We start from the raw sequence: 288,358 nt of genomic DNA on the forward strand, positions 1-288,358 counted from the left end.
ATAAAAATCCATGTGTCCTGATGATATGCTAAGAAGAAGATTCATTGATCAGTATTAGGACATCAACTCATTATTCTGAAAATTCATATAAGAAAAAAAATTAAGTATTTATCTTGTCCTTCCTGTAAGGATTATCTTTCAAAGCAACCAAATAATTGATGAAAGAATTTTCTTCTTTACAGAAGAATTACTCTGAATAAATGCAGAAGGACTGATATAATTAGAAAAATCACTAATAGATCATGGATAGAACTAGAAAAATTGCAACTGGTAATGAAATAATGGATCTAATTCACAATCAGCAATGACAGCTAAAACCATTAGGTGAAATATCAGTAGATACATTTACAATAGATGGATTGGCTGACACTTGAACCCACTGATGTATCTTAGCACCACTACAATTGGGAAAACCAGGTATTGTGTGTATTCTGGTGTGATGCATTAAGAAGTACCCAGCACCACCTATGGAGGATTCTCATCTAAAATATTCACCCCAAATATAGTCAAGTCCTTAAATCTAACTACCAGTTTGCAAAATCATGGAGGGTAGAAGAACATGGTAAACAATATCAAGAGAATGAGAGAAAATCCTATTGGAAAAATGGTCCAATTTCTTTAACAAAAAATGGCATGAAATAAAAGGGAAACTATTATAGATTTTAAACGTCTTAAGAGCTGTAACAATCAAGTACAATATGTATTCTTATTTGAATTCTGATTTGAACAAACCAACTGTAAAAAGACATTTCAAACAACCAGGAAAATTTGAACATGACTGATTATTACGGAACTACTGTAAATTTTGTGGAGTATGACAATGGTGTTAAAATTATATTTTTAAAGTTCTTCATCTATTAGAGGTATATATAGAAATATTAATGGAGATGATATAATGCTTGGGATTTAATTTATAATATGCAACAAAGAAGCTGGAGGGGAAATGAAGCAAGTAGGACTGAATATAGAAATGTGTTGAAACTGGGTGATAGGTGCACAGGGATTCATAACTCCATGTCCCCTATTTTTCTTTCTTGACTTTTGTTGTGTTTATAAGTTAAAAACATAGAAACGTTTAAACAAATTTAGTGTTAAAAAGGGACATTTTAAAAATACCTAACATCTTAAGTGAAGCCTATGTAGAGAGAACAAAGAATTTACATCTCCAAATTCAAGAAAGGAGAAGACTGTTCTTTGGCCACAGACCCAAGCTATGAATTAGTAACTTCCGAAATTGATCTTAAACTCTTCCCAATCAAACAGTGACAACTTCACTTCAGTACTCATACATCTCTAAGTCAGCTAATCAGAGGAGCCTCCCACCATCAAAAAGGCTTTCCCAGTCAAAGATCAACCAACTCCCAAATTTTAATTTCTGAAAGTCTCCCAATCCCTGAGCCCCATACTCCCCCAAACCCTAGATAAGATCATGTTTGCTTTGTTCAGTGGGACCACCACTTCTAAGTACAGCTCTCCCTCGCAGCAAGTGATAAATTCAGGTCTTTGTTTCAGCTCATGAGTGGTGGCTTCTTTTGACAAAAGAATAAACCCATTAAAAATAATTTTGGGAAGACCAAATTTTGAGGGCCTTGGATATGTATTTGTATTCAACTCAAGTCGCCCTGGTCTTCGAAGGCAAATGCTAGATGGGGCCCAGCTGTTGAACGTGAACTCCCATCTCCCTCTGCCCTGTGCAGCAGGAATCAACCCAATTAATAATACTTGGCACTGCAGTGGGGCCTCTGCATCCGCAGGTTCCAAATCTGTGGATTCAACCAACCGCGAATAGACTGTACTATATGATTTTGTTTAATGGACTTGCGCATCTGTGGAGCTTGGTATCCGTGCGGGGTCCTGGAACCAATGCCCTGCAGATATCGAGGGATGACTTACTGAAGAAGAGTTGGGAAAAAGAAGGATAGAGCAAAGTGCTGTTTTATGAGACACTCGTTAAATGTGATTTGTGGATTTTGTAAATGATCGTGCATCCTGAAACACACTGATACTCAGTAAGTGTTTTCAAAGGGCATTTGTTTTACACACTTTAAAATAGATTTCAGTGTGTCTATAATATTAATAAAAGGAAAGCAAGCTCAGGCCACTCTCTTAAAATGTGCGTTCCATCAGTAATTTTCATACTGAGTGAATAAAAAATCATGTCCCAAAATACGTTGTTTGATGTGTGAGTATTTGTGAGTGAGATCTACACTTTACAGAAGTGCATGTATATATGTTGAAACTCCAAAGGAATTGTTCTATGATCTATGATCTGAGTAATACTTTTCTTTTAAGACCTCAGAAAAAGAAGATAAGCTATATAAAAATACATACTGTGGACAATGCTTGGATTAATTTATTCAAGATATAAGTTATAAAAGTGTTTTTTTTAAACTCCTTTTATCACAGTTACGATTTAGTATTATTTGTCCAGGAGTCAATATCATCTGTATCTTATTAAACTGTGAAGAGTTTAAGTATGGTAGGTTAGACAGTTATTATTCAGGAATGTCATATAGCACAGGACTTTGCTGCTCTTCTTTATGTACTAAGAAATGACTTCATAGATTTCTCTGGTGACTCTAAGTTGTTTTTAAGCTGTCAAACTGATATTAAAACTTACCACCATCTTGAAGTGATCAAATATTAAATACTCAACTGTATGTAATTTGAGTACACCACTAAAAAATCAAAACCTTTGTAAATGAATTCAATTTAAGAGAAATAATATTTGGGAAGTTGCACCTGAATTTCTTTGATAATTGAGGCATATTCAAATTATGTGAATAAAGTATTCCATAGTTTCTTCTGTGGTCTAATTTTTGGAAGTTTCTGTATAGATAACCTTTCAAGTACTTCTCTACCTTTACCAATGTGCCATAGTACTACCCCTTTGTATTTTTAAGTTGTGACATCATGACATTTTGTTGAGTGATAGGTAGAGAATTACAGTATCAGGTAGAACAAGTAATGAGTACAACTACTCAGACAACCAAACCAAACAAATGATCCAGAAGACAGTCTTGCGTGTCATAGTGACAAAGAAAAGCCACCTTAAAACAGGGGCCTTATTCTGGTTTTAGGGGTAAGGAACCTCCAGAAATATGTAGTTTTAGAAAGAGAATCTTTAGCCTCTCAGATTTTCAAAGTGATCCTTGACTACAATCAGATTGAGGTCAAGCATGCAATGCCAACCTGTGGGTGGGATCTAAACGTTTCAGCCAACTTTCTGAATGTTTTATCTGCACAAACCAAACCAACCACTGTTTGATAACTGAACAACTTTTCTACTTTTATCTAAATATGCCAAGCACTTTTATTATTCTTTATTGAGGTACAATTGACATATAACCTTATATCAGTTTCAGGTTTACAACATAATGATTTGACGTTTGTATACATTGTGAAATGATCGCCACAATAAGTCTAGCTAACATCTGTCACCACACATAGTTACAAATTTTTTTTCCTTGTGATGAGAACTTTTAAGATCTACTCTCTCAGCAACTTTCAAATATGCAATTCCATATTATTGACTATAGTCACCACACTGTATATTACATCCCTATGACTTATTTATTTTATAATTGGAAATTTGTGCCTTTCGACCACCGTCACCCATTTTGCCCACTCCCATCCCCCATCTCTGGCAACCACCAATCTGTTCTCTGTGTCTATGAGCTTTTTTTTGTTGTTGTTGTTGGCTTCAGATTCCACATACAAGTGAGATCATATGGTATTTCAAGCACTTTTTAAAAATTATTATTATTCTCACTTCATAGAACAGAAAATTGAGGCACAGAATGGTTAACTGCTTTCTGCAAGGTCAAGCTGGAATCTAGGCCCAGGCACTGCAGTTCCAGAAGTCACTCTTTCTAAACCACTGCGTGATGCCAGAAGCCCCGAGAATATAGCTTAACTTCAGGTTAACATTTCAAGATTTAACTCTTGAAATTTCTTATACTTTGGGAAAAAAAACAATAATTTCAACTGAAATTAAGTTCTTGTTTAATTTCTCTCTCTCCTTCTTACATGTGTTCTCATTAAATTTGTTCATCCAACTTTAGTAATGTGGTTTATTGGTCTGTTTCCCCTTCTGGACTTGAAGTCCCTTTAGGACAGAGGTTGTGTCTTATGCTTCACTAGACCCCTAGCACTTAGCACGAAGCTCTGCCCATGGTAAGGTCTAAATTCATATTTGCTAAATGAATAAATGCATTTTATTTCCTTTCCTAGCTGTGCGGAAAGGGAGAGTAATCTTTGAAGCCAATGACTTATCTAGATTTAGGGTTGATTTTAGACTGTATTTGAATATTGACCAATGAGGATCTGGCCAGATCAAGGAAATGGTAAGATGTTCCAGAAAGTCAGATGCCTGCATACAATACCCTGAATTATTTTCCCATCAGTGTAAACTGAAACTTGTAAGCAAGAGGTTATATACCATGATTCTCAGAATTTCATTTTAATTTTGTAGTTAGGTAATACATGGCTCTAGCTGTTATCTTGTACCTAATTAAGGGGAGGAGTGGAAAACAAAACAAAAAACACCAACAAAGAGCCCAAAGCTTGTGCCTTTTCCAGGTACTTGGGGCAAGGATTTATTTATAAGCTGATTCATTAACTTCACATTTTAATTATGAAAAATAAAAGACCAGGTATTTTTCTAAGTCATTTGGCCAAAGGTAGGAAAAATGTGAGTCTTTAGAACGCTGTGGCTTTTCTTCTGAAGTCCTTTGAGAACTTCTCTTTCAAAATTCCTAAAACTTTGTGTTTTGCTGGGTGTTTCTGGATGAACCTGATTAGTAGAAACTCACAGGGCTAGAAAGAATTTGAGCTACATGGATAGGGCAAGCAGTGTTGAACAGAGAGACAAGAACTTGGGTTTTAGGCTTAGTTCAGTTATTAACTCAAAGGTGACCTTAAGCATGTCATTTAATCTCTGAGGGCCTCCATTTCATCAATCTGTAAGGTGAGAGGCCTGGGTTAGATGACCCTTGAGCATTCCTTCAACTCTCACAATCTATAAATCTGTAACCTAGTTCATTTCCTCTTTCCAGCAGGGACAGCACAGTTTAGCCTGACAGTCTAATGAGAAGCAACCCTTTTGGATTAAAGTCTGTGTACTGGATTTCTCTGTAGGCACATCAGATCTATTCCGACTTTTTCCACCCTACTTTCTGTCCCCAGAGGCTGACGTTTAAAGATTGTATCACAGGCTCTTTTGCCCTCTGGCTTTTGGTTAGATTCAACCCCTGGAAGGCACCAGAGGGGATCAGAAGGTGGGGGGAAAGAGAGGTCAGGGTTTCTGTTATCTGTCTCTAGTCTCTACTGGGGCCTCGCAGGGGCCAGGGCTGGATTTTCCTGTCCCTGTGCTGAAGGCCACAGCTCCTGCTGGGGAGCTGTCTGCCATAGCTCCAGCTCTGGGAATTGCCTCTTCTTCTGTCTCTTTTGTCTAGGGGTGAGAGTGGCTACCCCTGTGCTTCACATTTCTTGCTGTTGGTTTCTCTTAACCCTACGCTACCCTCATCTTTGTAAAGAGCGCATTCATTAAGCTCGCTTTCACTCTTTCCCATTTTGAGAAGAAGGTAGGCTACGTCTCCACAGTTAGTGGAAGTGTGGTTCTGAGAATTTTTACAGCTGGAATTTTTATTAAGCCGATTTAGACATTCAGCACAAGCAGGAATTTATTAAATACTCGGACAGCAGTAGATTTGCACAGGAACCTGATAGAAGGTTTGAAATCCTGACACGGGGTAAACAGAAACTTTTGACTAGTATCTCGTCTCTCTTAAATATTGTAATGGAAATGGTTCCTGGATTCCTTGGCAGATCCTGGGGAGATTAGGCTTGATGACACCTCTGTTTATAAAAGAGCACTCCAGTTGGTTTATATGAGTCTAATTTCTTTAGTTAGATTACTCTCCTTGGAAGATAGAGAGTATATTTTCTAATAAATAAGAATACCTGTAGTATATACTAGAGGACTAAGAACTCTGCAATGTGGTTGACCAGCTGGCCGGTAGCATAAGTCAAAAACTGGCATGTTTATGACAAATTTTCTTCAAAAGAAATCTGGTGGAACTTGCCTTAGTCCAACTCTATGTCCCAGGAAAGAACTATAAGGACAACTGACACAGAAGAGATTCTGAGTAGTCCCTGGAACTTTAGCACTTTGAGATCTCTTCTGGAGTAAGAATATAAGCAGAATTAGCAATTAATTCTCCAAAGAATGGGTGAAATCTAATTGTCTGCCTGATACATAAGATTTGAATAAGTCTTAAAGGTGGGATAAAAATTCACCGGTAGACTCGGGGAGGAAGAAAAGGCTTTCAAAGCAAAAAGAGGAGCACAAGCCAAGGCACTGAGGTGTGGGATGACTTAGTCCATTCAGGGCCACCAAGAGGAATGGTTTTGTTATAGAGTTTAGGATACAGATGCAGCTGGAGAACAGACCAGAAAGGTCTGTGTACATCATGCTAAGGACTTTGTACTTCATCCTATAAGCTGATTACTATTATGAGTTAAATATCTCCCAAAAAGATATGCTAAAGTTCCAACTCTCAGTACCTGTGGGTGTGACCCTATTTGGAAATAGAGTCTTAGCTGATGTAATCAAGTTAACATGAGGTCATTAGGCTGGGCCCTAATTCAACATGACTGGTGTCTTATAAGAAGAGGAAACACCATGTAAAGACAAAGGCAAAGACTTGAGTGATGCAGCTGCAAGCCAAGGAATGCTTAGGATTTGTAGTTACCACCAGAAACTAGGAAGAGGAAAGGAAGGATTCCCCTGAGAGTCTCAGAGGGACCATGGCCCTGCTGAAGACATGATTTTGGACATAGAGCCCTCAGAACTGGGAGAGAATGAGTTTCTACTCTTTCAAGCCACTTAGCTTGTGGTATTTTGTTTTGACTGTCCTAGTACACTAATATGCTTAGTGTACTATAGAGTACTCTATAGAGTATCTATAGAGACAAGGATTGTCACATAAATGGATGAAGTGGACCAAGCAAAAAACAATAGGGAATAGAGGGTATTGTGACAAACTACAGATCCTGTGCTCATCTTCATATTAACATATTTTAAAAGCATGGTCTACAGCAAACAGAAAAAAATTCTGTGAGCCAAATTAGGCCCATGAGCTCCCAAGATTCTTACTACATAATGGGAAGAATCCAAAGGGTTTTCAGCTGAAGGATGGTATTAGTTGTGCATGGTAGTAAGTTGCTCGGTGGCCAAGAGGAGGAAGAATGAAAGGAGTATGAGAAGGGGAACTTGGTATGAACCAGGTAAAATGGTATAGACGAGCATGGTGGGTATAGAGAGGATGGGCTGTAGGATCAATAGTAAGTGGTTTTTAAAGTAAGGAAGTGGGGGAGTTGGGTTGGGGGGCACTGAATGGATGGCAGTGTGAACGAAGTAGCTACTGCCATGATTATGTTGTATAAGAAACCACCTCAAAACTCACTATCTGAAAACAACTGTTATTTATTCTCATGGATCCAAAGGTGGGCTGTGGCTTGGCTTATCCAGTCCGGGCTTAGCTGGAGGCTCTGCTTCGCACTGAAAGTCTGCAGTTTGGATGAAATAGCTGCCTTACGTGTCCCTCATTCTGCTCAATTTAGCAAGCTAAATGGACATCCAGCAAGAAGCAGCACACAAGGCCTCTTGTGATTAGGCTCAGGATGGGCACACTGTCTGCTCCACCCTTTTCCATTGGCCAAAGCATCACATGACCAGGTCCAAAGTCAAGGAGCAGGAAATGAAATCCTCCCACCATGAGGACATGGCAATGGTGTGGATGCAGGAGGTGTGAAGAATTGGGGGCAGTAGCTCAACGGTGATCTGTCATCTGGCTGTAATTATTCACATCCTATAGCAATCTTGAAATCTCACCTGGCAAATGTTGTCAGGTCCTCCTGCCCTTAGTAGGGAATGTTCCCTGATTAGACCTGGGCTTTTTTCCCGGAGAATAGCTTCTTGGTTCTCTATTCTCCATGGATCTTGGTTCCCCATTCTAGGATTTTCTTGACCATTTCTGAAGAGGACATTGGAAATATACCCATTTTGGCAGCTCAACAGCTTTCAAAGACCACTGCCTTTCCTGTAGAAAGCTAGGGGCCCAGAAGTCTCTATACATTTCAATACATCTTGGGCTCTTTTGATCCATGCTGGTAATTCTTTCTTGTAGATATTTATTCATATTCATCTCTGCCATTAACACTTCAAAAAACGATCCTGCCCAAGTCCAGAAGTTCATTAAGTACTTTGTTTATCTTCCAAAACCTTTTCCACCACCTGTAAGTGGTCACCATTGTTTCAGCTTCCTATAGCATTTCTTTACCTCCTGCTACCCAGCCCTAAAGCCAAGAGAACTCATAATGAGTTTTTCTTACAGGAGCTCTTCTTTTCCAGAACCAGTTTCTATCTCACTGCTTCACTTTTGCTACGAAAAACATCACTCCAGACTCAGTGGCTTAAAACAGCATTTATCCCCATAGATCTGAGAGTTGGCTGGCATATGGCTGATCAGGCTGCCCTTGGCTGGAAACCATGAAGTCCTTTCTAAGATGTGGATGTACGACGTGTATGGGTCATGGTGATTTGTGAGGAAGGGAAGAGCATCCTTGAAGGGAAAGGTAAAGAGCTCAGTTTTGGATACCCTGCTCTTGTAATGCCTGTGGAACATTCAAGTGAAAAAGACGTGGGATTGGAGCCTAGGAGACTAGTCTTGGCTAGGGAGATAGAGAGAGACAGAGAGAGAGAGAGTTACCGGGTCATCAGATTATAAATTTTGACCAGGGACATGGACATAGATGATAGACCAAGGGGACCATATAACGAGACAAAAGGCAAAGGGCTCTAACATGAAACCTGAGGTGCGCCAACATTTAAGAGGTGTGGAAAGGAAGAAAGCTCACAAAGACAGCTTGGATGGAATGGAGATATGGGAGAGAATGGCATCATGTAAGCCAAGGAGAAGAGTCTCACTATCATGGGAGACATTACGCTCCCAGATCCCACAGAGTGGCCACGCTATAGGAAAACGGAAGAGAGTCTGATGGATTTGCAGATAGGAGATCATCGGTAAGGAGACCACATGATTTATCTTCGAACTAGGATACATTTGAGAGTGACCAGAGGTGCTATAATAATGACAGAAGAACAACACGTGTTCTCAGGCAAACAAGGGCATGTGGTCACGTTAGTGTCTGGGGATCTCTGCCAGACTGTTTCTCCAGGGTGAGTGGAGTGTTGGCTTGTGAGCAAGCAGATCGGTGATTGGAACAGGAAAGAGCTGAGACCGCTGGAGCAGATTTTCCTGGGAGCTACTTGGTTGGACAAGGAAGTGAGTGGGAAGAGGGAATGATAGCAAAACGGTGGGCTTTGCAGAAACATTTGAATATATGTTCTTCTAACAGAGCGGTCCTCAGACAGCTTCTAGCATTGTGTATTCAAATATAACTGACTGTGAGAGCTTCTAAGAGGACTGAAAAAGCAGAATGAGCTAGAGAGACCAGCCCCACCTTTTTTTTTAAAGCAACATAGGGGGAAGATCTGTTGCTATGAGGGTAAATAAGAAGATACCGGGTGATAGAAAAGAACGGTCACTTGGGCTCAGGCTGGGATTTTTTTTTCAGCGAGAACAAAACCATGTTCTTAGACGTGGCCTTGAAATAGTCCATTGTCAAGAGGGCCTCAGTGTTACAGCAACATGCACTGTGGAAAACCCAAAATAACTAAGTATATTATGAGCCAATTAAGTCTCAAATCGTGTCGAAAGTGTTCGAACCATCCAGAGCATGATGGATGGCTGCAAGCAGCATATATGTCTTCATCCTTTCGCCCCTTATAAGGTTCCCTCCAAGTCACTCCCCACCCACCATGGCCAACCTACTGCGAAAAATTGCTCTAAAACCAGACTGATGGCTCGGGTCCCGGGTGAACAAGCCCTCTTTGTTACCTGCATCAGTTGGCTCCGAAGGGCATGTGAGCAGCAGCAAGAACAATTTCATGATAATCTAGGTCGGGTTTTTCCTTTCCCACCGTTGCCAGAGAGTTCCATCGACTTCAGAGTCAGCAGGGCACGGGACGGCTTATCTGTGTGGTCGTGTTTCTCTGATGGGGCTCCGCGTGGGGAAAGCAAAATCCCTGCTCTCAGGCAACGCCGTGAATGATGCTGAGAGCTTTACTTGATCTCAAACCCTATCAGCGTATGTATGCGGATTTTGGTTCTTTTTTTTTTAGAACCCTTTCAGTTCGCTAACAACTAGTAGAATAACATTACATTTTGGCTAAGCAGAATGTGAGAAGCCAAGTTACATTTGAAAAACAATCTTTTCTTTTTAGGACATAAAAGATAACGGACTTAACAACTGACAATGGTGAAACCAGTTTGCCTATAACAGAGTCCCAAAGATAGGGGCCAGTTTATACTTTAAACGTTTCTTAGTTTCATTGAAATTTCAGGACTGTTTGAAAAAATGGAAAGACGGAGATTTAAAGGCAAGTATACAAAATGTAAATTGCTTCCTCATATTATGGTAGCTGTGGACGATTTTTCCTAGCCTTTTTGAAAGAGGAGTGAATTCTGATCATCAGCTTTGGGTTTCCCACAGTAGCTTGGCTTCACTGAATAGTCCAAAGTCCTTCAAAGTCTCGCACCACCATTTAGTAGCTGTGTTACTTCGGATAAACTAATTAAGCTTTATGTGTTTCATTTTCCTTACCTATAAATAGGGAGAAATCATAATGGCTGTCCCATAGGACTCTTGTTAATCATTAAATGAGGTTGTGTTTGTAAAGCCCCTGGTACAAGACCTATTATATCTTAATACAAAAAGCTTATATCTTAATACAAAATAGATAACCAACAAGGACCTACTGTCTAGCACAGGAACTCTGCTCACTATTCTGTAATAGCCTATATGGGAAAAACATCTGAAAATAATGGATATATGCATATGTATAACCGAATCACTTTGTTGTACACCTGAAACTAACCCAACATTGTAAATCAACTGTATTCCAACATAAAATAAAAATTAAATGTAAAGAAACTCAATAAATATTAACTATATTATTGTTTCTTCTTATCATGGACCCTAATTGGGGTGCCCCAGGAACCAACTTCAAGAGGACTCTAGAAAACCCTACCACCTGAGGTAACTATGGCAGTCTCAAAACCTTGGATCTGAGTGATGGGGCAGGTGCTCAGTACTGCTGATGGGACTCTGCACGTAAAGGTTCAAGTTCAGGGAGCCCCTAACATTAGGGGAGGAGGGGGCCTAACTCAGAACCTGTCCTGGAGCGATGGTAGGATTAGGGCCTGCGTGCTCCTTATGCTGGATCTCTCTAAATGACCGGCCTGCTTCTCCCTCCATAGCTCTTTAGCCTTTGGCCTTCTCCAGTCTTAGTTCTACAAGAATTGTGGTCACTCCCAGCAATCCCACTCCTGGGCATGTACCCTGAGAAAACCATAGTTCAAAAAGAGTCATGTACCACAATGTTCATTGCAGCTCTATTTACAATAGCCAGGACATGGAAGCAACCTAAGTGTCCATCGACAGATGAATGGATAAAGAAGATGTGGCACATATATACAATGGAATATTACCCAGCCATAAAAGGAAACAAAATTGAGTTATTTGCAGTGAGGTGGATGGACCTAGAGTCTGTCAAACAGAGTGAAGTAAGTCAGAAAAAGAAAAACAAATACCGTATGCTAACACATATATATGGAATCTAAAGAAAAAAATGTTCTGAAGAACTTACGGGCAGGACAGGAATAAAGACGCAGATGTAGAGAATGGACTTGAGGACACGGGGAGGGGGAAGGGTAAGCTGGGACGAAGTGAGAGAGTGGAGTGGACATATATACACTACCAAATGTAAAATAGATAGCTAATGGGAAGCAGCCGCATAGCACAGGGAGATCAGCTCAGTGCTCTGTGACCACCTAGAGGGGTGGGATAAGGAGGGTGGGAGGGAGATGCAAGAGGGAGGGGATATGGGGATATATGTATACGTATAGCTGATTCACTTTGTTATAAAGCAGAAAATAACACAACACTGTAAAGCAATTATACTCCAATAAAGATGTTAAAAGATAAGAAACAACCAATTAAAAAATGGGTGAAATATTTGAACAAATAAACAATGCTTATTTTGTTTAAAAAAAAAGAAAAGAATTGTGGTCACTGAACCTTGGGCTTTTGACCTGGTCTCCTAGCTCTGGCCTGTAGGTTGTCTCATAATGATGCTTATTCCTGGCCTGTCACTCGTGTCCCAGGAGAGAGGCCCCTCCACTGGGTGGGGGACTGTCTCAGTTTTGCATAAAACAGGACATTTTATCATGAAAGATAAGGGATCAAGTGGCATATTATGACAAATATACAAATGTTATCCTCTGCAAACCAGTCTTGCTGCAGGTTTTATTTGGCTTGTACAGTGCAAGGCTTCTGTGTCACGATTCCTTAAAATAAAATAGACATAAAACGACAACAGAGAAGTCAGTCTCAAAATAACTTTATTGTGACTTTTATGATACGTTGTAGAACTATTTATCGTGAAGAAAAATCCTAGAAGCTTTTTAAAAATCAGTCTTAAGCTATTACAGTTGAGGAGGAGATCATGGAAAGAAAACATTTTCTTTGTAAGTCCCAACAGAACAGACACAGGACACTTTAGTGGAAATCCTGTAAAGGAGAACATTATTGATGATAGACATTCTGTCTCTCTGAGTATGTTTCCATGTTTAAAGAGTCTCTTTTAAAGTGTGAATACATATACATATATATATAGAGAGAGATATTTTAATAGAATCAATTTTATAGGATAGCCTAAAAGTTTTGAACATGTTTATACATCTTTACCTAGAAATTCCAGTTCCAGGGTGCTATCCTATGAGAAATATTTGTTGAGTGCCTACTACCTGCCATGAACTTTTCTCGGCATTTGAGATTCATCAAAAAAGAATGACATTTATCACCATCCCTTCTGAGCTTACATTCTAGCAGGTGGACACAGACAGTAAACAATGAACATAATCAATAAGTAAGTTAGAGAGTATGTCTAGGGATTAGTGCTATAGGAAAACAGTGGAGCAGTTGGGGAGATCTGGAGGCGGGAGGGAGAGAAGAGCAGGTAACAGTGTAAACAGCGATCTATAACTTTATTTTTAATAGTATGACACTATTTATTTATTTTTAATAGTATGACTCTGTATGGAAGCACCATAATTTGTTTTAGTTTATTCCCAATTCACCATTATAAATAAAGCTTCAATGAGCATCTTTATCTGGACGTATGTATGTATCTATTTGTCTACCTGTCTGATTATTTCTTAAAATAAATCCTGGAAGTTAAATTATTAAGTCAAATACTATAAACAGGTTTAAGGCTTACCTAACAGAAAGTCTGAACCAATTAACACTCCTTCTGACACTTACATTTTTTACTCTTGCCCAATTTCATCATCAAAAATGGTAACAACTAAATTTTCATGATATATGATATCAAATGAAAAATAAAAAGAAGTATTTGCTATAACACATTAGATTGCATACATACTTGACTAGATGTTAATACGTCAGCATTTTAACAGTTTTTCCTTTTTTAAATTCAGTACTCTAAGCGATTTTTCTTCTTTCTTCATACCTTTCTGTATTTCCTAGGTTTTGTACACTCAACGCAAATTTTGTCTAACAGCTTTTGCTTTTACGGGTAATAAAAAAATAAGTTTTAAGTAAGCAAACAATATTGGGAAGCTTTATAATGCTTTGTCAATGTTTATCACAATTTCCTGAATCGACAAACGCTATTTCTTCATTTTCTTATTAATCTGAAATGGTTAAGGTATCTTAAAACACAAATTAATTCTTTCTGTCCTCTTTCAGCCAGACTACTTGCCTGATTTGCTTAGGATACATCAGAGAAAGGACCATTCCTCTTCTGCTATGTGGCTTGGTCCTTGAGACTTAGAAATGAGTTTTCCTAGAAGACCAGCCTCAGTTCAATGTAAAACTTTGTTTGATTTGAGATGGGGGTCTTGTAGGGTGGTCCTGCTCCAAATGTCCCCAAAGAAGTGGCTCATCCCTTCACCCAAAAACATTCTTTCAGGGGATCAAATCTGTTTAAAATGACCAAGTTAGCTATTGATTTATTCACACAACAAATATTTATTAACAGACAAAGTGCTGGGGATACTGAAGTGAATAAAAGAGACCAAAGAGTACCTGCCCTCATGGAGCTTCTCCTCTAGTGGCGGAGACCAAACAGTAAACAAGACGAGTATGTACATCAGTGGTAGGTTACACAGTGATATGGGCTAAGGACCAAAAAATAAAGCAGGAAAGAAGGATCTGCCATAGAGGAGGGTCAGGGATGCTGGAGTCTGAGATGGGGTAGGTAGTAAGGGGCCTCACGGAGGCTATGATGTTTTCAGTAGGATCGTTTCCTTGGCATATTTCTTGCTGGGACCTTGAGACATTCTGACTTCAGGAGAATGGGTGGGTGGCTGGACTCTGGTTAATACCACCAGGGACGTCCACTTGGGATCTGGCCCTCTTCTTTCAGGATGCTTGGGGGCTGAATTGATGGGTGGGAAATGAACAAATAAGGAAAGACAGCTGCAGGGTGGCTGAGAAGCTGGAGGGGAGAAATCGTGAGAGATAAAGAGAGAATGTCCCTGAAGCCGGAGCGGTGTCAGGCACGTCTCTCGTCTTAACTGAGCTGATTTGCTCCCGTTGGCTCCCCCGCCTCTGCCTCCCTCTGCTTTGTCATTCCTTGGCTTCACTTCAACTGCATTTGAAACACCCTCCAAAACAAATAACCAAGGCTCCTATGTGTTTAGAAAACGGACAAGGTAAGAATTTTTTATTGAAAGGCGAGTTTGTGCCCTCGCAGCCACCACTTACTGGCAAATACTGTGATTTTTTTAAGCACTGAAAACAAATGATATTTTAAAGTGGCAGCACTTTATATGTACAGGAAATAAATGTTCATGTAACGGGACCCTTAGCATCAAGAGCATTTTGTTCTCACGGGTAATTTACAAGTTCCAATTACGATGCAAGTGAATGTGCTCATTCCTTTCCACTCACGCTTGAGTACCTGGTATATGCCGGGCTCGCGACTTGTCTGTCCTCTGGGTACTTCCAAAGCAAGCATGTTGGTTCCTTGCAAAATAATTATATCTGTTATATCACCCGTGAGGGTCAATGATGTAACACAGGGAAAAGACGAAGATGGTTTAATAGTAAGAATGAAATACATACTTTTTGGATAATATGAAGGTATTTTTTACCCAGAAGTCCCCAAAAGCTCTTTAATTTTGAATAATGGTCAAGTTTCTATTTTGTAACGTAAGGGCAACAGGGCATGCAGTGTCCAAACTGGCAAATGATCCCAAGCTCATGTTTTTTTGCTTTTGGACATATTTTTGAACAAACATTTGAATGTCATTATGTCTGACATTCAGCATTAATAAGTCCAATAAAACAGAGCCCAGTGATGACTCTGGGCACTGGAAGGTGTTTTTCCCCACTTCGAGTCCACCCCAGTCTCCACCTGTAACTCCCCACTACCATGACTTTGCCTTTGCTCACTTTCCCTCAAATGCCTCCTGGAGGGTAACAGTACCAGGAGTCTGGAAGGAGTCAATCACTGTGGGATGGCTGGATAGACTGAAATCTAACGAGTTAAATGAAACTGAAGGTTGAATTATAGTAAACGTAGTGAGTGAGATAAAGGGAAGAATTAAATAGGAGGGGTGCTACCTGTGATGGGAAGAGGTGTGTGTCTTTCTTCTCAGGAAAGCAAGCTACCAAGTACCCCCATCCCATACCATCACATGCATCCTATCTTATAACTGGTTAATGGAAGGTGGTACAGCACCCCTGCTGTGAGAGGATACAGGGAAATGTGACTTAGGAAACGGGCCTGAGATGTATTTATACTCTCAGCTGAAGTATTCAAAGAGCATGTCTACAGTTACTGGAAGTTGTATTGGAAACCTGGCCCCTGAGCCCGTTGTGAGCCCCTTTGCTGGCAAGTATAGATGGCTGAGTGGAGCCTTTAGACGAAGCCTCTGTCTGTCTGTGTTGGAGGATGGGTCTCTGTCGTCGGTCCATTGACAGGACAGAAAGGTGACCTGATTCAGATCAAATGCAGAGTGATGTGGGCCCTGGCATCAGCCGGCAGCCAGGGTTACTCAAGGTCTGGTACATGGAGTGACCTACTTAAAACTTCTTCTCTTGCTTTTGAAACTCCTTGCCCTTCCTGATTCTAACAGGTGCAGGAAACATAGGGGCCTTGGGCCAGACCGCTTCAGAAATTGCTGCTGGAGGGCTCTGAACCATCCTGACTTCTGTGGCAGTGACAAGCCTCTTTCTTGTTGGTTTCATGCACGTCTGGAGCTGCCCTGAGCTCTGGGGGATCAAGAGATTTCTTGGCTCCCTAAACCTCTTTCCTCCCCCTTGGGGACACGAGGCCTCCCTGGCCCTGTTTTCCATCGTGCCTTCTTTCTAGGGGCACCTGACCAGGTGAGTCTTTCCTGCCCAGCCCAACCCTGGTGGCTTCAGTGAACACAATTGGTTTCACATAGATCCCGCTCTCCTCTCGAGAAATCACTGCATGGGAACAGGTTTGTCTGGTGTAGCTTCTACCTGCCAGGTCACCGCTGGAGTCATGAAGGTGGAAGATGACAATTCCACGTTATTCAAGTTTCACTGGGACACGAGGCAGAGAGGCTCAGAAAGGGAAGCCTGAGAGCACGCCATCTCTAATTGTCCTGGAGAGACGGGAAAACTGCCTGTCTATTGTTCTTTTTCACATTTAACCTTCTTTAATATGTACATTTATATATTATCTATAAATATATAAATATATTTGTAATTTAATTATATACAATTATATTATTTATATATAAATTCTATATAATTTGTATAAAATATACTTATTTCATATAAAATTATATTATATAAAAACTTACGTATATAAATATTTATTGTGTATATTTATATATTATAAAACATTTTATATATACAACATATAATATATAAATTAAAATATATAAAATATGTGCATGTGTGTATGTATATATGTGCATGTGTGGGTGTGTATGTGTAAAGAAAAACTCACAGAAGACTCTGGGGCTGAAGAATACTTGACTATTACCAGCTTTCGCTCTCTTCATGCTTAGCTGATGTGCTGAGCAAAATTTTCCCCATCTCCACCTGTCCAGATCCTATATAGCCTTTGATTTGTGATTAAACAAGATCCTCCATGAATTTTATTGCTTCCCTCTGTAGAAACGAAAATGCATGTGTGCGTGTGTGTGTATAAATCTGAACTCGCACAAAACACTTTTGGCACTTGTCACGTTCTCTCTTATACGCCATAGCTCCTTGCTAAATTCCGAGTCGTGGACCTTCTGCATCTGTGTACCCCGGTGCCTACGTCTGTCTGCTACAGGATGGATGCACACGAAACAGGTGAGCAGTGGATGGAGTGTGAAGGCGGAGGGGTCAGAGGGAGTCACAGACCCACCTGTTCACACCCGTGGACTCAACTGCCCCGTGCGCAGCTAGCTGCAGTTCTGCTCTTACTCAGCTGCCCCGATGAGCGCCCGCCCGGCTCTGACTGCGTGTAAGTATAACTTTAAATACAAGCATAACAACGACAGAAAACTGTGTCCAGGCACTACCTCTGACCTGGGCATTTGTATTTTAATCAAATAAGCAAGCAAACATACAAACGAGCAAGCGATTCTAACATGCAGCCAGGGTTGTGACCCTCACAGTAGAGATACTGGTTCCCTGCAACGTTTCCCAAGCACCGCCAGGCAAGGAATCCCTGGGGATTAAAATGTAGACTGACACTGTCAGAGTTGGCATGACTCACAAAGTCCCAGGTGATGCTGGTTCCTCCGTTCTGCAGACTAGAAGGTCTACCTCCTAAAAATTCTGCCGGAGTAGTTCAAGGGTAGGGCATGCGAATTTATGTTTTTAACCAGCACCCTAGGTGATTCCCATAATTAGACACATCTTGGAAACGCTGGATTTTAGCAGTGCTTTGCAATACTAGGAGTTCCCTAAAAATCCCCTGCTTGCTTTGGTTCAGTCCATCCCCCCTGCAGGGCCCCTACGAGGTTCCAGGTGGAACGTGAGGGTCTACACTTTAAAGATCCAGAGGTCATTTACGAGTCACCCAAGGTTGAGCAACCCCAAAGATGGCAACAGTGCTTCTTGCATTGCAGGGAAGGAGTGTCCTAGGGGTGCAAAGGGTTAGTGGAGTCTGCAGATAGAGAAATAGTGGGCACCCGGAGAATTCTTGGTGGTGTCACTACAAATTGCCACGTTCCGTAATATGGAAGGTTTGCTTCAGCAGCTATTCTTCAAAAGTATCATCTCATGGATAACCTTTCCACTGAAGCTGTAATAGAAGAAACAGAAGTTGGTTCCACATCAGTCAATTCATTTGCCTCTGTATTTTCCAATTCTTTCCCTCTTTGTCTATATAAATAAAGGTGTTAGAAGCCCCACAGTGCCTGAAAATGGTTGGCCTTGTCTCAGTGCCTTTTGCTAGGAAAAGGCTGCTTGTGTATGAGCAAGCAGGTCTGCATGAACTTCCTGCCCCACCGTGATCTCAGAGTTAGATGTCGTTCACCTGCCCTGCTGAGGGCCTTTCAATAGGATGGCTTTGGAATGTGATCAAAACACCCCCAGTTGAGCATTTCTTTCCAATGAAGTCAACTTTGGTGAAAGTTGGTGAAAGTTTGGTGAAAGTTTTGGCTTTGGTGAAAACAGTGATCCCTGCATTTTGTGAATGAAGCAGCTGACATCTCCCAAGCCCTGAGTCTTGAGGCAAAAAGAGAAGAAGGATCAAAAACGATGAGTCTCAAAAACATCTCCTCATTTCCCATTTCTAACCATCACGAGATCTCCTGCTGGAGACAAATAATAAAGTTATGGGCTCATTGTCCTTTGATCAATTATAATATTAGAATTTCCCCAAATGATAGAAATATAATTTTTCTCCAGGAGAAGGATCACTGACATCTGTTGAGATCTTTCCAAGGTACTGACAAGAGCACTGGAATGTCCTATTGTTTAATCTTATATTTACTTGGATTCTATGTAGAGTCTGATAGCCCAAATTTGGCTTTGGTTCAGACCGGGACAACCAGCCGAACAATGAGAGAGACTCAACTCAGGATGGCTATGGCCTTTCAAAACGGGAGTTTTTCTTACTTCCCGCAAGCAAGGTGATGCTTCCTTGGAAGCCAGCTAACCGTTCTTCAGAGATAAAGGTATACTGCCTCTGTAGTTTCTAAACCTGGCCATTCATCAGAACCACTTGGAGTGTGAGGAAAACTGATTCTTGTAGCCTATAGAGCTACTGACTCAGATTCTAAGATGGTGTTGATAAATTGGAATTTTTTCCAAATGATCTAGCGCTCTGCACTCCAGCATTAAGGAACATTCTTCTGCTTCTAGGATTCCAGGGTGCACTGAATGTTTGTGTATATATGTGATAAGTGCTTCATAAATCAGAGAGTGTAACATAAGGCATTGTTAGTAATCAACACCCCCATGTTTCACTGCGTGTCTATGTGGGGCTGAGCTTACAACCAACAAGCAGAAATCAAGATACATTCTGAAAAAGGCATTCTTGTGAGAGGTGAAGCTGTTGTTTCACGGGAGTATAGGTTGCTGTGGACATAAGGACAGGAGACCAGAAGCAGAACTTGCCAGGTTCAGTATATAGAAGTTTTAGAGGAAGATACTGACTCAGAACTGGGGCAAAGACAAAGAACATGACTCAGGAAAAGAAGATGGACAGAAGCCAGGCAGGTGGGAAAAAACCTGTGGACACATGTCAGATAGCAGAGCGAGCAGGGCGACCCAGCCCCGACACAGAGGAACCGGAAGACCCACAGGAGATGCATGGAAGCTTGAGGTACAGGACAAGCCAACAGAAGAACTGCTCAGAAAATCAGAACCAGGCTTCCCTCCCTAAATGCAGTTGGCTGGGGCTGTAGAAGGGTCTGATGGAGAGCATCCAGGTCACGAGAAAGTAACCACAGGCAGGCTGTTTCTGAAACAGGCCCAAGAGGGTGTTCAACCCATACCCCGGACGAGTTTTGAACAATCTGAGATCCTCAGCCAAATGGGCCATTGCCTGGAGTTGCTACTTCTGGGTAAACAAGACATGTGACCTTGAGGCAGCTGCATGTCCTTGAGCAAACTGCTTCACGTCTCCAAGTTCACGATCCTCATCTTCAAGATGAAGGTGCAGGAAGGACAGGGGACCTCTAAGGTCTCTGTCATCCTGGGCAGCACGTGCAATGCTGGTCCTGCCAATGCTATGTCCGCACTCAGTGGGGCACCGCATTTGTCATCCAGCCAGGCTGAGCAAAGGCTACGTGTTGGCCTCTGCCTGAAAGTCATGTGGCCTGTTCCTTAGGGTGTTGGACTGTTGACCTCTTGGAGTGCCATCTTGGATGCGCACTATAAATAGCATGTAGATGGCCAGCCATATGCTGTCATAGCAACAGCAGGGTTCAACCACTGCCTTCTTGATCAATAGGCCACATGGAAAGAGCATGGGTCCCAATTTCAGCTTTGTAAATGTATAAACTATTTTTCCTTCCAGTTTAACTGAGATATAACTGACGGAAAGCCCTGTATAAGTTTATGGTACAGCATAATTTGAGTTCATACATCGTGAGATGATCACAATAAATTTAGTGAACATCCGTCATCTTCTATAGATACAAAATAAAAGAAAAAGAAAAAAATTACTTTTTCCTTATAATGAGAAGGCAAGATTTGCTCTTTGAACATCTGTCATATATAACATTCAGCAGTGTTAATTAGATTAGTCATGTTGTATGTTACATTCCTAGTACTTCTGTTATAACTGGAAATTTGTACCTTTTGACCACTTTTATCTAACTCTCCCTCCCCCAGACCTTGGTAACCACAAATCTGATCTCTTTTCCTATGAGTTTGTTTGTTTGGCTTGTTTGTTGTTGTTTTTTTTTTTTAAGTATAATTGACCTACAGCACTATGTTAGTTTCTGGTACAGGACATAGTGATTCCATATTTCTATACATTATAAAACGATCACCATGATAAGTCTAGCTACCATCTGTCACCGTACAAAGATTTGAACAGCATGGGGAATATGGTCAATAATAATGTAATATCTTTGTAAACTTATAACAAACTTTCTGGGCCTCTATTTCTTATTAGGTTGAACCATATGAAATTGCCAATGTTCAAATCTTTGTTCTTACAAAAACTGCAATTTCATAGGGTTCAACTTAAGATGAAAAAAATGGGTTGACCTGACCAGTGATTTTAATGTACCATAGAGGTTTCATTCTTGTTTTGATTTTAATAAATATTTATGAATACCTTCCCTGGGGTCAGGCCCTGTAGTAGGTTCTGCATACACAACAGTGATCAAAATAGTCTCAGTAGCTAACCTCACAGAGCTTACCGTTTACTGGAAGACAGCTTTAAAGGTCTTTTGGCAGGCCAAATTTAAGTCTGATGATTTGAATACTCCTGAAGCAGGATGTAAATTTCATCTTCACAAGTGTAGGAGATACCTACCACCTGGGGAAAGATTATTAAACTTTGTTCAGCCTCTAATGAAAAGATAATTAATACCTCTGTCAAAATACAGTTCAGAGAAGCTGAGAATGAGCAAGAAACACCCTTGATGAATTTATCCAAAGCCTGAGACTGTTTGAGAGAATGAAGATTGGGGATATTATTATACTTTACTTATGACATGGTCAGTCAGGCAAACATGAGAAAATTAATACATTGTAAAACATCTGACATATGCAACAGGAAGTCTTCTAAAGTTTATTGAAATTTATATTACTTTCAAAACATAACAAATTTAAGCAGAAAATGGAGCTTTTATATTGCCAAGGCCCCCTAGTTTGGGAATCACAAGCACCCCAACAGGGTCTTGCTGAAGTCTATTCCCAGATGCCCTTCAGCAGACATCCCCTCAGGCCTCACTGCTTGGAAGGACTTCAATGTCAAGAGGGTTGAGAACAACTTGATTCACTGAGATCAGTCAACTTCACTCCCAGGGGCTGAGGAAGGTTCCAGCCTCCCTGAAGGATTCGACCACTTTTACAAGAGGGTGAGCAAAATAAAATTTCTGTTAGCAACAGAGAACTCATAGGCTGCCTGATGGGAAGGGAGCCAGAAGTACAGACCTCAATGCCAAAGTCAACAATAAATCAAAGTGGATCATAAAAAAAGTTACGAGTGGATTAAAATCTGCCCTACCTTGGATTTTCTATAACCCTGCACCTCTGGATTAAGATCTGATTTCACTTGGAGTCCAAGTCATGATGTGCTCGTACTTTATGGAGCAAATATGTCCCCCACATTCACTGAATTGTGGTGAAGCGAATCTACTTTTTCCATTGATTTATTTTATAAAACGCGTCTCCCACTCTTTCCTGTAGTCTGAACTTAGCCTAGGAGAACGTGACTCAGAAACTGACTAGGTCCATATAGTACTGTGCGATACAATGACCCACCCCTCTGGAGGGCTCTGTGACAGTGAACACTATTCCTGATCTCTCCTCCTTCAGCTGATCACTTTGTCCAGACTCCACCGATCTTTGGTATCACTTGTCATTAACTCTCATTCTCTCCTTTTGTGTGAGTATGGAAAACATCTGATAGATTTTGTCCCAGTGTCACACTGACCCTCTGTATTATACCACCTAAAGGAATAAGAAAGCATAGAATGCATAGAAACAAGAGTGATCAGAGGTTCATTCATGTCTAAATGATCTTTTGTCTGAAGGATTTCAGTCTTATAATTAATTTTGTGCTCTAATTTATCACCTTGGCAAGTTAAGAATCTGTACACCAAGTATGAATAGACCAAAGCTTACTTGTCATTTAGAGCGATACATAAAACCCGGTGAACAGCAAGCAAACAGCCTTTGCTCCCTCTTGCTCAGTGGTGAGGGGAGAAGGCTCTTCCTAGTAGGGCTTGGGGAACAACCAACCACATAGCTTTTGCACAATTAATGGGGATAGGATTAGACTGAAATGTGATGTTTTCCCTCCAAAATCCAGGAAGATTTAAAAACTCTTCCCATTATTTAGTACAGAAAAGGCTGCTTTTTTTTTTTTTTTTTGCGGTACGCGGGCCTCTCACTGTTGTGGCCTCTCCCCTTGCGGGGCACAAGCTCCGGATGTGCAGGCTCAGCGGCCATGGCTCACAGGCCCAGCCACTCTGCGGCATGTGGGATCTTCCCGAACCGGGGCACGAACCCGTGTCCCCTGCATCGGCAGGCGGACTCTCAACCACTGCGCCACCAGGGAAGCCCAAGGCTGCTTTTTTTTTTAAGGAGGCAGAATACATTTGCTTTAGAATAAAGGAAATCTCCAGAATTTCAGCTTTTTAGTGGCAAATGGAAAGAATATTATCCAAATCGATAGACACTGAACATATGTTAGATTTTAAGACTTAATTCTAGTCCTGGGAACTAAGAACTCTATACAATTAACAAATCATCTGCAATTAAAGGAAGGGATATTAAGATAGGGATTCATATCAGTGGAGGGACAGACACAAAGGCGGACCCATGGGTGGAAACACTGGGATGCTGACATAAGAAAGGAACATGGTCAGGCTTTTCCCTACCCCTTCTGCAGAGTTAATAGTTGATGAGCATGGTCTAGCTACACCTTTATATTATCTGTGGTTACTTAGTAAATGGTACATAGCTCATTCTATATGGTTCAGTTCTTCTATACCATATATGGTATATATGGTTCAGTTCTTCTAAGCTACTTTTTGGGTTTTCTTTGCAAAACCTTAAGTTTAAAAAACATAACAAAATAAAACAACTCCTTCAGTGTTGCTGAAATGGGTTGACCCTAATGAATTTTCTGGATCAGCTACTTCACATTAGATGAGGTGTGTAGCGGGCCTTCCATCTGTTTCTGCTGTTGGGTTACATGCATAAATTTAGAAACTGACCAAGCAGTGCAGGGGTGTCCCCAGAGGGAGGAAGATCCCCTTTAAAGAACCTTTTGAGGAAACTGCTTGTATATCAGTCAATTTTTTTAAGTTAAGAAAACTATCCTGTCTAATTTTTTTTCCTTGAGACCGTGTATTTTAGCTCATTGCTCCAGTTTTCTTGCCAGGTAATTATAAAGCTTTTTGCAAGGTTGTTCACGGCTGTCTGACATCCCGTTTATCTCTCTCTCTCTATTCCCCTCTCGACCTTCCGCGATTCTACATGTTCTGATATCTTTTCTGTCTCCCACAGAGATGGACCAAGTATACATTTATCTCTCCCCTTTAAATCTGTGTCCCACGTCTCTACTGCAGATTCCAGAAAGCCCAGGCTGCCTTCTCATTGACAAAACGCTTCTTCTCATGCTCACTGTTGTTATTTCCACCCAAACAAAATTAGAATGAATTTTACCACGTTGAGGAAAAGAGATATGTAAATCACGAAAATTCTTAGAGTTAGAAGGAACTTTAGAGACAAGTTGTAAATGGGGAAAATAACATCTTTTTACATAGACGCAAAAGGTTTTTTTTTTTTAACATGAAGAGTTAACACAAAATAGCAAGGGTAAGATAAACAACCCAAGGAACAGATGGGCTAAGGGTTTGCACAGCAATTCTCAAAACATTACAGAAACCCAATAAACATATATTTAATGCTTTGAACCTCATTATCAATCAGTGGAATACAAATTAAAGAGTGGTACCATTTTAATGTATCATGGTGTCAAAGTCTGAAAAAGATTATGGCCCCTGGTGCTGGCATCAGTGTGAGGAGGTGGGCATGCATACAGTACAGCCAGGAGTCTAGATGTGTGCAGACCTTCTCTAGGGCATTTGATGGTACCTATCAAAGCGTTAAACATATTTATAGTCTTTGAAGTAAGAACACTTCCAGTGTTTTATCCTAAGGAAATAATTAGGGAATCATGCAGAATTTTTATGTGCCAGGATGTCGCATGCAGTGTTATTTGTAACCTCAAAAAAAAAAAAAAAAAAGGAATCCCTAACTATATAATGTTAAAATATTGAATAAATAATATTAAATAAATTATGGTGTATTCATGGGACGGAAGCAAATGCCAAGCAAAAAGCATTCAGTCCCACCTTTATCCCACTTCCAGGGGTACCTGCTGCCATCATGTATCTGAGTGGTTGGGGCCTCCTTAGTGTAAATATGGGGTTTTTTTGTCTTTCCTCTGAAGGAGCTCAGGGCTTAGTGTTCTTTGATCCTCTAAGTCGGTTACCCATCATTTTTTTACTTTCCGGCTTGCAAAATCCAGCTGCTATCATCTTTTTTTCCATTCTTCTTTTCCCTGTGGGCCTTTTAGAAAATTCCTTTCTGTTATTTTAGTTGTGTTTTGGGAAGAAGCAGTGTTAAATGTGTATTTTTCAATACATTATATTTAACTAGACGTTCATATCTGAAGATTTTTTGAAAAGTTTGTTGGCCGAGGCTGCTTGCAAGTTTTCAATGAGAGGGATTTTTGTGTGTGCATTTGTATGTTTAGTTGGAGCCCTCAGTGCGCCAAACAGCATGGTGTATCATAGTGGGGAAGAGGAAAGACTCCCTCCCCATTCTGAGCGATACGTTTTTATAGCAATTCAGTGAGACATCTCTTTTGTTTACAGCTCTCTCTGTTTACTAAGGATTCCTAGATGCATCCCTGGATGCTGGGGTCTGCGAGGAAGTCCAGGTGATAGAGACCATGACTCTGGTTGATTCTACCCGGCTCCCTCTTCTCCAGGGCTGGTTTTCCTAGTTTCCCAGACATGGGTAGTCACATCTGAATCCCAAGAGGGAACGCAATTTAGCCTGACGCTGGGATTCCCACTACATTTATTTTCTTAGCAGGAGACTTTCAGATCACTTAACCAACTTCTTCATTTTACAGGAAAGCAATCTGAGGTCCAGAAAGTTTAAATGACTTAATTAAGGTCACAGCCTAAGTAAGTGGTAGGATCTCATGACCGGAGCTGTAACCAAGGAAATCTAACACAAATTCGATCTTCCTTGAGAAAATATTAAGGAAACAAAGAAAGTTATGTCGCTGCATAAAATAGGAAAGGCAAGAGGAAATCTGCTTAGCTGATCCTAACTCTATAAAGGTAATGCCATGAAATTTGACCTTCACATCTTACCCACTTACTTCTATACAGCAGTGAAAGCTTAAGACAAAAATAACTCACATTTACCAAAGGCTGAAACTTTCGGTCCACAGTAATACTGGAGGAATGGAAGCCTGCTAGTCCAGGGTATTTTGGGTTCCTTAAGTCCAGTCACTGCTGAGCTGTCCCCATCTCATCATCCATTCTTGTCCCTTTATGGTAGCTATTCCTTGCATTTTCCTCTCCATTTCTCATCTTCCAGTGAAGGCTCTAGTTTTTGCTTTGGAATTCACCTGTGCTTACTCTCAGCCCAAGTGGTCTTGGCTCCATTGACCACAGTGGTTGGTTAAGAGGTGGGCATCTGATCTCAACTATTACACTCAGAGGATTACTTGCCACTTCCACTAGTGAAGTAGGGCCAGGAAATGAAGAGAGAGAAACATCAAGCTGATGACTTCACTTGAGCTCTGGAGCAAGCTGCTCCTGAAGCCAGAATACTTCTGAGTTATAAAGTAACACAAGATAATAAACTTAAACCCTCCCATTTAAAACAAATCCAATTTCAGTGGGTGAGCAAGGTTTTTGTCACTTGCATCAAAGAAAAATCCTAACTGTTAAACTATAGGAACAAACACATGCATATACACTTGTTTCTTTTTTTTTTTTATATTGCTTCAAGGTTTGTTTTTTTTTTAATGTCTTTATTATAGTAAAGTATAATTGCATTACAGTCGTGTGTTAGTTCCTGCTTTATATAATAAAGTGAATCAGCTATACATATACATACATCCCCATATCCCCTACCTCTTGTGTCTCCCTCCCACCCTCCCTATCCCACCCCTCTAGGTGGTCACAAAGCACCGAGCTGATCTCCCTGTTCTATGCGTTTGCTTCCCACTAGCTATCTGTTTTACATTTGGTAGTGTATATATGTCCATGCCACTCTCTTACTTCGTCCCAGCTTACCCTTCCCCCTCCCCATGTCCTCAAGTCCATTCTCTACGTCTGTGTCTTTATTCCTGTCCTGCCCCTAGGTTCTTCAGAACCATTTTTTTTTTTTTAGATTCCATATATATGTTTTAGCATATGGTATTTGTTTCTCTCTTTCTGACTTACTTCACTCTGTATGACAGACTCTAGGTCCATCTACCTCACTACAAATAACTCAATTTCATTTCTTTTTATGGCTGAGTAATATTCCATTGTATATATGTGCCACATCTTCTTTATCCATTCATCTGTCGATGGACACTTAGGTTGCTTCCATGACCTGGCTATTGTAAATAGAGCTGCAATGAACATTGTGGTACATGATTCTTTTTGAATTATGGTTTCCTTAGGGTATATGCCCAGTAGTGGGATTGCTGGGTCATATGGTAGTCTATTTTTAGTTTTTTGAGGAGCCTCCATACTGTTATCCATAGTGGCTGCACCAATTTACATTCCCACCAATGGTACAAGAGGGTTCCCTTTTCTCCACACCCTCTCCAGAATTTATTTATTTATTTAAATTTATTTATTTGTTTGTTTGTTTGTTTATTTTTCGCTGAGTGGGGTCTTTGTTGCTGCGTGCGGGCTTTCTCTAGTTGCAGCGAGTGGAGGCTACTCTACATTGTGGTGCGCAGGCTTCTAATTGCGGTGGCTTCTCTTGTTGCAGAGCACGGGCTCTACGCATGTGAGCTCAGTAATTGTGGCACACGGGTTCAGTAGTTGTGGCTCACGGGCTCTAGAGCGAGGCTCAGTAGTTGTGGTGCATGGGCTTAGTTGCTCCGCGGCATGTGGGATCTTCCTGGACCAGGGCTCAGACCTGTGTCCCCTGTGTTGGCAGGTGATTTATAACCACTGTGCCACCAGGGAGCCCTCCAGCATTTATCCTTTGTAGATATTTTGATGATGGCCATTCTGACTGGTGTGAGATGATACCTCATTGTAGTTTTGATTTGCATTTCTCTAATAATTAGTGATGTTGAGCATCCTTTCATGTGTTTGTTGGCAATCTGTATATCTTCTTTGGAGAAATGTCTATTTAGGGCTTCTGCCCATTTTTGGATTGGGTTGTTTGTTTTTTGGTTATTGAGCTGAATGAGCTGCTACTATATTTTGGAGATTAATCCTTTGTCAGTTGCTTCATTTGCAAATATTTTCTCCCATTCTGAGGGTTGTCTTTTTGTCTTGTTTATGTTTTCCTTTGCTGTGCAAAAGCTTTTAAGTTTCATTAGGTCCCATTTGTTTATTTTTGTTTTTATTTCCATTTCTCTAGGACATGGGTCAAAAAGGATCTTGCTGTGATTTATGTCATAGAGTGTTCTGCCTATGTTTTCCTCTAAGGGTTTGATAGTGTCTGGCCTTACATTTAGGTCTTTAATCCATTTTGAGTTTATTTTGTGTATGGTGTTAGGGAGTGTTCTAATTTCATTCTTTTACATGTAGCTGTCCAGTTTTCCCACTTATTGAAGAGGTTGTCTTTTCTCCATTGCACACTCTTGCCTCCTTCATCAAAAATAAGGTTACCATATGTGCATGGGTTTATCTCTGAGCTTCCTATCCTGTTCTATTGATTTATATTTCTGTTTTTGTGCCAGTACCATACTATCTTAATTACTGTAGCTTTGTAGTATAGTCTAAAGTCCAGGAGCCTGATTCCTCCATCTCCATTTTTATTTCTCAAGATTGCTTTGGCTATTCGGGGTCTTTTGTGTTTCCATACAATTGTGAAATTTTTTGTTCCAGTTCTGTGAAAAATGCCATTGGTAGTTTGATAGGGATTGCATTAAATCTTTAGATTGTTTTGGGTAGTATAGTCATTTTCACAATGTTGATTCTTCCAATCCAAGAACATGGTATATCTCTCCCTCTGTTTGTATCATCTTTAATTTCTTTCATCAGTGTCTTATAGTTTTCTGCATAAAGGTCTTTTGTCTCCTTAGGTAGGCTTATTCCTAGGTATTTTATTCTTTTTGTTGCAATGGTAAATGGGAGTGTTTCCTTAATTTCTCTTTCAGATTTTTCATCATTAGTGTATAGGAAATCAAGATATTTCTGTGCATTAATTTTGTATACTGCTACTTTACCCAATTCATTGATTAGTTCTAGTAGTTTTCTGGTGGCATCTTTAGGATCCTCTATGTATAGTATCATGTCATCTGAAAATAGTGACAGTTTTACTTCTTCTTTTCCAATTTGGATTCCTTTTATTTCTTTTTCTTCTCTGATTGCTGTGGCTAAAACTTCCAAAACTATGTTGAATAATAGCAGTGAGACTGGACAACCTTTTCTTGTTCCTGATCTTAGAGGAAATGGTTTCAGTTTTTCACAATTGAGAACAATGTTGGCTGTGGGTTTGTCATACATGGGCTTTTATATGTTGAGGTAAGTTCCCTCTATGCCTACTTTCTGGAGGGTTTTATCATAAATGGGTGTTGAATTTTTTCAAAAGCTTTTCCTGCATCTATTGAGATGATCATATGATTTTTCTCCTTCAGTTTGTTAATATGGTTTATCACATTGATTGATTTGCATATATTGAAGAATCCTTGCATCCCTGGGATAAACCCCACTTGATCATGGTGTATGATCTTTTTAATGTGTTGTTGGATTCTGTTTGCTAGTATTTTGTTGAGGATTTTTGCATCTATATTCATCAGTGATATTGGTCTGTAATTTTCTTTTTTTTGTAGTGTCTTTGTCTGGTTTTGGTATCAGGGTGATGGTGACCTCATAGAATGAGTTTGGGAGTGTTCCTCCCTCTGCTATATTTTGGAAGAGCTTGAGAAGGCTAGGTGGTAGTTTGTCTCTACATGTTTGATAGAATTCGGCTGTGAAACCATCTGGTCCTGAGCTTTTGTTTGTTGGAAGATTTTTAATCACAGTCTCAATTTCAGTGCTTTTGATTGATGTGTTTATATGTTTTATTTCTTCCTGGTTCAGTCTTGGAATGTGCTTTTCTAAGAATTTGTCCATTTCTTCCAGGTTGTCCATTTTATTGGCATATAGTTGCTTGTAGTAATCTCTCATGAAGCTTGTATTTCTGCAGTGTCAGTTGTTACTTCTCCTTTTTCATTTCTAATTCTATTGATTTGAGTCTTCTCCCTTTTTTTTCTTGATGAGTCTGGCTAATGGGTTATCAATTTTGTTTATCTTCTCAAAGAACCAGCTTTCAGTTTTATTGATCTTTACTATTGTTTCCTTCATTTCTTTTTCATTTATTTTTGATCTGATCTTTATGATTTTTTTCTTTCTGCTAACTTTGGGGTTTTTTTGTTCTTTCTCTAATTGCTTTAGGTGTAAGTTTAGGTTGTTTATTTGCAATGTTTCTTGTTTCTTGAGGTGGGATTGTATTGCTATAAACTTCCCTATTAGAACTGCTTTTGCTGCATCCCATAGAATTGGGGTTGTCGTGTTTTCATAGTCATGTGTTTCTAGGTATTTTTTGATTTCCTCTTTGATTTCTTCAGTGACCTCTTGGTTATTAAGTAGTGTATTGTTTAGCCTCCATGCGTTTGTATTTTTTACATTTTTCCCCCTGTAATTGATATCTAGTTTCATAGTGTTGTGGTCAGAAAAGATACTTGATATGATTTCAATTTTCCTAAATTTACCAAGGCTTGACTTGTGACCCAAGATATGATCTATCCTGGAGAATGTTCCATGAGCACTTGAGAAGAAAGTGTATTCTGTTGTTTTTGGATGGAATGTCTAAAAGTCCATCTTGTTTAATGTATCATTTAAAGCTTGTATTTCCTTATTTATTTTCATTTTGGATGATCTGTCCATTGGTGAAAGTGGGGTGTTAAAGTCCCTACTATGATTGTGTTACTGTTGATTTCCCCTTTTATGGCTGTTAGCATTTGCCTTATGTATTGAGATGCTCCTATGTTGGGTGCATAAATATTTACAATTGGTATATCTTCTTCTTGGATTGATCCCTTGATCATTATGTAGTGTCCTTCTTTGTCTCTTGTAACAGTCTTTATTTTAAAGTCTATTTTGTCTGATATGAGAATTGCTACTCCAGCTTTCTTTTGCTTTCCATTTGCATGGAATATCTTTTTCTATCCCCCCACTTTCAGTCTGTATGTGTCCCTAGGTTTGAAGTGGGTCTCTTGTAGACAGCATATATATGGGTCTTGTTTTTGTATCCATTCAGCCAGTCTATGTCTTTTGGCTGGAGCATTTAATACATTTACATTTAAGGTAGTTATCAATATGTATGTTCCTATTACCATTTTTTCAGGGTGATATTGTAGGTCTTTTCCTTCTCTTGTGTTTCCTGCCTAGAGAAGTTCCTTTAGCATTTGTTGTAAAGCTGGTTTGGTGGTGCTGAATTCTCTTAGCTTTTGCTTGTCTGTAAAGGTTTAATTTCTCTGTCAAATCTGAATGAGATCCTTGCTGGGTAGAGTAATCCTGGTTGTAGGTTTTTCCCTTTCATCGCTTTAATTATGTCCTGCCACTCCCTTCTGGCTTGCAGAGTTTCTACTGAAAGATCAGCTGTTTAACCTTATGGAGATTCCCTTGTATGTTATTTGTTGTTTTTCCTTTGCTGCTTTTAATATTTTTTCTTTGTATTTAATTTTTGGTAGTTTGATTAATATGTGCTTTGGCATGTTTCTCTTTGGATTTATCCTGTATGGGACTCTCTGTGCTTCCTGGAATTGATTGACTGTTTCCTTTCCCATTTTAGGGAAGTTTTCAACTATAATCTCTTCAAATATTTTCTCAGTCCCTTTCTTTTTCTCTTCTTCTTCTGGGACGCCTATAATTTGAATGTTGGTGTGTTTAATGTTGTCCCAGAGGTCTCTGAGGCTGTTGTCAATTCTTTTCATTCTCTTTTCTTTATTCTGCTCTGTGGTAGTTATTTCCACTATTTTACCTTCCAGTTCACTTATCCATTCTTCTGCCTCAGTTATTCTGTTATTGATTCCTTCTAGAGAATTTTTAATTTCATTTATTGTGTTATTCATCATTGTTCGTTTGCTCTTTAATTCTTCTAGGTCCTCATTAAACGTTTCTTGTATTTTCTCCACTTTATTTCCAAGATTTTGGATCATCTTTACTATCATTATTCTGAATTATTTTTCAGGTAGACTGCCTATTTCCTCTTCATTTGTTTGGTGTGGTGGGTTTTTGCCTTGCTCCTTCATCTGCTATGTGTTTCTCTGTCTTCTCATTTTGCTTAACTTACTGTGTTTGGGGTCTCATTTTCACAGGCTGCAAGTTTGTAGTTCCCACTGTTTTTGGTGTCTGCCTCCAGTGGCTATGGTTAGTTCAGTGGGTTGTGTAGGCTTCCTGGTGGAGGGGACTAGTGCCTGTGTTCTGGTGGATGAGGCTGGATCTTGTTTTTCTGGTGGGCAGGACCACGTCTGGTGGTGTGTTTTGGGGTGTCGGTGACCTTATTATGATCTTAGGCAGCCTCTCTGCTAATGGGTGGGGTTGTGTTCCTGTCTTGCTAGTTGTTTGTCATAGGGTGTCCAGCACTGTAGCTTGCTGGTTGTTGAGTGGAGCTGGGTCTTAGTGATAAGATGGAGATCTCTGGGAAAGCTTTCACCAGTTGATAGTATATGGAGCTGGGAGGTCTCTGGTGGACCAGTGTCCTGAACTCGGCTCTCCTACCTCAGAGGCACAGGCCTGACACCCAGCCAAATTACCAAGACCCTGTCAGCCACATGGCTTAGAAGAAAAGGGAGAAAGAAAGAAAGAAAGAAAGAAAAAGAGAGAAAGAAGGAAAAAATAAAATAAAGTTATTAAAAAAATAAAAAAAAATTTTTAAATATGAAAAGTTAGAAAGTAATTTGAAAAAAGAAAAAAGAAAAAAGAAAGAAGGAAAGAAGAGAGCAACCAAACCAAAAAACAAATCCACCAATGATAACAAGCCTAAAAACTATACTAAAAACAAATAAACAGACAAAAAAAAAAAAACCCAAAAATGGACAGAGAGAACCCTAGGACAAATGGTAAAAGCAAAGCTATACAGACAAAATCACACAAAGAAGCATACACATACACACTCACAAAAAGAGAAAAAGGAAAAATACATATATATCTGTATATATATATATATATATATATATATATATATATATATATATATATAAAAGGAAGAGAGCAACCAAATCAATAAACAAACCTACCAGTGATAATAAGTTCTAAGTATCAAACTAAGATAAACATAAAACCAGAAACAATTTAGATGCAGAAAGCAAACCCCAAGTCTACAGTTGCTCCCAAAGTCCACCGCTTCAATTCTGGGATGATTCGTTGTCTATTCAGGTATTCCACAGATGCAGGGTACATCAAGTTGACTGTGGAGATTTAATCCGCTGCTCCTGAGGCTGCACAGAGAGATTTCCCTATCTGTTCTTTGTTTGCACAGCTCCTGGGGTTCAGCTTTGGATGTGGCCCCGCATCTCTATGTAGGTCGCCTGAGGGCATCTGTTCCACACTTTCTGTACACCAGAAACTAACACAACATTATAAAACAACTATACTTCATTTTGAAAAAAAGATGCAATTTTTCTCTTTTTTTTTTTGTCTGAGGGATTAGTTCCCAGACCAGGTATCAAACCAGGGCCCCCTGCAGTGGAAGCATCAAGCCCCAACCACTGGACTGCTAGGGAAGTCCCAAAGATGCAGTTCTTTAATGGTTGTCCTGCCAACCAGGTACAGAATGAAAACAAATCCCTGGTGTGTCTTTGGAACCTGTGTAGTGACAGACAACACATGACATGAACAAGACCCATGAGGAGCTTAGGTCCCTGCATTTATTCACAGTTTTCTTGTCTAAAACCATTCTTATCCAAGCATTGTTAGAAACATTACCAAGGACTGTTTGACAACTTTTATAGAAACATGGTTAACAGAAGTGAACTGGGTAAGCCTTTTCTCCCCAGGGTGGAACTTAGGCAAAGAACTTATATTTCCTCACAGCTGTGAACGTTTTAAAGTCTTGACGTTGGTACAGAATTAATGCCTATGGCAATGTGTCTCAGAGTGTCGTTCCCCAACCGGTAGCATCAACGTAATCTGGGAGCTTGTGAGAAATGCAGATTCCTGGTCCCCACCCCAGACCTGCTGATTATGGCTCTGCGGGGATGAGGCCAGCGGCTTCTGTTTGCATGAGCTCCCAAGGGATGCTGACGCAGCCAAAGTTTGAGGACCACTGTCCTCAGAGCCTGCCGCTGGCTCCTCCTCCAGGAAGCGCCTGAGATTTAGAACGGAGTCTTTCTGAGAGAATGGTCTGTGCTGTCAGGTGAGTGCAGGTAAGTCAGCCAAAGCCCTCTGCAGGCAAGTCCCCTGATATCTTGGATTCAGAGGTGAAGTCAGCAAAGTCCCAGATTTTCTGGAATGGACGGGAGCCTTGTTCATGATCAGAGCTTTGGGAGTTCAAGTGAGTCACTCAACATTCTTCCCAACATTTTCTAGAAAAAAAAGAAAAGGCCAAACATCTATAAAGTTCAAGGAAGACTGAATCTAGTTATTTTCTTCAGCTCATCACTTAGTTACTGACATTGATGGTGGGTAGTTACCTACAGCTCTGCGTAGTTATCACTCCTGAGCACGATGGCTGCGGTGGGCAGAGATGGCCTGTGGCTTTCAGTGGCACCTGTGACCTGCGAGTGCTCAGACGTTTAGAGAACTCAGCACTGGGGCTCCTGTCTTTCCTCAGCTCAGCACCGTTCCCAGAGAGCAAGCTGACGCTCTGGGTGGGTCCTGGTTTTGTGTCACAGGGGTTGAGGGGGGGATGTCAACAAATAGAGTCTCCAGTCATGTTTCCCTAGTTGTGAACCTTGGACCACTGGAACCCTCTAGGGTGTTTGTTAACATGCAGATCCCCAGACCCTGCCCTAAAAATGCTCAGTCAGAACCTCCAGGGCTGAATCCTGGGATTCTCCAATTAGTTAGCCTCCCACGTTTCTCTGAGACGCAGTTGTTTGGCAACCATTGATCTACGCCATCTGACTTTGCTTCTCTTTTAGATTTTGATTAGACTACACAATCTGTTGTTACCAGCAGGAATTTGGGTCTATAGAGAGGATATAAATTTGGAAATGAGATTAATCTGGCTTCAAATCCCAGATCCAGCAGTGATCCAAGGTAAGACTCCTGGCAAGTGGATGAACTTGTTTGAACCTCAGTTTTCTCATCTGTAAAATGTGATGATTATAATATCCGTATGGCAGAAACACTGGAAAGGGTAAATGAGAAACTGTAAGCTAAGTTATTAATACATGCTATACATATAAATATATGTATGTATTTAATACAGAGGTGTTATTTAATAACATTTTCTAAAGAATTCATCCATTTTCTAGCCTTAGAAGATGATTTTTAAAAATCTCCTTCCAAAATACTGTTCTCCAAATAGAGGTGGGAGTGGAAGGAAGGAAGGGAGGGAGGGAGGGAGGGAGGGAACTAATAATAGGAAAGATCTGATCTAATGATTCCAACCCTCCCTGTGCGGTGGGTGTTTTTATCATCTAGAACTCACAGATGAGGCTGCTAAGAATCAGAGAAAAAGAGAAACAAGTTCCTCAGCTTCCAAACCTCAGGCTCTTTCCGATTCCTCAAGGGGTAATCCCAGCTTTGATTAAATCCCTGCTACCATGTAGCCCCATGGCGATTTGACATCACTGTATGCGATCTATATGTGTCCCCACAGGGAATTTGCCTCAAGGTCTAAGCAGACGTGACCCAGAGTTGAAAGGCCATCAAGTGTCAGGTTCCTTGAACCAGCCTTTCCTCAGGGTTTTTTTTGCTGAAGGGATGACTCAGTCCTTCACCACCTCTGGCCAAATAAACCATGTTCCAATTACCACGCTACCAGCGTGTTGTCTGAAAAAAAGAGACCTAAAGAACCTGTCTGCCCTTTGTGGCGACAGAAATCCTGGTGCAGCTTTTAATGGCCTCAGTCATCCTATAGGGGGTTATGGTGACTTCAACTTTGTTTTGAATGTCAAACTTGATCCCAGGCTTAGATAGAGCACCAGAACAAGCCCATGAAAACTTGACCCTATGTGCGTACTAAGAACAGGAATTGGTATCATTTCGGGGCCTGAGAGCTGAGGACCAAGTCACATGGCCGGGTCTTTGATGATGTCACAAGCACTGAATACCAAGAACAGTCCTGGGAAAGATCGCAATCCTTGTTCGGAATGTCGAAAGTCCATTTAGGGCAAAATCTGCCGACCACTTCCCATGCTCTATTCTGTGAAGAAACCTTTCACAGACTATGGAGGGTTTAGGAATTGAAAACGGACACACTCAGTGTGAACCAGGATTCTAGATCCTTTTTGACTTGTCAGAGAAGCAATGGAAAGTAAACAATCCCCAGATAGGGCTTCCCCGGTGGCGCAGTGGTTGAGAGTCCGCCTGCCGATGCAGGGGACACGAGTTCGTGCCCCGGTCCGGGAAGATCCCACATGCCGCGGAGTGGCTGGGCCCGTGAGCCATGGTTACTGACTGAGCCTGCGCGTCCGGAGCCTGTGCTCCGCGACGGGAGAGGCCACGGCAGTGAGAGGCCCAAGTACCACAAACAAACAAACAACAACAACAAAAAAACCCACCAATCCCCAGATAATCTAATATGGCAACAAAATTAGCTGTGTCTTTTCCTTTCCTGCGGTGTCAAAGCTCAGAAGACAAGCTTCTCTTTTCCCCGTGGAAAAGTCAAATAATTAAAAAATTCCCAAAGATATCGGTTTCTTCGTACACAAGGACCTTCCACACATTGGGCTGGCCTTTTCAAAGGGATAATATTTCGTGTGTAGGTGTGGTCATCATTATGTCGGGGTGTGTGCAGAATCGCCCCAAAGGTAACCATTTCCACGGAATAAATGGACTAATAGCAATGAAAGGAGACGAGAAGACTCCCTACAAATATAATTTTTATTGGCGCTTTCCTTCCCTCACCGCCTTCGTAGACAAATATCTGCTCATCTCACAGCACAGCTCTGGGTGGAAATCCCTGCTTGTTGGATTCGGCTCCGTGGTCTTATCTGTAATCTGAGGACACCCCTCCCTAACTCAGCTGGTCTATCAGATGGAGTCCCATTCAGGAAAACAGCTCCTGGAGGACTCCGTTCTGGCTTCCTTCTCAGAGCCACAGGGAGCTGGGCGACGCCTGCTCCCACGGCCCCTCCACTGGCGGAAAACCCTTGACAAATCACTTCTAAGCGCAGAAGGAGCGTCTCCATGATTTAGGGCACTTTCCAGAGTCCCTAAAACCTGCCCAGAGTGACAGAAATGTATGGGTGGTGAAGACGCTGCTGAGAATTATTGAGCGTGAGGTAAAGGATGGACCTTTGCCATGTGAACGTCCATCATGAAAGCTCATGGGATGATTTATGTTTTCCAGAAATGGCTTTTTGGAAAGACCTGAGGCTCAGCAGTCCCGGGTCCTAACTGACATTTGTCTCGCATTATAAAATGTCATCTCAGAGAATCACCATTTCATGACTTCACAGAGAAATAGTGTGTATTTAAAAGTTCTGTGGGTGTGTGTGTAAAAAGTTGAAAACGTAGCCAAATGCTCGCTGGATTAAGGGGACGCTCTCGGAAGCCAACTGTTTGAGATATACATCGGGCTCGGGCTTGGTTGAAAAGGGTTTTGCTGAGTCTCTTGTAGATTTCAGCTTGAATGCCCCCCCCGATACATTTCCTGCTTGTGCAATCTTAACTAGTCCTCTCTCAATTCTATATTTTTTTCTTCGTGGCAGATCAGAGCCTGCATTTATTTTATTTATCCCTTAATTGTTTCTCACTCTAGAATGCAAGCAAGCCTTCTGAAAACAGGAACTGCAGAGAGTCTTGTTCAGTTTTCTTCCCAGAACCAAGCAGAATTGCTGCTGCGTACGTTGTAGGTGCTTGATAAATATTTGTTGAGTTAGTGGTCAAAATTAGGCTGAATCTTTGGGGCAAGATTTTATCATAGCGTGTCTTGAAAACTGAAAATGAAAAGATATTAAGCTAACTTCTACATTGAAGACTAGATCAACTCAGCAATGAAGGGTAAACTTAAGTATAACACATTTATTTAAATTTGATTATTTGGAAAATAGGGCTAGAGTTGGAAGGGAAATCTTCATAGTATCCCTTGCGATGGAAGTACAGCATTGCGGAAAGATCACGGGAGTATGTGGAAGATGTTGACTGAATCCATGCTACATGGGGCCTGCACACATTGGGGGGCCAGTCAGAAAGGGGGTGCAGCATGACGGTTCCTCCAAATAAGAGATGGGGTTTCTGTTGCTCTAATTTGAAAAGATACATGCACTCCAATGTTCATAGCTGCACTATTCACAGCAGCCAAGACATGGAAACAACCTAAGTGTCCATTGACAGAGGAATGGATAAAGATGTGACACATATATACACAATGGAATACTACTCAGCCATGAAAAAGAATGAAATTCTGCCATTTGCACTAACATGAATGGACCTGGATGTTATTTTGCTTAGTGAAATAAGTCATACAGAGAAAGAAAAATACTGTATGTTATGACTTATATGTAGAATCTAAAAAATAGTATAGTTGAACTTATTTACAAAACAGAAACAAACTCACAGACATAGAAAACAAATTTATGGTTGTCAAAGGGGAAAGGAGCTGGGGGGAGGGATAAATTAGGAGTATGGGATTAACACATGTACACTACCATATGTAAAAAAAGATAAACAACAAGTATTTATTGTATAGCATAGGGAACTATATTCAATATCTTGTAATAACCTATAATGGAAAAGAATCTGAAAAAAAAGACAGATATATACATATATATACATATAACAGAATCACTTTGCTGTACGCCAAAAACGAATGCATTATAAATCAACTATACTTCAATTAAAAAAAGAAGGGTGGAGTTTCTGTTAACAATAGCAGTTCAGAGCACAAGGAAACCATACCTTACCTTCTAGGATCTCTCTCCTAGAATACACATGACCCAGGGGCAACCAAGCAATTCCCAACATGGGACTGAGGAAAAACAATTTTTTAGCAGACTCATAGTGTGTGCCAGGCATTGTGTACCCATATCATAATTAATCTTCACCATCATGCATAGAAGTTTTCTCAAGGGAAAAACTGAAGATCAGTGCCATCTACTAAAGTGATGGGATTAAGTGAAGGTTCTCTGATTCCAGACCTTTGATTTGAGATTGGGACAAAGGCATCAAGAGTGACCTTCTTTCCTGGGTGTTAGAGTGAGTGGGGGGGGGATCCATATGATTACCAAGGAATAGAGTATCTCCATAGAATGTCTCTGATGATTGTTCTGGCTTGGATTTGAATTTTTGAAGTTCTACTAGGATCTGGATGGCCTGTGTCTTCTTTCTAGGGCTACTTCTTACTGGTGCCACCTCCAAAAATAAGTTTGAAGTTGAGCATTCGGAGCATTGCAGAGCTAGTTTCTCTTTATTTTCCAATCTGTAAAATGGACACAGTTTTACCTAGTTCATGGCGCTTTTATGAGGCTCAAATTAAGATGGTAGGAGCAAAGGTACTTTGAAAAGCATTGTGTCTTACCCAGTGGAGGATTATTTTTTTTTCCATCTAAATAATTTTCTGAGTTAAGTGAAGACAAAAATAATTAAATTTCCATCCACTATCCTTACAGGAGATCAAAGGTTGGCTTCTACAGTTTTAAATGTGAAAAAAAGCCATCTTCTCACCTTTTTTGACTTGCATTTTCTGATTGTCTACTGAATACATGCCAGCAATTTCTTCACATTAGAGCTGGCTTTTATTTTTTCCTTCTGGTGGCCTCTCATAGCTAATTGTGTTTGAGAGTGAAAATCAGATGTTTAGAAGTGCTCATTGGTCCAGACTCATTACCGGACCCTTCTTATTCTGTTGTATCCTGGAGAAGAGCTCTAAGCACGTCATTTCCACCCCCAGCCCCTTCGCTTTTAAACAACTTTTGACAAAGACCAAGCCACAAATACCAGTCATAGATCATCAAAAGCCAGCCCCAATTTGGCTAATGGTGCTCACTTTGTTTTTAGATTCTCTTAATACTTTAAGCACTTAACTGGAGCCTGTGTTCATCTGAGCTCTAGCCTGTGGTTTCCAGGCAGGAGCAACCCACCTGACGTTTAGTGCCCCTGTCTGAGAGTTGATAAGGGCGTCTGGAGTCTCTAAACTCTTTTAAGTGCTAAATGTGGAGCTGGAATCGGGTGCCTCCAGCTGAACAATGTGTGTTGTTTTAAAATGATTACTTAATATGAAGAGGTTTCCAAGCGCACTAATGCTTGGGGTATTTAAACAGGGTAATGGGGTATCTGTAAAGTGCCTTTTTAGCTAGCAGCTCAATAATCTCCCTCTTGTTCAAATATTATTTACACCACAGTTCATCTGATACCCTGTGAAAGTTAAACAAGCCATTCAGGAAAATGGGATTGAGTTGTGACAGGCTGAATAGAAGCTCTAGGAGTACATGTCTTCATATAGGGTAAGATAGACTCTCGCATCCCTTTGTCCGTCCTGCTTGGGAGATGGTGAGGAATTTTACCTGCAGATGAGCAGGAAAATGAGGCATATCCAATTGCATCTATTAGGCCAGACTCTGGATATATTAAGAGCAATTTCTGCATAAAATTCATTTCTTTTTTTCTCTACCTAATGCTCTGGAAATAAGCTACAGGCATGATCACCTATGCATGAATGGTCCATTGCCCTCCCCCGCAAAAAAATGGTGTGTAGAGAGAATCACAGGATCACTTCTGCTCCTGGCATCTGGGAGAGGTTCAGAGAAGAGCTGCAGCCCTGGGGGCCCGACTTGCCCAGGCCTGTAGCCACCATCGTGTGATATTGGTGGACAGTCACCGTATCACCACCCTGCTGCTACGGGGGGCACCTTGTATATCTGTAAGTGGTGACATCAACACCCCACCCCCAAAGTACACGTTCTTTCCTACTTTTCCCCTTAAACTTTATTCATTCTTGATCACTAAGCAACTGCCCCCCCCCCTTTTTTTTCTCTTTTTTTTACTCCTTGACTTTTTCTCTAATTAGGGGAGAAAGAGGTCTGTGAAAATAAGAGCAGGATGTCAGGATCTAAGACCAGTCCAGGAGATGTTTCAATTATGAACTTAAAAGTAAATTTCCCATCATACATGCACAAATATGTATGTTTGTTTGAGAAGAGAAACTGAGCATTTCATGATACTCGTTCTCTGGCTGTGGCTTCCCAACATGTAAGATGTGAGTAAAAAAAAAGGGAAAAAATCTCTTCCGTTTTCTGAGTGTTTGGGGAAGTCTGCATAGCCGAGGTTCTGTTGGCAAAGCCTCTGGTGCTGAAGGGGTGTGGCGGTGGGGAGGAGAAAGAGCTGTGAACCAGAAGACAGGCAGGTGGCCTCAGGCCGGGGGTTCCCCAAAGCTTGGCCTGTGACCTTGAACAAATCTCAGGGTGTTTGTTTTTGTATCTGTCAAATAAGGTTGATTGGATTATATTAATGCCCTCCATCCAGATGCTCAGCATCACTGAGAGAGCAAAAGGGGATAAAAAAGCACTTTCCTTCACGAGTCAAGACACAGGGCTGTTTTTAATCACCCTTCTTGTTGAATATGCCCCAGCACCCTGGGTGGGAGAGGGGGAGCTGTGGCCAACCACTCCCACACTGGGCACGGCAAGCTGTGAAGATGGGGAACTCCTAGGCATACACAGCAGCCCTCTCTTCCTGGGACCCATAGTCCACGGTGAATATTACTATTACCAATAACCACCATCTCAGGAGGATTCCCCTTTGGCGTTGGAGAACTTTCATACGTGACATCTCATCTGAGTCCCAAATCTTGGCCAAAGCAAGCAAACTACCTGCACCGGGTCCTCGGGTCAGGTAAGTCCAGTGTTCCTGGGGGTAAAGGGTGTGAGCGCAGACACCTGGGCTGTCAACCTGAGCCCCTCCTTTCACCCCCGTTACTGGACAGGAAACTGCAAGTGACATGGAGTCCACAGCCCACCCTCCAGCTCCTGAGGAGTCAGGGTCACCCCCAGGCCCGGCAAGGTGACGGGACACACCCAAGGCTCTGGGGGGCCGAGTGCTGGCTTTGTGGACAAGACTAGGGCCTGGGGATCCCGCTTCCAGGCTTCTGCTCTTTCCAGCCCAACACATAGCATCATCGGAGCCACTGCCGCGAGGGCGTGAAGTCCCCACGGCCTGGATTTCATCATCCACGGCGTGGATTTCATCGGGAACCTAGTGTCAACACTGAACTGGTAATGGGAGGAAAGCAGTGTCCTCTCAGGAAAGAGGGCAATTTTCTTCTCCTTGGCACCCAGGAGAGGCCACCAGTGATGGCTGGCAGCCTTTGCAAGTCCTTCCCAGCTGCTGGCACAAGAATCTTCCCGGCCTATATGGATGCTGGGGGCCGGGGAGCAATTGTGAAAACAGTTTCAACCATCCTGAGGGCACCAGATCTGCTTCTAGATCGTAAATCAGGTAGTAGCAGAGCCTAGGCATCGTCTTCTCGTGCTGGGAGCTGCCGCCACTGAATCTCAGGGGTCCGGGTGCCTGGCACCAGCCCAAGATGCACAGATGCGCCACGACTGCAGTCTCCCAGGCTGTCTGTCTCCACCTGCGCCCACACCAGTGCCCACGGCAGGAGGCTGCGGGCCAGGTGGGACCCTGGGCGGCTCCCCTCCGCTGCTCCTGGCCCCTGGCCATGGCTGTCCAGGCAATATGTCTTCAGTCTGCTGCCTGGGCCCCAACTCCTCATCAGGGAGCTGCTACTCAAGTCCCAGGCCAGTCCTGCCCGGCCCAGCCCAGCCCAGCTGTGTCCAGCCCAGCCCAGGGGCCTGGGAATGTAGATGGTGCCCGGGCCAGGATCGCCACTGCAAGGGCCGGGTCCCTCCCTGCTTAAGGCCACATGAGACTGCAGCGTGGCCCTGTTCAATTTGCTGAAGCACATTTCTATGTAAAACTTTCACATAAGGGCAATGTTTAGCATTCAGATACAAGAAAGTGCTCCATGAATAAAAATTCTAGCCCCGTCAATTCTTTGCCCTGATGATTCTGCTTGGCCCTGGAAGTTGTTTTGCCCCCATTTGGGCAAAGCAGCTCTGCCTTGAAGCTGGAACCGCCCCACTCTCTATCCATCCTATCTCCTTGCTGTCGGCCTGTGCACCACGGGGGCACAAGGTCTCTCTCATAATTTTCTCCAGTGGCCCAGGGCTGTCAGGAAGAAAGATTATAGCCTTCCCTTCACTAAATCCAAGAGTCTGCTCCAATGACCTTTGCTCGGAGAGTACATTTCTCACCACTGCAGCAAAAAAAAATCCAGCCAAGGGCTTTGATCCTGAAAAGCATGAACAGAAAACAACACACAAAACAAACAAACAAGTCAGCCCAGCCCAGGCTGGGTAAAGGGAGTTTCTTTTCATGTGGTTTCCTTTGCGCCTGCATGCTGTGACAGGTTCAGGATGGCAGGACGCTGAGATTGGATGTTTGCAGAGAGTCACGCTGGCCACCCAGCACAGGGCTGGCTTCAGAGTCCAGGGCGGGGCCCCCGGTGTCGCCTGGCCGCCCACCTCCCCACCCCAGCTGCTGGGCTGCAGCTCCCATCTCTCTGAGCTCATCACGGCAGGATGGTTCCTGCAGCACCTCCAAAGGACTGTCCCAGGTCAGAGCTAAGATGAGGGTGGGTCAGGTGCGTGCTAGCAGGACAGAGCCCTGGGGGTGCACACGGGGGTCCCCTGTTGGTCCTGCGGGTCCCTAGGATGTTTTCTGCTCCAGCCCCTGCTCCCTCCGGGACCATTCCCTGCAGTGACTGGGCCAGGTTGATCCAGGGTGACCAAGAGCCTGAGTGGAGAGTGGTGAGGAAAGGTCAGTGTCCCACCAAGCTTTGCCATCCTCAAATTGAGGGAGGTTTCCAACTCGTGACCGACTTCTATGACAAGTGTGGGGGGCGGGGTATATGTGCAAAAATTTCGCTAAGACATTGGACACAAGCCACACTGCTTGGATTCACAGGATAGAGTGTGACGTCCCAAAGGGGAGAGAGGCATTTGTACCTCATAGTAGCCCTGTCTGTGTTGTTAGCAGATGTGGGTGCAGGGTGTAAAATACCCCATAGGATAAATGTCCACTGCAGGCCAGAAGGGGCGCCCACAGGAGCTTTGCTTCCCCAAAAGGAACCTCCTAGAGGCTCTCAAATATTTGGGGGGACGCTTCAGATGGAGAAGGTTCTCAGGTGGAGACATGAGTCCACGAGATGTGGGTCATTACAGGTGATATTTGTCCACGTGAATCCACAGTCTTGGAACATGGAGAAACGCTGGTTACAAAAATTTTATCCAAGCCGATGGCCCTGCCAGTCGGCGGTGAGGATCCATGATCCAACCTGGACCAATGGGTTGGTCATTTACACTCAGCCCCATAGCACAGGCTTGCAGTGAAAGGACATTCAAACTGGACTCTACTGCCCCAGAGGCCCTTGACTGCGGAGTTGATGCCAAGCATCCCCACATCCTAAGAGACTGTAAGCTGCATGAGGGAAAAGCAAACACCAGCCTAGGAAAGGCAAGGAACTACAGAGACAAGAGAGGGAGAGCTTTACAGAGAAGCACGCTGGTGCCAAGGCAGGTCCCCAACGTGGGGACGGGAAGGAGTACATCCCCTCAAGTCAAGGCAAGTGACAGAGGGGGGCTTCAGGAGGAGACCTTGAAGCAATACCTAGGGTCCCCGCGGTTCGGGGGTATTTGACTCTCTCCATTAGTCGCTCCTGAGGGGCTAAGCCCAACTGCACTGGAGAGATTGTTTCACTGGAATGTGTTTATTTCCATCAAGAGCATGACAAAAACACCTGAGTTTTCCCCTTGAGTCCACTGGTTCCGTGGGAAGGAGATGGCATGGAGACATCTTGAAAAGGATCTGCCTTCGGAGGGAATTCTTCTGGAGGGGTGAGGGGACTCCAGAGAGGAGTGGGATCCAGAAGCCCAGCAGGTGGCCTGCATGAAGCTTTGTAGGTCGGGGCCCCCAGCCAGGAAAAAGGGGACCACACACACCTGCTAGCCGGGGCCCCCAGTGCCAGGACACAATTGCACGTGAGATGGCCCGAAACCGCATCCTTCACTACCGACCCGGCCGTGGAACGGGTCAGAACCAGGGCTTGAGAGAAGGAGGAGGAAGGAAAGGTCAACAGCGGAGGCGCAAAGAAAGCATACTGCCCCCGCCACCCTCACTGCCGGTTTTAGGAGGGGAAACACTTTACCTTTCAATGAAGTTCGAAGTTTTGATTACACAACTCGGGCTGTTTTAACTGCTGAAATGAGATTGTTCAAGGGACTGAAAGGGCTTGGAAAAGCTATGAGGTCTGCTTGAGAATCTGTGTAGGGACATTTAAGAACAAATCCCCAGGATGACTTGAATGGAGAAGGTGGGAAAGAAGACTTTTTTTTTTCCTTTTGCTCCTATGAAGTTTAGCTCGTTCAATAAAATACTTACACCATGAATAGAAATCCCCTCCCCAAGGCCCCACAGTGATTGTCCTGACCGAGGAAAGAATGAGGAGGTGGTTCAATGGGTTTGCTGGGGCTGCCATAACAAAGGACCAAAGGATGAGTGGCTTAAGCAAGAGAAATGTATTTCCTCGCGGATCTGGAGGGTAGAATTTGAGATCGAGGTGTCAGCAGGGTGGGTTTCCTCTGTGGTCTCCCTTCTTGGCTTGTAGATGGCCGTGTTCTCCCTGTGTACTCCCCACGTATGTGTCTGTGTCTAAATTTCCTCTTCTTGTAAGAACTCCAGTCGTATTGGGTTAGAACCCACCCTGATGACCTCATTTCAACTTGATCACCTCTTTAAAGACCCCCCTCTCCAAGTGCAGTTACTCTCTCCATCATGACTCCCATTAAAATTGTTGATGATTTTAATGCCCTCCAATTATAATTTCTTGAAAAATGAAAAACACTGCTCTCCTAAAAATACTGAATGAACACCTAAAAAATTTATTAAGTTGCTAATGAAGAAACCGATAAAACAATAAAGCTGATTCCAAGAGCACTCTGAGGATCTGATCATTTCTAAACATTCTGAAAAAAAAGTGAGAATAGGATAGCTAGGGTAGATACAAAACTGGTTAATGTCCCACAGGGCCATAATACTAATAATCTATAGGGTTATCTCCTGCACAGAAATGTACAAGTTAATGTGTAACCTTACAGTGTCTGGGTTCTAATCCAGTAATAAATAACAAAGTCAAACACAGGTTCATTCTGCTAGGTAATCCAGTGATTTGCAGGTAGGCTTGTAAGGCATGTTCCACTGTGACATTGAAGAGACACGTCACCTTATTTGCCTTATTCCCAAGTTTTCCACAATGTCTCTGAACATTCGCCCTGGTGATTCCTTCCATCACTGGGGCCACTTGGAGCACTGTCTCCCTTTCCTCCGAGGACTTGGTTCTCCATTTCACCCCTTCTCTAACTCTTCCCCCCCTGTCCTTGACTCCCAGACCATGTCACAGCCAATCACTGCAACCCTCCTGTTATCAGCAAGACTCCCATTTTCTATCCACCATCTCCTATTTTTCCAGGTCACTAGTTTCCTAACTCCAACAATTTTTCCGCTCCAACAAGAGCTTTAATTCACTGATGCCATCACATTTTGACATCTCTTATTGAGACAGGCCAGGACCTGGGACCTGGGACTCTTTGCTGCAGTGCTTGCACCTGGACAAATGTCTCCTCCAGCAACAAGATACAAAGAAACTATAAGGGACTAGAAATAACTGCGTGCATGCACAGTTGGGGCACATTCTGGAAAGCAAGGTACAAAAAACCCAAAAACCCAACTGCCAACTTCTGAAAAGCTGGGAGCAAAAGCAGGGTATTGTGCCTGCCCCCTGCACTCAACACCACCAAAGGGGTGGGCAGACCACCTAAGCCACGCCTCCAGCTCAACCCCTCGATACACCCCATATAAGGAAGCAGCTCGCCCCCCGCTCAAGTAACAGGAGTGAGCAAGGACACTTGTTACTTGTTTTTGCTCCCCCCTGCTGCAGCAGGGCCCCAATAAAGCCTTGCCTGCATTTCTTGTCTGACGTCTTATCAATTTCTATTGATTAAGGAGCCCAAGATCCCTGGTCAGTAACATTATCACCCTCTTATCTTCACATCCTTTCCCCCTGGCTTAAATTTCATGGCCAGTCCTTATAAGCACTCCCTTTCAGAGACCATCCAGTCCTGTGCTTGGCTGTCACTGTTCCCCTCTCCCCTGGCTAAGCCACACCCAAAGTTAAATGCAGCTCTTCTACTTTGTCCCTGTCCCCACTATTTCCGTGATTGCTGGTGAGAGTCACGGACACAGTGACCTCTCTCACTGAAATTCATGGTCACTTACCTAGTGGGGGCTCTTGGTGCTGCCAGGTAATCAAACTACATTTTCCAAGTCCATCCTCTATCCCATTCTCCCAAATCAGGGATGGGTGAACTTTTCTGTTAAGCTACAGATAGTGAATATTTTCAGCTTTCTGGGCCATCACGTCTATACAACAACCACTCAACTCTGCAGTCGCATTGGGAAAGCAGTGGGGCGGCTGGTAGTTTGCCAACCCCATTGCCCTAGATCCCTAAATGATCTCTTCTCCCTCCTCAAACTTCCCATGCCTCCTCACCTATTCTCACTTTCAGCTGAAGTCCTATGGAAATAGGACTGAGAAAATAGAAGCAAGCAGAAAACCACGTCCTAGAGCCCTACCCTTGAGAACCTGTGTCCATGCACCTTCTTTTCCGATTCTGTGGACGCACTGCTTTTGCTCCTGGTGAGGCCAACCTTCACCTCCCAGGACTCGAGGACACTCCTGCAGTTTCCTTCTGCATCATCTGTTCTCCCTCCTTATTAGGTTGTCCCAGTCAATATACAAATACAATGATATTCCTCTGCATAGAAATATCCAATCACTATGCCATGTATCAAAAACTAACATAATGTTGTAGGTCAGTTATACTTTAAAAACAAACAAACAAACAAACAAAGTCATAGAAAAAGACATCAGATTTGTGGTTCCTAGAGTTGGGGGGGGGAATCAGATGAAGGGGGTCAAAAGGTACAAACTTCCAGTTATAAGATAAAGAAGTACTAGGCATGTGATGGACGACATGATGAATATAATTAACGCTGCTCCGTGTTACATATGAAAGCTGTTAAGAGAGTCAACCCTAAGAGTTCCCGTCACAAGCAACAATTTTTTTCTTTAATTTTGTATCTGTACGAGATGATGGATGTTCACTAAACTTATCATGGTAATCACTTCATAATGTATGTAAATCAAATCGTTATACCTTAAACTTATACAGTGCTGTATGTCAATTATATCTCAATAAAACTGGAAGAAAAAATGATATTTCTCAACTTCTTGACCTTCTTTCCTCTTCTAGCTACTGTTTCGTTCCTCTCCTTTCCTTTGCAGCAAAAATCTTTGGAGTCATTTATTATATTGTCTCTGGTTTCTGCCCCCCTCCTCTCAAATCACTGCACCCACGTTTTTGTCCTATGGTAACAGAGCAAGACCCTATGGGCTTTACCAGTACAGACCTTCCCCTCACGTCCTCCACCTGCCTCTTGTCTGTAGAAGACTTTAGCCAAAGAATAAATTTAATCAGAGAAATGAGAAAAAACTGGCAAAGAAAAGCAGTCAAGACAAAATCATAATAGTTTAGTCATTAAACAAAGTCAAGGACCTTTAGTTCCTCCTCAAGGGCTATAGATTACTATTCTGAGCAATGTCCTTTGAGCTGTTTTGCAGATACTGAAACCCCCACCAGGAGGAAGATGTTAACCAAATGATGACCTGACTGTAGTCATGACATAAGCTGTCACAATTCTGAGAACTGGCCTCAAGAAAATGGGAACAAACAAACCCTGGAACTAAAGACTGACTGTACTTAAATTAAGATGATGCTGATCAGACCACTGATGACCAATTTCAAGATGACTCTGCTGCTCTGCATGTAAACCCTTCCCTCCACCTACACACCCCTGAAACTTCCCTTTAAAAGCTCTTGTCCCCTGATTGGCAATGGGGAGTTTGTTCTTTGGGACGTGAGTCCACCTTCTCCCCAGGATTGCTGGCTTCCTCAATAAAGCTCTTGTTCCTTCTATCCAGCACTTGTTTCTCAGTATTGGATTCTTGAGCAACAAGCAGCTGAATCTGAGTTCGGTAACTCCACCAAATCTGTTCTGTCCTCCCGTCCTCCGTGGCCTCCACATTGCCAAGTCCAGTGGCCATTTTCAGTCATCCTCAATCCACCACATCACAGGCACAGCTGAGGTCTCCCCGCTCCATACATCGCTGTGGGTTTTTTCCACTTGGCTTCCATAACACAAGTCTCTTGTTTTTCCTCTCGCTTTCTTGGCTTCTCCTTTGCTGGTGAACACACTGCAGACATGTTGTCACCTCAGGGCCTTTGCACTTGCTCTTCTGCCCCAAGTGCTCTTCCCCAGGTAGCATAGGTCTCTCCCTCCCCCTCGACTACATGAATGACACCTTCTCAGTGAGGTTGTCCTTAGTGAGAACACCTGTCCAAAATCAAAACCCCCTCTCCCAACACTTCCTATTCCTTTCCACATTTTACTTTTTATTTAATACTAGCTCCATCTAACATACTGTCTAGTTTGTGTATTTATAATGCCATGCGTATCTTCTTTACTGTCTCCAAAAATGTAAAATATTTAACTATCTCATGCAGGTTTTATGAAGACCAAATAAAGGAGATATTTGTTAAAATCTAAAGACAGAATATTTGTTATTACAGCTGCTGGTATATTGGGGGAACTTAAGAAAGATCAAGTCAACTTTACCTTAAAAAAATTAGGAAGTAATGGAACTCCTTTCAAATGTATTCATCTAGGAAGATGCAGGCTTCTTTTATTGTGCTTTCTGATTCTTTGGGTCTTTAAAATCCTCCTGGATTTCAGATTAATAAGTATAAGACTCTTCTGTTTAGACTTTTTTTGGGGAACCAAAGTATGATCTCCGTGTCTCCTTTCCTCTTTGAAATCACATTCTAGACAAGAAATTGGCTTCCAAGTTATTCCCTGCAATTCTAGAATCATCTTTATGTGGCTTCAAAAACCCTATTCAGTGCTCATAAACTCAACCCATGGATGTTTAAACTCCACAAAGAAAATTTGATTCAAATTGGCTATGTCTGTTTATGGAACATGTCCCTCTAGGAATAGGTTTCTTTGCCTTCTCAGTCTGTTTTGGGGTATAGCTATGAGATTCTGGCTGGGTCCTGTATAGCAAGCCAATTTTGCAGTGCCATTTTTATTGGCAGAAACTTTATTATGCCAATCTAAATGAACTAGTGAAACTGTTTTGAAAATAATCTTGAAAGGTATCAATAATGCAGGTCTGACTTTATGTAGATCAGTTTTCTCTCTCCCCATCTAGCAATCCAGACTGTCAATCATAAATTGAAAACAGTAAATGTTTTTGTACTTGTAAGAAGAGGAGCCCGGGCAAGAGAGAAGCAGTGAAAATTTGACTTCAGGCAGGAGAAATAGACATTTTTTCACTCAAATATCAGAACGAGGGGCATGAATCCAATGGAAAACTGAAAGAGACCTTTATGAGTGTGATGCGCTCCTAAGGGGCAGCTACCTGGCCTGTCCCAGGGTGAACTTTAAACTTCACCTTCCCATTTGGGGTCTGCTTGGTGCTGGTGTTACAGGATGTCTCCTGGAGCACTGGCAGTTGTGGTGGACCCCTGGGTCTTTCCTGGAACCGTGAGACCAGCTACGTCCTTGGAGCCTCACCCTTCTTCCATGTTTGCCCAGGTGGAACATAAGCTCCTTCAGTTGTCTCATCTCTCCTATATTTTATCTTTTTTTTACATCTACTATTTTAATTTTTTTTAATTTTGATTTTATTGGAGTATAGTTGATTTACAATGTTGTGTTAGTTTCAGGTGTACAGCAAAGTGATTCCATTATATATATACATATATTCATTCTTTTTCAGATTCTTTTCCCATATAGGTTATTATAGAATAGTGAGTATAGTTTCCTGTGCTATACACCAGGTCCTTATTAGTTATCTATTTTATATATAGTAATGTGTGTATATTAACCTCACTCCTAATTCATCCTCCCCACCATGTTTCACCTTTGGTAACCATAAGTTTGTTTTTGAAATCTGTGAGTCTATTTCTGTTTTGTAAATAAGTTAATTTATATCATTTTTAATTAGATTCCACATATGAATGATATCATATAGTATGTCTTTCTCTGTCTGACTTACTTCACTTAGTATGATAATCTCTAGGTCCATCCATGTTGCTGCAAATGGCATTATTTCATTATTGTTTATGACTGAGTAATATTCCATTGTATATATGTACCGCATCTTCTTTATCCATTCATCTGTCGATGGACATTCAGGTTGATTCCATGTCCTGGCTACTGTGAAGAGCACTGCAATGAACATTGGGGTGCAGGCATCCTTTCAAGGTATGGTTTTCTCCACCATATTCACACTCTTCTGTCCTTCCTCTCCCATGCCCCAACCTCCTTGCCCACCCACTCCCTGTATCACTCTTTTCTGTAAATCTAAGCTCCATGGTAGACAAATTATGAACCTTAGTCTCCTCCCAGATACCTGTTGTGCCTGGAATGCTTTTCTGTCACCAGTGTAACTCCTCCTGCTACTCTCAGTTGGAGGATCCTGACCACTGGGAAGCTTCCCATGACCTGTTAGGTCAAGTCAGGTTCTCATGTTTTATGTATAAAGCCATACTGCACACAAGCGTTTTTTCATACCATTTGTGACAACTCTAATTAAATAGCTACTTTGGTCATTTTTTGGCTTGATGAATGCTTTCCCTAGACCGCATGAGATCAGAAATTATAAATAATCATAAGATATTTCTTAAATAGAAATAGATCCATGAGAGCAGGAATTATACATTTCATATTGATCATGGCTTCGTCATCGAGGACAATGGCCTCAGAGAGTGCAGGTGAATGGACCACTGTGGGGAAGGCACGCATCGTCCTGGGAGCCCAGAGGCCAGGAGGTTTCTTTTTCTCCCTCCAGATCTGCCTCTAAACATTGGTCATCCACCCTCGTGTGAAAATGATCATTCCTATGAAACTCTTGTCACCCACCCATGCCACCTTCTTAAGCCCACGCAGCTGTAATCTTTGGACTTAGTTGTCTTCTCTATTCATCCAACTCTTTGGCACCTCACATACATTGTCTTCTTTTGTACCCCAAGTGCTCCAGGGACTTTTATATTAATTTAGCCAGTAGGATCCGATACTCAGAGGAGAAAGATAAAGCAGCTCTGCAGAGGTTCCATGCACTGTCCAATGCCTCAGCTCACAAATCTTTGACCTCTCCTACTTCAACGGCTGCGTCTTCCCTCCAAGTCAGCTGACACCACCCATGGCCACGCTGGACGTTCTTGTCACCTGGGACTGTTCTGTCACTGAAACCTTGTACTCCAGTCTTCCTGTACCCATCTGACCAATACCTTCATGCTTCTAGGCTGCTCATTTCCTGACCTTCCCATTCTTTCTTCTTGGATCCCATCAAGATAGCCAATCCCTCACACCTTTGTTGCTACAGGAATTCATGCAGCTTCCTACCTATCCCACCCACCGTCCATCACTTGTGGGGCTCTGCCATCAGACACCGTCAATCTGAAACTAGATAACAGTGCTTGCAGCTGTGTGACTTGAAACAAGTTATCTGATCCTCCCGAGGTACTGTTCCTTCATCTGAAGATGGGGGGGACAATATTATTTATTTCATAGAATTACCGAGGATGGAATGAAACTAATGAAGGCAAACAACTTAGCAGAATGACCAACAAACAATGAATGTGAGATAACGAGTGCTGTGACTGACCATGGTGGTGGCGGCTGGCTTCTCACCACGGTCCTCTGTCCCCCCTCCTCGTCACCCCACTGCGCCAGTCCATGCTGTCCATCCCATCCCCTCCCACGTTTCAGAGCTTTTCTCCAACGAATATCTCCTCGTTCAGCTCTCTTGCACCCAACTGCCTCTGAGCATACAGCTTGGTCCAGTCTTCCCCAAATTAGACAAGAAACTTTCCTCAGTTCTGTGTCTCCCTTATCTTTCTTCTCTATTTCTGAAACAAAACTCTTGATAGACTCTGAGTTTCCCTGGATATTCTATTGAAAGTGCTTTTGCTAAAATCCTCATCCCTTTCCCAGCTTCGTGGGAGGGGCAGCTTCTCCTATGACATGAAACTGTACCAGTGACCACCGTCTCTTGGGAAGATGGAGACCTATGCTCCCTACATCATGGCACTTGGTTTTTTCTTCCCTGGACAGAGAAGATCTGCTCCCATGTGATGGTGTCTCTCTCGATGGAGAAACTTAGAAAAAACTGACATCTTATAAAGAAAGATTCACACACACACACACACACACACTCCTCCTTCACTTGGCCCCCAAATCCCCACAGCAGCATACACCATCATACTGCCTTTCTTATCACTTTTTCCACCTGCCATGACATATTTACTTTGACTCAACTTTCTGTGTGTGTGGTAGCAGGTGGGAAGGAAGGCAAGGCCAGAAAACAGCCTTCTGTGGTCGGGCTGCTCTCAGTTACCCCTAAAGATGGCAAGCTGCTCCCTCCCTTATTGAAATCTTACTCAGCCCCTTTCCCAGATACCCGCCTGTGCTTATCTTGCTTTACAATCAGCACAGGACGGAGGCACCAAGGTCAGAAGTCACTGCTGTGCGTCCTATTTATTATTATGCACCCAAATAGACAGGGAGTCCTTTGAGGAAAGGACCATGTCCCCTGCTTTTCACCCTGCATCACTTGCACTGTGCTGGACATAGTAGGGATTTAATTAAAAGTTGTTGATAGATTAATTGCATCCGTTACCTGGTCCAATTGTCAGCGCAGAGGTTGTCTCTCTGAGGCCTTGCTCTCCTGCTTTAGAAGTCACCCCCGCTAGTCAGTGACAGGCGGGGCCCTCAGAACACCCACAACCTCCCCCCACCACGGTCAAGGGCGGAGGACAGAGGCTTTTGCCCATTCGCTGCCGTGGACCCACGCTCTCTGGCCTTCATACCATCCCTGGTTCACTACTCCTGTGGTCCCTGCTTCTCAGATGGGGGGCAAATACGCCCCCCCCATCTCGGATACTGTGGCCTCTGCATTCGGTCAAGCCCCTCCCCTCCTTTTCCCACCCTAGCCTTCCAGGGGGTGAGGGCTGGGGGCAGGAGTTCCCCCTCCAATGGCACAAAGGAAAGACATGGGATCGGGAGTCAGGAGACGCAGGAAGTGGCCCTGGTCAGACACGTGGCTCAAACCCTTGCTGCTCCCCACCCCGTGAGCAAGCGCCTGGATCCGCTCTGAAGATGCGGGAGCTGGATCCGACCTCAGCAACCTCAACTCCACGTGTCGTAAGTCACCTGAGATTGTTGTCCATCGTTCAGCTCCCTGGTCCTGCTCCTGGGGATTTGGGTTGGGTGGGTCAGGGGTGGAGCCTGGGCTTTGTGGATAGCAAACGTCTCTTACCAGGAAAGTCTGGGGACCCTGGTTTAGCTGATTCTGACGGGTCCTGCTCAGATGTCTTCAAACAGGGCTTCCCCAGAGCAGTTCGTGGGTACCACCCTCACGATCTTTGCCGTATTTGTGTATCTCATGGACTGAAGAGCTTCACGGTTTTCTTTAAATTTTCCTGCATTGAAAACAAAACTTCTTTAGCCTGTTACCTGTAAAATACCACTCCTCTGATGTGCTCTTTTCCCCTCATACACATTAAAATGAAAAATAATTCAAATAAAAAATGTTCGCCCCCCTATACCAACAAAAATCATTTCAAACTTCACCCCACCAGGATACGTGTGTACTCGACAAGAGTTCAAAAGTGGAATGGCTCAAAGAAGAGTTAATTTACTTGGCGTCCCCTTGGTCGACATTTAAACCCTTTTAACCCTGCAATCAGAATGCTGTAGCCCGATGACCCCAGGCTGGGGCGGGAGCCGCTGGGGAGGGGGGAGGGCTGGGTAGTTTCCAGAAGCTTCGCGCTGTGTGCTCCAGATCTTCATCTCTGGAGTTCAAGTGCTGAGCACAAATGAGGCTGACACAGAAAGACTGTTTAATCACAAACCCTAGCCAAGTTCCTGGTGGGGTTACTTCTGGAAGAGGGGAATACACACCCACCGTGACATTGTACACTAGTGTCCCTGGTATTGTCACATCCCTGTATCCTTCCAAACACACACACACACACACACACACACACACACAAGGGTCTGTTTGTAAATGGAGTCCCAGTCAAGGTAAGCATGATACTTTAAAAGCAAAGCCTTATCTCCGCTCTCCATCAGGCCTCCTTGAAAGAGCTTGCTGTCTGGCTGGTCTTTCTCTAGGAATCTGTTTTTTTTGTGGCAGCTGCCGAACTTAGCGAATCAAGCCAATAAACTATTCTGACAGGATCTGCTTCTTTTATTCTTGCCTCTCTGCAATCCCAGCCCCGATCTAAAAGCCCAGACACCGGCCCCTCCTGCCCACACGCTGAAGGCAAACAGCCTCTGTCACTCGCTAATGGTGTCATTCATTCTTCAGCAAATCAGAAGGCCTGGCAGAGGCCCAGAGCCAGGGGGGAATCAAGGTCTGCTTTCCCATCCATGCACCGACCAAGGCCTTCACAGGGCAGGGATACCCCCTCCCGGCAGGTGCAGGGTTCCCGGCGGGGCCGCTGCCCCCAGATATGTCCTCCCATTGTCTTTTCAGCCCTGGCAGTCAAACACTTGTTCTCTTGAGCCTGGTTTGGTCTTCAGTGCTTTGGTCTTTCAGAGTTTTCCATCCAAAGCTCAATTCCCTGAGAGATGTAATAACATCTCAACTTGACACCTGAGCAGGGAGAGTCAGTAGCTGGTTATGTCACAGCGACTGAAGGGACCATGTCACCCGGAGGGTGCTGCTCAGGGAAAGGAGGTAGAGGGATGTGGTGAGGAGAGGCGGGGGCTTCACAGTCCGGTATTCTGGCTGACACGGTAGGGCAAGCGCCATTCAGCAGTGCCACCGCAAATGGTTTGTCTGTGTGAGGATGCCTGAGGTCTGCGGGAAGGAAGAAGTTGCCACCCCCCCAAGCTTCCCACCTAGATTTTTCAATGTGGAGAAGATGTAAATGTCCAGCCACTGTTACAGCGGTTTGATTTCTAGGAAAGTCTTTCCACAAGGTAGTAAGACAACCAATATACAGTATTTCTATTCCATAGAGAAACTTAGACTCGTGATGGGAAAGACGGAGAGAAGGGAGGGATGAACACAGCCTTGGAGAGTGTGGCCCATCAGGTCCTGGAGTTGGGAGGAGGAAGAAAAGGAGGTGCCAGATGGTTCGTGAGGCATTTTTTGCAGCGATACACAGCCCAGGGTCATAGTGCAGTTCAAAGAGATGCATTTCAGAGCAGCCAGGTTCACCTTGTGAGACTTCACCTGTTGGGTGAGCTGGATGATGGAAGTAGGGGCCCACACTGGGGAGGGGCAGTGCAGTGATGTGGCTGGACACCTGGGCGGAACTGCCACCATTTACCATAGCATTCTGTAGACCATGAGAGCACTAGGTGAACTCCTTGCCCTGCTGCATGTTTGAGTCAATGATCCCAGTGCACAGGCAACTCTGACCTCGGAAGTGTGTGAGAGTTTCTGTCAGTTTGAATACACAGAGGCTTATTTTGCATCAAGAGGTAAAAGTATACGTATTAGTCTGTTCGGGCGGCCATAACAAAATAGCACAGACTTAAAGAACAGAAATTTATTTTCTCACAGTTCTGGAGGCTGGAAGTCCAAGATCAAGGTGTCCGCAGGTTCAGTTTCTTCTGAGGCCTCTCTCCCTGGCTTGCAGATGGCTTCCTTCTGGCTGAGTCCTCACATGGTCTTTCTTCCGTGTGCATGCACCCCTGGTGTGTCTCTGTTTGTCCTAATCTCTTCTTCACCTTAATGGCCTCACTATAACTTAATTGCCTCTTTAAAGGCCCCATTTTCAAATACAGTCACATTCTGAGGCATGGGGGTTACGGCTTCAGCCCATGAACTTTAGTGGGGGACACTGTTCAGTCCATAACAAGAGGAAAACTCTGGAAGACGCCAGGGGCGCAATGACTGTCTATCAGACGCCTCCAGGGTCCTGCTTCCTCCGAAGCAGCACCTTTCTGGGATGTAGAGATCTTGCTTCTGTCCCCTGAGGTGCCCACCCTAGACTCTCCCTTGACACGATACCTTCCTCATGATTGGAGGAGCATTAAAACAAAACTCCTGACTTGTGCAGTACAAATATGGTGTATATTTAGCACGACATGTAAATATTTTATAGAATCTAAAGCAAATAGTGCATTTATTTGAAATGTCCGTGTGAATATTTTATGGTCGGGCTGCGTGGAATCTGGCACGCTTGGAGCTTCACACAGGACTGATAGAAGGCAAGGTCAAAGTCAAAGGAAATAAGAATAAGGCAGCCTGTTCACAACCCATCAGAAGGCAGCTCTCTTTCTCCCCACGTCTGGACGCACAACCTGTTCTCAAATGAATTATCCACAGCCACTCAGGACCAGCTCGTCTAGCCTGAGAGGAAAGAGAACAGGACTGGGTCAAGAGTAGCATGTAGAACGTAAATGACCAGCTCAAATTATTTTTTTGTTTATTGTCTGGCTCACCTACAGAATGCAAATTCCAGGAAGGTTGATTTTCTCTGTCTTGAGTATCTCCATATCCACAGTGCCTGACACCACAGACACATACCAGGCAGTCAGTGACTTTTTTCTGAGATGAAAAAATGAGGTTTGATGACAAACCGAACAGTGGTTCCACTGCACACATCTCGCAACACTGGAACCCCAGCCACATCCTGAAAGAGCTCACACTCGATCCATAAACCGTGCAAACCATGAGTGCAGGTTTATTCACGTTGGTTGTAGGAACAGGCTAAAGTTGGCTGTGTGGGAGCATGTGGGTGCTGTTGAGTTGAAACTAGAAGAAGGCGTTTTGGTGCCCAGGGCGAGTTGTCTAGGGGCAGTGGGAGCAGGGGTAGAGAAGAAAGCCTGAGAAGAAGAAGGAAGGAGTGTGGAAGGGACGAGAAGCTCTTTCCCGCCTTCCCAAGCCTTCCCGGGAAGTGCCCCTTCACAAGCACAGCCATGAGTGTTTCAAAATTAAATGTAACCCACTACTAATAGTTCCAGGACTAGCTACCAAGCATGTTCACTCCATTCAGAAAGAAACCAGTAATCACGTTCACTGCAAACAGTTAGATAAATAGCACTTACTTTTCAAAGCTCTTTACATGTGTTAATTCATTTCGTCTTTAGAACAATCCCACAAATAGTGGGAAGTGGAGCTGAAATGAGAAGACAGAGGGTGTGCCAGGTAAACGGAGTCTGCTTGGAAGCATATGCATCTCTCACAAGTCACAGAGCCCAAGGAATGAAAAGGCGCTGAGGGTGCCCAGGTCCGCCACCTCTACCCAACAGATGCAGGAGAGAGTCGTTTCTGGGAGCCCATCCTGCATCTTACCATCACCCAACCCAGTGGCAGAGCCCTTGTCAGTCCTCAGGACAGGGTGAATATCAATGGGCTTGTTCACTGGGGTAGGAAGGGACAAGAGAAGCGACAGAGAGAGAACATTTTTTGAAGACCATTTCTCCCTTCTGATATTTCTGTTAGAACAGCACAAGGCAGTTGATCGATCAATCTCAAGCTTTTTAAAGGTCTTGTTCTCGTCTCAATTTAAAATCAAAGCCTTAAGTCCTCTGCAGTTCAACACTGACAGAGACCTTTGCTGCCTTGTATTTTGTCCAACAGAGAGAACAAGTGTCTTCTGTACTCTGCCCAGCCATGTCCCGAGATGGTTTTCCATTCAAGCTGCGTTGTGCCGACCACAGAAGTCCCACTGCTGTTGGCAGTGTACCCGGCACGTGAGCCACTTCATCCGTGGCTCGAGGGCACTGCGGACGAGGCCACAGTGAGCAGGTTGTCTCCCGGGATGGGAAAGGCATGTTGTGGACCAGCGTTTAGCTCTCCATGTTAGAGAAGGAGGTGGGACTCCCAGAGGCCCAGGTTTTCTCCAAGGCCAGCTGTTGGGGAAGAGGACCCACTCTCCATGGCTGCGACCAGTCCCTCAGGTTCTGCTGCTGAGTCACAGCAGAGCACGTTCCCTCTTCCTTCCACCTTTACAGCCTGAACTGTGCTGCATCATCACCTGGGTACAGACACAGATGATCCGTTCTTGAGAGGTTCTAAACCAGGTGGGGCCCTGGCACCTATCTGTACATTTCACATCACTGCCAGGTGACCCAGGTCCATAGCTGGAACAGAGCTGGGCTTTGTGAATACCCTGAGCCCCCAGGAAACATTGAAACCCCTTTCACTGAACCACACTTGTAGACCAATGCATGCTAGCGACACTCTCAGTACGACGAAATAGAACACAAAGCATTTTCTTTTCTTTCTTTCGTTTGCTTTTGTCTTCTTTTGGTTGACTTTGTTTTGTTTGTGTCACCTCGTTAGGTAGAACATTCAAGGAATGAGAAGACTCCCTTTAGTTTAGTTTGAACAAATACACAATAAATGAGTGACTACTGATTACTAGGCTTACCTCTATGGTTTTTCCATTCTTCACTTACTATGTGGTAGATGCTAGAGAAAATATGTATATGAGGGACACCAGGAGCAAGGCAAAGGCTTCCAGCTCAGACGAGAGCACAGGGAAGGCCATGTGGAGTTACGGTTGATGGAAATTCTGCATTTGTATTTTTGAGATATTACCTCTTATAGAAAATGCAGCAGATCCTAGATTTAAACAGAGCTGAGTTCAGATGACAGCTCTGACTCTTACTCTCTGCATTAATCAGAGTAAACGAACTGCTGTAACAAACAGCCCTCCCGTCTCAATGGCTTAATGTAGTAAATGCTTATTTCTTGCTCAGAACACAGTCCAGTGCAAATCAGTGGTGTTCTCCACATCCTCAGTCTTCTTCCTGTACAGCTCTTCCTCTTGCAGGACCTCATCTTCCTTGGTTTTCAGCTTTGGAGGAGAAAGACAGACAGTGGAGGAGCCACACCTGCTTTTAAGCTGCCTCGGGCCAGAAAAGACCCGCATCACTTCTGCTCACTTTCCATTGGCGAGAACAAGCCGTGTGGATGCCTAGATGCAAAGAGATGGGGCGGCGCAGTCTAGCTGTGAGCCCAGGAAGAGGATGGGCTGAGTATCAGTCATCTCTGCCACACTGACAATGTCAAGTCACCAAACTCCTGTGAATACTGGACACTTGGCTGAGAGCACAGCTTCCATCTTCTGGGTAAAGCGAGGACTTATATCTGGGACACCTGGGTGCTTCTTTGTTACCTGGGAGCATTTCAATCCTCTGCTGTCCACTCAGTTAACTGGTCAACCAGCATATTGCCAGCCCTGAGCCGGTCTGGGAACACAGCTGGGGTGTCTGTCCTGACAGATGTGCACACACATTGCATCTTCAGAAGAGACTGTAACATAGTACTTGGTTTTCTTGGTATTCTAACTGTGACAAATCCTTTAGAGTATATTGTACGTATATTAAGAGGGTGTCAAGTAATTTTTAAGCAGATTCATCCATGACTGCCTTTAACCTTTGGATCTTATATGCTTCCTTGAAGCTCTGAAGTGTTACTCTTTTTTTCATGCCTGGGGATAACAAAAGACCAGGTCATGAGGAATGACCTTGCCCTGTTGTTTTGCTTCCAGAGTGTGATGTTGTCTAGTATAAAATACTCCAGATACGTTTCCTGGTACAACATGCCTTGAAAATTATATGCTTTCAACTCAAAGCATAATTGGATATAAGAAACTAATGTTCATGCTGTTTTATAGCATGTTTCTCATAGCCTGTGGCCTTTTGAATGTACAGAGAGGAGATTAAACCTCAAAAGAATCCGAGTGTAATCTCTGAGCAGCTATGGATTTGTCAGGACAACCCAGTCTCCACAGCAGGCTGGATCCTGTTACCCTGCACCACATTCATCACCGAATCCGGACTGGCAGTGTTTTTACAGACAGTCAGGATAAAAAAAGGAAAGATAAAATTTATGGTCGTCCTGGGGTCCTCGCTGTAATCTGACAACAATAATGTTTGGTGTTAATACCGTGGAAGCTACAAACTCTGCCCCTTTGGAAACTGAAAATGAGCACATTTAAAAGAAATCAAAGAGCAAATATCAAACAAGAAATACCTCTTGCATCATCTATTCTGGTGTCTATGTTATCCTGCATACTTTGGTCCGAGAGATCACTTGAGATTCTGGGGGCCTTTCAGGAGATTATCTGTATCAGTTAAGGCTTTGAAGTAGGGCTGCTGGCATCTCATTACTGACAGAGATCAAAAACCAAAGCAGGAGTGCAGTCCCCAGCCTGTAGGGCCTCATTCACACATCACAGAAGCACTAAATTATCAAAGTCTGGGGCAATCTTTATGCGCTACCTGCTTGGCCACAAATAATTCTTCCTGCCTCTCTCTCTCGTCCTTGCTTTTCTTTCAGCTTGTGCTAATTCCCTCTGCCTTGCCAAAATCGAGGAAGTCTTAAAGATTGTAATGGCAGTTTTCTTCTAAGTTAAGAACAGATTTTCAACACTTTTGAGAAAGGAAACAATGAAGCCTCCGTGAGGTTGAATAGTTTAGGTGGCCAATGTGTTTTTGATGGAAAAACGTTTCAGCAACCAGTCACTCTGTGGTTCATTGGTGCTGTGGTGAGTTTGGCCCTGGAGTGACATTGTTTTGTTTAGGGTCGGAGCCTGGCGCTGACGGGGCCCAAAGAGTATGTAAACTGTGCCTCATGGTGTTTGTGACCGAGACTGTTAATTAGCACGAGTCCCCCACTCCAGTGCTGTGACCTGGTGGGAAGTTTCCCGGGATGATGGGAAGAGATGGGTAGGAGACCGAAGCAGCTGTCCTGCTTGCTGCTTAGATTTTCAGAAAACTTCCTGCCTCTGGGGAGGCAGTGTGGGACCAGGCTCTCGTGGAACGATGCTGCAGGTCTGCGGAGAGGTCTCTCTCTCCCTTTGGCTTTCTCCTCCTTGCCCTCTCTACCTGTGCCTGCTGTTCTTTGGCAAAACATCAGTGTTAACGTGCTTGTACTTGGGTCAGGTTCACTCAGTCAATTGCCAGCCCTCAATCAATACACCCACCTTCTCAAATCCCATTCTCCTCCATTAGGTAAATCCTGCTCCTAGGCTGTTGGATGCTGCTGGGGAAAGCCACAGAACTCTCTTTTCACCATCTCCCGCATCCTTCTCTCTTTCTCCAGTTGCCTCTCTGACATTCTCCACTTTTAAAACCTCTTCTCTCTTCTTAAGGTCCCTATTCATCACCTCTCTCATCACTCTTGACTTATGACCTTGTCTCCTCATTACAGTGAAAACAAAAGCCATTGGGCAGAAACTCCCCCAAATTCTAACCCACTGCATCTCTGCCTCCTGTAAACTTCCCCACACTCTGCGCATGCTTGTTCCCTCTCTCAAGTCCCAAGAGGACATACGTCCTCCCTCTTGCCGATGGCCAACCCCACCCCAGCTGCTCAAGACTCCATCCCCTTCCCGCTCCTTAAAAGCCTCAACTCATCTCTCCTCCTGCATCTGCAGCACTTCCCATCAAATGGCTCTTTCTCACCTGCGTTTGTACATGTTCAGGAGTCTCCCATCTGAAAACCTGAGTAGCACACAAACCCATTCCTTGACCCCCATGTTTCCCTCCAGTCTTTTGACTCTGATTATCTTCTCAGTCAAGATCCTTCAAGAGTTGTGTGAACTGAATGGCTCCATTTCCCCACCTTCCACTTGCTCCTCGTTCTACCACAGTTTTCTTTCTGCGTCCCCCGTTCCATCGAAGCTTTTCCCAAGAATAGCAATGACTATCTCACCATCAAATCTAATGACCATTTCAGGTTTTATCTGACTTGTCTTCTCATGGGCATTTGACATAATTAACAGTCCTTCCTTTCCTTGGCTTTCTTTGATGCCAAGCTTTCTTCATTTCTCTTTCCCCAGAGAAGTCCTTCCACACAGTAGGTGCTTAAATGCTTGAACAAAGAATTTGCCTCCATTCCCCCTTTATTCCTGTTTCCCATTCTTTTCTCTTTCCTTTTTTATTCTCCCCTGTATCTTGGATCAGATTCCTTCTCTCTGATGGGAAAACGAGAGGGATTCTTGATCCTTACCCTGCCTTGCATGACAGAAAAACAATGGTCTGGATATCAATCGGAAGTCTACCCAAGGGAATAATAAATGTTGGAAACCTCGTACACTGTTAGTGGGAACGTAAATTGATGCAGCCACTGTGGAAAACAGTACGGAGGTTTCTAAAAAAACTGAAAATAGAACTACCATATGACCCAGCAATTCCACTCCTGGGCATATATCCAAAAAAAGCAAAAACACTAATTCTAAAAGATATATGCACCCGAATGTTCATAGCAGCATTATTTACAGTAGCCAAGGTACGGAACTTACCAAGGGTCCATCACAGATGAATGGATAAAGAAGTGTTATATATGTATATGAATACGATGCAGCCTGCCCCCCTCCCAAAAAGAGAATGAAATTTTGCCACTTGCAGCAACATGGATGGACTTGGAGGGCATTATGCTGAGTGAAATAAGTCTGACAGAGAAAGACAAATACTGTATGCTATCACTTATATTGATATGTGGAATCTAAAAAGACAACAAACACATGAATATAACAAAAAAGAAACAACCTCATAGATATAGAGAACAAACTAGTGGTTACCAGTGGGGAGAGGGGATGAGGGAGGGATAGAGGATGAAGAGGTACACTGGTATATTATGTATAAAATAAGCTACAAGGATATACTATACGACACAGGGAATGTAGCCAATAGTTTATAATAGCTATAGATGGAGAAGAACCTTTAAAAATTGTGAATCACTATACTTTACACTTGTAACATATAATATTGTACATTAACTATAATTCAATAAAAAAGAGGTAATAAAAAACTCATTCCTCACCAAACTTTAAAAATATATTTTTTAATTTAAATATCAGTAAACAACAACAACTACAATGAATAAAATCCTGTCCCTACCTTCAGGGACCTTAGAAGAGGAGATAGGCAAAGTGTCCAGAATCATGAAATCAGAAGGAAGGATGTGAATGCAAATGATACCGGGGAGCTGAGGGTTCAGGGTTACATCGTCAAAAATGGACACAGCCAAGAGACAGGACATTCGTTGTCCTTGGGGGATGCAGACCCATGTCGGAACAAATCCATGGAAGGAGAGAGGGAAATAGTGGAAAAGAAAGAGGGGCAGGGGGAAAAATGTTGAGTATGAAGTTAAATTATATTTCGCAATATTTCTAAAGTAGTTCTTTTCTCTCTCTCCTCTGTGCCTGGAAAGAGAGAGCCATAATGGACAGCAGTAGGGAGAGAGCACAGCAATGTGAAGGTCTGACTCAGAGTAAATCTTTGGCCATGGAAGCCATGTGGCCCAGATGAGAGATGTCCCAGCCCCTCCGTGTTTGGCTGCCATGGGGCAGGGCACTCAGGAGGGTGTCACCAGGAGGAAACGGAGCCTGGCTTAAGGAGCTCTGAAGCCAGACATCAGCTGAGATTGCTCCCCGCCCAGGCCCCCGAGGGTACCTGGAGAAACAGGAGGAAAAAGGAGATGATAAACAAAATGGCTTAGTATATATATATATATTTTCTCCTTCTCCTATCACTGAGCGTAACAGGCAGGTCTTTCTGTCCCAGTGTAGACACTTTCCTACAGTCTCACAGAGGAGGGTGGGCTTATTAAACTCTGTTTGGATCTGAAGTGTATGCAGTTTCCATTGTGAGGTTGTTGAGACGACGAGGGTGAACAGAGGAAGATAACGGCCATCGAGAGCGTTTGCTGAAGCATGAAGAGGGGCCAAAATATCCATACTGACTGCACCCCTGTTGGATTTGCGGCACTTTCTTATGTCACTGAGTCACTTCTCACTGAACTGTAAACCCCAGGCAAAGTGCATGCTGTTTAGGTTGCCTGCAGGGATGCTCCAGGGATGGGTGCCCAGGTACACGGGGCACTAACAGCTGTGTGAGGAAACACATTTGCCACCTTTGGAATGGATGTCCTTTTTCTAGGGTTAGTGGGGAGGGGTATTTAAGTCGGAGAAGTGTGTTGCCCCCTCAGGACCTACATGTGAAACTGGAGGGTGCATTACAGGGTAGGGGAGGCTTATTCTTGTCTCTGCTCTAGGATTTTGAAAGGACAGGCAGGGTGACATCTGAAGGCTGATGTGTTCATTGGCTCAAAATGGGACCCAGCAGATAGCTGACCAGTTCTAAAATTGTCCTTCTGCTCTCTGGTTCTTTCCCAAAAGAGAGCTGCGTGTTTCGTTGCTGTCGTCTGTGTGGGTTTCAGACATTTCTCGCTCTGGGAGGCTCATGCTGCCAAACTTTGTTATTCAAATCCCACACTCCTCTCTAGGGGGAAGATGGCTTTTGTCAAACTGTGAACAGCCTTATAAACAAGGCAGATCTCTGAATACAGAATCACATCCTCCAAGTCTCTGCTCCAACTGTGGTCACATTAACATGGAGGGCATCTGGACCAAAGTCCAGTCTCAGGCGGAGTTTCTGACACCATCTCAGCCCTTCCTGCATCCCTGGGATGCCTTCAGGCTCAGCTATGGTAACATCTCCCAGACTGAGAGCTGGCCACACCCCTCCCTGCCTCCCCTGGGTCTCCCTGTAACATCCAAATCAGTGCCTTTGTCAGGGGAGAAGGGATTAAGGATGTCATGTGTCAGGGAAGAAAAACAGGTTGTGCATGGAAGAGGAAGAGAGGGAGAATATATCTCCCCCCTCCGTGAGAGGTCAGGGCCAGAGTGAGAGGGGCTGACTTGCTCTAAGAAGGTAAGATGCTCTGGATGAGGTTCCATGGCTACGAGTATGACCCTTACTGTTACAGGGTTCTCAAAGACTAGAACACATCTCTATGCAGAAAGTACATATTATGCTAGGGTGTAAAAAACCTTATACTTCAAAATATGTATGTACATGTGTGTATCGATGAGCATTAAACTGGGTTAATTTCTGAATGGTATAAAGTCATTCATTCAACAAGTAGTTATTGAATGTCCAGGAAGTTCTAGGCACTGTTTTATGCTATGAGGATAACAGTAAACAGAACAAAAATCCTTCCCGTGTGGGGGCAAGAGATAGGAATAAAAAAATAACCAACTATGATATTTTGTGGAACATACAGTGTGGTATAGAGAAACTCAAACAGAGTGATGTATAGAGAGTTCTAGGGCAGGGGAGGGCTTACAATTTTAAATAGTATGGTTGGGACAAGCATCACAGAGAAGGTGGCATTTCAAGACCTAATTGAGGGGAGGACTCGGCCACACAGCTCTCTGAGGAAGAGCTTTCCAAACATTCATTCATGATGAAATGCATTTTTTTTCTTTTTTTTTTAAAACATCTTTATTGGAGTATAATTGCTTTACAATGGTGTGTTAATTTCTGCTTTATAACAAAGTGATTCAGCCATATGCATACATATATCCCCCATATCCCCTCCCTCTTGCGTATCCCTCCCACCCTCCCTATCGCACCCCTCTAGGTGGTCACAAAGCACCGAGCTGATCTCCCTGTGCTATGCGGCTGCTTCCCACAAGCTATCTATTTTACATTTGGTAGTGTATATATGTCCATGCCACTCTCTCACTTCATCCGAGCTTACCCTTCCCACTCCCCACATCCTTAAGTCCACTCTCTATGTCTGCATCTTTATTCCTGTCCTGCCCCCCCCAGGTTCTTCAGAACCTTTTTTTGTTTTGTTTTTTAGATTCCACATATATGTGTTAGCATACGGCATTTATTTTTCTCTTTCTGACTTACTTCACTCTGTTTTTTAAAACACCCAACAAAAGTACAAAATTTTCAGCAGCAGCCCTCAGTCTACAGACCTCATCTATTTCTTTGAGACCAGAGTATTTTGTGGGAACACCGAGACAGAGGAGCCAGCCTCGCCCTGGGCTGAGTGAGCACCTCTCCCTCCTCCTCCCCCTCCTCCTCCTCTTCCTACTCATTCTCTACTTTCTTCTTCTTTGTCATCTTCATGGGAGAGGAAGTAATAATAGTAATTTCATACATATTTTAAAGAGTACAAAGCATTAACAGTATTGTTTTGTACAATTTTACTTTAGATTTACCCACATGTTTACCATGCTTATTGTTTTTCCTTTCTTCCTGCATCTCAACTTTCTACTGGGGATTATCCTCTTTCTAATTCTGACTTCTGTATATTCTATCCATTTGATTCTCTGCTCTTCATTCTATATATTTTCTTTTGATTTATCTTCCACATCAACGATACTTTCTTCAACTGTGTCTAAACTGCTCTTATACCCCTTTGTTGAGCTCATAATTTTGGTTGAAAAATTTTCAGTTCTAGAATTTCTGTTTGGTTCCTTTTCAAGTCTTGTCATTTTTCATATTTTACAATCCTCTTTCAAAGTTTTCAGTCTTTCTCCCTGCCACCCCCCCCCCGCCCCCGAACATAGTAAGTATGGTTATTTTAAAGACTGTCTGGTAATTACACTATCTGGAGCCCCTCTGCCTTTATGTCTGTATTCCATTGTGGGGTTTTTTTGTGGTTTTCAATTATGTCTTCTTGTCTCATTTTTGTACTGGACCCTTTATTTGAAAAACTGTGGAAATTATCTGAGAATTTTTCTTCCAGAGGAGTTTTTCTTTTTTCTTTTCTTCTTCCAGGCACCTGGGTATGTTAATACTCTTGAATCATCTTAATCCAATTTCAGGGACTAGGATTTTCCTTGTTACTCAGATAATCTGAAGCTGAACTGCAATCCATTTGAGGACTAAATTATCTTTCTCCTGCTGTTCATCTCTTCTGAGTCTCAACCAAAGATTTAAGGGTTTTGGAGAGAGACTTTCAGACTTGGTAAGCCTTGCACAGCTATTTTAGTCTTCAGAGCCTCATGAGGCTTCTGTCTTGTTCTTGATTTGGCTTGATGAAACCTTATATAGATTAACTTTTTGATACCTTCAAGGATTTTTTAAAATAGTTTTTCAGATTTTCTGGTAGTCTTTATCAAGAGAATTTGTTCAAATTGCCCTGAGGGTACCATAATTGTCATTTCTTCCACTGAGACATTTTTCTGGGGTTCTGTAAGTGGTATGGCTGAAAGATCTGTACACAAGTCCAGTCTTTACTGCTAATAATGAATTTTGGTGAATAATCTCAGCTTTCTGGAGTCCATTCTTCTTCTATATCAGGAAATTCAATTAGATGATCTTTAAGTGTCCAAAATTTTATGATTTCTTGGCTCAGGACTTCCCAAACAGAAAATCATAATACATTGAGAACAGAGTTCTTTAAACTGGTGATAATTTAAACTGACTAGATGTATCAAACATGTCTGCCTTAGTCTAATTCCAGTATGTTTGCTAGGAAAATGTTTCCTGAGATTCAGACCAGTAACAGATTTCAATGTTCACATATCTGAGGAGGGAGGAACCCTGAAGCCCATCTGTCATCAAGGTCCACTCAGGTGGTAGGAACCACCCTGGCTGTTTTAGAAGAGAGAAGTTAGCACTGGAAAGTGTATGCCAGATATTGGGAATTCTAAAGGCAGAAAAAGAACCCTAAGACACCAATGGCTTTGTTGCAGCTACTGCCCCTAGATAGAGCTGGAGGATCAAAGAGAAAAGGATGAAATTGCTAAAGCATAGAAGCTTGGAGGAAGGCCAAACTGGGACCTATGGGAAGGGGACCTGCTGGTGCTCCTGCCTCAGGAACTTTGAGGGGAGTCCCGGCTGACCAGGTGTCACTGTGGGCACAATAAGGCTGGTTCTAGGAGTGCTGGAAAAGCTGCCAGCTGAATAGGTCATTGGCTGCTACTGGAATAGGTCATTGGCGTCTCTGCTCAGGGAGAGACTCAAGCAGGAGGAGACAGTCTCTCCTCCCTCAGGGAGCCTCACACCCTCTCTCCTGCCCCCTGCTGGTGGAGCCTCACATAGACCCTGCCCCAGCATCACAGAGCCAAATATAAAAGGATGGGTTTACACTTGACAGACGGCATTTTAACAACTAGCACACCATCTCTGCGGTCTGCACTGGCGTGGCTGTATGTTGTTATTCTGTTACTGTGAATTATTGGCGTTTTAGGATAATGAGCTCTGCTTTATGCACCAAGTGTTTATGTTGTTTTATGCGGGCACATTACATCTATGTAAGAAATATGGGTACATTAGTAGCAACAGAAAATGAACCCTCAGAGAACTCATAGAAAAGATAGTCACCTTAAGAAGCAAAAGCTTATTTCTTTTATTCCCGTTTTCTACTTATCTATATTTTACTATTTGAGGAACTGCCTTACCTGGGTTTGTTCAAAAGCTCATTCCACTTTCCTGTAATATACCATCAGACAACAATTCCTGCCTCTATACCCCAAACTAGCAACATTGGAGCATCAGTCTGCTGTACCGAGGCTCTGAAGGCTGCCTATGATTCACACACTCTAGCATGAGCCTCTGTCTAAACACAGACAGACTCTGAGGGAGCTTCCCTGGAGTGACCTGTGATTAATCTGGTTAATTGTAAACAAATACTCTCCCTTCAGTTTTAGTTTGCTGCATTTCTCTGCCTCTGTCTTTCTTTGCCACTATATAAGGACTGGCTCAAATTGTGCTTCACATTTCATTACAAGGCAAATTTCATTAGAACGAACTCTGCTGTACTGTCTCAATTATTTTTATTATTGTGCAGTTTGTTATATCTAGTGATGTTTATTGTTAATCAAGCACTTATCTGGGTACCTTGAGACCCTATTGAGTCAGTGAGGCTCGTTTTATAATAAATGAATTATTTATATATGGTGGAGTGGTTAGGGTTTTGCAAAACCAGCCAAAGAGATGAGAGCCCTATATTCTAGAAATTTACACCTAAAAAATCAGCGAGGGCACTGCCATCAATGCAGCTAAACATACTTATACATTTACCTATACATATAGAGCAACCGGCATGAACCAAGACCAAAGCAGAAGCATGATGTCAATTAAGCATAGACTTTGCTGTCTCTTAGGAATAATGATAATAACAAGGACTTCAAAGCATGAAATGCTTTATACCAACCGTTGTCAATCAGGCTTCTCCAGTTGCAAACAATAGAAACCCTCCTCAGCATGCTTAAGTAGACACAGAGTTTATTGAAAAATGTTTAACAGTTCACAGATTCTCTGGAAGGACCAGAGGAACAGTCTTGGAAGGAATGCTTCCAGGAATAGTGCCCAAATCACATGCTAGAACCAGTCCAGTGAAAAATGCAATGGCCCCACGAATGAATGTCCATAAAGTTTCAGTGAAGCAAGGTGAATACGCTCCAGCTATCTCTGTGCAACATTGCGCCTATGTGCCATACACTTAAAAAATTGGTAAGAGGGTAGATCTCATGTTAAGTGTTTTTACAACAATAAAATGCCATTTTGAAAAAAAATGAAAAGACTGCAGGTCATAGACACTGAAAATTGTCTTTCTGATACTGAGTTTGGGCCTCTCCTCCTGGAAAGGCTGTCTCTGCCGTCTCCAGAAGCCTGAGGTGTCTGCTTCCACTTAGTCCTGGGGCGCATTGCCTTCTGATACAGTCTTACGTGGCTGTGTCTGGTTGGTTGAAGTCTAGATCCATCCCTGCACCCTGGCTGCCAGTGAGGCTGAGAAAGCATGCTTCTGCTTGCACGGAAGGCTGGAGGAGCTGGTCTGGAGGCACTGACGCATAAGACAGGGAATTCCCAAACACAGGAGGAGTATTTAAAAGTGCTGGCCAGCCAAACAGAATGGAAAATGTTTAAGTCATTTCTCAAAGTGTGGTATTTAGCCTCTGTATTGTAATAACGCAAGGTGCTGAAGAAAAATCAAGATTTTTGAGCCCTCCCCCCAAATCTTACAAACTAGAATCTCTGCAGGGGAATCAGCAACCTACATTTTCCACAGGCGCCTTGGGTGATTGGGATGAATGCTATAGAGGGAGAAAGCCTACACAGTTTATATTTTCAAAAGCACTTTGAAAATTGTTATTTGCTTTATTATTTATTTATTTATTTATTTATTTATTTCTGTGGTATGCGGGCCTCTCACTGTTGTGGCCTCTACCGTTGCGGAGCACAGGCTCCGGACGCGCAGGCTCAGCAGCCATGGCTCACGGGCCCAGCCACTCCGTGGCATGTGGGATCTTCCCGGACTGGGGCACAAACTCAACCACTGCGCCACCAGGGAAGCCCTAGGATGTGGTTCTTTACCAGGCAGATGACCTGTTGGAAATAACAGAACTGAGATTCAGAATATATGACCCTGCAGCTCAAATGTGATAGCATCTCCCAGGGCACAAAGATGTTGTAGGGACGAGGTGCCAGCGGCTGGAAAAGAAGGACCTCGGAGGACAGGTGACCCCCACCCAGGGTCCCAGCCAGGTAAGCCCCCATCATCCACCAGGCGTCTCTGGGACGAGCACAGGTTGCCTAGTAACCTGGCTCCTCCCTGTACACCTCAAAATACCTGCAGACATGGTATTTGTTACCCTGGCTGCATAGAAAATTGCCCCTAAAGTTAGCAGCTTGAAACTACAAGCATCTCTTATGCTGCAGTTTCTGTGGGCCAGGAATTAGGGGGTGGGCTTTGCTGGGTGGCAGTGAGTCAAGGTCCTGCAGCAGGGTGCAGTCAAGCTGTTGGCTGGGTTAGAGTCTCATCTGAAGGCGTGACACGGGAGCATCTTCCAAGATCACCCACATGGCTACAGGCAGGAACCTCAGACCCTCCCTGGCTGTGAGCCCCAAGCTTCCGTCCCTCAGCAGAGGGGCCTCTCGACAGGGCCCCTCACAGCATGGCAGCCTGCTTCCCGCAGAGCAAGTGGCCCACGAAGGAGAGAGTAAGAGTCGGAGCGGGAGAGAACCTTAGACGGGAGCGGAGGCATTTTTTATAACCTCGTCTTGGGTGTGTGACTTGGCAGCCCGTGCTGCCACGTTATCCCGTTTCACCGACTGAACTACCCTGGCACGAGGCGGGTGGCCCGCACCGGGGCCACGTTCAAGCCTCCTCTCCGCAGTCACCTTGTGTGAGAAGTTCCGTCCTTTGTGCTCCCCTCAGGCCTTCCCTCAGTGCTTCGTCCGCATCGCAGTGCTGGAGGTGGGCTGCGAAGGAAGGGAGCACCACGCTCACGTCTGTCAGTGGCTCTCCGTCCAGGGGACGCCGCGTGCGTGGCTCAGAGCTGGTCGCCATGTGGCCTGCGGAGAAGGACGGCGGCGCGCTGTCCCCACAGAGCTGGCGTTTTCTGCGGAAAATGCCAGAACGCACATAATTACAAGACAGGGCAAAATACTGCAAATATAAAATAAAGAAGTTGTGTTTCACATCAAGCACGTAGTCAAGTGTTATCTAATTTTTAACTAGTAAATTAAAGGGAGAGGTTAGGCTAGGTGATCTCAGGATCCTGATCCGCTTTCAGTTTTCTAAGGATTGTGTGTCTAAGGAATATATCAGAGTAGAAGGAAATCCAGTGGGGCCTCATGATCTAGAAGTTTCCACAGTTGGCCAAAACGGCCTCCTGGCCCTCACAGAATTATGGGATGTCTGGGCTAAGAAAGAAAGAGGTGGAAATGCAAAGTAGTGCCTATAGGATGAGTAAACAACAAGGTCCTACTGTAGAGCACAGGGAACTATATTCAGTATCCTGTGATAAACCAGAATGGAAAAGAATATGAAAAAGAATATATATACATATATATATATACACACACATATATATATATCTGAATCACTTTGCTGTACAGCAGAAATTAACACAACATTGTAAATCACCTATACTTCAAAAAAAATAAATTTTTTTAAAAAAGAAGGAAAGGGGTGGGGTGAGGGAGTAGTTATTTCTGAAAGTCTCAGAGGCCAGAGTTCACAATTTCATTGCACTTTAGCCAAGAGTGACTGGAGTGATTTTGAACTTTCTAGCAGCTTTCCTTGTGTACATTTCAAGAAAAAACATAGGGACTTAAATTTCTCGCTTTCCTTTGAAAACTATACATGACTATACATTGGAACAATCTATGTGGTCATGTCTGTTTTTTTCCCTGATATCCTTATTTTCTTCTCCCTTGAAAATTCATAAGTATTACTATTTATCATGAAAAGTCAACCCACTTCATTTAAAATGCTCGTGTTTTGCTCTTGTCATCGTGGGGGATGGCAAGCACTGGAACAACATCCCAGCAAAATCCGTACCTACTTCAATTCGTTTCATCACAAAAATTGACCCAAGCTGAAAAACAGGTATTTGGGGTGAGTCAAAATCATGCTGAATTTGTTCCTTTTCCTTCCAGGAAACTTCTATTTTTTTAAAAAAATTGTGGATATATTTTTTAACATTTTCTTTCTCATTTTTCCCCTATATGCAGCTTTATAGTCTATTTCTTCACCTGTCTATAGGGACGGTTTTAAAATAGGCAGCATTCAGCAAGTTGTGTTTGCTGAATGTCTTCCCTGTTCAAGAAAGCCAACGTGCTCTAGACTCTGTTCCCCAGGGAACAGAGTATCAGTAGTACCTGCATCTTGGTAGAAATGCAGAATTACAGGTTCCACCACTGACCTACTGAACTAGAATCTGCATTTTACACAAGATTCCCAGGTGGCTAGTATTCACATTAAAGTTGGGAAGCTCTGTCTAGAACTGTCATTGAAAGTGGGGTGTTACTTGTATTTCTCGACAGTATGCGTGCACCAAACCAAGCTTGCAGATGGGCATGGGGAGTACTGGGGACTTCTGGAGATCTCTCTCTTTCTCTCTCCCTTTCTTCCTCTCTCTCCTTCCATCCTCCCTCTATTTCTCTTTCTCCCTCCCTCCCCCATCCCTCCCTCTCTTTCTCTCTCTCACTCCTTCCCTCTTACCTGCATTGACTTTATCCTTTGATTTTCCTCTGGAAATATTGAAACAATCGAGACTTGTTTTTGTTTTTCCTCATCATTTGGAGCTGATCCTTTTCATCTTTGATTCAGCCAGTTCCCTTCAAAGCTAAATATTAAACAGATCTGTCTCCTGACAGCTGACCCCAGATCGGGACGTGCCCGTGGTCCTCCCCCTGGGGGCGGAGAGCTGAGCCGACAAAGGTGGAGGGGAGACAGGATGGAGCCAGCTCCTGGCCCCTGGGGACGCCCCAAAGTTGTGTCTCTGCCTTCACGTCAGCCAAACAGCCAAGAGTCCAGCAACGGAGCACTTCTGGAAGGCATTCTTGTAGAAATTCCTTTTTTGCCAGAGGGTGAAAGGCTTACTAATTGATTTTGTCTGCCTTTCAGATGAACTTAGAGAGACACAAGGGTTTGAATTCTAACTGAGAGGTACCATTTTTAGATACTGGAACAAATGTTTCTATGTATGTCATATGACTTAGCTTTGCATGTTAGGTTTTTGTTTCTTGTTTTTTTTTCCACAAGCTTGTCATTCTGTTCAGGGAAGTAAGAGCAGTTAAAGCTCATTATGTTGACTTTTAAAAAATGTATTTCTTTCAAAAACCATTACTTCTTCACAGCAAGTTAATAAAAGAAAGCTAGCTCTTCCCAAACGCTTTGAGACTTGGTGGGCCTGCCTCTCCCTGAAGACACCTGGCCACTGAGAGCCCACCTCAGGCTCTTCGCTGCCACCAGGGCTTGTACCTAAACTCAGCCTGCTGTTGGGCTCACATCTGATGTGCTGTGTGTCTCATTATGAAAATATGGAAGAGAGGAGATGGGAAGAGAAAACAGAGAAATGACAAAACACCCCTTTGCCTGACCACTGCATGCTGAAGTGAGCAAGCTGATGGGGCTCTGTAACATCATGGAAAATGACAGAAATGGCAGTTTTACAGGTTACAATTGTTTTAGACACAGAAAAGCCAACCAGCCTCCTAGTCATTGTGAATGACCAAAGTTTTTAAGAGAACAAAACTCACGGGAGTCAGAAAGCCTGCGCATAATCTGGAAGGAAAGAACCTGGGCTCAGAGTAAAGAGTTGGTAAGGGTGCCCTTGCCCATCTAAAAGGAAAATTGTGGAAAACCTATGAATTTGGGTTCACAGTCTTAAGCCCTGTAATTTCACTTTCATTTCTCCTGTCTTGTTCTTTTGGATAGGAGTATTGCTTTATGTGAGTTCTGAAAAAAGAAAAACATGGGCTAGTACACTTGCTCATTGCATGAATCTCTGGAAATAAGAGGTGAAAAAGTGTGTTTATTTCCTCTTTAGCCTGACTTCAACTAAGTATAAGCTTAGGAGCTCTTAAAGTGTATAAAGTAGAAACTAGGGATATATTGGGTTTTATTGTTATACCTTGTTTATTTTTTAATTTGTTACACCATAAAGTTTTGTGGACACTATGAAACTTAAGATTATTGATATGCATTTAATACAGTAAGTATTATAAATGGGTAGTGGAAAATAATATTCATAATTGTGTGCCCTATTTCTGAGAGAAATCTCTTGACACTCAAAAAATGCACTGGGTTAGTAAAAGTATAAGCCCAGAGGGAAAATTTTAAAACAGGAGGGAATATTATCTACTATCCTTTGGAAGAAGAGAGAGAAACAGAGAGAGAGAGAGAGAGACAGAGAGAGACAGAGAGAGAATTATTAATCTCGTTCAGAGCTCCAATTTATATCCTTTTTTTCCTACATCTCCTTCATACATCTTTCTGTAATTTACTTATTTCCATAATGGACCAAAAATCTTTCTGGAACAAGCAAGAATATAAATTTCTTATTTTGATAATTGTCTGTTCAAAATTAATCTTTACATTTTTTTTAACCTAAAAGGTATCCTGGAGCTCCGTTACCGATGACTTTGTAACTATTATTAAAAAGCAAGGGCTCCTCCTAGTGATCCAGCTAAACCAATGCAGAGTACTAATTCCAGGTACATTTGTTTTATTTGTGATGTAACAGGTTCATTTTCCTTAAACACATAAGGAGAATCTACCGTCTTCAGAGACCAATAATGAATATACATGTGAATTTTAACGAAGCTGCAGTAACACCTTCAGGCCACTAGGGGCCATTTGAGTAAATTACCTCTCCTGCTCAAGGAGGAGCTCCAGCGTGGGCCCCTGCAAAAGCAGGACCTGCTCCCGTTCCAAACTGGGATGTTCTTGGGGTACTAATCAGGCCTATCATATGCAATCGTTCAGTATTTCTCTAATCTGACTGTTGTTCAAAACCTGTTTAAAAGGAAAAAAAGAAAATGCGTACTGTCTCCATCCTGACTTTACAACCAATTGCTCCACAGTAGGGATGCGTGTACAAAAAGGATTGCTCTGCCTTATTTATCAGCAGCAGCAAAATGCGGTAGAGGGAAGATGGGAAAGCTGATGTCCCTTTTAGTATTATCTGCTGTAGTCAGATATTCCTTGCCTACTCCTTACCCTAGAAAGAAACGTAGCTAAGAATGCGACTGCCCAGCCCTCACCAAATCCTGCATCTGTCACCACGCTTCCCCCGCCGTGTAAGAGAAGAAGGAAGGAAGACACTAGTTACAGGGAGCAGAGTGTGTGTGGGGGTGCTATTGTCTTTCTCCTTCCCGGCCTGAGTTCAGTTATTAAGTAGTGCTATTCCAGGCCAGGTGCACAAGGAACCGTGGTCTTTTTGAAAGTAATCAGCAGATTTTGTAAGACATCATCTTCCTGGTTTTACTGGTGTTGAGCTCTAGAAAAGAGTATTGGACACACCCAGGTAACCACGCAGGTCTGGGACACCCAGGTGTCTGAGCAGGTTGCAGGGAGTGGGACCCAGGCTCAAGCAGCAGCAGGAAGGCCACAAGACATTTCCTTCTGATGGGTTTACAAGACGGTCCATTGTTAGTGTGTGGAAATAGCTTTGAAGGAAAGCATTGCAAGCCGGTTTGTTGTAATTGGGTTTAAGCATTGTGTTGAATAGAATATAAAAGTGACGCATCCTCCTAATAATTACAGTTGTCGTCTCCAGGTTTCATTCGAAGTTTTAGTCATGCTCCAACTCGCAGATTTGCCTTAAACCTTCCATGTTTCATCTCAAAAGGCAACTGGCTGTGGGAGTATAACAGGGAATCCAGAAGCAGGTTGGAATTTTCCTCCACAAAGTACTGTGTTCTTTTTTTCTTTTAAATTGAAGCATAGTTAATTTACAATGTTGTGTTTGTTGCAGGGGTACAGCAAAGTGAATCAGTTATAAATATATTCTTTTCTCTTATAGGTTATTACAAAGTATTGAGTAGAGTTCCCTATGCTACACAGTAGGTCCTGTTGGTTATCTACTTTATATATAGTTAAGGTACTATGTTCTCGACACACGATCCTGGTCATCTGCACAGCCTGTTGCTGCCACGTGGGGTGGTGGCTAAGCAGAAGGTTTCAGGATCAGTGGACGTCTCCGCTTCTTCTCATGCACGCGGCGTTGGGGGTGCCTGGGTGAGGGCTGAGTATTCCAGGTTGGAGTCTTTCTGTGGTCTCAGGTCCCTTACCCTGGCATATGGACTTGGGGGAGATCAAGTCTGAGCTTCAGGATGTGGACAGGAGCCGGAGCTTTGCCTGTAAATTACAACAAAGTCTGAACTCGCAAGGGGGCAAAGAGGCCACGATTGGCTTGGGCCCAGGGCCAGGGCCTCCACAGAGCAGGGGGCGAGCTGGGGACTCTCCCAGAGCCACTGCAACCCGGCCTGTGCTTGGAGGGCACATAAGCTCTTTGCTGCTTCTTCCGAATCATGGAAACAAACAGGCCAGGCCAGGATGGAATAAATGAAGCTGAGGATTAAAGACAATTTTAAGAGAGACACGAATTAGAGAGTTGCAGCGGCCAGCTGTGCCTGTCACGTTCTCTTTCAGTTCAAGTATCATCTCGCCGTCCCTCTCCTTGTGCCAGTGAGACCAGGGTGGCTGGCCTGGCAGCTTAGGCCTCTACCAGGATGTCCGGAGGCAGGAAGAGGAGTGAAGACCTGGAGCCGGGGGTGTGGACGAGCGGGGGCAGGCACAGGAGGGCTGTGACCCGGAGCCCGATGATCGGCTTTCTCCATCCAGATCGGGAAGGTGCTCAGGGCTCGTCATGACAGCAGCCCATCATTTTCCTGAAGAGCTGCAAGTGACGAAGAGGGACACCCAAGAGCCCACAGGTCCCCAGGTTAGTTCTACCCCACCCCCTGCCCCCCAACAAGCCCCAACCCCTTAGATGTCTAGGGCTTCAAGATCCCTTTGAGGTCACCATCAACTGCCCTTGGCCGGGACTTCAGTCCATTCGTCCCTGGCATGTTTATGAAATGAGCACTGGAGACTACAGTTTCACAATCAACAATGTACCTAAAAATAGAAAAAGTTTTGTTCAGAGATAATTTTGGCTTTAAACAGCAAGATCAACAAAAGATGCCTTCAGGGAACTGGTGGTCCTGCACTCCAGTCTAATGAGACTCTGGGCTGCCTCCCTGAGAAAGGGGAGGAATGCAGCTCCAACACAGTCCTTTTCCCATCTCCTCATGCTGACCTACAGTAGGGACGAAGCCCCCATAGTTTAAAGTCAGTTGTGACTTTGAACCATGATGACCCCATGACGTGGGTCTAGGTGGCACTAGTTAATGGACTATCCTCAAGGCAAAGCGAGACCCGTGGTCTAATTGGCTGGAAAGCTTTTTAGAACCCCGGAATGCTGGTTTCCAAACCCCTCTTCCTCTAAATTTTTAAATCCCTGGATAATTCCCTGGAAATGTAATCCGGATGTTTCTGACTCATGTATATTTAAGCCCATCCCCTTGTTGTTTTCAAAAGGAATTTGATGGAAATTCAGAGTGAGCTTTTTGCTTTTTGTTTTTATCCAATCAAGGACTCCTGTAAATTAGACTCACAAAAGTCAACATGGGTTGATGTGAAGTCTGACTACTTCTGTCTTATGTTTGCTTACTTTTTCTTTAATAGTCTTCTTAAGTTTCTCAAAAAGACAGGAAAGAAAGGTACTATCCCATACCATAGGGTGAAGCCTTCTCCCTCTGAGCTGGCAAATTGGGATTCCATCAGTAAGCAGTGAAGTAATAATGAAGTTTCCAGCAAGTCAATTTAGGAAAGGGAGTGAAAAAAAAAATAGAGCAAAAACAAATATTGATTCTCAGGTTCTTGCCATACTGTAGGAAGTCCTTTTCTCTCCAGCTGGTATACAGAGGGACAGCTTGGCTTTGTTGTTATGTCAGTAAGTAATAGATCCCCAAACACAACCTGGATTCAGCATAGGGTTTTGGAGCCATAAAGACTTGGATGTGATTCAAAGTTCTGTCCCCCTCACCCCATTCGCAGCTAGATGCCTGACCTGGATGAGTCACTGGGTGAGTTACTGGAACCCTCGGAATACCTAGTTCCTCATTTTTCAAGTGGAGGTCATAATATTTAACTTGTAACTTTTAGCTAATGTTTATTGAGTGCTTACTATGTGCCAGATATTGTGCTAAGAACTTGACATGCATTATTTTATTCTACCTTTATAATATCCTTATTCTCCAGATGGGAGAATTGGTACTTAACGGTGTTCCTAGAGCTGGGACACAGGCACAGCTTTCTTTCTCCAGAGTTCTCATCCCATTGCTGTGAATTCCAAACGAGCTAAAAGATGTATAGGGTGGTGCTCATAGAAGGTAGAGAAGAGAACCAATATTTATAAGAAACGGACCCACTCTGAGCCATCCCCTCTACATGTTCCACTTTCCAAGGCTGTCCTTTGGCTTGTGCGTGCAGAGCTTTTGTGGAATTTATTTGAAATCTCTAGCAAAGGATCCCAGGGACGTGCATATCTTGACTAAAGGAAAGTTCCCCAATTTCCCTGGAAGAGGTTGTTCTTTTCCAACATGCCCACAGCTTTAAGAAGGATGCATTTGGAATGGTAAGTGAGGAAATAGGCAAGGATCCAGTCAATCCTTGAATTAAATGGGGCAAAAGATGTCTCTTATGGACCCCACACTCTTCCCAAAGGGATTTAACTGCGCCCTGGTTCAGCACCAACATTAAATCTAGAAAACGCAGGAGAAAGATTTTTCTGTTCAATGAATTATTTGTGCCAATGACAAAGTTTCTAAAACTTTTCAAAAACATAGGAGTTGGGGCTTCCCTGGTGGCCCAGTGGTTGGGAGTCTGCCTGCCGATGCAGGGCACACGGGTTTGAGCCCTGGTCTGGGAGGATCCCATATGCCGGGGAGCAACTAAGCCCGTGCACCACAACTACTGAGCCTGCACTCTAGAGCCCGTGAGCCACAACTACTGAAGCCCCCGCGCCTAGAGCCCGTGCTCCACAACAAGAGAAGCCACCGCAATGAGAAGCCCGTGCACCGCAAAGAAGAGTAGTCCCCGCTCGCCGCAGCTAGGGAAAGCCCACGTGCAGCAACGAAGACCCAATGCAGCCAAAAATAAATTAATTAATTAAAAAGAAAACCCATAGCAGTTGGCTCTATTCAAAAGGGCTGATAGTAAGTGGGTGCTCTGACCCCCCCCAAAAGATTCTGGAATCCCACCTGGTCTGTACTCAGTCATCCTGATTCAGGAAATGTAGCTCTCTGTAGAGATATGTGTCCTAAAAGTCCCTGGATTACCCCAATTAAAAAACAAATACAACATGTTTGCATGATTGAGCTAAGACGTTGGGATGAGAACAGACAGTCTGGTTACATCAGATAAAAATAGGAATAAAAGTGCTCATAAAAGTGGAAATGCTTTTTTTTTTAAGCAATTGACTCACAGGAGATAAATCCCATAGCCATGTTTATATTAGAGATATTGTAGGACTTTGCTTCCTAAGAGATAATAGTTTCCATCTAACCGAATCTACTGGAACATATTTAATCCCTTTTAATTTCAGGAGGAAGAGAAATACATCACAGAAAAGATATGAAATGATTGAAATATCCTTTTTTGCTTCCACAAAGCATGATTAAACATAAGATTGACCTCATAATCTTATTAACATTTGTGCTTGACATGAATTATAATATAATAATGATGACAACCATAACTTCTATTTATTGAGCACTTATACTGTGCCCGGAACTGTGCTGGTCCCTTGACATAAATTATTTCATTAAATAGTCTCAGTTTTCCTATTGAGAAAATTGAGACTCAGATTTTAAGTGATTTTTCTGAGGTCACATACAAAATGCATAGATTTGAATTCCATGTCTCTTTGACTCCAAAATCCACAGGAATCCATATCTCCCACCTCTAAAACACTAATGACCTACGAAGGGGAAGAAAACGGGTGCAGGGGGTTGGGGATTGGCATCTGGGAAATACCTGGTCCATATCAGGTACTTTACACAGGGTCCAAGTTTACGTCATTAATTAGCTGAGCTGGGGTTCAACAGGAAGTGGATCTGCTTCCAAAGTTCACTCATGTTCCCTCAACTGAACTTGCTCCCTGAAATTCTTGAAATTGAGTTACTTTATGTGAATTTCTAAAAATTAAAATACATATTACAATTAGACTTAGGAATCACCTAATCCTGAATCTAACTACAGTGTTAGGAATTAAACTTGAAACATTGATGTTCTGGTGATCTATTGCTCCATAGCAAATTACCCTAAAGTGTAGTGGCTTAAAAATAACTATTATTATTATCATCATGATTCTGTGGGTCAGAAATTTAGGCAGAGCACAGCTGGCTTGCTTCTGCTCCATAATGTCTGGGACCTCAGCTGGTAATACCTGAATGGTTGGAGAAGTGAAACAGCCAAGGGCTGAATAAGCACTCTCTCTCTCACACACACACATACACATTCTCCAAATAGCAAGCTTGGGCTTCCCCACAATATGGCAGCTCAGAGCATCAAGACCAAGGGCTCCAAGAGATAGAAAGTGAGAGCTGCCAGTCTCTCAAGGCCTGCACTCAGAAGCTGGGTACCTATTGTATTTCTACCATATTCTGTTGGTCAAAGCAGCCACAGAGCTCGCCCTGATTCAAAGGGAGGCAACAGTGAGTCCACTTCTTGATGGAAGGGGTACCAAAGAATTCGGTGCCATGTTTAATCCACCACAGTTAATTTCAAAATTGTCTAAATGCATTCATGGTGGCTGAATCTCTGACGTCAACATGACAGGATACACAGTGAAGAGTTCCCCCCCACCCCCAGGCTTTATCCAAACTTGTCAATAATTATTAATATTAGCCAATGATTATTTGGACTTTCTTATACCTGCATGTGAAGATCTTAGAATTTATTTTCAGGAAGGAGTAAAGGAATATTTTTTGGTATCCCACCATGCCCCAAGCAGATATGTTTTCCCGTAATGGTTCATTTAAGCCTCTTACTTACCTTAATGCACTATGCCCACTTTACAGGTGAGGAAGCCAAGACTCGAAAAGGCCCAAGTGGTTTCTAAATATCAACATCCTTGGTGCCTCAAAATTCTTCAACCCTTCAGGGTCATTCTTCTTTTAAAATTTAAAGGCAAACAACTCCAGCCTACCTCACACTCCATGTGGAAGAGGAATCCAAAGATCTACATCTCTCCATTGTTCCAATTTCCTGTCTCTACTGTGTTCTTGGTCAGGCAGAGCTTCTCTCCAGTTACCGGTCACATCTTTTCATCCTACCCCACCCTAAATGTGAATCTCAACCACCTTCCACTGGATCCATCCAACTCCTGTTAATAGCAGAAGGTTTTGGCTGTGCCTGAGTTATTCTGAAAGTTTGAGGGCAGCAGGGAACTCACATCTTACTTGGCAGAGAAAGAGCTTTTCAGTGAATACTAGACAATACTGTTTTTAAAAATTCCCAGGCCATTTCTGTCCCTGGGAATTGGCTGTCACCAGGAACTACAGGCTCCCGCCATGGTCCTCCAAACTCACCTCACTCCCCCACTGGCTGCCGCTGGAAACTAATATCCCAACAACTGGTTTTATGCATAGCAATTAGATCCCCCCTCTGTTTTGCCCTTGGCCACTGCAGATGTGTCCTGACCTGGTGGTGTCTCCCTTCACGTCCAGAGAGGTCATCAAAATACTTTCATGCACCATAACACTTCTCTTACTAATAATTCTACTGTTATCTTGTATAAAAACCAGGGTTTTCCCCTCTCCTTACTGCACTGCAATTAAACACAAGCCAATCTGAGTCTCTCTAGCCTGATCCTTTCTCTCTCCTGCTGCTTTGGCAAACTGGAGCTAAGGCATGGATGCCACAATGAAGGCACCAGGGCAATGGTGCTCATGTGATGGGTATGTTTTGGGTCTAGTTTCAGTTCAAATGAATATTTTTAAAATCTAAAATTCATTTAGCAAATAAATATTCTTTGCACATAGTAGATATTTATTAAGTATATGAAGAGTGAATCAATGAACACTAATGAATGAGGAGCCATGATGTTGAATGATAGAAAAAGTCTCAGTACTTAGTTTCATAGTTTGACAGCTAAGCTAGCAAAATAATGAGGGAAATTCAACAAGGGAAAACGTGAAATTGCAGTAGGACACACCAAGCACAGCCAAGGGGACCAGGGAAGAATAATGAATGGCTATAGAATGATGTGGAAGAAAAGCTAGCGAAGTCTACAGAAATTAGTATTGGTTGGATATTTTTTAAGTTTATTTAATAGAAACTTGGAAGAATAAATGTTTTAATAAAGCTTTCAATAATTTGCAAAGTGCTCTGAATGCCAGGAAGTCATAATGCAGCTAGAGATTACCTAAAGAACCAGAAGGATGACTGTTCTTGGAACAGACAAAGAAATATTTAGACAAAGAATTATGAAAATAAGGCAGCTCTGAATGCACATAGGACCATCCAAGGAGGAAAACACCAGGATCAATGAAATATATATCCAATTAAAAGCCAACATGGCCCCCTTTGTAAGAGCTCAAGTCTGGGTATTCCTTAGAGCTCAGTCCTGCTGCAATGTTGCTGTGCTAACTTTTACGAGGGACTTTGCTACACAAGATGGGGGATCATGGAAACTGTGGTGGGAAAATCACGCCCTGTCTTTAGCTCCCTAATAACAGACCTCGGTCTACACAAAGTCCACAGTGTGGACTGGTATGTGGAAAAGAAGTTTTCTCACAGTGCCAGTCTAGTTAAATTTGGAGGGCCCAGTCACTTTTGCCCCCAGGGCTTGAGCCCCACTCGAAGCAATCTTGATCCCTAGATAGCGTGCCTCCCTGATGAACAGAAATGATGGTTCTCCGATGACATGGAGTCCTGCTGAGGTCAACACACTCCTCTGCCCGCTCGTAAATTTAGCACTTCCCTTTTTTAGGTCAACAAATCCCAGATAATGATTTTCACTACATTCCTAAGAGCAAAGAAGACCAAACAAAAAATAGTTCCAGTGACAAGCTATAATAATACAAGAGACAACTTATTCCCATATTCAGTGAACATCTGGGGGACTCCTGGTTTATGATATGTTGTCATAATTACATTTGTATACCTTTACTCTAGAATTCTTAGTCTTCTAAGAGTTTCTAAAGTATACCAATTCAGAAAGAATGCCATTGTTTTTGTCATTATTTTTTATTCCTAGCAAATGAAAACCAACACATATACATTTAGAAAGTGATATTAAGGATGTTTTATCTTGTAGGAAATCTAAATCTAGAAAATATGCTGCCTGGTGCCTTGAGATGATTTTAAGAACACACTGACCACTGGCAGTGTTTTACTTTCTTTGGGTGTATTTTCAGTACTGCACTCCCAAATGTTGTTTGGGGTTGAAAAAAGACTTTTTTTTTTTTTGGCTTTTTCTGTAAAGCATATAAGGGCCCATTGGATACAGCCCTCTTAAAATTTAGTAACAGGAAAAGCAAGTATCTTCTGAAACAGTGAAATTTTCCCTTTCATCAGAATCTGAAAACAATGTAATCCATTGTGTTTCCTCTTTCCATAAACTGCCAGCAAGCCCAGAATTAAATTTAATGTTAAGTTACATTAACTATTTTAAATCTCTCAATTTATATGCTTTCTGATTTTCTATTTTAACCACCTTATTGTGAATGCACATTTTATTGAAACCTGCCTAAAATATTTTCTGGGAGAAGGGAAAATAGAAGTTATTCTTTCAAAAAAACCCACACAATTCTAATTCCTTTGGAATGGATGGGTTCTTTTAGATGAAAATCCTCAGGTCAATCACGAATCATTAGTCACTTGGGAGAATGGTCTCCACACGTTCCCTGTGTCCTTGTGCATAAGAACACCAAATTAAAGAGGATGTGGAGAAAAGGGGGCCCTCTTGCACTGTTGATGGGAATGTAAACTGATACAGCCACTATGGAGAACAGTATGGAGGTTCCTTAAAAAACTAAAAATAGAACTACCATACGACCCAGCAATCCCACTACTGGGCATATACCCAGGAAAACTGTAATTCAAAAAGACACATGCACCCCAATGTTCACTGCAGCACTATTTACAATAGCCAGGATGTGGAAACAACCTAAATGCCCATCAACAGACGAATGCATAAAGAAGATGTGGTACATATATACAATGGAGTATTACTCAGCCATGAAAACGAATGAAATTGGGTCATTTGTAGAGACGTGGATGGACCTAGGGACTGTCATACAGAGTGAAGTAAGTCAGAAAGAGAAAAGCAAATATCATATATTAACGCATGTATGTGGAACCTAGAAAAATGGTACAGATGAACTGGTTTGCAAGGCAGAAATAGAGACACAGATGTAGAGAACATCTGTGGACACCAAGGGGGGAAAGCAGGGTGGTGGGGTGGTGGTGGGATGAATTGGGAGATTGGGATTGACGTGTATACACTAATATGTATAAAATAGATAATTAATAAGAACCTGCTGTATAAAAAATAAAAAAATGAAAACCAAATTGAGAAAAGTAGAAAGGCCATTTGGGATTTGACTTCTTGATGAAAATCTACCTTCTGATTTGATTCTCTGCTGAGTTTGTTCCCTGAGCATGAAGAGCAGAAAAAATTCTGTCTAATTACAATTTTTGTTCCTAGTTGATCCCAAGTGACAGCAGAAGAGAGTTCTCTGCCTCAGACTAGGACCCTGTGCGGACACTTCTCTGGATGCACGTGGTTCTGGGTCTGAAAAACTAGCATAGGGCTTCTTTAAGCCTCTTTATCAAGAGATGCTTGTGCTATAAATTAACACAACATTGTAATCAACTATACTTCACTTAAAAAAAAAGAGAGAGAGAGACACTTGTTCTCGCTGGCTCTGGAGGTGTAAAACGGCATCAAGTCAGACTTTCTGGTAATGACATTAGTATTCTAATATCTGACATGACAGATTCCAAAGGGCTGCAAAAATACAGTCTAAAAAAGCCAACCAAATCGCTCTAAAGCTTTAAAAATAAACATTTGTGCTTCAATTATGAGTAAAGGCCTGGGAAAGAGGAAAAGAATCTGCAGAAGCATTTAAATGAAAGCCGTTTGTCCACCTCGAATTGCATTCTTCGACCAGTGGCTTGTGCTGGTGGGGTTCTGCAACTCCTTGTCATTTTGCAGCAATAATAGCTTTTTAAAGACTTTGTGAATTGTGATTAGAGTTTAATGCTGTAGCCCAACACTCCCTTTAAAAAGATATGTAGTCAGTGAATCATTCTTTATAACAAAGAGCCTGGGAAAAATTAAGGAAGGCCACACAGGAATTTGTGGAATTGGTAACCAATCAGAAATCCTGAGATAAAAAGTTCCCATTCAGTCTGACCTAGAGAACATTTTGGAAATTTAGTAAACCTGGAGCAAAGTTATTTGAAATCCCCCAGTAATAAATTAAATGGTTAAATTCCACTCATTCCTGCAACTGCTCAGAGCTGATGGCTGGATCTTATCTGGGAACACAACCTCCAACCCTTGAAATCCCTGATGGGATCTGCCTGCCCTGGGATGCAGCCGGCAGTGGGAAAGGGAGAAATTTCCCAAGTGCTTTATCTTTTACGATTAGTGCTTTCCACCAAAGCTGTCATCTTTTACTGCCATCCAAACTGGACATTAAGGAGCAAGTCCTCCCAGATGGCAGGGGCTACGGATGCTGGCAATAAATATATGAGTGAAATAAAAACAGACACAAAAGACCAAATTAAAACAACCACCTGAAATGCACAGCTTCCACTCCCAACAACCCTCTCTCAATTGATGACAGGCTTATTAATTCAGAGGTAACTTGTCCAAGGTTTGAGTTTCCTTTAAAGAGCCTAAATATATACTAATATATATTTAAAAACTAAGAACATCTGATCTATGGTAAAGAATATTTAAATATGTAAACAAAGTAATTTTCTTTTTTTTCCTCACCCACACGTATTACTTTATTACAATATGAATAAGGAAGAGGAGTTAAAAGAAAAGCCAGAAACATCTGTATTTTTAAAATATATTCAACAATTGCTTTAGACAAAACGTGTACCTTTAAATCCTAAAAAGCAAACACATATTCTAACGTAACTGATTTTTATTTACTTAAAAAGTCAAATCTGGGCTTCCCTGGTGGCGCAGTGGTTGAGAGTCCGCCTGCTGATGCAGGGGACACGGGTTCGTGCCCCGGTCCGGGAGGATCCCACATGCCGCGGAGCGGCTGGGCCTGTGAGCCATGGCCACTGGGCCTGCGCGTCTGGAGCCTGTGCTCCACAATGGGAGAGGCCACAACCGAGAGAGGCCCGCGTACCGCAAAAAAAAAAAAAAAAAAAAAAGATCATGACAGGTTCTTTCTCATAAAATGTTTCCTTAGGACATGGAAGACATTTTTCTTTCTTTAGTAGGCAGTTATGCAAGCAATTAATCTAAAAGAGTTTTAAATCATTCGGTCAAAAATAATAGGAAATTGGAACTCAAATGTTTTACACAACTTGAAAGTATGTTGTCTATCTAGAGCTTAACCCAGTTCATCTTGATTCCATGGCTAGAGTTAAAATATAGGTTTTGCAAGAGCTTTCATATTCATATTCATAGTCAAATTTCATATAGACTATAGCATCCCCTCAGTATCAAAGACTAAATATAGGTGAGTGAAGAACACAGCAATCTCAGCTTTAAGGCAGATTTATCCATGAAATTATAAGATATGAAAGTAACTTCATGAAAGCCTCTTGCTCCTTGATTAGAAATATTAAAGAAACTATTGGATTTTTTAAAAAGGGGGACAACCAACCAACAACAATGTGCACTCTGTGTCTGTCTTTCTGCACCCTTCCCATCCTTCCAAGCTTCACGTTACCTACGAATGTGATGAGATGCCTTCTACATGTTCCCTCAGGTCACTGGGAACAGAGCTAAATAGGGTCAGGCTGAGAACTAAGAATATCCCCCTAAAGAAATTACTGTGCAAGAAGACATCAATGAGCATTCTTCGGATCCTTACAGCTTTCAGTCCATAAGTCTGTATCTTTTCGAGAGAACAGCAGGAAACATACGCATTGTCACATGCCTTGGGGAAGGTCAGGTTCCCTGTGTTCACCCCTTCCCTCCTGCCCTGACCGTCTGTCTAATAAGCTTGACCAAAGTGGAAGTTGAAGTGGTTGGACTTGACCCATCCTTCGTGAACTGTACCTGATTCCTCTTCGTTTTCCAAGAGTCACCCTCTCCTTGAAGAATTTTCCTAGAATCCTGCCTTGACTGTCTAGGTTGAAGACAACCTCAAATCCGGGTTCTAATTCTTTTTTTTTTTTTTTTTTTTTTTGTAGGATGAGAAAGTGCAGTTTGTCCGTACATTGGATTGCAGTGACTCTCTATTTGACCTTTGGCGATCCTAACCGGGATCCGTTCAGACTCCCAATGAATTGACCTCCCCCCATATTTTATTATTCAAGGACATTTAAGGTTTTCCCACCTTGGTTATGACAAAAGCAGAAACACACACACACACACACACACACACACACGGGGTAAGATATGATAGTCTAACACATGTTTTCTATGTATTTTTATATTGTCTTCCCCTCCCTCATTCTTATGCAAGACTTTCCCCCCTGTCTTTCCTTACCTCGGTCCCTCCAGGAACTTACGGCATCTCAAGCTTCCACACCTATTTCAAACCTTCCCTGAAATCATTGTGTTGACCTGACTGAGGAGTTGTCTACTGGAGCAGAATTATTCGGCTCGGATGTCTCAACCAAGACTTCGCTTTCTTATCTGCTATTTTTGTACGGGTCTCAAGTATAAGCTAGACCTTCCTTAATTTTCTCTTCTAGGCATCAAAAAATAGTATCTGCTGACCTTTGTTCCTATTGTAAAAGGACTTTACTACTGTATTACCTTGTCAGAATCCACTCTGAAAATGAACGTGGGATTTTGCTTCGGTTTGGGTTTGGGTTCTGAGTGACGTCATTCTGCCTGAGTCTTGTAACTATTGTCTATGATCACGCGAGGTTCCGTGGGCTGGCTGAGACAGGCAATTCTGGGGTTCTTTGTTTTTCTGGGTTTGCACTAGAAATACTAACAGTAGTCTCACTGAAGAAACAAGCCCAACACAGACAAAAACAGCCTGCTAAGGGGTGATGTGTCTCCTGGCTGCTGATGGTGCCAAGAGAAGCGGCTTCGCGTGAGCCAGAAGCAGAAAATAGCAGACACCCCCATCTGTGTAGACTCGGGAAGAGTCATCAGAAATCCCCGACCTCCTGCCCTGAAGGTAGCCAGTTTATCCATCGGCTAAGGTTTGGAGAGCAGGACAGCACCAAATTCCAAGGGAAGCCCTGAGGTTATCTCACATGATGTCCTGTTGCCAACTTCAACACAGCTTGCCCTCGGGCTGAACTCCACTTTGCCAGGCTGCAGAGGACTAAGCCCAGTGGCTACAACAAACATCAGCTTTCCCAGCCAAGCAGGAGCCACCTAAACAAACCTACGGCCTGTTCCCCAGAGAACTTGCTGATTGCTTATGAATAGGGCCATGGTGCAGTCCCACACTTCTGGCCTGGGATGGTCAAGCTGTGCTGGTACCCACTCAGAGCCTCTGTGTTACTCCCCAACTGCAGCCTCTCCTCACCCACCCAGAGTGTCTCGACCTCTTCTTGGGCCCCTTAGAACCCTGAAACCCAGGCAGAGAGGGCGGAGACCCCAATTTCTTAGTGGCTAGTGGGAGTCTACTTTTCCTTTTCCCCTAAGGGGGAAAAAGCGCCTGGGTGCAGGTTCCAAATCTGATGTCCTAAAACGGTAACTACGCGTTACCATGCGTCCTGGGCACGTGCCACCCAACGACACGTTAACACTTGTTAACACATATATTAATTCATTCATCCTCAGAACGATTCTCTGGGGCCACCTCTCAAGGTCACAGGCTGATCAGCTCCATTCACTGTTGGGAAAATCCAGGCACAGAAAGGGTGGGTCCTTTCCCAGCTGACAGGCAGAGGCAGGGGCCGATCCTGAGTCATTTGAACACGGGATCTACAGTTTTACATTCTTTCTGTACAAACACAGGTCACGGGCAGAAGGAAACTGCACTCAGGGTTCTGGGCCAGGGCAGGCTGGGAAAGCCTAGGCGTCTCCAAAGCTTTTAAGTCCAGAGGAATGGGAGGAAAACAGCAAAAGGGAGCACAGCAAGGGTTCTCAGCAGAATTCCGACCAGACTAAGAGGGTTTGGAAGGTGGAAAGTCCCCCTCCTTGGCTGTCCCATTCCCAACCCCAGCCTGCAGGCAGAATTAAATTGTAAAGACATTCCCATTCAGAGGCTTGGCCCTCGTTATGTTAAACCCCTAGTGCCCTCAATCCAGACTCACCTAACCAGAGAAACTAACCCTTTCAGTGTAAAGAATGCCCTCCTTTGCTGTAGCCTACCGTCCAGGTATGGCCCCCACCCTCGTCTCCACGCCCTCCCAGCACTGCACCAAGCAGCCCCCGGCCCCCAGCTTGAGCAGCAGGGACGGTCCACTAGTTGGCGTGTCTCACATCCTCTCCATGAAGAAAGCTGATGTTTCTAAAGTGATTTTGATCTCCTACAAGGTCAGTCCCCTATGCCCATCAGAGATTCAAACGTCAATGTAATTTTTGTCTGTAAGGGCATTTGATTATGTTTGGGGTCTTCGAAAATTGGCATCAGATGCGAGACAGTGAACACAGTTGTCAGGTTATTTTCTTTACTCCTGCACTGAAGGCTCACCCTCTTAGTAGGAAGAGTCCCCATCCAGGTAGTAAAGCACAAAGGATACTGCTTTTCAGAGGCCAGGACAATGATTCCAAGCATCACGCAGGTCAAACAGCCTTAGGGGCTCCTGGTGCTCCAACAGAATTTCTTAAACTTGAAGGTGTATACAAGCGGCCTGCAGAGCTTGTTAAAAGGCAGATTCTGATTCAGGAGGCCTGGGCTGGGGCCTGAGACTGTGCATTTCTGAAGAGCTTCTGGTTGATGCTACTGATGAAGAACAAGCCCTTAAAAATTTCCTTTATCCTGAGACTCTATGCCCCAGATTGATGCAGCACAAATGAATACAACCCAGACCCTCTCGGAGGATGTGCTTCTTGTTACTGATGCCCCCAGAAAGAAAATGAACTCTCCCTGGGCTCTTTGGATGGGAGGGTCTTTTTAGATCTTGATGGTTTTCAATGTTTTGTCTGAGTGCTTTCCCATAACCCAGAAAATATTTCCTGTTTGACTGATGCTCTGTTTTAATAGAGGCATCACTACCTCAAAGGAACGCCCTGTCTCTGAGTTGAAGCAGAGGAAGATTTTCTGGGGCTTTGTGGTTTGGTTATTTCACGTCTCTGCATGTGGGTTACAGGATCAGGCTGAACTGGGCTGCAACAAATGTCCACTCTATTAAAACTGGAAAAACGATCAGGACAAGAACTTTTCTCTTTTTGAGGACAGCCACCTCATGTAACCCCAGATGGGCCCATGATGTAAGATGCAATACGGCAGGGAGGCAAGCCCCAGGGCCATTCATTCGGAAACAGAGGACCCCATTCAGATTCTCGTCCTGGGAGCCACAGGCGTTGTTGTGTTGGGCAAACTACCTAACCTGAGCCTCCTTAGCCATAAAACAAGTGAGAGTGTCATGAGCAAAGGAGATGAGAGATGGCAAGGTGAGAAGGTGAACCCGCACGGCTCACCGGTTTGCCTGGGACCAGCCCCCGACGGGCCCCATCAGGGCTCCCTGGCATCAAAGGCTGCCAACCTCTCATGGTTTTCCCATGAGGAGAATCTGACTTTTGATATACTATGGAAAGCTCCTTCACAGTAAGAAAGCAGAGACTCAGTCATGGGATCACTGTACAGAATCCCATCTGGGTTTTCTCTGCAGGGCACCTCCACTGCTTTGACAGGTGATGGGAGGGCTTAGGATCGCAGACAACTTGCTAGTGGCTGTTTTCTCCAATAGCCACTAGTGGGTGGCGGTTTATGGCACCGCATAGGAAAAAGATGTTCAGAAGACAACTTTTAAATGTTGTGTTTTGGGAAAATAAAACTCAGATCAGGTTTTCCTATTTAAGTTTCTCAGCTGAGTGCTTCCCGTTCTTTAGGAAATGTTTCCCACTTGCCTTAAAAAAAAAAAGTCTCGATCCAAGTGCCTCTACCTCCAAGGAAGTGAGGAAAGCCAGGCTGCGCTTCATCCATCCACCCTCCAGCTTGTAGTTCTGTTAAGATGCACAGGTTCCGTAGATCTGGGCAGGGCCTGAGAGTCTCAGTTTCCAACCAGGTCTGGGGTCATGCCACAGCTGCTGGTCCTTGGGTCGCACACTCTGAGTGGCAGGTACCAGAGATCGCCAGCCTGACCGGCTCCCGACCCCCTCCTTGCACAATCCTCGTCTACACGTGCTTCTCTCGAGCTCAGAACCCTTGACTGAGCGCCTGGCGTTAATCCCACTTCTTCTGCCTCCCTGACCCTGTGCGCTCCTTGCCTGGCTATCCAGGATTTGGGGCTGAGTCTCTCCTGACTGATCTGTGGTCTGTGGCCCAGTCCTACAGCTCGGCACCTTCAGCGTCTCACTGAAGACTCTCCAATCCAGGCTGCAGCCTCCCTGCCCCTCTCTTGGGCCAACCTATTCTGAATGCCCAAAGGCAGGTTCATGAGGACATACATGGTCACCACAGCGACAAGACACAGATAAGGGCCATCCTCCACAGGGCACCTGGGACCGGCTGTATGTGTTAAACTCTGGAGGAAGAAGCCTGGATTGGGCAAGCCTGAAGAGCATAGAAGTTTAAAATTGAAAAGGATCTTGGAGGTAGTCTTATACAAAATCATCACTATGTAGAGAATCAAGGTCCATAATAAGAATAATGAACATTGACTGAACACTTACTGTATCTGCTTTAATCTTCCCAACTCCCTCTTGAGATAGGTATAATCATCACGCTCATGGTATGGGTGTAAAACTGAGGCTCAGAGAGGTTGAGTAACTTGCCCAAGATCACTCAGCTTTTAAGTGATAACAAACCCAGGTTTGTTTGATTCCGCGCTTGCGCTCCTAACTACACTTAAACAAGGTTTTCAATCAGGAGAGGCTGAGCAGTTCTCTCTGAGGATAACACAGCCGTATCCAGAACCAGAACCTATCTCATCTGACTCAGGTCTTTCCCCACGGCAGCAAGATGGCTGTCTTAAAGCAAGCTTCATGTCACATGTTTCTGGCCCTCAGTCTTGACTTGGAGTACAATTATATTAAAGAAAAGTATTCGTTAGCTCACAAAGCATTTATAAGTGGATCGACAATAGTACAGAAAAGATATCTAAATCGCATCAAAATGCAGATAAAAGGCTTGATTCAAAAAGGTCCCTTTTTGAAAGAGCATATCAGATTTCCTGCTGTGTCTGAAAGTTCTGTATGTGGTACCCAGTACCAAAAACACAATGCCTCAGTGACACAGCATTTCTGGTAGCTATTTCCACACACAGGAAGAGTCTACCTAACTTCAAAGGAATTGACTGAGAAGTTTTTTCAAGCCAATGAATCAGCTGTTTGATGTTGTATATGAAAAAGACCTGCCTGAAACGGACTAATCTTCTAGAGAAAATGGACTGGCTGTCCATATTGTGACTACTGCTGCAGTGTCCAACTCTTCGTTAGGGCCTAACATTCTGTGGTTATGGACTAGCTACTGATTCGTCCCTGTTAGTAGGGGGAGAGGTGTTTAAAGGGCTGGTATGTTAGTTACGAAAAAGAGCGAATAAGAGATTATCTGAACTTGTCAGAGAATGCAGAGCAAGAATCGTTATCCAACAGGCCATGACAAATTTCCTGCTGAGTGTCCCAAACCTACTGGAGTATCCAGACAATAACTTTAACCGAGCTTAGGGGCTGGCGTTCTGAAAAGACGCATCTATGCTTTCAAAAGCGCTTCATCTTTTTGCTTCTTTGAATTAAAATTTCTGCAGGGCACTGGGATTTAATTAAATTTCTCACTCCTTTAATAATACCGTGGTCTCTTTTAAACTCTACTATTATCTGCCCCTACACGTGGCTGGCTTGACGGTTCATTCCTCAGGGCCCCTGCCAGCCCAAGCCACGACCACAGGATGGGTTCACCCGTCCCTCAGGGAGAATTCAAGCTATGGGGTTTATACTCCAGGGTCCCTAAATTTTAGAAGGATAGAGTGGGCTAAGGCCTTTGAGAATGTCTAATTCAGAAGTTTTCAAGCTGTTCTAAGGTGGTGTTTTATAAGCAGTAAAAAATCTTTAAACAAAACAAATCCTCCTCAGCCACCACCTACACAGAAATCAGGCAGGAGATGCTCCGGGGGAAATAGGGATCAGGTGGCCTCTCTTGATTCCTACATCCCCAAGGTTCTTCCAAAAAACCAAAAAACTCTCCAGAAGACTCTATGTAATCATGCAAACTTCCAACTCAGAGAATGCTTTCCCAAGGTCCGGAGCTTTTCAGCTCGGAGTGTGAATGGCTCCTCTGTCTCCTGTCCCCTAGGAGAGAATTTATAACTAACTCCCAGCCGTCTCCAAGAAAAGCGTCCATCCTGCCCAAGCCCAGGGCTGCTGGTTTTAGCTCCTTGGCAACTCCTTTCTCAGAGCAGGGGCCGAGAACACTGCTGAAGACCCCGAGGCCTGAGGGCAGAGTTCATCTCTGGAGCTGACTTCCATCCCTTGTATCCAAACTATCGAACTGACATCTAGCTGTTACACTCTGGTGCCCAAGGGGGAATTATTCATCTGGATGATGAAACAAAGTGAAACCAGGACTTTGCTAGGTCTGTTGTATGATGGATGCATTTGAACTATAGCAGAACATGGGGAAATTCCGGAACTTTCTTGTCTGTGGACAGAGCTCTTCCACTTAGCTCCGTGGGTCACCTGCAGGACTACCCGCAAGCATAGAGCTGGTAGATGCCAGGCACTACCGGCCGACGGCACTTAGCCTTCGTTAGCACTACAGGAGGAGATGCGCGGCTCTTTTGGCAAATGATAATGGCAAAGGCTAAGACACCACAACAAACTCTGGATGCTGGCAGGAGTGGGCCAGACCATGGGGCGGGGTCATGACACACCAGGGGCCCGGATACAGGGAGTCAGGTCCTTGAAGCCCTAGGGTGTCTTCACAAGGGCCCCACCCAGAAGGCACGGTTTTAACATCCAGACACATCTACAGGCCCTTCTAGTTCATGACGATAACTTAATTAACAATGTAAAGCTTGACAGCAAACGCCCCCAAATCCCTATGGCTGAATAAGAGATGGCGCTCCAGAGCTCTACGTGTGAACATGCTGTGTACTCCGAGCCACTCTTGCTTGGAAGCTCTGTGTCCTTCCCTCCCTCATCAGACACAAGGTTCCCTCACCACTGGGTGTGTTCTCGTTTTAATGCACTAGCTTCAAAGCCAATGCGTCTAAGGGAGCAGATGCCCTGCATCCGTTGTGACACTGGAGGATGTGGCCGAGGGAACGGGCTGAGTCGGGGAAGGCTTGGGCACTGCGGATCCACCACAAAAAACTAAAGGTGGGCCTAATGCACCAAACTCAGCAGGACTGTTAGAAGCTTGTGTGGGATTCCCAGGAGGCAGGCCAAGGCTGCGCTGATAGGAAATGGGACGGAGAAACAGAAGCCACAGGCATTGGCTTGTATGGTCCTTAAGTCTGAAGAAATAATAACGCCTCTATCCCCACAGCCGGCAGTCTCCAAAATGTCCCAGTGGCCTCTCCTTCCAAACTTCAGGAAGCTTTTACACCAAGAGGACTCAGTTCTCCCCTTTTGAAGGCAGCACACATTCAGTTTCTTCTTAGGAAGCGGCAGGAAATTGGGGATCCTCTAAGGGCATTTTTAGAAAATTGAACGTAGAACTTTTATCAGCGGATGCATAGCCGGCTTTAGCCCACAGCCCTCACATTCATCAGAAGCAGTTCAGGGAGAGAAGATTAATGATAATCCTAAGTATATAATGGCTTGCGGGAGACCAGAAGGCTCTCCTCTGATGGCTGGACTGGAGGCTTGCCCCACGGTAATGAAAGATGCCGCCTGTGTGCTTGACCTTGGTCATGGTTCACGCAGCAGAAGAAAGAGCTGCAAAGTTGGTACCGACGACTTAAATCTCTTTCCTGGTAACTGAAAGCAGCTCAGATTGGGATCATTGCTGAGAGTGTTGTACTTGGTTATTTTAAAAAACGGAAGAAAGAAAAAAACCCTTGCTTTCAATATTTCTTTCCAGTTTAAACATAAAATCTCACAGAGCCCTAGGAGGCTATTACACCAATCACAAAATAACAGGTTATTGTGTACAAAGGACTCAAACACGGCTGCAGCCTTCCTGTTAGAGCACGTTAGTGGCGTGTCTGCAGGCAGAAACCGATTACACCCGGCCTAGTGTGTAAGTGAAATTGATGCTTTGCAGTTTCCAGAACATAAATTTTTTAGCTATTTCCCAGCGAGACAGTTTGCAGTGGCTTTGGTGTGTGCTGCCTTTCTCCTCGGTGCTATATTGGGAGTGATCCTCCAGAGTGGCTGTCACACACTAGACCTTGAGGAAATTGTTAGAAAAAAATTCTCACTGAGGTGTACATGACTGATATTGGAGTTGGTTCTTGAAATCAGAGAGGGAAGGAGAAGAGGCCTGGGTTCACCAAGCACCTGAAACAGGGGCAAGAGCTTTGGAGAGTCCTTGGAAATTGTTGTTTAAAGGGGAGATTTCATAGCTCTGTTGAAGTGGTCGCCACTGAGGTATTTTCTACAAAGAAAAGACCTTGGGAGGAGCACGGCCACGTGCTAGACCGTCTGAAGCAAACCTCTCCTGCTCGGGCTGGTTGACTCATCCCCACAGCCCTGCCCAGTTCTGCTGGGGAGTCAGGCGAGGCCACTGAATGTTCACCTCTAATGACTTTTGTCTGTATTCTTGTCTTCAGAGTGTACACAGGTTTATGATGGGCCTGAGCTTTCTGTGCTGAGTTCAAAGGCAAGCCAGATGGGAGAAGGGAAGGGGGGGGCGGGGACAGAGCAGAGGGAGGGTGGCTCCAGGACTTCTGCTGCTCCAGACAGGGCTGGCCTTGCTGTTGCACCGTGATGCCCGTCAGTTCTTTAGAAGCCGAGGCCCTGGTTGGCCCGGGGCCACCCTTGCCAGGGTTCAGGGCTTGGCTTTGTCCAGAGTCGCTGGATGCTACTGACCTACTGTTTCCAGGGGCCAGGGGCCTTGGAGTTTGGAGACCCAGCACCTCACAAGGAAGGAAGGAGACAGGCGCAGTGCAGGGCTCACTTCCTCCTCTGGAGCCCAGTGGCCAGATCTGGGGAAAGCTGCCCGTCCGCAGCCCTTGCCTCTGACTGTGACAGTTTTTCAGAACATAAGCAGGGCTGGTCTGTTCTCTCTTGAATTAGAATTAGCAACAGATCCACTTTTACGGAGGGTTGTAACTGAGCAGGACCCTAGGGGGCCTTCCTGGGACAGACCCCTCCCCCATGTCCTCTGCTGTAGCTCCGCTCTGAAGTACTCAGATAATAGTATCTGATGCACATTTCCTGAGTTGTTTTATAGATGCTAAAACCACCACCAAATGGAAGAAATTAACTAATTCACGACCATGTGCACATAGCCCCCAGACCTACTGAAGCCTGAGAATTGATGCTGACCCCTGTGACACCACCCTGTTACCTCACCATCAAGCAGGCAGAGAATTGTGCCTGAGCTGATCATCTCTCCTGGGATGCCCCTGCCTCACCTGGCCTTTAAAAATGCTCTCATGAAACCCATTGGGGAATTCAGGTGTTTTGAGCACTGGCTGCCCTGGACTCTTTGCTTGGTGTCCTGCAATAAACCCTGCACTTTCCTTCAACACAAGCCGGTGTCAGTAGATTGGTTTTACTGCGCGTGGACAGGCAGACCCGAGTTTTGTTCTGTAATAGGGCGACCTGCTCTGTGGCCACATTCATGACTCTGCACTGTGCCTCTCTCTCCTTTTAGGTCTTCAGTGCTGTGGTACACAGATCCTTCTTCACCTGGTGTCCTTGAATCTCAGCTTCTGTAGGGAGGAAAAACTTTTCTCTACCCTCTTACGTTCCTCAGCTGGACCCTGCAAATTAAAATGACGAGAGACAGGTTAATAAGAGAAAAGGCGTACACATTTTTTGATGTTAATATTTTAATGTTTCCATGCACAGAGAACTTCACAGAAAAGAAATGAAGTCCCAAAGAAGTGATTAAACTTGAACGGCTTATATACCATTTTAACAAGGGGCAATAAATTGTGGAGAAGTGACAAGACAAAGGAAATGAAGGTTGGGCTTCTAGAGAACACTGTGTGAAGGTAAACATGTGGAGGAAACTAATGGAAGATATGGGTGAGATAGTGATGTTTTGTCTATAAAACTCATCTCAGAGCCACCTCCATCTCCAGTGGAAACCATTATTTTTCCCTTCCTGGTACGAAAGTGAGGGACACCTTCACAGGGGATATTTATGCCCTGTTTTAGGCAGATAGTGGAAAGGCAGAGAGCTTTTCCTGTGTCTGCTTCTTCTCAGTTGCCTTCAACTCAAAATAATCCTCATCCCATAGTGACGTATGTTGGGCTGGCATAGTCTGTTTGGTTCCCTCTATGCCTACTTTCTGGAAGGTTTTTATCATAAATGGGTATTGAATTTTGTCAAAAGCTTTTTCTGCACCTATTGAGATTATCATATGGTTTTTATCCTTCAGTTTGTTAGTATGGTGTATCACATTGATTAATTTGCGTATATTGAAGAATCCTTGCATTCCTGGGATAAACCCCACTTGATCATGGTGTATGATCCTTTTAATGTGCTGTTGGATTCTGTTTGCTAGTATTTTGTTGAGGATTTTTGCATCTATGTTCATCAGTGATATTGGCCTGTAGTTTTCTTTTTTTGTGATATCTTTGTCTGGTTTTGGTATCAGGGTGATGGTGGCCTTGTAGAATGAGTTTGGAAGTGTTTCTCTCTCTGCTATATTTTGGAAGAGTTTGAGAAGGATAGGGGTTTGCTCTTCTCTAAATGTTTGAAAGTATCTTTAATTCAAAGAAAGGAAGATCAAATAAAGAGAATTTCACACCAGAAAAGCTGAGAGAATTCACCTTTAACAGACCCACAGTACAAGAAATGCTAGCAAAGTTCTTCAGGCTGAAGGAAAATGACACCATATGAAATCCTGGATCTCGTGGAAAGAATTGAGACCACAGAAATGGTAAGTATTAAAGACTGAGTATGTTCATGTGTGTGTGTGTGGGCACAGATGCACACGTATGTCTGTGGGTAATTTATTTTCTATTTATAGCATATATAAAAGTATAATACAGGCATACTTTGTTTTATTGCACTTTTCTTTATTGCACTTTGCAGATATTGCCACAAAGTGAAGGTTTGTGGCAACCCTGTGTTGAGCAAGTTTATCGGCACCAGTTTTCTAACAGCTTTGGCTCACTTCATGTCTCTCTGTCACATTTTGGTCATTCTTGCAATATTTCAAACTTTTAAATTATTTTATTGTTATTGTGATCTGTGATCAGTGATCTTTGAAGTCACTGTTGCAAAAAGATTACAACTCGCTAAAGGCTCAGATGATAGCATTTTTTAGCAATAAAGTATTTTTTAATTAAGCTAGAAGCATTGGTTTTTTAAGACATAACATTAGTGTACTTAACAGACTACGTTACAGCCTAAACATAAGTTTTAAATGCACTGGGAAACCAAAAATTTGGTATGACTTGCTTTATTGTGATATTCACTCTGTTTCAGTGGTCTGGAACCAAACCCACAATATCTCCGAGGTCTGCCTATATAAGACAACAAGAGAATAGGTTGAGAAGAGATTAAATTATGTTCCTGTAAGGTTCCTATACTGTCTATGAAACACTACAATATTATGTAAAAATAGTGAACTTAAATATACATATTGTAATTTGTAGAGCAACCACAGAGATATAGTTTGAAAGTCAACAGAGGAGCTAAAATAGAACACTGAAAACTATTCATCCAAGGAAAACAGAAAAGTAGGGCTGGAAGAATGAAAAAAAAAACACTTGGGATAAATAGAAAACAAATACCAAGATGGTAGGTCTGAACTCAACTATGTCAGTAATTAGCTATGGTTTTCTGTCTTCCTTCCTTTCCCTTTCTTTTCTCCTGCCTTCCTCCCATCCTCCCTCTCTATCCTTTCCTCCCTTCCCTTCCCCCCTCTGTGTTTCCCTCCCTTCCTCTTTCTTTTGTATCTCTCCTTCTTTCCTTCTCATCTTCTTTCTTTCTTTCATTCCTCATTCCCAACCTCCTTCCTTTCCCAGATACCCTTTACCAAAAGTATGGCCTGGTAGTCTGTGCTCTAGTTCTTGAAATCTAGTGGATTTCCTCTGGCAGCTGCTATTTGAGTCAGTTCGATGGACTTGCCTGTTTTAGGCAAGAATAAGCCTCAACTGGCCACCTTACGTCCACTTTGTCTAAAGCAGTTGGTTCTGCAATGATTGATCCATGTAATGATACATGTCATGAAGACATAATCACATGATGTGTATTCTATAAAAGTTCAAATCACTGTGTTGTACACCTGAAACTAATATAACAATATTGTAAGTCAACTATACTTCGATTTAAACAAGAATATAATTAAAGTCAGAACGTACACAGTCAAGAATAGAATATGTGTATATCCAGCTTTGGTCTTTTTAATGACATTGTGAAGTCTTCTCCCTTCTTCCTCTGAGACTGACCATTCTCTTCACAGACATCCAGGTCATAACTATGTCAAAAGGAAATGACAGTTATCTCAGCAGAAGTGGTCAATGTAAGAAGAATCTGAGGTGTACAGAGCCTCCCTTATTCCCCATGTCTCTTGGCCCCAGCTCTACCTTGCCTACTCTGCCCTGGACCTTACTGACGGAGTAAGTTTAACACTGCTGTTCCCACAGCAACATCTCTTACAGATATTTTTCAGATCCTAGGTTGGAGTAATTTGAGGGGATCATATTTTCTTGATGTTCATTCTGATGTCTGACATACATTTAAAGTTATAAGATATATCCAAAAGGATGTATTTTCCTCCTAGGGGTGATGACTGTAGTTCCCGTAGGTGACATTGGGTGTCCCAGTTAGAAGAATGGGGCTGATCAATAGACTTGCTGCAGATTCATCTAACTAGCATCTTAGAGGAATAGACATAATTTCATCACTTATCTGACATGAAAGATTAAAGATGAGTCACCTACATTTCCAGTTAATACTAATGAATAATAATGAATGCAAGTTTTGGAAATAACATCTTCTATAGATATATTTTTGTCTGTTTCAATGATGGTTTAACTTAGCAAAACCAAAAATTATTTTTTTATTGAGGTATAATTGATTTACAATGTAGTATTAGTTTCAGGTGTACAGCAAAGTGATTCAGTTATATATATACACATATACATACATACATAACACATATATATGTACTTTTAAAGATTATTTTCCCTTATAGGTTATTACAAAATATTGAGTATAATTCCCTGTGCTATACAATAGGTTCTTGCTGGTAAAACCAAAAATTATTTTATCTGATTGCTGCCTTGCTTTAGTATTGAAAGCTTTTCTGAGATTTACTTATGTGTGTAGCCAATTTGTTGACGTGTAATGCTCTTCCCTTGTCTGAGAGCGAAGCCGTCAGTACTCAGAATTAATAGGGATGAGTGACAGCATGGAGGTAAGTCCTGATTCCACTGGAAACTCACTTTTCAATCTTAGACACATCTTTAAACTTCTCTGAGCCCCAGTTTTCTTCCACATAATTTCTGCTCATATCTAATTCTTGTAAAATGGAAGTATTCTAACCTAGTCCTTAATTTTAAAATAAAAAAATCCCCATTTTTATTAGGAAAAGGAACTTGCTTTCTGGAAAGGGAGTTCAATTAGTGTAATTCCGAGCCTCTCTCTGGACCTTTACTTTCTGGAAAGATGGAATGTCTTACATGACAAATTTGGGGAAAATGCCTGGGCACACATAGCTCAATTTCCTTCATCTGGGGAAGAAGCTTGTCCATAGAAAGCATGAGTTTCCATTTGCTCCTCCAGGTCTTGGTCTTCCTGAGATAAGACCCCCTACATGAGTTTAACATTGCTTTATTGGGAGGATAATTCTGCCTATTTCTAGAGTCCAGTGAGTAGACCTGTTGGCTATCACAGAAAATGACCTTCTCTAATTTAGTGATGTCAATAATAAAAGCATTTTAGACTCCTTATTTAATCTATTATTTTATTTTATACAAATATACAAACTCTGGTAGAATGCAGGATGCAGGTTATTGGGGGTTTCCTTGGAAACCCCAAAATCTATCTGATAGAGACTGGTGAAGATTCCATACAGAACAGAGAGGCAACACAGCATAGTGGTTAAAAAGGTAGGATCTGGTACCAGACTACCCCAGTTTTAATTCCAATTTTAGCTCTTCCTGGATGTGTCCTCAGGCAAATTGTTAAGCCACTGTGCCTCCGTGTTCTCCTTTGTAAAATGGGGGAGAAATAGTACCTGCCTTATAGGGTGATTTTGTGGATTATATGACTTAGTGTATGTAGCACTCAGAGCAGTGCCCAGTACATTGTCGGTACTCAGTAAACGTCGATTACCATTATTAACCATTATAGTGTAGTTACGTACAGTAACTACATCACAGGGATGTAGTGATGCTCACTGCATCACAGTGAGCATTCAAGAACTTATAGTTATGATGATCACCATGGCAGTGGTCAATACAAAAGAGACATTTGTGTTATTCAGGATAAGTAGGCAGAATATACAGATATGCTATAACAAATAGACCCAAATATTCAATGGCTTTGAGAGGAAGTTTATTTTTCAACTCAAATAACAGTCCAGAGAAGTGAAGACTTATGTGCACATAAAAACCTGTACGTGAGTACTCATAGCAGCTTTACACATAATGACCAAAGGCTAGAAAGAACCCAGTTGTCTTTCAACGGGTGAATAATTAAACAAACCACAGATTACTAGTCAGTAATACAAAGGTATGGACTATTGATACACATATCAACTGGATGAATCTGCAGAGAATTAGGCTGAGTGAAAACAAGGTAACCCAAAAAGGTTACATTCACTATGGGTCCATTTATAGAATATCTATGAAATGAGAAAATGATAGAAATGGAGATGAGATTGGTGGTTGCCAGGCATTAAGGAGGGGTGGGTGGGAGGGGAGGGTGTGTGGCTATAAAAGGTCAACACGAGGGATCCAGGGATCTACTCAGTGACGGGGATGTTCTATAGTTGACTGTATCAATGTCAATATCCCTGTTGGGACATTGTGCTGCAGTTTTGCAAGATGTTACTAGACAGAGGAATTGAAGAAAGGGTACTCGGGGCCTCTTCATGTTATTTCTTACAACTGCATGTGAATCTACAATTATCTCCAAATTAAAAGTTTAATTTAATACCCCCTGATTTGTTTCTTAACAAACAACATAAAAGATACAAAACATAACTTGCATTTTAAATTTTCACCTGATTTTAAAAGATAGCTCAAAACTGTTTTTTAAAGAAGAAACTCCGCATTGGAAAGCTTATTCTCACTGGGAAAATATACACATTTGTAACAGTTTGTAATGGTTTTGGCTCATACAGTTCATTCCTCGACCCACACTCTGAGGACAATCTAGACGGTTGTTCACTGTGGCAAATGCTATTTTATTCAGAGTGAGCTGATCTCCAGACGGGCAATCAAATTCCAAAAGGCCAGCAAGTGACCCACTGCCGATCTCTGGGGAGAAGCAGAAAGGTGGGTGTCCACTGTTCTTGACTTGAATGGCAATTTTGTGGTCCCTGGATCTAGGGTCTAGCAGTTTCTGAGAGAGAGTCCATTGGAAAGAAGAGGTTCTGGTATTTTCCAAAGGGCCAAGTCTCAGCGATGGCAACTGGCATGTGAAGGTGAATTTGGGGAGAAGGGTCTGGGGCTGGCTGACCCCCTTCCTCTCCCACAGGTCACCCTCCGTAGTTTATGGGTCCCCCTTGTGATACCTTTTCCCCTGCATGGCTCCCCCGATATCCATCTTAATCAGATTCTTTGACTTCTTTAAAGATCAGTCATTTGTTCAAAAAATATTCATTGAGTGCCTATATTGTGCCAGGCGGTGGCCTATAGTGGTGACCAAGGCAGCTCTGACATTCCACCATTATCACCTTCCCTGTCTTCATCATATGACATATTTTTTGAGTGCCTTCTATGAGCAAGACACTGTGCATAACATTCCTTGACCCTTATGAAGTCCATACTATCTGATCCTCATGTACAGACAAAGAAGCATAGGTCGAGGACTGCAAAGGATGCCCAAGGATCTGTGAATCTGCTCCGCATTGTAGTATCTCTATTTCCTCTGGTTCTGGCCACTGGTGCTCTGAACCTTGACTTAGGAGATCGAAATGAGCTTTCCCTGCAAGGATCGGATGAGATATTACTCTCATCTCTGTTCTTGACCTCACGTCCTCTTTGCTACATCTGCCTCCGTGGAAATCTGAGCCCTGGGCTGATGATCCCATTCTGACCACCGGACCTTAAGTTTGCATTCATTACTTGAAGATCTGATGTATCTTTTCTTTTTATCTAAACCACTGTCCAGCAATCTAAGGCAAAACTTGTAAAGGTGGCCTGAGGACTTTTGTCACTACTAGTGGACAATCCATCACGTGGAAGGACCTGTGAAAAGCCTTGCCCTCTCCCCACCTATACCTTATTCACAAGAATGAGTACAACGTGCCCACTACCTTCTGCCAGCATCACCCTTCTTTCTTATCCCGTCTCCAAGAAAGCAATGATAATAACTCATATCTGAGAACACTGCAGTCATCCTTTCGTTAATCTCCCATTGAATCGTCTGAGATAGTTACTATTATTATCTTTATTTAACACATAAAGAAACTGAGGCTTAGAGAGACTATATAATATCCCCAGGGCCCTGCAGCTAGAAGAGGCAAGACTTGAACCCCGTTTGCTGGTGCTCCTACTTCCCCGCACTAATCTACCTCTAGGAAAATGGTACTGACCAACGGAGTGCACTGCCAGGCTCTTGCCTGGGTAGCACCTTGACTCTGCCTAACCAGGTGAACGGGTGGACCAACAGGAAGGATTCCTGAATTCTTCTGGTGCAGTTATTCCCTCATGGTAGCTTCAAGGGCCATGATCACATCATAGAAATATAACACGATAATTACAAGGTTGGGCAAGCGTGTGCACAATCCCTACTCCACTGCTTACTCTGTGGCTGTAACTAAGCAGGTCATAGAGTTTTTCTGCATCTCAGTTTCCTTCTCTGCAAAACAGGGATAATGTTGGTACCTATATCTAAAAGTTGTGTAAGGAATTTATCACTGGACTTAAGTCTATGATTCCTCTAGTTCATGGAGCATTTCCTTGCTGAGGTTTGTGAAAGGTTAAAAAAAATGGATCATTTAGTTTTCACAAGCATTCTCAAATCCCTGAGTAGGTTTTAATCACACCCCCTTTAACTAGTCTCCTTTCCAGACTAAACTGTCCTAATCTTGGAAATCTTGCTTCCTTTGGAGCTAGAATCACAAGTACCAAAGTAGAAACAAAAACACTCTCTTCTGCATTTATGAGTCAAAGTGCTTGTTCTCAGCAGAGCTCTTCCTGTGAAAAGACTGAAACACTGAGGCAGAGAGGTTCAAAGACCCAGAGCCACTGAATAAAAACAAAATCCCTTAGAATTACACTGATGGTTCTTCCAGATAAGCAGGTAATTCTTCGAGGTAATTTGGAGAGAATTGTTTATTACAGGTTCACTTAAGAAAGCCAAACATCCAGCCCTAAAAGCAATTTCAAAGCAAAACTCTAAACAGTATTTTAGAATACAGAGGAAATTATATGCACAGTCTTACCTCCCAGGGGTTTTGAAGGATTAATAGGGGAAAAATAGAAGCTATAATGAAAAAATCGCTAGAAGAAGGACAGGAAATATGAGAAATTCACTATAAATGGGACAGGCTAACAGGGTACAATGTGCATAATGTGATGTTTAATAGACATTAAGTAAATACCTGTAGGTAGATTGACTTTCTGTCCAATGGGAACACAGCACTTGGGAGGCGTGACCAAATGGAGCAAGAATCACTGCAGAAAATGGAAGCTAGTTCAAGTGTACACTACTGTTTTTCTTCTTCTTTGACTCTAAATATCAAAGGAGCATTAGCATTTGCCCTAAAAGAATATCTTAATTGATTGGGGTTGCAAGACAGATTATTTTATTTACTAGGAAAATGATACGTAAAATACCAGATTTTATGATACTGCTTATGGTACCTCACACTAAGTGCCCCTAATGGGGGGGGAAAGCCACATTATTCTTCAATTAGGATAGAAAATATTAAAATGTTCATCATCCTTAATAATAATGAACAGACAATGGATGAATTTAAGGCCTTTATGTTATTCTAAGCCTTCGTGGGAAGGCTGAAGGGAATACTGAAAATTGGGCTGGACTTCTCTCTTAAAAATACTCATGAGACAACATCCCCAAGAATAACTCTTTGATCTTCCTGGGAGTCTTCATTGTTTGGAGACTTCACCTCTGCCTCTTACTTTTGTAGTGATTCTCCCCAGAAAGGCATTCCTCTCTATACATGGGACAACACGGCAGCTGGGTGTATACTCTATCAAGGGCAGTTGTGTTTCACCAACCTGGGTCAAAGCTCTGGACTTAAAGGCCTGAGGCTCATCCTCTCAGAATTCAGGGGTTTAGAATCGAGGTAGCATAGTCAGGAGCACCCAGACTTTAGGATCAAAGTGTCCCAGGTTTGAATCCTGCCTCAGCCCTTCACTAGGTAGATGGTCTTAGTCAAGTTGTTCAGCTTCTCATCTCCAATTCCCACCTGCACAATGGAGGAAGTAATACATACATAGCAGGGTTGTTGTGATGAAAAAATGAGATTATTAACCTGAAGAACCTTGCTTATGGTGTCTGTGTCATTGTCGATACAGTGGTTGTCATGGTTCTAGGCCAGAACTCTGAGCCTCCTGAGGGGCTGAAAATACCACACAGGCCTTGAGCAATAGATTCGTGACAGCGTTGTCCTAGAGTTGGCATTTTCTCCCCAGAGATGAAGTTCTTTTCCTTCCAATGCCAGACTTACTGGTTCCTGTCTTACTGACCACTCAGCAATGAAACTTTTGTATAATCGTCTTTGTTGTAGAACCACCGTGTTTTGGAGATTGTCCAAGGTCAACTTGCCAATGATGATCATCAAATATGCGGATCCCACTACAATTAGGATCTAGTGCTTTTCTTTTTGGTATACGTAGGAATTGTCATAAAGAAACACCTAATCTATATAGACTAGAGGTTTAGAATTTTACAGCGTGAGATGCTTTTTTTTAAGTGCATGTTAGGTTTCCTCAATACATTTTTTAAATTGGCCTGGTCGATGTGAAGCTTTCTTATATCCAGGTGCTGTAATCACAAGAGTGATAACTCAAAACTGTATAACTTCCCTGTGGGAAGAAGGCCGGAGATCCTGGCTAAACACTTCACTAGAAGGGAAAACACTTCTCTTGCATTGATAATAGTTTCTCCTGCCACTTGGTTAAATAAGAAGAAAGTATAATTAAGAGGCACTTCTTTAGGCATTGTTAATTTGGGGGCAAAATTCTCAAGAATGAGAAATTTATGACAGTTCCCAGCATGATAGGTAGAGAGAGGACTGCTTGATATTTATGTGCTTATTTGAAAGTTCCTTTTTCTCCAGTGTTTCAACATCTCATTTTATTAGAATGCACACTGAATACCTAGAATCTCTTTCTTTTGGAAAAGACAAAGCTCTCTTGTTAAAGGAATAATATTCCCTGAGAGCAGGCCCAGCACCGAATGGTTAAATGGTTACTCCATAAAGAGATTAAAAATGGAAATCAAGGAAGGTAAGAAAGGCGACACATGACTATGAACCTCATGGATTCCACTAGTAATATTTCTCTTAAAATATTGTCATTGTCTTTTTTTTTCTAAGGGAAAATAAGCCTTGGATTTAACTGGTATCTAAACTGCATTTCTTATTTTATTACTGCTTCCTTGAGTGGCCATGGAAAACACATTTAGTCTTTTGACACCTTGGTTTTAACAACTATAAAATGGCTTAATATCTTTTACGTTTATAACGGACTTTGTAACAGTTATCTATTACTGTGTAACAAATTGCCCCCAAACTTAGAGACTTAAAACAAGCATTTATTGCACCACTGTTTCTGTGGCTCCATTTCTATGAAATCCAGACATGGGTTCGCTTGGGTGCCTCTGCCTCAGAGTCTCTCAAAAGACTGCAGTAAAGGTTTGGCTGGGGCTGCTCTTTTATCCAAAGGCTCAACTGAGAGATAAGCCACTTCTGAGCTCACTCCTGTGGTGGTTGGCCTGATTCAGTTCTTCCTAGGCTGTTGGACTGAGGCCCTTAGTTCTTTGCTGGCTGTTGCCCAATGGGGCCACCCCCAGTTCCCTGCCACGTGGGCCTCTGCACAGCGCAGCTCACGGGGTGGTAGCTGGCTTCTATCTGGGTGAGCAAATGAGAGCCTCAGAGCAGGCTTGTGAGACAGAAGCCGCTGTCTCTGTACAACCCAATCTCAGAAGTGACATCTCATCACTTTAGCCATGTTCTATTCATTAGAAGCAAATTTCTGGGTCCAGCCGCACTGCAGGGGAAGGGGTTACACAAGGCCGTGACTGTAAGAGACAAGGAGGCTGCCTTCCATAGATCTGTGGGATCACAGGGAAGCATGCATCTAGATCAGGGGGAGTCTCTCAAAATTTCACCCTTTCCCTTAAGTAGCACAGCTTTGATTCAGGCATTCAAAACCACATTTAAAAATTCATTCACTCATTAGGAAACATTTCCTGTGTATCTGTTATATATAAGGCACTGTGTGTGGTGGGGGGTGCCTTGAAAATGTCAAAGATAAAGGAGTTAGCAATTCAGGTAGCACAGAGCACCCTTTGACAGAGAAGTCGTCTGCTCTGTGGGTATGTAAGCATCACCCAGGGACAGACAGCCAGCTCTGCGTGAAAGCAGGGGTGGAGCAGGAACGCATGCAACCTCCATATCTCTAGCCACGCTTCCATCAGCTGAAACTTTGGGAAAGGATCTAAAATGGGAAAGGGATCTGCCTTCAACCACCTTTAGGGGAGACTTGTATAAAGTTCTCAACACTCTTTTGGGGTAAACACAAAGTATCAGTCCTTTTTAATACTCTTTCCTCGGGACCCAAACCATGGGCTGTGGCTCCTGTGCGATGGGATGAAGACAAAGATCTCTCTGGGCTCAATCTGCCACTAAGCAGTGATGCTTCTTAGGTTATTTCACTGTTACGGAAGTCTAGACTTCTTCCTTGACTTTTATATGTGCCCTTCTGGTCCCCCCATCTAGACTACTGGTCTCTAAGAGCAGAAGTCACTTCTTACCCTTCCTAGCATCAAAACAACTTTGATTAACGTGGCATATGTGCAACAAATGATTTATACACAGATGCCTCTTTCAGAGGGGCTTAATTGACACCTAGAACCAGTTAGGAACAACCAACTTAAGATCATTGGTTGAAGGGCTTCTAGGGGCATAATCCTGTTTACATTTGCCCAACTTCTGATTCCTTCCTTCTGCTCCGGCTTTCTTCGAGTTTTAGTTTAATTTTTCCTGCCCCTTAACCTCTTTTTTTCATGAAAACATACTTTCTTTTCTGTCATACTCCGCCTCAGCTCAGTTTCTGCTCCTGCAACAGCCCCGGATGGGGGGAACATGGGCACCAGGGTCTCTCCCAAGGAGGACAGCAAGGAAGAAGGATGTGCCCACCAGAGAGGGTCCACGGCCCCTCCGGAAGCATGAGTGTAGGCTGACTTCTCTGCTCTTTCCTTCTGTACTTTTCAGAGTTTTTCTATTTAAATGCAGGGACCCAGGTCTACTATGGTAGTAGTAGGTATTTTAATACATAAATATCTTTATCCTCTTTGGGAATGTGTTTCCTGTTTTGACTTGTTCTCTAAATATATATAATTTTTAAATTATAGGTTTACGTCAGGAGGACAATTTAGTCAAGTATAACTTTCTTCACAGAACATGTCTTGGTCTCAGCACATAAACTGTGGAATGTGAACAGGCTCGGAGAACACATGAATCGAGGTACCCTCTCCTTGACTCTTCCGCCCTGACATTTAAAAAATGTATCTCTGCTCTTTTCTTTAGCAACTAAGTCTATAAAAGGAGCTGCTGTCTAAGAAGGGTAGTAGAGATCAAAATCTTAGCTCATGTCACCCAGATAGAAAAATATTCAAAATCCCGTCACAGAGAGAGAAAGCTCCTTTCTAGGAGCACCTTTGAGGTCCAAGGCTACAGAGGCACAGATGTTTCACCCACAAGCCCTTAGACCCTTTGGTGATTGGGGTCCTGAGTTTCTGAACAAGGCTGAGAGGAAAGGCGGCCTCCTGGACAGTTGGGCTGTGTTACTCATCGTGTGGTTGGACATTAATGCGACCCACGAGAATTTCCTATTCTACATCTCATTCTGCTTCTGGGATGCCAATCTGTGAAGTCAAAGGAAGAGTTTCTGACTTGGAATCCAAAGTCCTCGGTTTGAAAACGGAGAGCCCTTACCTCCACCTGGGACACGATCAAATAACTTAAGTGGGTTTGTGGCCTAAAATCTAAATCAAAGTAGAAACACATAAATAGGTTGAGATATAATTACATAAATGCGCCACACAAGTGAAAGATGCACTTCCGCTATGTCCCATGTTGGGTTTCCTGGAAGCAGCTTCTGAGGTGGAGATGTGTCTGCAGATGGTTTACCTGAAGGAGTGCACCAGGGCACAACACCTGTAAGAGACCGAGGGAAGCACAGCTTGGCAAAGAGAGACGTGGGGCCCCACTGCAGTCGTGACAGAGACAGGAAGCCCTAGAGCTGGGGTCATCCTTCAGAGTTGTCACAAGCCAGGCAAAAAGGGCAGCTTCTATAACCCCCTCCCCACTTTCCTCACTGCCTTTGCCACTGGGCAGCTCTAAGGGGAGAAGGGGAGATGCTTGGAACACACGGCCCTTTAATGCTGAGGGTAATTCCCTGAGAGGAACTTGGCTGTGAGCCAATGGCAGCCCCTCCCAGCAGCTGAGGGGAGGATCAGGGCGACAGATCACAGAACGCACTCCACTCTCTATTTTAAAATGAGGTAAAGGGCATCTGACAAAAATCTAGGACTTAAAGGTAAAGTAAATGTTTATATAATTTCATATTTAATTATTAAATATAAGATTGAAGAATTAATATATACAAACTAAATAAGAATAACTAAAAAATAGCTCACAAGTGAATAGAAAGGGGCCAGAATAATGCCAGCGATGAAGCCTTCAGTTGAGCACAGACAGATTCAGCAGCATCCACGGCAATCAAAGGAGAGCGCCAGTAGTGGGACAGTGTGAACGATGGTGGATAAAGAGAATGAGTTTTCCTTCTTCTCCTTTTTTTTTTTTTTTTTGCCATGGCTTGCAAGTTACAGGATCGTAATTCCCTGACCAGGGATCGAACCTGGGCCCTGGCAGTGAAAGCACAGAGTTCTAACCACTAGACCACCAGGGAATTCCCAAGAGAATGATTTCTGAATAATACGTGTGTGTCCTTCCAGGCAACAGTCAACAGGAAGACACTCCTTCCCATGCTTAAATTTGAAGAGCTCAGTGAGATGCAGGTGACATTGCAATGTCTTCAGGAGTTTTTTGCTTTTGTTTTTTAACATCTTTATTGGAGGATAATTGCTTTGCAATGGGGTGTTAGTTTCTGCTGTATAACAAAGTGAATCAGCGATACATATACTTATATCCCCATATCCCCTCCCTCTTGCATCTCCCTCCCACCCTCCCTATCCCACCCCTCTAGGTCATAGCAAAGCACTGAACTGATCTCCCTGTGCTATGCGGCTGCTTCCCACTAGCTGTCTGTTTTACGTTTGGTAGTGTATATATGTCCATGCCACTCTCTCACTTCGTCCCAGCTTACCCTTCCCCCTCCCCATGTCCTTAAGTCCACTCTCTACATCTGCGTCTTTATTCCTGCCCTGCAACTAAGTTCATCAGTACCACTTTTTTTTTTGATTCCATATATATGTGTTAGCATATGGTATTTGTTTTTCTCTTTCCAACTTACTTCACTCTGTATGAAAGACTCTAGGTCCATCCACCTCACTACAAATAACTAAATTTCATTTCTTTTTATGGCTGAATAATATTCCATTGTATATATGTACCACATCTTCTTTATCCATCCCTTTATCTTCAGGAGTTTTTACAGAGAGCCTTCACAAGCATCTGACCAATGGCATAAGTAGGTAAAATTTACCCTCAGAATTTCCAGCATTTGCAGTGATTTGTGTCATACAATTAGAATCAGAAGAATGTCAGTGATAAAAGAGTTGATACGTGTCATTGGGTCCAAAGCCCTGGCTCTGGGTTCCAGTTCTCTGCTTGTCCTCTGATGTCCACAGGTGTCCTGAACCTGCCCATTGAAAGGTATGCCAGTGTGGGCCTCAGGGTATATGTGGGGATGAAATAAAAATGAAAACGTGAAAAGGGCTTTGTAAACTGCAGAGCTCAATGCAAACATGTTAGGTGTCATTACACATCTTTATCTTCATTTCCAGGGATGTTTGCTGAATGAGTCCTGATGAAAAAATCACATGGAGGAGAGTAAAGAGGTAAGAAGTTTCCTTCAGCCCCTGAAGATTAGCCCCATTGCCCTATATCTCCTCCCTGACTCTGCGCTCATAGCCATAAGAATGTAGAGCAATTAAATGTTTGAGCCTGGGGCTGGTGTTCCAGTACTTTGGCCAGCTGTGATTTTCCCTAGAGATCCTATTTCCATCTTCTCTTTTACACAGTATCCTGAAGTGCCTTTAGCCTCTGGCTTTCTCTCCTTCCCTGTTAGGACAGGCAGATGGGAGAGGGCACACAGGCCCAGAGAAAGGGAACAGGGAGAACCCAAATTCACCCTGGAATCTGGGTCTTTCAAGCTTTGAGACAGGCGATTGAGCCCCATTATTCCGTGGGCAAGATGGGAATCCAAGAAGCACAGAGGCAAGGGGGTTCTCTGAGAGTTTTCAGTTTGACCCAGAACAAAGGATGAGAAGGCTCACACTGAAATATCTGTACCTCTTAACGTCTGTCATTTCACATTCATAAAAATTAGCCCCTCACAAATTTCCCTTCCCAGAATGGCATAAGTGGAAAAACTGTGCACCACTCAGGTTTCAGGCTAGCAAGGCATCCTCAGAGGTATTAGATCTAGAAAAGTATATTTCTCCTCTAAACAAAGAGAGAGGCAAGCCTGTTCCTGGGTTCGAATCCGGGCTCTGCTGTAGCTCTATGACCTTGGGTTACTTCTCGTTGGCTTGGTTTTCTTTGTAGCAAAAAGTGTTGGGTTACATTCTGACAGCGCTTCTCAAGCTCGGTTGTCCGTGAGAATCACCTTTAAAACTTCTTGATGCCTGGCACTTCCCTGACCTGTCTCACTCTGGAACAATTACAAGAGAAGTCTCCAGGGTTGCTTTCAGACACGGCATGCGGTCAAAGTGCCCCAGGTGATTCTAGTGTGTAGCTACTGTCACGGACCTCCAGGTTAGATGATCTTCAAGGACGCTCCTTGCTCCAAGGTTCTAAGCTTCTGTGAGACTGCACTTGTGGGGCTTTAAGTCTGGGTACCACTGTTCCCGAGCAGGTTCCTTGGCCTTCCCCAATCAATAGAAGTTGATAAGAGGCCAGACAGGAAACTCAGGCAAGGCTTTACTGGGGCCCCTGCTGCAGCAGGGGGAGAAAGAACAAATAACAGGTTCCCTCGCTCGCTCCCCGAGGGGGGTGAGCTGCTTCCTTATATGGGGAGAGGGCAGGGGCGGGTCCAGGGGTGGGGCTGGAGGCGTGGCTTAGGAGGTCTGCCCACCCCTTTGGTGGTGGCGTGTGCAGGGGGCATGCACAGTGCCCTGCTTTGGCTCCCGACACCCTGTTTTTGCTCCCTGCTCTTCAGAAGAAGCAGTTGTGTTTTTGGTCTTTTTGTTTCTTCTTGTCCAGAATGTGCCCCAACTGTGCATGCACACAGTTGTTTTTAGTCCCTTATAGTTTCTTTGTATTGTGTTGCTTGAGGAGATGAGTGTCCAGGTGCAAGCACTGCAGCAAAGGGTCCCAGGTCCCAGGTCCCAGGTCCCAGCCTGTCTCACCACCTTACCTTCTTTGGAAACTAGCTTCTCTAACTGCTTCCATCAACTGCCAAGTGAAGCAGCTGACTCTGAAGAATGAGATGGTTATTTCTCCCCCGCATTTCTCTTCTCCGGGTCTCGGCTCTTGACAACCAGGAAGATACCCCCTCTCAATTTACAACCTATAAAAAAGTCACCCTAAACTTGACCTAAGTCCCATCGCAAGAGTACACATCAGGGTTCTTAACTTTGTTGGTCAGACTGATCCCTTTGAGAACCTCATGAAAGCTATAGATCCTCTCACAAGAAAATTTCACATCTGTGTACACATATCAAACTCAGAAAGTTTTCATGGGCTCCAGAACTCCTGATGCAAAGATAGTTCTATTCCATTTCACCATAATATATACGTAAAAAATTTACTCAACCCAGGAAGGCAGAAATTGCAACACAGCAGGAAGCATCAGGACTGAAAATTGAGCCCTGAGTTTTAACTTTGGTTCCACTTCTAATCAATTGACACTTAGGGGTCACTGAATCACTTTATGCCTCAGTTTACACACATGTCCAATTAAGAACCCTAACACCGACTCTGCCACATTTCTGCCTTACCTCCCACTCTCGTGAAGAATTGGCACATTCCTCTCTCCAACCTGTGTTTGGGACCATAGCACCAAGGTGTGTTTATGTATTTGCCACCTCATTCTGAGTGCCTGCATTGACCAAGAGGCCATGAGGATAAGCGTATGTAAGGGTGTTGGAGCCTGGAAGGGACTGGGTGAAGGGCCTGCATGCAGTGTCCATCTGTTTGGAGTAGGACTTGGACTCTGACCTTGGGAGGGGCAGGTGGAGAGCCTGTGGACCCACTGTACACCAGCCGCAGTCCTTTGTGCTGGAAGGCTAGAGCTGGAACCAGATGTCTGAGAAGCAATCTCCCAGACTTCACACAAGCTGCCAAACTGGCCACGGGAGTGGCAGAAAATACCCAGCTGGTGAGGGTCAAGTGGTCTGGAGAGAGTGGGAACCATGCCTGGCCTCTGGGCACAGGCATCTGGGGGAGCTCTGTTCCCAGGGCGCTAACCTGACAAGCATGCCCGGCAGGCGCTGCCGGGAGGGTGGGTTGGACAGCTCTGAGGGGCCCCAGCCCCACCAGGAGAGCACAGCATCGTTCTACCATGAGCCTTGGGCGGCTGTGTCCCTGGCCAACAGCGCCACTGCCCCATCTGCCCCCAGCCCACCTTCTCTGACAATCCTGGAAGCAAGGGATGGGTGAGAAGGAAAGGTCGCAGTTCCTGTCTGGGTCGCTGAGCTTCTGCTCAGTATGGTCACTTAGAGATGGCAGAGAAGCCCCCGGGACCCCAGGAGAGCTTTTTGTCTTGAAAGATATTGAGGAAACAATCAAAGAAGACTCTCACCGGAAGTGGTGATGTGTGTGTGAACGGGGAGGCTGTCTGGGGGTCTCAGAGGACCTGAGGGATGGCGCTCCTGGGGACAGAGGGAGATGAGGAGGGAAAGGGTGACAGCCTTTGGAGCCATGGCTTCTCATCCCCAGGCTTCAAGGAATGACACACCTCCACCTTCAATCCCTCAAGTGCATTGTTTTTCCTCATTTCGTCCTACTGGAAAGGAAAAAACCCGGCAATGCACAGCGCAGCAGCAGACAGATGCGGTTTTTGAAAAAATGTTCTCCCAATTCCCCTTTTGCTGCTCACAGACTGTTTTGCAACTACCGTTTCCAGCTAGGACAGAGGAATATACACAAGCAGTATATTGTTTTAAAATATTTACTTCTTTGAAAATAAAGATAGGCATCTCACAGTTTCTTCCCATAAAACAAGCCGTTTCCAAGCTGGGGTATTTCTTACTGTCTTTATAGGTCTGACAAAAGATGCTTTCTACTGCAGACTCTTTTTTTGTAAACCTTTTTCTTTTTGAGAGAGAAGCCGTCATGTTCTGCACAGAAGTGCATTCCAGTATTTTTGAATCATAGAGAGGAGACACAAACAACTGTTGATGGTCATCACGGGAGGTGGAAGGTCACTTTGTGGTCCCCTGTCTTGCTGACTCGGCAGAGGGACCACCAGCCAGAGGAGACCCAGCAGAACCATCTAAGAGCCAAGAACCCACAAGCTTTCTTGTTCGCAGGACCTCAACTCCACACCTCTGTTTCAGTGAGGTGAAGTACACTGTCACCATCGGTGTTGACACCTGGCCACGAGGTTCTTTACAAACCTGGGAAGAAATGGAACAAAGCTCTTACAGTCTCCACCGTTGAGGAAGCTGCCAAGCAAGGTGACTCTTCCTCACGCCTGCTGGGGTGAGGGGGGCACGGACCCCTTGGGGCCAAAGAGACAAGGCTTCATGTCTGTATCAGCCGGGGTCCAGCCGGGAGCCAGACCATACCAGGCAGTCTAGGAGAGAATTTCCTGTAAAGAATTGTGAACTATAGATTGTGAAGAACTGAAAAGGCAAACAGAACAGTTGGATGTTAAGGAGATAGAAACTGGGGAAAGCGACCCGAGGCTGAGGACACAAAGGAAGAGGTTGGGGTTATTAAGACTTGGAGCTTTAAGGACAGGACGGCTCTTGGGAGCTGAAACTCTGACCTCTGAGAAGGGAGCCATCCAGTGGGTGAAGCTGTCTCTCGGGATCAAAGGGGCTACTGATACGGGGAAAACTGCAGGCTGGACTCTAGTGCTGCTCCTTTAAGGGAAGCCAGGGGGAAGGGGCAGCGTTGCTAGGATGACAAGGACAGAACCGGAAGCAGGAATTCATGGTCCTTCTTCCTCCTCAAGTCTCTCCAGCGCCCTCTGTCAGCAGCGCCCAGCAACTGCAACTGGCAAAAAAGTCATGTGCAACTCCCAGTCCCAGCCGGAAAGCAGAGAACCGAGGATGAGAGACAATGGTTTAGTAACTAGTGCACTTCGCCCGGCCTCCGTTGCTTTATCACGGTTGCCCAGCTTTCCTCCTTTCCCTGATCTGTCGTTCATTACAAGCTGTGGAACTGGACCCTGTTGCTTCTTTGAAATCGCTAAGCTTAGGCAGAAGGTGGATTTGGAGAGCTTCCTACGTAGGTTACCGACATGCTTGGAACCCAGGATTTCTTAACCTCAGCACTATTTTTTTTTTTTTTTTTTTTTTTTTTGCGGTACGCGGGCCTCTCACTGCTGTGGCCTCTCCCGTTGCGGAGCACAGGCTCCGGACGCGCAGGCTCAGCGGCCATGGCTCACGGGCCCAGCCGCTCCGCGGCATGTGGGATCTTCCCGGACTGGGGCACGAACCCGTGTCCCCTGCATCGGCAGGCGGACTCTCAACCACTGCGCCACCAGTTCACCACAGCACTATTGATGTCTTGGGCTGGATAACTCTTTGTTTCAGGGGACTGTCCTGTGCCTTGTAAGGTGCTGAGCTGCATCCCTGGCCTCAACCCACTAGGTGCTTGGAGAACCTCCTTCGTCCTGCCTCCATTCAACCCAAAATGACAACCAAGAAGGTCTCCGGACGTTGCCAGTGTCCCCTGGGGAGCAAAATCTCCACCAGCTGAGCAGCACTGCTCTAACCGCTTTCAGTGTTGTTATTCTGAATTTTCTGGTCAGAGAGTTAGAACGGAAGGCTGCCAATGCTTTCAGAAACCACTTTGTACTCTTCAAAGCCCTTTCTCTGCTCTGTTGAATCATATCCCAACAACCCAGGAGGCAAGAGGGACAGATGCTGTACCTTCCACTTTACAGGCTAGCGACCTCACTCAGAACCACCCGCCGGCCCCCAACCAGGAAACCCTCTCAAGGCAGAGGCTATGCTGCTCAGAGGGCGCATCCTCAAATTTTTAGAGGGGAAAAGGGGACGGTTGGACGTGGACTGGCAGAGAAGGGAACCTCCCCCGCGCCCCAAGCTACCAATAATGTTCCTTTTATTTTTCTTTTCAAGTGTCCAGCCGTTGCCAGGAATACCATATAAAACATCTTTATGGAGTGAACTCAGGCCCCAGCAGCTTATACAAGCTGGCTCCGGAGTTCCTAATTAACTCTTGAGTCAGCGCTCCACGCCAGCCCTACCTGCGCCTTGTCCCTTAGAGTTTGACTTCTGGCTCACCTGCACGGTGGGCCTTGTGCCTATGACTAATAAACGCTTTTGATGCTTCTCGCTGGGTCTGGGAGGGCAGAAATAAAAGTCACTTCCAGCTAGCTGTGGTCCAGCCTGAACACAGACCGGGAGGCACTGGGGAGACGCTGAGTGGCCCCGACTGATCCAGCCAAGTAGCCCCTGCGGACGAGCGCCACTCCTGTGCTCGGGGTCAGGTACGGCCACCCCAGGGCCTTTGGGTGACAGCAAAAGGAATCACCACCTCACCACCGCATAGAGAAATCATTCTCAAAACGTCGGGCAGGCGTCCTCACAGCTCTCCCCACACTAGAGATTTCTGGTAGTCGTGAAGAGAAAGGGTGAGAGACCGTGCCATCACTGGACAGGACAGGACAGAAAGGAAATTATGAAAATAATTTCCATGTGCTCATGGGCTTGTGTGTGTGTGTGTGTGCATATGTGTGTGCGGGCACGTGTGTGTACATATGTGTACATGTTGATCCATGACTTCTCATATGGAGTCCACAGAAACCAAGGTCATGGGTGTGCAGACCTTTTGCAAACCCTGTGTTCTAATTGGCTAACTTCTTGGCTACTTGATTACTTGATCACAAATCTACATTTTGTTACATCCAGTCCTTATGTTCCCAGTAGAGAATAAAGCCACAAAAAGTACCTAGATGTGTTATACAAATACTTGGAAATATTTGGATAATTTATCATATTTCCCTCTACTTATAGATGTTGAGCATTTGAAAAATAAAATCTAAATCTAGATCTTTGCAGCTCAGAATTCATAGATAAATAGGAAGCTCTGCTTTGGCAAGGACTGTGTTATAATTTGCCTGAATTTTTCATGGCACTTAGCATACCGCTGGAATGGCAATTAAACTGGCATTTCATTGACACTTGTTACTTAAATGACCAGAAGAATGATGTAAAAATAAAGATACTAATTTTTTAAGTGACAAGTTGACAGCTGGGGTTGGGTCTTTCCAAAAGGGTGAGGGGATTTTCCTTCTCTTTTTGTTGATTCTCACAGCACCCAGGAGGGTGGCTGTCCTGGAGCCAGGAGCACATTCCAGGCTGATGATGGGGGTTGTGACATCAGACCGTATGCCCTGCAGAGGACTTAGTTTATAGGAAGTTTCTCCATGACCCCGAGAGACGAGGAAGAGCATTTGATTGGCAGTTCACTTCCTAACTGTGTGACCCAAGGAAACTGAAGTGGGGATAAGCAGGTCAGTATTCATGTCCCGAAGTTGCTATGAGGATGAAATCAAGCAAGGTCATGCAGAGAGCAGCATGCAGACTAGAGAGGGCTTTCCAGAAGGCAGTGGTTATTAATGAGGGTGCTCGAGCAAAATCGTCTACATTGAGGAAAGTGGACTCCTTGTGCATCTGAGGAAGTTGCCCAAAGCCACACAAGCACATGATTTCAGTGCTCATGATGCAGTCACCTAATGAAGCCACTAGGGCATGAATTTGCCTCCGTTGCAAAACAAATCTGAATTTTGGCTCATGAAATCAGAACGAGTAAGGACTAACTAGCTACTGGTGTGTCTGGTGTAAAATAAATATTCTTCAAAGCTCGCTTACAAGGAAACCAATTCACAACAACAAAAGCAATTCGTTTATAAAAGGAAACAAAAGTATGAAATACAGAAGAAAATGATGGCCCAAATTCCTAATTCCTTAGAATCAACCACCTTTGTTTTGGCATACTCAGACTAGTTTCATGATTTTTAAAAAGGAATATGATTTTTAATAAATAATAACATTGATGATCCATAGATAATGTAACCAAACAGTACCCTGTGGGGCCTTCCCAGAAAGACCCCCTTCCCCATGTCCTCTGCCTGCTTCTTGTCTATAGAAAAACTTTAGTCTCCCAAGCTTCCCCAGTTCCAAAGCGTACATTTAATCAGAGAAGTGAGAAAATGAAGAAAGAAAACAGTCTAGCAAGACAAAATAATAATAGTTTAGCCATTAAGCAAAGTCAAGGACCCTTAGTTCCTCCTCAAGGGCTATAGATACTATTCTGAGCCGTGTCCTTTGAGCTGTTTTGAAGAAACTGAAACCCCCTCCAGGTGGAAGAAGTTACCTGCATGCTGACCACCTGCATGTAGACCCCAGACCAGTTGGAACCAGAAAGCTGATGATGTTGACTCCTGATGACCTCACTGCCAACCAATCAGAAGAGTGTCCACAAGCTGATCACACACCCACAAGCCGCCTCCCTCATGCTGTCTTTAAAAACCTTTCCCTGAAGGCCTTCGGGGAGCTCGAGCTTTTTAAGCACTAGCTGCCTGGGCTCCTTGCTTGGCACCTGCAGTAAACCCTGCACTCTCCTTCACCACAGCCCTGTGTCAGTAGATTGGCTTTACTTCACTCAGGCAAGAGGACACAAGTTCTGTTTGGTTACAATTAGACAAAGATCATGAATGCGATACAAAAGTGACTGAAGTGAGGGAAATAGCAGGCTGGTACCACAACTTGTTTTGTGGGTGAGAAGAAGTGGGTGAAGATTTCCTCACTCAGAGGTCAGCCTGCAAAAGTGACGGGACACCTCTGATTAATCCTTCAACAGCCACCAGCACTGGAGACCCGTGAGCCCCCGCTGAGCGTCCTTGTGTGGACTCTCCATGGGTCTCTGCAGCTTGTCTTCTTGTCTTAGTACTGTGAGTCCTGTATTCGAGCCCCAAATACTGTGAGAGTATTACTAAGTCATCTGTTTCAATACTTGGCCTACCAAGTCTTCCTACTTTACTTCATCATGAGTTTGGCCAACACGACAGTCTCCATTTACTCTGTTGGGAAGGCCTTTTGTAACCAGGAACCTTTACCAAGTTCCTGAGTCCAGGAAGCCTGGAAGAAATGAGGCCCTACTTAGGCTGGGGCTGAGAAGTGGCTGAGCAGGACCCCTCTGTCCAGCAGGAAGAGAACAGCAGAGGGCACAGAGCCGTGCCTGGGCTCCCAGCAGCTCTGCTGAAGGGGTCGCCTTATTTCATTCCAAAGAGAACCTCAGAGCCAGAGATACATTCCAAAGCTCCAGGTAATCTTCTATTTTCCCACCCACTGTCTGCCTGGAATCATAGATGACTCTGCTGCACTTTAATTAGTACAGATAAGTAACTGCCCAAGTCTGACCTATTTTTTCACTGTTTCAAATGCACCAGTGTTGAGACTCTGTCCTGCTTGCTTGGAAAGAAAGCAGAATAAACAAACCTAGAAAAATAACCCAAAGAGTACGTGATGGCTAAAACGAAGACAAAGCAGAAAGCATTCGGTTAGAAACAGTTTCTACCACTTTGAAGTCTAAGATGATATTTCTGAAAGACAAAATACAGAACAAACATATGCACGTATATATACTGTTACATGCAATATCTAATTTGCAGCAATATATTGTGGGGAAAGAAACCCTCAACAAATGGAAATTTCTCCCAAGGTCTGGCAAAAAACCACCCCTGTGCTCTGATTTGGAAAAGAAGTCTGTAAACAGTGTTGTGGTGTCTGGTTTTATGTTACAGATGATTTGCAGATACCTAACTTTGATTATAGTTTAGCTTTGGAGATTTTTATCACAGAAACATATTTCAAAGAGCCCTAGCATTCAGATGATGGGGGAGAACCTTGTCAAAACAAACGCTTGGGCTTCTTTAAGCCTAAGAAAATGAGAATAGAAAGAGTGGACAAGCTGACGAAATGCCCCTGCTGGTTTATTTCTCTGGGTTTTGTTCTATACTGTGAGCTCTTTTTTTCCTGCAAACAGAAGGTTCCCTCACTAGGGTGATGGTGGGACCAGTCAGCCCCCCACCCGCAGATGCTCTGGAAAGGGTGGATCCAGCTTGCCTGGTGGCAAAAGAGCAATGACAGAGGCAAAGGACCACATTCCTCTAATACAGCAAGGCGTGGTCACTCATAGCTGGGCACAGAGCCGAGGGCAGACCACACTACCCCGCACTGTGTACTGCAGAAAGGACAGGGCACTTCGAAAGCAGCCTCGAGGAAGAACAGTAGTCATGGAGATACAGTGCTGCCCGAAAAGGGGATGTGGTAGGCGAAGCAACCCCCCCCCCCCGAACTTTCCAGAACCTCTGGGGCAGGGCAAGCATGATCTGCAGCACTCGGGCTGGGGCACATCGGGTGCTGGCTTTCTAGCACCAGTGGGTGCAGACTGTTTCCCGGGTCTTCCCTCTGGTGGTCCCGACCTCGCCAATTAGTGCGCATGTGCTGCGGACCCACCGTGCTGCCTTTCCTGAGCTAATGAATCACTGAGAAAAGGAGAAAGGGTACGAGGGAAGGGGCGGGGGGCAGGCAGGGCAGGTGGCAAGACCAGCTCTCGCTGGGGCTGTTTGCAGGCCCTTCCCGATGCCCTGCCCGCCCTCAGGAGCCAGTGCTTTGACCTTCTCCCTGCCTGTCCTCACAGCATCTTCCTGCTTCTCCCTTCCCTGGAGATCTGCAAGCTTTGCCAAGATACCCACAGGCGCGCGGGGCAAAGGGAGAACGGGATCCTGGGCTCCGGTGAGAAGATGCCATCTGCTGGAGGATCCGGCCCGGCGTCTGTGAAATTACACACACAGGCAGGAGCCCCGGGAGGAGTGCAGAGCTCAGGGGCCGCTCTTGAAAAGCGTAGAGCGTAACATGGTCCAGGGCACCGTGCAGCGATCTCCGCAGAGACGGGCAATCCTGGACCTCCACCGGCTGCCCCTGTCGTTTGCAGCCATTGAACCTATCAAGTCATGTCACCTCTGAGCCTCAGCTTCCTCACCTGCCAAATGGGTATATGGACCCCGCCCCATATATGTATACGAGACCATGTGTGTGAAATTGGAGAAGGGCGAGCTGTTCGGGAAGTATTAGACGCTGTGAGTCACGGAACAACGAAGGCTGAATGTACACAAAGGTCCCCGGGGGCCCTGCACGCACACAGCCTGGGAAAGGGGGCTGGAGAGGGACTCAGCTCAGCTGTCGCCAGGGGGATGCTTCACCACGGGGTTCCGCCTCCCAAGGGATGGAGGCAGGTCCCCAGCAAACTGGCCACACCCACCTCCTGTCAGGGTTTTGAGGGAAAGCGCCCCCATGTTCTGTGCCCAGGTTCTGGGGGCTTGAGTTTCCTTTCCCGAGGCCGGCGCTCCCAGGCATCAGGGGAAGCCTGACCAGCGGCAGCTTAGTGGTTTTACTGGAGGGGAGCCTACAGGAAATCGTTTAAGAAGATAATAAGGGAGATTTTTCCTGTCTAGAGACGAGGCCCCTGAGTCTTGGCAGATGGGGCTGTTTTCTCAGGTTCAGGAATAAACGCAGGAGAAGAGCCTCGGCGGATCCCTAAGTCAGTGCCTTTGGGTCGGTACACAGACCCTCCTGCGGCAGAACCGAGCTTGAATGCCTTGGGCTTTGCCCGGGCCGAGGCCCCAGAGACCCCCGTGACTCTCCCTCCCTCCCGGCCCGGAGTCCCGGCAGGCTGGGCGCTGCCCGAGCCCCTGCTCCCCGTTGCCCCATCCTCCCCTCCCTGTTAGATCGGCCCTGTTGCTTGAAATGTGATTATCTCTGGAACTGAGATTAGCAACGAATTCCTACTGAGGCAGAGGGTAATTACTTCGGGTGGTGCCTGACTGTCCTACGTAATTTTCATTTCAACAAACGGTTTGACCCCAAAAGGTGACTAGTTCTGAAATTTTGCCTTCAGAGATGTGTCTGCCCGGGAAGTGCTATGTGGAAAAGGAGAAGCGTTACGTCCATACCGAGAAGAGAGATCAATCAGAAGGACCGCCCACGGGGGAAATCGAGTCCCGTTCTCCGTTTCAGAGGCCCCAAGCGCAGGGACAACGGAGGAACCACGAATTCATGAATGACCCGGGGAACGGGGCCCCAGAGCTGGAACTGTCACTAGGGGTCGTGCAGGGCTCTAGCGCAACGCCGTGAGTTTTCCAGATGAAGGAGCTCCGGCCCGCAGAGCCCGCAGCCCACCGGGCACGGTCTCCGTCATCCGCAGGGGTCCAGGTCCCCAGCCCTCGGGAGAAGGGCCCTCAGGCCCAGCGCGTCCCCGCTCCGAGGAGGCCCCGCCTGGGTTAGAAGCCTGCTCGCCAGCGCCGTCTGTGCAGCGTGGCCAGGACCCGCCTGGAGGCTGGAAGGGCGGCTTTCATCATCACCCCATGCCTGAGAGGAGGGAAGCGTAATCATGTTGACCCGGGAGGGAAGCCCCCGCGCGGGGTTCTCACGATTCGCGTTTCCTCTTCCCTGGCTGTCACCCGATCTCTGATCAGTGTCCAGTAAACAGAAAAGAGCCTGCTTTATGCCATCACAGATTAAGTGACACCGGCTAAGGGCTCCATCTTTCACTCTTCCTTTGAAATGAATCCTCCCTCCCAGCGCTGCTTTTTGTCCCACGAGAGGAATGCGGTGCTGGCTGGCTGAGACCAGGGGCGCTTTTTCACATCCACACACTGAGCAGTGGCAGCGCTTTGGCTGCTGGGACAGCGTGTGCTGGGAGGTCTGGAACGATTAAAGCCACACTTAATTGTAGAGCCCTTGCGTCTTTATCACCCTTTTAGCCGTGGAATGAGCGCCCCAGAGGGAAAGCAGCAGGCTCTGGAGGGGTCCCAGCGAGGCGAGAGGCAGGATGTGGGCAGAACACCCTCCAGCAAACGGACGAGGCACCGCTTGCTGCATTTCCCATCCTGCCGCCATTCCCCACGTCACAACGTGCCTTTGACCTCCCTGATTGCTGAAACACCCAATCTAGCTGGTTGCAGACACCACAACCTTAATTTTCCAAGCGCGGGAATGAGCAGATGAGGAGCCCGCCCCAGCTGCTTTTTAGCGACAGCGGAGAGACAACAAGCAGCCCCAGGAGGGAGCCTGGGACCTTCATGCCCGGTGTGGCTGAGAGCCCCGCTCACTGGAGCCCAGGGAAGCAATTCCTATTTCTGTTTGCAGTGACAGCCCCCAGCTCAACTTGGTAATGGTACGTTGAGCCCATTTATACAGAGAAATCATTTCCATTTATTGCACTACGTGACCTCACGTGAAAATTCAGTTTGCTCGAGGTTTTCCCAGGTGTCAACATAAGGTACAGGAAGCCTTACCCACAGGGAGACAGGCCATGCATAAAGATGGGCAAGGACAACGCACAGGAGGTCCCAGCTCTGCCCAGCGCCTCCTAAAGCTTCTGCCGCTACACAGTGACACGGTGGGCACACTGCAAAGACATTAGGCTTCACTGACAGAAACTGGGGACGACGACAGGCTCTGTATCTCTTGATGGTCACATCACAGCTTCAGCACAAAATTTTGTTTCTACTAGGCAAGCTTTCATAATGCAAATTGGATCTAAGAAGTCAATTCATTATGGAGCATTTTTGCTCCACGTGACTTACAAATATGCCATCAGCTCCTAGAGTGGTCCCGAATGGGAAGTAGCCAGGGTTTAGCCGGTGGCCCAGCTCACACAGTGACAGCTCGAGGCATTGTTTTCCTTTGTTTTCTGCCGCTGGTTGTCAATGCTGCTGCGATGTACTTTCCCGGCCTCTAAACTTGTTGATTTTTATCTGAGCTGACGTGCAATCCAGAGTCTGCTCAATATTTGGCTTTCCTTTTCTCACTCCATTTTTGACTCCAGTTTTGATAAGCCTGGTTATTATTTTTAGTTTGCAAAAACAAAATAAGTTTACAAAGATATCTTTGTGGTTGAAATCCCTGCTGAAGACAAGTAACGTTTAGCTGGCAGCCTGAACCTCTAGCTCTTAGCCACTCTCTCACACCACCACCACCAACTTTTTCTCATTGAGATGATCCATATCAAATGTGACCCAAAAGTAACCAAGTGAAGTACTTTAGAGGAACACAGCCATTTCATGGGAGCAGTAGTTGGCCTGAGGTATTATAATTTTGAGGGCTTTTGATAAACTAAAGTGAAGTCAAAGACCAGAAGGGTGAAGCTGCTGGAAATCAATTCAGAGGAGCAGGGGAGAGTCAAAGGTCTGACCTGTGGATACATCCTTTAGACCTAACCTGTGTTTCTGCAGAGTGGGGCTCCACAAGGTCAATGTTACAGGGACTTAGATTTCTAATCATTAGAACTGTTCACAGGAGGAATGGGCTGCCTTGTAAGGGAGTGATCTTCCCACCAGTGAGAAATTTCAAGCAAAAACTATGTCCTGTCATAAGGTTAGAAAAAGCACCCTTCTTGTGTCAATGAAAAAAATGTCACCTGCCACATCAGTAAACAAAGGATGCTGCAGCCATCGAGCCATCACATTATAGCCGCCCCTGCGGTGAGCCCTGAGGAAATTCAGGATGGAGAAAGGAGGATATTGGCCCTAGATAGTTAAGGTGCATATCAAAGGAATGACTTCAATGAGCCCAGACTACTGCATCTTCCCATACAGAGAAAAGTGCTCATTTCCTTAACTTGAGGTGTCTGGTTTTCTTTCATTAACATTAAATCTTTTGAAGTTCCGACTACCTGGTCTCCTATGTAACCCGGCTCTTCCCTCACCTCTTCAGAGCTGTCCCTCAGAGCGGCATGAGAGCCTGTCTCCCGGGCTTAAGTCCTCAGTTTTGTCCTCCAAATACAACATAATTCTCAACTTTTAGGTTGTCTGTTTCTTTTCAATTGGCACTTGTAATGCTCAGATGTGGCATTCTCCGCTAGGATCTCAAGAGCACTGGGGAGTACACAGGCCAGCAGGACGGGGTCCCAGGCCATGAACAAGGAGGAAGCAATGATGAACGCAATGGACCAGACGAGGGAGACCTGACACTGTCTCAGATGCAGAGCCCATCACGGGCTCCCTCCTTCTGCAAGATCAGCTCCTCCAGGTTGGTTTCTACACCCTTCTGGTCACATCTTTACATTCACTTCAGCTTATCAAATCTCTCTCCTGGCAGAACCAGAAATGTTTTCTCCAACCAGGTGCCACTGAAAGCTCTGTGTTCTGATTGCACTGGGAACAGACCTCACCAGGGGCCACTGGTGAAGCCACAAGGTAAGGAAAACCTCCTGAGAACAGGATCCTGTCTCATTCATCCGGGCCCTGGCTCGCTGGGTGCAGAGCTGTGGTGTGGGGACCACTGGAGACCTCCCTGGCCCACCTGGTGGTGTGGAAGGAAGCTCCTGGGGTGTCTGGGAGAGAGACTCCAACAAGTCTGTTTGAGAAGCTCCAACCACATAAAAGCAGATGCTGGGCCCCTTGGTTTTCTCCCATTTGTGCTCCAGGGCACTCCTAATCCACATGTTTCCTACTAATTTACCCTTCATTCATCAAGATATTATTTTGTAAGAGCTTTTTGATGTCTGAGATGCTTGATGAGTCTCTTAAGCCCTTTCCCACTTTGTACCACGAAATTGTGTGCTCCCGGCACTTATGCGAGCAGGAGGTAGGAAGACAAGATGTTGTGCTTGCAGCTGCAGAAGGAGAAGAGCCTTGCAGACAGTCCCCGCCCAGCCTGCAGGCCAGTGCGATTGTGCCAGGTGCAGGAAGGCACGCCACTTTCTCTACAGTGTTCTTTGGGTCCTGCCTCTCGGGGGGCTCCCTCTCCTTTGGAAATTCAGTAAATCATCCTGTTCCTTTACTCCCTCCTTGACCAACTGTTTAATGAGCACTGTTTAATGACGATGGGCATTGACCCAGTGTTCGGCATCCAAATATGAACAACGCTCAGCTCTTGCCCTTGAACAACTCACATCCTAGTGGAGAAGAGAATTGCATAGACCATTCCAGAAAGGGCAATGGGTACAGTACCAATGGAGTGCAGGACATTATAGAATAAAGGAGGGCACCCACCCCCGACTAGGATGGAAAAGATGTGTCAGGGAAGGCTTTTGAGGCTCTCCAGAAGCAATGAAGTCATCTTAAGACACAAGGTATAAATTCTCAGCTGTTTATTTAACGTCTCTCCGACCAACCAATTGCAATATTTCATAGATAAAGAAAGGAAGGGGGTGAAGGAAAGGAGGCACGTGAAAACACTCGGGGGTCAAGGCGTGACCTAGAGGCTTTAAATGAGCGATACTCCTGGCTTCCCTGGTGGCGCAGTGGTTGAGAGTCCACCTGCCTATGCAGGGGACACAGGTTCGTGCCCCAGTCTGGGAAGATCCCACATGCCACGGAGCGGCTGGGCCCGTGAGCCGTGGCCGCTGAGCCTGCGCGTCCCGAGCCTGTGCTCCGCAACGGGAGAGGCCACAACAGTGAAAGGCCCGCGTACCGAAAAAAAAAAAAATGAGGGATACTCTGCTTTCTTAATGCCATGATGTGATAGTCCATCTGATGTTTTCATTAAGAAACACAAGCTCTGACCCTCAGCCCAAGAGTCACTCCAGCAGCTGCAGTCCAGCCCAGGCTCCAGGGCACCAGCTCTATAAGCCAGGCTGTGCTGCAGTGGGCTGGCTGTTGGCTGGCTGAAAATTCACGGGATTTCACATGCTGGTATATTGCAAGTGCATTTCAAGGACAATTTTAAGAAAAATTATTTTACCCTCACCTATATGAATCAGAGATCTTTGGTGCAGGCTTCAAACTCCATCTTTATTCATCTGCCTCAATTACCAACAGATTTTCTTAATTTTTTTCTGATAATAGAAATAACATCTTAATAGTAGGAATTTTAGTTGATTAAATAAAAACATAGAGAAGAAAATCAAAATTACCCACCACATTACCTAGATAACCACATAAAAGTTTTGGAATTTACCTCTCTGATTACTTTTGGTAAGTCAAATGCTGTGTCGGAGTGTGTGAAGGTTTTAAGCCTCAAGATAAATAACCTACAGAAGGTTTCCCTTTTTTTTTCAGTTATACATATGTATTTTTTATACTCTTTTCCATTATTGTTTATCACAGGATATTAAATAGAGTTCCCTGTGCTATACAGTAGGGCCCTCTTATCTATCCATTCTCTATGTAATAGTTTTTGCATCTGCTCATCCTTAACTCCCAGTCCTTCCCTCCCCACCCCCCTCGGCAACCACAAGTCTGATCTCTGTGTCTGTGAGTCTGTTTCTGTTTTGTAGATAAGTTCATTTGTGTCATATTTTAGGTTCCACATATAAGTGATATCATATGGTATTTGTCTTTCTCTTTCTGACTTACCTCACTTAGTATGATGATCTCTAGGTGCATCCATGTTGCTGCAAATGGCATTATTTCATTCTTTTTTAATGGCTGAGTAGTATTCCATTGTATATATATACCACACAGAAGATTTTCTTCTAATGATTGGACCTCCTCATTCTGTAATTTCAAGTCTCAGGGTCAAAAACTGCCCTAAACTAACCATGAGTTTTTACATCCAATTAATGGCCGGCTGGTCAGATAGGTCCACCCGCAGGAGGCATAGAGGGTTTGGGTGAGGTAACCTGGTTTACACATTTTAGTCCTGGGTCCAATCTATTCTTTGCCTATAGGACCTTGTGACCAATCTTCCATAGCTACTGATGCCAGACTTTGAATTATGGGAAGGTCATGGCATCCTAACTCCCCTTTATTTATTTTTTTCATTTTAAATAAATTTATTTATTTTATTTTTGGCTGCGTTGGCTCTTCATTGCTGCGTGTGGGCTTTCTCTAACGGGCGGGGGATACTCTTCGTTGCAGTGTGCGGGCTTCTCATTGCGGTAGCTTCTCTTGTTGCGGAGCATGAGCCCTAGGCACGTGGGCTTCAGTAGTTGTGGCGCATGGGCTTAGTTGCTCCGCGGCATGTGGGATCTTCCCGGACCAGGGCTCGAAGCTGTGTCCCCTGCATTGGCAGGCGGATTCTTAACCACTGCGCCACCAGGGAAATCCCCACCCCCCTTTAAATACACAAAATGTTACCAACTCTTCAGAAGATCTAGAATAACCCTATTTTCCTTCTAAAAGGAAGGAGTCATGAGACTTACTTGTGATATATGTGGAAAAGCAGAAGACAGAACTTTCTTTTTCTTTCTAAAAACTGAAAGGAAAACCAACTTCATTCCTTTCAAAGCATGATAAATCCCCGTATTAACTTTTTTCTTAAAAGAGGAATAGCATTTTCTTACCTACTAATGTGCTAATGTGTTCTTTGTGCTTGCGGTCAAACTTTGAATTAGCCTTGCAAATTCACGTTAAAGTTTATCTTCAGTCTTGTTTGAATTCTTTATCACTCAGAATTCAGTATCGCTCAGATATATATCATAATTAACTCAGAACTGAATATCACTCAATATACATCTTTTTGTAAAAGGGGCAGAGAAATAACTGTGACCAAGGAGAGAAATAAATAGCAGGGTGCTGTGTGACCTTTAATGGGTCTTATAACCTCTCTGTGCCTCAGTTTCCTCATGGTAAAATGGGGACAATAAGAGTACCTGCTTGTGGAAGATTGAAAAGTGTCCACAATCCTTCACTCCTTGTGTCCAAACCCTTTGCAACGTGAGCTTGCAGTTCTTTCCATCAAGTATGTAATGAAGTCTATTTCCCACTCCTTTTACTCTTATCTGAACTTGTGACTTTCTTTGGAAAATGGGGTGTGACAGGAGTGTCAGTGCCAGTTCTAACCGGAGCCCTGAGAGGCCTTGGCTGCTTCTCCTGCCTCTCAGAACTCTGCCCAGCCACCACGTGAACAAGCCCAGTTAGTCATGACATGGAGCAGAGACAAGCATCCCCTTTGAGGCTACCTGAGACCAGTCAGCCCTCCGTCAAACAGCATCTGACCACACAGGCAAGAATGAGCCCAGTCAAGACCAGAAGAACCATCTGGCCAAGCCCAGCCCAAGTGACTGAGCAGCAGAATCATAGGCTAAAAAATGCATATTGTTTTACACCATTGCACTTTGAGGTAGTTTGTTTGGCAGTAAACACTAACTGATAGACAATATCATGTACAAAAATGAGAATTATAGGCTTATTGAGAAGTTGAAAGATCAATATTTATAAGATATTGATAACTGTTCCCTGCTCTATGTAAATTCTAAGTGTTTGTTTTCATGATCATTATCATTATTAAGGTTTTAGGAAATCCACATAGTTCCATGATCTATTTGGAAAGAACAAAAACAAAAGTCTCAAATATTGGCTTTAGAAGGATATTTTGACTTGTGTTTCAGCTCACACCCAACAATGGTCAGTAAATTAGTAGATTTATCTCTGCCGATATTTTTGTTGCAATACTAATGTTTCCCAGCGTGACTGAGATCTTTTGGCATATGAACAAGTATTTTTGCTGAAAGACAAGGCTTTAATCTTAAAAGTACTTACTCTTTTGCCAGGGAAATTATACTTGTTTGAACTTTTCAAAAACAAGCATCATTTTGATTTGCTTAGACGCCCCCTGGTTACTAGTGTATTGTGTTGAGACCAGACATGTCATAAGCAAAATCTACTCATCTCACCATGTGTGCTGGAAATCAGCTGACTCATCCAGAGTGACGTTAAATATAATTTCAGAATTGAAAAGAGTTCTTGTTCTGTCCTGTGGTGACAAGTACTTTAATATATATTTATAATTTAGTATAATTATTCATTGTTACATTATAACAGTTACTGTTTTTATGAACATAACTTTCCTACAACTTATTCGAAGTGATTCTATATGACCACCTGTGTAACAGAAAATCTAGAGAATTGCAAACCAGCTCAAGAAATGGCATCTAGGATTGCTTTTTCATAAATTTCAGAGACTAGAGATACCCTCTCTGCTTACTTTAGTAAGTACGGAAGATTGCCAAGGGCTGCTAGAAGACATCTCGTTTGCCAAGTCTTACCTTATAATTTTTCTCTATCATCCCCTGTTAGTAAAGCAAACTTCACTTTATAAATAATAAGATCTTACCATTGCCTCAAAATAATTGTATACATCATGTCATTGTTGTTTTAATCCCCCAACTATCTAGAGAGGTAGACCAGATATCTGTGATTATCTCCATTTTACAAAACAAGCAAATGAGAGAGAGAATTGGTACACTCAAGTCGCCTTCCTGGCAAGTGGCATCACTAGGGTCAAAGCCAGTTTTTCTGATGCCAAGTGTGGGGCTCCTTCAACAATGTATCATCCAGCTCTTCATAGACCCCTGAATGACGAAAAGACAGATGTGGCCAGAAAACCGTCAGGCACAACTAATGTTGAATCCTGGCTTGTCCACATGTGAGCTATTAGGTGACATTGGCCAAGTTATCTAACCTTGCTGAGCATCATGTTTTATATATAGAAGAGGGATGATGTTATGTACCTCATGGAATGTTAGTGAAGATTAAATTATCTCTTTGACGTGCTTAGCACTGTGCGTCCTTAATTGAATGTTAATTGTTGTCACAATTTTGATGTTATTATTGCTATTATTAGCCTGCTGGTTGGATGAAGTAGCTACAGATTTCAGGGTCTGAGATTGTTCTTAAAACTGTCGTAGGGATGCCTATTTCCCCCATTCTCCTGATTATATTTGTGGCACAATTCCACCTCAAAGTGGAATGGACAAAAATGTGACTTAACACGGATCGTGTTACTACCTTAGAGGGTTGATATACGGGGAGTGTGTAATGGGTGGAGAGTTCCCACCCAGCTGCTACTGTTTAATTCTATGAAAGAGTGCATCTTCAGTGATGATATATTTGTGATCGAGGGGAATTCAGGGTAAATTGAATCCATTCTTAGATCCCCATCATCCCGGGTATACTGAGTTTGAGAACAACCCATCATAACGCACCCAAGAGATAGCATCACTGGGAGTCTCTGCGGTGGCCGTTTTCCATTGAAAATTGTGAAATAGTCTCTAAGCAACGAAAAAAAGATAGTGCTTGTGTTATTAATAGTTTGATCCCTACCCCACTGCCCCTCCTCCTCCACATACAAAAACTTAACTATTGCTGCTTATTTTTTTTTATAAAGGACTGTTATTATTTCCAGTTTTTATTTTATTTTTATTTTTTTTTAAACCCACATTTGTTTATTTATTTATTTTTGGCTATGTTGGTTCTTCACTTCTGTGCGAGGGCTTTCTCTAGTTGTAGCAAGCGGGGGGTCACTCTTCATCGCGGTGCGCGGGCCTCTCACTATCGAGGCCTCTTTTGTTGCTGGAGCACAGGCTCCAGATGCGCAGGCTCAGCAGCTGTGGCTCACAGGCCCAGCCGTTCCGCGGCATGTGGGATCTTCCCAGACCAGGGCTCGAACCCGTGTCCCCTGCATTAGCAGGCAGATTCCCAACCACTGCGCCACCAGGGAAGCCCTTGCTGCTTATTTTTATCTTAAAAATTCCTCAGTCACTTAGAGAATTTTCAACTAGAGCTGCTTGTGAGTTCCTGTAGACACAAAGAATTATGTGTGTGTATGTTTCTCTCAGCTTAGAATGCTCACCCCATTCCACCACCCAGCTAGTTGCACCTCATTCTTTAAGACTTATTTTAGGCGTCACCTTCTCTACAAGTCTTTTGGGACATCATCTCTGGCCCCTGTCCCCACCCCAGCTGGGGTTAGAGTCTCCCTCTGGAGATTATCAAAAGTCCTCACACATTTGTCTATCTTGTCCCTCACCTCATGGTGTTAAATTGTCTGTGCACGTACATGTTTCCCCCACTCACCTGTGAGATCTTTGAGGGCAGCAAGTATGTCTTGGTCACCTTTGTAACCTACTTCCAGCAGAGAGTACTACCTACTCTGGCACAGAGCAAGTGTTCAATAAACAATCTTTAAGTGAATAAACTGAATTATCAGATTCTTTCCTTGTTTGCACTCATTACCTTTAGTGGCATGTTTGAGCTAATTGCTTTACTTCTTTATTCTCTTTCCAAAGGATATATTGTAATTTCTGTAATTTACAGCCAGCTCATGGTAGTCACAGACCTTTCTAGCCTCCATGTGCCATGTTTTGACTATTGTTCCTAAGGCATAAAAAGTATGTACAGTAAAACAAAGGAATAGACATTGAAAACTATATGTATTGATAAACTGCATTTATTCGTATGATTTAAATATATATACACATACATGTATTTGGGTGTAGCATGTGTGAAATATATACATGTGTTATCTATATATGTATCTATGTATATATTTACAATTTCTCATCCATATTCTCAAACCGATGGCTATAGCTTTTGGTGTTTGAGAAGGTCCCTGTGTCCATTCAGTCTCCTGTCTTACAGAGTCTTCCTGTAATAACTGCCGTGACAAAGTCACTGAAAGCCACCGCTGCTTTGGCATTCTTGCGTCCTCTCCCATGCCCAGGGTCTCTGCCGTGAGATTTAGCTGTTAAGGCATATAGGACTTCTGAACCTCTGATCTCAGCAAGAAGTCTGCTAGGATACTGTTATTTTCTCTTCTCGGGAAGAAACATATAGAAAACCAAACTAGCTCTGCTTCTCCATAGTTTTCCAAGGCACTTTGCCTGAGGAAGACAGAGAAAGCTGGGGAACTCTGAGCCATAGAAACTCACGGGGTGGCCTCTCCTGCTTTTCCAGCCACATTTCCCAAGGCAGTTGCTGTGGGGGGAGGTGGCCATAGGATTAGACTCACAGTGAGTGGGTGGGGACAGGGGAAGGGGCTCATCTTTCTTACCCAAGAGGGCCCCATCAAGCCTCCTTAAGGTGCTTTCCTAAATCTAAGAACCCTCTGTCCCAGATGGGAATTAGTCTGTTTCCCCACAAGGCAGAGACCACTGCTCTCAGTTTTTGCAAAGTAACCCTTTTTGTCCCCTTGTTACTGTATGTGTATGCACAACACCAAACCTAGTGACTGGCACGCTACAACGTGGGATGGAATGAAGTGAATGGATCTGTTGAATTTGAGAGCTATGGGGAGGAAAAATGACATCCAGCTCACAATTGTCTTCTTAAAACTTCCTAGACCCGGGCTATTTGTTTTCGAATGATTCAGAAGAAAGTCAGTTGGTTAAGAGAATAATTCTGAAAAGAACTCAACTCAGGAGTGAATCTCAGGACTTCAGCCAGAGGATTGCCAACTGCTCCCCAGAGATAAATCTAAACTTGTGGGAAAATAACTCTGAATTACTTTGAAGATTTGTGTTTTCTATATTCTTTCAACCCGAAAGCTTAAACTACCCTCTTACATTTATAACCTGAGAACTGGGTTGCCCTTCTCACGGTCAGTGTTTTATCTCAGCTGAAAGGAATAAGGAACAATTCTGAGACCGAACCATGCCTCCTTATAGGACCGAAGCAATAGGAAGCGAGTGTATTTTGGTAGGTGATTTTATATTAATTTGTGACTACTTTTTACCTTACCTGTGGTTGATAACATTAAGCTCCAAATGGTCTCTGAGGATGAGTTAGAATAATGGTCCATTTATGTTAGAGCAGCTGCCTTCTTGGTTGGTCACTAGCACTTTCTTGTGTCAAATATCCCACAGATAATTTTTTAAACTGATAAGTACATAAGAATGTGTCTCTGTATTGAAAATCTCACGGCATAGAACTCTGGAGCTCATTTGGTTACAAAACTGCTGCAGAGGTTTGACATCTTAGCTGATATTTTTTAAGGCTTCAGCTCTCTTTTCCAAAAGATACTCAAGGGAGTAGAAGGGTGCCCAAACCAGGATAGACAAGGGCTAGGCTACAGTATTCCCCAAAATAATCCTCCTCCTAAAAAGTCAAATGCATGTGAGGCATTTTGCAGTTGCAAATGTAATATCTGACTAAGGCAAGCATCACCAAAGTATAGTAAGACCATTGGGTGAAAGTTATCGGGAGGGGATAGTCACGGGGTCTCAAACACAACCCCTCAGATTATTAATTATTTACAGAAATGAAAAGTTACCTTCATAATGGAGAAATCTGTTGGATAAGAAATCCAACTTAGTAAATATAATAATGGAACACACTTCAGATACTTTCTGATGTGATACACAGAGAATGATTCAACATTACCTGTGTGGTATTCTTCCCTCAAATACGTAAACTGAATCTCATCAAGAAGAAATAGTCAGCTGTATCCAAATTCTACATCATTCCACGTATCCAAATTCTATGACATGCCACAAACAAATTGGCCTGGATTCTTCAAAACTGTCAAAGTCATGAAAGAAAAAAAATGTGAGGGAATTTTCTGGATTAAAGGAAAATAAAGAGAAATGACAACTGAATGGTATCTGTCATCGTTGATTAGATCCTGGACCAAAAAAACAAACAAAAAAAGCTATAAAGTATAACTATAGGTTAGATGATGTTATTGATTCAATGTTTAATTTCTGGAGGTAATAACATAATAACATAACTTACTTTTAAATAGTTAAACAAATATATACACATGTGTGTATATATACACAAAAAATTGTATATACAATTGTGTCTCAAGAGAGTCAGATACAGAGAGAAAGCAAATGGGCTAAAATGGTTTTTAAAATGCAGGTGAGGGAAGACAGCTCAGTTGACAGGGTTCCTGCAGAAAGGCCTAGGGCCTGGCTTCCAGATGAGATCAGAAGGCCAACACTGGCCCATCCCGTGGACAGAGATGGCCAATATCTTCCTAACTTACATGCTGTTTCTTCAAGACACTCCCAAGTTTGCTCATAAAATGGGCTCCCACAGCATCTTAATCTTTCACATGCTGGTTTTCCTGAGAGTACTAATTTATTTCATACTATGGCCTTTGAACCAGACTGCTGTGGTTTTAATCCAGGCTGTTAATTTACCAGCAGCATGTGTGGATTTGGGCAAGTGACTTGATCTCTCCCAATTGCAGTATCCACACTCATAACAGGGGTGTAAAAGGAATAACTATCTCATAGGATTATTTGGGGGAATAAAGGAGGTAAAGAAATAGAGCCTTGGCACAATGTCACAATGCCTTGGGCATAGGAAGACTCAATAAATACTTGTTATTACTAATACTAGTATGCATGCAGCTCAGAGCTTGCCCATGAAAGCTACAATAAGAAAAGTAAGGAACAAATATGTATCGGGCACCTACTATGTGTTAGGCACTGTTACTGTTCAATGACCAACAGTAAAAGACCATTTCCCTGAGGACGTTTACATGGTAGCCCACACTTACATAAGCCAGGATAATTCAGAGTAACTTACAGGTATTAACATGTTTAATTCTCAAAACACCTCTGGCTCTAAAGGTCTCATCTCAAACATTCTGCCTAGTGGCTTGACTTGGTGGACATTTCTGGGGCTTTTGAAAAATAATTGAGTCAACCTTGAGGTGTATAGAAGAGGAGTAGTTTGCTTTGCTATATTTTGTTTTGGTCTTTCCAACTCTGTGAACGTGTTTAATGACAAAATCATTTTCGGGTCGAGCTGGCCGCTAAAGATCCAATAGAAATAATTAATGAAGTGCATTCATTATTTTTAGGTAAATGATATTCCCTGGGGTGGGGTAAGGGCAGAAGAGACTAACGGGAAAGTGAAACAAAGAAACAATTCAATCTCCCTTTCTTACATATTTTAAGAAGCTTAGTTCACGAGGTCCAGGATTTCTACCGGATCTCCCCATTCTTGCCAAGGTCACCATGGTTCTATTTCCTGGAGAAGAAAAAGCACTCAGCATTTAAAGGAAGGCACAGCTCTGTATCATATTCTCAAGTCTGAATTTGTCCCAGCTCTCCGCCAGTGGATCTCCACTCAGCTACCTGGTTAGACCAGCCTTGTTGCGACCAGGCATGAGTCACAGGGGGGAATGCTGTAAGCTTGCCGACAGTTTGTCATCATTCCCTTCCTTGCAAAGCCAGACCTGAAGACGTGTCTTTGTTGATCATTTTTGATGTGTTGATGAAGGCTACACATCTCTAGAAGCCTCAAGACACCTTTCCAAATACTTTTCCTTTCATCTTATAAACCTCTGAGTATTTCCAGGAAAATATTATCCATATGTTTCTGTTTTGTGTCCACTAACTTCATCCTACTGTTTAGTAAGAAAAATTGGTATTCTCCAAGAAGTCTCATAATCTTTCTTTTCTTTCCATTGAGACTTAACCAAGTTCAAGGCTGGCTGGAGACTCAAAGCCATAGGCTTTTTTTTTTTTTTTTTTTTTTTTGGCTGTGTTGGGTCTTTGTTGCTGAGCGCAGGCATTCTCTGGTTGCAGTGAGCAGGGTCTATTCTTTGTTGTGGTGTATGGGCTTCTCATTTTGGTGGCTTCTCTTGCTGCAGGGTACGGGCTCTAGGCATGCGGGCTTCAGTAGTTGTGGCACGTGGGCTCGGTAGTTGTGGCTCGTGGGCTCTAGAGTGCAGGCTCAGTAGTTGTGGCGCACGGGCTTAGTTGCTCCATGGCATGTGAGATCCTCCTGGACCAGGGTTCAAACCCATGTCCCCTGCATTGGCAGGTAGATTCTTAACCACTGCACCACCAGGGAAGTCCAAAGCCACAGGCTTTTAATTTTGCAAATACTACTTTCTTCTTCCTAATCAAAGAGACCAGGGTAAATACCCACAGAAGGCAAAACCATTTTAATAGCAGGTTGGACAAAACAGAAAGACCCAAGTAAATTAACCATCACATAATTTATATTCTGTTGACAATGTTTTCTTGAGTACTTAAAATGTTCTTATCCTCTAACCCACAAAATTCTACTTCTAGGAAATTGTCCTAAGGGCAAATTCGGAGATATACAAAGAGATTAAATTTATATGAAACTAAATATCCAATGATATGTTATTGGTAAACTAAATTATAGCATGCCCAAAACATGAAATACTACACAGCCATTAATGAGCACTTAGTGACATAGGAAAATGTTAGTAACATATTAAGTAACGAGGCAAGCTACACAAACGTGGCTTGAGAGTTGTTTAAAAGTTAATGGGAGGGGGGGCTTCCCTGGTGGCGCAGTGGTTGAGAGTCCGCCTGCCGATGAAGGGGACACGGGTTCGTGCCCCGGTCTGGGAAGATCCCACATGCCGCGGAGTGGCTGGGCCCGTGAGCCATGGCTGCTGAGCCTGCGCGTCCGGAGCCTGTGCTCTGCAACGGGAGAGGCCACAACAGTGAGAGGCCCGCGTATCGCAAAAAAAAAAAAAAGTTAATGGGAGGGAATAAAGTGGTGAATGTTTAGCTGTGCCTTCCATTGCCATCTGTGGGATGGCAATTCCTCTCGAATGAAAGGGAATTTCCTTCTGTGTCCCAAGAGCTTGTTTCTGGAGAGTTGGGACTCTCCACTCAGAGGACAGTTAACAAAGCTTTGTTTTAAAAGCCCAAGACCTTTGGAAGGATAGAGTTTGCAGCTTTGGAGAAGGAAAGGATGTTTGCTGTCCTGGAGACACTGGAGTCTTCGGGGCTGGGAAGGAACGGAAAAGGGGGCAAGTTTCTATGGGAGCTGAAGCCTGGGATCTTACTGCAGCTCCCAGGAGGAGGGGCCCGGGGACCCTCAAGCATTTGTGTTATGTGTGATGGCTTATCCTCGCCTCTACCTTCCTCTACTGGGTCACTCCCACTAGGATACAAACATGTTCTGGTACATTTCACTTCAGAACAGCCACCTTCCTAACCCTGTATTTCTCCCCCCCCACCTCCCCGTTGTTAAAAGTTTGCCCATAGTGGGCGGACTCCTCTGCCCTGCCCACGCCCTCCCCAGCCCACGGCATCATTATATGACTCAGAGTATAGAATAAACCACATAAAGGAGAGCCAGCTTGCGAGCCTGAGTTTTTCGGCTCTGGGTCGGAAGAGATGACATGTAGAGGAGAGCTGGAAAATATCATTCACCTGGAAAATTTTGAGCGGAATCCACCTCTGTCTCTGTCTCTCTCTCCATCAACATTCTGGAAAGAGATCCCTGCCTATGTGGAAGTTTGGGGCATAGAGGGACCTTCCATAAGTAATCATCTCACTCATCTTCGGAAGCAGCCCTCCCAGAATTGCCAGCAGAGCTCCATTATCCATGGCTTTCAAATGAAATTAATATCTCCCAGGGCTCATTTGCCTTAAGGCTGTTCCTTTGATTTTTTTTTTTTTTCATCCAAGGTGTCCACTAGATAATCGGGTAGACTTTTCAGGCAGTGGGGTCTTAGAGCATCCAAGCTTTTTGTACCTCCCCATGCCTGAGTTATTTATTGTAATATTCTATTTCACTGGAGTTTTAACACCTTCATTTAAAACAAGAAGTGAAGCAACTTCACACAAGATATTTTAGAACCTATAAACATCTTGCTCAACACTCACCTCCAAGTTCACTTTTGCTTGCCTATGGGAATGGAGTAAAGCATACAGTTTATCCAGGAAGGGTCATGCCAAATGGGGACATAGCACTTTGTTTAAAGAGCAGATATCTTATTACTTACAACCCTCACCTTCTGGCCCTGGTTAATGCCGTAATTACTCTCTTAAATTTCCCTTTATTTAACATCATCCATCCTGCCTTCTTTTGTTACCGTTATTTAACTAACTAAACAGACCAAATACAATACCAAGGGCTAAAGGAGGCATGAATCCAACTTGTAGAAACCTGCTTTTAATTTAGGATTATGGGGCCAATTTCCTAGAAATTGTCACATTTTTAAAGAAAATGTATTTTCCTTCTTTATGTCAAGAGATGGCTGATCTAATTAAATTCAGTTTAATCTAATAATGAGTATATTAGTGCTGTCTTCAAAATTAACATTTAAATCCCAAATCCAAACTTTAATCATCAATATGTATTCTTGCTAGCCTAAATTAAAAATTGAATTATCGAATTCCCATAAGAACTTTCTTCACTCTCATGGAGACCTGTTAGAAGGTATGAGATGAAAAGGTAAAGCAAAATTACATTGGCCACCAAGTAGACCACTATGAATCATTTTCTAAAGAGATACTGACATATAAAAACTACTGGGAAATTAGGAAGCTCTCTGTGAGCTCCTGGAAGGTAAAGGACATGATTCATTTTTGCATCTCAAGTGCTTTACGATGCATCACCACAGAGTAGGTGCTCATTTAATGAGTGCTGAATGGATGTGAACTTCAGCCTTGAAAATACTAAGCAAAAGTGAGATGATCCCAAGAGGGAAGACTCTTTTCTGTTTTGTTCTCTACTATACATAATAGGTGTTCAAGAAATACGGACTGAATAAATGAGTGACTGATACTGATACTGACCTGGACCCCTCATTGGGTTGCTGTATCCAGTTCATATGGAATCTTCAGGCCATGGAGAATCTATGGCCCCTGAAATGCTGAAGAAGAAGTAACTGAGCAGGACACTCAACCTGTTTCCCAGTGCAACACCTTGGGGAGACAAGAAAACAGCAATCTTACAGTAGATAATTTGGACCTTGACTCTTAGGAGGTCCAAGAATTCTGCCAAGTGTGACTGGTTAGAAATGCAATTAGAAGGCTAGATTCCCTCCTTTGTCCTGCTAATAATAAGGGATGGAAGGCAGCATCTAGAAAACTAAAGAAACCACAGGGAGTTGTAGGACATTTCCACTATAAATACATCAGGTGACCTTATATTTATTTATTTATTTATGGCTGTGTTGGGTCTTCGTTTCTGTGCGAGGGCTTTCTCTAGTTGCAGCAAGAGGGGGCACTCTTCATCACGGTGCGAGGGCCTTTCACTATCGCGGCCTCTCTTGTTGCAGAGCACAGGCTCCAGATGCGCAGGCTCAGTAATTGTGGCTCACGGGCCTAGTTGCTCCGCGGCATGTGGGATCTTCCCAGACCAGGGCTCAAACCCGTGTCCCCTGCATTGGCAGGCAGATTCTCAACCACTGCGCCACCAGGGAAGCCCCATCAGGTGACTTTAGAACTGTCTATAAATAGTCGGTTTATGCCCCAACCCAGGACAAAATGGGAGGGAACAGAAGGACTGTCTCTGGGGAGTTTCTAGAGCTCTGGTGCATACAGACAATTGTTCTCTTGTTCTGTGCGTATCCAGAGTGAAGTCCATTCTTCTCTGTGTTAATATCACAGTAAAAAGAAAGAGATGAAGGTTTCAACTCCCAAAAGATGGTTGGCTCCCCCAAGAAGAGTAGACTCAGCAGCAGCAAAAAGCATCTCTCACCGAAGACAACAAAATGAAAACACGTCAACCTCAGATCTTTATAAAAATTGACGTACAATTTACAATGCTGTGTTAGTTTCTTGGCTTAAATGGTGCATGCTGTAGAGAAGAGCCGCAAGTGCTGCAAAGATAAATGAAATTCAGGATCTTCCGAGACAGAAGCAGCAGAGGATGATGACATCAACAACCACAAAAATCACAGACTTCAGCAATTATTACAGAACTCTGGTCACTAAGACTGAGTCATATCTCTGGACGCCCCATTAGCAACCCCAACTTTGTTTATGGAAACTGGATCTTAATATCACTAGTCCTTCTTCAAGTTTTCAAATAATTTCATAAAGAGGGAAGTTGACGTGCCTGTAGAATATATACATGTTCTCCCGCAGGTTTACATGAATTTGTGTGCAGAGTCAGGCGTATAGGGAAGGAAGGCTAACCACGCTGGCCTCTGAAACGGAGCTGTGTCTGGGGAGAAACACAATAGTCGTTGAACTCAGCGCATCAAAGCTGCCTAATGGTTTTCTGACACACCTCCAGGCAGTGGGGAATAGCATGTCCAATTGGAAGCAAGGGAGGAGTCTGAAGCCCTCAAAAAAGACAGGAATCCTCCTTTTTCTCTCTTTTTCTTTTTGAACTCCGTAATATAATTTTTCAGCAAGGACCTTTTTTTTTTTTAAATTTATTTATTTATTTTTGGCTGTGTTGGGTCTTCGTTTCTGTGCAAGGGCTTTCTCCAGTTGTGGAGAGAGGAGGCCACTCTTCATCGCGGTGCGCGGGCCTCTCACTGTCACGGCCTCTCCCGTTGTGGAGCACAGGCTCCAGACGCGCAGGCTCAGTAGTTGTGGCTCACGGGCTTTGTTGCTCCGCGGCATGTGGGATCTTCCCAGACCAGGGCTCGAACCCGTGTCCCCTGCATTGGCAGGTGGATTCTCAAACACTGTGCCACCAGGGAAGCCCCAGCAAGGACCTTTTGAAGTCTGACTTTCAGATGGAAATTCCTGGAGGATGTGAGACTGCAGAATGCATGACAGAGCAGGGCACGAATGTCCTTTAATGCAGATCTTTAAGGAGAGGGGAGACAGCGGGCTGCTTAGACCCCTCTCCCCCTCCAACTCCAAAAGCCCAGGGAAAGGAATCTCTGCTCTGCCTGGTGAGCTTCAGACTCCTAAGTACCACTGCCTTGTGATGTTTTCCTTTCGGAAGCGATTAACATGTCAAACTCAGCACACCCAAAACTGCCCCTCGGTTTGTACTCTCTCCAGAGTTTCTATCTCAAGTGGTGGCGGCAGCGTCCCTGGCTGCATCCCTGGCCACAGGCAAACGTCACTCTTCACGCTTCATTCCACCTGCTTTGTGCCACCACATTGCTAACCAGCTGCTGAGTCTTTGATTCACCTCCTGAATACATCTCAAATCTGCACCCTCTCATGACAGCCAATACCCTCATGTAGGTACAAATCCTCTCCCAGGAGGATTAGTGCAAAGGGCTTCCAATATATCCTCCTGTAGCCAGTTTCATTCTCCTCAAATACATCCAGTGTACCCCACCAGAAGGATCCATGCCTAAAATATGACCTGTCATTCACTCCCTATTACCTACAAGATACAGTTCAAACACTTCAGCTGGCTATATGGAGAAATACAGCACAGTATTTCCAATCAGAAAAAGCTGAAACAAACCCTCCTCAGGAATGCTGGTACCCATATGGTAAAAACATGATATGTCAGCCCACATCTACTGGTAACTTTAATAAAATTATATTCATATGTATTTATCTCCCAAACTAGCTCATCTTGAGAAAAGAGATTGTCCCCAGGGTCTAGCACAGTGCCTGGAAGATAGCGAGAATAAATAGATGTTTTTTGACACGTGCATGGAGAGGTCTCACTGAACTTGCTGAGGTTTTCTGGAACTGGCTTCTAGAAATCTGAAGAGAGGGAGGGAGAAGCGGTGGGGGGGTTGGCTATGTGAGGTGAAGGGTTGAAGGCAGATCCGTGATGGGGGAGGTGATGAGAGGTGGGAGTCTGGCTCCATGTGACTGATGTTAAAAACAGAGGTGCCTCTGATTAGGATGATGGGCTCATCTATCCCAAAGGACAGAGGAGGAAGAGACGCAAAGAGAAAAGTTGTTTCCGACCTGCACTTACCCTGCGCTGATGAGGACAGAACGCACATGGGAATCTCTCTCTCTACGTTTGTCTGTCGGTGGGAGAACCGCCTGGCATCTTTGTAGCTGGAACTGATCAGGTGCTTCCCCAGTAGGTGTGAGTATTTGGGGGTCATGACTAAGCCCTAGGAGGTCAGCACTCAGGGAGCTCCGAGCTGCCTGGTAACGGGGTCCTCCCACGAAATCTGAAGAACCTTCCCTCAGCAGGGAAGTGCCCTCCAATCTCCCATAACACTTGTGGAAGCAGAAGATACTGCCCCTATCTCTGCACTCACTTGGGCTCCAAGGGGTCCCATCAAGACCAGCAGCTTTGCCCCTAAAAGGAAGTCCTGAGTCCTTTATCATAGGAATGGCATTTTCCTGCTTATCTAAATGTAAAGAGCTTCCCAGGGTCCTTCTGTATTCTTCTTAAGTCCATGGGAATAGGATTTGTGAAGTCAAAGTTGTAGGCAAATCTCAGGCAATATATTTGTTACTATTATCAAAACCTTCCTGTGCTCATAGACAGACAAAAATAGACCTCTTTTGAACATAATTATTTTGAAGAAAAGGAAGTTCTTTTGGTTATTATTCTCCTTGTCTATTGATTGAATCCTTTTTCTGGAATTCTAATTTTCTGACCATTATTCAAATTCTCAAAGGAATTCCCAGGTATTGCCCACAAGGTCAAATGTTTGTGGTACGTTAGAAAATCAGATTGTGTAAAGCTGACTGGATTATCACAATATTACCCAGAACCTCCAAGACAAGACATTAAGAAGGATGATTGAACAGGAGTGTTAGTTTATGATACAGTTTCTGTCTTCGGAGTACCTAATTTTAAAACAGAACAAAGAGAACGATCATTAGTATAAAATCTCTCTTCATCCCTTTTTGTTTGCTTGTTTATTTTATTGTTTTTCTCACTCTGATACTGTCTTCCCATTAATTTCCATGTATGGTGAGGAGTTATGTATTCTTTGCTCAAGTTATGGTCATTCTTTTTATCTTGATTCCTCCAAGTCTTGCCAGCTTTCTAAGTTGGAGGTGAGGTTTAAGGAAGACTCAGATGAAGAATTAAGGAGCTGGAGAAGAAGCTTCATCTCACTGTGGGTGGAGACCACCTGTTCCTTTCATCCTGTTTATAATGTCATTTTTTTTAACTCCTATGATTGGTGAGAGTAGAAATTTCTATAACCACTCCAGAGGGTAATGTGTGGCAATGTATAAAAAGTTTAAATGTCTTGCCCTTTGACCCAAGAAGAATTACAAGAATGTGTCTAAAAGGATATTCATCCATTATAGCACTTTTTATTAAAGCAAAAAAATCTGAAAACAACCTAAAGAGGTTATCCATCAAAAAAAACAACAAAGGAATTCCAGGCAGTCATTAAAAGTAATGACATTGTTTTGTAAAGATACTCATAGTATAAGAGAAAAAAATGATAACTAAAGGAGTAAACAGTAACACTTCCCTTTTGTTAAATTGTGTGCCTGCAGTCCATAAGAATATGCAAAATGTAAACAGTAGTTATCACTGGGAAGTAAAATGTTAATCTTTTTGAGAAATATCTTTCCATGCTGTCTGAATACTTCTCATTTGTGGAAGTAAAGCACTGACTCTGACATCAGAACTTTGCAAGGTCCATGACAGGGCACCTCCCGAGCCCCAGAGGGAAGGCAGGACATAGGAGAGTCTTTTCCTGAACCTGCTTGCGAGGAACATTCTGTGGTCTTGGCTCCCCCAAGCAGCTGAGATTCAGACAGGTCACAATGGACAATTTGTTCTCATCGTCAGAGAGGATGCAGGGAGCCCAGGCTCTGGGAATGGCGGTACCTACCTTGCAGGTCACACCCATATGAGACCAAAGTCGTGGGTCAGCCCAGAACATTACCTGGAAAGCTGAGTCCCACTCAGGGCGAGAGAGGCCCTAAGACCCACTGATGAACAGGTTGGCCTGTCCCCTGTGCGTCCTGGCCTCGCCCATCAGTGCTGACACTGCCACCCAAACCCTCTCTGTCAGGGTCAGACAACACCAGGTTTGCTGGTGTAAAATTCTCTGCGTGCTAGACAGGGCTTCCCCAAAAAAACACACCTTTATTTAAAATAATAAACCTTCCATTGATGTTGATAATGAAGGGGATATATTACTAGGTCTTGCCTAATTTTGAACTCTTAAAAAGTAATTCTTAGCATGTGGGACTAGTTATTTTATAATAAATAAATAATTCGAGCTATTTCTCCCTGGACTCCACAACAAGCTTTTTAGGTTCGGGGTTTGTTTTAACAACTTTAGCATGACACGATGCCCTCAGATTTCCCGGTCAGCAGGACAGAGTCGCTGGCTAACTCTGGATACAGCCCAGAGGCAGCAACAACTTGCTGGTGGGACCAACTCTGGACACACCGCTCCATCCCAGGGCTTTGGCTTCTAGCTCCTGGGAGATCATCACCGATGTCCACTCCTTCCAGGTGTGTAACTCTAAGATACTTTGCCCTCCATCACCTTACCAGAACAGAGGGAATAGCATCTCCAGCTTCCAGTTGCTGCCCAAAAGGCCTCTGTGGGAGAATCTTACCTTCTGGGCAGCAGGACTGGACCAATTCTTAGTTGATGGGTAAGGAAGTTGGGACAGCAGCCAGGGATAAAATGAGGAGTGGGACAGGTGAGCCTCTGGCTTGACCTGGAACTAGAGATGTTGGTCACACTGGGGTACAATGGGGACAGCAGAGGGAGGGAAGGATTCAATTTCAGGAGCATTTCCTATGTATAAGATGCATCATTGGTGTCTATAGGACCTAACGTCTGCTGAGCGCCTACCATATGCCTGGAGCTGTGTCTAGTGCTTTATGTATGTGATCCACTGGGTCCAGCCACAAACTTAGCCCATTAGGACAATTATGCTCCCTTTTTTTTTTTTTTTTGCTTTTTAAAATTGAAATCTAGTTGATTTACAATGCTGTGCCAATCTCTGCTATAAAGTGACTCAGTTATACACATATAAACCTTTTTTTATATATTCTTTTCCATTATGTTTTATCACAGGATGTTGAATATAGTTCCCTGCGCTATACAATAGGACCTTGTTGTTTATCCATCTTAAAGAAGATGTGATACATATACACAATGGGATACTACTCAGCCATGAAAAAGAATGAAATAATGCCACTTGCAGTAACATGGATGCAACTAGAGATGATCTTACTAACTGAAGTAAGCCAGAAAGAAAGACAATATGCTCCTTTAATAGGAGAGAAAACTGAAGCTTAGAGGTTACACAGCTCTAAGTCATGGAACCAGAACAGCCAAGCAAGTGTTACCCGAGAACCTGAGCCCTTGACCAGCAACTAAACTATCAGTACAAGTGTCTCGGTCACTCTGCTGAGAAGGAACCCGTGTCGGAGAGGCATAAGTCATCTGCTCAGAGAAGCACATAAGAAGCTGTAGAGCAAGGATTTGAAAGCAGGTCTGTCTGACACCAGAAACACGTGGTTCTCCCCAGATTCTGGCCATGAAGGAAGACTCTTGCCCACGTTGCAGTGTGGCTGATTTGTCTCCACCTGGAGTCTTTGAGTCCAGCCTTAAACCCAAAATATGGTTGAGAAAATGTTTTAGAGAGATGTATGGGTCTACGTGTCCAATAAGTCATGCAAATAACCAAAACCGTTTCAGAGATCTTAGGACACATGCTGTAACTGCTGTGGTGTTTCCTTTGGAATTCCATGTTGCCTTTTTTATGCACCTTTGAGTGGCTGACTTCACCAGGAGCCATGCCAGCAGGAGGGGAGCACAGTGCTGGGCCAGTGGTCAGCAAAGCTCCAGGCCTGAGTGCAAAGCCCACGTGAGGGTATTTGGTTAGCTTACCTGCTCCTGCTGATGGACCTCTGCTTTTTCCTCCCTGCCTGGTGAAAACCAGCTCCCAGGCACCTTGACCAGCCTGGGAGTAACTGATACTATGTTACATCCACACCCCAAATTGCAGAGACCACCTGTGTTCACGTGTGTGTGTGAGTGGGATTGTGTGAGTGTGACTGTGTGTGTATGAGTATGTGTGACTGAGTGGATGTGAGTGTGTGCGACTGAGTGGGTGTGAGTGTGTGTGTGTGAGTGTGAATCACCTCCAGGTCTTCTGCTCCGCTCCTTCAGTGTCTCTTTGGTGCCCCATGTCGATTCTCAGCCAGTCACCTGGGTCCTTGGCGCGCCGTCCCCTCCTCGCCGGCTCCCCGTGGTCGGCGGGCGTTCACTGCCCTCGTCTTCACTGCAGGAAGCATCACCACCCCCAGTAGCCACCTCTCGTGGAACAGAAGGGTCTGCCCCAGGCTCTCCCTCCAGGGCTCCCCGGGTCCCTGGTGGACTCGGTGGCTCAATTTCCAGCTTCTCCTACAGCTCGTGGCCAGGGCTGCTGTGCCTGCGCTCAGTGTCTACAAAGGCTCGCAAGGCAGCAGCCTCTCGGCGGCCGGCCCCGGCTGCCTGTGTGCAGGGCAGAGTCGCCGCCATCCACCTCCATGGGCGCTCTTCTCCCCAGCTCCTGTGGAGAACAGCTCTGCCTTCCTCTGCAGACAGGAAACAGCGAGAAAGAATGGCGAGGCTGCGTGTGATCAGCAGCTTCTGAGAGGCTCCCAGAGATCCCAGTACTCATGCCCCTGTGTGATCTCCTTCCTTGGGGTAGGGCCAGACCTAGAGACTCACTTCCAGTGAAGAGACAACACAAAGGTGATGGATATCACTTCTGAGATTAGCTTATGCTATGGAGAGAACTCATATATTGACTCCTCATCCCTAATTGACAGTAATGGTGTTTGGGAGGTGATGAGGTCATGAGGGTAGAGCCCTCATGAATGGGATTAGTGCCCTGATAAAAGAGGCTACGCAGAGCTCCCTGGCCCCTCCCAACCTGTGAGGACACAGAGAGAAGACGGCTATCTTCGAGGAAGAGGGCCCTCACTAGACACTAAATCTGCCCCCACCTTGATCTTGGACTTTCCAGCCTCCAGTACTGGGAGAAATAAACGTTTTGTTGTTTATAAGCCACTGAGTCTAGGACATTTTGTTATAGTAGCCCAAATGGACTAAGACATGTGACAAAGGACTATGCCTTCCATTTTGTGTGCCCGCTTCCTTTCCCTTCCCGGCTCATCTGATGAAGCAGCTGTCCTGTGATGAGCTGCCCCGTGGAGAAGCCTCCAGCCTCGGCTCCCAAGGGACTGAACCAGAAGTGGATCCCTCCCTGCCGAGTCTTGAGATAAGGCATCCTTGGCAGGGGACCCAGCTAAACCACACCAGAGTTCCTGAGCCACAAAATCTTGGAGATAATATATGTTTTTAATTAATTTATTATGGGGGTAATTTGTTACCCATCAATGTATAACTAGGACAGAGCAGGAACTGAATCTCCTTCTTCCTTTGGAAAAATCCCAACATCCTTGGCTGAGCTAGCAGGAGAGGGGGCCATGCAATGGTGGCCCAAAGGATTCCCATCCAGCGTCTGCAGTGGAGGCCTGAGCTCTGACAGGGAGCTGACCAACTGTCAACTCTGCCGTGAGCCAGTCTGCCGATCCCATCCTACAGTATTTTATCTTCCAGGAAAGTGCTTGGCAGGGACCACGTTTGAAGTCCACAGAGAAACTTCAAGTAGAAGATGAAGATGGAGCTCTCTTGACCTGCTTAGTTCCATGCCAGCTCCTAGCACAGCCTTAACGATACAATATGTTTTAAGAGTTTTACTATAAAGGCCGGGAACTCTGCAGTATCTGATACAGAGCTGGCACACCCCTTGACTAATAGAAGTAACAGGAGTCGCAGTGGTTGCAGCGATAATCATTATTATTATTATTATTGACATTAATTATTATTTGTGTTGTTGACACTTATTCTGTGTCTCCTCTTTTACCAGGTACAATACCAAGTGATTTAGATTCTTTTTATTAATCCTCACAACCGCCCTATGAGGTATGTTGCTAGTCCCATTTTGCAAGTGAAAAAAACTAAAGCACAGAGAGTTAGAGTAGCTTTTCAAGGTCATGATGAGCCTATAAGAGTAAAAATAAGACAAGGGGTTCTGGCTCCACTGCTTCTGTTCCCAAGGGGATAACTGTTCTTGCCATGCACCCTGGCCAGTGGGTGGAAGCATCGTGGAAAGGCAGGTGATGCTCTGAGGACTGCACAGAACAGCATCACACTTGCACCTACATAAGACCAGGTACTCTGGTTCGCACTGCTTGGCGCTGACAACTTCTTCGGCCGCTTGCTGAAGGCCTCTAGGCCTGCCTAACCACTCCAAGGCACGTGCCTCTGTGTCTTTAAACACTTTCTGTCTGGTGTGCTTCCAAAGGGAATTCCTTATGCTCCTCTCAAGCCTGCAGGGCATTTGGCTCTTGAGATAAGTGCATCAGGACATACCAGCCGCCAGCACCAGGCTTCCTGGCTGAGGAATCTCACTTACTTCAGGCCCTATCTCCATCACTTTCCCATGTCCAACATATCCAGAAACACATTTAGGAAACTGAAACACAAAAATACCTTCTTGAGATAAAGCTTATTTCAGCAGGAGCCTAAAAATAACGTACAGTCATGATCTGTGTACGCCTACATGTCAGACTGATGACCTGCTTGAATTTCATCTGCAAAGCATTGGCTGCATGGTGTCAGGCAAGAAGAAATTTTAATCCCTAAGTCTCCGTTTATTCATCTATAACTGCCCGGTCCAATATAGTAGGCACTAGTCACTTGAAACGTGCTATAGGTATAAAATACACACTGGACTTCAAAGATTAAATTCCCCCTAAATGTAAATAATATCATGAATATGGTATCATGAACTACATATCATTAATATATTATTGATAATTTTTACATTGATTATATGAAAACATAATATTTTGGATACAATGGGTTAAATAGGATGTATCATTAAACATGTTTAATGTTGCAGTGATGATCTGGATTTAACTAGACTGCCCTCACTCGAGTGCTTGATACAGAACAACCCTGGCGTGGAAGGAGGTTCACTGCGGCCCAGTGAAATGCTACCCTTTTGTCCCAACGATGGACACGTGATTCCACAGAGGAAACCCTGGGACCAGGATGGAGGGATTCAGAGTCCCATGGGAATATTTAATGTTCTGAATTTACCACCAAGTGGATTACATGTTTGTTATCCTCTAGGCAGAAGGAATTAAATTTGAAAAAAAAAATCTACAGTGGAGAAATAGATCAAAGGCTGAACTTGGTCAGTGGCATGCAGAATAAATATTATCTCACTGCTCAAACAAATCTTCTGGCTGCCAAGGCAAGACATGTTGATAAGGTACTTTTATGTCTCTTCTCTCCAGTCCCCAATCCCCCAACCCTGGTGACCTCATTTTTCTAGTTTTCTGAGGGGCCCCTGGTGATATTTGAATAATCAGAAAGCAAAGGTCATCATCTGAGTCATGCAGGAAGCCTTCAGATTCCAGGCGGGACAGAGATGAGTTTCATGTTCGCCACGCAGATCACTGGGAGGGTTGGATATTTGGTTCTATTCTGTGTTGACATCTGTGTTACCACAAGCTATATATTGGGTTGGTCAAAAGACTCGTTCATTTTTTTCCGTAAGATGGCTCCAGTAGCACTTAGTTGTCTCTAACTTCATTGGAAACAATTTTGTTAGATTGTATGTGACAGCTGTCATACCAGAGTGCATTTTAAAAAAAGACATCAAAATTGGTGAATTTTTGTGCAGCCATTTTAATATTGAAGATGGAAGAAAAAAAGCAACATTTTCAACATATTATGCTTTATTATTTCAAGAAAGGTAAAATTGCAACTGAAACGCATGAAAAGATTTGTGCAGTGTATGGAGGAGGTGCTGTGACTGATCAAACGTGTCAAAAATGGTTTGTGAAGTTTCATGCTGGAGATTTCTCGCTGGATGATGCTCCACTGTCGGGTTGATCAGTTGAAGTTGATAGCGATCAAGTCGAAACAATAACTGAGGACAATCAACGTTATATCAGGCGAGAGATAGCCGACATATTCAAAATATCCAAATCAAGTGTTGGAAATCATTTGCCCCAGCTTGGTTATGTCACTTGCTTTGATGTTTGGCTTCCACGTAAGTTAAGTGAAGAAAACTTTCTTGACCATATTTCCGCATTAGATTCTCTACTGGAACATAATGAAAATGTTCCGTTTTTAAAACAAACTGTGATGGGTGTTGAAAAGTGGATACTGTACAACAATGTGGAATGGAAGAGATCATGGGGCAAGTGAAATGAACCACCACCCACCACACCAGAGGCTGGTCTTCATCCAGAGAAGGTGATGTTGTGTATATGGTGGGATTGGAAGGGAGTCTTCTATTATGAGCTCCTTCCGGAAAACCAAAAGATTAATTCCAACAAGTACCACTCCCAATTAGGCCAACTGAAAGCAGCACTTGACGAAAAGCGTCCAGAATTAGTCAACAGAAAATGCATAATATTCCATCAGGATAACGCAAGACCGCATGTTTCTTTGATGACCAGGCAAAACCTGTTACAGCCTGGCTGGGAAGTTCTGATTCATCTGCCGTATTCACCAGACATTGCACCTTCGGATTTCCATTTATTTCGGTCTTTACAAAATTCTCTTAATGGAAAAAATTTCAGTTCCCTGGAAGACCGTAAAAGGCACCTGGAACAGTTCTTTGCTCAAAAAGATAAAAAGTTTCGGGAAGATGGAATTATGAAGTTGCCTGAAAAATGGCAGAAGGTAGTGGAACAAAAGGGTGAATACATTGTTCAATAAAGTTCTTGGTAAAAATGAAAAACGTGTCTTTTATTTTTACTTAAAAAAACTGAAGGCACTTTTTGGCCCACCCAGTAATTTTATGGTCCTACCGCCACGAAGGAGATGATTTTTTAAAGTGCCTCATGAAACATGGAACCTCAGGAGGGGTCGCCAGCAGCCTGGAGACAGCTCGTGCTGGTGGGATCCCGGGCTCTGAGCCGAGGGGCTTTGCACCGGGAAGTTAGCGGATTCTCCAACCTGTGGTAATAAAACCAGGTTATATTTACTAAAGAGTTGTGTTGTGTCAGGCACGCTTTCAAGTGCTCCGCAGACATTGTCTGTTTTGATCCTCACAGCAACCTTGTTGGGTATTTTCCACGGCTCTTCAATATTTATGTTTACTGATGAGAATGTATGTAACTCACCCAAGGTCACACAGCTACCAAGTGGCAGAGTCAAAAATCAAAACCAAGCCTGTGGGATCCCCAAGCCCAGGCTCTGAACCCCTGAGCTATGGCAATCATGCAGCCAGGTCCCCTGTTAAACTTTCATGTAAACTGTCAAACTCAAAGGATTTTTCTGACTTTTTGGATGGAGGAAGTTTTCTAACTAGGCCCTGCTACTTTTAGAGTTTCCATGGTCAACACACATCTCTCTCAGTTTGAGCTGACTTGGAGGTTGTTGTCCAGACAGCTCTGGGAGGTACCATCCACTGTGATGTTGTGCACTGCACAACTGTACACAGGGCCTGGCATAAAGAAGGGCCAGTGGTCCCTAATTTACTGATCACCGCCTTCCATCCCCCCATCTCATTCCTGTTTAATACAGAGCAATGTACTAAGTGTCAAAAGTGTCCCATAGGGCTTCGCTGGTGGCGCAGTGGTTGAGAGTCCGCCTGCCGATGCAGCGGACATGGGTTCGTGCCCCGGTCCGGGAAGATCCCACATGCCGCGGAGCGGCTGGGCCCGTGAGCCATGGCCGCTGAGCCTGCGCGTCCGGACCCTGTGCTCCGCAACGGGAGAGGCCACAGCAGTGAGAGGCCCGCGTACCGCAAAAAAAAAAAAGTGTCCCATAGCACTGACTTAAATATCATGGGCTTCTTCTCAACTTATTTAAGATTCATTCCCTTAACTTCCGAGTGACCTGCTCTGTGGCTTGCTTCCCTAATCTTTCTTTAAGTAAAGTAGTCAGAACCAGAAACTCATGACAAATGAAATTACTTCTGGCATGGCGATTGGAAGAGAGTCTGTGAAGTTTATGAAATTCATCTCCAAGGCCATGGGACTCGTATTTTAACATAAAAATCCCTAAACCTGCATATACAATGAAGGTTTCCTCAGAACATATGTGTGGATCCCTTGAAAATTACTTTTAGAGACTCAAGAATGAGTTTAAAAAAATCTTTTAAAAAATTTGAGGTGGTACTTGATTTGGGGAAAAGGTAATCAAAAAAATATGAAAGTTTCATCTACTGAAAAAACTGAGATAATAAAATAGTGATCCTGTTTCTCTGTGTCAGCTTATAAACAGGCTCCTGGAAATTCCAAGAGGTGTTTTAAAATATATTTTGAGGGATGGCGTCATCTTGAAACAAATATGATTATTGTAAAGAAAAACAGTCATTGAGTCTATAAAAGGAAGATTTAAAGACATATTTCATGTCCTTTTAGTCACATCTGTCATGAGAGAGTAATGCACAATTTTCGGTGCTATGCGTCTGATTGCATGCTCGAGAGTACAAGGTAAAAATAAATTAAAATAACTACCCCAGACTGCTAAATAGAACTCTGTGGCTTGGCATAGAATTGAGGGCTTATGTTTAAAAACTTATTTTTAAAAGAAAAGTAATTCAGAGGAGGGAGAGACCACTGAAACAGGAGTTCCTCTGCTAACTCTAGCTCGTGACCTTCGAGATGCCTGGCAATTGACTGTTCCACACACACACTCAGAGGATGCCTCACTGTGGGAAGAGGCCAGCCTGTTGGTGCATCTGTCAGAGATGGGCTTCTGAAGCCCAGACTTAGAGGGTCTGCAGACATGCGTGCTGGAAGGGGCCCGGGCAGGGCCACTGGGGGGTAAGGTGGAGGACTCTTGGTCCCAGCAGAGTGCTGGCTGCACGCCCCCCAGGAGCAAGGACAGAGGTGAGCACACCCAGCCACCCTTCCCAGTCACAGAAAACACCCCACTGTCCCAGGGGCCGGGTTAGCAAGGGGGCAGGGCCAAGAGCGTCCCGGCCGTGGAGTCCCCTCCGGCGGGATGGACGGTTACCCCGTCCGGCTGACGTTTCGACACCAGCCCCTCGACCACATGCCTGTTGCAGAGTAGTTACCGCTGAACGCGAGTTGCTGCGGTGCTGTCCTGAGTTCACTGTTGCTTCCTCTGCAAAACGAGCTCCTCGGACCTGGTTTTCTCTGAGGTCCCTCCCAGATATGCAGTTTGAAAACAACTTGCTGTTTGACTAAAGTCGTTTATACGATAGCCTGGAGTTTGACTAAATTAAACATTTCCCTCCTAAGCCAGTTGGTTTGTGTAAACACAGCCTAGTGACACCCACTCCCGGCAATGACAACAAAGTGGTGTCTGAGACCCCAAGACCAAAGCTGGTCTCTCCCGATGAGGTGCTCTCTGGAACATGGGACTGATCTGGGTGACAAGCTCCGGTATGTTTAGAAATGGAAGTAATTGCTTAGAGAGAGAGTGGGGGGCGGGGGGAAACAGTCAATATAAGATGAAAAGGGAGAAAGGAGAGGAAGAATGCAGAACCAAGAAGCCAGCGATCAAGACAGTGCAGAGGGCTTCCCTGGTGGCGCAGTGGCTAAGACTCCTGCACTCCCAATGCAGGGGGCCCGGGTTCAATCTCTGGTCAGGGAACTAGATCCCACGTGCCTGCTGCAACTCAGACCAGGCAGCAAAGATCCCGCGTGCCGCAGCTAAGACCTGGCACAGCTAAATAAATAAATAAATAAATATTTTAAAAAGAAAAAAAGATGAGCCAAAAGACATCTCACTGAAGACATTAATCTGGACTTAAGATTCACCAGCGGGTCCAGAGGATATTTGACAATGTCTGGGGTGACAGCTGGAGTGGAGGGGCTGCTGGTATCTGGTGGGTGGAGGCCAGGGATGCCGCCCAGAACCCTGCAAGGCACAGGACAGCCCATGCCAAGGAGTTATCAGCCCAAGACATCCACAGTGCTGAGGCTGAGAAACCCTGGTCTGCGCCGGGGCAGGACAAATGAAAGATGTAGGCTTTTCACTGCCATCAGAAGCAATATTTTATGTGGTGCCGGGGGCTCTTGGACCTGCTAGCTCCCTGGTGAACCTGTCTTCGCGTCTGATTTCCACATACTGAGGGTGAACCCTCTGTTGGTTGGCCAGCGCCCCAGGTAAAAGCCACCGGGTAAAAGCATCCTTGGGTTTACAAGCTGAAATAGCTCAGTCTTGAAGATGCCAAGAGGTGACAACTATTCTTAGAAACCATTTCCCTATAAAAAGAAGAAGCTAGAGATGGTGGAAATAAGGAAATCAGGAGCTGCCTTGCTGCGCTGGCCAGACCACATGAGCCTGTCCAGCAAATATGTGAGTCTAAGGCCATTTGCACAGCCCCCTTCACCTCGCTGGAAGTTGGAGGAGGCCCCAGGTGCAGACTAAGTGGCCCCTCACACAAAGGGTAGACAAGATGGTGATCCAGGAAGACAAGGTCTAGATAGAAGACATTAGTTAGCAGTGGGAGAATGGAAAGTTCTAGATCAACTCGATGTTTATTTGAAGATCTAACGGGAGCTTGGAGTGCGTAGGCTTTGGAATAGCTGGAGTCCTGGTCCTCTGGTGGGACATCCACCACGCCCTAGCTCCTTTCTCAGAATGCCCAGTGTCACTGGGTGTCTGCCTGCCTTCACCCCCCTCTGACGATGGGGACAGGCAGAGGCCCTCTCCCACGTGTGTGCAGAGACTACCAATCGTCCACCGGCTGCAGACATGGGAGCCGGGTTTGGACTGAGTCCACCACCTCAGCCAAGAAGCCTCACTCAGGAGCGCCACCTACTGGACCAAGGGAAAAGGGACAAAAACCAGTCAGACTTCAAAGTGATTTCTGTGCTGAGATGTTTTCCTTAAGCCCAGACTTGACATGGCTTGCTCTACTTTGATTTTTTAAATTATCCTAGATCAGCAGTAAAAAAAAAATTTTTTTAAACTTTGGTACAGGACCTGACCAGTGACCTAGGCCAGGGATAAAACTTAGTGCTCCTCTCTGGGGCCCAGCGGGTGGACTGGCTGGGGCTGCCTGGAGGCTGGGGACAGAGACTTCTGAGGATTTCTCAGTATAATTAAGGAGGTGGGTGGCAGAAACAGCGGCCAGCCTGGACTGGGAAGGAGTATCACGTTAGGATCCCAGAGGCCAAGCCGGACCCGGGTATTGGGAAGACGACCAGGCTTTTACCACATACTCTTCTGTGTTACTGACTTTGTGTCTGAAAAGATGATTTGAATCTATGATCAACAAAACCAATTCAGGCCTTGGAAAATTAGGATTTTGGTCACCTTTATTAAGGTTGTTCATTTCCAATGAGAACTCATTTAAAAATCCTACATTTAGCTGATTTTTGGAAAATGGCAGAGTTTGAATCTTAGTCCTTTGCAGCCCCAATTTATACTGAGTAAAGAAAATAAAGTCACTAAGTAGGTATGCGGCACTGAAGCCTTAGTCACATTTTACCTGTGCTGGGGGCAGGTGAAGACTCAGATGCTCAGCTACTTGTATTAAATCACCCATCATTAGAGTCATTGCTTAGTGAGTTTCCTCCAAGTGCAAAGCACTCTCCTAGGCAAATTAGCTCTCTGGTGTACAGCTAGATATAGTACCGTTTTGTAGCTAAAATCTCAGGGAGCTCATAGAAGCCGAGGGCCTTGCCCAAGTTTACACTCTAAGTAAGTGACTGAAGGCCTTATAGCCATGCTCTCTGGTCTCCTGTCTATTGAGTCAGATTTCAGAACTTGAAAAGAAGGCAGTGGAACTTCTTCAGGACCTGCTTAGCTAGATGGAGTCCTCAGTGACTTGTCAGTGGTGCTGTCTGGAGGAGGACCAGGTGGGAATCCCCTCTCAGGATTTCCTGAGAGCGGGATTCCAGAAGTTCTCCAGCACACAAGATGGCGGGCCATGGAAACAAGGTCTTTGTACAACATGAAGCCGAGACATGGGGGCCTGGGTTACACAGACCATGAACCAGGAGTGGGTTTCTCTTTTCTTCCATTTCATGGGAATATATGAGTATCGTGGTTCATATAGTTGAACCCCCATTAATAAATATTAAAATAGTCATGCCCATTCGTTAAATGTTAATAACTCTTCAGGTTTGTAAGTTTAACTTCATAACTCTAACAAATGAAACTAAAAGAATTAAGACAAATGGAGAGAACAACAGATGGAGGGGAAATGTGTTCTGAAGGCTCATTTGAGGTTTTCTTTCCCCAGTAGAGCACCCGGCCAGAATGAACTTCAAAGATGAAGAAATCCCCAAAAAGAATGCGTTTTCTGTTCCTCCCTCCCTGCCTTGTTGAAAACTCCACTCACTGTTCCTCCCGTTAAGCTCCTCCCTTCAACAATCAGGCCACTGTCCCTGAGGCTTGGCAAGGCCTTTGACATAACCAACAGCAAGGGAAATGTCTTAACAACTCCGTTAATACTGCAACAGAGGTTTCTTGTTAATAAATAGACAACTTAGGGCAAAGCGGCTGCCGCTTCTGCAGGCCTACCTGCCCTGCTTGGAGGACCCGCCAACGGAAAAGGGGAAAAGGCCACGTCCCAGCAAAGCGGGGATTAGCTCTCAGGCCGGAGAGCGGGGACCGCCGAGCACGGAGGTCTGGGTTTGAGTCAAGATTGTCTCACAGAGGTTGTGACTCATGGCGAATCGCTTACTGTTTTTAAAGCCTCATGTGCTTAGCATTTTACCTGCCACATAGCAAGCACTGAATAAAGAGCGGTGCTTTTTCCCTTGACTTCTTCTAAAAAATTGCATTATTATGTACATAATAGCATGCATAAGTAGATATATTTTTGCATAAATCTTAAATGTAGAATTTGGTGACTTCCTCCATATATAAACATCCCCCAGATCAGAATATGGAACATTTCTAGCATCCTAGAAGGAGCCATCATGCCCTGGTCCCATAATACTGGCCCCCCTTCCTGATGTCTGTCACCAAACACACGTTTTGACCTCTCTTGAACCTCTGCAAGTTTCATCGTACAGCGTATACCCTTTTCATGTTCAGTTTCTCTCACTCAGGGTTTTTGTCTCCGTGTTGTTTTGTGTATCAGTAGGTTGTTCTAATCTGTTGAACAGTATTCTGTTGTGTGAATACACCACAATTTATTTATCCATTTTACTGGTGATGGATATTTGAGTTATTTCCAGTTTGGGGCTATTATAAATAAATCTGCCATGAACCTTCTTGTACATGTCTTATTATATTTTGTAGCATAGCGTATGAAGTCTGCTTCCCTCATTACTGGTAGACCAACTGTTCCAAAACCATTTTTGTCTTCTGCTTTTCTCATCTGTCCTTTCAGTGAATATATTCAAATCCTGACTGCAGCAATTTCTAATTTTTTCCATGTCTGTATCTCTCTCTCTATTGTATTATTTAGCTTCTGCCAGTCCTCCTCCCCCCAGTATGTCCCACAGGTTTGAAACATCACCGCTTTGGGGGCTTAATTTGTGGTCCCAGTAAAATCAAAGTGTCCCCAGGAAAAGGGAAAATGAAACCTGTAGACTTATTTCAATCGGGCAGCTGGTAAAGAGCAAGGAGGGAGGGCAGATGGGAGGGGTCGGAATGGCGAGAAAGGGATAAAGTCAGATGAACAGCTGGGTTTGACCGGGACAGGGTGCTGTTGGGAGAGCAGGTGGGGGACATTTCCCCTCCTCACTACTTGGTGGGAGCATCAGCTTTCAGAAAGATTTCCAAGGCTGAGACTTGTCCGTGTGCTCTGACACCCACCGCATCATAAACAACGTGATGTATTGTCACTTGATTCACGCAGACATCCTAGGAGACAGGTATTAATAGCTCATTTTATGGATTAGGGTTTCCAGCCTCACCTGCCCAAGGTGGACAGGCAGTGAGTGAGACCTCACGTCCTCTCTCACTCCCCAGAGCAGTCAAGGCGAATGCACCCGTGGCCGGGAATGCTCTGGTCCAGGGTGCTGGCATCACCCTGCATCAGCTTCAGTCACCCAGCGAGGAGATGACAAGGAACTTCTGAACCCACTCCTATTCTTGGGTTTTGTGGTCCATGCAGAAATGAAGGGAGCAAGTGGCGAGCAACAGATGCCCTGAAATCAACAGTGAAATAAGAGAGCACCTCTGTCGTGCTGCCAGCCAGCTGCAACCAAGCTTTCTCCCCAGCCCTTTCTTCCATCCCAGTTACGCCACTGAATGGATCCCAGGAATAAACTCCAGGTCACCACACCCCCAGGGAAGGTACACACCTGCCTCTGGCGGCCTGCACCGTGTTCCAGTTAGAAAACCATTCGGGAGGGGTTGGTAGGAGGACCAGTGGGTCGAGCTGTGCTAACGAAAGTGCAGACACTTCTCAGCAGCGTCATCCGGCAACTGATTGATTTCTCTTCTACTTGAGTCAGTGACAACTGACGATTGTGCAGCACCTTAGCGTTGACAGAGGAGTTTTATGCATTACTCCGTTATTCCTCAAAGCAGTGATGAGAGTTAATTCCTGATTTTACAACTAAGGAAGCCAAGAGGTCGAATGACTGGCTTGCGGGACTTAGCCAACGAATGTCAACATCAAAGTGGGAATCCAAGCACTGGGTTTTTTTGTTAATGATTAAAATTTTCAAACATAAGAAGAGCAGAGAGAATAGATCATACTCTCTGTGTCCATCACCTAGCTTTAATCATTGTTAGTATTTTTCTGGTGTGCTTTGTCTATTTTTGTTTTGCTGAAGTAATTTCACAGACATCCCATCATTTAATCCCAAAGTGCTCGGTGTGCACCTCAAAAAAATAAGACCACCTGTGTCTTTGGACCCAAGCCAGTGGTCTGCCCACCACATCCTGACACACCGACGCAACTCACTTTTGTCACCTGTACGTGCTGAGCACGTGGGACCTTTCTGTTGTGAAATTTCTGATTTCCGGTTTTTGCAACCAAAGCAGCATTCACCATGATGGCTTTTGTGCACTGTTCTCTCCTCACCTTTTAAAGGTGTCTCCCCTCATGTTTCTGTCTCTAGGAATTAATAGCTCATTGGCAGGTGAGCTGGGAGAGCCAAGTTGTGGTGACTAAGAAAATCAGAGCTGGGTTGTCAGTAGAAACAGACTAAGAACATCCTCCGGGGATCAACGCAGTGGGGACACTATAAGAGTCTCAAAAAGAATGGGTGTGAAAAATTACAAGGCTAATATCAAAGTCTTTCCCTTGAGAAAAATAAGAGCCTGAGTGGTCTTAGTGATGATTATTTTATGGTTTAGTCATGTTCAGATGTTGGATTTTCAGGGAACACTGTAACTTTTGCAGGATTTGTTGCCACTAAAGGACCATCCTGTCTGTCACCATTATAGAGAACGGAGAATTAAGTAAGGTGCTGATTAAGAAAATGGAATTCCAGGGCTTCCCTGGTGGCGCAGTGGTTGAGAGTCCGCCTGCCGATGCAGGGGACACGGGTTCGTGCCCCGGTCCGGGAAGATCCCACATGCCGTGGAGCAGCTGGGCCCGTGAGCCATGGCCACTGAGCCTGCGTGTCTGGAGCCTGTGCTCCGCAACGGGAGAGGCCACAGCGGTGAGAGGCCCGCGTACCGCAAAAAAAAAAAAAAAAGAAAGAAAGAAAATGGAATTCCAGCCGGTGCTCAGGGCCAGCGAAGGAGCCTGGAGGTTTAGAAATTGGGAAGTGTGTTCTAAGGTGAGTGGATGGGGTGAGATTTCCCTCCACGACCACCAACCCTTCAAGTGGCTTTTTCAGAAAGGCTTGTGAGGCTGAGATTTTCCTGTTTGCTGTGACATCTTCCACATCCCAAAATGAAGGCTTGCGTTCACATGGTATCACTCGATTCACGCACGCATCCTACGAGACAGGTGTCAACAGCCCCATTTTGTGGATTAGAACGTTCCGCCTCACCCGGCTCCCTAAGCATCCTCACTTGCCCGGGCTGCTTCCTGTTGTGTGTGGGCACACCCGGGGCCACGCCCTCGAGGACTCTCACCCACAGCCTCCGCCTCCGGGGCAGAAGCCAGTTGAAAGCCTGGCCCAGCACCTCCGCCAGCTGGCCTGGAAAGCCTGCTCTAAGTCTGGACCTGTTTCAGCCAACATACTTCATACCAGGCGGAGAATCTATACCAGACACTGTCTTGAAAAATCCAGTTTCAAGAAATAGTTTATTGATCTGGCAGATGATTAAAAGACAACATAGATGAGCTCAAGCGATGCCTTGGTTTTTCCATCCTGAAAGGGAATCTGAAATTTCCTTGGAGGGTCATTAGCCCGTCTGCTGCTGCAGAGGAAGCAGATGGCTTCTCCTTTCAGTCAAAAGTCACGCGAGCATCCCCGTCTCTGGGCTCTGCTCTGTTCTCGGCAGTACTCCTCGGGGAGTGACTCGGTCCGCCTGGATGCGGGCACGTGAGCATTACGTTGCCGATCGTGTCTGCATCTGAAAGGAGCCGTCCCGTGGTCCATCACACGCCCGGGCTCTGCCCTGGCCTCTCTGGGTATGGGATGAGGGATGCAATTGCTGGAATGGCTGTAAAGGTTTAGGGCTGCTCCAAGAGAAAAGGAGGGGAAAACTGGCTTGCTCACATCACAAAGAGCTGACCGTGTCCACGAGTCTGGAGAAGGCGTGGAATTTGGGCTGGTGTACATGAAGTCACCTGGAGTGGTCATCTGAAACCAAACCTTGGGTGACCTCATGTCTCGCATTGCTAAGCAGAGAGGCTATGGCTTGGGGAGAAATTACAGGAGCGTCAATGCTAAGCAGCAGATTATTTACAACCTGTTCCTAATGCAAGGACAGCAGCGGTTTCGTGGACTAAAGTGCATACTAAAAGGCTAATGTAATCTCTCGAGTCTCCAGTGACGTATCACCGGGTTGGGTTTCAGTAGGACACCAATGGCAGGGAAGTGTGCTTCCGTCTGGTTAGAGTGAGCAGCCCTCTGCTGGGCCAAACCCCACGTTGCCCAGGCCAGCGACAGAGGAGCCTGACAATTAACTTCTTCAAAGCAAACTTTCTTTCCCTCCTCTTACACACTGTCTGACCCCACTGTCGGACCTGTATGTGTGCGCTCTTTTATACACCAGCTCCCTAGCTACCAAAGGAAGCTGATTCTGCTTTGGAAACCTTGAGCAGCAGCAACAAAAAGACCTAAATTCCCCTTCCTGCCTCAAAACTCTTTGCAAAACTCGCTTATAGTAAAAATGCATTGTCCCAGAAAAGCACTCATCCGGACCTTTAGAGAGGAACTTCTTTTGACATTTTTATGGCGGGATATTTTTAGAGATAAAATGAGCCCCCTTTACCCTCCCTTCCCTCAACCCCCCAACTTTTGCAGCCCACTGTTTTTTGTCAAGGATCGCTGTAGTTACAGCTCATGAATCATCCATCACTCAGACAGACTCCACCGAGAATGCTGATAGCATCGCCGCTCCAGGGCGCGGCCTGCAGAGGCAGAACAGGCAGGGCGGCGAGGCGATGTTCCCTCCAGCCTGGTCTGTAAGGTTGCCAGCCCAAGAGCCTGCATTTCTCACTTCTTTTTCATAGACTGAAAACTGAAAACTCAGGCTCTAACTCAGGCTCAGATCAGCTGGGCAAGCTCACAGACACAGGGACTTTAGTACCAGAATAGGAATAGGCATTCCCAGGCCATCTAAAATGCTGGCATAACTGGAAACACTCAGAAGGGGTCAACATCTTTTGTTAGTAACGGTCACTATGCAGACTTATGCTCTGGAGGAGATGAGTTCTGTTCTATCATTGCAACGACAGTGTGACTGGACTTCTGGATATTGGACAGAGCCATCTGTGACCTAAATAGTGTGTACACAACACACACACACACACACTAGGAGGACATACATATTGGCCATATGTAAGTGTTACATACTGGCCACAATTTCTGAACCCAACATCTGGTGCGGTAACAAAGAGTAACATTGTTTTATCTGGAAAAGTATATATAGCCAAGAAAAAAGTCATTGGGTAATAAACTGAAATCCAAAGCGCTCCAGATCAGACATTTCCACAAGCAAATATTTGCTTCTCTCCTAAAGAAATAGACTAATATCAGCACAGTAAGATCCAGCAACAGTTTTAAAGAGGCAGGTCTTACTCTGTTCACAAATATCTTTAAGTATTCCAGAGAGACAAAAGTGACTGCGCTTTCAAGGTGAGGATTTGGAAACCATAAAGACAAGATGCCCACGCCTGTCACTCGGGGAAGCCTTGTTCCGAGACACCCCATTTAATACACATTCCATTAGCGACCCTGTCAAAGACCCTCATTTCCTTCCTCAGACACTGACTGTCATGGGCTTAGAGTCGGGTTCTGGCCTGTCACAGACCTTATTTCCTTTACCAGTTCTCTCTTCCAGGGAGATGGAGGGGAGTGAGAAGGAGAGAACTCAGACAGTGGGGGGTGGGATAGCATGCAGAGCCCTGTTTAAAGTGTTAGATTCCCTGGTCAAGGGGTCAGAGCTTGCTACCTGAAGTTGAGGCTAGCTGGGACCTCGTGGATATTCTGAATCAGACTAGGAGGGGTTGTGTGAGTCCTGGGATTTTTAAATTTTTAATTAAAGAAAAGATTTCAGGGATACTTGTAACTCAACTCCTTTTTTTTTCAATGCCAGACATTCCACATTAGTCACCGGGAGGTATTCATTCAAAGGGCGTGATGCTAAGACCACCGCCCTTACCTACCCTCCCATGTCTCCAAGACTAAGCTCCATAGAGGGTCAAATCTGAGCGAGGACAGTCAGCCCTCCTCATCATGGTTTAGCATTCATGGCCAACCAAGATAATCCAGAAAGTTCCAAAAAGCAAAACTTGAACTTGCCTCTTGCTGGCAACTATATCATAGCATTTACATTGTATTTACAACTATTTAAATAGCATTTGCATTGTATTAGGTATTATAAGTAATCTAGAGATGCTTTAAATTGTATGGGAAGATGTGCTTAGTTTATATGCAAATAATACACCATTTTATACAAGGGACTTGAGCAGCCGAGGATTTTGGTATCTGCAGGGGTTCTAGAACCAACCCCGCATAGATACGGAGGGATGGCTGTATAAAATAGAGTTTTCAAAGGAAAAGGCAGACAGAAGCCTCAAGTTGGTGAAGGATTTTTGTGTTTTTTTTGTTGCTTTTGCTGAGAGTTTCAGACAAGTACCTTTCATTAGTGTTGATGTGACCTATCCTGCCTTAGGCCAACCGGTTAGCAAGTTGAGTTAATACTCTTATGGGTATGAAACAAAGTCTTCTCTCTTTACGTTTAAAAAAAAAGAAAGGAAGAAAGGAGAATTCAGTGGCAGGGTCCAGACATGACACAAGACTTTCTCCATAAATAAAACGTTTTACTTAAGAGATAAGGTGAACTCTGGGTATCTGAATAGTCTTTCTCTGGAAGATAAATGCTACAACGTTTGTAGAAAATAAAACCCGCAGAGAAGCCAGGACTTTTCTTGTCAAAACAAGGAGATTATTTTCTAGCAACCAAGGTCAGTCTCTTTGACCTTGCCTGCCATTAGGGTAAATGAGATAATAAAAGAAGGAGCTGGAGATAGAATGAGATAGCTCATGTGTAAAGAGAATGAGAAAGATATTTAAAGATTTGTGGAGAACTGTGTTCCATCCAGTTGCTTTTACTAAAAAGATGCATTCTCCATTGCTTCCAACAGTACGGCAATGACAGAACAAGATGACGTGGAATCGTGTTTTATTTGTATTTATGATCTGGAGGTGGTGACCACTGCATCATGGGTGACTCCGAAGTCCATCAGCCGTGGGCTCTGGTTCTGGAGCTGCAGGCACGGCTGCGCGGGGTGGAAAGGGCATCTCTGGGAGCGCATCGCAGGCCTTTCTCAGATGTGCTGGCAGCATGGAGCCCTGGCTGGCCTTGTAAAAGTAGCTCCAGAGCAAATCATTAGCACGTCTAACCTCAATATTTTTAAATCCAAAAACAACATTGAGTCATGCTGGTTGTACTGTAAAGTTTTATTGCATTAAAAAAAAAAAAGAGTCAAAAACAAGCTGGGGATCATGTGAATTATCTCTTTACATGTGTCAAGCCCGGGAGTTTGACACATGGCTCATGATGATGGAATGAGCAGAGCAGCCACCGGGAATATGTCGTTAGAGGAAAGTCGCCCGGCCTCGGGGGGTGTAGGGCACCTCATCCGGTGGCTTCCATGCTGTCTGAACAGAACATCTGGCACGGGGTGTCTGATCTTTGAAAAACCAGGGCTATAAATACCCTTCATCCTGTACTAAAAATAGACTCACTTAAAACCAAAGAATCCACGGGGGAAAGTACTGACCACTGCTGACCTCAGTTTGTGTCCCCTAGCATCTGCGTTGTGCTGGTCATGCTCTCGGTGAGCCTGTGAAGTCAGGCATCTTAGAATGTTTAGGAGAAAAATGAATGAATGAGTGAATCCTGTTCTGGGGAAACTTCAGTATGTGTTGAGGACTGAAACTACCCATCGACACCTTCTAGATGCTTTCTTGAGTCTCCAGGTCAACCTTCTCTGGAAACAGTCCACCCATTTCATCTCAAAGATCAACTTTGTAAAAACGCTCCGTGACAGGAGTATCCAGGAATGGTTCCTTAGCCTACAGCGTCCAAAGCCATGGGAGCAGACCGCTTTCCAAGGTTCCCAGGCATCTCAGGGGGGACTTAACTAAACTGACCATAATTCAAACTTGAGAAACACTAAACAGATGAGAAAATCCAATAAAGAATTTCAGAAGACAAATGAGCCGACTTGTAGTGCCAGGCAATATAATAGATTATAAAGCTATAGTGATTAAACATATGTGCATTAGCACCAGGGTGGATAAAGAAGTCAGTGGACCGAGAATAGAATGTCTAGAAACAGACCCCAAAATTCAATAGAATATGATAAGAGTAATATGTCCATCTAGTAAGGGACACATAGATTATTGCTAGGTTGTACACAGATAATTATACAAGTTAAGAGATTGACCTCAAGGCTCATACCAAAAGAAATTCCAAATGGATTAAAAAGATAAGTATTTAACATGAAATTATAAAAGAAGAAAATGTAACTGACTGTTTATATAGTTGTTTTTTGAGAAGGGAAGGATTTCCTAAGCATGACCACAAGAAGTAGAAACCTAAAAAGTCTACAAATAACAAATGCTGGAGGGGAAGTGGAGAAAAGGGAACCCTCCTGCACTGCTGGTGGGAATGTAAGTTTGTGCAGCCACCATGGAGAACAGGATGGAGGTTCCTTAGAAAACTACAAATAGAGCTACCATACGATCCAGCAATCCTACTCCTGGGAATATATCCAGACAAAATTATAATTTAAAAAAAATACATGAACCCCGATGTTCATAGCAGCACTGTTTACAATAGCCAGGTCATGGAAACACCTAAATGTCCATCGACAGATGAATGGATAAAGAAGATGTGGTACATATATACGATGGAATACTACTTAGCCATAAAAAAGAACGAAATACTGCCATTTGCAGCAACATGGATGCAACTGGAGATGATCATACTAAATGAAGTAAGTCAGAAAAAGAAAGACAAATACCATATGATATCACTTGTATGTGGAATCTAAAATATGACACAAATGAACTTATCTACAAAGCAAAAACAGACTCACAGACATAGAGCAGACTTGTGGTTGCCAAGGGGGAGGGGGTTGGGGAGAGAAAGACTGGGAGTTTGGGATGAGCAGATGTAAGCTATCATATAGAGAATGGATAGACAACAAGGTCCTACTGTAGAGCACAGGGAACTATAGTCAATATCCTGTGATAAACCATAGTGGAAAAGAATATGAAAAAGAATGTATATATATGTGTGTGTGTGTGTGTGTGTATAACTGAATCACTTTGCCATACAGCAGTAATTAACACAACCTGGTAAATCAACTATACTTCAATTAAAAAAAAAGAAGTAGAAACCATAAGGAGAAAAGACCAATGGATATAAAACAAAATTTCCATACATCACACGCACGCACACACAGAGAGAGAGAGAGAGAGAGAGAGAGAGAATAAAGGGTAAAGGAAATGCGTAAGAAGTCCATAAAAGAGGACATTTACACAGCAGCCAGGGTGTGTGTACAGTGGGTGCTGAGGGCTGGCTGCCCCACCCCCTCTTTGTGACCCTCTTCTCTCTTATTCATTTTAACCCTAAAACTGAAAAGCTCAACACTCACTTTCATCCCCTATGGATACGGGTGCCCATGTGACGTGAAATCTGTACAAGGAGCTATAAGAAGAGGTTTGTATATCAGTCCTTGTCAGGTAGTTCAAAGATTTCCATTTCTTTAGGGTCAGTTACTGGAGGTTTACTCTTTGCAGGTGTGCTGGATGAATGAGTTCAGACATCTGTGGCACAACATGGTTCCTGCAGTTAACAATACCATATTGTGTGCTTCAAAAAATTTGTTAAGATAGTAGATCTCATGTTAAGTGCTCTTAGCACAAAACAAAACAAAAACAAAAAGACCCAAGGAAACTCTGGGAGGGGTTGGAGATCTCTATTACCTTGACTGTGGTGATGGTATCATGGGTATTTCCATATGTCCAAACCCATCAAACTGCACATATTAAATACACGCAATTCTTTGTATATCCATTATACTTTAATAAAGTTGTTTAAAAATACATAAAGTTTAGGCATAGGATGTTAAAAAAAAAGAAAAAGAGGTTACCAACTTCTTTGCTTCTTCCATCTGGAGTGAGGATGTGAAGCCTGGAGCTAGGCAGCCATTTTGTGACTGTGAGAGAAGGTAAAGAAGATTACAGTGACTAAAGTCACAACTGTTAGAAAATGTTACACAAACATATAATATACATCCAGTCCCTTAATACATAAGTAAAAGGGAAAGAAAGAGTGGGCATTCAGAAGATGCTTGTCAGAATAACAGTTTTATTTTATTTTTCAGTAAGTGTGCTATTTGGAATAAGATGCTTAAATTCTAGAAATATCATTAATTCACAAACAGTCATGTCTGAACAGTTTGGATAAATAATCTTTTATTACACATCTAAAAAGCCCTTAGAATGACCAATTTTGTGTAATAACTTTGTATAGCGCATAATCTATTAAAAATTGCTGTGTTTTACACCTGAAGTTACTATAATATTGTAAGTCAAGTATACGTTAACTAAAAAAAAAAGAATGACCAATTCTAGTACAAACCACCAACAACAAAAATAATAGAAACATAAAATGTACATTTAAGAATGTTTATTTTAACATTATATTGTCAAAATAAAAAGGGAGGAGTAAAAAAAAAAAAGAATAAAGAACCCTAGCTGTCTAGCTATAAGTCTGGTTGATGAATAATTTTAAGTCTATTAAATGAAATAATAATGGGGCCGTTATCAAACACATTCTAGAAGAAAATGTATTGATGTAAGAAAATTGATGCTGTATAACTAAATGTAAAACGCACTACCAAGGCAGAAGGCCCAGCACGTGATCACTTTTGTTACTGAAGGCTGAGACCACAGTGGGCTTTATTAGTGCACCCCCAGGTCCTAGTACAGAGCCTTCCACATATTAGTGCTCTGGAAAAAGTTTGTTAAAGGACTTAATGTGTGAAAGAAACTGAAGCCAACTGTCACTGGCGGGGTTTTTTCTTTTTTCTTTGAACAGGTACGTATCCCTCTTCTTTTGCCCACTTTTCATTTATTTTACATTAAATTATGACTCTAGAATTAGGAAAAAGTTAAAAGGTAGCTAATGAAATAAACCCTTCTGTTCTCCAGGAGTGCTCTCCTTGTACTGACAGCGGGCCTGCACACCTTTTTTCCTGTGGACCATACTCGGTGTGTGGTCTTCAAGGGCGTGGAACTGAGCCAGACATGGCCTGTGCCATCCCCTCCAGGCCACACTGGAGGGGCCAAGTTCACAGCCTCCTTGGCCCACCCGGCCCTTGCCCTCCCCGGGGTCCGCCTGCTGCCCCCACTGCCGCTGGCTTCCCATCCAAGCCCCAGAGTCCCAACCTTCCTCTTCTCCATCCTCGTCTCTCTCTTCCCTCCCTTCCACCAAGAACCCCAATGGATTTGCCCCACACCCCATCACCTATGCTCCCTTCATCTATTTTGTGCTGGACAAAGTGAGACAAGCTATCATGAACAGGTTCTCTTATCTTCCCTCCTGAGGTAATATTTTCAACCAGGAAACAGTCCTGGTGCATCCCAAATTGAGCTAAAATGACAACAATCTGAGAGTGAAGCTTTCCTGTGATGGCTCTAGGAGGGTTTCAGGTTCTAAGACCCTGGATTGGTCTCAAGGATGAAAGGGGGCCAGGCCAGTTCCCACAGGTCAAAAGCGATCATCATGGAAGGGGGAGGAATGCAGCAGGTTGTGACAGACTCGCACCCCTTGCCCTGTTTCCACCATGGCTCCTTCTAAGGAGACTCTTTGGGATGTGCTGGTGGAGGGCAATCTCACTTGCCTCTCTGAGGGAGCCCTGAGACCTACAGGACCGTGCTGCTCTACAGACCGTGCGCAGACAGTGCCCCCCTGTGCTGACCTCCCATCTCATGAAAGGTGGGGTCCTCCAAGAAGTAGAGGCACACGCTGGTCCTCAGCGGTCATTCCCGTGAGCATCCAAGGTTCAGGGACATGACGTCGGGGCACGAAGATGGATAAGGCACCACGCTGGCCCCCGGGAAACCGGCGGGCTAGAGGGCGCCGGCTCACCTTGCCACACTCCCTGGTCATCCTGGCCTTTCTCACGGAGGAAGACACCAAGACACAGAGCCACACAAAGCTGCTCCTTCACTCTTGGTCCCCAGGACCCTTCCTCGTGACAACTCAGCATTAGTGATATCAGTGGAAGGCATGGGAAGTGCCACCAGGAAGTCCCAACCCTGTTCTTAATCTCCTCTACATATTTGAAAAAATACCTACCTGGAAACCCACATGAACACCTCCATCTCTTCCTGCACCTGGACCCGCACCTTTGTTCCTGCACCACCCTGCCCCACGTGGCATCGTGCCCCTTGTGCATCTGCACAGCTGTGAAGACCAAGTTCTTGCTGGGGCTGATCGAGTCCAGTCAGAGTGACTTTTTGTTTGTTTTTTGTTTTTTTGCTGCTCTAGAAAGCAAAGGAAATAAAGTTGAGAGTGCTGTTTTCAAAAAAAGTTCTCTGGGCTCTTAGAGTATTCTGAAAGTTTGCAGTGTTATCCCACTCTCGTACATGAAGTGCAGAGCAGTGAAGAGCATTGTGTCTACTCTGAGGGGACACGTGTGTGTACACGAGCCCCATCGGGACTCATCCACACAGTCACACAGCTTGCACAAGAGTGTGAAGGATTAAACCCCATATATACATACATTTTACATTTAAATATATGTATGGAACTGTAAAAGATTTAATGTGTGTGTCTATCTGTATCTACAACACAGGTAAAGACAGAGAGAGAGGTCAACAGTGTACACTGAGCAATGTCCTCTCTCAAGGGGATGCCTAGGGCTCTGCATGACCAGGACAAGCCACCTAGGCCAGGGGTCACCTTGATTTCCTTGTACAGCCTCAGAGAGAGAGGATGATGCTGTGACCGTATCATAGGCTGAAATACCAGGAAATGTATGGGCATGTGTTCTGCACCCTGTTTATGAAAAGCATCTGTAACTTTTCCACCTGAGTCAGGAATGGTTCTCCTCCAACGTACCACACTGAAGCTTCTTTCCTTATCTTCACACCTGCAAACACGCAATTTATTTTCATTGGAAATACATTCCAGTCGTGAATGGAAGAATACAGAGAAATATGAGGGGGCGAGGGGGAAAACTTCAGCAAGTTAAGGAAAACACGTAAAGTGTTTACAGAATACAAGTAGTCTAATTAGAACGAACCCTCACTTCACTTCGCCTCTGAGGCAATCTGGAGTCTTGGCCATTTGGTTTGCCAAGTGAAATGTTTTTTCTGCTCTGCTATTGACCCAGCAAGTTACATAGTGAAGTTTTATTGGAAAAACATGTGCAAAGTGTCTCCAAAGCAGCAAGGAGGAGACTACTTACTTGTTCCACTCTCTTTAGAGCAACCAGCAGTGTGGAGCCTGTGCCAGTGGATTCATGAGATGGCGGCGGGGGCATCCTCCGCTCCTAGTCATCAATTTTCAAAGCACCAAACAACAGTCATAAATCACTGCATGAGCCAAGCCCAGCATTTGGCCTGACTTACCCTCATTTTGTGTGTGTGTGTGTGTGTGTGTGTGTGTGTCTTGTTTTGTTCTCTAGTCCTGGACCCATCTCCAATCCTGTCCTTGTTTTGTTTCTATTTCGAAAATGCAAATTGTGACTTTCTGCCGGGGAACACCACAGTCCTTCCTCACTAACACTGAGGAAACAGAAAACTCACAGATTTCCCACCAAAGTGGCTGTCCACTCCTATCGTATGCAATGATCTTTATTAGCAGGTTCCCAGAAAATAAAGTTTTTTGTTTTGGGGTGTATGTTTTTTGCAGAGTGAAATAGAAGACTCTTGAGATTCACCTGAAAGAATAGGAGAAGCAGGGCTTAAGGGTCTCTACTTTTTTTAATGCCATATAAAGCCTCTTGAATTGTAACAGGACGCTACAGACTTTTCTAGAACTTTCTATAAGATACACAGAGTTGTGGTACCTTTGGTTACACAGAAACTAATGATTCCATGGTTGTGTCTTTTCATCCACAAAACGTCATGGGGACCATTTTTAACAGAGCTTCCTTCTTAAATAGTCTTCATAAAAAGCTGTTGCAAGAGTTACATCAGGAGAGGACATGCATTAGGAACAGATGGAAACTTCCCAGCACTGACCATCTTTCTCCCCACTCCCCAGGAATCTTTGGTTGGAACATTTTCAGCTTAGACAAAATTGAACACAACAATTCCATTTTTATTCTGGAAACATGAGATGCTCCACTATGGCACTGGGGGTTGATGCCAATTGTACATCACTCCAGGACAGGTCCTTCACGTCCAAGAGAACCTTCATCCTTATACGCCGGACCCTGTATGTGCTTTAATCACTGTTTCCAAATGTTTCACACACCCAGCTCACTTTTCAGCTAAAAAGAATATTTTGGCTGCTTTCCAATTATGAGTAAGAAAACTTTGGTCAGCAAGGCGGGTCTTTAAGAAGAAATGTCACAAAGGGCCCTACGAGTCCCCTTCTTTCTGTATGTGGAGTAACATGGGTTCTTTTGTATTCAAAGCCTCTTCCAAGATGCTCCTGCTGGGGGCCCATGATTCTCCATACTGGTCTCCCCTTCCAGGTTCAGCCATGGAAGTCTCGCTTTAAAATGCAGATACTTTATTTGAGACAAACCAAGACCAGTGAACTATGATTAACCCTGAGCACGAAGGACAGAGAACAGGCCTTCAGGAAAGGACAGAGTAGACAATGTCAGTACTCAGTAGACAAAGGCAAAGATTTAAAGGATGCGGCTCTGCTAAGGCTTGTGGGCCTGGACGGGATGCTATAGTAGAGGTAGTCTCATGCTTAGGTTATTAGGATGCTGGATACTTCTGGGATGGAATAAGAATTCCTCTAGAGAAAATGTGTGTTGTGAGGTGGCAAGAAAGTTGCCTGCTAGATAATTCTACCTGGGACCATGTCAATATGGTCCAGAGAAGGACATTGTCCAGAGATTCTTATAAATTATGATTATCTATCTCCAGACCGGGACATCTGATTCAAGAGGATGAATAGTATCCCACCACTTTTTATACCAGCATATATCACAAGTATGGTATCAGTTTTCTGAGTCTCCTCTCTAGATAGCATGAAAGAGCAACAGAAATGAAATTAAGGAGGTACCATCCATCAACTCCTTGCTCAAGCTGTATTTCAAAACAATGAGTTCCTCCAGAAATGTGTATTGCTATAAAACATTTGGATGAAAACATCTGAGATAAAATGACTGTATGCTTCTAGGAAAAATGATATTCCAGGCAATGGGTCAAAGTCTATCCATTTGGAAGAAAATATTGACATAAGAACATCAAATATTTTTTAAAATTTGCCTTCTGAAGGAAAATAAGGAAATGACACAGAAGTAAGCCTTTCACGTGTTTCTGGTGGGTGCGCTGTAGTGAGTCTGAGTTTCTCTTTAAAATGATAGAATCCAGTGTTGGAGATGTGTTAAATTCAGCAGACTGATCTCTCAGCTGGTGAGACAGTTCCTTGAGAAGCGAGAGAACAAATATACTTTCAGTTTCGTAAAATCTCCTTCTGGCTTCCTTCAGTTGGTATTTAGTTGGTAATGAAATATCTTCTGCAGATTAAAATAGACATCTCAGCATCTTATTTATAACCCATTGGGGCATGGGAGTACATGGCAGTAGAATGATTTCAGCTTCCTTGGAAATACGCAAATGAACGACGAGGATTTGTCAAGGAAAGTGTTTTGACATCCAGCTAATGTGGGGATTCTTGGGACAGGTCTATGTCAAATTTGGTGTGAACTCTCCATGTGTGTTTGCCTGTGTACATGTGCACGTACATTGTTTTGGGCCATGGTTTTCATCCCATTCTGAGGAGATGTGTCCAAAAAGGTTAAGAATCATTGGTGCAAAGTAAAATAAAAGTGAAAGAGACAGAAACAAAAATGAACAGTCTTCCTGTTCCCAAAACATTACTTTTAGGATTTTACAAGTGTAGGACAGGATAAAAGGCCCAGACTCACAGTATCCAGAAACCAAGATGAAAGAATTCAGGGAAAGGCGAAGAGTGTGTGAGGAACAGGGCTGGCATCTGAAGAACAGGCTCCCGAAGGATCCAGACCAGCTCTGCCTTGCACTTCAGGCCTGAAATTAGGTGACTGAAGAGCATATGTCATAAACCCAGCAAGCTCTTTGTCATCGGGTTGAACTCCACGTCTGCAAGAGGATTTTGTCTTGGCCTACAGATATTGAAGTCAATATCCTTTAATCTCAGCGTGGTCAAAGCCCAAGACTGAAGATAATTCAGAGCACATCCTTACCACACACCAACCAGCTAGAAGAGAAAGAGTGTGTCAGTCAGTGTTCTCCAGAGGAAACAGAACCACTAGGACACGTATACAGAGCTGCTCTGAGGAACTGGCCTGTGCAGTTAAGGATCCCGACAAGTCCACAAACTTGTCAGAGCCCATGGCGTAAGTTCTAGTCCAAAGGCTGCCAGCCTTGAGACCCAAGAACTGATGTTTGAATTCAAGGCAGTCAGGCAGGAGGAGTTGTCTCTTACTCAGTCTTTTGTTCTATTCAAGTCTGCAACTGATTGGACGAGGCCCACCCACACTGGGGAGGGCAATCTGCTTTGCTTAGTTACTGATTCAAATGTTGATCACATCTGGAAACACCCTCACAGACACACCTAGAATGTTTGACTAAATATCTGGGCAGCCCAGGGCCCAGTCACGTTGACACAGAAAGTTAACCGTCATGACAAGCCTGATTCTTTTGAACAAACACACTAGATCCTACACATCTGAAGCCTACTACACTCTTCAAAGCTGCTAGTGCAGCAGACTTTACAGTTGGGATGACAATGGCTGGTCTTCCCTGAGTACATACTGATGCCAGAAAATGTCCAGGTACACACTGGATTGAGATTGAGTCTCTGGACCACACCACCACTCTGTAAAGGAGGTTCTATTATTCTCTCCATCTTACAGATGACAAAACCCAGGCACAGAGTCCAAGACTGTGCAAGGAGGAAGGGGAGGAGCTGGGATTCCCACCCAGCCAGTCTTGATCTTGGTCCCAGAGCTGTGCTCCCAGCTGCCTCTCATCCCATCCCCTGCATTTACTCCCGTCCTATAAGGCTTCCCCAGTGCAACATGCTTCTGTAACTTTTGTAGAAACATAGTCAGTGCCTATATGTTCTGTTTTGAAATTGACTCCCCTTGAAGGTGTATGTAAATATCATACATAATTTTTAAGCCAACGTAATTCAATATCACATCTGCCTATTACAGTAGATGATAAACTTTGATAATATGAATTGTACCCTAACAGGGTGGATGCTCAAGTGCTTTTCATATACTCTCTCTAAAAACAATAGCGAAAGAGGGTTTGGTCAAAAATGCATGTAATTGAATTGGAAATATTTTATCCTAACCAAATACGACGATAAGAATATTTAACAATATTGATTCCTGGACTCTCCAACAGAGAGAGTGTTCTGACGGCACATGCTAATCTCCTGCCTGGATTCCAAACATTCAGGCACACCTCACTTTATTGCACTTCAGAGATACTGTGGTTTTTACAAACTGAAGGTTTGTGGCAACCCTTGTGAGCAAGTCTATTGGTGCCATTTTTCCAAAAGCATTTGCTCACTTCCTGTCTCTGTGCCACATTTGGTAATTCTCACAATGCTTCAGACTTTTTCATTATTATTCATTTGTTATGGTGATCTGTGATCAGTGGTCTTTGATGCTACTACTACGAAAAGAAAACATACATGTTGTGAATCTGGGTCTACTAGGAGCTCCAGAAGTGGGGAATGTACAGAATGGTGGAGTGGCAATGTTTGAAAATATAACGGCTGAGGATTTTCCTGAATTGAAGGGGAAAAAAAGAGTACATATGTATATTTACATATATTGTTCATATGTAGAAAGGATAAAGAAAAATAAATCTACACCTAGACACTGCAGTGAAACTGTGGAGCATCAAGGGAAAAGAGGCAATCTTTAGAAGTTACAAGGGAGAAATGACAGATTACTTTCAAATGAGTAACAGCTGGGTCATGTATTTATTTTCTATGCTATGTAAAAAATCAGCACAACATTGACAGCTTAAAAGAACACACATTTTTTTGTTTTACAGTTTCTCTGGGTCAGGAGTTTGGACACGGCTTAGCTGGGTTCTCTGTGAGGGTACAATCAAGGTGGCAGCCAGGGCTAGGCTCTCATCTGGAGGCTCAGCTGGGGAAGGATCCCCTTCCAAGATCACACAACTTAGAACCGGTCCACTAGCGAGGCAGTCTTACACAGGCAGACCTCGTTTTGTCGTGCTTCACTTTGTCGCACTTCACAGATAATGTATTTTTTACGAGTTGAAAAAAAAGTTTTACAAAATTTTACATTTTGGTAATTATCACAATATTTCAGTCCCTCCACCAGTAAAAATGATTATGACCCACTGAAGGCTCAGGTGGTGGTTAACATTTTTTAGCAATATAAAAATTTTAAATGAAGATATGTACATAGTTTTTTAGGCATAATATTATTGCACACTTAATAGAATACAGTATAGTGTAAACATAACTTTTACATGCACTGGGAAGCCAAAACATTTATGTGACTTGCTTTAGTGCCATACTCGCTTTATTGGAGTGGTCTGGAGCCAAACCCACAATATCTCTGAGGTCTGCCTGCACAACATGATGTAATCCCAGCAATGACATCCCATCTCAGTGGCCATGTTTATTGGTTAGAAGCAAGTCACCCGCACTCAAAAGAGGAGGTGATATGAGAGCATGAACACCAGGAAGCAAGGCTACGACAACCACCTGAAAGCTCATCAGCCAAACATCTCACCCATAACATATACCAGAGGACAGTGGGGTGACATCCTCAAAGCGATGCAGAAAGGAACCATCAGCCTGGACCAGGGTGAAAGATCATCCAATCAGGAGGGCCAAATAAAGTCACCGTCAAACACAGAAACACTTAGAAAGTTGACTACCCTCAGATCTTTCTTGAAGTTTTAAGGAATAGAGTCTTTAGCAAGAAAGATACTGGTAAACTATGTGGATATAGCTAACTACGCATAGTAAAAAAAATAATAGCTGATTGTATTTTGTGTTGAAGGAGATAGAACTGAAATTTTAGATTAGGAATAACAGGAAGATAGGGAGATAAAATGGAAAGTATGGAAGCATGTTGGCCTGTTAACAGTATCTGTGTGTTATGGAAGGAGTACGGCTTTGCATGTCATTAGGAAAAGGTAAAATAAAACGTACACATTAAAGCAAATGTTCCTTTTTATGACTGAGTAATATTCCATTGCATAGATGGAATATTCCATTGTATAGATGGAATATTCCATTGTATATATATTTCACAGCACATAGGTACAAAATAGATAACTAATGAGAAAGTACTGTATAGCACAGGGAACTCTATTCAGTGCTCTATGGTGACCTAAATGAGAAGGACATCCAAAAAAGAGGGGATATATGTATACGTATAGCTGATTCACTTTGCTGTACAGTATAAACTAACACAACATTGTAAAGCAACTATACTCCAATTTTTAAAAAAAGCAAATAAAAAAAACCAAACGTTACTAAAAAGTGAAGAATTAAAAGCCATAATATTCAAACCAGCACGAGGAGGAAGAAAAGCAGATCCAACAACTAACAACAACAACAAAGCTTCAGCATATCAACAGATGCCAAGAAAGTAGGAAAAAATGGCCAAAGAAAAAGCATGGTCCAAGAAAGGAGGTAGAAAGAAACCCAGATGGGTCCATAGACACAATAAATGTGAAATGATTACACTCACTTATTGAAATATGCTACTTTTAAAAGACAGATTTACAACATCTGAAGACAGCTTAAAAATAAAAGCATTTTTTAAATTTCTGAATTTCAAGGCTCTCTATTGCTTTAGTCAGTGGTTCTCCAACCTCTAATGAATCACCTGAGGTATTTGCTGAAAATGCAGACTTCTGGGCCCTGACCCAGAAGTGTGGATTCCGTGGGCCTGGTTTGTAAACCCAGCAATCTGGATGTCTAAGCAGCCAGCCAGCTGTTTCTGATGAAGGTGATCTGGGGCTCAAACCCTAGAACATCAGAGTCTTCAGCCCTCGGCTTTGCCGTCAAACCTTCCATCATCAGATCATCTTGCTTCTCTCAGCTTGGCCTTCCCGGACCCCCAACAAGAATATTTTTCCTTTCACCATCTCCCACGTGGCCAGTGCTCATACCCACCAGCGTGGGAGCTTCCTGGGGACATGGGAGACACCTCATCGATCGCACTGAACCCTTACAGCCCTTGGTGTGGTCGACTGAAAGGCTGGGCTCTATCGTTTTCTGGCTTATGAATAAGTCAGAGAGCCTGTGGGGAGAGTAAATGGGATGAGAGTGGAGATAAACAGCACAAGAAGAAGGAGAAAGAGAAGGAGAGGGAAAGAGAGAGGGGGAGGGGGAGGGGGAGGGGAGGAAGAAAGGGGAGGTGGGGGGGGAGCGGGGAAGAGGGCTGCAAGAGGCAGAGGCTGCCAGGACAAGCCAGCCAGAGGGCTTAGGAGGAAAGGGCGAGCAGAGCGCAGCAGTGAAGGGTGACTCATCCATCCGGGCTGTTGCTTCCCAGGCTGCAAAGCCTCCTCCCAGGGAGCTCTTCGGCCGTCGTTTCTGCAGCAGCAGAGATGAAAGTCAGACAAAATCATCCAAAAGTGCTGAACTCAGCCGGCTAAGTCTTCAGGGCTTTATTAGACTTGACTTTCCTCAGACATTGAGGAAAGTCTTCAGCTGAAGTCCATTAAGCAAATGAAAAAGCAGGAGAAAAAATGAACAGAGATGGATGTAGATAGCTGTTTTATGAGGCAAAGGAAGCGGCGAGGTCTGACAAAGCTCCCGGCTGTTACTTAGACTCTTGGATGCTCAGCCCTTAAAAACTCTCAGGATCGCCTTCTCTCCAAGAAACCCCGCCGGCGGTCATAAAGGAAAATTAACAGAATTTTTTTCCCTACAAAGACAAGGGCTGGCACAAACTAAAGCAAAAAAGATCTACATTGTTTCTCAGGAGAGTTCCTGACACCAAGCAGTCTGTCTCCAAGGAGGGGATTAAGGAATATATCCAATACTGCCATCTGTATAATATATAAGTTATATAATATACATATTTTATATATATGTATATATAATGCTGCTCGGACCTCAAACGAAACCAAGCCACATTAATATTGTATACATTCCCCCTCAAATAGAAATTTGAATGCTAGACAATCACTTCAAGCTCATATCCTTTTGTGATTATTAGTAGCATCTGAAAAATAAGACATTTTACAATGTTCCAGATCTTTAATAATGCAAGTCAAAAAAAGACACATTGCACACCAACAATGTACGAAGTTCCATGCTTGGGCCTATGATACGTGCAAAGATGAACAAAAGATCTACATTCACATCATCTTCCTTGCCTATTTGTGGGCTTATTTTAGACACAAAAATAAAGCCACCCTTGGACTTTGTCTCCAAGGCCAGGACTATTTCCTCCGGGCGATGATTGTCTGTGCTCTGCATATTTTCTTCAGGGGCAGGGGTGATTAGATTTTCCATTTCACATTCTGGGGCGGATTCAGAGCCCGTGCTTCCTCACCTTGCCCTGAGGTTATGGAAACCGAGCCTGGTGCCAGCTCTGCTCTGTGGCAGAATCACGTGTCTGATGTGCCCAGCTGCAGAAAGCGGAGGGGGTGATGTACAAATTTAGTCCTTGGATTTTCTAAGCCAAGTAGACTCTGCATTTCCAAACATTCTTCATTTTAAAAGGTGTAGGCTTTCCAAATACTGCAAAATTCTTGACATCCAAATACCTCCAGGCTCTGCTTTATACTGAAAGTGGATATGCATAATCACAGAAGTAGTATTATTTCCAAGCAATTCTTTGGGGGAATAAAGAAGCCTGCATCATCAAAACCCATCAAAAGTGAGAAGTATTGTTTTGCAAAATGGTTACACTATTTTTTGAAAAGGGAAAAAATTTAAGTTGTGATAATTTTTAACAGATAAAAGTGCATACTCATCTTTTATGTGCAATTAGTTACAGGAGTGTCTTTAACACATAACACAGGACCAGATTCTCCCTTGGCCCAAGTAAGTATCTTTAATTAATCTCCCCAAAGAACCCATAATCATCCCAAAGCCAGTTGCTGCTCTCTCAGCTCCAAAAACCAAATTAAATACGATTATTCTTTCTAGCAGGACACAGGAAAGGCATAACTAGTTTAAATCCACAGAAACCCCAACCTCTTCTTTACCAATCATTTTAGCATCTCCTCCTTTGAAATCATTTGCAAGAGCTGCCTTCAAAACAAAATAGGGGGCTTCCCTGGCGACTCAGTGGTTGAGAGTCCGCCTGCTGATGCAGGTGACGCGAGTTCGTGCCCTGGTCCGGGAAGATCCCACACGCCGCAGAGCGGCTGGGCCCGTGAGCCATGGCTGCTGAGCCTGTGCGTCCAGAGCCTGTGCTCCGCAACGGGAGAGGCCACAGCAGTGTGAGGCCCGCGTACCGCAAAAACAAACAAACAAACAAACAAACAAAAAATGGGCCTGTGCCTACCTTTTCCCAGTAGCTAATGGAGATGTTAATCACCAGGAAAGTGCATGGATTGTGTGCAGAAACCAGAGACAGGAGGTTCAGATACTCCACAAACCAGGTTACCAATCAAAGGAAAAATATAAAGGATCAAGAGTTTCCCCAAATCCCCAAATGAAATTAGAAATAATAACCGCCTGGAAGTGCCCATGATTTTTAACATCCATAGAATGCTTCCTTGAGTTCATATCAAATATTATTACCACATCTGGGTCAGCAAATGGAATTGCCATGAAGTCTTGGATCCTCGACTTTTCTTAAGCAAACTCATTAGTGGTACAAACTCTGCAGTGAAAACCCATCCAGATTCGCAAGCAGTGTTATCTTTTCATCAAAAAAACATTAAGTTGTGGAAGGCAAAGTGTAAAATCCTGGGCCATGGGTACACGGGAGCAGCTATAACGAGAGGCGCTGGCCCGGTGGCAGTACCTTATGGAATCAGGCTGAGGATCCACTGGTTAATGAACGGAGGTGAAGAGAGATGGGGGCCAGCCTTCTGAGCACTCAGGGCTTGGGGTGGAGGGGCGGGCCAAGGGTTCTAGGAGATGGTAAAAGAAATGACAATTTCTAAAGGGTGCAGCATACCCTTAATCCAGGTCAGCCACTGTGAACAAAAGTATACTCCCCAATTAACTGTATAAAGGATATTGGGTAACAGCCATGACTATGTAAATAATTCTTGCTTAGAATTCTGCTAGATGATTGCTATGCTCAGAAGGGAGAGAGATGACTCCAATTGTTGGCGATATTAGCTGGTGTGTGGAAAGCTGCATCTCCGGGTTAAATGGTTGTTTATTATGATTGGCTTTTACATTGAGTTTCCATAGATATGTCCTATTAACTCAATATTTATTAAGCTCTGACTAGGTAGTGCCAGGCACCAGGAAACTTTTTCTTATAGCAAGTCACTTATCACAAAGATTCATTCAACATGCACTTACTGAATGCTCACTTGGAGAGAAACTGTGCTACACGTTAAAATGCAGCAAGGTAACGCTTCAAGCCGCATCTTCTAACCAAAGGCGGTACTAGACTACGACATTTCTAGAGTGTCTTTCTGGTTGAAAAAAAAATCTCATTTTGATTGGTTTTATTATTTGTTTATAAATAGTTTGTCTTTCATTGTAAACTTCAAGAATCCAGATTCATTATTGGGATTTTTCCTGAATCTAAATTATACATCGGAAAGGTCACCAGGCGATTCAGTTCTCACCATTGGAGTCTGTCAGCATCGAGAACGGAGATACACGTTAGGTGGAATTTTAAACACATGCTTACAAATTACTGCAAACCTCAGATACAATAAACAAATGATAGCAAGGGAATCAGGACTATTCCCATAGAACTTCCTTCCCACTTAAAAGTGGCAACGTAATCGGGCTTCCAGCAGAGTTGGGGCCCTCCTTTTGGGGGGACACATTCAAGGCTAGAGGTAGTTTGGTGGGAACCTCATTCCCCAGTCATCTGGCTCCCGAGAACATCCATTTTGCCTTTGACAGGGACCTGCGAGGGTTCTGATTTTTCGTATTCTGAGAGTGCACAGTTGGATTAAATGATGGAAAAAGTCATGCCACACAGACATTTTCCTCTCAAGAAGTGAAGGAGAGTTCAGCCACAGTGCAAGTTTTTTTCTGCATTTATCTTGGACTTCAAAAAAATTAGAAATGGCGATAACACGACACGCTGACATCTGCAAGTGAAAATGGGGAAGATTTGCAAAGACGATGGCAAAGAAAAAGGTTTACCAATAGGTGGGCATTTGTGGGGGGAAATGGTAGCAGGAATTTGATGGGAAGGACTAAACATTAACACACACACACACACACACACACACACACACACAGATTCTCCCAGGATCAGAGCACAAATGACTGCCACAAAGTTTAGTTAGTGTGTGTTTCATGGAGTAATCAATGTTATCCTATGGTCCTGAACCACGCCTGAAAGACCTCGGAGTGTTTGGAACACTGGAAATCTTTCATTATGCATTCTGCAAATGTCAAAAATGTCAAGGAATAAAAACATTAAGAAGGCAAAACATTAAGCCAGGGCAAGACTCGTGTGGCATGAAAGACTCACGGAAGCTTCGTGTCCTAACCAAGCAGGTCCCTCGAGGCAGGGCGGAGGGCTCTTGGGGGGTGAGCCGTCTAACCTTAGCGGAGCAGCCTCAACAGCAGCAGTTCCTAACATTGTGGAAGTCCCAGATTCCTCTGGGGATTTGGTCAAATTTAGAATCCCTGGAAAGAAAGAATGCACGTGAATACCCTCACTGTACAATCACTTACAAAACGTTTTCAGATCTCCCATCGTGTTGCACTGAGAACTCTAACTCAAAAATCCTCCAGACCCTTCTGATGAATGAATCTTTATTTAGAGTGGCCTCATGTTTCTTCTTCAAAATAGCTACCCAACCTGCCTGCTGCTTTTGCCTAAGACTTCATTTTCTCCACCATGGTAATAAAAAGAGCCATAGCGGTCATCTCCATGAAGGACGGTAGTGACCCGGATGTGTGGAGGCTCTTGTTATGTATCAGGCACTATTCTCACGGCTTACAGGTATCACCCTCACTTGGGCTACCAAGTAGCTACTCTGATGAAGAAAGTACTGTTATGATCCTATTTTACAGACGGCGCCACTGAAGCACAGAGAAGTTAAAGTAACCATTAGTAGTTGGCCAGGGCAAACGTTCAGACCCTGGCAGTCTGATTCCAGACCTTGCATTCTTAACTTTCCAGGTTCTTCTACTCATAAAAATGGCAGAGAAAACTGTAAACATAAATAAACACGCACGGTAAAAAAAAAAAAAAAAAAAAAAAAAAAAAAAAAAGATGAACCAAAGCATTTTTTCATTGTTTTATCCCTTTTCCTTATTATTTCAGAGGAAGGTAGCTTAGAATCCTGATCAAAGTCCATTCCTTGTGAAGATGGGTTCCTCTCCAATTCCATGGGCCAGTCGCCAGCTGTCACATACCTGAGCTGTATTGTTCTTGAGCCTTTCATCCTATTTTACATGCCCCAGAGAAGCGGAGTGACAATAATATATACACTCATTTCTTTCAGCTTATTGCAACATATGGCAAGTTAGATGGCCCAGATTATCACCAACTTGGTCCCATTTTATAAACAAGTAAGATCAGACTATATTAGTACGGTTAACTGCATTAGTAGTTACTGTGGTTAATTTTATAGACATGAGGCCTTTGAATAATAGAATCTTCACAATAATTTGTAACGGGACGAGTGATCTCAAAAATCTTTTGCGCCATGGGTGCTGGGTTTGTCGTGGACAAAGTAGCTAAAAGTGTTGTCAGATTTAGCGATTAATCATTTTTATTTTACCATAAGCAAGTCCATTGAGTCTGTGTGCTTTCCCAGCACCACCAAGCAATTCTTCAATTCTCAGCGGACACTGACTGAGTGTCCTGTAATTTAACTCAGTCCTGACACTATCTCCATGGAGAAGCAGCATCAGATCCCACAGGGTAGGCGCTCGGTCCCGCAAGACAGCCGATCACAAATCCAGGTTGTTACTTGCGCCTCCGACCAACAGGCTATAATTCGGAGGCTTCCACAATCCCCTCTTCTGGTTTGATTAATTGGCCAGAAGGGCTCACAGAAGTCAGGAAAACAGTTGACTTACTAGATTATCAGTGTATTACAAAGGCTATTAAAGGTGACGAATGAACAGTCAGATGAAGACATCCACAGGGTCAGGCCTGGAAGGGTCCTGAGCACAGGAGCTTCTGTCCGTGTGGAGTTTAGGAGGTACCAGCCCCCAGCATGTGGATATGTTCTGGTTCACCAACCTGGAAGCTCTCTGAGACCCTCCTTTTGGATTTTTATGGAGGCTTCATTACATAGACACGATTGATTGAATCACCGGCCACTGGGGACTGGACTCAGCCTCCAGCCTCTCTCCCCTCCTTGGAGGCCAGGGGTGAGGGGAGGGGATGGGACTGAAAGCTCCAACCCTCAATCACATGGTTGTTTCCCCTGGCGACCAACCCCTATCCTTAGATGCTTCGAAAGTCATATCATTAACACAAACTCCGGTGTGGTTGAAAGGGGTTTGTTATGAACATCAGACACCTTTCTCACTCTTATTACTTAGGATGTTTCCAAGAAACAGGGGTGAAGACTAGATATATACTCCTTATTGTAAAGCAGAATATCACACAAGTATTTCACGTTTGCTCAACTTTATAAGTGGCTATCAGAGTTATGCAAACGAGCAGATATTTTTAACTTTAGATTTATTTATTTAGAACAATTTTAGACTAAATTTATAGTTATCTCTATATTCCCTTTACCCAGGTCCTTAACACTAACATGTGACCTATCCACAAAACATTTGTCAAAATTGAGAAATCAATGCATTAACTACAGGCGCTATTCAGATTTCATCAGTTTTATGAATATTGTCCTTTCTCTGTTCCAGGAGCCAATGCAGGACAGCACATTAGATTGAATCATTGTATCTTCTTCACGTGGTCTGTAACAATTTCTCATCTAGTTTTTCATGATTTTGATACATTTAAAGAGTTCTGGTCGGGTATTTTGTAGAATGTCCTTCGTTGGGGTTTTGACTTATCTTATGATTGAACTGGGACTGTGGATGCCAGGGGAGAAAACCACAGAGGTAAGTGCCCTTCTCATCACATCACATCACATCAGGGGCTACAGAACATGACTCTTCACTGATGAGATCAACCTTCATCACTGGCTAAGATGGGGTCTTCCAGGTTTCTCTAATATAAAGTCACTTTTTTTCCCCTTTCCATACTCTCTCTGTTGGAAGCAAGTCAATAAATCCAGCCCCTACTCAGAAGGAAGAGAATTAAGCTCCATTTCCTAGACAAGGGATTATCTACAAAGATTATTTAGAATTCTTCTGTAAGATTTGTCCCTTCTCCCCATATATTTGTTTATTAAACATTTTTTATACCAGTATGCGCTATAGATATTTGTTTTATTTGCTGAGCTATAATCTAATCCTATAGTTATTTATTTGGTCACTCAAATTATCCCAGCTTTGGTCACTGGAAGTTCTTTCAGTTTGGCTCTTCTCTCTCTTTGCTATATCAACCCCTCCCTGTTTCTCTCTTTCCCTCTCTCTCTCTCTCTCTCCTTTTAAGCACTTCCTTAACTTTTAGCACTAACAAGATGCTCCAGGCTCATCTTGCATTTTCCCTGCCCCAGTTCTGAAATGAACCAATCTTCCAAGGAGTCCTGGTTTCCTTTATTGGAGAATAGCGCTAGAAGCAAGATCTGGGTCCTGTGTGTGTTCCTTGTTACTGAGAGTTAATGTTTTCTAGGTCCTCTCAGAAGATAGAGTTAAGGAACAAATATATATATACCAACCCATGTATGCATGCATACATATATTTATTTCTCTATTTATCAAAGAAGATATATACATATGCATATTTGATAGATATATCAAAGATAAGGAAAAATATAGATACATGTATATACATCTATGCATGTATACATGTGCATATCTATCTGAAGAAGGATGGATAGACAGATAGATGATAGATAGATAGATAGAGAGAGAGAGAGATAGATAAGCTCTGACTCTAATCCAGGTTTATTCTAGCCTTCTTCTTTTGCTTATTTGTAAATTCTTCCTCTGAGAGTATGAAATCTGGCTCTCATTATCCATGATTTATGAACTCATTTTTTAACCATAGTTTACATATAGTTTCAGAATTGCTAACTCTTACCCCTGTGAGAAAGTAATTTACTAACTACAGTATTGACATGCAGATCTTTTCATCTTTAGACTTAAATATTCAGTGAAAACACTGTTCTCTAAAGTTACCTAGATCTGTAACTCTTTCTCCACCCCCTTCAATAGGATTATGCCATATATTCTAATACAGTTAGGTTTCTTTGTCACAGTCTGCGTTCCATCCTGGGAAACCAGACTGTTTTCCAAAATGATTGTACAATGTTGTTGTTGTTCCAACAGTGAGGAAAGAGAGACTTTTTGTCTGTTTGATTAATTTTAGCTATTCTAAGAGGTATGAAGTTGCATTTCATTTTGATTTTAATTTCCATTTCCCTAGTGACTAAAGACGTTGACGGTGATTTTATATACTATTTGCCATCTTTATGTCTTCTCTGGTGAAATATCTGTTTGCTTCATTTGCCCAAGTTTAATTGGTTGTTTGTGTGGTATATTGTCGAGTTTTAAGAATTCTTTCTGTATTCTGGATACAAGACCTTCATCAGATATGTGATTTGGAAGCATTCCTCTCAAACTATGGTTTGTACTTCCTTGCTCTTAACAGTGTCATTCAAAGAGCAGGAGTGTTTAATCTTGTTCAAAAGCCAATTAATCAATAGTTTGCTTTCAGGGGTGGTGTTTTTGGTGTTGTACCTAAAAACTCACGGCCAAATCCAAGGTCTTGTGGAGTTTCTTCTCTATTTACTTCTAGACATTTTATAGTTTCGCTGTTTCTGTTTAGGTCTTTAATGAACTTTGGTACGATTTTTATATAAGGCGTGAGGTGTATGTCCTTCAACATACCTGTTTTATTTGTATTGTTTTGTTGGTGATGCATTTTTGTTTGTTTGTTTTGCAAATATACACCCAATCGTTCCAGTACCATTTGTTGAAAAAACTCATTTTTCCTTTTAATTGCATTTACAACTTTGTAAAAATTCAGTTGACTATTTTTGTGAATCTATTTCTGGGCCCTCTATTCTGTTTTATTGTTCTATGTGTCTATCTTTCCACCAATACCCTACTGTATTGATTACTGCAGTGTTATATGAAGTCTTAAAACCAGGTTCCAAGGTCCTTCAACTTTGTTCTTTTTCAGAATAGTTTTGGGTATTCAGTCCCTTTACCTTTCCATAAAAATTTTAGAATCATCTTATTAACATTTCAAAACAACTTTCTCAGTTTTTGTTTGTGGTTCCATTGAATCTATCAATCAAATCTTAATAATACTGAGCCTTCAAATCCATGAACATGGTATATCTTTCCATTTATTTAGATCCTCTTGATATTTTCATTTGTTATATTTGTCAGCATATAGGTTCTGCATATATTTCGTTAGAGTTAAACTTAAGTACTTCATTTTTGTGCTATTTTTAAAAGTATTTTATGATGTCAAATTCTATTTTTTATTGGTGGTATATAAGACTATGACTGACTTTTGTATATTTACTTTATATCTCACAAACTTGCTAAACACATATTTTTGAAGAAAGAAAAAGACACAATCTACCTTTATTTTCTCACTGATTAGTAAAATCCTTAATTCAAAGGAATTTGAAAAAGATGTTTGAAGACCAAACCTATAATACTTTTTATATTAGAGACAGTTCACCGAAAAAGATCCACAAATGGCTCCTAAATGTATGAAAGGAAATATAAATTGAAACTGTATTAAGAAACCATTTCTCACCTCTCAGATGGGCAAAGATTAAAAAGTCTAATAACACCATTGCTAGCCAGGCAGAGGGGAAAGAGCCTTATCTTCCTGGTACAGGCCCACGTGAAAGGCAATTTGGCAATGTCTAGCAAAATTACAAAAACACTGTAAAACTCAGCAATTCCACTTCTAGGATTTTATCCTACAGATATTTTTACAAATATGCAAATAACATATGTGTGAGATTATTTAGTTTAATATGTTTATAATATAAAAATGAAACAATTTAAATGTTCATCAATACCCAGTTGACTAAATATGTTATGTTATATCACACTGCAATACAGCACAGTCATAAAAATTGATCCTTAAAATATATTATCAAGTTTTAAAAGTAAGGTACAGGAATAGTTTAAGAAGAAAAATCAAAGACTATATTTATATATGTGTGTATATGTATCACATCTCTGGAAGACATAGTTGTATCATTTGTTGCCTGTGGGAAAGAAAACTAGTGCTTGATTGAGAGGGTGGGAAAGAGAATTTTTTACTATCCTATTTATGCTTTTGGAATTTTGAGATTTGGTATTAAAAATTGTCTTATAGCTACACACTTCTAAAATCTTAGAAATACTTCCCAACCTCTTCTAAAATCTTCCAAAAGAAAATGGTACGTTTCAAAGCCATTTATTAAAAATAGAAAATTCTGATTATTTCTAATTAAGTTACAAAAGCAAAGATTGATAACTGGAAAAGTAAAATTTTATTAGGTTAATTTCAATAAAATCTTTGATTAATTGGCATATAGAATTTAAGAAAAGAATATAATGATTATTATGTGCAGCCAACAAGAATTTTTTTTCCTTAGATCTGCATACCACAATGAGAATTAATTTCAAATATCCATTAAATCTGAGCATGGAAATAAATGGATCTTGAAACTACCCCTTTAATTATTGATCCACAAAGCATTAAACCAAAGTTTTCAAATCTAATGAATCCCATTCAATCTTTCTGATCTCACTAAAAATATTTTATTAATAATAACAATTCAATTAGAGAAAGACATTTTGTGCTGTTAATACAAGTTTTGATTGTTAATTTAACCTTTGTCTCACCCTTTTTCAAATTTTAGTTTTGTTATGTTTATAATTTACATAACATAATACAGAAGAACATGAGTGTGATTTATAATTCAATATATACCTACTGGGAATACACAGTTAATTTTCTTTACCAATGGGATTTGTGATAAAGTTTAGAGACTGCTGCTTTAGAAACATGCTCTCACTGGAATGGGAGGCCCCAGTGGAGTCGAGTAGTGAGGAAGAAGAAGAAAGGAGAAGTAGAAAGTTCCAAAATGTAGTTACCACCTAAGTCCCAAGAAATAGAATTCTAGAATCTCTAGACAGTTGGAGACAAAAGAGCTAAGAATTCTTCTTTCTCTAAAGCTCTAAAGAAAGGTCCTTGGTTGAGGCCAAGATCACTTGTGCCTTGTAAGAATCAGGAACGGCTTCATGGGATACAGGAAGCTCGCGTGAGCTGCCGATCACTGATTGAGTAAGTAGAAGTGTTTCTCCGTCAGAATCACCTGAAGGGTGTCTGTGAGGCAGGTACCTTTTTAGTAAGACCTAAATTACTCCAATGAAGCCACTGTCCCAAAGAATCAGCAATGGCAACCCCCGGCTTGAAGGATGTAGAACTTTGTACTTGGGACCAGCACTGCTGTGGGGTTTTGTTTTATTTTGATTTGTTTGAGACCAGTGAGATTCTAAGACAAGGGGTGGAAACCATCTGAATTTGTAAGCTCTGTGTCATAAACCTCGTTGGTCTCCTTCTCAGTGCCTGCCACAATGCTAGGGTATAGCTCACTGCTATACCGCAGGGTCTTTTGCTATAAAGGGCCAGATAATATTTTAGACTTTGTGGTCAATACGGTCTCCAACCCAACACTCAACTGGAAAAAGCAGCCATATACAATATATTACCGAATGGGCATGGCTATGTTCCAATAAAACTTTACTTACAAAAGCAGACCTAGTTAATGACCCTTGCTACTCACCAGTATGTATTCTAGATACCCCATCTGAGATGTAGTCACCTTATTGCTTAATTACTTTAAAGTCTCCATAATGATTCTCCCTCTGGTCTTGCTGAATACTCAGCCCTGTTTTTAGCCTCAGCTCTCAGTTGGAAAACTTAGCTCCACGAGGAGAAACTAACAACTCTAGAAACTTCTAGGCAGATAAAGAAAATGATACTGGATGAAAATATGTATGAATATCAGGTTCAGTATGAGGAACAGTAATCAGAAATTTCACTCCACCCTCATCCCAGCAAGGTTGTTCTATTTGGGGAAGACAGATTCCTTCAAGAGAGGAATCACTTCTGGAAAGCCAGTAGCCAATAAGGCATGGACCTCTTGATCCTACTCCCATTTTAAATAATTCAGTGGAGTCTCTTTATGTCCTCTCCACTCCTACCACCAACACTTTCCTTCTCTTTTGACCCATAGTCATCCACCCCCTCTTGCTCCTCAGCTGACACCAGACTTTTAGGAAAGCCCATGAAATAGTGATGGAAGAAACCCAAAAAACATTGCATTTGCAATGTAACCCTGATATTTTTGAAGCAACGTTCCCACATTTGGAAAAGTATCAAGAAAAGAGAAAGGAAGAAGGATAAGGTGCTAAATCTTCTCCCTTTAATAAACCCCCAACAATAAATCTTAAAGTTGTCCATGTAGACCCATGTATACTTCATGTCTGGCTGAAACTGAGGTGTCTGTTTCCACGTGCATAGGGAATGGTTACCTCTTTGTGTTCTATTTTTTGTTTTGTTTCATAGAGTTAAAATGGGAATCCTAGAAATGCTTCACATTCTGTGGTTTCCATCTGGACATCAATAGAGGGTTAATTTCTTTGCATGCCTGGTCCAGGGAACATAGCATTTACTTGAAAGTAACCATGTAGAAAGGGTTAGAGAGCCTGCACTCACCCTTTCCCTGTACTGTGTACTCACTGCCCTTGGTTTTTCCCTGATGCTGGTTCTGAATGTTCACAAGTGACAGGAAACATCTAGGCTGGCAGATTTCGAAGTTCTCATTGGCGATAGACTTAGTCTCAGGAATCAGGACAAAGCAGAGCTGTCTGATGTGGTCTCTCATTTTTGACAGGTTCTGCCTTCAACAGGCCTGGGGATGAAGGCTGCTGGTACTTTGGCCCTGATGGCTGCCTGATCACAGTCGTTGAACCCAAAATCTACACTCGCTGTAAACTGGCAAAAATATTTTCGAGGGCTGGCCTGGACCATTACCAGGGTTTTAGCCTTGGAAACTGTGAGATTTCTCCATTTCTGTTCTATCTTCCCTTGGACTCGCCCTTGAAATGTCAAAGGCCCCATCCACGCTCACTTCTGTTTGCTCCCAGCCTGTCCATGCTCTGCCCCAGCAGGGACGGCTGCTGGCTGTTCACATGTCCTCAACTGCTGCTCTCGGGGGCTTCTCTCCTGTGCTCTGTCCCTCTTGCCCTCACTCCTGGAGTCCTGTATGAATGACACCAGCAAAGGAAGGGGAAAACACCACCCCTTGCTGACAGTGTAGGGGGCAGACCTGACATTTAGTCTAGTCCAAACTCAGCCACTGAGTATGTGTGCCACCCTGCCCATCTGTGCCCCTCGGGTGCACTACCAGCCCTGACCCTCCCCAAGGTTTGTCAGGAACAGAGTATGTTCCCTTAACATGTATAAGGGAACTCTCCCCCTCAGAGCAGGGTTGGAGAAAAAAATGCATTTTTTCCCCTCACATTTCTGGCTTTTTCTCCTTCTGGGGATCTGCATGGCCTACTATGAGAGCCACTACAACACCACGGCTCAGACTGACCTGGAGGACGGAAGCACCGACTATGGCATTTTTCAGATAAACAGTTACACGTGGTGCAGACGTGTGAAGCTGCAAGAGAAACACCATTGTCATGTGGCCTGCTCAGGTATGCTTTTGACTTTACAGATATTATCCTTAGGGATAGACAGGAAAGTTGATCGTGGAATATCCACCCACCTTCTGCTTTGACCAAACTTTGGTGTCCAGATGTACAAGTAGGTCTGCACCAGGCTAATAAATTATTCAACAGTTCCCCAAGGTGACACTCCTGATCCTGTGGCCTACTTGTCCAAAGATGACTTTTCCCTTCTAGGGTGGTTTTTATGAAGCCCACCACAAAAACAGAGGCCTGGATAAATGACCTTACTACCTTTTCATGCATAGAAAAGTTAGATATATTCATGAAGAAGGGAAAAGCTGTTCACCAACTGCTTTCCATAAGCAATTCGCTCAATACATGCAGTTTATGCTTCTTTGTACAGAATGAGATAAATAAATTCACTTCACATAGCACTTCTTAAACAGTAGAAATGACGCTAGAATTCACTTCCAAGTCTTTTACTTCAGTCACTTGAGAAATATATGTGTGCACAGAACTGAGCATAGCAGGACGCATCAGACACGAATTCTGGTGTTAGAGAAGAGAATATGTGCTTCTACGAAGTTTGACAAATGACTGTAAACAGGTGTGGGCTTCCAAGGAAAGAGATATTATTAATAAAGTCATGGGAAGCTTTGTAGACGTAATGATATTTTATCTAAGATTTGGAAGATAGGTAAGATTTGGATATTCAAAGATAGAGAAGTGTCATTCCAGGGAAGGAGAACAAAAAAGCAAAAAGGTGCATGAAAAATAACAGGACATGTGGTTGTAAAGGTTGATGACTACCTGACCACAGAGGACCTTGGGACCCAGGCTAAGGAGCATACACTGATTTCTGCCTGCACTAGGAAATCCAAATAGGTCAGTTGATTCAACATTGCTTCAGAAAAATTAATATGCAAGCTGGGTGTGAGAGAGATTAAAGAAGAGATGATTTAAGTGAGAGATAAAAAGACCTGAATGATGGTCATGGCTGGTGGTATGGAGAAGAGTATGCAAGGGACACTCAACAGTAGAAGGATGGAGTGAAGTAAGTGGTTGTCTTGTTTGCTCCCCCTCTAGAAGGTAAGCTCCGTGAGGGCAGGAGTTTTATCTGTTTTGATCACTGGTGTATCCTCAGTGCCTAGAATGGTCCCTGGCCATTGCTGGAGCTCAAGAAATATTCATTAACTAAATGAATGTAGGGAAAAGAGCAAGGGTGAAGGCAAAGAGTGATAAAATTCCTTAGGAGCAGGAAGTAAACTTTTATTTCTCTTGGACACATACAAGATAATCAGTACATACGTGTGAATGTATGGATGATGGAACGCTATGTTAATTCACCTAATAAGCTGTCCCTACTCCTACATGACTATGGAATGCTCGCTACCTCCTGACCAATTGTCGGTCAACCCTTAATTTAGAGCATTCTTTTGTTGAGCCAAAATCCATGTCCTTATAGCTTTATTCCATTAATGCTAGTTTTTCCTTCCGGATTTATTCAAAACAGATTTTCTCTATTTTATACACAGCAACTTATTAAATGTTTGAAAATAATTAGTAGGTATTTCTCATCTTCAATTCTTATCTCCGAGGGTCAAGCATTCAGTACCTTCACTTTGTTACAGGTTTGACTTTTAAACTCCTTCCCTTCTTGGTCACTCTCATTAGCATCCCCTATGAGCTTGCCAATAGAGTCTTCTAGTTAAACATGGTGGTTGGATGTGTATATTGTTAGACGCTGGAAAGCGAGAGGACAAATGGTGACTAATTTAGTAATTAGAGAATTGCTAAATCCTGAATCTTAAACTGACCATGGGAAAGCCAAGAAGCAACCACAGGATCCCAAAAAGGCTCAGAAATCAGCAGCATCAGCTACTTCTGGAAACTGGAGTGAAGGCAGGTTGAAAACAGGATGATCAGTTGGAAATCCAGTTAAGGAGCAGCTGATTCCCCTCCTGATTCCATTCATGTATTGCTCCTCCCCAACCCTGGCAGGATACCGGGGCTCTCTCTCCTGGACAGGATAAGTAGAACGTCTCTCAATTGAGGGACCTCGCCAACATTTGAGTGTGAGAGCTCCGTACTAAACATGGAGTTAAGTTTCTGTAGTCCCAGTCACTTTCCTCCACTCCAATCCTGGAATGTTGGCAGCCAGCCTAGGCTCTCCAGAAGAGAAGACCCTGTTCTGGGGAATCCAGCCAGATGGAAAGGAAGTAACTGAAGTGGGACCTCCCAGTGAACAAAGTAGGTAGATCGGGGCTTCCCTGGTGGCGCAGTGGTTGGGAGTCCGCCTGCCGATGCAGGGGACATGGGTTCGTGCCCCAGTCCAGGAAGATCCCACATACCACGGAGCGGCTGGGCCCGTGAGCCATGGCTGCTGAGCCTGTGCATCTGGAGCCTGTGCTCCACAACGGGAGAGGCCACAACAGTGGGAGGCCCGTGTACCGCAAAAAAAAAAACAAAAACAAAAAGTAGCTAGATCTCCCTACAGTGAGATGCACAGTTGAAAATCCCCACCTCTGTGTACAGAACTCCTAATCAGCTTTTTAGTGTCCCTCTCCTAAATAAGTGCAGATAACTAAGGGGCTTTAGACTTCATAGGAGTGTCACTGACATGAAAGAATGAGACCACCACCACCAACAGAAACAACAATGAAAACCAGATAAAAGTAACTTATTGAAAGTAGAGAGTATGCTGGGAATGGAAACTTCACAGAAACCCTGTCATTAACATCTTTGATGTGTGTACATTTATAGTGAATTTCTCACAGACAGCATATAATTGGGTGTTGCCTGTATAGCCAGTCCAACAATTTCTGCTTTTCAACAGTAATGTTTAGACCAGGGAACTTTTTCTGAAAGGGACAGATAATAAACAGTTTAGGTGTTGTGAGCCTTATAGTCTCTTTTGTAACTATTCAACTCTTCACGTAGCACAGAAGCAGTCACGGACAATATGTAACTGAAGGGGCATGATTGTGTTCTAATAAAACTTTATTTACAAAAACAAAGGGTGGGCCTGTGGGCCCTACATAGTTTGCTGGACCTTGATTTCGATCATTTATATTTAATGTAATTACTGATATGATTAATTTAAAATCTACCATCTATTTGTGGGATCTAGCCATCTATTCTTGGTTTATTTTTCCTGCCTTCTTCTGGATTAATTGAATCTTTTCAGTATTCTCTCTTATTTCCACCACTGGCTTATTAGCTGTACTTCTGTTTTATTTTTAGTGGTTCTTCTAAGGTTTACAATATGCATCACATTCTATCTTCAAAAAACATTATACCACTTCACATATAATAGATTTGACCCTTGATTTTCTCATGGGGCTCCCTGTAGGTAATGTGTCCTTTTTCCTCTAGCCCCTTTTTACAATTTCCTCTTTGTCACCAATTTTCAGCAATTTGATCACAAATGTCTGTTTTTTGTGTGTGTTTATCTTGGTTGATATTCACTAACATTTTGGATCCTTGAGTGGATAATTTTTTAATTTCTCCTTCTAGGAGTCTAATAACACGTGTGTTAGATCATTTAATGTTTTCCCATAGGTCACGGAGGCTCTTCATTTTTTTTTCAGCCTTTTTCACTTTCTGTGTTTTTTCTTTTTCAATTGTTTCCACCACCCTATGTTCAAGTTCTCTGATCTTTCTTCTGAGGTGCCTAATCTATTAAATTCACCAACTGAATGTTTCATTTCAGATAATGCATTTTTTCAGTGCTAGGTAATTATTTTATATCTTTCATTTCTCTCATTTGATTCATGTTTTCCTGTAAGTCCTTGATAGCAATAAACATATTTATAAGCACTGTTTTAAATTTCTTGTCTGCTAATTCAATCAACTCCGTCACTTCTGGGTCTTCCCTTTGACTGATCTTTCTCCTGGTTATGGGTTACATTTCCATACTTCTTCATACATGTGATTGCTTTCTACTGGATACTAGACAGCGTGTGTATTCCATTGTTGAGTGTCTGGATTGTGTTGTGTTCCTTTAAGGATTATTGAAGCTCATCTTGGCAAGCAGTTAGTTCTGGTCGGGTATATTCTAGAGCAGTCATTATGGGAGGGCTAGTTCAGCCTTACTCTCGAAGTATTTCCCCTTTAGCCTCTCTTGAATATCCTAAGGTTCAGCAAAGTCTCTCTCCTCTGGCCAGTCAGAAATCATGTCTCCCAGCCCTGGCTGAGCCCTGCTGGTCCCTCGCAACTGTTCTCTGACTAGTCTCGTGGAGTTTTACCCTTGACGTGCCCGTTTTGGCCTTCAGCCAAAGACTCAGTGGCATCTCTCCGCAGAGCTCAGGCGTGCTCCTTTTGGTGCCTCCTTCCTCTCAGGGACCCTCTCGACAAATGCCAACTGTCTCAGCCTCTCATCTCTGTCTCCTCCACATAGACTGCCATCTCCCGTCTGGGTTTTACCTTCAAGGTCTGTAAAGTGGCACTGGGCAGACAGTCACAGCAGTCACAAGGTGAGCCTCGTCTGGCTTCTATCTCTCAAGGATTCTGCATTCCCTGTTGTCTAATGCCTGAAAATCATGATCACATGTTTTGTCTAGTTGTCTAGTTGTTTACAGTAGGAGAGAAAATCTGCCGCTCACGGCTGTGCTTGACTTTAGGTGCAGTTTACTGACTGAGGATTGTCCAATGTTGTGCCGGTTAAGGAAGTCTGGGGTAAATGTATATCTGCAAGACAACCATGGATTCTCAGAAATTAAAGTGTTAGATGGTTCGCTGTTAGAGGTGAAGGATCACTCATATCTGCTTTCTCATCATAAAAAGCCTTGGATTTTTAGGGCCAGCTTCAAAATAGAAAACAGGATGTTGGTTTTATACCCTAATCACCCTCTATGACCGGCCGCCCCCAGCCTCAGGCCAGAGAGGCTGTACTTAGGGACAATGTCATTCTGTCCGATGGATTACAGAAGTAGGGACATTCGTCATGGGAAATTCCAAATAAGCGAGCATTAGAGTGTGTGTGCAATGTAGGTGACCCCTTATACGTGTACAGAATACATGCACCTCACGCCCATCTGCTGAAGCTACGTGCGCTTGTTAGTCCAAGACCAAATCATATTCCTCAGGTTGCTGCCGGCCTTCCCAAACTATTTGGGCCTAATATTTGTTATATATACATATAGAGAAATATAAACATATCTATGTACACACAAACTCACAGACATATAATAATATAATAGCAATCTTTATTTCCCTCCAATAACTTAGTCCTCATTAAAATAAGAGATGTTTAAGAAAAGCATCATTGCCCCCTGTATCTAGGCTAGCCCACTTATATTCATCTCTATTTCTCATATCAGCCTGGTATCTGAGTTGGCCATTGTCACTTCAGAGAGGACAAGGAGATGTAAATTCTGGGTTAAGATAGTGGTATTTCCGTTGGGGGCCAGGACTATGCTGGGGAGAGACAGACTTTGCAGTAGAACTCATCTTAACTGAAAAAACAAGTTCTTTTTGTGTAGATTGTTGCTGTTTTCTTTTGTTGGATGGGGGAGAATAAATGATTCCACGGAACGATGCTTTGATGTTCAAGGTAACCCTTTCCTTGTCTGTGTTTGACTGGACAGAATTGTCTATTTGCAGTAAATGGAGCAGAAGCCATTCTTGGCTCGGGTGCCGGGACATACCTGCTCTCTGGGCTCATTTCTGCCCCTCTGCTGCCCCTCTGTGGCAATTTCACTGGGTTTCTCACATCTCAGCCCCGTGGCAGGTTCTTTATTCCCCAGCCCCGACCTAGCTTAACACATTACCCTAAGGAAATTCAAAGTCACGTCCAACTTGCACTTGCAAAACATCTCAGTTGTGCAACAAAGTGGGACATTGACAAACACCTTACACGATCTGTACGACCCGGGCCTGCAGTACCTAGGCCTCCCACCAAACCGTGCACAGCATCTCCAGATGGGCAACCTGCCGCACCGCAGACACGAGCTTTGTTCTCTGTGTACTGGCCCCAGGGCTGCGCCGAGGCAGGTCTAACAGCGAACCCGCTGCTTCTTCCCTACGCTGTGTAATCTGTGTCCTGCCATCCCTGGAGACCCCAGAGAACCCACTTCTCCTAGGAAACAGGCCCCAACCACGTTCAGTCACAAACCACAGTGTCTCAAGCACTCATCAAGAATGTATGCACACGAAATAAAGTGTTTCTAAGTAATCTGAACTTGTATTAGATACTAAGCCCTTAAATTTGGATAATAATTACTTGAAAAATTAATGAAGTATTTATACCTTTATTATCGACTTTGTTAGCAGACGGTGTTGCCCAGGCGGGAATCTTAGCTGCAGTAGCTCTGTTGGAAGGGAGTAGCCTTAGGTTTGAAGGCAGACTCGCTTACTGGGTGTGTGACCTCAGTTTACAGGGATGATAATGGCTGTAACCATGGTAATCATGTAGTATGAGGAGATAATGCATGAAGAGGCTTCATATGTGCTGGACGTAGGGTACATTTTCCATAAAGGTCAACTAATAGCAATAGCTATTGTGATAAATAATTCTCTTCCCAGAAACAAGGCAAAAGACTTTTATAAGCTAATAAAGCTTTATTTGCTTTCCAGAAAAGTTGAATCCATTACACTTCCATCAGCAAGAACTCAGGAGTGCATATGTCATTTCACCCTTGTCAATATCGAGCATTACCCAATTCCTACAAAATCTTTGCTCAGTTGATAAATAGAAATGCTGTCAAATGGTTTGGGTTTTTGTGTCTTGGATTGCTGGTTGTGGTGGGCGTGGATGTGGATTTCCCAGTTTCCCAGTTTCCCCTCAAAAGAAGGACATTTGGTCCCAGCTGCATTTGTGTGATTTGCGCACTGTCTACCGGCACCTGCTCGGGTGTCAAGAGCTGCATCCCCTAAGGTCCTGCCCCTGTGGGCAGCCCAAACTGGGCTTCAGAGGGGTCCAACCTGGGCAACTCTGATGGGCCACATTCACCACAGGCTCAAGGCCTGGGGGTGAGGTTTGATGGGCCACATTCACCACAGGCTCAAGGCCTGGGCGTGAGGTTTGATGGGCAACATTCACCACAGGCTCCAGGCCTGGGGGTGAGGTTTGATGGGCCTAGATCACAGCTATGGTCTCCACCTGCCCAGCCTTGCTTCTGCCCATTTCTTCTACAGGGGCGGATCCCTAATAAATACCTTGCACTCCAAACCCATCTCAGCAACTCCTTCTGGTGAAACCAACCTGAAACAGAAGTGATGTTGGACTTTTTTTTTGTTTATTTGCCTTTTTCTGTCATGTTTGTGTTGAGAAGGATTTTGAGGCCACTTCTGGTGAAGCAATATCGATGAACACATTTTCAGTTGAAAGATTTGTTACATCTGAAAGCTATAGAAAAAGTAACAAAGGCAAAGATTGATGTATTTGACGTAAAACTTAAAAATTTCTGCATGTGAAAAACACCTTGGGTAAAAAGAAAATTATTGCACAAACCAGAAAGTTCCAATAGGCAAAAGTTTAATAATTATTTATAAAGAGATGTTCCATGTCAAATTAACACAAGTAAAGAAAACACTGTACTGTCCTCTCTCACTTCTGTGTTTCTTTAGGACATAAAAAACATTTTCCTGTTGTGTTTTCCCTAAACACATTTCCAAAAACCTTTCAGGGCTGGTCCATTCCTCTGAAACTTTAAGATGTGGATGGCCTAGAAACAAAAACAGTTCTTTGATTTGTGAAGAAGTGTAACAAAAATAAGGATACGGCTCATGGTTCTTCCAACCCTCCTGCTCCAAAAGCAGTGAGAAAAGTGAAGAAAATCTGATTCAGGCCTCCCCAGCTCCAACAATAAAATCTCAGCTAACCCTCTACTCTCTCTTACAGCCTTGATCACTGACAACCTCACAGATGCAATTATCTGTGCCAAGAAAATTGTTAAAGAGACAGATGGGATGAACTACTGGTAAGAGTCTTTCCTTGGGAGACAAGCTGACGTGGGTGGAACCTACAGTGTGTCCGTCCATCACCGCTGCAGGGGATGGAGACAAGTTCACCTCTGCAGAGTGGTCCAGCGAGTTCCATGTGACCTAGTCTATATCCTCCTCTATTAGGGTGTGGATGTGCAGTGAACCTGGTAGAAGCGATTAGTATGGGGAGGAGAGGTGGGAAGGAGTCAGAATAATTTGCAATTGCTTTCAACGTCAAGGTGTGCCCAACAATGAAGAGAGAGGTGCTTTCTCATGGGAATTGGAGAGCATCCGTGCAGACAACACACCAGAGGAAAAAGCTCGAGTTTGCTCTAGATTTGGATAAGATTTTGGAAGTCTGTGGCAGGGAGAGGAGAGTGACCATGTCAGTTGCATGAGAAATGGACAGGAAGCCTCCCCAGGTTGTGCATGAGACATGGCTAAGCTGGCGCCCACAGTCATCTCTGCGGCTGTGTTTCTTGTGAACGTTGCTAATCAGGTCACTCACTTGGGGATCCCAAATTTTCAGAGATGTGGATGTTTAAGCAAATGACCCATCCTTATAAGAGTTGCTTACTTTTTGCCGAGGCTAACATGGACTCTAGGAAAAAACCAAGGAGAGGAAAGTCTTAACGAGGCAAAAGGATGGAGTCCTTGGGTCTCAGAAGCAAATGACACTGAACCCTGGGCACCACTGGTTACATGGGTTAATTGTTTATGGTTTTTGAACCTCAGAATATTTGGATTGTCATGCTTCTCTCTGTTGTTCCTGTTTCCCTCTCCTCCTTAGGCAAGGCTGGAAGAAGCATTGTGAGGGCAAAGACCTGTCTGAGTGGGAAAAGGGATGTGAGGTTTCATGAACTGGACTGGCACCAGGGATGCTTCACAACAGCCCCCCAGGATTTGTAAGAACAGTTGTGTCCTCTTGTCTCCCTTCCTCCTAATGGTCCTTCTAGAGTTGGAGAGGGAAAGTTAAGCTGTATTTTTTTTTTTTTTTTTTTTGCGGTACGCAGGCCTCTCACTGTTGTGGCCTCTCCCGTTGCGGAGCACAGGCTCTGGACACACAGGCCCAGCGGCCATGGCTCACGGGCCCAGCCGCTCCGTGGCATGTGGGACCTTCCTGGACCGGGGCACGAACCCGTGTCCCCTGCATCAGCAGGCGGACTCTCAACCACTGCGCCACCAGGGAAGCCCAAGCTGTATTTTTAAGGAAATAAATACTTCCATTTAAATGTCTTGACTTTACCCTGACTAAATTTCAATGATGTCATAATAGCACATGGTTAAGACTTGAAACGTCGCCTACAAAATGTTCTAGCCCTGGAAGGAACAAGCTTCTCTTCTTTACTGTAATAAGTCCTGATTCCTGTGGCCCTGAAATGGCTGCTTATTTTAAAACTACGATTCCCAGGTCAAGGAGAACGCTGGGGGAATGGCCACAGTTTGCTGACCTCTGTCCTGGAGCAGTAAGTTCTTCTTCTCCTGGTCATCGGATGAATAGCCCTTCCTCAGCTCATCTCTGCCAGAGAGAATGTTCCTGATTCCTCCAGGCAGTTATGATGGGTATTCTAATGGGACCAAATAGATGAAGTTGCAGCAATTAGCCCCAGGGTTCCCCCATGTTATTCCAACATACATTTAAATTAAACCTTTCAAAAACCACACTTACCTCCTCATGACAAAATTGTTTCCAGACTTAGACCTGCAGATTTCATTAGTTTGCTCGGAAACTGGCCTGACTAAAGATATTTCATTACCTGGAACAGTGGGCTGAGGAGTTCAGATCCCCAGAGATATTCCCAGGATGCCCTCTGCTCCATGCAGGGGTGGATCCTCTACAGGGCAGCTCCACTCTGCTGAGTTTTGCCTTGTCCATTCTCTGTCCTGCTAGGGTTAGAAGTGGCTGGGCCTGTCTTGTTGGAACTTTAGGGTCAGGTTGAACGCAATCTGACCGTGAGAATGCACCGAACTGAGGTTTGTTGGAAAAACGGTTATGCCTGCAACTAAGTTGCCCACTTAGAAGAAAGTCCCCAGGAGTCAGACTGATGGTTTCATCATAGCACCTAGATACCCCATACACGCTCTCTAGTGGCCGGCTGCCTCGGCTTACTGTTGGCCCATTTCGCATCCACTGGCTTTACTTGCAGACATAGGCTTTAAAAGCAGAACGCTTCTTTCCAAAAGAATATAAACGTTTTATATATGCCTAAACAAACGTAATCCTATGACAATTTAACAGGCATTACAAAGCATGGGAAAAAAAAAACTTTCAAAACGTCTGATGTAAGAATCAAAAAATAACTACTTAAGATGGCTGAAGAAAATCTGAGAATTTTAGTGTCCATTACACTGTACTAAATCAACAATCAGTGCTTATAGAGGTCCATTAGTATGTATTTTTCATTATTATTGTCTTGTCATTCATCCACCTTGCAGTCTCCGTTCTTAGTTAAACCTGCATCGTTAAAACCAGTGGTACCATGTTAATGACCTAGGTGGGCATGGGTCCCGGTGCCAGCTATCCAAAGACTGGGGAAAATTTCTTAACAAAACAAAAATCCAAATCCAAAAAGTGCTTTGAAATCCAAGGTGAAGGGAAGCTAGCTGGCTCTACAATTTGATGGATCTTTTTGCAAAACTCATAAACGTTCTAAGCATGCAATCTTACTATTTCTCTCCCCAAGTGTTTCATTTAGTATTTCCATAAATAATAATTTAGGATAAAAAATGCATTATCCTGGATAATTTTCCACAATGAATGCTCTCTGAAATTCAAGAGGAAAATATTACTCCTATTCCTAAGTTATCTTTATTTATTAAAATAAACTAAGATTGGGTTTCCCTGGTGGCGCAGTGGTTGAGAGTCCGCCTGCCGATGCAGGGGACGTGGGTTCGTGCCCCGGTCCGGGAAGATCCCACATGCCATGGAGCGGCTGGGCCCGTGAGCCATGGCCGCTGAGCCTGCGCGTCCGGAGCCTGTGTTCCGCAACGGGAGAGGCCACAACAGTGAGAGGCCTGCGTACCACAAAAAAAAAAAAAAAAAAAAAAAAAAAATTCTCCCTGTTCAATTGATAAATGCTGCTAATACTTTCTTTTCTTTCTTTTTTTTTTTTTTTTGCGTTACGCGGGCCTCTCACTGTTGTGGCCTCTCCCGTTGCGGAGCACAGGCTCCGGACGCGCAGGCTCAGCGGCCATGGCTCACGGGCCTAGCCGCTCCATGGCATGTGGGATCTTCCCGGACCGGGGCACGAACCCGTGTCCCCTGCATCGGCAGGCGGACTCTCAACCACTGCGCCACCAGGGAAGCCCGCTGCTAATACTTTTGGTTTTCCTTCCATTTTTATTTTTTCTATTTTTTATAACGTTGGAATTACGGAGTTTTAATTTTTTAGCCCACTCTTTTCACTTAATAAACTCCAAGATTCCCCCAATTAATATTTTCTAAAATATACGTGATCCATGAGAACAGCACCATAGTTACTGTGCTGTCCCATAATTCATTTTCTCTTTCCCCTATTATTGCATATTTGGGTTAACCAGGACTGTTTTTAGGTCTGGACTCTAGGCCAGTTTTTGCAAAGGGGTCTTTCTTTTCCCACTGCTTATTCTCCTCCAAACTTCACCCAAAGCCCTCAATCCGTAATTTTATGGGGTCCATGTTTCCACAGACTCCTTCGCTGCTTTGGGGATGACTTCAACGGAGACAAAAATGTGACATCAGTCACATTTTCCAAACACTTAAGATCTGCCATTTGGCCCGACATTGAGAGAAAAGGCTTAAAGCGGGTACTGTTCTGAAAAACCCAACCCCCGTGGTTAGTTACCGTGCCGTTTCACCTCCTGTAAAGTGGGAATCATATCTGCCACACACAGCTGTGGTAACAATTAGCAACAATGTCAGAAGCAGTAGTGGCACAAACCAGCCTTTGAATAAAAGTCCGTTACTCTTATTCTATTTCTACATTATTCTTTCTCCAGTGTGTTGAACAGGCGATTTCTAACAGGGACTGCCTACAGTAGGTCGAGCTACCTGTGGTGTGGAATAATGGCATTTCCTGGAGGGAAAGGGGGAGATCTTGCCTGAAAGAAAGCACCGGTGAAACCGAGGCCGAGTGTGTTTCACTAGGTCCGCGCTGAGCTGCTGAGATTTCCAAGCCACAGGGTAAAAAGTTAAGGTCATCTCTAGGCTTCTCCGCCCGCTCCCACGCGCCCACTGGCAACATAATTCTTAGGGCGAGGAAGAACAAATAAATCTAGAGTTGCCTTGAAAAGCATTCATGCAAAATACAGGCAGGATTCATAAGTAATCGGACTTCTGCATCAGTTTTCAAAACAGTATCCTGTTACCAGCTAGAGCAAACAGAGGCCGTTCAGCCCCGGGAACTGACAGGCGGTGCAGAGGGCAGACTGGAAAAGATTAAATATTTGTGCAGAGCGGCACACACCCCTTCACAAAGGGCCGCCTTCCTCGGGAAGAAAAGGAAATGCGAATCGGGGGAAAGGGATGCAGGAACTGAGAAGAGAGCCTTATCTCTGCGGAGCAAGGGCTGCCTTGGGAGGGGGAGGTGGCGAAGTGGAGGGCGGAGAAAGAGGCTGCGTTGCTGCAGCCTTTGGGCGCTGCGGGCTCCCACCTTGGGCGCTGAGGCTGCACTTTTGACCCTGGCAGTGGAGTCAGGCCAAAGGGCTCCGGTGGGGAGGGGACGGAAACAGGATGGGGCGAGTCCTGCAGTTGCCAGTATGTGATGGCAGAGAGTCCAGAGAGAGGCGCCCTGGGAGAATCCCGCGGGCTCAGCAGCGCGGCCTTAACTCCTCGGGGCCGGAGGAGGAAGGGAGGCTGAGACGGAGGCCCGCGGAGCAAACTGTTTAAACCGGCAAGGCGTCCAAAGCGAAAGACCAGGAAAGGGAGGCTTTTGAAAATTGTTAAAAATTGCAATTTTCAACTCCGCTGACTGTCTATCGAGGCCGGCGTCTGCCTCTGAGACATTTTAGTGGCTGCCAGGAACTTGGAATTAAAAAAAGAAAAAGAAGAAGAAGGAAAGAAAAACGTTCTGTGCAGGCAGGAGGGAGATGGCTGATAAGATGAGAATCTTTCGGGAGCTGGGATTTTTTCGTGGACTTTGGAACTCCAGCTGGCCCTGCCAGGAGCACTAACACAGGATGCTTTGCAGAAAAAGCAGCCCCGGGGAGGCCCTTTGAATCCAGCTCCAATGACCCACTTGAGGAAGAGGAGGAGGGGCCCCAAGGGGGAAGGACAGCCGGTGGCCCCGTGGGCGGCTGAGGCCTGGCCCTCAGCCCTCGCTGAAGAGGGGCATCACCGGGAGGGGTTTTTTTAATGCTGATGCCCGACTCACTTGTGTTAAGTCAGGCTCCCTGAAGGTGGGTGTGTTTTAAATTCCCCGTTAATTCTGATGTGAGGTCAAGGCCATGAACCCCCGGGGAGAGACTTAAAGGGACCTGCTGGGGGCAGGCCTCCCTTGGGCTCTTGCACCCCAGTCTTCTCACCGGGAGAAGAGCATCACGTGCCCCCCACCTTCCCAGCCGCATCTTGGGTCCTCAGGAGGCCTTCCCCTTGGAAAGCGTAAAGGCAGAGCCTCTGGATCTGAGCTGAGCCCCGTCATCCAAGCAGACGGGGGGAACGGAAACTAAATTTTTGGTGATGAGCGCGCTGTAGTGTATACAGAAGTAGAAATACAGTGCTGTACCCGTGAAAGTTATATAATGTTATAAACCAAGTTTACCTCTTTTTTTTTTTTTTTTTTGCGGTACGCGGGCCTCTCACTGTTGTGGCCTCTCCCGTTGCGGAGCACAGGCTCCGGACGCGCAGGCTCAGCGGCCGTGGCTCACGGACCCAGCCGCTCCGCGGCACGTGGGATCCTCCCGGACCAGGGCACGAACCCGCGTCCCCTGCATCGGCAGGCGGACTCTCAACCACTGCGCCACCAGGGAAACCCCCCAAGTTTACCTCTTTTAAAAAATAATTTAAAAAAAAACACAGGGGGAAAAGGGATAGAAATCATACATAACTTATGGTTACCAAAGGGGAAAGGGAGGGAAGAATAAAGTAGAAGCTTGGGACTAACAGATACACACAACTATATATAAAATAGATAAACAACAAGGACCTACTGTACAGCACAGGGAACTGCATTCAATATCTTGTAATAACCTATAATGGAAAAGAATCTGAAAAAGAATAGATATATACGTGTAACTGAATCACTGGGCTGTACACCTGAAACTAACACAACATTGTCAATCAACTATACTCCAATTAAAAAGAAAATTGCTCATCTATTGTAAGTAGCACCCAAAATAGAGGTATTCCTTGTGCATGGCCCTGTGCTAAGTGCCACATGAAACAACTGATGTGGACCCATCTCTCCCTCTGCAGGGCTGGCTGAGATACATATAGGGCTGAGATGATGTGCCAGCCCCCTTGTCTCCTTCTGAATTCCTGTCCAGCTGCCTTCTGGTCTCATACCTGGATGCCTAAGTCCATGGTTCCCAGCCCTGACTGCCATGGGACTCACCCGGAGCTTTTAGAAAGTACTCGTACCTGCCGCCCCCTGTCCCCCCACCCCTGGACATTTATTTACTTCATCTGCAAAGGGCATCGGAATTTACTTATAAACCTGTCCCTCTGATGGGCAGCCTGGCTGGGCCGCTGCAGGAGGGGACACGGGGGAGAGAGCAAAGCTGGTTCCACTGCACTCCATGCGCCCACTGGGGGCACGTACTAAGCCAATTACTCCTAGCTGCAGGGTAAGCGAAATTGAGTGGGTTTATAAGCTGCTTAAAGTTTAATAATCCAAAATACAGAGTGCCTTTAGCACTGTGTAACAGGAAGAAGACCAGCTGGGGAAGGAGAGGTCTGGGGTTAGGTCCTGCTTACGCCGAGGCTCCCGTTCCCTGGGGCCCACCTGCTGCGTGGAGGTGACGGGCACAGCCCCAGACCCACCTCTGCAGCGTAGTGAGTAACTTAGGCCCTCCTAGCCTCTGTCTGAGCTTCAATCCTACAATAGTGTTACCCATGGGCTGTGATGGGCACTGAAGTGCCTCACAGGAATTCTAGCACACAGCAAGCGCCCAATGCGTTTTTACTATGATTATTACGAGTTAGCCAGTAGACCTCCCAGAACCATTGTGAGGATGGATGCAGAAATGTCTGCGCAGCCTTCAGGGAACTGCAAAGCACCATCACCGGGTGTTACTGTCACTGCCCTCCTGGCTTTAATTAGGCTGAGGCCAAGACACAAGTTGGGTCGATTCCAGAGTTCCTGGGAGCAGAATGTGGGGTTTCTTACTCTCACTCCTCAGTACTTCCAGAAGGGTCTTTTGAGTCTAAAATTTAGAGAGTTCTGGAACAGTCCCATCCTAGTCCAACGGTGACCACAGTCAGGTTGACCAAGCAGTCTTGTAATGGTTTATAGTTACTTTCTCATGTGAGGCTGAGTGAACACCAAGCTCTTGGGGCCTGGGCGAAGCCTGCAGACAAAGCAACCACAATGATTGGACCAAAGTGGTCAAATTAAGGGGAAAAAAATCAGGTGAGCATTACTTCATTCTGGATATTCATTCATTTATTTATTGAAGTATAGTTGATTTTCAATGGATATTTTAAATGCTCCTACAGTAGGTCTTAGAAGAGTTTAGAGAGATCTGAAATGCTTAGGCAGCATAGCTCAGAAACTGTGGAAATTTTCCAAACTTTCTTTTTTGTGTTTTTTACTATGAGAGCTGCCAGATGTACCCTGAAAACGCTACTGAGTTTCCTAACTTTCTGGACATGGGTGAATAGAATAATCCAGGGCATGTAGCACCAGGATTATTTACAAAGGCATCTGTCAATTTGATCTGACATTGTTTTCATCCAGTTAGAGAAGTTTTGCTGTAGCTAACGGGCATAGCATGTGGTTTGTACCCACTAACTCAGGCATCCAAGGAGTAACCTGCTACATGTTTGAACAAAGAAAAGGAAAGAGGAAGGGAGAAAACCATCAACTAAATTCTCAAAATGTCCTGCCACACTGAACATAAAGTATTCGGTGCATGGGGTCATGGCTTGCTAGCTGAACCATCAGTGTTTCATATGTAGTAGATTCATGGGGTACTGCTGAGAATAAAAATAATAACAATGTCACCGAATCCAAGCTCATACTGTTCCACTCGACAGGCCAACAAATCAAGAGACAAGTTGTTGGGGGAATGAAGAGCAATTTTCTTCGGAAAGCCAGCAGACTGAGAAGATGGGGGACTAGTGTCCCAGAGACCCATCTTACTTGACTTAGAATTCAGGCTTCTCTTATACTAAAAGGGGACAGGGTGTGGCTGCTTGTTGCAAACTTCCTGGTGCCGGAATCCTTTGTTCTTGCAGCTGACCAAGTAGGTCAGGTCACGATGTTCCTATAAACCTCCAACAAGACACATGTTATTCTCTGTTCTGCAAATTTTTATCTCTATACAAGTGGAAAATGTTATACCTTTAAAGGTCAGAGCCTTGAGAATGAGCTATGCTGTATATTTCAGGCTAGAGGAAACATTCTTAACTTGTAGCAAAAGCAATAGAATACCAAGATTAAAGTAAAAGAAACAGACCCAATATGGAGTCAGATTTGTTCTTCCCTATTACAATAATAACAATAATAATATTAATAAGAATAAATGTTCCTATATGTTGGGAACATAGCTAAGGATTTTTCGTACATTAGCTACCTAAATTCCCTTAATAATCATATGAAATTAATATTATTCCCATTTTACAAATGAGAAAGGTAAAACTGAGCCTAGTGAATTTGCCCAAGGTCATACAATGTTAGTTAATTAAAATAATTCAACATCAGGTTTTTCTAGACTTCTCTTAACCATTACACTCTACTACGTGCATACACAACCCAAACACATTTTACCCAGAAATTCAGTCTCCTATCCTCAAGAAAATGTTAACAGATTCCAAAATAGAAAGAATATAGTCATATTTTTCTCTCTCCTTCTCTCTGGGACCCTTCCCTCCTTTGTATCAGAGAGTAAGTAACAAAGACAACCAAAGGCCAGGCAACAGAAAGAAGGGACCAAGGAAGAAATCTGAATCGATCAAGAGCCCACTGGACAAACACCGTCAATGAAATTCACAGATTTTTCAAAACTTGAGAAACTTTAAAATCTCCATTCAATTACAAAACAATAAATATGTGAGCAAATTTTCTCATTGAATGAAGGACATAAATTTCTCAGCTGTGTTCCTGGCTCCCTCACCAGTAACTTGACTTGGTAACTTCAAGACCCAAGCAGAGCAGGACCCTATGGTCCTTCCCCCCATGTCCTCAGCCTGCCTTTTGTCTGTAGAAAAAACTTTAGCCAAAGAATAAGTTTAATCAGAGAAGGGAGAAAATGCAGAAACAAAGGAAAGTGGTCCAAAAAAACTAAATAATAATAGTTTAGTCATAAAGCAAAGTCAAGGACCTTTAGTTCCTTCTCAGGGGCTATAGATACTATTCTGAGCCATGTCCTGTGAGCTGTCTTATAGATACTGAAACCCCACCACGTGGAAGAAGTTAACCACATGATGATCAGACTGTAGCTATGACATAAGCTGCCACGATTCTGAGAATTGCCCTCAAAGAAATGGGAACAAACCAACCCTGGAACTGAAGATTAACTGTACTTGAAACAATCAAGGTGATGCTGGTCAGACCACCGCGCGACCAATTTCAAGATGACTGTCCGAGCTGACTGTGCCGTTTCTACATTTAGCCCCCTCCCTCCATCTAAAAATGCTCTTGCCCACTGGTTGGTCGGGGGGTTGGGGGGAGGAGTCGGCCTTTGGACAGGGGTCCACCCTCTCCTCCAGTTGCCAGCATCTAAAATAAACTTTCCTTTCCACCAACCTTGCCTCTTTATTGGCTTTTGAGCGGCAAGCAGGTGGACCCGACTTTTGGTAACAATGGGACATATACCTCATGTCCCAGGAGGCTTCTTAGTAACTTCTGTTTACTGATCAGCCATGTAATATTTTTAACTACTAAAAAAGCCTGCAACTGGGCAAAAGAGAACAGGAGGAAAGAAAAGATGGCGGTAGTGACTCAGTCACTGTCAACACCACCAAAACGAGGGCAGGTGCAAGGCTCATTAAAGTGTGAACAGAGCATCTAAAAAGTTCCATTAAGAAGGAATCAATAGCATTCGTGTGCTTTGCAGAAAAAAGCTCAAAGTTTCAAACTCCTGATCACCAAGGGCTACCCCCTACCTAGGATCCATGACCCACCCTCCCACCCAGTGCCAAAAGTCAATGAGAATGTGCGTTACATCCTGCATTTAGCCATCCGCTCCACATTTTCCCGTGAGTTCATAATTTGACCCCTCTGAGAGGTCTGACTGCATGCGTTGAAGCTGTCTGTTGGGTTTGGTATTTCATCTCCAGCAGGAATTTCAGAAGGTCAAGGTCCCCATCTGTGAGGAATGCCATGTGAGTAATGAAACAAGGCAGACAAGTTCACCCTGGAGGAGATGTACGTCTCTAAGCGAGGCTGACAAAAGGCCTTTAGACTCTAGACGTGTGGGACCTGGGATGGAATGAACAGGGAAGAAAATTAGCTCGGGGAGAGAGATTCCTAAATCAGTGGGAAAAAGAAAAGCATATGATATGCAGAGTTGCAAGCTGCTGGGACATTTGGTTTCCATTAACTGTACAAGTAATTGTCTGTGCTGTGATTGCTGATGTTGGGTGAGAAACTAATGAGCAGAGGCAGTGATACAAAGGCAGTGGAGTAAGTACGCAAAGGAATTAAAGCTAGAACTTAGCAGTGTGTGGAAAAAATAAACCCGAACAGTTGCAGGTCCTGGGTTCCCCGAAGCCTGTGGTTTCCCACGCTTACAGGGAGTGCCCCAGACAGTGTCAGCTTTCTCATTTCAAACTCCAAAGCATCCTAAACCAAACACGAGGCTCGCAGATAAACGGTTTCTCTCTGATTTACACATCAATATTTCTCTGACTGTTGATTTAGCCCAGTCATCCCTGAGATGCCTTACAGATGAAGGCGTCTTCCTTTTCTCCCCTGCGATGCTGGCAGGGCCATCCATGGAACAGTGGCTGAGACACTCCAGGCTAAATCTGAGGACATTCGAAATTTCCTTTCACTTTCTCAAATTTCAGTTTTGTAACCTCAAGCCCAATACTGCCATGTAAATAGTTTTCTTCTTAGGGTTAGTAATAGATTATGTAGTTTATTGGCCATAAATATACTCAGACCTCTCCTTACAGAAAGGCAACTGGGGAAATCAAGGTATCTATCCATTGGCACGTTTCATGGCACCATTTCTGTAACTGGAGTTCGGAATGTCTCAGCTGCGTGAACTTCTGAGAGTCATAGGGCAGAGAGAGTTTTCTGCAGCATTATTTGGAAAATTTATTAAAATAATAATAATAATAGCTATCTTTTATTAAATGAGGAATGAGGAACACTCACACTGCAGAAACTGGGGGGCCTGGGAAGGTCTCACAAATAGGCGGGGCAGAACCAGAACTTGAGCACCTGCATCCATTGGACTTTGAAGCCCGAGTCCATCCCTGTGTGCTTTCTTTGCTGCCTCTTCAGGCAAGGCTCTTCCACCCCTGACAGGTTTGGGATAAGATGCCCATCTTCTATCTTCATCTTCCCTCTCACTGTCTTCCTTTTCTTATTCTTTTATCTCCTAGATCTGATGTGATGTCTAGAAGGACCATCCCTGAAATTTTTCTTAAAAGTTGCTTTTAGCAGGTGTGCAACTTATGTAACACTTTTTTTTTTTTTTTTTTTTTTTTTTTTACGGTACTCGGGCTTCTCACTGTTGTGGCCTCTCCCGTTGCGGAGCACAGGCTCCGGACGCGCAGGCTCAGCGGCCATGGTTCACGGGCCCAGCCGCTCAGCGGCATGTGGGATCTTCCCGGACTGGAGCACGAACCCGCGCCCCCTGCATCGGCAGGCGGACTCTCAACCACTGCGCCACCAGGGAAGCCCGTGTAACGTACTTGGTGAGATGGTTGGTTTGTTGGATTTTTAGCACCAAGATGGAAGGATGGTTTGGAACCAAGATTATCATAATGTTTCTCAGGAAAGCAGTCAGGACCTAAAACTTCGGAAACTACCATTGCACTTGGTATGCTTTCCAAATATGAAGAGTGATGCCAGGAGCAGAGGAAATGCCAGGGAAGGGCTTCAACGTTCCTGAGTTTGCTGCCATGTGGATGATCTGCTGATTATCCCCAGACTGGCTCTGCGGAAGCTCTCCTGCACCTCTACCCACTAGAGCAGACGTGACCCGCCCTTTGGTCTCCCCACCTCTCCGGGTGTTGTCAAGCCCCTTGGCTCACACGGATTCTGAACCGATCTTTCCTCGCGGCATAACCACCACTGGAGAGGGATTTAAGTTTATACTCCATGCATTCACATCTAATTGAAATAGATGTTAAGGGCTCTCCGTTTTGTAAACTCTCCCCAAATCCAAGAGAACACGTGGAGAGTCCCTGGGAACAGAGCGTTTACACAGTTCCTGCCCGAAAAGGTGCGGCGTCTCCTTTAGCTCGAGTTGATGAGCACGTATGTGAGCCTCAGTGACAGGGACCGAGACCCTCATGCTGTGCCTTTCACAGTGCTTGGCATTGCGTAAGTGCTTAATGTGGTTTATTGATTCATGAGTTGATGCGTGTGGGGGCGGGGAGAGAGAGAAAAAGAAAAAGGATTCAGCGCCGATGGCAGTCAGCAAGAGGAGGAGCACAAAGAATTCAATCCTTTCTGTAATCAGTGTCCGTTACTCTTCACGACCAAAAAGGGAGAACACGGCTGCAATGGAGAATCCTTTCCGGTTAGGAGAGAATGGTGCTGTGTGTTCCAGGTTCTGTTTTCCTTCCTCCTTCCCTTCCTTCTTTTCTCTTTCTTTGTTTCTTTCTTTTTTCTTTCTTTCTTTCTCTTTCTTGCCCTTTCTTTCTTCCTTCCTTCCTCCCTTCCTTTCTCTCTCTCTCTCTTTCTTTCTTCCTTTCTCTCTCTCTCTTTCCTTCTTTTTCTGCAATCATAACTTTCAGACACAATTTACACTTGCATTTTTTGCCTCCAGACACAATTTCAGCACACTGTTGTTGGGAGAATTTGCTGATAACCTTTCTAAAGTCAGTGTCTTTTAAGAGACCCAGTTCTACCCAGTCCTTCCACTGGCTGGCTGAGGTCAAAGGAACATGGACTACGCACATGTACCTATGTTTCTCAGTACTTTTCCACCTTAATTTTCTTTCTTGTTCTCGCTCTTCCTTTCTGACTTATTAATATCCCATCCAGGTTTTGTCGGGTGACAGTCACTCCAATGTTAGGGGCCTGCATATTTTTATAAAATCATCCAACTGCACGTGGAGGCATCTTCCACTTCCTCCTCATTTGCTGCACATGTCAACAGAATGAACACTGAGCTTTAGCATCAGAGACTTAGATTCAAGTCCTGGATTCATTCATTTACTGGTTGTGTGTTGGAAATGTATTTAACCTCTACAGTTGACTCGTCTGTAAAGGAAGATAATAAGACCTGACTTATGGTGCTACTCTTAGGAGTAAATGAACAAATGTATGCAAGCTATCTGGCACATAGTACCTGACAGTAAATACTCAACATATATTTCCTGCCTTTGGCAGAAAAGATAACATCCCCAAACCTCAGCCTGCCCATCAGTAAACCCTAGAATTCAGATAAAGGAAGAAATGCAAAACTTGCATAGAACACTGGAAAGAAGACTTCATAGTGCTAGAACCATGTGTTTGACCACACATCTGCTATCTCCACACTTAGCAGAACCATCAACTCCCTAGGACGCCCAGAGCACTGATGGAGCTTCAAGAGCGTGTCATCATCAACCGTTAATCACTGAGTGCATGAAATAACTGCTAGTAACCAGGGTGAAGCAAGAGAGGCACCCAGGGCTCAACCTGCATGGGCCTGAGAATATCTCCTTAAACTCTGTGCAATAGTAACAATATAATTCTAACTTTTAGGTACTGAACTTTCACACTTTGTAAGTCTCAAGAAAGAAACCATGTTGGATAGTCAGGTTAGATATTAAGGCTCAGATCTGATAAACAGAGAAACTGAGTCTCAGGAAGTGTAAGTTACCTGAACAAAGTTCATAGCTGACCTGAACTCAAAATCTGACTCTCCCTACCCCTCAGCTAGTGTCGGCTCCTTCTTACCCTACCAATTGAATGATGTGTGCTCATCTGGACTAGTCCAGCCTACTTGACTAACTTCTGACCTATTATTTAAGATGATGAAGAACTAGAAAAATCTTTTTTTATTGAAGTATAGTTGATTTACAATGCTGTGTTAGTTTCTGCTGTAGAGCAAAATGATTCAGTTATACGTATACATAGATACATTCTTTTTCATATTCTTTTCCATTATGGCTTATCACAGGCTATTGAATATAATTTCCTGTGCTGTACAGTAGGACCTTGTTGTTTATCTATCCTATATATAATAGTTTGTATCTTCTAATCCCAAATTCCCAGTGCAACCCTCCCCCACCCCCTCTACCTTGGCAACCACAAGTCTGTTCCCTATGTCTGTGAGTCTGTTTCTGTTCCATAGATACGTTCATTTGTGTCATATTTTAGATTCCACATATAGGTGTTATCATATGGCATTTGTCCTTCTTTTTCTGACTTACTTCACTTAGTATGATAATCTCTAGGTCTAACCACATAGCTGCAAATGGCATTATTCCATTCTTTTTTATGGCTAAATAATATTCCATTGTGTGTGTGTGTGTGTGTGTGTGTGTGTGTGTGTGTGTACCACATCTTTATCCATTCATCTGTCAATGGACATTTAGGTTGTTTCCGTGTCTTGGCTATTGTGAATAGTGCTGTCATGAACATCAGGGTTCATGCATTTTTTCCAATTATAGTTTTGTCCAAATATATGCCCAAGAGTGGGATTACCAGATCATTTAGTTTTTTGAGGAACCTCCATACTGTTTCTCCATAATGGCTGCACCAATTTACATTCCCACCAAGAGTGCAGGAGGGTTCTCTTTTCTCCACACCCTCTCCAGCATTTGAGAACTAAAAAAATCTTGAAAGGACCTACATGTTGGGGGTGCAGTTTTATTAGTAAATACTGGGGCAATTTCTGTTTTTTGAGGTCACACCACTAGGTAAAACACTGCAAATCTGGTCCAGCTAAGCTGATTGCAAATCCACAATCATTCTGGTCCAATCTGCGTGGCTGCCCATGACAGAGCATCCACCAGGGGCCACAGCAAGTGAACCCCACATGTGCTGAGAGCCTGCTCCTGACCTTGGTGGCTCTGGCAGTGGGCAGCCCCCTTCCTGTATGCCAGTGTGCCTTAGAAATGTTGTCATTATATACATATATATGCACAGAGAGAGGCAAGAAGAAATCTAAAGTTGCTGGCTAAGAGCCACCAATCTCTTCTGCAGGGAGAGAAAGTCGAGTGCCAAGATGGATGTGAACCAAATGTATTCCTCTTCTTGGTCACTGGGCAGGAGACTTTAAGAGGGAGGAAAGGAAAAAAGAGCATTACTTTTGGCCAAGTCCTCCAGGTGCTAACAAAATAGCGAAGGGGGTGTGGGTCTTGACTCCTTTAAACCTAAGATTTGACCTCAGATCATAGCAACTATTTTTGCATTTTCAAAATACTCACTATTAGTGTTCCAGATGGGACTACTGCCATGAAAATGCTTGAAGATCACCCAAGAACTATAAATTACTGTGTTGAGTTGAATTCTGGCCCCCAAAGATACGTCTACCCAGAACTGCAGAATTTGACCTTATTTTGAATAAGGGTCTTTGCAGATGTAATTAAGGTGAGGACCTGGAGATGAGATCATGCTGGATTAGGGTGAACTCCAAGTCTAATGACAGCTGTCTTTATAAAAGACAGAAAAGGAGCAGGCACAGAGACACAGGGAGGAAGGTCATGTGAAAACATAGGCAGAGACCAGAGTTACAACCTCAAGCCAAGGGGGCACCAAAGGCGGCCAGCAACCACGAGAGACTAGAGAGGAACCTGGAATGGATTATCTCTCAGAAACTCCAGGGGAAACCAATCTTGCCAACATCTTGACTTCAGACTGTTTCCTCCCAGGACTGTGAAAGAATGAATTTCTGTTGTTTTCAGCTGCCAAGTTCATGGTCATTTGTTACAGCAGCTCCAGGAAACTAATACACTTACTTGCCTTCACAAGAAACCATATATTGACTCACTGAGCACAGAGACTCAAAGCTGAGGCAAAGGACAAAACGTCACGATCTGTCCTTTCAGATACAGAAAGTGAGACAAATAGATGTGATCTCTGTTGGGCTGGTAAGTCAGTGACGAGGGCGGGTCTCCCCATCCCACCCCAGAAGGTGGAATGCAGCCTATTGTAGAGGGAGAGAACCTGAAAGCATTTAAGGCCATAGAGTTACTGTGGGAAAGACATAATCAGCTACAACATCCCAGTGAGCAAAATTTTCAAGGATCTATCCGTATTGTCTCCAAGCAGGTTTTAAGTCATCTGTGACTTGAAATGCCACCTCCCACACCCTGTATTCCCACACAGCCCAAGCTTTGACCCCTGATGCTAGCATAGGGGACCTTATTCCACTATGAGCTCCAAAAGGCAGGAACTGAATCTCTTTCCCTGCCATATCCCTGGCACGTAGCACAGGGTTTGAAGAATAATGGTTGAGTGAGTGAGTGAGGCCACCCTGTCTCAACCTGGCGTGCCAGGATGCAGCTGGTCAGGTTTGGAGAGTTTTCTCTGGAAGGTCACCAGCTGAGTCACTGAGTAGCCACACAGATGGCCCCCAAACCTGCACTTGACCCATCAGGCCCACGTGGGCCAGGGTGGAGGTGGTGTGGTTACCCTAGCCTGCTGCCCTGTAAGTCCACTCACATCCACCCCAGGCCATGGGATGAGTGTGACATCATTGTGGGAAAAATACTGGATCCTTTCTCATTTTTTCACTAAGTGATTTTTGAGGTTAAGGGCTCTTTTGCTTACAGCTCTTTTTAAAATTTTTATTCATTTATTTATTTATTTTTGCAGCACAGTCCCAACTGACAGGACTGACCAACGAATTTCCATACTGGTGTTGTAAACCTCTGGTCTAGACAATGGCTTTGCTCCCAGCTTCTGAGATTGGGATGCCCAGACATTTTAACAAAAGAATATCAGCTGCCAGTTCTAGAAAGCGCTGGACACTCCACTGTGGAGACTCTGGCTTCATTCATGGGTTCCTGGGGGCAGATTCCTGGGCAAAGGCCAGGAAAGGAAAATCCATCAGGCACAGAACACCCAGGTTAACAAAACCGACCTGGCTGTTCTACTGCAAAAGAAACAGGCAAAACCTCAGCCCGCTCCGATGAATACTTTGATTAAACCCGAGGGGTCTGCGGCCACATCCAGGAGCCTGGCAGTAGGAAGCTCCAGCCTTGGAGAGGATGGAGCTGAAACCTCTAGGACTTGGGTTTAGATTTTGCCCAGACAGCGGGGACACCACCATCATTTAAACTGATAACTGATGTGGACCGGAAGTCAGCTGTGTTCTGAGAGCAGGAAAAAGACAAATACCTGAGCCAGGCATTTAGATACATTGCAGAGGCCAAGCACAGCAGCAAAGACCTTCGTGAACATAACACTCATGCCCGGTGGCCTGGTCTACAGAGCATTCGCAGCACTTGTGAACCTCAGCTGCCAAAGGCAGAGATGAATGACAGGGACCCTGGTCCAGAGGAGCAGTCAGTCAACACATGCTGCTGACTCCCTCCCGCATGTGGAGAGTTCGAGACAGACCTCAGCCCTGGAAGCCTGGAAGGACGGGTGTTATCCGGCCCAGGCTCCCTTTCACTGCAACCCTTTCCCTTCATCGCCAACTACTGAAATCCTACCCATCCTTCAAGGTCAGGTCAAAGGCAGACTCCTTTGTGAAGCCTCTTTTGATTCCCTCTCCAGCCCCATCTTCACAAATATGATCCTTTTGTCTCTTTGAGCCTCTCATAGCATCTAGTTCCTACCTCTATGATGACACAAATCACAGTCAGCTTTGGAGAAGTTAGTTTCAAATGAGTCAGATTTCCAACAGGCTGTAAATTCCTTGAAAGCAGCATTGTGCTTACCACTATAGCCCCTGCAAAGCTCAGCCCGGGGTCCTGCACAGAGCAAGTATTTAAACTGCGCTGGGATTAATAACTGAAGCTTGGGGATGATGAAGAAGAGGTTCAGGGCGATTCTTGCCCCCCTAGAGTGTTATTTGTTTGTTTGTTTGTTTGTTTTTTGCAGTACGCGTGCCTCTCACTGTTGTGGCCTCTCCCGTTGCGGAGCACAGGCTCCAGACGCGCAGGCTCAGTGGCCATGGCTCACGGGCCCAGCCGCTCTGCGGCATGTGGGATCCTCCCGGACCGGGGCACGAACCCATGTCCCCTGCATAGGCAGGTGGACTCTCAACCACTGCGCCACCAGGGAAGCCCAGAGGGCATGATTTTTAATCTGTGACTTTGAAGGATAAATGAGGAGTGGCAAAGAAGGGAGGCTGGCGTGCGAGACTCCCGGGTAGAGGCTGCAGCTGGAAGGATGTGGAGGCTGGAAAGAGCCCATCCTTCTTGGACAGGTCACAGGGTATTAGCAAAGAGGAGCTGAGTGACGTTCAGGAGAGGAAGCAGTGAATTTATGTTAGAATCAGATGGTGATGGACCAAACATCCATGTGTCAAAACAAGAAGCCATCTAGGTTTCCATATAGGAATGTGTGTTTTGGAAAAATTGCTTGAACAGCTTTGGAACCAGGTGGACATGGCAAGTGAAGGAAAGGAGTCACATGTCATCAAGGTTTCTGATTGAACTCACAGGTGGATGGCGATGCAATTAATCAAGGTCCAGAAGAGGGGGAGCAGGTTTGAGGATGGAAGGATGGGAAGGGTGATAAGGGTCGGTGTTAGACACATTAAATCATTTTTTCTTATAACCCAGTACAGAGACCAGTGTGTTGTGGGCATTCTGTGAATGTTGATGAAGATGATGGTATATACTAGAAGGTCAAGGCATTAAGGATCTTCATCATTAAACTTATGAGCACGGATAACAACTTACATCCGCACAGATATTTATAAAGCATCCCATCCTCGGTAAACTCAGTGAGGTAGATATTACCCTGCTACAGATGAGGAGACCAAGACTCGGAAAGTTTGTAAGTGTTAAGTGGCTTGCCCCAAATCACACAAGTAGTAAATGTCAAGGCCAGGTTCTGGACCTGAGCTTGGGACTCCAGACACGGTCATATCCTGCTGCCTACCACAGCAGAGGGGGGTTGCAGGGGCAAGAGGCGGGTCTACAGGCTTCTCAATGTGCCGATATAGCTGGGTGAGGGGAGGTCTCTTAGGGCTCACGTCGCTGACACACCCACACAGTTTTCTTGAGGTTTATAGTGTCTAGGGTACGAAAATGAGGACCAGCTGGGTTCCTTGCTGCTTCTCAACTCCGGAAGAGATATATAAGGCATCACTGAGACCTTGGAAGAATATGGAGGATGACGAACTATTGATGAAGTATTGGTCATCATCTCACAAAAGTGCTGGAGACCCTGGGATGAGGGTTAACCCTTAAAGTAGGGCGGCATCATTCTTTGAGGAAACCCTAAGCATCTATATAGGAATTGGGGGAACAGGAAAGAGAAGGAAGACCGGATCTAACTTCTCTGTGCTCTTAGACTCTAAGCCCTGATAACAAAAGGTAGGAGAAGAAAGGGAAGGAGAGGAACAGAAGTGGTCCAGGTACAAGAGTTTTCCTTCACCAGCTGCCATTTCACCCACAAGTGCCCCAAAGACAGGTCTTCTCCTCGAAGACATGCTGAGAACACAGGAAATTGGTGAGACCTTCCTCAGTGCCTCTTGACTCAGCTCATGCCATTTCCCAGAGACCTGGGACTGTAAAGATTCTTGGCATCTCTCACGATGCCAGCCCAGAATGCTCCGTGACTCTGAACATACAAGAAATGAAGTGTGATAAAGATTCGGGTGGTCACCTCTCTCCTCCCTCTGTCTTCAGGATAGGATTGCCCTGTCCTGAAGTATCTCAGCTTCTAATACCAACCTCAAATGTCACTAAACTTTCCCAAGTCTCCTTTCCAGCCAATTGGTACCCCAAATAATATTAAGAGCAAGCACGCAAGATAAATGGGGTAATGATTTTGTTACTATATTGATAGGGATGTTGTGACCATGTAGTTGTTGAGTGCCTCAGGCCAAACTGTCATCTTTGTATTTCCAAGGCTTTAATTTTCCTCAATTCCATTCTCCTCTGTAATCTTTGGCCCATTCGCTGGGGCTTTTTCTAGAGCCCGGGTAGAAAAAGTCAAGGTGTAGTGCCAAGGCTAATTTATTTTTTTCTCTCCAAACGCTCCATTTCCCACTTAGCAAAAGCTGGCTCCGCGCTGACTTGCAGAAGTTGACGCCTCTGAGAAATCCGCCCTTAAGTGCAGAGTTAGCCAGGACACATTTTCCTGGGAGGACGCCCCTTACCTGACAGAGCAGGGAGGGGGTCCTTCCTTCCCAGGCCCACATTTGCTTGTAAAGCCTTTCTGATCATTTACTTACAATTAGGCTCAAACCTAACTTGAAAGAGGTGTGTTTTTTCATTCCCACTTCCTGTGGCCTGAAAAAAACCTGACAGTTCCTGACAGTTTGAATTTTATCTTTCCACTCTGGGAGCCAGCCACACAGCAGAATTATATTCCTTAGTCAAACAAACGAACTACAGAGGGTCCATTATGTTGCCGCTTCAAAACAGGAAGCCGGGGTGAGTGAAGGCAGAGGCCTGGTTTTACATGATGAGGGATGCTCGGGGCTGCCATCGCCGGCCTGCCTGCTCCAGGCTGGAGTTTGGAAACCAGGGCCCTTCGGGGTCTGCTCCTTCCCACCCTGAGAGCTTTGTTCAGCTTGGACAGACCCCCCCGCCCCCGACCCCGGACCTGGATGTCCAAGTTCCTTTCCCTGGAGAAGCGCCGGCCCCCATGTCTGGCACAGGATCTAGCTGTAGCTCTGAGAATTGACAGAGCCGTGGGGAAGTTTCCAAATACGCTCCCCACTTATCCAGTCTCCTCTGGGCCTCTAGGGTAGGTTTGTCTCCGGGCCCTGTGTAGGTGGGCCCAACCACAGAGGGAAGCCTCAGTGACCTCTGAAACCACCGAAGGAAGAAGGAAGCATCCAAAGGGTCCAGATGTGACGAATCAGGATGAGAGGAAGGAGAATGGTACACGCCATCTTCCTTCACCTCTGCGGTCACCCACCCTGGATGAGGCCAGTGCTTCCTTTGTAACTATGGCTCCAACGACTACAAAGAACCTTCCAAAAGGCCACCGGGAGGTCTACATTTGAGAAACCTATCATTTCCCCATCGCGGAGAAGCGGCCAGAGCAACCCAACCTTGCCCTCACCTTGGGTAACTGGACTTGGCTTGCAGTGCTCTGAACGAGTAAACTCCTGATAGGCCCCCAGAGAGCCCTGTGCTGCTCATTTATGAAGTTTTAAAACAATCGCACGTCCTCTGCAAGCGGCCTTCAGGGGCCACCCACACGGACATGAATCACTGGCCTGTGTATCACTTTCATCTTCCAACAATGCCACCCACAGGCTGTGGGACCCAGGGGCTTTCAAGGGAAGTTGCAGGCAGGGAAAGGAGCCCAATTTAGGTCCAAGTTCACCCGCTCATTGGAGGGTGTGTATCCTTCAGGCCACGGAGGGGTCAGAGCAGACCTCCTTTAAAATCCTTCCTAGTGACCCCCCAGAGTGAGTTAAACCAGCAGGAACTTGGTTTCCTTCTCTCCCAGACCAGATTTCCTAAGCAAACACCGAGATCCCCAGAGAGCAAGAGATTTATGACCAAGGTCATAAATTTACACGTGAATTTTCCCATCAAAGGCTATTAAGAATACAACTTTATAATATGGCATGTGTGTACATTTTTAGTTTTACTTTTAGAAGGGTCCATATGCTCAAAATAGTTGGCATCTCTGGTCAAAAGTCATCATGAGAAAAATCCACTGTTCTCTTAAGCAATTTTTATAGCTGAACCAGGTCCTAACACCCCACGCAGTCCAGGGTGCCCAAGTCCTGTGCCCAAGCAGAAATACATCACTTAATTGGTTAAAAAAGAATCAGGCAGGAGGATACTTTCAAGTTCCAGAAATGCAGACCTCAAGCTATGGGCACAACTGATTTATTTCATGTTCCTTCTCACCTAAAGAGTGTGAAAATAGCTTAATTTGATTATTAAGAGACTTGTATGCCCACCAAGCAGAGGCCATTAACCACTGGGGGACAAGATTTGCTTTCAGTTCTGGGAAATAAACTTTAATCTGTCAGGTACATAAATGTTCCTGGGAATTAATAATGCAAGTAGCACAGTGCTTCTGAGTGTGGCTATAAAAGACTGAAATGACCTCCTGTTGTGTGAAGCTGTGGATTAACTTCAATCTTCAGAAGATCCCAGGATCTGAGAGTCAGGGTTTGAACTCCTTCTGAGAAAAAGAAATGCTAAACCCTAAACTACCACTGCGTGAGGAATTCTAGTGACCCGCTGCACAGCAACCGTTCCCAGTGTGGGGACAGCCTACTTGGGCAAAACGAAGTGCCTGGAAAGTTTAACACCACTGAGGCTAGTTTATGTGAAAACTACACAACTACTTTAAACGCTTAGCATCTGATCAAAAAGAGATTAGCTCTAAGCCTTGGGAAGGTAGTATAGGAGCCATTACACATCATAATATTTTTGGAGAAAACAGATTCAGGCAAAATTCAACTGGGGTGAACATTTAATTAAGCCGAGCCATGGGGTCCCCATCTGGGAACTCTGTCTGGCCTGTGGCCGGGCTGACTCGGACACCCTCTGACTCGGTGGTATCACCCGGTGCCAGCTCACATCTTAGAGGCAGCACTGAGAGCAGAACGCCACAGATTGGGAATCTGGTGGCAAGGACACAGCGGGTCACGGAGCCGAACGAGAGGGTTCAGTGGTGACCCACACGGCTGTTACAGAAAGCAGCCACACACCGAGGTGCCAGAGTTTTCACCCCGGGCCATGGTGGAGAGTCTCTGAAGCTTAGAACTTTCCAAAACAAAATAAGGAAATGAATCTAAGAGGGTATCTACCCAAGGCCTTTGGCCTCCCCAGGCCCACACGCCCACATTCCCAAAAGGCAGATGCCTTTGTCTTTGGTGGCATTTCCCAAAGCCTCCTGCCAGGAGGTGACACACTCGCCAAGATGGAGTTTCACGGTGGAAACCTGGGGTTGACTTTGAACACTACGGGTCTACACACACTCCAGAAAGCGACCCCCTGCGGCTTATCTCGTTTGCTCCTCGGACAGCCCGGGGAGGGAGGGATGCTCTGGCACCTGCTTCCTTTACTGCAGAAGGAAGGGAGCTCATCACTGCAGCCTGTTGGTAAACTGCACGCCTCCCCTCCCTAAGGGTGAAATCAAACAGAAAAAGTTGAAACCCAGGGATGTGGGAAGATGGGGGAGTGAAACAAAGGAAAACCAACTTTGTTTGCAAAACAAAAGAAGATAAGGGAGGGGAATCCCTCCTCCTCCGGATCTCCCGGTGAGGGGCTCTGTCCTAACCAACCAACCAACCAACCAACCCAACCGCATGGTGTTTACACTGCACAGGGCAAGGGTGCCGGGGGCAGAGACCACATCCTCAGCATTTGGGGTTCCCCAGTGTCTTACTCATGCCTGGGACACAGTTGGAACATGGCAAGTGCTCCTGAATAAACAGATACTAAAGGGAAGAAGTCAGAGTGGATTTAACTTAGAAGAGGGTTAAAAGAAAGATGTGCATCCCCCCACCCCCATAAGTCCACAGAAAGTGATTCGAATTAGGATACATGTGGAGGCAGGATCTCTGGGGGAAAGGGCCGGCAGACAAAGGAGGTAGGATTCTAGATTGTTCCTGCAGACTCCTCAAGTATGTTTTCAAATACAAACTCCATCTTCACTTAGGACGGGCAAAGAGGTAGAGTTTGGGGTTATGTTTGCTGGCAGCCGCTTTCACCCAGTTAACAGGGAATTCAATAGGGTATTGAGGCTGGTGTGCCAGGACGCGCCCTGAAATCTCTACTGTTGGGACTGGGAATACTGGCCAGGACAACTATCCCAAACAAATATACTGTATATATATACTAAACACACACACACACACACACACACATATACATACATATATATCTATATGTGTGTATACATATATGTATTTTTAACTTCAAGATTGGGCCTGTGAAAAGCCATTTTGCTTTTCTTTTTTAAAAAAGAATTTTCCACAGGAAATTGAATTTCAAAGATGTGTTCTTTTAAATGGGAAGCTGAACCATAAAACAAAAGATCTTCATTTTAATAATTAACTGTTGATCTAGTCACTAACATACTAAGGTGGATTTTTTTTGTTCATTTTTGGGAGAAGAGCTCAAAATATATATTCTTCCTGAATTTTGGTCATCTTACAATATCAAGTTTGGTTCCTCATTTAACACTGTGCCTCTTAGGTTGGGGATGCTATGATACAGAAGACTTCTGGGAGATTTCTGAGAGAAGGGTCGAGGTAAGCATTATGGACAGGTTAAAACTAAGGAAAAAAATATGCTATCCGACCTCTCCAAACGTCTTGCCTGTTCTCCCAGCATACAACCCCCCCTGGAGTATGAGCTTACTGGGACAGTGAAAGGAGTTGACCACCTGGGTCCCATCTTCACAAAACTTCTGCTCACATTTATCATTTCTCTGTAGGCTTTTCTCAGCTGAGATTAGCTCTTTGGACTCTTTAGTTACGGAAGAATGTCCATCATAGCTTCAGTATCCTTCTTTATTTCTTTGTTGCGTGGTTCTTCCTCACAGCAACGCTCCCCCTTATCTGCTCATTAGTCTAGCATAGGTTCATTCATTCATTCCATAACAGTCTTTATGGAATAGTGACACAGTAATAGTGACATAAGCTCCCTGACCTCATGGAATTGCATTCAGTCAGCAGCCAAGCAACAAACCAAAAACTAGTTACAAGGAAACTTTTGGGGGTTTACTGCAGGATGAAGAGAAAGTAATTTAATTGACCCCAGGAAAAAAATATATCCCCTTAAGCACAAAGGGGATAAGGTGTAGGGAAAAGCAGGGCCCTGTTCAGGCTGGGAGTCCAGCGCCAGCGTGTGATTCCTTGAGAGACAAGGAAGGGGACATGGTCTCATCAGTAGGTCCTCACTGTTCCTTTAGAGCAGCTCTGAGCTGAGGCGTCTTCCAGGACCCTGCTCGCAGCCCCACTAAGTGACTTCTTTCCAGCCAGGGAATTATTTATGTTCGAGGCATCTACTTACGCCAAACCAAGGCTGCCCTCACCACAGGAGGTTTCTAGATGGAAACCTGCCCAGAGAAGAGTGGAGAGTAAGCCCAGGCCTGCTCGGTCTGTACCTGGATGTCTTTACCAGCAGGCTTCTCGCCCTCCCCACCGGCCCCTGGCCACACTGGTGGTTCTGCACGGCCTCCGGTAGAAGCTGACTTTCCTTTTCTGCCTTTTCAGGGCGTTTACAGGCTCCACCCACAGCCAGTCAGAGGAGGGCAAGAGTCACTGCTTGCTGTAGGGTCTGCGGTATGATGAGGTCGACACCTCATTACCTCTGGTGGTGGCATCACCAGCCTGGTTCTCTTCCAGGTACAAATCCCGCACCTGCAGACGTGATGGCTACACACACTGCCTAAGGTCTGGGGCAGGAGAACTGGGTGATTTTGATGAGGCGTAAATGCAGTGGCCACGTGTAAGAGCACCGCGAGGGAAGCGTTGGTAACAAAGTCAAGTGCGCCCAGCTGCCCACCGCACTCCACACCCAGCTGCGTCCACACTCAACCTGACGACCCCCCCCCCCCGTTTAGCTGTTACACAGAAACAGTGGGCACTTAGTATAGGCCCCATGAAGGCCAAACATTGTTTCTTTGTTTAAAAAAAAAAAACACCACATACTGAAGGAGAAAATACCTGGAGCATTTGCACCACGAGACAACAAACATTGCTCTAAAGAGATGGTGACTGTGACCATGTGGTCTTGGCACCAGGGCAGACAAACTGGCCAATTGCCAAATATGGAGTCCAGAGATACGCCGGTTCCTAATATGAAGACCTGATTTGTGACAAAGGGAATACACCATTTCATTGGTAAAAGCTCCTCTTTTGAATAAATGGTGCTGGATCAATGAATATTCCTTTAGGAAAAATATGTATCTTGACATCATACTATACACAAAAAGTGAATTCCAGATGGATCATAACTTTAAAGTAAAACAATAAAAGAAAAAAATATAAGAAAATATTTTTATGACCTTGGAGTTGGCAAAGACATTTTAAACAAGACATTAAAAAACACTACCCACAAAAGGATAATGTGGCTACTTGGATTATATTAAAAATAAGAACTTCTGTCCATCCAAAAACACTATGAAGAGAGTGAGGAAGGCAACCCAAAGATGGGAGAAGTTATTGACCACATATACATCTGACCACAGACGCATATCCAAATATATGAAGCACTCCTACGAATCAATTCTTTTAAGTCAGCCTAATAGAAAAATGAACAAACACTTGAAAAGACACTTTATAAGTGAGAATATCCAAATGGCTTGTAAACATATAAAAAATGCTCAACTTTATCAGTCATCAAAGAAATACATATTGAAATCACAGTGACAGACTACTACATACTACCAAAATGATTTAAATGTAAGTAAAAACTGCTAACTATTGGCAAGAATTTGGAGCAACTGGAATCTCCCTGCACGGCTGATAAGACTATTAGCTGGTACAAGTACTTAGGAAAATTGTCTGTCATCACTGACCAGAGCTAACACATGGTACCTTCTGATGGGTACTTCCCAGGTAGGGCTATGTCCAGCAGAAATGTGTACCCATGCTCACCCAAAGACAGGTACCCAAGGAGCTTGTTCTACATCCTTGAATTCTAGGCAAGGATAGCTATGTTATTTCTTGAGCGTTGAACACATTTACAAAGGCATCTTCAGTTTTAAAGTTGGAGACAATGCATTTGAGGCTGAGACGGAGGTTGTCCGTTTGATGGTGGTTTGGGTGGTGGGTCAGCTGATAAGTTGACTCCTTAAGCTTCTTTTGCCCTCTCAGGAGGAATGGCTGGTTGGAGAAGGGGAAAAAGGAAAGTGCAAACTGACTCACATTTGCAGGTATGACCAAGGGGGCATTGAGGGATGAAAGCGACACACCTCAGCCAAACTTGGAAGCCCATTGAAAATTGTTCCCAAGGCATGTGGTCCAAGTAGCTTAAACCTCTTGTCATATCTGGAATCTCGGGTTTTCAGCACTATTCCATTTCCAAGTATTATGGGTTGAATTGTGTCCCCCTAAAATTCAGGTGTTAAAGTCCTAGCCCCCATTACTTTAGAATGTGACCTTATTTGCAAGTAAGGTTCTTTCAGATATATTAGTTAAGATGAAGTCTCCTAATCCAATATGACTAGTGTCCTTATAAAAAGGAAACGTTTGAAGACACACGCACATACACAGGTTAGAACACCACTGGAGGTGATGCTTCTACAAGACAACGACCACCAAAGAGTGCCAGCAAACTACCAGGTGCTGGGACTGAGGCCTGGGACAGGCTCTCCCTCACAGCTTCAGAAGGAAGCAACCCTCTGAGAGCTTGATCTCAGACTTCCATCCTCCGGAGCCCTGAGACAGTAAGTGTCTGTTGTTGAAGTCTCCCGGCTGGTGGTACTTTGTGATGGCAGCCCTAGCAAACGAATACACCAGGGGTTAAGGTTTCAACTGTCCGACACAAATCACAGGCTCCTCAGCCAGTGACCCAGAAAAGCACGTTAGCCACACTTATAATGATATCAAGGGCGTGTGTATCTGAATATGGAAATTGCAGAAAGTGTTATTTTTGCCTTTGAAAACAAATCAGATATTTTGCCAGTTCCTTCCCCAAGAAGTCTTCAAAGTTAATGGGGCCTTGGAGATCACCTAAGGTCCAAACGCTCATTTTAAAGATGGTGTTGAGGACCAGAGCTGGGAAATGACCTGCCCAAGGTCAGCTGGCTTGTTGGGGATACACCTGAGACTCCTGGCTTCCAACTCCCAAGTCTGAGATTTTTCCACTAGCTTGTACTTCAACCCTTGGAAAGTTTATGCAGACAGAGGAAATGTATGGTCCTCCTGTGAAATGCAGCTGTGAGCAAAGTGGCAGGAATCCCACCCAAGGCCCTGGCGAAACCATTACTTCACGTTGTCGAGATTAAAAAACAAAAGTAGTAAAGCAGAAACTAATAAAAAAAAAATAAAATTAATAATAATAATAATAATAATCTGACCAAATATGACAAAATACAAAAAAAAAAAAACAAAAGTAGCAAAATGCTTCAATATTCCCAGTCCAAAGAAAAATAGATGAGGCCAAAATCAAATTATGTCCCTAAATCTTTGCTTAATCCTACAGGTTACTTGGCATTCCTATTTCAACATTTTTGGGGGATTCCACTATGGAACTAAACACATTGGGTACATTTAATTTCAGACTTGTAACAAATCAGATGTGCCAAACCACACAACTCCACCTCAAGCTAATTTTCCCCAGTGGGAGAAAACGTAACACAGCAGCAGCCAAAGCGTGTGTGCGAGTTGAAAACACCCACATTCCTAACCTAAGCCTTATACCCCTGTCATCTGTGTCTCTCTACCGCCCTCTTCCCCACTCTCCCTGAATCCTTTCCAGCTCTTTGATTCTTCCAGAAAAAGAAAGAAAAGAGACTTTCATACCAAAACCTAGATGATTGATCAATTGACCTTGAAACCAAATTCAGTTAATTCATGACTGTACAGGTGTGAACTTGAATAGTGCAGATATAGCTGCTGGAAAAAAGCTTTTCATCCTGAGGGCAGAAGAGCAAGAACGAAAGGTTTCCTTTTTCAGTCTATGCAGCCTTGATATGACTCTTAGTCTAGAAAAAAAATGCATTTTGGATAATATCCAACTTTTTAGCACTAAAATCCCAACTTTTTAGCACTCTGTTGGCAAATTCAAATGGCTCATTACTCATTATTTGGCAAACAAATAGTTAACATTAATCCTTCTAAAGACCAATGAGATTCTCAGGAAAAAACAAATACTGTCCTAATTACAAAGGGAGGGAAGAGCCGTTTGACAAATGATAATAGATTTTGGAAAAGAACGGACAAGGTAGCATTTAAAAGCTGCTAATATATCCAATCTATACAGCATCTACCTACTATTTTCATGATTCATCATAAGTTATAATCCAAAATGATTATCTGTCTATGAGCCAGTAATCTGAGACAAAAGCTTATGGCAATATTTTATTAATAATTTTACATTTATTTTTCTGCCTGTTTTTTTCCTCTCCTCTGAAATGAAATGGTGGCAAATTGGCATCAATTAACACGTTTGAAATATACCAGGTTAAACTTGTCTAACCGTCCAGGTCAACGCATCTAGCAAATACTTTTGAGGCACAGAGACCAGAGTGGGTCATGGACCAAACCAGCACCTGCACTGGTGCTGAATGCAGAGCTCAGCTGGGGTAACAGATGCAAAAGACATATTCATTCAACAAACAGTGATAGAGAGTCATTGTGTAAATATGATAGTTCAATAGAAAATGTATTTGTAAATAAATTTTCAGGAAAGAAAATTTCCCATGCCCATCAAACCTGGATGTCCAATACATTCAAGATGTCTGTCAAGGTGTTTGGAACTCCATCTTTCAAAAGAGTTTTCCTTGGAAGAATAAAAGCAGAAGAGACGCCACCTACTGGCTGCAGTACGATAGTACTTAAGACAATCTCAGAACTGTATTTGTGCAGCCCTTGGGGCACAGGAGGACAGTTAAAGGGGATCCATTTCCAGATTCTCAATTTCCACAATGTATTCTTCCCTAAAACTGCCCAAGAGCACATCTGCATTTTCTGGTTCTCCTTTTCCATCTCCCCTTTCTCAATCACTTTCTCTCATTTTACTAACACTTGCTTTTTCCCATTCCACATCTTAGTAGCTGTGCATTGCCCTAAGGTGTAAAAATGTACACCAAACACAGGATCATTTAAAATATAGGGGTAAAGAACATAAAAAGAATGTATAAATGTTTATAACTGAATCACTTTGCTGTACAGCAGAAATTAGCACAACATTGTAAATCACTCTACTTCAATAAAAAAATTAAAATAAAACAAAATAAAATATTGGGGTAGGTGAGGCCTCTTGTTAAGACCCAAAATCCATTCGCTTCCCATCCATCCCATTAAGAGATGTGGTTCCAATACATTTTTACTTGTAAGTTTAATAATTATAAAAATATGTAAGATATTTGTTATTTTCATAGACCATGCTAATAACAGCTGTATTGACAACTATTGAAGAAAAGAAATAAAAGCATTTTTAAACTTTGATTTTATAATCTTAGGTTTGCTTCAGAGAAGCAGGAGAGTTACCAATACGAAATTTTCTAATAAAAGTGTACTAACATGATATTTGGGAAAGAAAATGGGATAAAAACATGATTTCAAATGAAATTTCCAACTCATAAGGAAGTTAGTCATGATTTTTAATGAACGGTAATAGGTATCAAATAACTAATATTCAGATTCTACTAGATATATTTAAAGAGAACTATAACAGATTTATTTCTCAATGTCAATATTTGTACTAGACTAGAGATTTATAACTTTTGTAATTATTTAAATTTATGATGAAAAATTTTAAGTGTCAACCTAAAGCAGGCCAGCAGATATATAATTTTTCTAAATCATTTTAGGGAGAATTGAACAAAAAGCTAGAAGACTACTGTTCAAGACAGTTAGTGGATGGGGCCGAAAGAAAGAAGGAGAGAAAAACAGATTACATCATATGTTGAGCTGAGTGGGTAACTTGAGGCCCAAAACAGTAACAGGAGGTAAAAGGTTATAAGAATGAGATGCTCGTAACGTAAGAAACAGGAGTGAACAGGCCAGGTTCCTATGATTCGAAGCTGAGGAGAGACGCACATTGAATATGTGTAAACGGACAATAATGATTCAGGAGTAAGAGTCCACACGTAGCCGAGTTTCCTGAATTTGACGCATCCCCTTCCATTCAGGACAAAAGGCATAAAGTGGTTTTAAGACCCCGTAGTAAAATCAGGCTTAGAAACGACAAATGGCACAGTTATTCATGCACATAAAAATTTATGCGAAGGTACTTTCCATTAGGGAAGCTAAAGCTTAACTCTAATATTTATAACCTTCCTCTTAAGAGCTAAAATAAAAACCTCAGTTTGGTGAGAGTATTCAGAGCCTAGACTGCAATGCTTCCAGTTAATTGCCCCTGTCTGGAAAAGAAAATACTGTTTTCACAATAGACAGTTTTCACAAGTGTATTGAAAGCCACTGACTGGAAAAAAATAATGACTACAACTTCATTTTCTTCTTCCCTACATTTGGATTAGGAAGAAAGTAACTGATCTTCACTCTAAAATCCATTCAGCAGACAGATTCTCTTCAAAATGTAATTATAACCTTATGATATCACTGATATGTGGAACCTAAAATATGACACAAATGAACTTATCTACAAAACAGACTCAGATACAGAGAACAGACTTGTGGTCGCCCAGGGAGTGGGATGGCGGGGGAGGGATGGACTGGGAGTTTGGAGTTAACAGATGCAAACTATTATATATAGAATAGATAAACAACAAGGTCCTACTGTAGAGCACAGGGAACTACATTCAATATCTTGTAATAACCTATAATGGAAAAGAACCTGAAAACATATGTGTATATATATATAAGTCAATCACTTTGCTGCACAGCAGAAATTAGCACAACATTGTAAATCATCTATACTTCAAGTTTTAAAAATGTAATTATAGAATAGGCTTCTTTAAGGAGATTTAGGGAAGGCCTTCCCAGGAAGGGCACGGTTTAGAAAAAGAACAGAATGGTCTGTTGCAAGGAATGCCCATGAGGACACAGCCTACTCTAGGCCAACTGTGCTGCTCGTGTCTGGGGCTCTCCCTGCCCTGCCTTGCCCAGAGCACGCGTCTCCAGCGACCCAGCTTCCTTGCATCTTCAGAGTCCTCTGGACGTCTTGTTATAACCTTAAAACTAAAATCCTTTTAAAAATTTTATTTTATTGAAGTATAGTTGATTTACAATGTTGTGTTTAACTTCTACTGTACAGCAAAATGATTCAGTTAGACATATATATATATATTCATTTTTATATCCTTTTCCATGATGGTTTATCACAGGATATTGAATTTAGTCCCCTGTGCTCTACAGTAGGACCTTGTTGTTTATCCATCCTATATATACTAATTTGCACCTGCTCATCCCGCACTCCCAGTCCATCCCTCCCCCACCCCCCTCCCCCTTGGCAACCACAAGTCTGTGCTCTATGTCTGTGAGTCTGCTTCTGTTTTGTAGATATGTCCATTGGTGTCGTATTCTAAACTCTTAATCTTACCCCACCACACACACACAGACCACACACCCTGCATCCACCGGGCCGCTCTATTTCCGCATCAGTCATGGTGCCATAACTACCCAACTGTTGAAGGGAGAATCCTGCCATTCTTCTAAGAGTCCACCTCCCTTGTCTGCGAACTCCATCTCCTTGATGTGTCGCACGTCAGTGCTTCTCTCCTCATTCACACACTTCTGCCTCGGTTCTCCCCTTGCACTCCTGTGATATCTCATAACTAGTCTCCTGCATCATAACCAGTCTCCTCCACTCTGTTGGCAAAGAGATGTCACATGCAGATGGAATAAGGTGCTGGACCTGCTGGGAATCTTCCTCTGTAGGATAAGAGCCAGACTCCTTACGATGACAATGGAAGCCAATGATAAGTAACTTTCCAGCTTTGTGCCTTGCCTGTCTCTTATGTCAATTACAATTATATATTTCCAGACATGCACAGTCTTGCAAGCACTCTTCTTTGCCTTTGCACATGCCATCCCTTTGGCTGGAACAGCAGACCCTACTTCTCTCCCAAGGTTGCCCATTCTTCCCCCCGGGGCCTCTTCTTGGTCTCTCACCTCATCAGCAAACCCTGCTTTGAGACCAGGCTTCTTCAGCCTGGCTATTCCATGCCAGGAAGCTTGTGGAATCCTGCCGCTGTCAGAAAGTGAGATGGATGGAAGAAGGTAAAATGATTCCATTTTAAAAATGTAAATTAATCAGAGTAGACAAATTTAAATTATGTATAAATATGGGGTCCCTGGAAATTACATTTCAGGGTGAGGGTTTCGGGGATGACTAATAGGAAAAAATACAAAAGATGTAAAATAGAAACCTCGATGACTAGGGGGTGAGGGGGAAAGACCTTGAAAAAATGCTAAGTAAGCCAATATATGAATGGAAGCATTGATTTTGGAAACACATGCTTTTTTAAAGTTTTCAGTTCAAAAAGTTAAACTTTACACCCAAAGTTTTGTTTCACTGCATCACATGTTGACCAAATATCTCGGGGAGTCTCCTTCCTTTAAGATCTTTTGACCCTGTTATAAAGGCCGATTTCCACTAAAGATACTTTTTTTCTGGTTTTCCTTCCTTATAGAGTTTTTAAAAAGTAGACATGCTGTCTGAAACTGCTTTGCTTGATACCTATAACATAAAAGCAAGTCTAAGCATGACAGAGGCTGCTAGGGAAGCATCACCCAGCTCGTAGCTGTGTGCTCTCCGGAGGGAAGCAAGCTGTCTGCACAAAACCCAAACCTTATGGTATAAATGGCATAAGGCTTTTGGCTGTCAAATCAGGGCCATCCGGTCATGTACCAAATAATTCAGCAGAAGAACTGGGTCCGTGGGCCAAAACTAAGTGCAGTGGCTGAGACTGTGTGGGGATGTGGCCCTGTGGCCACATTCAACATAAATATTAAAAGTGGGTCACCATGGGCAGGGGTGAGAACAGCTCCATCTACTGAAAAGCACCTTCCCCCAGCCCATCACGACTGGGAATAATTTCTCTGGATTAAGGCAGCCTCTCTCCTGAAAGTTCTTAATAAATGGAGAAGAAACTATTTGGGTAACGGATGCATTAAGCCATCATCACCCAATATCACCTTTATATAGGTCATTCATTCAGTAAGTGGGATCTGAAAGTCTACTGTTGGGAAGGTCCCATGCCGGGCACTGAGAGGATGGATTGGATGTGGACCAAACCTGTAAGGCTCTGTGATCATGGAACTTAAACGAGAGAACTTACATCGAAGTACCTTTGACCTTTGGGGTGTCTTCTCAATGTTGTTCGTTCTGACGGGGTTAACAGCTTGACTCTGGAGCCAGACCACCTGGTTGAATTTAGGCTCCATCACTACAAGCTGGTGTCCTTGGGAACGTGAAATAGGGCTGACAAGAGTTCTTCTTCTTGAGGTGGCTGCGGGGATTAAGTGAGATGCTACACAGGAAATACCACACAGCGCGTGTACCTAGCATGTGTCTGTGTCTGCTGTTCTTGGCCCTGTTGGCGTTACTAATCTTTTCTGCTAGAATGTCTCTGACATAGTCTAGGAGACACAGACATTGCCTGCTCAGGTTCTGTAACAGACGAGCTAAAGTAACAACAACTACATACAACAAATAGAACAGAGGTACAAATGGCGGCAGACGCGTGGTGAAGGCTAGTGTCGGACACGGCTGTGAATGCAGGCAAGTTCCTTAAACTTTCTAAGGTTCAGTTTGCTAGCCTGTAAAACGGAGACGATAGTAGCTACCTCGCTGTTGAGATTAAATGAGTCAATTTATGAGAAATGTTTGGCAGGTTCTATGACAGTGCAAATCTTTAACTGCAGTGTCATTTTTAATTAAAAGACGAGGGCACTGGCCAACCCAGGATCTCCACTGGGTGGTGCTAGGAAACACTGCCTCACGGCGAGGAGGTCCTCTTCAGGGGCCTGGGCTGCAGAGAGCATCAGGACAGGCAGTTCTGATAGACCCTGCAGGCCACATTCCCTGAAGCCCTTTGGAAGTGTCACCTGCTCTGGAGGTTCTCAAACATGTTTGCTCGACCCTGAGTAAGACCCTCACTCAGCCAACAGACAATTACTGAGTGTCTCTTGCATGCTCAGTACTGGTGATGCAGAGATGAATGGGACACGGCCCCTGCTGTGATCATGAACTCCACCTTGAGCTCATTGATTTGAGGTTTCTACGGTGCTTCCAGGTGGAGTTGGATATTCAGACGCAAGCTCAGGAGTGACGTCCAGAGCGTAGATCGTAACTGGGGAGACATCGTAACTGGCCCTGGGTGGTGGTTGATCACAAGCGGGGAATGCACGGCCCAGGACCGGGCGTCAAGTGAGAAGAGCTGTGAGTGGGGGACCGGGTGGGTGTCCGGCAAGAGCAGAGGGTCTCGGAGTCAGAAGGACGGCCCAGGGGACCACGGTCAGAAGCCGGACAGGGGAGTGTCCAGAAGCGAGAAGCATGAACGGACAAAGCAAGAAAGTCACCAGGAAGACGGAAAAACGCCTCCTGGATTTGGAACAGGACGAAGCCCCTGGCCAGTTGCCTGGGGACGGGTCGGATGGGAGATGGTAAGTAGAGACGGCCCAGCACAGGCATCCTCCAAAGGCGTGTGCGTGAGAAGAAGCGGAGAGAGGTGGAGGTCCTACCAGGGCCCTGGGGGTTACCTGGGGGAGGAGGGCTCGGGGTTTTCATTTTTGGGGGGTTTTTGTTTGGGGTTTTTTTACGTTGGAAGAAAGAGATCTGATGGTGTTTATGGGTGGAGAGAAGCGGCCAGTGGGGAGGGACAGGCTGACTGCAGCCCAGGTGGGGCAGGTGGACCTCCCCGTCCCCTTCACCTCAGACAAGCCGGGTGCCCAGGACGACCTCCTGGCCCTGCTCACCCTCACACTTCTCACCTATAAAGTACAATATACCGAGTAAAAGGGAGAACTGTGTATAAGGCTTCTCCATGCCCCAGTTCCAGCCTTTTAGCTATCTGGACCGTAAAGGGAAGAACTGTACAGGTTAAGTGTGTTTAGGTAACTTTCTTTGAAATGGAAACCAACCTTGCAATCTGACATCAGCAAATGAATGCGTTCGATAAAATGCAAAGCGGCCCGTTCAAAATACTCATTCACTGGGGCAGCTGATTTGTAAATGACGCGTGTCTCTTTCCACACATGAATTAGTGGCCCCATGGATTCACCCCCTCATGGCCCAGTCGAGTCTTCTGATGGAGACTGTTTACATTTCCATGTTTGAACACTGGGTAATGTGATCCTGGTACAGCCCTGTTCCAAACACGAGGTTAACACTTGGATTTATAAATCATTTATAATTCGACTTCCTGGCTAATCACAATAGAGAATTTGTATGTATGCACATGAGGATATTCAGGCACAGAGAAAATTCAACAGTCTATATATACACCTTGCAAATTGCAGGAAACATATTCAGATGACTTCCATTAAGGCCCAGACCCTGTTTAATAAATAGGCCCATTTTAATATGGAATGTTTTGACTAGTATCCTCACAAGATACTATAGCGCTCCACAGAAAGCCACAATTGTCTTGCTCATGAATATCATAAAACTCGTGGCCATGAAGCCCTTGGCAGGCGTGGTTTGGGCCCCAGCCACGGAAGGGAAGTGGTAACATCATTACCTTGATGCACACACATCCTGAACATCTTTCTATGTGTTTCCAGGAGCCCGCATGCTCTGCATCTAGGTTAGCTGATGGCAGGTCCCACAGCCACTCGATAGACAGCTTTGAACTGAGTGACACGAACAAGCAGAGGACAAACTCCATTACCTTCTGTGACCTAACTCACCAGGGCGCTGGCCCTTCCCGACTGCCTCCAGACCTGACAATACGCAGGGGTCAGCCCGGCACGGGGAGCCCGGCCTCCAGACACAGGAGTCTCTCAAAAAGACACAATTCGGTGACCCTGTTTCTCCATCTCCAGCATGATTAACACGCGTGCGTTTGGGGACAACATTAAAGTTTCTTGATTAGCCACGAGAATGGCCAAGTTCAGAGGTCATTCAGGACCCCTGCTTTTCCCACCACAAGGCAGCCCCATGGAGAGGGGACACACAGGAAATCAAACTGGTCACTTTGTTTCCAGGATCAGTTCTCAGGTTGAGAGATTTGCTGGCAGGAGAGCAGGGCCGTTTGTCCAGGAGAAGATGCTGCCGTGTGTCTGTGTCCTGCACCCCCCTGCTCCCCCGAGGGCCGCTGTCCGTCTGTCTGACACCAGCATGCTGGCACTGATGTGCCCCTCACCTTCCATGTGTTCAAACACTCAGCAGTTTTAATTAACTGGTTGCTGCTCCAAGAACTGACATCAGATGCTCTTGCGATCTTTCCTGGTGAAGCAGGAGCTGCTGGGCAGAGGAGATAGGAAGTGGCCCCGCCCCCAGCCCCTGCTGGGCCAGAAACACCCCATAAAGCCTCGGCTGTCACTTACTAGAGAGCGTCACTGGGGAGCCGCCCAGCCCAGTGGCCTCCAGCTGAGCCCAGGCTGCCCGGGGGAGGGGAGGGAGGGAGGGAGAGTCCGGGGGATGCACGTCAGCTCACACTGATCAGCCGTGAAACCCTGGCCCGCACTGTGCAGATAAGGCACAGCAAAGGGGAGCTGGTGACCGTCTATTGAAAAGCCGATTCCAACGAGGTTTCTCTTTAACTCGATGGAATGAGTTGCAAAAGAGATGAGGGGCAGAGAAGTCAAGTCAGGAGCTGAAACAAAATGACTTAATTGCTTTGCCACATACTCGCATTTTTGAAAATGAGAGGTGCAACGGGAAAGACTGCATCACCGCGATGTTAAATCCTTGGTTACTGCAAGCAAACACAGCCGCAAACCTGGACGGAAAGCCCGTCCAAGTTGAAATGGATGCGAGACTGGCTCTAGTACAGACGGGTAGAGGTAGGGGCTCGTGGGGCAGACAGCTTTTCATTCCTCTGGCCTGATGTCGTTTTCGAGAGACGCGGGGCTGGACATTCCGAGCCAGAGGATATGGATGCAGATCAGACCAAGCATGTGGTTCTGTTTTTCAGCTGTTCTGCAGGTCTCGTTACCTAGTGACTCACTCTCTGCTGTTTGTAGATGAGCCGCATCTTCCCGATTAAATCAGCGAGCATACCAAGTCCTCCTCTGCCATGACCTTTCACCTCGGACGTATAAAATGCAGAGCTGGAAGGGGTTTGTGTGGCCGAGTAGACTCTGGCCCCTCTGCTGAGCGAGGTCCCGCCTGCTCCCTCGTAGGTGCGGGAACTCAGGCAGGGCAGCTTCTGTGAATGTCCGGTTCATTATCTCTAAGATCGAGTGAATAAGAGGAAATAATAATAATAATACGCACTGTATTTGTTATCTACTGCTGCCCAGCAAATTACCCAAAGCTCAGCAGCTGAGAACGACAGACGTGCACAATGTCACACATTTTCTGAGGGTCAGGCAGTGACCGCACCTCAGCGGGGATGCACAGCTTCGGGGCCTCCCACGGGGCAGGTGACAGCCGGAGCCGCGGCCCCTGGAGCCGTGCCGGGGGCTGGGGGTCCACCTCCCTGCATGAGGCTCCCCACGTGGCTGTGCGCCTGAGGCCTCATCTCCTCCCTTCGTGGGCCTCTCGGGGCCACTTGAGTGTCTTCACGACGTGGCAGCTGGTGTCCCCCAGAGTAAGGGATCCAAGGGAGGTGAGGAGAAGCCACCGTGTCTCTGGCATAGCCTCAGGAATAGCCTGCCGTCACTTCTGCTGCGTCCTGCTGGCCACACAGACCCACCCTGAGTGGGGCAACTATAAACGCACAAAGCCCGGGGGGCAGGGTCATGGGGGTGCGACAGAGGCTGCCTGCCACGCCCGCTGAAGGGGGCCCTGGGGATGAGTGATGACCCTCAACTAACAGAAGAGAGAGGGAACTGACAAAGGAAAATATGAATACAAAAAGGGGCAAGTAAGAGCAACTGTGACGGATCCTGCCCGTGTTCACAGAGCCTCCCATGCGCCAGACACTGTTCTGGTTACTTGGATTATATTAATACACAAAGCCAAGATCACTGCACTCCTGCAGCTGACAGTCCAGGGAGGAACACGGGCCATTAAAACAGACATAATTAGTTAGGAAGGAGGCCACTACTGGGGAAGTGACCTTCTGGGGGAGGTCGCCTTCCCTCTAAGAGGCCACCCTCCCACCTGGGGGCGCTGCCCATCCTCCCCAGGACCCAGGCCCTGGACGGCTCCGCACACCAGCCTCCCCAGGCAGCTCTGCGCGCCCTAAACTCCCGTTCAGGGACAGCCTTCCGGTTAGACGAGCCGCGCCCTGCTGGGGTGGGGACCGAGTGCCCTCGGTCGCAGCTGCACTGCACACCTGAACAGGTGGCTTCCAGACATGGCGTTTCTCAGTCCAAGGAGATTGTTTGCGCAGATGGAACTTCACCTTGGAGAGCACTTCCGGACTCTTGGAAGTAGCACAGGGTGACACAGGCTGGACCGGCTGTGACGGGTGCAGCTGGCTCTTCCAGGTACAGCTCTGCTGCGGCACTGTCACAGCTCACCTTTCTGGCTCTGGGCTGCTGCTTCTCTGAGATAAGGGATTTGGGTTGACAGATGCTCACGTGTCCCAAAGCACAGCACTGGGAGCACCTCAAAACATCATGGATTTCTGATAGGTCTAATTTTATCCTCAGAAATTGTTTAAAAATTCCAGGAAAATTCGGCCTTCTCTCCAGAGGCTTGCTTGACTGATCGGACTCTCCGTGTCTTACTCACCATGGGCTATGGGAGGGGGTAGGGAGCAACTGTTGACCCCCGTTTGTCGGCCCCCGGAGTCTCAATGTCGAGTCATTTGTTGCCCATTCAGTTAGAGATGGGCGGTGGATACAATGATTTAAGAAGAGTGCATGGGAGAAAACTGTGAGTTGAGAAAATTCTACTCATTAACTTATTTTTTTCCCCAGGACTTGGGGGAAAGATCAACCACCAATGATTACAATTCTGGAGCGACTTTGGCCGTAGGAAACTAGTTTTCTAGGCTAGAATCACCGCTAGACAGTTGCTAAAGCCCCCCTCCAGCTGTATAAGTGTCTGATACTCTGCAAAGGGACCCCTTTCTCCCCTTCAGCAGAGGGCTGCGGAGGCCGCCACAGCTGAAGCTGCCTGTGATACTGCGTGCAGTGTGGGCCCCCGAGGCCAGGCTGCACCCCCAGCATCTGACTGGCTTTATTTTATTTGAGTTAATGAATTAAATCAGGTTCCGGGACAGGAGACAGAGGGGACATCTAAAACTGCCAGCTGTATCAAAGTGGGGGCCAGAGGACAGCGCAGAAAGACCATTTAGACTTTCAGCCTCAGAGTCAAAATATCTGTGAAGACACAGACACGTTTGAGCTTCCCTTAGAAAGTGAAGCAGGGAAAGAAGAAGCAATTCGTTCTCACCGCACCCACCCCTTCCTTCGCTCCCACTTCGAGAGGTACCCATGTAATCACCCGCATTAGCCTCGAGATGGCAGTCAAGGAAAGGAAAGATAAAATTCTCTGCTGAAATAGGGAGACCTGCAGAAACTCAAAAGGGCTGGATTCAAGCTATAAAAGGAAATATGATTTTTAAAAATACAGCATCATAAGAGTAAATAGGTAAAATGCGAAAAAAAAAAACCTAAGACAGACAATTCTTGCATATAATACATAACCAACCAATCCTTTAAGATAAATCCTGTTAAAATTCTACCTTGGGGGTTTCCCTGGTGGCGCAGTGGTTGAGAGTCCGCCTGCCGATGCAGGGGACACAGGTTCGTGCCCTGGTCCGGGAGGATCCCACATGCCGCCGAGCGGCTAGGCCCGTGAGCCATGGTTGCTGAGCCTGTGCATCCGGAGCCTGTGCTCCGCAACGGGAGAGGCCACAGCAGTGAGAGGCCCTGTGGCTCAGCCCCTACAGCCGATCAATCGCTCCCTCCTCCCTGCGCTGGGATGGTGGGGCTGGCATAACAATGGGGGAAGTGTGATGGTCTGGGGTACCAGACCCTATTTTTCTCCCTTTAGTCCCGCAGCATGAAAATCATCTCATGACCCGTATGGCTGTCAAGTAGCTGAACATTCGCAGAGCTGACAAAGCTGGAATTATCCCAGCCCGGAACATAATTCCACTTCACACATAAATGGAGCATTTCCCACATGGTTCCAAATACACGGAACGTTCTAGTACTGCACGTTTTGTTGTTAATCAAAGGAAGATGGTTTTGTGTGTTGTTTGTAACTTTACCGAGAGTTGTTGACAATTTTGTAAAATCCCATTAACCACGTTAGGTCTAGACTAAAGTAAACGAGTCACCCACTCTACGTAACTCTGTCCGTCCACACTTGAGCGGGTGAGTGCCTGGCGGTTACGTGCAGAGGGACATTGAAATCACCCATCCGTGGTCTCATCTGTTATGTCGACTTAAAATGAGCTTTGTGTAAAGGAGGTTCTATTAGCCATTCATTTCAGCATAGAAAAGGGGTTTCAAAAAAAATTCTTTATTATCAAACAAGGGCACTGGGTCTGATTAGCAGCTGTCACAGTTGGTGTCCACAGCCTCCAGCCCTCAGGGGTCTTCTGGGCCTCCCCACTCTGCATGTACTCCCAGGAGGGCGGACCCTTCTCGGGGAGGGTCCTAGAGGCTGCGGGGACCCCTCTCAATGCACCCTTGGCGTCAGGCCTCGTTCTTAGCAACAACCAGCTTTTCTTATTTTTTAATCGAAGTATACTTTAGTTCCAGGTATGCAACATAGAGATTTGATGTTTTTCTAGATTATACACTTCAAATAAAGTTATAAAATATTGGCTATATTCCCTGTGCTGTACAATTACATCCTTGTAACTTATTTATTTTATACCTAGTAATTTGTACCTCTTCATCCCCCTCCCCGATCTTGCCCCTCCCCCTCCTCCTCTCCCCTCTGAAAACCCCTAGTTTGTTCTCTGTATCTGTGTGTCTGTTTCCGTTCGGTGGAATCTAAAAAATAAAACCAATGAACGAAAAGAACAAAGCAGAAGGCAGCTTTGAGTGAGGTCCCCAGGGGAGTCCCCTAGAGGTCCCCACTCACCTGAGCTTACTTTCCCTCCAGCTCAGGCCCAAGGGAAGCTGGCCATCCCCCCACCTCGTCTCAGCTGAGAAAGACCCCTGGGGCAGCCAGGGCAGAGTCCCAGCCTTGGGGCAGGCCCAGCTAGGGGGCTCACTTCCCCATTCACATCCCCCCACCCCCACCCCCCGCCGAGAGCTGCCAGACTTGGCATATCACTCTGCAATTTGGGGACATACTTATACCAAAATAATGATGTCTTGTTCCTCTGAAATTCAAATTTGACTAGAATCTGTGTCTGATCTGCCCCCACTCTCCACGCTTCTCCCCAGGGTGAAAGGTCAGAGAGGAGTCAGGGAGGCCGTGGAGAAAGAGGCCTGGCCAGAGAACCTGAGGAGGACAGGTCGCCTGGCTCAGACCGTGGCCGGGAGATGCCAAGGTTGCCTGCAGAGCCTGGTTGCAATTTTCGACCCCAGGACCAAGAGGGTCCTCAATAAGCTTTCCCAAGCCCCCTTCCCTTGAGAGTTAGGACTGTTCTGTTTAGAGTCAGGAAAGCATAGATAGGCTCTTGTATACTGGCTGTCTGCAGGATCTTGTTGTTCTAAAGTGAAAGAAGCAGAAGGAGACACACAGTCTTGTGACCCCAGAGGAACCCGTCAGGCCTGGGGGCTCCCTGATAGGATGACCCTGGCCCATCACAGAATCAGAGCTAATACAGGAGCTTAGCGGTCACCTCTGGGACTAGCTCACCGGTCAGGGGAGCACACCGAGGCCAGAGAAGGCAGAGAGGCAAAGCGACTTGCCTCAGAGCCCAGAACATTGTTCTCTCCAGGCTGCTGGAGCAGAGGCAGCAGGAGAGGCGGGTCTAGACCAGAGTCACAGTGAGCGAGGTCGTCAGCCTCTAAATTTCCTGAGTGATTCGGGGTTTCCCTGGGAAGTTATGAGTTGATGCATCACTAAGAAAACTGTCTATTGGGCAATCATAAGTTACCTGCAAATCTTGATCTCTTGAAGGTGGAAGCTGTGGTTGTGGGACTAGATAAGAACTTTTTTTTTTTAACATCTTTATTGGAGTATAATTGCTTTACAATGGTGTGTTAGTTTCTGCTTTATAACAAGGTGAATCAGTTATACGTATACGTATGTTCCCATATCTCTTCCCTTTTGCGTCTCCCTGCCTCCCACCCTCCCTATCCCACCCCTCTAGGTGGTCACAAAGCACCGAGCTGATCTCCCTGTGCTATACGGCTGCAGATTTCCTCAGTGCCAAGGGCTTCGTGACCTAAGCTGTAAGGCTTGTGCAAGATGTTTACGACACGTGGGTATACCCTCTTGTGAGACAACAGAATATGTGCATATTGGTCTCTGCTTCCTGTTCCCAGCACAGAGCTCCTGAAACCCTTGTAATTTCCTGGGTGGTAAGAATGCTAGGAGCAACTCTTCTTCTACTATTTGGTCTTTGACCCCAGTTCCTGACACAGGGCTCCTATGTCCCTTGGGATTTCCTGGGCGATAGCAAAGTCTTTTGTTCTTCTTTTTTTTTTAATTGGAGTATAGTTGATTTACATTGCAGTGTTAGTTTCAGGTGTACAGGACAGTATATGTGTGTGTGTGTATGTGTGTGTGTGTGTGTGTATGCATATCTATTCTTTTTCAGATTCTTTTCCCTTCTAGGTTATTACAAAATACTGAGTATAATTCCCTGTGCTATACAGTAGGTCTTTGTTGTTTACCTATTTTACATATAGTAGTGTGTATCTGTTAATCCCAAATTCCTAATTTATCCCTCCCCTCCCACATTTCCCCTTTGATACCATAATATTGTTTTCTATGTCTGTGAGTTTGTTTCTGTTTTGTAAATAAGTTCATTTGTATCTCTTTTTTTTGTTTGGATTCCACATAAAATCAATATCATATGATAGTTGTCTTGGTCTGGCTTACTTCACTTAGTCTGATCATCTCTAAGTCCATCCATGTTGCTGCAAATGACATTATTTCATTCTTTTCATGGCTGAGTAGTATTCCATTGTATATATGTACCACATCTTCTTTATCCATTCCTCTGTAGATGGACATTTAGGTTGTTTCCATGTCTTGGCTATTGTGAATAGTGCAGCTGTGAACACAGGGGTGCATGTATGTTTTTGAATTAGAGTTTCCTCCAGACATATGCCAAGGAGTGGGATTGCAGGATCATGCAGTGACTCTATTTTTAGTTTTGTAAAAGTGTCTTTTGTCCTCATGAGGTGACTCTGGGTGTGCCCCTGGCTGGGCGCTGGTCACCAGCAAGACCACGCCAGGATTAGAAGCTTAGAATTTTCAGCCTCACCCCCAGCATTGTCCAGAGAGGGGAGAGGGGCTGGAAAAGGAGCTAAGGATGGATCATGCCCACGTGAGGAAGCCTCCCTAAAATCCCAGGTTGGTGAGCATGCGGAGATGCTGGGAGAAGAGTGCCCCAGAGGGAGCAGGGAGCTCTGCGCACCTCCCCGCACACCGTGCCCTGGGCATCTCCTCCATCATCACCCTCATCTGTGTCCTCTACCATGTCTTTTACCATGAACTGGGAACCAGCAATTAACTGGTTTCCTGAGCTCTCTGAGCCACTCCGGAAAACTAGTCAAACCCATGATCAGAAGTACACGTGACAACCTGGCCTGATTGGTGTCTGAACTGGGGGCCCGGGGACCGTCTCATAGGAGTGAGCCCTTACCCTCTGGGTAGATAGTATCTGAACAGAGTTAAACTGTAGGACACCCAGCTAGCATTTGCAGAACTGCTTGGTGTGAGACACGTGCACACACACACACACACACACACACATCTGGTGTCAGAAGTGAGTAGTGTGAGAGTGAAGGAGAGACACACACAGGAGAGAGAGTTTTGTTCCTACTCACCTCTGCTTTCAACAGTTAAGGTCCCCTCGACCTTGAACTAGGCCCTCGAGGGGCCGAGCCCTCTCCTGGTGGCTAACTCATGACGCTGCATCTCCTAGGATCTGCATGGGTCTGGCACTCTGAGCGGGGCAACCCTCTGTTGCAGGGCCGACCTGTGCACTGGCTTCTACCCATCCAATACCTGTAGCGTCTCCCCGCCACGTTGTGACGGCCAAAAAAGTCCCTGGACGTTGCCATGTGCCCTCTAAGAGCCAGACCGTCTCCCCGTCCCCCACAGAAGATCCTAGATCCATAGCCCTGGACCCAGCTCCGCTTGAAGCGCTGTACATCACGTGTTTGTAACTTGCTTATTTTGTACCCAGTCGTTTGTGCCCAGCTCCCCTCAGACACCGCTCCAGCCTCGTGTCCTGTGAATCACCACGTACACACACTCGGCTGGGTCCCATCAGCGAGGGTTGCAGTGATAACTCTTCAGCCAAAGCTCAAGCCCAGATAGCCCTGTTGCCAGGAGAGACAAGATCGGCTCAGCTCCACACACACCCAGACCCATCCGCTCACATCACGGGGCCGTAAAAGCCAGCGTGAGCTGCAGGGACATTGGAAGCAGCCACCTCTGATCCCTTGTATGTTTTCCATTTCCTCGGACCCGGGTCACTGGGCTCCACCCCCACCTGTCTCACTGCTCCCGGACCCTTCCTTTTGGTGACTCCCTGGATGGTCCTTCTACCGTCTAGATCCTTGCCCCTGGCTTCCATGGCCCCTCTAACTCTGTTAAGAGCCCTTGCTTCAGTCAGAGCTGGCAGTCACAGCCAGGAGGGCAGGGGTACATTGGAATTTACTAGAGTTTCAAAAACTAGCAAGAGTACCCTGGTCAACCCAGAAGTTTCCATTTCTGGCGACCAGGTAAATAAATCCAGAAGAAGCTTCCAAGCTTCCCACCCAGCTTCAAAAGGGTCACCACAGCCAAGAGCAGAGGAAGAATGGAGGGGAAATGAAAGGAATTCTTGCTCTGTGTTGTGTTGCGCAAAGACCCATTAGGGTGAGCAGTAATCCATGTTACAAGGTCACGGGAGCAGCACTGGCCATCGGACAGGGAAACTGAAAGAAAACTAAGCCAAGGTTTTGCAGAAAGTCCAGGGACAGGGCAGACCAAGTGGATGTCGTGTGAACTGCCTCCCGAGCCCTGTTCCTTTCTTCGTGGGTGGGAGGGAAACCGCACACTTGCGGAATCGAGCTGTGTGTCTGCTGCAGAGGGAACAGCATCCCCTGAGACTTACAGGTGGAAGCAGGTGGCACAGCAGGGGGAAGGCAGTGGCCCCGGTGGGGAGAGTGGGACTTGATGAGAGAGACGGAATCTCCACAACCTAAGAAACAATGAAGATGTTTTTGCAAAGCCGGTGTGCTTAATGCGTTGCGGAAACAAAGGGCCCTACTGACTTGTACAAATTACACTTGGGTTGGGTAACCTGATGGTTAAAAGAGATATCAGCCCAGATAAATGGTAAGAAGTTTCCCAAAGTTAATCACTCACCAGGCTTCCTAAGGGCCAGATTGCCTGGCAAGAAAGTCCACCGTCTGGCCCCGAAGGCATGATTTGTCATAGGCTCCGGAAGAAGAGGGAGGATGATTGGATTTTGCAGATACGTCCCTCCCTGTACGTGTGAGGCCGGGGCAAGGGGCTTCCTGCCTCAGCGGCTACCACTGGCCTCCAGAAACGTAGTTGTGTCATGGGCGAGGTATGCCATCTATCTTGGGCTGTTATAACAAAAGTACAGCAAACTGGTGGCTTAAACAGGCATTTGTTTCTCACAGTCCTGGAGGCTGGGAAGTCCAAGGTCAAGGCAGCAGCAGGTTGAGGGTCTGGTGAGAACCAACTTCCTGGTTCCTAGACAGCATCTTCCGCTGTGTCCTCACGTGGTCGAGGGGGGAGGGAGCCCACTGGGGTCTCTTTTCTAAGAGCACCAATCCCATTCACACACGCCTTTATGAACAAGATTGTATCTGGTTTTACAGGAACTTATCTCAAGAAAACAAAATGCCCAGCACCTTGCACAGACCCAAACCACATTCGTTCTCCTGTTACCCCTGCAGCTCTAGATTAGTAGGTTGGTCTGTTGGAGCAGGGTTTCTTAAACTATAACACATCCAGGAACCCCCGGGATGACGTGAAAACAAGGATTCTGCTTCAGCAGGTCTGGGCAGGGCCTGAGATTCTGCATTTCTACCAAGTTTCCAGATGGTGCCAGGGCTGCTGGTCTGTGCTCCACACTTGGCCTAACAAGGAGTCGGGCTGTTCCTGCATAATTGATGTGACTATAGGCCTTGCTCAGTTGGTGTCACTGTGACCTGCCCTCTCAGTACTGTTTTCCTGCTTTGAGGGCGTCCTGCAAACACAGCTTAATGGGCCAGTGTGTTAGAAATTGCCGCTAGAGTCCTATCCAGTAGGTCTATATTTCTGGACCTAAATATGACTTTGCCCAAACTCCCAAGGAAAGAACAGGTTCAGACCCAGCTGAGTGAAACCACTTTGTTCACTTAAATGCCCTACATCCTGATGAGGAGACCCATCAGGAAAACACAGGGTCACACAGACGTGGCTCCGCCATAATTCTTCCCAGACCCTTTCTTTGGCCTCTGTGACCCAAATCCTCAGAGGAGAAAACTCTCCCACCCCCCAACCCACAGTTGCCAGGATTTAGAAATCCTTAAGGAGCCTGAGACTGAGGATTGGTTTTTGTTTTTGTTTTTTACTTCTTTTGGAGTTTAGAAAGTTAAAACCATTCTAAGCTCACATGCCAGACAAAATGGATCATTATAGTAAAACTAGAAGGGCAGACTTCTTGTGCCAGAAAGTAAGGAAAACTCAGAGTATGGTGGGGATATGTCAAGAGGATACAGGCGCTAGCTTGGTGTTCCCTGTAACAGCCTCATTTCCTGGTTTCTGTATTTGATGCTTTGACATCTGGGGCCTTGCTGATTCTGTAGGGACTGCCCCTCCGGAGTTAGCTAATTCCTAGAGACTGTCAGTGACTACCCCAGAGCCTGCTTTTCATATGCAAACCAACCATTTGGGGGCCCATATCCCAACCACATCCTCTATTGGGCTCTCAGACTCAGGGTGCTGTTCCCCGGCCTTAATCAAGCAAAGCCAGGTTCCAGACAAGGAGGGACAGCCCCGGGGCCCCAGAGCCTGCTGAAATGATCAAACCAGCCGATCCTAAACCTGCCCACAGCGCCCACCCATTCCTTCCTGTGGAAATGATAGTAAAGCCTCCCCCATCCTCCCCTCACTTCCTGCGCCTGTGACTAACCCTGTGAGCATATCCTCCTATTTCTAGGGATCAGCGAGAATAACAAGTGTTTCATTTCATGACACGCATGGCCATATCTGCGCGTCCTACCATACTTGGTTAAAACAATCCTGGGCACCCTGAAAGCCCTCCCCCTAGTCAAACTGGAGACAACTGACCATCAAAGTAAGTAACGATACTAATGGATTATGCCCCGCTGCATAGAATAAGAATCCATGAGTTCTTATTGATAATAATTAATTAATAAACCAACAAAATAAATGGGGGAAAGAGAAAGCCCTTTCTTAGAGAGTCAACCAATGAACCTAGAAGGAATGAGGAGATCAGAATCCAGGAACAATCAATGTTAACATGAGTGGTTAAGGTTTGATAGGAAAAGGAGACTTATATAGACTCAAAGTATCTCCCCACAAATTACTTTTTAATTAGAAAGGAAAAATTAGTAACTTTATGGAAGAGAAACCTGGTAGCTACCACCTTCACGGAAGAGGAAGATGGTTCAGCGGGGTGGACAGGGATAAAGCAGGCAAGAGGCCATGTGAAGCTTGCAAAAATCTCTAAGGTCTGCGTCAGGAAGGACTTTTAACTAAATCTTGGAGAATATCAGAAAATCACATTAAACACAGGCTCTTTTCCCCAGGCACTCCAGCTGGTTGAACATCTCCCAACTCAAGCAAGTTGAAACAGGGTGGTGTGAACTAAAGCTACCTGGCATTTGGGCAATTCTGTTATTTCCAAAGTACTTTTCCAAATAGTATCTCGCATGGTGCTGTTTTTCACAGCAGTTCTGTGATGCAAGGTATTGTGATCTCCTAATTTCACGTATGAGCAAATTAAACCCAGAGACTAATGACCTGCCTAAGGTCACACAACAGAGCCATGACCTGACCCCAGGGTCCTGCCGACACTGCCCCAAGGTCCCTCCCACACTGCACTGTCACCCGTATTCACTAGCACCATCTGTGTCCCTTGAAAAATGCCAGGCAATCTCCACATTACAAAGGAAAATGTTCTAGAGGGGCAAGAAAAACATCTTCACACTTCACGGAAGACACCTCCACCACCACGGCACCTGTGTTTTTCTCTGGGGATCACAGTGACTTATGATACTAAATCTTTCAGAGCTCCATTTTTAGAAACATTACTAAATGCCAGTGCTAGTTGCATGAACTTGTCTGCATGGTCTTATCATGTCCACATCTTACGTTAAAAGAAGGAAGTTTTGGAGCCTACCAGAAAATTGTATTTCCACATCTGTGAGGGAGATGGTGTGAGGAAGGAAAGGCTGGAAAGTAGGGTTGTGTTAAACCTGTGCAGGACCTGTGAGAAGAAAGGCCAGCTCACGTGGCCAGAGTGGACCATGGGCACAGACCTGGCCAATTTCCCAGAAACTTAATTGGACAATCAAATTATTACATCCGCTGGTCTAAAGCTGTTTCCCTGGTGGTAAAACATTCCATTGTGGTGCTGTGATTTCTCATAGCCATTTTTCAGGTGGAGCAAATGATTTACTACATTGGTGTCTTTATAAAACTATTACCTCTGCAAAACACGGTCCTTCAGTTCCTCGTACAGGTAAGGATGAGGCAGTCGAGTGCTTTAGTGCATGGCCTCTGGTCACACAAACTGCATCCAACTCTTGGCTCAATCCTTACTGCTGGAGACAGCTTTCATCTCTCAAAGACTTAGTTAACTCATCTATGAAATGGGAATATTAACACTACCTGCCTCACAGGGTTGTGAGGGCTAAGTGATTTATTAAGAGTAGAACACAGTTCCCTGCAAATAGTGAGCAGGGAATAAACACCGCCCATGGTGAGGCTGCTGCTGATAATAATTTGCTTTGCATAACACAGAGGATGGTACCAATTTACCATCAGTAGAGCATGTGCTCCAAGACGTGTTTCTAGCTGTGGCAGAAGCGATGGTGATTCCTCGTGACTTATTCCCACCTTCCTTACCAAGTAACTACCCTTGTGCATGTCTACAAGAGAATTAATGGCAGGGGTTAAAGGAAGTCAAAGTGACCCAACACAAAACAGCACACCATCGTGCCAAATGGCCATCTGTTCCTTTTAACTGACTCATATTTCGATTACCTTACAAAGCAACTTTACCATGGTAGACTGGATAAGCTATCAGTAAGCTGGGATGCTAGATGAGCTGTGGGTAATAAGTACATGTATGCATCAGCTTCGGGCTTTACACACTCCATTAAAGGCCAATTTGGCAATAAAAATATTGAACCATACAAAATATCATTCCCTTTAACCCATACCCATAAATTTAGTCTAAAGAAATAATTACAAAGAAAATAGTTGAATGTGCAAAATTATTTCCAGCAGGAGTATTTATAGTCATGAGGAACTTGAAAACAACATATAAATCTAACCAGATGAGAAGATTAAGGAAATTATAGGGTATTATTTGATGAAATTGTGTGCAACCATTAAAATGATAAATATAAAGACTGCATATGGAATTGTCAGGATACAAGACCAGTATACAAAAATCAAATGTATTTCTATACACTTGCAATGAACAATCCAAAAATGAAATTTAAAAAATGGCTCCACCAGAGACAAGAAAATGATGTCGCCTCTCATCACTCCTTTTAACATAATACTGGAATTCCAGCCAGTGCAATAAAAGAAAGAGAAATAAAACGTGTACAGATTGGGCAGGAAAGAAAAAAATCTGTCTTTGTAGATGACATGATTGTCTATGTAGAAAATCCAAAGGAATCAACGACAACAACAAATTCCTGAGACTAATAAATAATTATGGCAAAGTTGCAAGATTAATATATAAAAGTCAATTGCTTTCCTATATACCAGTAATGAACAAATCAAACTTGAAATTTAAAACACAATATTAGCATCTAATAATGAACTACTTAGGTATAAATATAACAATACATAAAAGATCTATATGAAAAAACTACAAAACTAAAGATTAAAGAGGCCAAAGAATAACTAAATAAATGGAGAAACATTCCATGTTCATGAACAAAAAGATTCAATACTGTCAAGATGTCTATTCTTCCCAACTTGGTCTAAAGAGTCAATGTGACCCCAATCAAAATCTCAGCAAGTTGTGGATATTGACAACCTGATTCTAAACTTTATATGGAGAAGAAAATCACCCAGAATAGCCAACCCAATACTGAAGGAAAACAAGGTTGGAGGATGGTAACTACCTGACTTCAAGACTTGGTATAAAGCTACAATAATCAAGACAGAGTAATTTGGTGAAAGAATAGACAAATAGATCAGTGGAACAGAACAGAGAGCCCAGAAATACACCCACATATATATATTGAGCAGTACAATGGAGCAAAGATAGTATTTTCAACAAACTGTGCTGGAAAAATTAGACGTTCAAGTACAAAAATGTGAATCTAGACCTGTGTCACACCCTCACACTCTTCACAAAAATTAACTCCAAATGGATCATAAACCTATGCTTATTTATTTTTTTGAACTATAGTTGATTTACAACGTTGTGCTAATTTCTGTTGTACAGCAAAGTGACTCAGTTATACACATACATACATTCTTTTTCATATTGTTTTCCATTATGGTTTACCACAGGATATTGAATAGATTTCCCTGTGCTCTACAGTAGGACCTTGTTGTTTATCCATCCTGTATATGATAGTTTGCATCTACTAATCCCAAACTCCCACTCCATCCCTCTCCCACCCCCCTCCCCCTTGGCAGCCACAAGTCTGTTCTCTATGCAGAGACCTATTTTAAATGCAAAATTATAAAAGTAGGAGAAAATCTAAATGACCTTGGGTATGGTGATGACTTTTTAGATATGACACCGGAAACCCAATCCATGAAATAAATAATTGATGAGCAGAACCTTATTAAAATGGAAAACTTCTGCTCTGAGAAAAACACTGTCAACAGAATAAGACAATCCACAGACTGGGATAAAGTGTTTGCAAAAGACATTTCTGATAAAGGACTGTTATACAAAATATATAAAGAATTCTTAAAAGTCAACAATAAGAAACAAGTAACTTGATTAAAAAAAAAAAAAAAGGATAGGGACTTCCCTGGTGGCACAGTGGTTAAGAATCCACCTGCCAATGTAGGGGACACAAGTTTGATCCCTGGTCTTAGAAGATCCCACATGCTGCGGAGCAACTAAGCCTGTGTGCCACAACTGCTGAACCTGCAATCTAGAGCCCATGAGCCACAACTACTAAGCCCATGTGCCACAACTACTGAAGCCCACGTGCCTAGAGCCTGTGCTCTGCAACAAGAGAAGCCACCACAATGAGAAGCCCGCGCACAGCAGTGAAGGGTAACCCCCACTTGCCGCAACCAGAGAAAGCTTGTGCGTAGCAATGAAGACCCAATGCAGCCAAAAAGCAATAAATTAAATAAATATTTTTTTTTAAAAAAAGATAAAAGACCTGAAAAAATAGCTTAGCAAAGACAGACAGATGGCAAATAAGTATATGAAAAGATGGTCAACACCCTATGTCATCAGGGAATTGCAAATTAAAACAACAGTGAGATACCACTACACACCTATCAGAATGGTCAAAATTCGGAACACTGACAACATAAGATGCTGGTGAGGGTGTGGAGCAACAGGAACTCTCATCCTTGCTGGTGGGAATGTAAAATAGCACAGACATTTTGGAAGACAGTTTGGCATTTTCTTACAAAACTAAACATACTCTTATAATACAATCCTGCAATCAGACTCCTTGGTATTTACCCAGAAGAGCTGAAATTTTATGTCCACACAAAAACCTGCACATGAATGTTTATACCACCTTTATTCATAATTTTCAAAACTTGGAAGAAACCAAGATGTCTTTTAGTAGGTGAATGGATAGATTGTGGTATATCTAGAATAGAACATTATGTTGTAGTTTTTTTTTAATCAGTGCTCTTTTCAGATGGTCAAAGTGTGGAAGAAGAAGGGATAAATATATTCCTCCAATAAAAGTGGGAAGAATTTGGGAGGTAGGGAGGAAGAGGGCCACTGCTGTCCCATGTCCTGACTTACTTCTTGGTTCTCATAACCCACAGTAAACATCTATTTGACAGACTTTGACATTCTTTTCTTCCACTGTTCCTTCTTTTTTTTCTTCCATCCTGCCTGCCTTCCTTTTGTAAGCAACTATTGAGCCCCTGGCACTAGGCACTTTTTCTGTAAAATGGAGTTGGACATTCCCAGACCCACACCCACATTAACCCCTAGCCCCACACTCCAAACACATGAGATCACGACACGATCACACTTCTGTGCTTGTGGTTATGCCCGTGTCTTAGCTTGGAATATACTTCTTTGACCTTCTCAGTCTACCAAAGTCCTGCTCATCTTTCAAGGCATGACTTAAAAGCCACCTCTTCCAGGAAGCCTTCCTTGATTTCCCTGATCAAAATTACTTCCTCCAGTTTCTACATTTCTTAGTAACTATGATGGTATCCTTTGCTATACATTACATTTTATTTTTATTTTTATCAATATTTGTTAATAAAAGTTTATTAAATCCACATATATAATTATGCAAAAACATAATCTACTATTGATGGACTTTACAGAAGTTGAATGACTCACAAAACACACATATACTTTAGCCATGTAATTCTTAAGTATTTTCTTTTAGGTCCTAATTTTTCTGGTTTTAATTTTACCACTGTAGTCACACCAAAGTTCTTAATAACATAACATCTTTTGAGATAAATGAGGGGTTAGTTTTTCTTACAGCAATCAGTTTGTTGTAACAGACCCAAGTTTATTCTTTCACCTTAAGTGAAGTGTGGTCTATCAGGATATGGTCTATCCTGGTGAATATTCCATTCACACTTTCAGTTTATTTTTTATCATGTATTTTATTCTGTTTGGTATCATAATTTGTTGTACAAATGTCTTTGACTCTCACTAGGGATTAGGTCCCTTGGAAGCAATGACCTCTTTTTATTCATTTTATATTTCCCTGAACTGATCTTAGTGCCAGACACACAGGAGGTGCCCAAGAAATGTTTATTGAATTGTCCTGCTCTTTAATCCGTAATACTTTTCGCATGCTTATTAAACATGCCTAGCGTCAGAATATTGACTCCTGCTGAAAGGCACATGGACTGTTCTCTTATTTTTGTGCTTTTAAATTTTTAACAAGGGAAATTTTCCCAAAAGGAAATTCCATTTTTTCCCAAATTGTTTGGCATATAAGAAATAGCTGGGCTTCCCAGGTGACGCAGTAGTTGAGAGTCCGCCTGCCGATGCGGGGGACACGGGTTCGTGCCCCGGTCCGGGAAGATCCCACATGCCGTGGAGCGGCTGGGCCCGTGAGCCATGGCCGCTGAGCCTGCGCGTCCGGAGCCTGTGCTCCGCAACGGGAGAGGCCACAGCAGTGAGAGGTCCGCGTACCGCAAAAAAAAAAAAAAAAAAGAAAGAAAAGAAATAGCTGTTTCATTTAGCTCAGTAAACAACTGGCATAGAGGTGTTTGGGAATTTGGGGGAGGGGAGATATTTAAACAATTACAATGAAGAAACAACCCAAGATAAAAGAAAGTACCCTCCAAGAATTTCTTGCAGGTAATTTCAATATATACTTAACCAGGCATCATAATCTATGTTTAAGCGTTATTGCCGACTTTTTCTGACTTAAGTAGGATAAAAGAGAGAGAGAAACGTCGTAAAATTGCAAAAGACCACATGAAAGCCTTTTCATGTGGTCTTTTGACAGGTCATTCAGGGCTAGACTGACAGAGAATTCTCTCTCCCTAGCAAAGGGGGGAAGTCCTGGGCCAGAACACTTGGTACCAAGCGGCTGCTGCATCAGGGAAACCTCAGCACAGCGGGCTCTGGCTGAGTGAGCACACCGCCACCTCCTGGCAGGAAGGGGAAATGCAGATATTCCGGTCCTGACCTCATCACGGTGGAGATCCTGCTCCCGGATGGGATTGCGGGCCTGGGGGTCCCGCCCATCTCTGACCGACACAGGCAGCAGACAACCCAGAGCCCTGGGTACGCAGCTCTGCGGGGAGTCACCCTGAGTGCACCCTGAGGCACTCTTCTAGACAGAGATACAGCAGCGGACAGACAGGCTAAAATTCTTGCCCCGTGGAGCTTCAATTCTAATGGGGGGACAGACAACAAACAAAATAAATATGCAAATTATTTGCATAGGAGAAGGCACTAATGCAAAGTCAAGAAAGGGGGCGGGGCAAGGAAGTGGGGCTGCAATTTTACATAGGGGTCAGAGAAGGCCTCCCTTCTCTGGGGAGCATCATGTCAAGAGGAAGCCTGCAGCATGGGGGTCGGTCCTCCAAGGGGGTCCCAGTTGACTTGTGGAGCAGGCAGGGCTCGGGGCCCCAGAAAGCCCATCACAGAGGGCTGTGAGCAGAGGGACCCGGACCCACTTTGCCTAGAAGCCACCCAGACAGATGGGAGGCCCTGCTGAGGTTCTGACAAGCTGAGTGGTCCAGGCAAGTCGCTGGTCTCTCCAAGACTCATATTCTTCATGCATAAAAAGGTATCTGAGTTCATACCATCACGACGTTTCTGAGATAAGTGGGTTAAATGAGATAAAAGCACACTGTCCACGCTCAGTAAATCATAGTCTTCTTTAAAATGACATCTTTCTTCTACAAACATTTCCCCATCACGTTCTCTGGCAGGGGGTGGTCTCCTTCCAGGGAAGACACGTGAAGCCCACCTTTGAGATTCAAATCTTCAGATCGACAGGGAATCTGGAAATGTCCATTCAGAGTCCTCCAGCTGCCCTAGTTTACAAGCTAGTTTTGATGGGGGGCAGGGACCTCGGGGTGCAGGGGCTTGAAGCAGGATCTCAGTTCCCTGCCCAGGAATCGAACTCAGGCTGCGGCAGTGAGAGTGCTGAATCCTAACCGCTAGACCATGAGGGCCAGCGGGCCTGATGTAAGTCCCCGGTCCTTGTCTTCTTTGGAGAAAAAAATTCAGCAAAGTTCCCTTTACTTATTTACAAAACAGAAACAGACTCACAGACTTAGAGAACGTACTTATGGTTACCGGGGCGGGGGGGAGTGTAAGGTGAAGGGATAGATTGGGAGACTGGGATTGACATGTACACACAGCTATATTTAAAATGGATAACCAACTAGGACCTACTGTATACAACAGGGAACTCTGCTCAATAATATATAACAACCTAAATGGGAAAAGAATTTGAAAAAGAATAGATACATGTATATGTATAACTGAATCACTTTGCTGTACACCTGAAACTACCACAACATTGTAAATCACCTATACTCCAATATAAAATAAAAAGGTAAAAAAATTCAGCAAAGAGACTGAGAGTAGTGAAACAGGTAAAGTGTTTATTAGGAGAAAGTACGTGCAGAAAGATACACTGGTGGGCTTGGAGGGGGTCATGCTTTTAGGGTGGCTTACATTGTTTATATGGGAGCCATTTTCTAGGTTCCCTCTGGCCAGTCATCTTGCTCGTTGCCCAAATCTGATCTGACTCAGGGCCCTTCCTGTGTGCCATGCATCTTTCAGCCAATATGGAATCCAGCACGAGGGTCTCTAGGAGGTTGGCAGGACACATTATGGGTAGTGCCCCCTCCCTTTTTGACCCCCGAGGAGCCTTTCTGTGCATAGGTAGTTGGGGAGGTCTCCTTGACCTCAAGAATGAAAAATGTGGTCACCTTATCTTTTCACCCCTGCGGAGCTCAGCTCCTTTCTGCTCCTGCTGTTATCTTTTCCTTGAAATGTCAGAAGGAGACAAGCCCCCATTGCTCAGTCTGACAAGGTCCAACTGCTCTGTCTGGGGCCCATCTACCTCCTACCTCAGTTCCATCTGAGGAAACCTGTGCTCAGGAAAGAGCTGAATGAACCTGACCTCCACACCCACAAGAAGCTAAGCTGATGCTGAGCTTTGGCTGGTGGGTGAACACACCAAATTCCAACTCAGCTCTTCCCATCGTGTGGGACTTGCACTTGAGCTTGGCCCAGCTGAGTCGCCTCTGTGGCGTGGCAGTTTGTTGGACTTCTACCCAACTTACTTCGAAATGAGTTTGACTCACTTGGGTACATTTTTCATTATATACTGTATAGACTCTGATGTCATTTCTTACTTCAAAGGCATAGATTTCTCATAGAGACAGTATAACATCAAACGCCCCTGGATGTTCTGTGGTCCCTGCATATACCAAGCTGTGTTGTGATGATCCACTGTACAAACCACCTGTGGCAGGCTACAATCTGGTTACAAGCCTCCTTTCAAGCAAGGGGTGCTTTGAGTCTAAACTTTGCATTCCGAAGACGTACATTCTGACGTCTCCTCCCTAAACAAAAAGACTCCTGCATGGATGTTGCTGCTTTCATCTTCACAAAACGGAATGGCAGGGTCTCACACTCAACTCTGAGGTGCTTTCTCCTCATTCAGCTGCTTCATTACAAAAACAGGAAGCCTGCATTATCTGAGGATTTTGGGGGGAAAAGATCCATTCCAGGTGAATCCACTTAAACGTAAGATCAAAATGCCCCAACAAAAATGGACCAAAGCATGACAAGAGTTCATAATGATACTTAAAAGGGAAAAAAGCCCAATAGTCACCTCTTGAGGATTCCAGGGGACCAACTCACTTCTATTTAACTGTAAATAAAGGGAAAGATTGAGCATTTATTCTGCATTTCCTATATAAACTGACCCTCAAGGTAATCAAATAATTGATATGGGTAAGTTTCTCTTTTTAGAAGTATTTTGTCTAATAAATGAAGAAGGAATAATAGACTATTTTCATTTTACAAATCTGTAATGACTTAATGGGTCTAAGCAATGACTGTCTATGGCTGCAAACATCACAACCAAGAGACAAGCAGGCATATGTGTCAAAAAGGACCTCACTCCACCTATGAAAGATTCTTGCCAAAATATCAAAATTGAATTGGGTCAAACTGTGGTTCTAAGTATCAATTTACAGAATACAAATAAGGAAGAAAGATGTAATAAATACCACCATGGCATGCAGTGAGGAAAATCAGACTGTGGGCAATTCTGCAGAACAAATATCCAGTTCAACAACCAAAAAAAAAAAAAAATTGCAATAAGGAAGAGAGAGAAAAGGAGGAGGGGAAGTGGTGGGGAGAGGGAAAGGGATAGAATGGGGACCGACAGATTAAAAAACATTTAAGAAAGCTTATGGATCTTATTTAGACTGTAATTCAAGCAACCTGCAAAATTTTAAACCTATGAGAGAAATAGGGAAATGTACACATTCAGGATATTTGCTGACATTCAGGTATTAGAATTAAGTTTTAAAATGTCATTATGGCATTACGGTTATTTTTTTTTTACGTCTCCGTATTTTAGACTTACATTCCGAAATATTTTTAGATGAAATGACAGCTTGAAATAAAATTCATATTTTATGGCAAGATAAGAAAAATTTAAACATGAAAAAATGTTCTCTGCCCTTTGGCCTCCCCCTCTCCCCTCTACTGTGCATTTTGTATCTGCCTTAGGCATCAACCAAACCTCCCCCATCAGCAGAAAAACCTGCTCAGCCACAAAGAGCAATGTTCTCCCAGCATCAGCAAGACAACTCCTTAAAGAAAACATTCCTTCTCAATTTTGTGAGGGGCCACCATGACCTATCACTTTGTACTTACAGATCTGGAGTGTGTAAACTCTCAATCATATGTCATTCAACATACAGCCTTCTGTCTCAAAAAACTTATATAACTGTGTTTTGACCTCTAATGGGTGGAACAGTTAGTTCTTGGAGCTTTCTGAGAGGCTGTTCCTGGATTATAATCCTCAATTTGGCTCGAATAAAATTTTCCATTACTTTCCTAGATTGACTGATAACGTTTTGTTCACAATAGGATACAGAATGGGGGGAGGAGGGTAGAGTTGGCATGGAGGGGACAAGATTGGCTATGCAGCCCTCGTCTACGGTGTGAAAAGTCAGGATGGTCATTACTTCGGGGAGGAAAGTGATTGGAAGGGGGCACAAGGGTGATCTGGGGTGCTGGTGACATTGCATCTCTTGATTTGTATGGTTATTAAATACAATTTTTAATTGGTGGAAATTTACAAGCTGTACAATTATGATTTAGGCACTCTAAACCTATACATTATGTTCTTATTTGAAGAAAAACTTGTTAAAATTGACCATTAGTTAGTAACTGTTCAAGCTGGATAATGCATACAAGGGAGTTTATTACACAATTATCTCTATATTTGCTCGTTTTAGATGTTCTATAATGAGCTAAAAATTTTATACTAAAGAGTCCGAAAATGAAGTTTGATTCAAATTTTATCTGGAAAAACCAAACTAACAAGGGAAAAAACAAGTTTATCTGACACTTAACACGACGTAGGTTAAAACTGTATCCATTAAAGAAGATGTGGCACATATATACAATGGAATATTACTCAGCCATAAAAAGAAACGAAATTGAGTTATTTGTAGTGAGCTGGATGGACCTAGAGTCTGTCATACAGAGTGAAGTAAGTCAGAAAGGGAAAAGCAAATACCGTATGCTAACACATATATATGGACTCTAAAAAAAAAAAAAAAAAAAAAAAGGTCATGAAGTACCTAGGGGCAAGACAGGAGTAAAGACACAGACCTACTAGAGAATGGACTTGAGGATATGGGGAGGGGGAAAGGTAAGCTGGGACAAAGTGAGAGAGTGTCATGGACATATATACACTACCAAACGTAAGGTAGATAGCTAGTGGGAAGCAGCTGCATAGCACAGGGAGATCAGCTCAGTGCTTTGTGACCACCTAGAGGGGTGGGATAGGGAGGGTGGGAGGCAGGGAGACGCAAGAGGGAAGAGATATGGGAACATATGTATATGTATAACTGATTCACTTTGTTATAAAGCAGAGACTAACACACCGTTGTAAAGCAATTGTACTCCAATAAAGATGTAAAAAAAAACAACAACTGTATCCATGCACCAATTCTCAGAATGAAGAAAGTGAATCCTCAGTAGATCTATGATGGGCTTTGCTGCACTGTTGAGTTTCACAATGAATCCATAAAGTCCAAAATGCAAAATCCAAAATTGCTTTTGCCCAATTCAAGTGCTTCATCCCTTTTCCCAGGGACCTCCCCTAATCCTTTGGTAGTAAAATCACACTCTGAAACAACATGTGAGATCATCCTTGTTGAGCTTCTCTCTATTGTTGACTGCTCTAATTTGGCCAGGTCCTCATTTGTCAGTGACTTTGCAAATGTTTCGAGCAGTTCTCTCAATATCACTTTCAACACTCTGATGAAATCCCAACTGTTTGCAAGATTTGAAATCCACTTTGCAGTAATGTGCATTCTGTTGGAGCTATGCTCTCCAGATGCTGACCACATCAGACAACGTGGAGAGAGTGACCCAGAAAACAATGGGTGGAGACCAGCTCTGCTTCTTCATTTTAGATAGAGAGAAAAAGCCTACTTAAAACATAATACAAAATATAATTTTGGAGTAAAAAAATGGGGAGAGATTATTTAGCATTGACTGACTCTATGTGTGGCCAGAGCATTAGGGAATGTTGTCACACTAGTTAGCTTGGACTTCCTCCAACAAACTGGCAGCTGGTGCCCTATGACCCAGCAATCCCACTCCTGGGCACATATCCAGACAAACCTATAATTCAAAAAGATACATGCACCCCTATGTTCACAGAAGCACTATTCACAATAGCCAAGACATGGAAACAACCTAAGTGTCCATCAACAGATGAACAGAGAAAGATGTGATATATATAGATAGATAGATAGATAGATAGATAGATAGATAGATAGATAGATATGATATATATATACAATGGAATACTACTCAGCCATAAAAAAGAATGAAATAATGTCATTTGCAGCAACATGGATGAACCTAGAGATTATCATACCAAGTAAAGTAAGCCACAGACAAATATCATACGATATCACTTATATGTGGAACCTAAAATATGACAAAAATGAACTTATCTACAAAACAGAAACAGACTCACAGACATAGAGAGCAGACTTGTGGTTGCGAAGGGGGACAGATGGATTGGGAGTGTGGGATGAGCAGATGCAAACTCATATATAGGATGGATAAACAACAAGGTCCTACTGTAGAGCACAGGGAACTATAGTCAATATCCTGTAATAAACCACAATGGAAAAGAAAAAAACTGGCAGCTGGGGGGACTCTGATCATCAATAGCCAGGTAGCAAGGACCCTATGTGCAAAGGAAAAGAACCTACTCCCTCAAAAGCATTAGCGACTGATGAAGAATTTCTTGACATTTTTTGGAAGAATCCCAGAAGATGCAGGATGCATCATGTATCTCACATTAAACCAGAAGTCCTTCCCAGACCGTGCAGCTTCAAGAGTTTTTCTTATCTCCCCATCCCTCCTGCCATGGCCACCTCTCTTGATCCCATTTCCCTCCTCCTAGTTTGGCATCTTGCTCCTTCCCAAAATGGACCTCAAAATCCTTTCATTTCTCTTACATAGAAAGATTCAGCTTGACCCCCAACTCTGATCCTGGAACTGCAGACCCCATTCATTACAGCTTGAAGCATGAAATGATTCCCGAGCCCCCAGCACCTCTGTTTAGGAGGCCCCAGCAGACTGGATTTTTTTTTTTTTTTGAGCTTATCGTTTGCGGCCTCCACCAATCAAACCATCAGTATGTTCCTTTCAGACATGGACCATGCTCTCCCCACAACAAACTGGTCAATACTTTCCCCTTCACCCTGGATGTAAGGAAAGAAAACTGAAAAGCTGCTTTAACATGGATTATCTCAGAGAGGAGAAATTGTGAGAGACGTGTATTTTCTTCTTTTGGCTTATCTGTATTGTCTGAATGTTCTATAGTAGGAATATCTATTTTAAAATCTTACCTCTTTTAAAAGATTGCATTGAGCATGAAAAGTTAACATATGTAATAATGTCAATGAAACCAACTTTTTACCTAAAAATTATATTTTAAAGAGAAAGGTGTATATTTTTTTCCTTTATCTCAAAGTGAAGAAGCATAAACGCTTTTCTATTCGTTGTGTTTTTTTCCTATCTGTCAACCACCTGTATGCTCCATTGTTTGCTTTTTCTCACATCATTTTTGGGAAAATGTTACTTAACAAGGATTCTGGTAAATGTAGCAGAAATGGCCAAGGAGCAGGTTGTAATCAGCACAGTGCTAGTATAATCAAGAGGGCTTTAACCATTCAGGAAGGAACTTCCTGCCCTTTGTTTAATTAAAGCAGCTTCTCTTGAAGATTAAAAAAAAAAAAGAAAAGAAAGGAAAACCTCTTTCCTGACTAGCATTTACACGAAGAACTGCCTGTGTTAAAAAATCCACAACCCATTAAGTGACATCATTAAGCCAACTACTTATTCCATCGTGTCAATGACCATGGTCACATGGAAGCAGGAGAAATATCTTCACCTCTCAAGTAGGGAAAGCAGCCAGTCTGATCATGAAGTGAGGCTTAGTCTCCGCACACAGCTTCTGGGAAATTTCCTCTGGACTGTGTATCTATCTAAGTCAACGAGTTTGCAATTGATGGTGTCACATTTCTAACCAAGGCTTGATTCTCATCCTCATCCTCCAGCCAAAACCCTCACCTGGTGCAATGAATTAAGAAGGCAAGGAAGGCAAGTTCCAGTTGGTTGAACTTGACCGGTCATCAGTCCAGTAACCCGAGCCCATGACTAATGGCTCTGCCATAGCACTGAGAGTGTTCTGCAGAGGCTGGAAAGGTGCCCCCCGTCGCTGGTGGTTACCTGCGTCTCCTCCTGTGTCCCCATGTCAGGGCTCTGCCATCCACTCCTCACCAAACGAGGTCCCCAGAAGCCACCTTAACTCTTTCTCCCTTACTTCACACAGCCAATCAGATTTAAGTTCTGCCAGCTCAGCTTTCTAAACATGTCTTCATTTATCTCTTCTTTCCATTCCTGCCCCTTCGATACTGCAGCTCTTTTCAGTTTTTACTTACACAATTCATTATTTGCAGCTCATTAAGCTGAAGAAGCCTGGGAATAAAGTTTGAAACAAAGGTTAATAAAGTCTTTGCCTCATAACAACCACAAAGCTGGCGCCATCTTACTTCAGTTCTTCATTCTCTATCCAGTATGCAAGGATAGCGGGCTCCGGTGGTCTTCTCACCCTTTCAAACTCACCATCACATCTTCAGCGTTACTCCCTTACTTGAAATCCTCCACGGCTCACTCTGCTTTACAAGATGAAGTCCACTCCTCAACCTGGTCCCCTACAACCTCTGACCACTGGACAGGCTCTGTCCACCCGCCTTCTCATCCTGACCTGCCTCACATTGCATGCTTCCCCCACGTCTCATTCACATCTCATGACTAACCCCTACTTGTGACTTACAGCCTAATCCAGTATCTCCTTCTTCAGACCTTTCCTTATTCACAGCTACCCCCAAACACACACACAGATCTCTGACTCCTGGAATGCCCTGTGCATGTCTATTATGACACTTAGCATGTTGAAGTAATATAATTTTTCTATCACCGTGCTTTCTCTCTTGAAGGCAGAGTTTTGTATTCATCTTTATATCTCCATGCCCCAGCCGAGTATTCAGAAAACTCAGTGAATATTTAGTGACTGAATGCACGAATGTCAGAGAAGAAGCTACAATGATGTTAAAGTTTTGGCTGAAAGATAAGACTTTTCAGATAGAAAAGATAAATCTTTAATGAGAGATGCATTCTAATGGTGAAATTTAAAGAATCATTGATGAGCAAGTGTTTTTTAGCTAACAACTTTCCCTATCATGTGATTCTGAATTTTTTTTCATATTGCCAATTCCTGTCATACAGAAGACAGGGTTCTATATAGAGATTTATGTAAATAATATTGATAATTTCAGGTAATTGTAATATAAAGATTACATATTTAATTTGGGAGAGAAAGTCAAGGAAAACATTAAGAAATCTAAAGAAGGTTCTTCTTTCTTAATTAAGGGCTATCTTTAAGAAATTGAAAAGAGGAAGTAATGAAGCTACATGTGAAAGAACCATGAGCGTCCACAAAGCAAAGGAAATTTCAACATTCTGGTGTTACCCCAAGTAGAGAGGAATTTGTGCAGAGTTAAAATATCTAACAAGTAGACTATTCTTACAAGAGACACTAGAAAGAAGAGAAGGGACAAAATAGAAGCACAAGAAATATCAGAAACAAAACTGGAGTGACTAAAGGAAATTATTTTCTTTCCGTTTCATAGAAAAATAAATCCATATGTTCAAACAGAATATTAGCAGCTGCTCTGTTGAGTCTCTGAGAGTTCTGAGTGAATGGGGGTAGGGGTTGTGATTCTATTGCTTATTTATTCTATACTGGCATCAACTGGGATCTTCTCGACAGTGAGATATCCCATTAGTTGTATCAGTTATCTATTGTTGTATAACAAAATACCCAGAACTTAGTGGGTTATTGTTCATGATTCTCTGGTTGGCAACTTGGGCAGGCTCAGCTGGGCAGGTCTTCTCCTGGTCTTACCTGGGGTCACTCATGAGGTTCCCAATCATCTAATGGATTGCTTGGGATGATTCCTCTAAGATGGCTTCACATGTCTGTCTGCCTTTCTCCATATGTTCTAGATCATTCTTAAGGAGACCAGCCCAGACTTCTTTACCTGGAGGTCTCAGGAAGCAAGCAAGACCAAGCTCCAATACACAAGTGCGTTTTGAGCCAACTTGTGTCACGTGCTAATGTCCCTTGAGCCCAAGCAAGTCATATGGCCATGCCTCTGTTTCAGGGGAGGAGCTAACGTACCCTGTCTCTTGACAGATAGCCACATTGCATATTGCACAGGGCATACACAGAGGAAGAGGAGGAATTTGTGACTGTTAAACAGCCCTCTTCAAATACCTTCTAACTTATTTCTGAGGATCCTGCAGACTCTCAAGATGCCAGTGGAAGTCATATCTGGCACTTCCAAAAGTTCAGTCTAGTGGAGGCTGATGAAGGAATACATAACGAGTAAAGATCTCAGAGACCAGGGTGTTGTCCGTGGCACGCGCGCTCAGCATGTCACTCTGTGTTTAAAAATCATCCTTTTGGGCTTCCCTGGTGGCGCAGTGGTTGAGAGTCCGCCTGCCGATGCAGGGGACACGGGTTCGTGCCCCGGTCCGGGAAGATCCCACATGCCGCGGAGTGGCTGGGCCTGTGAGCCATGGCCTCTGAGCCTGTGCATCCGGAGCCTGTGCTCCACAACGGGAGAGGCCACAGCAGTGAGAGGCCCGCGTACCACACACAAAAAAAAATACAAAAAAACCCAACTCATCCTGTTCCTGCAGCAATAAGCCCAAACCCCTTGGTGTGGCATTCAAAGCCCTTCACTATTTTTCCCTCCCTGCCTGCGGTTTATTGGTTACTGTAAGCTGGCTTATTTGTATTTAGTAAGTACACAGTAAGCTAGTATATTTGATGCATAATGTCAAAGATAACAGAAGCTATTTCTTGCTCACTTATAAATATCAGGGGCAAAATACTGGTGGAACAGCCCTCTTTCACAAAATCCTTATGGTCGCCAGGGTGATAGTTTCTGCCATCGTCAAGCATGGCTTCCACAACCACGTGGGCAGTGTCCCCATCTGGAAGGGGACTAGATCAGAGCAGAGCCTGCAGAGGAGGCTAAAGCCCAACCTCCGGGCTTGGAGTCGCACACATCACTTCCGCTCAGCTCTGTTAGACCTCGGTCACGTGGCTACCAAAATTCACCCTTAGTACTCCCGTTGCAAAGCACCCATTGCTTCCCCACAGCTTGATGTCAAACACTCTCCTCTCTTTTCTCCAACTGACAGGCTCATATTTATTATTAAGATTTAGCTCCATTTTGTCACTTCCCCTGTGAAACCACCCCCACCTGCAGAAAGTTACTCAGGCTTTGTACTTCTTTCCACTAGAGCACCAAAAGTACTGAGTAACCAGACTTGTTATTCAAAGTGCTGAATAGCTAGGCTTTGCTAGACTTCAGGGTCTCCTGGGTGGGAAGATGCAGTATTCACATTGGCACAGGGGTGCACCAGTCACTGTGTAGATACAGCACAGAAGTGTTGAGTGAATGGAGGCATGGCGGGAGGCAGCTTCCGACTCAGGCCGATCATAAAAGCCACCTCCTGCAATGTTTCCACCTAGACGCATTCCAGAATATTCCATCACACTATGGGGTGGCCAGAGAAGGGCTGCAACTACTGTTTCTGAGCATCATGGCAAAGAGGGGGCGTAGCCCACCCTTTTTCTTCATGTTCTTTTATATTTGGGAGACCCTACGGCTCTCACAGAAAACAGATGCTCTGTGATAGCCAAACCATAGCTCAGCAGTGAGCCTGAGGCCAGAGGACCACTCCACCTGTGCTTGTTCCCCCATCAAAAAGCAGCAAAGATGTGTGCCCTCACTGGCAATGAAACACAAATTAAAAATAGACACTTTTCTTCCCTACCATCTTAGGAGATTTTTTTTTTTTTTTTCTTTTTTTGCGGTATGCGGGCCTCTCACTGTTGTGGCCTCTCCCGTTGCGGAGCACAGGCTCCGGACGCGCAGGCCCAGCAGCCATGGCTCACAGGCCCAGCCGCTCCGCGGCACGTGGGATCCTCCCAGACCGGGGCACGAACCCGTATCCCCTGCATCGGCAGGCAGACTCTCAACCACTGCGCCACCAGGGAGGCCCAGGAGATATTTTTTAAATTTTTACATTTGCTGGAAAGGATGATACCTTTTTCCTATCATCTTAACAAAACTTTCAACATATTTTAATGCTTAACACTCACAAGATGTGTTGAGCCAGGCACTGTCATCGTCTTCAGATAGAAGTAGAAGCTGAGTAATACACCTAGAAAACCAATTGGCAGAACATAGCAAACAACATTACCATGTTCGTATCTTCTGCTCCAAGCTTCTAAGTCTAGAAATAGATACGCAATAAACAAGTAAAGACATCAGCAAAACTTGAACACACACATGTTCGTTATAATATTCTTTACCATACAACAAAAAGGTACAACTAAAATGCATAGTTTTAAAATACATAAGCTTTTAAAAAATTAAAAAATACACAGAAAGTATAAATAACACGAGTCCAGACTGATATAAACAATTGATTGAATACTTATATAATTGGGAGAGAAGAGGCAAATCTCCCATGGAGAAGAATTCCAAGTGATTTATGTAGCTACTCCATTTTCAAGAGGGTGAAGCATAACTCCCCGCTCCTGAAGTGTGAGCTGTGACAGTGGCTGCCTTCCAAAGCTGACAATGTGGGAAGGGAGGGGTAACTTTACAGGGGAGAAGCTGACGAACACAACTTCAGCCAGGTGACCAAAGTGAGCACAATAGCGAGATCATTATGTTGACAGCATGTGCCCTTGATATGATAGAAAGAGGGTGGTGTTTTACTTATGCGGTCTTCCTCCAAAACCCATGACCCCAGTCTAGCCATGAGAAAAAATATCAGACAAATCCCAACAGAGGGATGTTCTATAAGATACCTGGCCAGTACTCCTCAAAACTGTCAGGATTGTCAAAAACAAAGAACTTCTGAGACTGTCATAGTCAAGAGAAGCCTAAGGAAACATGACAGATAAATGTAATGTAAATGTAATGTATCAACATGTACACACTATATAGAATATATATATATATATGTGTTTAACTGAATCACTTTGCTGTACACCTGAAACTAACACAATGTTGTAAATCAACTATACTTCTATTTTAAAAATAATAATAAATAAATGTAATGTGATATCTTGGATGGGATCCTGAAACAGAAAAGGGACAGCAGGTAAAAACTAAGAAAATCTGATAAAGTACAGACTTTAGTTAATAAGGATGTGTCAGTATTGGTTCATTAATTGTAACAACTGTACCAGCCTAATGTAAGATGTTCAAAATAGGGAAAATTAGGTGCAGGGTATATGGGAACTCGACGTAGTATCTTCCCAATTTTTCTATAAACCTAAGACTGTTCTAAGAAACAAAGTCTATCTTTTAAAATGTATTTAAAATACACAGGATGGGGCTTCCCTGGTGGTGCAGTGGTTGAGAGTCTGCCTGCCGATGCACGGGACACGGGTTCGTGCCCCGGTCCGGGAAGATCCCACATGCCGTGGAGCGGCTGGGCCCGTGAGCCATGGCCGCTGAGCCTGCGCGTCCAGAGCCTGTGCTCCGCAGCAGGAGAGGCCACAGCAGTGAGAGGCCGGTGTACCGCAAAAAAAAAAAAAAAAAAAAAAAATACACAGCATGGAATATAATTAATATGCAGTCTAATAGGTGGACTACAAATTAAGGTCTCACCTCTTTCAAGATTCAAATGCCGAGGCTCCTGGTGTCCATTGGGTAGCCGTGAAATTACCGTTTCCTCCCTTATTTTCCCTTCATTAGAAACAAAACCTGGGGAAATCACAGCTGGCCATGGTGGCCGAGTGGTCCTGCTGCAGCCACAAGGCATCACTGCTGGCAGCGGCCAGTCCCAGAGCCCAGCTCCATCCTGACCATTGGCAGGAACGCAGCACTGTCCCAGGCACCACCAGTAACAGCCCCGTGGTCCCTGGATTCCGCCCATTTCTGTGTCGTTGCTCAAATTCAAGGAAAAGGGGGTGCGCTCAGGCCAAATAACACTGACAATAAGGGTAATGACAAGAGTGAACGTTTACTGAGTGCCAGGCACGGTCTTAAGCACTTGGCATGTAATAGTTCATTTAATCCTAACAACCATCCTCAGGAAAGTCCTATTTTATTGCAAGCCCATGGTGACATTGACAGTTTCTTAAAAATTAAATACTTATATATAAATAAATACTTATATATACTTATATGATTTGGTCCAGCAATCTCACTCTTAGTTACTTACCCAAAAGAAATGAAAACCTTTACACCAAAACTTGTACATGAATGCTTATTACAACATTAGTCATAGTACAGAGAAACCGGAAACAACCCAGGTGCCCTTCAACGGGAGAACGAACACACAAACAGAACGACCTCCATACAATGGAGTACGTACTACTCAGCAATGTAAAGAGATCGACTACTGATCCACACAACACGATCTCGCTTACTGCGTGCCCGCGACGTGGTTTGACATGTCGCTCTGTCCTCTGAGTTTCCCATGAACATGCTCTTAGATTTATAGTTGAGACTTTGAGGAGATTCCAGTTCACTTAGGTGACAAAACTACTTCATAAGTTCTTCCATCAGAAGGCAGTCTGGCGGTCTCTCTTGTGACGTGGCCCGCTATTGATGACCAGTGCCTGGATATATTAGTTCACTAAGGATTTGCAAAATGATGATATTCTAATTCTGATACCACTTTTGGAATACTTCTACAAAGAGAAACTTCCCCTCATCAACTATTTGATTAACCAGAGGTACAAGACAGATGTTTAATTCTTTCCCTGTGAGTTAGTCCCTAGCCTCCTCCAATGGTAATGAATGAAGGGTTTTTTTTAGTGTCACTATGGACTCATAAATTTGAATATAGTTATTCTTATAGATGTTCAAAGGGTCTGGTATTTGGCTAGAAGGAACCTTTTCAAGTTTTCTCCTGGGTCTTTTTTTTTTTTTTTTTTTTTTTTGCGGTACGCAGGCCTCTCACTGTTGTGGCCTCTCCCGTTGCGGAGCACAGGCTCCGGACGCGCAGGCTCAGCGGCCATGGCTCATGGTGGGCCCAGCTGCTCCGCAGCATGTGGGATCCTCCCGGACTGGGGCATGAACCCGTGTCCCCTGCATCGGCAGGCGCACTCTCAACCACTGCGCCACCAGGGAAGCCCTCCTGGGTCTTTTTGACATGACCTTAGTGTTTACTTTTTTCAATTGAGAAGTAATCAACATGTAACATTATATTAGTTTCAGGTGTACAAACATCATGATTCGATACTTGTGAATATTGTGAAATGATCACCACAGTAAGTCCGGTCTTGGTGGGTTTGATAAATTCCTTCCTTTGGTTAAGACATGATGTCCCCAACTCATCCTGTGGTGCTCCTATCCCAGAACTGGATGCAGTCATTTCTGCAAAGAGCTCTTATTCCTTTTAGTGGGAAACTAGTCAGAGACCACAATCTGGGTGCTAAAAGTCAAGCTTAATTTCTTAATATGCCACAGGTTTCAAAAAATTGACGTGGCCTGGGCCCCTTGGTGCATTTAAATGACCCTACGCCCACCCCTACACACACACACACACACACCACACCACACCACACCACAAAATGTAGATCTGGGGCCTTCAATTTTGGAGAAATTCTTTCTCTCATATACTCAAGGCCTGTATTATTTTGTCTTACTTTGTCATGGGAATATTGTGTAACCCCCCCAAAAAGTGTGTAATAGATGTATGTGTGTGTGTCTGTGTGTCTGTGTGTGTGAGTGATTACAGTTGGCCCTTCTTATCCATGAGTTCAACCAACCACAGATACAAAAATATTTGAAAATTAAAATTCCAGAAATTTCCAAAAAAGCAAAACATGAATTTTCCATGCACTAGCAACTATTTATTTACATAGCATTTGCATCATATCAGGTAGTATAAGTCATCTAGAGATGATTTAAAGTATACAGGAGGATGTGCACAGGTTATATGCAAATACTATGCTATTTTACACAAGGGACTTGAGCCTCCACAGATTTGGGTATCCATGGGGGTCCTGGAACCAATCCCCTTCGGATACCAAGGAATGACTCTATACAGGATACAAAATTTAAAATATGTTATCATTTGAAAATCTAGGCTGTAGTCCTACAAAGCCGCAAGTTGTCCAGGGTCTGCTCACCACCCCAGTTTCATCTCCTGTCCCTTTCTCACAGCCTAAGAAACTTGGGCCGCACTGACTTCTTTCAGTTTCCAGAACCCACCAAGTTCTCCATGACTTGAGGCCTTTGGGCCTGTCTTGGCCTCCCTTCCTGGAGCCTGCTGGCTCCTTCTGTACTAATCCTCCCCAGTTCCTGCATAAATGTCCCTCCCTGGTGACACCTGCCCTGACCATTCAGGAAGGTCTTTCCTGTCATGACACCTGCTGTTATTTTCTGTTAAACACCATGTTCCTTCATCAAGCTCAGCATTTTATAATTCGATGTTTGCCCACTTATTTATTACCTGATTCCTCTGTTGATCTCTTGTTTCTTGACAGCAAGGGCTATGCTTCCCTCACTATTCTATACCCTATAAATATTTCTGATAAATGAAACAATGAATATATATCTAGATCTAGAGATCTGGACAGAGCTACCAAAGTAGTAGTAGTTCTGTCTGAGCTGGGTGACATCTGCCTTCTTTCTGATTTCCAGTATTTTTTTAATCTAGTGTAAATATGTGTTACTTTGAAGTAAGAGAAAGAAATGCACCTAATTAAGTGAAACATATATTTTAAACGAAAGCGGTAGGAATGCTTCGATACTTTCTAAGGGATAGCTCCTCGTTCCAGGCGGGGGAACCCCAGCCTCCAACCTGGACACGTACGGTGGCGAGAGCCCTCCATCACCAGGACGGGTCCCCAGGCTGACTCCACAGTGAGGTGCCTTGTTGCTCAATGGAGACTCAACCACATTTGAGGTCCAGGGGCATCTGAAGCTGGGCAGCTCAAGGCAGGGTGTCCAGCTGTCAACATCCCACTGGTCCCTCCCAAGTTCCCAACCATGAAAAGCCTGCAGACCCCTAAAGCGAGTTCCTGGTCCCTTTCAAAGGATCAAGTGCATCTGCCTGTCTGTCTCAGAAGTCTGACCACAGTCAGTCTACTGCTCCTCTATAGCCACAGGTCTGGATAGAAGAAGAATATTCCAGGCGGGTGGGCTCACTTCCAAAAGCAGGAAGAGACAGTTAGGATTCTTTTCCACAGAAGGAATAGAGAGGAGATTGGTGAGTTTTCCCAAACATCCATGCTGGTAAAAGCAGGCTTGCTCCAGCCCACACATCATTAACTTCTGGTAAATTAAATTCTCTAGTCCAGGAGCTGGGACACCCTGCTTCCTGCCCATGCAGAGCTGGCAGCAAACTCAGAAAAGAGCACAGGCTCGTGAAGCTTTGTAAAACCCCCAAACGGGGGCTTGAGGATGTAACATATTTTCCCAAAGAGTCCGCGAAAGGCCCCCAACGTAGACAGAAAATGCAATTCCCAGCTGGGACTGCAAGAGTTTCGTTCTGAGTTCCAGCTGGAAGAGTGAAAAGGCAGTGGCAGCCCTAGTGAACCTCCTGGGATTTTTTGATGCTGGAGAAGACGTTGTGCCTGAAACTGTCCGTGCGTCTCTCTCTCTCTTTAGTTTGAAATTTCAAAATGCTCCGGAGAACTTAAAATGGGAAGTTCCCGTAGCTCTTTGGGTCAGAAATGGGAATGTGCCGGGGGAGAGTAACAACTCTCAACCTTCTGACCTCTGGGACAGGAGAATCAGGGGATTGTGAAAAGACAGCAACAGGGAAAGTGTCAGCATTCTGACTACAGTCTGGACAAAGGCCATGGCTGGACCCAAGGCCACACTAAGTGAGCATTGATGTTAGCTTAGGAGGCAGTGACTCAGCAGCTTGTGATGAGCCCAGGCGATTCTCAAGCCAGCACGGTTCTATTTTACTCATCAGGCTGAACCTAGAAGTCTGTCCAAGGTGGTGGAGAAACACGGCACTGCGGAGAGTTGAGGAAACGTTGCTTTCTGTCCCGGGCTGTTTGCTCAGTTGGCAACAGATACCTTCAGTGACTGATACTCTGTGTGGTTAAGTAACAAGCAAACAAGAACATTTCAATGGCTGTGGCGTAACACAAGGATGAACTAACCCCGCAAACACACAAAAAGGTGGGAAAGGAAAGGAAAAGCATATTCGGTTTGTGGTTTGGGCCTGAACGGGTTCTGTGACGTCCAGAACTGGATCCTCTTTGCAGCCAAAGAAAATGAGCAGCAGGGCAGGGTTTGGAGCATTCACACAGGGACAGCTGAAAGCTGAGGCCATGTTTAATCCGAGGAGAAGGCTTAGGTGGGAGCTTAGACTTATTCAAACATTTGAAGAGCAGGGACCCACATGAAAGGCAGAAGGGAAATTGTAGCTTCCTGAATTTTCTAACCGTTAGAACTCTCAGAAATGGAAGTGGCTGCCTGGAGAATAAAGCATTTCTGTTGGGGAGTGTGTTTTAGCAGAAGCTGGACGCACATTGTGAGGACTGTAAATTCAACCCCAACTGAAGTCAGAATTGGGAATCCTGCCTGTGCTTCCTGGATGTCAGGCATCAGACTACGGCCTTTGAGTATATAAATCCTCACAGCCTGGGTTTCACTCTTACTCCATGTTACCGAAGAAGAAACTGAGGGTCAGAGAGGCTACGTAATCTGCCTAAAGTTGCCCAAATGTTATATGCCTGTATTCAAACATCATATACTCTCCATCATGCTAAGTGAGGCATTAATCTCTAAGCCCTTAAGGAAGAACGGGTATTATTTTAAAATGTTATAAAAATTCTACATTGCTAGAGCCATGAATGAACTTCTCTCAAGTATAAACAGTAATGATTCGCCAAGCATCTGATGGCATGCCGACGGACCTCTCTGCTGAAAATCCATTGGTTTCATGGTTTTAACAAAAGGAAATACATCAAGGGCACCTTTCGGAAACTTCTATTAGGAAACCCAGAAGTTAAACTTGTGTTATTCATACCATAAAATCAATGCAACACGATTTCCTAAACTAGTGATTTGTATGTTTTTGATGTTGCTATACTTGTTGTATTTTGTAACCATGCTATATCTACATCGTTCATTCTCAAAGTATGGTCTAGCGACCCTTGGGTATCCTCAAGGTCCTTTTAGAGAGTCCTCAAGGTCAAAGCTATTTTCACACAAATACAAGTATATTGTTTGCCTTTTTCACCATTATTCTCTCATTCTTATCTCTTGGTGATTTTGTTTCCAGAGGTTACATAACTTATGATTCCACAGATTGAATGAAGAAGCAGGTATAAGAATCCAAAAGTGTTCTATGAAGCCAAAACCTTAAAGAGATTTTCAAAATCATAAGGCCACTTTTTGCAGAAATTTTTTTGGTTTTTGGAAAATAGTTATTTTCACAAAAAAATATTTATACCAACATGTAAGTGTTTTATTACTATTATTCTAAGTAAATTAATAAATAAATACGTTTAAATTTCTCAGGTTTGGCTTGTAATACCATAAGTGTCAATAGATGCAACCACCGCAAACAAGAGCTTTCTGGGTCCTCAATAAATTTTTAAGAGCGTAAATATATGACATGTGTTTAAGAAGTAAATATCAGTTTAATGAATGACAATTTGCCTTACTTTGATCTGAATTTCACATACCACAATGATGTTTACCTGTCCTCTATTTCAAACTGTTGATACCCACCCTATGGTCATCCCCTAATGGCGTCCAGGACTCTGAAGTCTCCCATCCTCCCAGAGAGGGTTCAGCCAAGGCACCCAACAGACCGGCAGCCCAAAGACCTGACCTGACCTCGTAACTGTACTTGGATTTTCCCGTTTCACAGATGACACTAACTTTTGAAGGTTTATTATTGAGCATTTATCTCCCTCATCTCATCGCACCTCTCCGTGACTTGCACTTTTTGGCCATCAGAAGAATATGTCATTTTAACCACCAAGTTGCTGAATCACTGATGTTTCTTGTTGTCTTATCTACCATAGTCCAGAACTATGAAGGGTCTGAGATTTTGCCCTCTTTGCAAGCTAACAGTTTAGCCTGACACACTTTCAAGGATACTGACAGAAGACAGGCGACTCCTGGGTCAGGAACGAAGGACTTTATTACTCATGGTAATGGAGTAGTCAGAGTGCCATTTGGGCCCCTTCTCCGAGCCCTAGTTCCTACAGGGCGACGGAAAGAGGCCCAGGTGATGCCTGCAGGTGCCTGAGTTGAGTTACAGGAGAGGAATGCTGAGCTTGGGGAACCCAAATCTTTCATAACGGGCAGTAAACCTCCCTGCCCTTTGCCCCAGAAGAAGACATTATCTTATTATGTCAGAGAGTAAATAAACCTGTCCTTTGCTCCAGGGGATACCACTCAATCTTCAGCTCCGGGCTTCCTTGGTGGCGTAGTGGTTGAGGGTCTGCCTGCCGATGCAGGGGACACGGGTTCGTGCCCCGGTCCGGGAAGATCCCACATGCCACGGAGCGGCTGGGCCCGTGAGCCATGGCTGCTAAGCCTGCGCATCTGGAGCCTGTGCTCCGCAACGGGAGAGGCCACAACAGTGAGAGGCCTGCGTACCGCAAAAAAAAAAAAATCTTCAGCTCCTTGTACTATGTAAACGTCCCTGAATAGACAGTACCAAGCAAAAGCAGTTAGTGCATCTGCAGACAAGCTAGAGACAAACACAGAAATACTGGAGAACTGTCTCCAAACAGCCACTGCTTCCATTTATACACAGTATCTAATCTTTGATCCAAATTTGCATTATTTTCATTTTTTAAAAATTATTTATTTATTTATTTGGCTGTGCCGGGTCTTAGCTGCAGCATGTGGGATCTAGTTCCCTGACCAGGGATCGAACCCAGGCCCCCTGCATTGGAGCGCCGAGTCCCAACCACTGGACCACCAGGGAAGCCCCTATTTTCATTTTTTTGATGCTTGATCGTTGAGAGAATATTTAGCATTAAATCCTGGCGAACTTTTTTCCAATCTTATGAACAGGCCATAAGTCCTTCCCCTCCATCTATTTAAGTATGATCATCCTTTGGAAGAGTTTTCTGAGATTTTTCCCCTTCCACCCAATCCAAGGTAGATGTTTGGACACTCTCTCTATGCCCACAATAAAACTCAGAAACAAATTTATGCAGACATCAAAGTAAGAAGGGGTGGAGGTGAGGGTGGGGAATTGTAAAGTAAATACCAAAAGAAAAACTCGTTCTAGAGGGTTTTGGAAGCTATGGATAAAACGCTTTGTCAGAATGTACAAGCTCTTACTTTCGCCTAAAGGAACTTTTTCCTAAACCAACAAAATAGGATGTTCAATCCAAAATTCATTTTTTAAAATCTACTTAAATTTCTGAAACCACATCTAAGAAACTATCAACAATTTCTTCTAGAAAGAACAAGTCTGGTCAGAAGAGGAAGGAAAGCCTCACTTCATTTCATTCTAGAGTTTAACTTTTATGATGCAGATAATTTAACATTTTTATATAGTGTTTGCTTTATCGCCCCCTTTGTGTAGGTACCTGGCCAAAGATTCCTCAAACTAAAGCTGTCCTTTCTCTGCATCTTGAGCCAGCAACCTTCTCCGCATCATCTACCGTGACCCGTGGCAGGCGATATCAAGAATATCTAATGTGAAAAACCCTTAACACAACCAATCCACTGGAGCAAGCCTGCCACTCAAAGTAGGCTGAGAAATTTTTCAAACCAGTTTGTCCGGGATACTCTTCTCAAACAGTCTTGAAAATACAGACAGACCTCACCAATACCAGGGGTATGAAAGTTAAAAATACCGGACAAAAGTTTTTGTAGTCAGTACAGATGTATCAATACTATGAATTTCAAATGACCTTTTGGAGAGAATTCTGATAGTCCTTGAAGGTTAAAGGAGAAATTTCCCATCAAAGTCTGGGCTTGTCCATCATTGTCATCTCCTATAAACTGGTAGCACACCACAGTGGAAAAAACCTGAGATTGGGGAGTCAGTAACAGTTGGGTTTACAACCAAAATTCGTCATTAACCAGCTGTGTGGCCTCGGGGCAGGTGACTTAACCTCCCTGAGTTTCAGTTACTCATCGGAAAAATGGGGATGAGAACACCTACCTCCCTTTGGTGGCTGTAAGTAAGTAGAGAGTGCTCAGCAAGACGTCACTGTGTTGACACAGGCGGGAATCACAACTTGTTCTCCCCAGTGCCAGTCACGCTGAGTCGTCAGCTCATGTTTGCCGATGACAATCTGTGCCCCGAATCAGAGCCCAGTGCCTACTCAGAGCGGGATGCACACAGCATGGACCCTGGAGTAATGCCGCCTGGGCTCAAAGCCTGACTCCACCGTCTCTAGTTGGGGACCCCGGGTACATTCAGAACTGCTCCCTGCTTTAGTTCCCTGCCGGCAAGTGGAGCAGAAAACCGGACTCCCGGAGGGAGATGGAAGCTGTCTGCCAGTTAACACTAAATAATTGCTCAAATAACGCTGGTAACTTGTATTATTGGAAGGGCAAGTCTGGGAGTTGAGCAGAATCATTCCCCAGACCTGAAATGTGAAGCCAGGCCGGAAATGCAGATTTAGACACAGAGGGTCTCAACAGTACAGGCACTTCGAGGAATTTTCTGAGAAGAGACTGCAGCCAGAACGGAAGGGCCTAACTCCAAAGTCTCCTGTGTCTTTTGTGTGTGGGAAAGTAAACTGGTTGTCATTCCAGCAGCCTTTTCGGAGCCCTGTCTCTTGCCCTCACTTTATAGAGCAGGCACTGGTCCGTCGAAGTTGTTAGACGCCTTTCAAACTACAGCCGTAGAAGGGCTTGGTAACGGAAGGGAGCCCTTTGGGAGCCACTAAATGTATATGGAATCTTCCATGCTAATTACACAGTAGACCTTTGCCCATCCTGAGGCTCACAGACCCCCAAACTGATGACAACAGAAACAGCTCGTGAGCGGACGACGTGCTTTTCAAGCATCACATATCTTCCAGGGTTGTGTTTCCTTTGCAGATCTTCAATCTGCTCGTTAACTGTAATTTAAATTTTAAGTAACATTTATCGCATTGGATGGCCATTTTTGTCAAGGAAACACAGCTTTTCAACTCATAGGCCTACTGAATGCACGGTGGGCCTGTAGCCAGGCTGCCTGGGTTGATACCAGCTGTACTTAAGGGTGGAGGGACAGCGGGCTTGTGAGCCAGTGTCTTTCTGCCTTGGGTGCTGCGTCCCACCATAAAATAACAGCCCCTCCTTCCTAGGCATGTCTTGAGGCTCAGAGCACATAGATCTGTGGTCAGAGACCCCCCCACCCCACTACCCTCCCGTTTAAAACCCGCACCTCAGTGAAAGCTTTCTTTGCTTGCCATGTGACGTGCATCTTCATGGTTACACCCAACCAGCGGTAAGACAAAGGTAATATGAATCTGCACACCCCACAGCACAACTAAGACCACGTGTTGGAATATCTGGTATGTTCCACGTGCTCACACTTTTATTTCTAATCTCTGCAGCCCGGCTCGAAGATTATTATTATCTTCATTGCATAGAAAAGGCAACTGAGGCTCAGAAAGATGGATCACCTGCCACAGGTCGGCCGGCCAGGAACAGCGGACGCAGGGCTGCCCCACTCTGAGCCCCACCCCCTGTGGTCAGGCCACATGGCCTTTCCCTAAACCTGCAGGGAACATGTGCTTCGGGGCAGGCCCCAGCAGGCACCTGTGCCACGAAGATGCCCTGACACACAGAGGCCTGGGCCCGGAGGAGGCTTGTCTCTTAAGGCACCATTTACTTTTCCTTCTTTACAATTCACCAGTGATGCAGAGGGCAGAGCTTCTCATCCTCCGGACCCATAGGTTTGTTACCTCATTAGCTGGTGTCATGCATGATATGTCACACCTGTCAGGGTGAATTCCACAAGGTCACACCGTTCGGGGTGAGAGGCAGACTTCCTGGGGGAAAGGGACAATTCCATAGGCCAAGGGTCAGCAAGAGAAGAGAAGGCCTGAGATTTGGCTTCGAGAAATAGGTACAAACAAATAGAACAAATGTAAGCAGCTTTCGTAGAGAACGTAAAAGTCAAAGGTTTTGGTGGGTCAGATCTCCAGGAGCTTATTAAAAATACAAAGGATTAAATTCAGTGCACCTCTACATCAGCCCTATTCCGTACGTGCTCCAAATCAGGGATTTTTACCGATGGGACCAAGAATAAAGAATTCCCTCTACGTGGAACGCTAAGTCTCTCCTCGCTCCCTGCTGAGGAGACGGACCTCTGCTCACCCATCTGAGTTCTCACCTTCCCGCGAGAAGACCATTCTCGGTGCCAAAGGAAATCTAGTTTATTGTCACTTGCTCCTGGTCTCACTTTCCTGGGATTAACCATTATGCATTTGCTATTACCTCACATCCGGTGCAAGGCCATGCTTTTCTATTCTGTGCGACTTCATTTTTTCCAATGCCCATCACAATCTACTACATTATTTCACCACCCACTTTTAAAAAAAAAATACGCATTTATCGGAGAAAAGCAAGGATTATTCTATCTCAATCACCATCACGCACCTAGAGTTGGTGGAGTGGAATGGTATGCGTGTGTTGAATAAATGAACGAAAAATCAAATGAGTCAAATGAGTCCCACGGGGTCCTCTTAAACGTGAAGAGCCAAGGAGAAGGCAAATTTCACCACCGTGTGGAGCTGAGTCGGGCCTTGGGGGTTAATTCTTTTTCTCCATTTGTTGCACTAAAATAGAAGGAATGAAGGCGGATTTGGGTTTCCCACTCTCCCATATTGTTTCACTCACTGCTTCCCGAAAAGAGTTTTTGGTGGAGAATTAGGATATTCAGGGTCAATAATCACAGTGTAACCCGTCTCAGAACAGAAGTAGATCAATTGATGTCTACACCTTGGGGGGCACCATACGAAACACAAAACAAACAACGGCTTCAAGCAAAGCTGTCATAGGTACTCGCCTGCTGGGTTGGTTAAGATTGTTGTCAGGCCATAAACAGGAGTGTGCACGCAACCTTCCCAGGGGCTCCTGGGTCTGTGCTGTGCTTCAGCCCAGGCTCTGCATGGCTTTGGCTGCAGAGGGTTGCGTCAGCACTGGAGAAAGACCAGGGAAGGGCGACAGTGAGCCTGAATTTTGAAAACTCATCACTAGATGGCAGCACATCACAGATTTGTCAAGTCACACAAGAAACTGGTTTTTCTGTATTCTTAACTAATTAATGAGATGCCCTGGGATTTTTTGGTGCAGTATTTTCCCTAGTGGTTGGTAACCTGTTGTGACCATTTCTTTGAGGGTAATTTTATAATGAGCAACATGAAATCCTGAAGCAGATGCATGAGAGTCCTGGGTGCCAAATGTAATCTCCACGTGTGAGCTGGCCAAGAAACGGCTCTCTGTGAACCGCGGACCTCAAATTTCTACACAGTCCACTTTCATGGGCAGACGTCAAAGAAAAAAGATGGGGATCAGAAGGGTGTACGCAAACCAGAGTACACAGAATTCAACTCAGAATAATACCGTACATGGTTCAGAATTTGCGACATTGCCAGTGTCATTTGTGCCATTTCGTGACAATAGGGAAACGTCAAGTTTCAGTTGGGTCACAATAGGTTGTGTGAGATATTGTTTCTGTCGTGATTTCTCCTCCTGCCAACGGACCTTTCCTGGACGGAGAATTTCAAGTGGATGAAGACAAGTCCTGAGTCTCTAGTGGCCCATCAGACTTGGTCTCTCTAATTTACTTAGGGTGTAAGAATGGTACTCTTCAAACAAACATCCAGGCAAAACTGTCTACTACTCTTCAAGTCTCGTGCATGAGCCTAAACAACTCCCAAGCTAAAAACAATCATTGCTAGCATTTACTGAGCACCTATTGCATGCCTGGTCATGTGTCGAGCCCTCCGCCTGCATGTCTCATCCTACAAGAGGCCTTTGAAGAAGATACTGTTAAGATCACACCCATTGCATGGCAAAAGGAGAGGCTTATTTAGGTCGTGTTCCCAGTAGCAGTAGACCTGGGTTCAAATCCAGGCCTAATTAACCACTACATTATTCCAGCCCCCCAATACCAGTGAACTGCCAAGAAAAAAAATTTTTAAACTCTTCATGGAATTTTCCTGTAACTCAACAGGGGCTCCTGGGCAACGCTGATCTTGGGGCTTTTCTGCCGTCTGCCTCCTATGTGGCCTCCAACGGGCCCAATCATGTGGCTCCTTTATACAAGACTTATGGCACTTTGGATAAGCTGTTTCCCTAGAGTCAGGAAATGGAATATTTACCGCTGGGTATGAAGACCTTTACACATGTGGATCACGTTAAGCCAACATGATATCTTGGATGTAAGAAACTGGGCTTAAGTAATGGAATGCCTTACGTCTATATATTTTCTATTTTCTATATATTTATATTATTTAGATATATAATATGTTATATACTTATATGTATAACATACAGCACTTTTTCAAAATACTTTCTCTATCTTCTCTCTGGGTTCTCAGAACAGAGCTGTGAGCTAGAAGAGAGGCACTATTATCCCTTTATCATATGCAAGTTAATAGCTCTGTGCAGGGCCAGCCTCGCTGATGGGCAACCGATGTAGTCACACAGGGCTCCACACTCTGAGGTCTCAGAAACTGAGGATTAATTAATTACCCGTTAAAATTCTTTCCAGTTTGGTCTTTGAATTTGTGTTTTGTCAGGGAAGTCCGAGAGGAGGGTGGGACACGTCGGGGGGTTAGCGTCACCTGCAGTCCCACGCCTGCTCCCTCCTGGCCTCCAACTTTTTGGCCATATGCTCCCGGCTGCCACAGCCCGTCCCACCGGCTGAGGCCTGGACACAGGCCTGGAAAGGGCCAGGCTGGGATGCATGCACCAGGCACCCTGTCGCACGGCGGGGCCCTGGGGGTCTGTGAGGGTCTGTACTCACCCTCCAGCTGTCCCTGTGCTTAAGGAGGTGAAACCCTAAACAGAAAATACAAACCACCACGGCAGGTGGGCCGAGACGCGGCAGGGAAGGAAACAGCTTTTTTCCCGCTTTTAGAACAAGTCCACGGTTTCATACCTCACCGGACCTTGCAAATTATGCACCTAGCCCTGGTTCTGTGAGTCGCTCAAGGTTCCAAAATCAGTGCAGACCATGAGGGGCTCCTACCGTGCTTTCCACCGAGTCAGGCTGGCAAGGAGCCCATGTCTTACAAAAGAGTTCAGTAAGTTTCCGCAAGCAGCGGTCTCCCTGGGGTGTTTAAAAACCAGATTCCGAGAATAAAAATGGATTTGTGGGGCTTCCCTGGTGGCGCAGTGGTTAAGAACCCGCCTGCCAATGCAGGGGACATGGGTTCGGGCCCTGGTCCGGGAAGATCTCACATGGCAAGGAGCAACTAAGCCCGTGCGCCACAACTACTGAGCCTGCGCTCTAGAGCCCGCGAGCCACAACTACCGAGCCCGCGAGCCACAGCTACTGAAGCCCGCGTGCCTAGAGCCCGTGCTTCGCAACAAGAGAAGCCACCGCAGTGAGAAGCCCGTGCACCGCAATGAAGAGTAGCCCCCACTCGCTGCAACTAGGGAAAGACTGCGCACAGCAAGGAATACCCAACGCAGCCAAAAATAAATAAATAAATAATTTTAAAAACTTTTTTAAAATGCATTTGTGCACACCTAGAAAGGATGTGCTTCAGGGCAGGGATCTTTGTCTGTTTCGATCTGTATCCCAAATGCCCACATCAGGACCCAGCATGTAGTTGGTGCTCAAAAAAATATTTGTTGAATAAATGAATGAATGACTGTTCAGAAACCCTTCTCTAGAGAGGTGTTATCCAGAAGGCAGGGCCTGTGTCTTGTTTCCTCTTCCCCTCTGAACAAAGGACAAGGCCGAGCTCTGTGAGGGCACCAAGTTCATTCTTGCTCGTGGATCAGTAGTTACCTGATGGAACAGGCAAAAGTCAACAGACCATGGTTTCATCCAGGGAAGTCTTTACATGTTTCTGCCCCCGTGACAGCCACCAGGGCCCCCAAAGAATGCCATGAGCATTGCTCTAATGTCCACTGAGGAATGACCTGAATGACCACAAAGTACATATGTGGCCAGGGTGAACCCTCCCCAGGAAGGAACGTGAAGGTCTGGGTCTTTCCTCAGCCTCTGTCTGGCCAAGTTCCATTTGCCTTGGGTGTGGGACTCGGGCGCCAGGCACACCCAGCCGCATGAGGCCTCAGAGAAGAGCATCTCGGGCAGGGAGTCAGGCAGTTGCCGTGGTGAGCCGTGGTACTTCCAGCCTGCACATCTCACAGATTCACAGAATGTGGATGTGGCTCTTGTAAAGGGCTGACCACAGAGCCTCAGAGGCCTGTGTTCTCTGCCCGGGTTACCTGAAACGCCATGCCCAGGAGTCCGTGATGCACAGAGAGTTTCAGTAAGAATGCCTGGTGGGCAAGCTCCCTGTCCAGGTCCTTATTAAGTATATTATTTCCACTGGAGCACATTCAGTTACATAGAACTGTCAGACTAAAGCCTTAACTATGCAGCACCCAACTCCATGAAGTATATTTCTCCATGACTGGGGGAACAACGCTGCTTACTCTAGGAAAGAGATGTTAAGCAACCATGTTAACGTCTTTAAAAACTTATTTTTTTTATTTAAAAAAAAATTTTATTGGAGTATAGTTGATTTACAATGTTTAAAACCTTAACTTTTTTTTTTTTTTTTTTTTTTTTTTGCGGTACACGGGCCTCTCACTGTTGTGGCCTCTCCCGTTGTGGGTGGGGCACAGGCTCCGGATGCACAGGCTCAGTGGCCATGGCTCACGGGCCCAGCCGCTCCACGGCATGTGGGATCTTCCCGGACCGGGGCACGAACCCGTGTCCCCTGCATCGGCAGGCAGACTCCCAACCACTGCGCCACCAGGGAAGTCCGGTAATGCTTATTTCTTAACTTGGGGTAATGCATATATGCTCTTCTGTTAGTTTGATGTTAAGTGTGAGTGTTATTATCGTTTGAAACGCACATAGGCATTATAGATATTGTTCTAAAATCTGAAGTGGGTTTACACTTAAATTAGCTTGCTATTGCTGAGAAGCACACCAAAACTCAGTGGTTTTAAACAGGAATCATTTATAACCGCTCATGCATCTGCAGATTCTCTGGGGCTCGGCTAATCTAGGCTGGCTGGACAAGGGACACAGAAATACGCTCTGTTGCTTGGGAGGAACTATAAAGTCAGATGGCAAAAGTTATGAATAAAGAGAGAAGTGAAAACTTGAGGTCAATGATATACCATATCACAGATCTGAGGAGATTCGTTCAATAAACCAACACATTTTTTCCCCTTTTTATTGTGGTAAAATACACATAACCTAAAAAGTACCATCTTAACCGTTTTTAAGTGTACAGTTGTGTTATTAAGTATATTTACATTATTGTGCAGCCATCTCCAAGACCCCTTTCATCTTGAAAACTGAAACTCTTTACCCATTAGGCAATAATTCTTCATTCTTTCATTCCTCCAGCCCCAGGAGACCACCATCCTACTTTCTGTTTTTATGAATTTCATGATTCCATAAGTGGAATCACATGGCATTTTTCTTTTTGTGACTGGCTCATTTCACTTAGCATAGTGTCCTCAAGGTTCATCCATGTTGTAGCGTGTATCAGAATTTCATTCCTTTTTAAGGTGGAATAATATTCCGTTGTGTGTATGTGCCACATTTTTTTCAGCCATTCATGTGTTGATGGACACTTGGGTTGCTTCCACCATTTGGCTATTGCGAATAATGCTACTACGTACAGGGGCGTACAAATATCTCTTCAAGTTCCTGCTTGCAATTCTTTTGAGTATATACCCAGAAGTGGAATTGCTCAATCAGACAGTAGTTCTATTTTTAATTTTAGAGGAACCACTATTCCATTTTTCACTGTGGCTGCACCATTTTACATTCCTTCCAACAGTGCACAAGTGTTCCATTTTCTCTGCATCCTCACCAACACTTGTTATTTCCTGGGTGTTTTCTTAAAATATATGTACATATTAGCCCTCCTAATGAGTCTGCGGTGGTTTCTCATTGAGGTTTGAATTTGCATTCAAGCAATGATGAGTCATCCTGAGCATCTTTTCATGAGCTTGTTTGGCAATTTGTGTACCTTCCTTGGAGAAATGTCTCCAAGTCCTCTGCTCCTTTTTTAACCAGGTGGTTTGTTTTGTTGTTGCTGAGTTGTAGGAGTTCTTTATACAATCTGGACATTAACCTCTTATCATATGGATTATTTACGAATATTGTCTCCTATTCTGTGGGCTCTGTTTTCACTGTATTTTTTTTTTTTTTTTTTTTTGCTGTACGCGGGCCTCTCACTGTTGTGGCCTCTCCCGTTGCGGAGCACAGGCTCCGGACGCACAGGCTCAGCGGCCATGGCTCACGGGCCCAGCCGCTCCGCGGCATATGGGATCTTCCCAGACCGGGGCACGAACCCGTATCCCCTGCATCGGCAGGCGGACTCTCAACCACTGCGCCACCAGGGAGGCCCTGTTTTCACTGTATTGATTGTGCTCTTTGCTGCACAGCAGTTCTTACCTGTGTTACAGTCAAGTTGCTCTTCGTCCTTTGCTGCCTGTGCTTTAGGTGTCAAATCAAAGAAATTATTGCCAAACCCAATGCCATGAAGATGTTTCACTCTGTTTTCCTCTAAGAGTTTTATGGTTTTAGCTCTTACATTTAGGTATTTAATTTTTGTATATGGTATAAGGCAAAGGTTTAACTTCATTCTTTGCATGTAGATATCCAGTTTTCCCAACATCTGTTGAAGAGACTGTCCTTTCCCCATTGAACAGTCTTGGCATCATTGTCAACAATAATTGGACTATATATATAGAAAGGGTTTATTTCTGGGCTCTCTATTCCATTCCATTGGTCTCTAGGTCTGTCTGTAAGCCAGTATCACAGTTTTGTTTACTGTAGCTTTGTAGTAAGATTTGAAATCAGGAAGTGTGAGGACCCCAAATTTAATCTTCTTTTTAAGATTGCTTTGGCTATGTGGGAATTGCTCAAACTCTATTGAGATTTCATATAAACTTTAGGATAGATTTTTCTATTTCTGCAAACATGTCATTGGAGCTTTGATAGGGATTGCAGTGAATATGTAGGTCAATTTGGGTACTATTGACATCGTAACAATCTTAAATCTTCTGATTCATGAATATGGATTGTCTTTCCATTTACTGTTATATTTAATTTCTTTCAGCAATGTTTTGTAGTTTTCAGTATACAAGTATTTTCCTCCTTGGTTAAGTATATTCCCAAGTATTTTATTTTTTTCTTTTCAGTTTGTTTATTGTTAGTTGATAGATTAACTTCCTTTTTTTAGGCATAATGCCTTAAACACGTGCCTAAATAGGTAATTCATTCATTTATCAATTATTTCTTGAGTACAAAAAAGTTAATGTTGAAAGTAGATATATTGTATAGTCTTAGAACCCTTAAAGAAAACTAACCAATAATTGGGTATACTCCCACAAAGAAAATTCAGGCCCCAAAGTTTTACAGGCAAGTTTTACCAATTATTCAAGGATTCAAAAATTTGAATATACTAATTCCTTAAGAGAATATATAAAATCAGGAAAATTTCCCAACAGATCCAATGAGATTAATATAACCTCATCATCATCAAATCCTACAAAGAGTATGAGAAAGAAAATATTAATCTTGAACACAGATGCAAAAATTTTATACAAAATATGTGCAAAATGAATCCAAGAACACATTTAAAAAACAGATCATCACTGAATTCATTCCAGGAATGCAGCCAGATGGCTTAATTTAGAAACAGTCACATATTTTATCACTAAATACATTAAAGGAGAAAACTATGTTTATCTTATAAAAAGGATTTGATCTTAGTAAAAACATTTGATAAAAATTCACCAACAATTCATTAAAAAAAAAAAACAACTCAGTGAATTCGTCAGGATCCAAGCACACTCAAATGGGGTAATTTGAAAGAGTTTAATGATTTACAACAGCAAAGGCATAATGAAGGGAAACCAGTTGAGCTAGTACATACCTTAGGTCAAGTTCCCTTAAAAG

General features: G+C 44.1%; 1 protein-coding gene across 1 annotated transcript; it reads left to right on the plus strand.

Moving 5' to 3' along the window:
- Positions 1 to 193,345: 193,345 nt before the first annotated feature.
- Positions 193,346 to 202,255, plus strand: LOC309803279 (lysozyme-like protein 1; the record flags this gene model as incomplete). Its single annotated transcript, XM_082619293.1, has 3 exons — positions 193,346 to 193,496; positions 201,313 to 201,391; positions 202,186 to 202,255. The coding sequence occupies 3 exons, from the start codon at positions 193,346 to 193,348 to the stop codon at positions 202,253 to 202,255; spliced, it is 300 nt and encodes a 99-aa protein (XP_082475419.1).
- Positions 202,256 to 288,358: the final 86,103 nt, after the last annotated feature.

Source organism: Mesoplodon mirus (genome assembly GCF_964341445.2).
Source record: "Mesoplodon mirus genome assembly, chromosome: 4".
NCBI classification, from domain to species: domain Eukaryota; kingdom Metazoa; phylum Chordata; class Mammalia; order Artiodactyla; family Ziphiidae; genus Mesoplodon; species Mesoplodon mirus.